Raw genomic sequence first — 267,402 nt, forward strand, 5'->3', positions numbered from 1 at the left:
TTAAATCAAACATTAAACACTGTAGGTGTTTGCTCAAAGGTTTGCTCATCTTGGACACTTCATACGAGGCAGTGGAAAAAGCCATTTGCCTACATACCTTCACGCACCTGTTAACACCCTGAGGCTGAAGCACCTGTTTAATATCTGTACCTAACACCCCCCTCTCACTCACTCACACACACACACACACACACACACACACACACACACAGTCTGAGCTGTAATCAGTGTCTCTGTGATAATTATGTACGGCCACCAACACCACTTCTCATTCCAACTAGTTGTAAAGTGCATTAAGCTGGAACAGGCGCAGCAGGCGAGAGACACTTTGTAGTTTGGAAGGGGAAGTTTTATTGTACGCTGCTAAAGAGCCGAACCGGCCCTTACAATACATTTAAATCTTATTGATCTGTGTATGGCATATTATAAATGCAAAGTGTAACTGCAATGCATTTGAATAACATGCACAAGTGAGTCCTGGCTTGGCTTAAGATACAAGATTGTGAAACTGACTACACTAAACTATAAATGGTCTTAAAGAAGAAGAATGCATCAATTTACGATGAAAAAGGATTTATATGTATTTTAGATTTTATCTAAAAGTGCAATTTGACCATCTATCAGTTCATGGCTCTAAATATAAACTGTAAATAAAGATGGATGACATGACGGCTCCCCAAAAGTGAAGCCAAATCATTTCGAGCTCCCCCCCAGTGGCTGGCTGCAGTATAGGTCATAAATCCTGCCTCCTCCATGTTAGTTGATGGGATATGGGCCGAACTAAAAAGTCAAAGTGCACGTTAATTTATGTTTTCTGCAATTTTGGGCAATTCTGGCTTCGAAATGTGCAAGATGGCAAAGTTCGTATCCGGGATATTTTTGCTTCATTTCCGTACAGCGGGAGGAAGTGCAGATGCGTCGTCCATCTTTATTTACAGTCCATGGCTCTGAGCAAATAACTGACAAAGACAAACTCTTGCAACACGACAGACAAAGAGGAAACATATTTGATTTCTTGTATTGCTGTCAGGCCTTCAGGTAATTATAGAGTCAGATTGAAACTGAAAGGAATTAAAGTTAAATGCTAATCAAAAGTTTTTTTACCCCCTTTGATTTGAGCAGAATGATTATTCTCGAGTGGTGTTTCACTCCCTCTGTTGGTCGGCTAATGAAATTTGAAGAGTCTGTGTAATTTCAGAGTAAGTGAACAATTCTTTTTCCTGATATCAACCTGAGTGTGTCCTAAATAACATGTTTTTTCAAACTTTATTTAAATCTTGAAAAAAACACTTGTCAGGCTTGTTAAACCATTTCAATAGTATTATCACTGCTAATACACTTATTCATATATTTCCAAGCAGGTGCAGTGACTCATCAGTTGCTCTCGTGATCTCTACCTGTTTCAGAGACTTGGAAAGAAAACCTCTGTTGTCTTTTAGAACACTGGCTCACACCCTTGACCCACCTTTGTAATTTCCACAGCTGCAGTTATAGAAACAGTGTTGCTGACGTACCGCACCGTGTCCCTCCTCTTAGTGACAAAAAGAGAAGAAAGGTGAAGTGCCTGATGCAATGGCGACACTGTGATCACACACGATCACGCTTTTCTCAGGTGGAGGAGGGGTTGCCAATGTCCCTTTTAGATTGGCTGGTGTGTCACATACTTCATGGAAATGTAGTCGTGGTTGTAATGGATATGAAACAGATGGATAAAATATCATTAGGCTTGGATTTGAGTCTGGCTAATGACACCAGGGCAGAGCTCCAAATCAGATCAGGGGATTTACTGCCATTTGAGGACCAGTTAAGCTGATCAATATCTTCCTCAGCTGCAAGTTCTAGCGGATAAATGGCAGCTCAATGGCGCAGCCTGGTGTCCTCAAGTGTTACTGCAACCTACAGTCAAGTCTGTGCTGCATTTATGTGTTAAGAGTGTTTAAATAACACTCTGACAACAAAGAATCAATAATTCAAAACAGATGCAGGATAATCATACAAATCTTTGTATCGTCTATATGGTGTCAGGTGCTTGTGGAAAAAAAATTGTTCAACTAAAGTCTAAACTTGGACAAGTTCGTATTAGAAGCAGCTATTTTAGAGCTTACTGCACTATTATGGTAATTGGTTTCTAGGTAATGACGTCAGCAAAATCTTTTTTGAATTAAACTGTATTAAAAACAATCCAAACATTGGTCATCATATGCTCATGTAGATTTGTAACATTGATTATTTTTTCTTTGTGTTTGCCTTTAAATTTGTTTTGTTTGGTCGATGAATTAAATAAACGTATAAATAAAATAAAAATTCCAAGCCATGTGACCTAATCGTACCGTGCGTGTGACGTCAGCGCGCAGCCCACAACAAGAGAATTCAATGCGGAAGTGAGAGTGAGTCTCGACCATGGAGCAGGGGCTGGTGTGTTTCTCAGCGTAGAGACAGAAATACACGATTATATTAGAGACAAAGACACAATGTCCCATCGACAATATGCCTGAATGTGTGACCATTAAATATAAATGAGAAACTGCCTCTGAACGGGATGGATATCTTCATAAACGAGGGAGGCTCCTACACGGTGAGACAATTCACACAAAGTACTTTTTACACGTCTGTCAGTACTTTGCTTTCACCTGTTCTGTTTTAATACGAGGTTTTAAATGTGTTTTCACGTCTTAAAGTTCAGAGTTTACTTCAACTTTTGAAGCTTGGTCTCTGAGTACAGCAGGAGCCGGTTACTGTGACTGTAAACTACAAATACCAACACATTGAATTTAACCTGATTGATTTAGAAAGACTGTTTTTCTTTTTCAGGATAATCTCATCGGGACCTTACTCGCTATTTTTGGAAACGTGCTCGTCAGCATCTCCTTAAGTATTCAGGTACAGAGACCCTTTCATTTATATACATATAAAAAACTCCCCTGTATTAGTTTATACTATGATGAAATTATCTCTTACACGCTCATTATTCTCAGCTTATTTTATACTGTTGTGGATTTATACCTGTTTATTTATGCAGAATACGTACATGTCTATACAGTTATACAAAACCTACTTGCATTTATATGTATAAATATGTCAATATTTCCTTAAAAGTAATTCACAAATACAGTATATATCCTCAAGCAATCATCCTGTTTCTCTACCCATAATATTCTGTCTCTAGGTGTATCAATAATACATACTCAATAATAGCTATATTATGATTTTATTAAATCTTTTATTTTTGGTTTTATTTCCTGTTTTATTATATTTTCTAATTTCATGTGATTTCTTGTCTACCTACTTCTGATCATCTGCAACTAGCATGGAATCAATAAAGCTTATCTATCTGATCTGACCTGATCCTACCTTATCTTAAATATACTTATTTTATTGCCTGCTGTGCCAAACATCCAAATAATGTATATGATATTATTTCTCACATGTGGAGTAGATATTAAGCTGTTCTTTCTGTGTGTCATGTACCTCTATGTAAACAGCTGGAGGCTCATCTTGGGAGATTAACCATTTTGGGCTCTGCTGTCACTACAGTATCGTTTTCAGCCTTTAGGTGAAACCTTTATGGATAAAATACAATCGTCACGAGTCATCACTGTCATTTTTTTATGACTGCTGCCCATCCCTTCTGTGCTTCTAATGTACACTAACTGTACAATGTCTGCAATAGCTCCACTGTTAAACCAGCCTACTATAGATGTTTGCTTTGTTTAATCCATGTGTAACACAGTCTGTTTACATTCTGCCAGTCACCGCTGTGTTTAACCTGAATACTTGCAGAAATACAGCCATGTGACATTAGCTGGGACGAAGGACCCGCGGACCTTCTACCGCACTAAGACCTGGTGGTGTGGGTTTGTGCTGACATGTCTCGGGGAGGGAGCAAACTTTGTCTCTTACGCCTTTGCCCCCCTGGCTCTCATCGCACCTCTTAACGCTGTGTCAGTTCTGAGTGAGTATGATTAAAATTACAATACCACTGTAATGTGTTGGTGCTGAAGTTTGGAGATAAAGTATCACTATAATCCCAAAGCCGCTGCTCACTGAAATTCCCTCATTTCACTGTTCACTTTAAATACATGTTGAATGGAAAATGTATAAAATCTTGCTTTGTGCTTTTCTTTTTCAGCCAGCTCCATTTTGGGGCTTATTTTTCTGCGAGAGAAATCGAAGCCAAGCGACATTGCAAGTAAGTTCAGCCTGTGTGTGAGGGACTGAAGATCACTCCAGCACTCGCATGCAAATATCATGGAAGTTGTGACATTGTATGTAAATGATTACTTAGCCTCATGGCACACTGCACACTACGTTCTGTCCTCAGCTGGTATTATAACTGAGATTACAAAGTACTCTCTATATCTATACTCTATATGTTTGTCTATGTACAGGACATATTTTAAATGGGATTCTGTAAGATTTTATAGAAAAGAAAACCACGCTGTATCTTAAGTTTGACTATTATATCTGAAATTCACTCTACTTTGTCTTATATCCTAAAATATTTTCCGTCTCTCTCTCGACACTGAAAACTGTCAAGTAGCTAAAGTGAATTGTGTCTTGTTTCAGAGCGTTATGCGCTGTCCTTCCTGGGCTGCATCCTAACCATAGGAGGAACATACCTCTTTGTGGCATTTGGACCAAACTCTCATGAAAAACTCAACGCAGAGAACATCGTGAGGCACCTTGTAGGGTGGCCCGTTCTCTTGTATCTGGTAAGATGTTTTCATTCACTGAAGAAGCACGAGCCTCTATAAACATTTGTTTTCCATCTATTACTCCACTGTGCTTCAGTTCCAACCCACACTCGGTAAACAAACGTCAATGTATGTCATCGCTAAATTGCATTTTAAATATTTGACTTCTCATAATTGGCTAAACACAAATGAAAACCGCAGAATCCTTAGACAGTTATAGTATTGTTAGAGATATTGTTCCTGTACACCTCCCACGCCCATTGCACCCATCATTTATGTTCCACCGACATACGTCCATTATATAGGAAGCAATACAGGAAGCCTGCAGTTCAGGATTGGTGACTCTCCTGTTTTCTTTTCTTTCTTTTTTTGATGATATGGTTGTAACCATAGCCTGTAAATAAAGATGGATAGAACACAACCACTGACTCTAATAATTGTATAAGAATTAGGCTAAAATATCACGGATACAGGTGCCACCATCTTGTGCTTTTGACTGAGTGCGAGTCAGAGTCTGCGTCGGAGTGATCATGGTGCGGAGCTGCGTTTCTCAGCTGTCATTCACGGTGTTTAACCCTGTTTTTATAGCATCAAACTAAACTGGGTTAAAACAACTCATTTGACAGAATCAACCAAAAGCTAAATTGGGTTATACCGATACCACAAAGCTGCTATGTCGTGTTTCTGTCTTAGAATCATTTGGTCTTTCCCCTTTTGGGCCCAAATCATGTTCCACATTGAGCAGCGACTTTTCCAGTCATCTTGACACATGTTATTATTCAGCATAAACTTTTATCTCTTGACTGATAGATGTGAACTTTCCTGCACTTCCTGTTGTGTTCATTTGAAAGTAGTTTTGTGTTTACTGTTGCTGTTTTCCTCACTGACAGCTCCTGGAGATTATCACGTTCTGCCTGCTCCTTTACTTCTACAAGCAGCGCAGCGCTAACTATGCCGTTGTTATTCTGCTGCTGGTCGCCCTACTGGGTGAGTCTGCGGCATTAAAGCAATAATATCAATCAATATCAAGCCATTACCATATTTTACTGGAATACACTTGAGAATTTCAAGAAGGCACCTGAGGTGTGGTGAAACAAGTTTGAGTTGTTCGATCTCTATTTTTACACAGGCTCCGTCACGGTCATAACGGTGAAGGCGGTGTCGGGCATGTTGGTGCTCACGGCCGAGGGCACCATGCAGCTTGACAACCCGATCTTCAGTGTCATGTTTGTGTGCATGGTGGCGTCAGTGGTCTTCCAGGCCAGGTGAGAAACGAATTAAGAGGCGGGAGAGGGGTTAGAATGAATGTGTGGTGGCTGTAGTGTTGTCGTGTTCATAAAGAGTAAAGATAAATTCATTGGCTTGATATTCAAGTTGTTTATTTTTTTTCTTGCATCAAGGTTTTTCAGTAAGCTTTCTGTTGTTATCGTTGTCTTAGATTTCTCTCCCAGGCTTGTAGGCTGCACGACTCTTCTCTGATTGCCAGTGTCAACTACATCCTCTCAACCTCCTTGGCTATTGTAGCAGGTGAGTTATGCTGTTCTTTGTCTGGGTTTGTGTTTGCCCACATTTCTGATTATGTTGACAGTTTTCCATTGTAGCCAGAATGGGACTCAGGTGAGTTCATACAAGGCTGAGCAATCCATGTGATTGTCAAGAAAGTGCCTGTTAATCTGCATCCAAATACCCTTTCACTACTTATTGTGGCTCAGGAGGTTATGAGTAGTAAAAGTAGTAATATAATAAAACTATGAGGGCTCCCTGGAGAGTCACAACATGGAAGTCACGAGTTGTTTTCCTCTCTCCTGCTTTTAGGTGCCGTGTTCTACTTTGAATTTAAGAACGAAGACGTCCTGCACATCTGCATGTTTCTGTTGGGGTGAGTTGTTCACAGAAGATATTTTGACACGTCACAGTTGAATTCTGTTTGACTGCCTCTGTTTCAGGCTCCTGCTGTTACACATGCTGACTCAATGTCACGCTGTCATTGCTTTTTATAGGATGCACACATACCTTGAAATGTTATCTTAAACTAGGCATGATGTCACTTTCTGACTTCTTCATGACTAATCATATGATATAATGGGGAATAATGGTCTGACCAAAATTAGCTTCAGATTGACTCTAACCTGATTATTTGTGGAGATATCTTTTTTTAAATCTTGTTGACCTTCAAGAGTTAATCATGTGGAGATAACCTCTACACAGTAATCTTACCTCAGACAGGGGTGAAAACAATACCTTGCTTGAATAGCTATACTGCCGCACAGGGTGATTAACATAGAAAATGGACATTTGCTGAGAATATGTAATTACATATTCTGACTTATTGAAAATTGTTGAACTTTGTTGTCTTCTTTTGCTTAAAAGCTGTAACTGATCATTTTGTTCTTTGTACAGATCAGTGTTTTGTTTCCTGGGGGTCTTCCTCATCACCAAAAACAGGAAAAAGACCAAAACCTTTGAGCCGTACGTCACTATGGACATGACCAATGGTTTGTATTAACTTCTTATATACTAACTGTTGTACAGGGATCTGTTTACATTTAAAGCTACTCAGCGAGGAGAAGCACCTTTGTCCTATTAATCCACATCACAAATTGGCTACAAGACAACAATATTATTATTTATATTTATATATATATATATATTTATATTTATATACATATGACTGAAAGCTAAAACAGGAAGCGGTTTTAATGACGTCTCAAACATTTGAATTGGTTTCCTGTTACTAAACCTACCTAATTGTACTTCCAACACAAAGTACAGCAACTGTGACAGATATGGATGCCTGTACCGTGCCAATTTTGACATGTTGACATCAAACCCTAACGACTAAGAAATGTAATTCAGACTTGATAGTTAAATGTTAAAATGCACATCTTTTCTACAATGCTTATTCTATAAAATAAAGTTTAATTATACGATCAGCGCATATTGGGAAACATAAAAGCGGCTATTTCTGTGAAAGGCTTATATTGTCCGATATCATCAGCCAAGCTATATATTAGTCGGGCTCTATGTTTTCCAGAAGATTTTAATTGTGCAGTCGCTGAGAACCTTACTTTTCCATCTTCAGGTGTCCCGACTATTCATGACAAAGGCCTGAGTAGTCAGCCAGAGTTCACTGGTTCTTTCACCTACGGGGCTCTGGTCAACAACGATGGAGTGCCTCCTGCGACTCTGCCGGTCGCCAACCTGGAGCAGCCGCCAGTCGGCTTTGGACCCGCCAATGCATCGCTTTATCCTGAACTGAAGAAAGAATAGGACCAAAGTTTTCTTCTTTCCCTTTACTCCAAAACACCTTCAGGGACTTTGAAGACCACGTGGGTTACAGTCGGCTCTTTCCCCAAAAATCACGAGCCCAGGAAGTGTCCACTGGGTGTTTTTAACGTTCCCTCATCACTGGGCACTCCTCTCCCCGATCTTTCCATTTTTAAATCTCTAAACCAAAACGTGACCTTAAGAAGCTTTTCTTTTTTTTCCCCAAGAAGAAGACGACTGTATTAATTACAAAAATTAAGAGAAGAAACTCGAAGCTCCTGGATGTTTTAGAAACATGACGGCAGAGAGAGAGTTTCACCTTGAAGTTTACTACCTTTTATCGTGCATTACCATTGATATTTACTCAAAAGACTCACTTCCACAACTGTTTTGTTGCAGTTTTGTTCTCATGTACTTGTTAATGAGGACATACTGGGGACCATGCAGTAATCTGTTCTTCCATTGAGGACTGAGGTTCCTCCCTGATTTCCAGGTTCCTAGAACCTTGTAATGTAGCTGCAGACTTTCAGAATATTTGCCAATGAACATTTTGACTTTTAATGTCTGCCTCTGTCTGTCTGTCTGTCTGTCTGTCTTATTTGAGCGGTTTTCTCTCCTCACTTTTTTCTCGTTCGAGGGATTTTAATTGTTCTACTTTTCCTAATGTTACCAAACAACGGGTGCAATTCTTTTAACTTATTGTATTTATTATTTTTTCTTTTAATGTGCCTTGAAAAGTAGCTTTACACTGGACATTACTGTAAGGTGGTATTCAACATAAACCATGTAGGTGGGTGATTCTTCACTGTGGCTGATCAGTTATTCTAAAGCAACTATAACATGTCGGTGTCTGTCAGAATAAAAATAAACATCTGAAACCTTTTGAAAAGAAAAGTGATGATGCTTTTGAGACCTGAAAAAGAAGAGAAGTGCAATAATATGAATAATGAAAATACTGATAGTGTACAAACAGTTAAAAATGTTAGTATAATAAAGTAGTCTATTGACAATGATACATTTTAAGTTCTGTTTCTGGAAGTTAAATATTCCTGATGACAAATTTAGAAATAATAATCAAAGTAAGTTGCTAATGTTGCTCAGTTAATGTTTCTACCTGGTTTGCATTGGAAATGTAGTTCGTTCATTTCAGTGTAAGACAAAATAATACAAAGTATTAGTGTAATACGAAAACAACACCAAAAAATATGCTTATGCACTTTTACACATTCCATGAATGAAAAAGGACCACGAAGAAGAAAGGTTGTTTATAAACTGCCTGTTTAATATGAATAACAAAACATAAATGCAGATGGCCGCCCCCCTTTTTTTAAAATTTCCTTTAACAAATTAATTATACATTAACCAGAAGCCAACATAACATAAATATTACTCATTTGGTTAATACTGTTTCATAACATTTTCCTAAATTGAATAATATTTGAGCAACATTTGAAATCATCTTGAGAAATCCACAGTTTCACTCCATAAACAGAAACACATCTGTTTCAATGTACTGTGTGCTTATGGACTTTTGAACTTGTACTTCCTTCTATGATCCTCGTCATTTGATATTAATGTAAACAGCTTTTGTTGGTTTTCACGTAGGAGCCCATTTCTGGCTTTATACGTAAGACCAATAATATTTTTAAATCTTAAACTGACTTGATAAATAGTCTTTCTGTTATGTTTAAAACTGGGGAACTAAACTTCAACTTTAAACCATTGTACAAACCTGAATAAGCGTGTGTGCGTGTGTGTGTGTGTGTGTGTGTGTGTGTGGGTGTGTGTGTGTGTCGCACGCGCGCGCGCAACAGGTGGATGCAGTGAACCACGCCAGCGTGCAAACCTAGAAACATGACATGTCTCCACCCGGTTGGGATGAGTCAGCTGATTGATCCTCACACTAGCTGATCAAACGTCCACCATCACATTGTGTCAAACTCTGCTGCTGCTCCATCGCCACCGAGCTTGGAGCAGCAGCAGCATCCTCCCTCCTGTTGCAGCCTGATTGGTCGGTGACGTTCTCCGGCGACTTGTCATTGGTCGCACCTGCTGGAGTAGGCTGCACCATCATCATCATCATCATCAGGACAACAGACACACAAGACGCATCCCAGCGGCTCCATCACAACTCTTCCAACAACAAGTCCCCTGCAGGACATCCTGATTCCCATCCACGTGCAATGGGCTGCTCGTGCTGCGTTCACTGACACAAGTGAGGTGAGTGTTTTTACATATTTTCAATCTGAGGTGGCAGCAACTTCATCACGAGCCGCGACTCTGTGGTAACTTCAACCCCCCCTCCGTGAAAACATCTGGCGTCACGAACATCTGCTTTTAACATCAACGATCGGTTGTTGTTGTTGTTGTTGCGGTGAAACGCTCGTGCAGCTTTTGTTTTCTTTTGCACGAGCCTCTAACGTCACATCGCGTGTTTTCCTCGGTTGCACATTTTGATGTCACGATCATCACCGGCCATTTATGTTGTAAACATGTGGAGTGATGCTGTCGTTTCCCTCCACAACCTCTGTCTGCTCGTCTCTTTCAAAGATCCTATACCAACATTTGATGTGTTTTTATCTATATTTAAAATCCACTGTGTATTTCTTCTCAATATTTGAGATCCAGCTTATTTTTATTGGATGTTAGTGTTATTTAAATATTGAGGACGTGTCATTCGACCCTGTCTACCTCTAGATGGCGCTCTATCACCAGTACATGTTTCCCATATTAGGGTCAGACTTTGCTTCACTTGTCAATATTTTTTTATATCATATGATTTTATATGATCTATGTTTTCATGTGTTTTTAAGCTCATAAAATTATTAGATTTTAAAATATTTATTTGGTTAATTAAAGTCTATCGGTAGAAAATGAATCAGTAACTATTTTAACAGTTGATTTTCACTTTCTTTCAGTCTTTAATTAAGGCAGAATGTATTATTATTTACAGCCTGAAAGTTTGTATTTTATGCAGTGAGTGTTGAGCGTATGCACACTGTACTTTGAGGCAGTATATATACAGAGAGGCACCTGTGAAAGCTGGCTGACTAAAGATATAATGGAATCATAAAAAAAAAGTCTAAGAGAGTTTATTTAGTAGTATTTTTATTTATTTTTTGCCTCATTTTGCTCCTGTTCATCATTCTCTTGTTTTGTGATCTTTAAAGTCGGAATCTCCATCCTTCCCTCATCTTCGTGTACCAGTGTTTCACCTCCTCCTCACTTGGCATCAAACATCCAGCCGTTATATTCACTTCATCTCCAACCTTCTAAACTGTCAACCTCACCTCTTCCAGTTCCCGTCTCTGTGATCCCTGCCTCCCCGTCAGCAGTCTATTCAAAAGGCTTCAACATGCTGCGAGAGAGCTCCAAGGCATGGAGCAACGGCTCCGAGGCCTACAGCAGCGATCCCGAGGAAGATGAGGAGGAGGAGGAGGAGGAAGACATGGTGTTCGGGGAGAATGATCAGGATGGCGTGGCGGACGAGCTGATGGATCTGAGTGACCTGCCCACGTCGCTCTTTGCATGCAATGTCCATGAGAGCGTATTCGAAGAGGACGTGCACAGGGTGAGATGGAGCAAACTCACTTTCTGGGTCATAGCCTAGCTGTGTGTGTGTGTGTGTGTCTGTGTGTATTTGCAATGTGTTTTTATGTTTGACTCATCCAGCTGAATCTGTCAACGCATCAAAGATTCAAAGCCCAGCAGCACGTGCATGATGTCAACCGCTGCTTTTGCTCCAGTCCAGTCATGGTCTCAAGCTGCGTTACTCCAGATCAACACACACACACACACACACACACACACACACACACACACACACACACACACACACACACACGCACCTGATGCTGTAATTTATTTTCCAGGGAGCGTGGATGCAGGGCAGTGGATTAAAATATAACAGAATCATGAGTCATACTCTGCCTTCATCCATGTGCCCATGCATATCATTTGATCACCACCGTACTCAGTGTGTTATTGTGCCCCAATGTAAAACAGAAGCACACACAGACACACACACATGTTAGTCATATGTCTGTGTAGAGAGTCTCTCTGTTACAGTTGTTTCAATTTGTTTTCAGACATGAAATCCCAGAAAATGTCGGCAAAATTAGGAGCAGACATTTTCCAGAGTTTGCCTCTTAAATATGCGTAACGCAGCAGGAGATTTCCAGGTCAAATGGGTTCACAACAACAGGAATATTTCCAGAACATTCAGGCGAGAGGTGGCGTCTGGCGAGATCAGGCAGGAGGCAGGACATGATGTATATATTCTGCTGTGGAAATCACATGTTTTTATCACCAAAAGCTCTTGAATCCCGTTCTCTTCCCAAGATGACGTCCGCATCTTCTACGTGTGTTGGCATCCTGAGATGTTTGTGTTCAATTTTGCATCCATCACGTGTTAGAAACCTCAACAATGTGCTCATATAATCGCTGTGAATTCATCAGACTTGTTCCTGCTGTTTTCTCACATGGGCTCTTTTTCCAGATTTCCAAATTTTCCCCAAAATGTCAAGAGCAACTTAGGAAAATGTGCAGACTTCAGTGCATGTCTGAAAGCAGCTTCAGACTCATTATAAGGCAGGGATACTCCGATCACAGCTCCAGTTTGCTGGAGGAGGATACAAAGAGAATGCTTTCCTCCATCCTTCCAGCTGGCATGCTCCACACCTCTCTCTCGCTCTCTTAGTCTTTCATTCTCCATCAAACCTATCCATCCAGTTCTCTCTACTGTACGTTTCTAAAATCTACCCTCCTCATCCTCTGCATTTAGTTTCCTCCCCTCTCTCTGATGAGTTTTAATATTCCCCTCCTGTCTCTCCCTCTCTCTCTGAAGCGTTCTTTATTTATCCTCTCCGTGTATGTAAATGCAAAGCGGTGAGGCTAAATCTGGCGCATGCACAAAATCCCTTTAAATGAATCACTCCTGCTTTGTGAGTTAGCTGTTTGTAAACCCATCGCTCCGAGTGGTGGAGTCCGCCCCCCTCCTCCCTTTCTTTTTTCTTTTTTTTTACCTCCTCGCTTCATTATGATTCACATTCTGGCTTTTAAGTGGAAATGCCACCCACACACCCTTCAGTCACAGCGTGTCAATAGATTGTTCTCCATACGGCTCAATTAAATGAGCACGGCTAAAAATACATATTTTTTTGTCTTTTATTTAAACTTTGAAAACGAGGACAGGAAGGGATGAGGTATGAAATAAGAATAACAAGTTGTGATATTTTCAAAGCTTGAACAAGGACTTGATGAGGTTGTGTTTGGCTTGTAGCAGTGCCAGTCTTCAAAGCTGTCGTGAGGGTACACACACACACACACACAGTTGTGTCTCCATGACTTCAGAGTACATCAGTCCGACCTTAACTAGAGTTATTACTAGCCTAACTCTTACCCTAACTTTAGCCTAAACTAAACTGAACTTAACTTAATCTTGTCCTGAATTTAACTTTATCTTATCTTATCTTAACTGAGCTTAACTTAACTTAACTTAACTTAGCCTAACCTATCCTATAACCTATGATATCCTAAACTTAACCTAACCTATGACCTATCATATCTTAAACCTAACCTAACCTGGCCTAACCTAACTGTAGCCTACCCTAACGTAACCTAACATAACCTAATGTTCACCTTGGCTAAATCCTAACCCAACCTAAGCCTAACCTAAACTTAACCTGATCTTAAAACATGTCTTAACCCTAAAATGTAAAGATTATGTTATGGGGACTTGATTTTTGTTCCTGTAAGGAAAACAAGTTCCCATAATGTGACTTATTTAGGTCCCCACTACATGAGTATTACCTGGACACACACACACACACACACACACACACACACACACACACACACACACACACACACACACACACACACACACACACACACACACACACGCTCATGCAGTGTGTAACTCGATTCTGAATTTGTAGAATTTTGGTTTTCCGCTGACGGCTATAAACCTGACTTCTCCAAACTCAGTGTCTTCATTCTGGGTGAAGTACAGGGACATGGCAACCTACATTCTGTGTCTTTGGGCTCTTGGCTCCCTTCCAGCACCGACATTACCTTCTGTTTCTGCTCTCAAAGGCCTGCATGCAGGAGGGCTGTTTAGAGGATGGGCTGTTCATGTAATCACACTGCGAGAGGGAGGGATAGAGGGAGACGTGTGCCCCCATATTTTTAACAAGCTCTTACCGGGCTATGAAAGCCTTTTCCTTTCTTCTACATTAGTCAAAAGAGCATAAAAAAAAAAAAAACTGGTAGCACACTTTTTTCTCTTTTCTCTGCAGTATTTTGTTTCCCTGGACAGCTTTTAGATTAATATGGAGAGACGCAGTAAAAAGTGCTCACTGTTCCCTCACAAAGTTCAGCTGAGGTCTGTTCAGATCAACGCCTCTTTGTCCTGAAGTGATTGGATTTATGGTTCATTCAGTAATAATATGATTAAAAGGACTGCAGCACAACACGTGACGATTTGAGTCAGTGATCTGAAATCATCAATAATCTTAACTTTAATGATCATTTATCTCCGTTTATCATTCAGCATCATTATAACAGAGAAATGCAGCATGTACAGGTTAGAGTAGCGACACTTTACCAAACCTCAATTGTTTGTGGCTTCTAAAAAGAAAAGCATTTTATTTTCATGAACATGTTTTTCCATTCGCAATTAATGAAAATCAGAACCTGCTTTAGAGGCGGCTTTTGAGTTGGGAGGGTCGCCCTCTGTTTGTGTGAAAGTGCTGCGTCTACAAATGTTGTAGATGGATGAATATGACCTGCACTAGAAAAGTGGAAAATACAGTAAAGACGCATCATTGCATGAGAAATGTCTTTAAAATGGAAAAGAAAAGCTTTACACTGGATAGACCTACATCTTTATATTTTACTAGTGCAATTGCTGTTCTAAACCTGCCTGTTTGGCCTCTGGAAATGCTGGTTGCAGTTTTCTTTCTGAAATAGTGAAAGTGACCTGCAGTAATTGAGTCGTGGTGCATGAGTATCGACCGACAGCAGAACTCTGCAGAACCCTGAAGCTGCGTCCCCGCTGCTGCACAAAGAGCTGTTCACCTGTTTATTGAAAGTTCAGTGAAGCTCCACTCAGTACTCTGTTACTCTGAGCTGGAGAATCACTTGTCGTCGTTGTGATTGACGAGGTCACTTATGTCGATGAGTCCCAGATCAGAGTTTATTGACATTGAACGTATCCTGGGTCCAAATCGTTGCACACTGCACCTCAGGATCTTAACAATACACATGCCAAGTGTGAAGCCCATAAAATGATGGTTCTTGAATGATTAGATGTGTAGAAATGGTCCACTTTTCTAATTGTCATGTTTCTGGGCCCTGAACTCTGTGAACTATTGAAAAACTGACTTTTAATTTGTATGGCCTTTTTAGTTTATTGACATTTTCCTTGTGTTTGGATTTGTGTTCTGTTTGGTTGTTGAGAACTGAGTTCTCCATTTCAGGTAATATTTTGAAATGTTACTCCTTATGTGCCTCTGGCTTTATTTCCTGCCTTTGTCTGCACATGTTCTTAATGTGTTTCACCTGTGTTCAGTCACATGCCTCCTTGTGTATAAAAACTTGTCTCGTTTCATTTCTCGAATGTTCATTTTTGTCTTTTTTCTTAAACTATCTTTCACCTACCAGCCTACCAAGCTGAAGTGCCTGCATTTGTGTCCTCTGTTGAAACCTGTGACAGAAATAAGTCTAGGAATTGATTCTTCTATCATTGCTGAAGTGGGATGTATTTTATGTACGGGTTTAAAATGTAAATAATCTAATCAAAAAAACAATCACCCTCCAGCTTGAGTTGCGGCCATCAACGAATGATCCACGTCAGGACGAACAGTGTGGCCTCTGTATGATGTATTAGCTCCCTTAGAAATCACTCAGTACAAGGAGTGAAGGAGTTAGAGACAGAGGTTAAGAGGTGTGTGTGTGTGTGTGTGTGTGTGTGTGTGTGTGTGTGTGTGTGTGTGTGTGTGTGTGTGTGTGTGTGTGTGCGTGTGCGCGCGCGTGTGCATTTGTGTGTGTGAGCAGTCCAAGTAACGAGCAAGGTGGTTTCTGAGCTTGTCAAGGGAAAGGTCAGAGAAGCCATTATAAACGGCCCCTCATAGTGGTGAGTGTATATCAGGTCTAATCAGCACAGAGCAAAGCTTTTATTGCTGCTGCTGCTGTCGGACTGAGAACATGAACCAAACATGCACCAGCTACGGGCTTAGTACTACACCATGTCCAATGTTTGTATTGTTACAGGATTATACTAAATGACTTATGTCAGCCTAAAGTTAAAATAATATTTATATTAAAAGTAGGTCAAATTATATGAAATAATTGTCAAATGTTAGTGGTTTGCCCACAGCGATGAATCTGCAGGGAGTTATGAGATGATTCTGCAGCTCCGCTCAGCTTTAGTCTTTCAGTTTATTGTTTATTGTTTCACAACTTTGCTGTTTTACTATATTTGTGGGGACCAAACTGTTGGACCCACAAGTTTGAGGATCAAGATCAGGTTGCTAACGCTTGAGCCCTCCTGCTAGCGAGCGAAGGTTCAGTTCTGACCCAGCCTTTTGTCCCCCCCGTTCTCCCTTCCCCCTTATCGCTTGGATTCTGTCAGAAAAGACCATAATGCCCCAATATATTGGAAAATAAGTTAGGATAAGGGGCAAGGCAATGCTCTGTCAATAGCATGTGTGTACCACATGCGCTCCCTTGAAACCTTCCTCCCTTCAACCAAGACAATTGGGCCTCATGCAAGAACTGTTTGTACGAACAGATTTATCTCTTAATTTTTTGCATACAAGTGATTCAGGAAAACTCGCCGCCTTCACCAATTGTCTTGTATTTTAATTTTTCGTACAGAATTTACATGTGTTCTTGACTCGTCAGCAAAGTCACGGGTAATTTATTCACAAAATTGCACCTTGTAATCGTGTTGACATCATTTTGTTACGTTTATTTGCCATCCTTGTGCTTCCTCTAATACACCCAGGCGACATTCATCATTTTCTGAAGAGAGAACGTTTGCTGAATCTGACGTGTCATGTTCATGCATGAGGCCCATTAAGTCTAAAGTTAAAAGGTGTCAGTTTTATGTACTTTTGCTAATATGATGTGAATATGACGATGTCAGCAGATCCTTTCCATGTCTATTTTTGGTGGGAACTGCACGTGTCACATGTGAAACAAAAGTCCAGATGCTGAAACCTGTTAATATAACCATAATGAAACCAAGACGTTCAGTACATGCCACACAATGTAGGCAGTGTGTCAGGCCTCGGTCCTGCTCCACTGTTTCTCTCTTCCTCTCACACACTCCCTCAGAGGTGTCAGCAAGCATCCCCCTCTCCTCTGCTGTGCAGTAAATGAGCAGTCTGCTGTTGTTGGCGGGCTACTATAACCAACCCTCTCGTTATTGACCCGCTCGCATGTGTCAGACTACAGACTATTTTTGGGTGCGTGTCTCGGGGGGGTTGAACGTGAGGGAGCGGGTGCTTAGCGGGCTGAAGGTCAGACACGATGCAGTGCAGCCTGAGCGAAGCGCCGCCGGTCGGCCTCCTGCTCCTGCTGCGGCCGTGATATTATTGTGCCACGCTGGCCGGGGTCGACTCACCGACCCGGTGTGTTTGTTTTGCCTTCATTTACCAAGCAGAAGAAAGCAGGAAGCAAGTTAAGAAAAGGAGACGGCAGCGGAAAAACACAGTTTGGCTAAATCGAGCTGTTATGGCTCTCAGGGCGTCAGAGTATTTTGCGCGTTTGACAAGATGGCATGATTATTTTCTTCTGTGATGACAGTTTTCCACTTTTTCTCTTGACAGACTTTTCTCGATTGACACATTTGACAATCTTCTGTTATTATTATTATAAAATGTTGTTACTTTTGCATATTGATTTATTTGTATTGCAATATCAGCACTGACCAGCACAGAGACTTTTAAATAACCGTGTCAAATGAGTAAAATCTTATTTCACAGTAGAGCTGTGCACAACAAATTGAAATGCTCATCCCTTTCTTGCCTCTCTCTCTCTCTCTCTCTCTCTCTCTCTCTCTCTCTCTCTCTCTCTCTCTCTCTCTCTCTCTCCTTCACTCTCTCTCTCTCCATCACTTTCTCTCTCTCTCACTCAAACACACACACATGGTGGCTATAAACCAGAATGCATTTGGTCTTTAACAACAACATCTAAGTACACATTTATATTTTCTAGGAACTATTCATTAATTTCACTACATTTTGCAGTAGGAGTTTTCATGCAGGACTTTCACTTTGCAGCTTTTGCAGCACCATCTAACATTGGCTTTATAGAAAAATTATTGCTACATTTTCATATTAACATCAGACAACATTTTTAATTCCTCCTTATCAGAATCATTGCCAAATGTAACAACAACAACAAAAAATGGCCGACATATCGATATCAGAAATGTTTCACTCTTTTGTTAATTTTGAAAACTCACACATCAAATCAACAAATCAAATCAAACCCAGTTACAAAAGTCAGTGATGTCATCCTGTATTTCTTCACCTACTCTAAAGTCAAACATCTTCTTGTTTTATTTCAGTCACTTGTACCAAAGCTTCAGGGAAATAGATGTTTGTTCTCTGATCGGTGATGCTGATTGGTTCTGAGCACGGCTGCTTTGATTTGAATAAAACGACGGCTCCTCTTCTGCAGCCCCTCCCTCGCCCACCACTCAGGCCGATTATGAAACGACAAGAATTCAAACGTTGTGTAAGCTGGTGTGTTATTTGTTCTCGGTCTTGCTCCTGTTTCTATTTAAATCAAGATTATTTTCTGGTTAGGTCTAAAAAAAGAAGCTCTCTGTGGGCGTGCTTAAGAATAGCGGTTTACAAAACGACAACATATGAGTATGATGTGTCATTTAACCGATGCCAAGTCTAAACGGACTCCTTGAATCGATGCGTAGCTGCAATCACAAATTCCGTGAAATAGATAATGTTCTGCAGATGATCGCTTTCAGGCTTTGATGTGTGAAATTAAGGAGCTGAAATGAGTCCACAGGCGACAGAAAGTTAAGCTGATTGCAGGAAATAAATGAAACGGAGTCTATATTTATCTCTATTCTATTTAGACTTTTTTATTGAAAAAATGAAAAGCTTGCACTCTTGCACTCTTGGACTTTGCTTCTTGTTTATCCCTGTTTCTCTCAGGAGTTCTTTTCTTCGTCGTCTTTCTGTCTGCATCTCCCTTTCTCTTCATCATGGAGATCACTTGCGGTTTAAAGTTAATGAGACCTGCGGGTCTGTCTGTGTCTGTGTCTTGTACAGTTTGATCACCTGCTGCTCTGGGGGCTAATTCTAAAGTGGAATCAATAGAATAACCCTTTCTATGCCCCGCACCAGCGACAACCACTGGCCTTGTGTTTTTGGGTTGTCCCTCTGTCTTGTGAACACAATATCTCAAGTGTGCCTTGAGGGAATTCACTCAAATTTGGTACAAACGTTCAGTTGGAATCGAAGATGAGCTGATTCATATTTGGTAATCAAAGGTCAAGTCACTGTAATCAAATAGTCTTGTGAACATGGTATGTCAGGAACACCGGTAAAGAATTTGATAACATCTGGCAAATATACTAACTTGGGCTTAAGAACTCTATTTCAATTCAGGGGCTGCATCCTTCAGAGGCTGCATTTGAAGACTGACTGCACAAATAGGCAGTCTCATTTCGAAGGCTCCTTCAAATGTGGCCGACAAATGCGTCCTTTCATCCCCTAGAAACAAAGGCTCCAACGGGTGGATCCCTCCCGGCCCCACGTACCCCAGGCTTCAGTGTTAACCTTACACACGTTAAAAAAGCCAAGAAGAATCAAAACTTCCTGTCGTTTCCAACTTCAGTCCTGTTGACAAGTTGGTGAAGCCGATCGTGGAAATCCTCTGTAGAGCAGACTTGTTTTGGTTTGGCCTTTGTGGTCCACAGCTAATAATTACCTTTTAGATTTTAGAGGTCGAACGTCAAGGTCACAAAACCCTTTATAGCCTTGTTAATACATTAACTTAAGAATGCCTTTAGAGAGCACTCTTAGCACAAATGTTCACTTAGACTCAAAGATTAACTAATTAGATTTTAGAGGTGAAAGGTCAAAGTTCACCGAGATCTGATAAATATATATATATACTGAAACTGCATTGGTTTTGCTTTTCATGTAATTTGCTGATGGGTCGGCCTCAAAGTTTTCTGTCTCAGCACCAGTTCACCGGCTGTGCTCATCAGTTGCTACAAGGATCCCATGTCTTTAGCTCAGACCTGATTAAAGTGAAACAATAGAAAGTTCTTCCTGTCCTCTGTCTTTGTTTACCTGCAGAAAGTGGCCCCCACTTCTCAGATCACTGTTTTGTCTCCGCAGCTCTGAGAACACCGTCGGTCTTCACCTCCCTTTTTTAATTCCTTATTTGTTGTGTCTGGTTTTCTCGCCGCAGGGCTGAATGCGGGTCAGAGAGTCCACCTAACCCAACCAAAGATTTGACCTGATTTCAAAGCAAAGCAATCAGTGGAACCATCAGCACATGTCGCTCTCTGTGCTTCCTCCTCCTCCTCCTCACCCTCTGCCTCTGTCTCTGCTCACACACAGATATATGGCAGCTCAGCCTAAGCTGCTGCTGGACTGGGTTAAAATGCTGAACAGCTGCTGGTGGCCCACCAGATGTGGCCTGTGATCCAAAAACATACTATTGCTGCTGTTTGGACAGTTTTGACTGTTTGTAAAAGCTGTGCTCTGAACCGAGAGCAGCTTTTCTAATTTTATTTATTTAAGCATTTGTACATTCATATGATTAAAATGTTTTCTGAAAGCAGATTTTATATCCTTTAAAAAAGCATATATTTCCCACAATACCTTACAAAAAGGTAAGTTTCTGAAAGATCTCTGCACTATTTCTGGAGAAATTCAGAAAAATGTCATAAAAGTCCTCCCAACAAAAAAAGCGAAACAAATTCCTGGATCTGCCTCCTTTATCAAAATCCACTTTGAAAGTTACCCCACCCTTCCACCGAGTTTCAAGACTATCAGTTCAGTAGTTCTTGTGTAATCCTGCTGACAGACAGAAAAGCAGGAATGAAAACAATCCTCCTAACTCTAAAAAATTTGAATTTCTATCAATTTCTTTTTACCATTGTGTATTATTCACCATCCATTTTGGACAGCACGATGAAGCAGCACTTGCTCTTCACAGCAAGATATTTCTATTGGCTCAAATCCCGATTCAGCCAAGGTCTTTCTGTGTGGAATTTGCATTTTCTGCCCGTGTCTACATGTTTTTTTTCCGGGTTCTTCCAACTGTCCAAAGACTTGGGGTTTGGAGACCCTTCACTTGTGTGAAGCTAGAGATCTGAGAAATGATGAGTTCATAATTTTTAATTCACATGGCACCTTTAAAGGTAATTTCCAAAATCAGCAGAATTTTCTTATGTTAAGTATCAGACTAATTTTAGCTGGTCAGGAGAAAAAGAGTTTCAGTCAGAGATGTCTTCTGGGAGTCGTGGATCACTATTAATTAAAACTCCATTGCTAAAAGTCATGTAAAACTCTATCAGCCTGTTTCACATCCAACAAGTAAAAAACTGCCGCAGCCACTTTCCCTCCCTCACACTTCCTCCTGTTTATCTTGTCCACAGAACTCAAACCCCCGCGTGAAACATGTTTCAGCTTCGATGTTGAGTGTTGATGGAGGTTCGTTGTGTTTGTCGTCACAGCAGATGGTGTCCGCTCATGCTCAGGTATCCATGCCGTTCTCTGCCCCTGACGTGACCTCTCACTCTCTCTCTGTCACGTTCTATTTTTAATCACTCGCTCGCTGCTTTTATTCCGTCGTCCGTGTGTGTCTCTCTCCTCCTCTCCCGCTCTCTCTCTCTCACCTACACTCTGTGGATCTGTCTCTCTGCCCTCTAGACACTCTTTCATCCTCCCATCTCTCTGTCTCCCCCTGGCTCCCTGCGCCTGTACTTGGCTGCTTGCTTTATAAATAGCTTGGCCTAGATTACAGCAGCTGCATTGGCTCTGGCACCACGGCTTGGTTTGGCTGCATGGGCCAAGTGAGGTAGCCTCGGTGTATCGAGAGGCTGGCATGGAAGTGATGGTGTGTGTGTGTGTGTGTGTGTGTGTGTGTGTGTGTGTGTGTGTGTGTGTGTGTGTGTGTGTGTGTGTGTGTGTGTGTGTGTGTGTGTGTGCGTGCGTGCGTGCGTGCGTGTGTAAAAAACTGACCACAGTACATCCACATTGGTGCCTCTTACACAAAAACACTGAATCTGTGGCACGAAAAACGGATCAATATCAGAATGTGCAGAGAAGAAAATGTGTTTTCTCTTTAACCTGTGGGGTGCAGACAGACACACGGTACCTTTCTCACCTATAATCTACTGTTCCGAGGATTAACAGTTCACCTGTCACCTTCAAGCGATATATCTCTCTCACAAGTATATAGTCACATTAGATTCAATGACCTGGTGGAGCTGAAAGGCCTCATCAGGAGAATATGGTTTTGATCTGCTTCTGCCCTCATGGATGCAGTGTGAGGTCCTGCTGAGGTTCAATAGGTTGTTGGAGACTAAGAATGAGAGAACACCAGAGAGTAACTGTGGCTGGAATGAAGGGTAAAGGTTTGAGCATCACTAAGTCACCGCTCAGACCAGGTATCAACATCCATCCTGAGTGATCCAATCACAAGTGGTCGATGCTACGATACAGATCTGAATGCGCCTGAATGCATCCTGAGATCCCGTCACTCAAACCACATTTGGAGGTGATCTGGGATGCATGTGACCCAGTCTACCTCCTGAACCACAACTGCACACAAAATGTGTCAATACGTTTCCGCATGTAATTCGGCATTAGCTACTGCTACTAGAACGCTATGGATAATTAATAACAAGTGGTATTGACCATGTTGTCTTGGCCAACAGCTCAACGATGCAACTTCTTACATGCATAGGAGATGAGTCATTATTCGAGCAATCTGTGACAATTCTGCCACCAACAACCAAAGGTTTCTGTTTACACCTGCATGTGTAGTGTACATGAGCGGTCATGTGATATGCGTTTTCAGGAGTGTTAGTATAGAGCATGTTGGCTCTGTATCAGTTTTAATCCTGGTCCATAATGACGCTCACTCAGGCCAGAATTCTTAGTTGATTTCGTGAAATGATGGTCGTCTGAGGCACTGAACTGAAATACAATCGATACATTTTATTTACAAACTGTAACAGAGAAAAAATGTATTAAACTGAAACAATTTTTTTTAAATGTATCAACAGTATTAAAAATCATCAATCATCAATCAAGTATTAAAATGTAGTCAAATGTAGTTAAAAAATATTACATAATAAAAAAAAATATTAAAATGTAGGAATAAAGTATCAATAATGTTAAACCGTATGTCAAAATATAAAAACACCAATAAATAAATAATGATTCAGTCCTCCACATTTGGGCGGAAGCAGCTTGAGATGCTTGAGAAGAATCTTCTAATTCGCCTCAGCAGTTTTCTCCTGCCGCCTGTGGCTGCAGCGGTGACGTATACCACGTCATCTGAACCCCAGGGGACTGCGTCACAGATGTTATTGAATCCAAAGGAGCAGGTGGTAGGTATGGAGTTGAGAGCCACATCTGAAAGCAAGCAGACATCGTCCATGGAGCCAGAGGGTTCTGAGCCAGTGTATCCACTATCTGGGGCTGCAAAGTGGACCCTGTCCTCAGTTGGACAGACCCTCATTGCTGTTTTGGAGGTGGTCAGGCTGGATGAGATAAGACAATCAATTACTGTAGTAAATCGGTCAATGTCAATTAATTAAAGCCATCAGTCCATGCAACCTAATGTGTTTTTTAGTTCCAGTGTGAAACGACACGTGGTCACTTACTAGTCTCGGCTGTCGACGTCCTCTCTCAGGTGGCTCATGGAAATGAAGGGCTGCTGCAGAGCTTCAACAGGAGAGATCCTCTCATCCCCGTCAAGATGCAGCAACCCTTCTAACAGAGACACAAATGCCACGCGGTCTTCCATCTCAATGGCCTCCAATTCTGGATAGATCTAGATTTGAAGACAGGTTTCAGGTCAGATGATCCAGCTCCCAATTGACAGATAAATAACTGGTACAGATCCAGTCTTTACTGTACAACACGTCAGAGAGTACTCACATGAATCAGGCCGCTCAGAGAGTCCGGAAGCTTGAGAAAGCTGTCACGTTTCTTTTGTCTCATGTTGTTAGCGACAGTAAATTCTTCTGCCGTCTGAAGGAACCAAAGGAAAAAAAAGATGAGAACAGGGCAGTATGGTTTCAAAATGCTCCAGTAAAATTCTCAGACAAAGAAGAACATGGCTACTCTACCATCAGTCTCCATGATGAACCATCTTCGGCCTCCTCTTCAATGAAGAACAGATGGCTGTACATGCCAGCACAGAGCAGGGGGTCCCCCGGCTGGCCCAGCACGTCAACCAAGGTCTTCATCTGCAGACAGAATGCACGTTATGAGAATCACATCCACTTACATTGTCTATGAATATGAAAAACAAATCAAAATATATATGGTTAGATGATACATACCATTTGATATTGGCAGTGTACGTGCAACAGGTTTTCAGCCAGGTACAGGAACGCCAGTATGCACCCGACCCCCCACACATCGATGGCCTCGGTGAATGGGAGGCCAAGGCAAATTTCTGGAGCCCTGAGAAGGAAAGACAAGAGCCAAAGATGAAAAATCCGTTGGAACGTTTTCAGAGCAGAGAAAATGTGGCTAAACAGATACTGTGCAGGATGAACTCACCTATACCCACATGGCTGGATCTCCATCCCCAGCTCGGCTTGGGACGCCGTCATAGCGCAGCCGAAGTCAATCAACTTCACCCTGAGCGGCTGGTCCTGCATGTTAACAAGCATGACATTGTCCGGTTTGATGTCCGTGTGCAGTATGCCAAGACCTTTCAGGGCATCCAAGGCAACCAAGAGCTGCAGGGACAAAAAGAAGAAAAACATTTTGAATTTTTTCCCCGTGTGCTGTGGTTGGGTGTCAGGTTTTAGGGCTCCCTTAAAAAAAAAGAGTATTGGTTTCATATTGCATTGATCGCGGCTACATACCTGCTTGGCAATTGGACGGATCTCATGTAGAGGAAGGGGCTCCCACTCTCGCTGCTCTAGCAGGTCGTAGAGACTCCTGTCCAGCATCTCAAACACCAAGCAGGTCTGTTCCATGTGTTGGAATTGTTCAAAGAACTTGACCATGTTGGTGCAATCTGAATTCAGCCGATTGATGACTTTCAAAATGGCAACCTGGAGAGAAAAGAGGAGGCATGATAAGACAAGACTATAAACATTTTGTGATCAGTTACATTTTCTGCTGGAGCAGGCAAAACCTGAGCACAGGAACATAATCAAAAACTTCAGTCATCTACCTCATGCTCAGTGTTCTGGGCGAAGCCTGTGTCCTTCTTCAGGATTTTCACAGCCACCTTCTGTTTGGTCCTGAGGTTTAAGGACTTCGCGATTTTGCCATAGTGGCCCTCCCCTATAAAATACAGCACTGAATATGAGGAAGAGCTGCTGTTTAGCGTCTCTCCGGCCTGAACTTCAGGGGCTGTCAGTTCAACTGTGGAGAGAGATGGTGGAAACAAAATATGTGACGTGGGTGTATTCAGTGTGAGAGATTCATTCAGTCAACGCAATATGAACAAACGCACAACTGAACCAGGAGTCACGTCTCTGCATTTCTGCGGCTGTCATTCTAAGACCAAGTGAAGACTAAAAATATTACCAATATTGGGTGGATTTCTTTTGTGTTTAAATTATTTATGTTTTCATTAAACAGATCAGACAAGATCATGTTGATGGTGTGTTGAACAGCTAGTAAACACATCATTGGCCTCAAGTTACAGATGCTGGTATTGTATAGCATACAATGAGTTATCCTTTCTTGGAAATAAAGCCAGTGCAGAAGGCGACACACAGCAGCTCTGTTGTGTGTTACTGTGCATTTAAAGGGATAGTTCACCCAAAAATGCAAAATTCAATCATTATCTACTTATCACTACGCCGATGGAGGGGGTGGGTGGGTGTTTGAGTCCACAAAAAACTCATGGAGTTTCAGGGGTAAACAGCGCTGCAGCCAAATCGAATACAATTGAAGTAACTGGTGACTCCTTCTTCAGACGTAATAAAACAAAGGAAAACATATATAAATGCCTCCATACTGCTTGTGTGTTGTCACATTCAAATTTGACACCAAACAGTGTCATTTACACCATGTTTTTGCCTAAATATCCTGTGATATCCTCCTTGGAGCCGCATTCACGTTGGTATGTACACACCAGAAACATGCACACACTACACACAAGCGCTCGCTCAAGGCCACACGCAGGGGACCACATTAGCATAGCTACATCCGATAGCATTGCTACATCAGCTAGATTGCTATATCTGCTAGCATCGCTACATCAGCTAGCAATGTCATATAAGCTAGCTTCGCTACATCAGCTACTTCCGATAGTGGACTCTTTGGCTTCAAACACGGTGTAAATGACGCTGTTTTGAGTCGATTATGAATGTCGGGGCTTCTGGACACTTGGATGGCACCACAGGAGCAGTATGGAGGCATGTTAGGTTTTTTTCTGTTGTTTTATTACGTCTGAGGAAGGAGACTCTTAAGTGTTTTGTGGACTCAAAAACTTCACCCACCCCTCCATCAGCATAGTAGTGAGTAGATAATAATTGAATTTTAATTTAGGTGGGGTCCACACTGTGTTTTCACAGCAGATACGTTCAGCTTCATCTTGGCTTTCTCTGTGTTTGGTCTGAGTTTCACCTGAGGCAGCAGAGGAATCTCCTGAATTATCCCACGATGGCATTATTTAAGGTCAACTATTTGCAGTTCAATAAAATGTGGCTGAGAAGGCTGAGAATCGATCTCCGGACTTTGTGCGTCACCCTCCAACTGCAAATGGTGGAATAAACAGTGTCCATCAAAGCTCTGCCTTTATACCCTGACAACATGGTCATCTCTTTTTTGTCTTTGAAGTCTTTGAAGTCTTCCATCTTAGAACATCAATTAAAAACATAAAAGAGCAACATTTTTTAAATATATAGAATCAAATATTTCTCTCTCTCTCTCTCTCTCTCTCTCTCTCTCTCTCTCTCTCTCTCTCTCTCTCTCTAAGAACATACTTTCACATATTTCTACTTGGGGTTTTTTTTTTGCTATTTCCCTTATGTTTAACTTCAAAGCTGAAATATATTCTTAATACAGTTGTATTTTTGTCATGTGCTGTACGGTTGTGTGTGGTACCGTTGTGCATTAACATTCAAGTGTGTATGGTGAGCGTGTGTGTGTCAGCCCACCGTGATGATCCACTGCCCTGATTCCCTCCCTCTTGCTCCTCTGCAGAGCTCTTCTTCAGAATACAAATTCAGCTCGTCAGTGAGTCTGAGACACGCCGTCTCAACCTTTTGAGCATCTCTGCTGCCGCTCGGCCTCCTCCCCTCCTCATCTCTTATAGAGTACATCGTGCACCTGAGAGACCCTGTGATAACTGTATTTCCATTATTCCATTAACCGTGTGCCTTTTCTGTCAATGCATATGCAGTATAACTTTTTCTTCTTGCAGGCACATCAAGAGGTAGCTTAAAAAAAGATCAGACGAAAGATTTACATTTCTTAAATTTTAGGATTTAACCAAATCTGATTTGCATGTAATGATGCATTTACAGGTTTGACTGTAAAATCCCAAGGTGTTCTCAGACCCTTGGAACCCACAGTATTTAATTTACATAACTAATTTATACAACATACTGCATTACATGTTGTAAGTGTATAAGTTTATTCTGGAAATTAGATGTCCACCATTCGAATAAGAAATGGCATTATTATTATGGATGGATGTTGTTATTATCTCTTCCATAGCATCATTTGAAAACTCATAATCATCTAGCTTTAGTTCGAAATGATCAGCCTCTCCTAGTCTCATTTCAAATGTATAAAAAAATGTGTTTGAGCTTCATATTTTCCTGCGAGGAGTTTGGTTCAAGGCGTGCCAACTGAGATCTGAGAGAAGGAATTGTGAATGAGGAGAAGAGAATTCAGAATGAGGAGGAGGAGGAGGAGCAGAGCTGCAGAATCAGGCCAGAGAGGAAGAAAAGTGCTTCATCATCCTCAGCCTTCCATCGTACTTATCAGCAGTGACAAAATGGATCAGAGGAGTGCATCAGCACTGTTCCTTGAAATCCAAAAACACTTAAGCATACATTCAGACGGTAAAATTGCCCACATGTAGGTCGTTTTGGTCAAGTTTACATTGTACTACGATGGATTTATGCATTGATTTTAGCTATTTCAACCATGTATCCATTATTTTTGCTCTATCAGTTTTTTATTCACATGAGAATACCATCAGTTTGTGTAACAAGCACTTAGTTTATATGTGTGCACCCACCTATGTAGGGACCATAGAATAAAAAGTGAATACTGCACCACTGGCATCAAACCAGATTTTTGTTGGTCAAAAGCACAACGACTTTCTGCTGCCTCAGGTTAACAATGCACCTGACCACACATCATATTAAGACCAACAAACTCATGGACGCTCAGCTGGTAGCAAGCGCTTTTGCTGTTGGTTGATGGGGACGCTTGACAGGGAAATGACAACTGTGTCAGTCTAAAACTAGCAAAGACACTTTTTGTGCCAGGTGCAGCATAGGGCCAGTGACTGTATATAAAGATGGACAAAGTGTCTGGAGGCTGAAGGTTTGACCAATCGCGAGTCAGTCTCAGCTGTTAATCATGATATGTCAGTCTATTGATCGGGCCTCAAAAGTGTGGTTGAATACAAATAGTGTGGCTTTAAGAACCCTGGTCCAAATCTCTGTATGCCAGTGAAGCATCTGCTCAGCTAGAGCAAGACAGTGAATCCCTGCACATCTTCTGTTGATACAAGGCTTTGTAAATAGGGGCAAGTGGAAAGAGACAAGGCATAAATAAAAGATCACAACCTTTGGCAAGCTGAGACTACATTAGAGCTCAGAAAACAGAGCAGATTCAAAGAAAAAGTCAACCCAGGCGCTCAGCTTCATCACTCCGCAGCTTGTGATTAATGAGCAGCGGGGCTGATTTTGAAAATATATCAAAACCTGTCTAGTAACATCTTCTGCTCCTACTACTGTGACTCGAACGAATAAAGCGGATTCACTCCCGGCTGACGAGGCTGTTCAGGCTCAGACCAACATGTGACAGTGTCTGATTTGTGGCGTTTTTGGCATTTCGAGACAAATTGTTCCAGACTGGATGACTGACTGGGTACCGTCTGCTGGAAGAATGTCACAGTCATCCTCACACGTCTTTCTCATGTTCTCCGTCTGCACCTCGTGGACAATGCTCTACAAGCGGACATAAATAGCCCTCACTGCCTAGAGCCTAAATATTAATGGCTTATAGGGGACTTAGCTGTCTCGGCCGGCATGGCAATTATTATTATGAAACAGAGGGTGGAAGAGAAAGAGGGGGATGATCTCAGTGATGGAAAGAAGACTCTGTTTGTTAGGATATTATGCAACAGTTGATGTTTGTGGAAATTTAATTAAATGACTGAAGTACTTTGATAGTGTACGAGAAAAGGAGCAGTGGCAGCAGCAGTATGGGTACTGGGTTAATCTCAAATCGAGTCGCCACAAAAGTTCTTTTCAAGTTTCGATATCCGACTCTTGCCGGGATCAACAAGGCATCGGCCCCGAAGACTCTAATGTCCAAATGATAGTGTCTATTAATTCTCTGCATCTGTTAACAGCAAGCAGGGAGTTGACGCATCAGTGTGAGCGGCCGCCACATAACCATGTTGTTTGTCATACTCCTAAGCCCACGACGCCACAGACCATCTCAAGCAAAGGCAGCGTTAACTCCAGAGCTTTCAGCTGACAAACTCTGTTATGCAATTATGACATGACAGGGGAAAAAGTGTTGGAGTTGCTTTCAGTGAGCAGCGTGGCTTTGACGCACAGTGCTGTCATTTGAGTTCAAGTTCAGCACAAAGCAGTATTCGATGGTATTTGGTCACAGCTCAGACATTTCGTAGCTCCTGTGATTTTATATCATTAGTAAACTGAAGCTCTTAATCTTACAGGCTGCTTGTGTTTTTCTTCAAATTTGGACTCAAAGATGAACTCATTACATTTGGTAGTAAAAGGTCAAGGTCCCCGTAACCTTGCAAAACCCTTTTTTGTCTTGTGAACACATTATTTTAAGAAAACCCAGAGAGAACCCTTTCAGATTTGGCACAAATGTTCCCTTAGACTCACAGATGAACTGATTAGATTTGGGTGGTAAAAGGTCAAAGGTCAGGGTGGATATTTTGACCAGTGGTCACTTGAACTGATTAGATTTCAGTCATCAAAGGTATCATTGCTCTCACATGAGAAAAAGGATATATGAAGACTGAAACTACGTTGGCGGAGTCATACCAACGCAGGGAGGCAGTTCTATAATACTGTAACAAATGTTTATCAGGGTGTTTAAGGTTCATTGTAATGTTTCACACTTCATACTATGAACATTAAAATTGTCTCTGCATCTCTGAAATCCAGCGCCCATATTAAGAAACACTATAAGCACATTTATTATAGAGCTTTTACATAATATTTTAATTAAGCCCATATTATGTTAACAAAAACACTTGTTACGATGTCCAACCCCTGTTGTTGTGTCCAGTGTATAAACACATCATCCGGCTGTCTGTTGGCATACAGGGGTTTCAGTCGTGGTGACACTGAGGCAGATCTTACCTAGTGAACCGTGTTCATTTACGTCATTTTTCAAATTGCTTGTGCCACATCTTTAATTCCTGCCGCAGCAGCAGCAGCAGCAGCTCTGTGGAAAATAAAACATCACTACAATACAAGAGAAAGCGGAATAAACCGGACCCGTGAATTCTGCAGTGCCCCCTCTGCATGGTTCGTCAACCGCTGTAGTGGCGTAAAACACCGACGAACGTGAGGATGGTGATGACGTCAATGTGGAGCCGGTGGAGGGAGAGGGAGGGAGGGAGAGGGAGGATGGGTGAGGGAGAGAGAGAGAGAGAGTGAGTTGGTGCTGCAGCATCACTGTGAGCAGCGCGTCAGTGCAGAGACGAGTCCAGCAGCGAACTCTCACCGCGGAGTTTAACAACCACAGCTCAGCTCCGGACTTTACCTCCAGTTCCTTCAGCAAGAACAGAGACGCTCTCTCTCTCTTTCTTTCTTTCCGAGGAAGAGAAAGACTTTTTACTCGTTTTCTTCTCCTCCTTCAACCACGAAAGGGAATGCCATCGATAAATATGAAACTGGAGATGGTGACCATCATCGCCTGCGAGGTGGACATCGAGGTGTTTACATCGGACAAAATGCAGGTACGGTTTTACGCACGTGGATTGTGCGCGCCCGTTGTGCAGCGGTTTTGCGCTCAGGACTCTCTGCATGCTGCCCTGTACATGTGCATATGTCCTGGTGACGTTTAATGCAGCTCTCTCTCTCTCTCTCTCTCTCTCTCTCTCTCTCTCTCTCTCTCTCTCTCTCTCTGTGGAGAGGATTTTTATCAATGGGAGCCGCGGATTGCACGCGCACTGACAATGATTGACGTTGGATGAATTTTAGAAATGACTACACAATGCAAGAAAGGGGCACACACACACAAACACACACACATTCATATATACCCACGTGGAATGCGCTTAATGCACCAATTGTTGTATCATTATGTAAGTTGTTCTTTATATCGCGAGGTCTTGGAGATGACGCGCAGGTTGGATGCGATGAGGGTGTGATGGAGTGAATTGTCCATTCAAGGCACATGCAGGGGAAAAGAGAAGTGAGGCAGTGTTTAGACGCAGTGTTGGTCAGAGCCTCCTCTCCTCCCTCTGCTCTCACCTCATCCCGTCCAAACTGCAGGAACATTGGATCAGATGGGAAGAAGAGACAGGGGGAGAAAAAGTACCCAATCATCTAATTCATGCTCAGAAACGAAATAGGGCTCTGGGGGTTTGTTATGAAGCAGTGAGAGTAACTATTGTGATTTTTAAAGGCTGCCATTACGCACAAAAACACACATCCACACCCACTAGAGGGCAGAGCAGAGTCAAAAGCTTCCGACAATAATAAACATGGCGACGGTGGACGAGAGAAGAAAGAGACGCCAGAGTCTAACCCTAACCCACTGGCTTGAACTATATTGGCTACACTGCCCCTCCAAGATTTCCGGTGGTACTGCTCGGTTTTGTCTGTTAAGTTCGTATCCGTAAGATTTCAAAAGACGTGCACAAGTACAGACAAAGTTCTGTCCTTTTTTCCGTATCTAATGTCTTTACCCTCTTTAATATTGACTTTCGGTACGTTTAGGTCATTACAAACTCAGCCTAAACTCTCCCTACAGTGATATTTTATTGATTTGTCCTGAAGGCAGGTACGGGCATTTGATGTGCTGCCTATCAGTCACGGTGCAGGGAAGCAGTTGCACTTTGTATCCATTCAAAGTGAGCCGCGGGATCCCACCTTTGGCACCGAAACGTGCCAGTTTTGGGGCTTAAAAGGCCACACAGATGGTCTGCCAACGCTCCGCTCACCCTCTAAACCCTTTGGAAATTCCATGTCAGAATACATTCCCTCACCTGCTGGCTGCTCGTCTGATTTGACTCATCACCAGAGAGACACAGGAGCTGCACTAAACTGGGCGAGAGTGCAGCTCAGGAGGCCGGAACAGTTTGTGCAGTTGTATAAACGCACATCAGGTGCAGTCAGTGTACAGATGGCCGTACTCTTCTTCATCTGTGACACTTGCTCTTCGGTGTGGACGTACTCAGGTGGAATCAAAGCCAATGTCCACATTCTGCATTTCGAGGCCTGAAGCCTTCTGGTTTCCTCTTCCAGTTTGACCAATCACATTGGAGCAGGCTTTGGTGGGCCGCAGGTAAACACGCCACGTGGACAGCAAGTGAGGCGGAACACATCGACCGAAATGCATATCTACTTTTTTATTCATCTGCATTCATATGCTGATTGCTGTTAATAGAGATTAGCCAAAATATCATCTGGATCTAAAACGCCTACACAAAGCATCACTCCACTTCTTGTGTCTCACGTTGCTAGTGGGGCTGTACTAAGTGTGCGGGGAATGGAGGACGGAATCTTGGCCCAGTTATCCGCTGTTTGGACCAGAAGTAGCAAAATATTGGCTGTTGCCCCCAGAGGCTTTGAGTTTGGACAAAGGCTGAATTCTGCTTTCTCCTGCCAGCAAAAGAAGCAGTTGCAGGTTTTTGCCACCCAACCGTGTCACCCTCGTCCCCACGGCAACTTGGTCAGCCTTACGTGATCACTTTTTTTTTGCAACTCCATGTTTGCACAAACCTTACTCAAGCTGCCCAGGGGAATATGTGTGTGTGTGTATCTATCTTTTGTCTTGGATGGTGGGATTTTTGCACTTTAAGAACTGCATGTTACTGAAAAATATCGTCCACATGCGAACACACAATCAGTGTACTTCAGCCTCTGATCCACCCTGGGATGTGCGTACCTCCAGTGAGCCAGGCAGCTGCACCTCTCATTACAGTTTCCGTCCATTGCAGATCAGCCAAGGTGAAAAACGCTAATGTGTCACCCTGCAGTTGTCCTGTAATTATAGAATGACGGTTTCCTAATGAGTTGAGAGACACGTTGATCGTGCTGGGTTTCTGCTGAATAATTGTTCTGATTTTGACATATTGTGACCGTCTTTTCATTTACCACCCGGGACATGTGCTAGTGCTTGCATGTTGCGTTAGATGTCATTAATTTCAAAGTGAAAAACTTTTGTTAATGGAACCTGGCTCACGCTGTTGGATTAGCCGCCCTCTCCAGACAGACTTGACAAAGCCACGGGCAGGACAGCCTGATCAGTCTTCACCTGAGCCTCCTGTCGATCAGCTCTTATCTGTCCCCGGCTCCTACACTCTCCCAAACAAAAGGGGGTGTCTGTGCAAAATTAAAAGAGGCGACGGGGAAGGTGACTTTTGAATAGCACAAAAGAACACCAGTAATCCTGGTTTGTGTTTTCCTGAAAGCGACGGAGAGCACTGGGGGAGAAGAAGAAGAGGGGCAGATAAAAGCAAGGCATTGTGGGGGAGCAGCCTCTGGATTGAGCTCACCTCCCCGTCCACCTGGTTTTTTATTATCATTCAACAAGATCTGAGCTCGTCTGAGTCTCCTGTTTTTATTAATATCTCCAGATCTGAAGACGAGGAACAATAATCCGACTCCTGTTTTGCTGCAAAGCACTGAACTAATATGTGGATTGCTGCTATTAATAGAAATTTCACAGAGACATTGGGCTGTGGCAGTGGTGTTCGAATGGGCGGCATGAAGAAAATAAGCAAAATTGTGAGTTTCTTTTATTTAGAGGAGAGGCTTTGTGAAGTTTTGGAGGCACTGTTTTGACACGGTTGAGATGGCTGGCCCACGTCTTGGCTCAATCCCCGCTGGTTACATCATTAATGAGCCAAACACAGAGGCTGTTGTCGTAATAATGGGACAGTAGACTCTTTTTATTCCAAAGTGATCCAAAAACAAGAGGTACTATTGTGGTCGTGAGGTTTGGCGAAGCCGTAGATGTCGGTTGACGCTGTAGTACGTGCATGTTCATCACAACACTGCCACTACCTGGAAAAATCTACCGGCATCAGCAGATTATATCACAGGACACACGGTGAAGGTCACAGCACATTGGCAGGTGAACGTATTACCGAGCAGCGTTTGAGGCAAAGCATCACCGTTAACCTCACAGGCTGGAGGCAACGCTGGCATTTACATCTAATTTATATGTTCATTTGCATTATTTGCACCTTTAAATAGAGTAATGTATGAATAATTAATCATCCTGTCAACCTGCTCTTTCTCTTGATAAGTGCCCCTCTGGCTTCAGTCTGTCATTTTAATTACAGATGTTAGAATACCATTTTTCTCTTCCCACATATTTTAACAGCTGTATGCTACTAACCCTGTATGGAGGTGATGATTGGTGTCATTGTTGTCTGGCCTTGCTGAGACCGAATGTCATAAATCTTCTTTTATTATCTAGTTTGACAGTCATGACATAAAAGACATTTCAAATCAATAAATGTAGGAATACACAACAGAGATACTTTTGCTGAATCTCTCCCAGTAAAGCGGCTTCACAGGGCAACCAACCAACCCAGGGACAAGAAATGGTACTGAAGACCTCTCCCATGATCCTAAAACTGCTGTTTTGGAGCGACGAAGGAGGGATTTCCGTGAAAAGAAAAGGTTCAGCTTTTACCTGGGTGAAACTACTATACTTAAAGACGTTGTATCGTATCGGCACAAAGATTTGTATCCTCTCTGCCCGACCTGACATTTACGTCAAGTATATGAGGCATTTCCGATGCTGGTCTCAGAATAAATAGGATTTTACAAAGCATCTTATTTGTGAAGATTTGGCGTGAAAACTTTGACATTAAAATAAAGTCATTAGGACTTTTTACCACTTTCAATTTGTGAAACCTGTTACACAATCACAACAGAGGCAGCATTACAAGCCACGAAGGACAGACGACAATCAACTCAATCCTGCCCTCCCACACAAGGACGAGCATAGTAACACACAGTCACACACACACACACACACACACACAGTCACACACACAACAGTCACACACTCCAACCCCAACAGTGAGTCAGCGGACTCACAGACCCGTGAACACCTCTGTCAGCAAACACACACACACCGCTCCTCACCGAGGACGCCTGCAGAAGTTTCCATCCACCTGGGGTCTGTCCTCCTCTCTGCCTGTTTATCTCCCGCTTGTATCATATGTCTGTTCTCAGGCTTTATCATAACAGAAAGTACACATGTTTTGAGGAAGCAGGAGATATTTGATGAGTTATCTGCTATTTGTGGAGCTAATCTGGGCTGATTTGCTGACGTCGATGATGCTTTCATTCTTTCCCACAGTATTTCTTTTTGATATACAACCTTACATAACAAGTTGTCATTCCCTTTGTTTTGTGATTGGTTATTTTGAGCATCTAATCTGCAAAGTGAGGTTTCTAAACAACTGTTTGTTGCTTTATTATTTGGAGGAAGGACACGGCTTCATGCTCATCAAAAACAAATTAGATCTTAACATTAATGTGAACCCAGACTCGCATTTTTAAAAACGCTCCTGCGATGCACTCCGATCAGTTGTTGGGGTGAAGGCGAGAGGCAGAGGAGCAGAGGCAGGACAGACAGGATGGATGTCGACAGTGACTGTATCATGTTCTGTGCCGGTTGGAAACCAGATCTGCACCTTGGCAAGGTTGAGCGCTCCTGGGCCAGAGCAGTGGGCTCAGGTGTGCCTGCTCCCCCAGCCTGGGCACTATAGGCAGGTGGAGATGGGCAGCTCACTTTGGCCTGAAACCCTAGAGGAGAGCCGCGGCTCTGGTGTCAGCTAAAGGTTAGCGCTGTGTCCGTTAGGGTGACGTAGAACAAAAGGACCGTCTCCTGGGCGCGGTATCCGGTTACCATGTGGTGAACATGCCAAAAGTATGAAGCGATAAGATTAGAAGCAAAGAAAAAGGCCTCGGAGTGGAATGTACGGGCCCACAATGAAAAAGACTGAGAAACTGTGTCACACAATGATTGACCTTTGTGGCTGTAACATTATTTTGCGGTCAGAATTTCCAATGGGATTTCCAGCCCAACACAAACGACTCTGGAAAGACAAGGTGGTCCTTAAAATAGCAACGTCTAACCTATTACCTAAAGATAGACAGTGTGTCTGCCGCCTCCTGCAAGCTAAAGGTGAACTTTATTAATGTTTCGTAACAAAGCCTTTTCTAAGACCTACTATAGTGCTGAGACATTTATATGTACTGTTTATATATTATCTATGTAGGTCACATTTATATATTAATATTTCTCTATATACAGAAAATAATTGACGATTTGATCATTGATTAATCCATTTATGTTTGTCACTGGTTTCAACTTCTTAAAAAATTGATTTTCAGCTTTTACACATTTGTAAATCTCATGTGTCACAGTTAGTAAAATTACTCTGTCCCACTTCAGAATCAAATTATATTATTGTACAATTATTTTTGCATTTATGCAGTAATTTGAGTATCCTCATCAATATGTATCCTGAGTAAAGGTTGTGGTTTTAAACTCTTCTTTATGGGCAGAGTATGACATTATATCCATTTATATTGAACCTTTGTTACATTGCTATTGAGACAATCTATATTACCATTATTATTGATATTGTTATATTACCCAATCCTACTTTATATAGTGCATGGTACTTTGATATACAGTGTAATTATTTATCATAATCTGTTTGTTAAATATATTTAGTTTAATCTGAATATTAACTCTGAATATGCAAGGTAATGAAAGGTTTGAAATATGTGTGTTGTAGTAAAAAACATGCTAGAATGTTTCTTTCCAAAATGTAGGAGATAAGAAGTGCATAGTAATAGAAATACTCAAATAAAATACCTCAGAACCCGGTTACTTTCTAACACAACCATCCATGTTTCAATACTGAAGGACGACATGCGTCACATTTGCAAAGCTGTGCAGCCGTACTTCAGTTTCATAATACCTGAGCTTTTTGCTGCATCATTATCAAGGTGAAGCAGCGAAGGAGGAGGCAGGATGATGGAGCGTAAAGAAAAAGAGTTCATCTGTCCATATGCTGCAGTGGCATGAAGTAAGAGCTGTTTGTGTAGCATCTCTTAGCTGCCTTATGTAATGTGGACCTCTATGGATTAGCAGCCTGTGTGGACATACTTGCATGTTAGTGTGTGTGTGTGTGTGTGTGTGTGTGTGTGTGTGTGTGTGTGTGTGTGTGTGTGTGTGTGTGTGTGTGTGTGTGTGTGTGTGTGTGTGTGTGTGTGTGTGTGTGTGTGTGAGTTTGAACCGGCCTAAGTGCTGCTGACGAGGAAAAGCTTCTGCCTCAATAAAAAGCGTAATGACCACATTGGTGGTAATGAGATTAATGTGTCCTCACATACTGTAAACTGATTTCAGTCCCTGCCGTGGACTCGCTGTCCCAGAGGCAGCGCTGCAGCGCAGCAGCCGGCCCCCGTCAATACCGCTCCCCGCTCCAGGTATCGATCCCACTGTAATAACACTCGCCCCGTTCACGTCCGTCCCCCACCGGTGCCCATGCAGCCCGCACAGTGCAAACACAGCTATTTAATCATGAGTTGTTTTTGTTGTTTTGTAACAAGGAGGATTTGCTGCTATGCTGATGGTAACTGCTGCTTCGACAGAGGCTGTGATTACGTATGTGTCAGTGTTGGGTCACCACACACACACACACACACACACACACACACACACACACACACACACACACACACACACACACACACACACACACACACACACACACACACACACACACACACAGGCATACACACAACCTCAGAGTTTATCCAATGATATCGAGTCTCTGTTTTTCTTGTGGCCACACATCACCTCATCCAAGTGAGCAAGTTAACTGCAGGTTGGAGTCTTTCCTGCTGCTGAACTTGCAGCCTTAGTGTCAGGCCTGTGTGAGGATACCTGTCAAAATGATTGATATATTAACTCATTGCCGATTAAGATAAATATTAATACCAACTTGTGGCAACTTAAAACCTTAAGTGGTTCGTTTGTTCTGAAATTCAAGATGGGAGACAGTTGTTGGGAACTTGTCACTAGTTGATGAGTATAATATGTTTATCTAATGTATAAAACATTCCTGCTTCCTCAATACCTCTGCTAAGGAGGTTATGTTTTCGTCTCTGTTTGTTTGTTTGTTTGTTTTAAGCAGGATTACGCCAAAACTACTCAACCAATGAGTTTTTGCGAAGGGGAGGGCCCTGACCCGAGGAAGAACTCGTTCAATTCTGGCACGAGTTTTTGATTCCCTTTCTTTAACTTTGAGAAATAGGGCGTTATTCAACATTTTTGTCGATTTCTCCAATTATTTTATTGACATAGATGAAAAACATATGGGGGAATGGATTTAAATATATCTAAAATCGGGATCTAGTGAATTTAAATGTGGTTTCATAAGGGGGCTGTTTGTCTGGTAGGACTGAGGTAACAATGAAGGTCAATACAAAAAACACAATTCATATCATTACTTAGTTTTATTTGCTGGACCCTGTAAATTGGGGCCTTGTCTTAGCAGCAGCTGCTATTTCCTTCCATCTTTGTAATTCTTTACCATATGGTGCACCGGGGGCTAACGCTTCTTGCACGTTTTGAGTCTGGGGCTTGTTTTGAGCACTCAACTGTTCTCTGGTGGCTCTCGTCCTTTGACTCTCTCCATACTAATTGACATGTTTCTTGCATCGGTGGCAAAAGAGGTCAGTGGGGTTCGAGTGTGTTGTGGTGACCGATCTGCAGCATGTAATACTAAAGACAGTTTTCAGGTCCACGTCAGAATATTCACACCCAACCATCAAGGTGCGAGCTCTTTGTGTAGTTTCTTCTTGGCTGGTCGGAGTCCTTCTTCTGTTCGGAATGACCTCGTCCCACGTAACATTTCACTGTCCTCCGTAATTGTTTGTGTTGGCTTCAATGTTAATTTCCTGCCTGCATCCATCACATGGCGAAGAATGCAAAGTCCTGTCCAAAAGCAGTGCTGTAAATAGTGGGAGGTATGGCACAACAAAATAAGGGCATGGTATGAAATGATACACGTTTTTCTTTTGGCCACATGATATGTTTATATGCTCATATTGCACAGCCCTAGTACCCGTCTAGGTCCAGTACAGCTCTGACTGAAACCTGAATATAACAATCTCAGTTAAAGTGCTACAAAGCTGCAGCAGCAGAGGCTATAACCACCGTGAAACATGTGGATCGTGATGTGTGTTTGTGTAAAACAAGGCTGAAAACCTGAATGAGGTAATGGAAACATCTTCATATTTGGAGTATTTTCTTTACTTCAGACATTGTTCTTAGTAACGTTTAGCAGCTAAAAAAAGGTCTGCCGTGTTTTAAACACAATACGTTTTTCATGTCACTAGTAATCTCCGTAACTGCAGTGGAAAGTTGGCTCTGGTTTATGGAGCAGTAATGGAAACAATATGGAATGTGATAAGCAAAAATGTGCTGGAACAGACAGTGCATGCAGGTATTTTTCACCCGGTTCTCATCTGTTATCGCCACAATCTGCACGACGCGTTTGACCTCATTACACCGCTTCCAGTTTGACCCTTTAGGGAGGAACAGTAATTAAACACGATGGTCCACACAATAAAAGAAATGAATTTTCTTAATTATTCCAACAATGGTCTATTTTTAGTGTAATACTGTCCCTGACTCACCCAGAGGCTCCGTGGCCCAGATTGTTGGTTTTCACCCAAATCCCATTCAAGCACGAGGGTTTGGATTAGACTGTGCTAAAGCCAAGCACGTGTCAAACAGAAAGATGAGTGATTCAGCAGAGGAAAAAAAACAACAACAAAAAAACACTGAATAACCCGTTTTTACATCACAATTAGGTTCGGTTAATCTTTTCATTTTGTTCCCGAATACCAAATAGTGTCGTTTAACTTAGAACTGAACTAGATTGTGGATTACCGGCGTGGATTTTGGTGTCTGAAATAAACACGGTACAGGCTTGAATCAGAAACCAGATCAAAATAGAGAATTGTGGTTCTGTCAGTGAATTGAAATGTTTCAGATGCAGAACTTTACACAGACGAACCATGTTTGTAGATAATGCATCAGGACTGAGGCCAGTGGTGATTCTCATTAATCTGCTGGTCATTTTCTGGGTTAATCACTTAATCTTTCTTTACTTCACCAACAGATTTTCTGCTGAAGTTTTTAAAATGCGTGGTTTGCACAAACAATGGTCCATAAACCCAAAGATATTCAGTTTCCTCTAATAAAAGATCAAGATATTTACATACATGCCAAAACCTGTGAAATTCTGCAATTTTTTCCCTTGAAATGATAAAAAAATCTATAATTAATTTGTTTATGAATTGACCAACTCCTTGTTCCATCTCTATATCGAAAGTTTTTTTTTTAATCTCTATGTGCTGTTTCTCTCCACATTTGGCAAATGCCTGTTATTCTTGAATTCAAATTGGGACGATTTGTTCTTCTTGGTTTGAGTTTGCATTTTCCAGTCATGTGGACGATCAGAAGGAGGGAACATGTCAGCGAGTTTCACCAGTGACAGGGAACAAACAGCTGAATATGTCCCGTGTGAGGCTGTGAGCCTAATTTAACTCCTCAAACTGCCCAACGAGCCGACAAAGACCACGATGAGAGTCGACAGCATGTAGGAGCTTATCTGGAACATCGCAGTTCGGACACGAGTTGCCGAGGATTTATTCAGAATCTGGTCCTCAAGGGAAATCTTTAGCGCCCCTGAAGCTCGAGTCATGTTTATAAAGCTGCTCTCAGACATTCACTGAAGTTCGGACATTCAGGTTGGAAATTATCATGTTTTGGGGAATTTATCATACAGGAGTCATATCTAAAAAACAATGAAAATCTATAAACAACATATTGGCACATTGGTGTGGGATGTACGAGACACAGAGCTCCACCTCTCAATCGCTGCCTGCATCAGTGCACCAATTCTGACGTATATCATCACAACAAGCATGTGTATACACCAATGATACAACCTCTAATACACTAAGACACTGAACGATGAAGATAAACCACATAATGGGAATTTTTGCATCATTTATTGTACATTGTACAGAGGGGGAAATTATTGTTCCTTTTGGCAACACTAGGCCTTGTGATCTCGTCTGAACCGGACAATCTTCTGCTGCGTTCCTCATATGTGAAAGGCATGGTGTCTGTAATATAGGATGGTGTGTACCGTCAGTTGTCAGCAATGATCCCTGCCAGCTGAAGAAACACAACCCAGCCTTTACATAAGGAAAACACTTGAGTCACAGGCGTGTGTCACGCGGTTACACCTAATTCCGCCACTTAACTGATTCATTACCTGGAAGAGGTGTGAAGTAGACGCACTGCATTTCCTCCCTCCTGTCCTGTGCCTCTGCAGCGCTCTGTCACTCACACGCTGTTTATTTTTCTGCCCCCTGACTTTGCTCCAGATGAAATCATGTCGACATCACCCGCCAAAGCCCCCGCGCCTTCTCCCTAAGCCCGCTGATCTTTGTTCGGACGGTCGTGTTGTCAGGACCGCTCGCCGGCTCCGTGCGTGCCGCCTCTCCGGGTCGCTCGATTGTGTCGTGCCCGCAGTCATGTCCTGCTGTCTCTGTGATGACAGTCTTTCCATTACCGTCAGGAACATAACTGCCTCATTACCCAAGAGGCAATCTGCTAAAGGATAGCCCTGCAGCCACACCAGTGGAGTGGCTGCAGTTCACTGTCGAGCTTCACATTTCTACACATGGGAGTTTTATTGTGTTTACTTTGTCTCTTGGTTTATTTCCACATGATCAGCATAGTTGTGTACATAGTATAATAAAGAGCATAGGTCGATTACTTTGATAATAAAAATACTATTTGCAGTTCAACCACTGTAGTGTTTTCATGTACTGACTCATTAGCAGCTGCTCATTATCAGGAAGCAGGTCACCGTGCCATCAGCGGCGAATGCAAAACATCTCTAACACTTATAATTAATAGCTCCACCTCATCTTTGGAAATGAATCCGTCATTTTAATTTTCACCACTGTTGTTTCTCGTTCATAGCATTTGCTGTAAGTATGTAACCAACTGACAGATAGACAAGCTGCTTCCTGTTTACATCATCATGCACATGAACCTAAATGGTCAAGCGATATATATTTTCAGGTGTGTTACATGGATGAGGATTATTACTGATGCGGAGCTAAAAGGATCGCGTGGAGAGACATTGTTTTAGTTTTAAAATGGCATTTTGTTTTACTGCGGTTGTAGCCACTGTTACCACAGGTATGTTCTGAGCTACTGAAAGGACTTTGTGTACTGTAAAGTGTGGTGGCTGCAGGAAACAGTAAAAAGCAGGAGACAGAAAAAATCAAGGTGAAATTGCTCCATTTAAAACTTGGAATTTTTTTGGTGCAAAGCTGTGGAAACTGAAAACACAGTCGAAAAGATGCAACAAAAAAAAATATCTTGAGTATTTTCTTATTTCAGATAAATTAGCCAGCTGGCACAAGTATTACAATTATTTGAACCATGTTGCAAATTTGGGGAAACAGGCCCTCGGCGATCCGAGTTGTGCAACATCCGGACAGAGTAAAGCAACAGTCTGGGACAGCAGAGGAAGGGAATTCATCCTGTTGAGGTGCACCCTGGATGTTACGTAAAGGTGACACGGAGAAACATGCAGTCAGCAATAATGACCGCACTCGCCGTTTCAATCAAGTCGAGTTGTCGGCCATTTGAGAGCTGTGACTTAACACCTCCTCCTGTTCCCGGCCTCCGCCCCGAACACATCAGATTTCTGTTGTTGAGAAAACAAAACCTGTGAGTAAACTTTGACATGCCGCGGGAACATGAGGGTGAATTTAGAGCTGTGAATTATGTTTTTTTGTTACCTAGCTACTGCGTTGGAAACGAATCATATTTTCGTCCCGCTTCTACAATAGATGTTGTCTGCCTTGTTGAGATTGAAAAACAAGAACATGCTGTTCCCTTCTCCTCTCTCACCTGTTGTCCTACAGCCTCACTCACTCACTGCAAAGGCAGGAGAAGCAGGTGCTGGATCAAGCTGTGTGTGTGTGTGTGTGTGTGTGTGTGTGTGTGTGTGTGTGTGTGTGTGTGTGTGTGTGTGTGTGTGTGTGTGTGTGTGTGTGTGTGTGTGTGTGTGTGTGTGTGTGTGTGTGTGTGTGTGTGTGTGTGTGTGTGTGTGTGTGTGTGTGTGTGTGTGTGTGTGTGTGTGTTCCCAATAAACCCGTCTATATCTGCTGACAGTCAAACGGTCGTCCTTCAGCTGTGCTTGGATACTAATGGTGCTACCTGCCACATTATTTGACCATGCACACACGCCCTCTGTGCTTGTGTGTGTGTGTGAGAATGTGTGTGTGTGGGGAGGGGGTAAAATTGTGAACATGTCGTCCACATTGCACACATGCTCACTCACAAGTTTCACACACACACAAACAGAACAAAGGGAGTGGGTCACAGCAGGGAACGTTGCGATAGCAGATGAGCAGGCCGCTTTTCAGCCGTGTGTAATTCAACACCCCTCTCCTCTTCCTCGTCTCCCCCTTCCTCTTCGTCCTCTTGTTCGTTCAGGATGTCCGCTCATAAAGACCACATCAATAAGTGATCAGCACGCTCACTTGTTACTCGCCGATCAGCTGCGGGTGTATCAGCGTCAGTGTGTGCGGGGGTTAAAACAAACAGTACATGCTATTATGGAAAGTGATCCTGGAGCTTCCCACACTTCTCTGCTCATGCTGAAACATCAATATAGGAGTGTGTGTGTGTGTGTGTGTGTGTGTGTGTGTGTGTGTGTGTGTGTGTGTGTGTGTGTGTGTGTGTGTGTGTGTGTGTGTGTGTGAGTGTGAGTGAAAGATTACCGAAACAGTTATCACACATGGAGTTTGATGACACATGAGTCATGGTACCTGACTCATGGAAAATTCTCGGATTGAGTGGGCTCTGCAGAAAGGCCAAACAAGTGCTTTGTTGTCGTACTCAAGCTAATTGCAATTATAGGGCGGATAAGAATTATCTTGTCAAAGATGCTGATTTGTCCGTTCTGTGTGTGTCCCTACACACCCCCTGGCTCAGTTAAAGGGAAAGTAACAAAGTAACGCATTATTCCATTATTATATCAGCATTATTATTATGCCATTATTGTAATCAGCAACAGGGGGCGATGTTTCCCGCAGAATTCACTTCAGTTTCTGGGGGCATTTGTCCTGTGAACATGGACGCTGTACATCATCATGTACACCCAATGCACAGCGACAATGCCCGGCTCCTGAGGGCTGTTTGCTTGTTGCTTGTTGCGGCAACATAAGCTGCTTTCAGGCATATCTGAACTCTGCAGTCTCTGTGGACTTTGTCATGCCTGGCCTCTTTGTGTGGAGTCCATAGAAATCCAGTAGAAGACGATGTGAGAACACAGCAGGGGATCCTCTGCTGGATTCACCGCGGGCGATTGGGGGGGTTGATGACACTTCTACTAGCAACAGACGTAAAAAGAAAACAAAAACAAAAAAGAAAACAAATATCTCCCAGTGAAAAAGCGCAGACACACACGTAGAAGACACCGACGAAGATGTCTAGAGAGTTTGTGGTGATAGAAGCTGACAATGGTGTCTGTGTGTTAAGATAATCCCGTGATCTACGCAGAGGAGTTAATACGTCACTTCCTGTCTATGTCGGAATAATGCGGAGGATTCGTTGATGATTCGTTGCTGATGTGAAAGTGTCTTTGGCAGAGTACCTGCTCTGTAGACACAGGGAAAGTGGTATCTACCGATGTTGTGCTGACACCAAGCCGCTGACACTGTGAGAGAGAGAGAGAGAGAGAGAGAGAGAGAGAGAGAGAGAGAGCGGCATTGGGCAAAAAATGCAGCACACAGCTAAACTGACATCTTTAATGGTGTTATGAGAGGATATTTTGGATCATTATAAAATGGTGGCGGAACCATAGTCTGTACGTGAAGATGGACGACATGACTGCTCCCCAAAAGTGACGCCAAAGTATCTCACCGCCTGGTGGCTGGCTGAAGTACAGGTCGTAACTCCGCCTCCTCCATGTTAGTGGATGGGACATGGGCAAAATTATAAAGTCAAAAAGTGGGAGACAGTGGGAGACAATGGGGGGTGTATGTGCTTGTGCACGGGACAAGCGAAAAGAGAAAAGAAGACAGAGGGAAAGGGGGCAGTGAGAGTGAAAGATGGTAAATCGGGCACATGCTAATGAGCTAAAAGATTACCAGGAGAAGGAGGAGGCTAAAACAGAACAAAACAGAGATTGAATATTGGCGTTAACATTATAACAGGCGTCCAGGAACACAACTTCAAATGAAACGTAGTGTTGCTCCGTGTCCAGGTCTTATCAGGTCACTGAAACATGTTGTCGTGCTCACCTGAAAGCCTCTTATGAACAGTTTTGACACAGGCTGTGTCCTGGTTTCTCTGGCTTTGACAGGGGCTCAAAATATCGAGACAAAAAAAGGATTAAAACACGGAACAGGGTCGCAGAGGGCGACTCTTTCACCTCCTGAATAAAATATTTGACATATTGTTCTTTCTGCTGTTTATACCCAATTACAGGGAGGATTATATTTGGATAACTGCTGTTTTGCAGTCGGCTGTGTTGTCTGTGGGAATGACAGAATTAATTTTAAATGAGCACACTTAACACTTGGCTGTCCCTGTATTGTTGTGACATTCCCTCTCCCCTGGTTTTGTGGAGGATTTTGTATTCTAATTGTTAAACCAGTCTTCTCCTGTGAATGCATAAAAGGAGACATTTACACATTCCTGCCTTGACCTCTTTCCCAAGCTTCTGCTGTAGAATGCACCTTGTATGGTGAACTACAAACCGGACTAAAAATGGTATCATCGAGCCCGAAGGTGAAGTCAGCTCTGAATTGTAGCCAGCTACCCCGAGGCTTTTGGCGATGAAAGGCCAGATGTATTTCCAATGCGGAGAAAAACTGGAAATAAAGCATGGAGGGAACGAGATAGTGACATGAGTAAAGGTGTTTATCTGCAAATTCTTACATTGCAATATTTTTCCACAGTTTACAGCACAGGGCATCTGACCTGTGGTTCACAGCTTGCTGAATCAGTAAGAACTCTGCATGTGTCAGACAGGGGGATGATGTCCATCCTCTGTTTTAGAGCATGAACATTGTCTCATACTGACGATCGCCACAAATACTCAACTGTAGAGAAAAACACCTATTACCTCGGCCAAGGAGGTTCTGTTTTGGTTTTTGCTTTGTTACAGATTACATTACATCACATAAAAATGACTTGACAGAATAGAACGAAACTTGGTGGAACGATGTAGTGTGGGTGCATAAAGAACCCACTTCATACAAGATCCAAATCAGGGGGCAGATTCAGGATATTTGTTAACATTGGGAGATAAAGTGTTTTTTTACATTTTGACGGATTTTCTCAGAGAATAATTCTTGGATCTTGATTTAAAAGAAATGCATATTTAGGGAACAGATATCATTTTGTGCAGTTTGATTGAATTGAAGGAGACTGCATACCTTAGTGGAAGTATGAGTGCCATTCTAATTTATTACAGTTATTATCAATGATTGTAAATGTAGTGTATAGCATTCATTTACAAATTATTTTACAAATAATGCTCAAGGCTTTTAAAAGATATTTCATCATCTGTTTGGATTTGATTTCCTCAACAGTAGAAAATTTGATTTGTTTAAATAAAAGTGATTTAGATCATTAAACAGCTGTATTCTTATACTAGATCTTATTTTGAAGGACATTTAGTGTTTACTGTCCAGTCCTGACGTAAAATATAGCAGTGCAGAGTTTAAAGTTTGTGATGTATATAGAGTCGAGAGTAAAGCGTGTTTTTGACTACGATATGACTTTCACTCTTTCTAGAGGCATTGTTATGTCTGTGAAATTCCAACATCTTACATGTGCAATCCTCTTCACGCTGTATATAATATGTGTGTGTGTGTGTGTGTGTGTGTGTGTGTGTGTGTGTGTGTGTGTGTGTGTGTGTGTGTGTGTGTATAATATAATCTGTTTACACTGTGTATAGTATTGCAATGTTTACAATAGTTTACTTATTTATTGTTTAATTTGTATCCCCTTTGCTTCCTTAACACGGCACATTTCCCTGTAGTTTAACGTATCTTATGAGCACATCCAAATCATTTCCATAAAGTACAACACAAACCAAGTGTTGAAGTTAACAACTCTAAAAAGAGTTCTTGAATAACACAAATGTAGTGTTGAGACCCGATGTATACATGAGAGAGTATTTTAAGGATTCATCAGAAGGACACAGGACTGACAGGACACTCACTGCAATGTGCTGAGTTTACAGTTCACCGGGTTTCTTCCATCACTTTGCTGTCACTAGTCTCACATCCGACGTGCTGCCTGTACCTTCAGGTATCAGGCACCCTTCCTCTCCCGGTGAGAGGTGCTGTGTCAGCTGAACAAGGGATGTGTTGTGGGAGGATTTCACTTTTCGGTCTCCCGCTGCCTGCTCGAGAAATGAAAGTATATTCAGATATAGAAGGTGTCAGGCAGAAGTACAATGTGGGACTGATTTAACATTGATGACACTGACAGCATAAACTTCTCTCAGGATATATGAATAACATAAACATATATATCATGATTATGGATAAAATAAAAAGAATGAAATGAAGATAATAGGATAAGGGATACTGTGAAAGTGTGATCATGCTATAGTCGCAGGATGTAAACATGCATGGATCAAAAACCGAATCGATTATTTGACTGTACCCTTGGAAAGAACCTTTGAAACTTGCAGCAGTCAAATCAGGTCACGTCTTCCCTCTCTCCTGCCACTTCCAGCCAATCATCCATCATGATTCTTGAAAAGCAGCTTCATAGTCATGTTCCTGGCCGCGCTGGGAGATGGTCGGCAAGGAGACGAAGAATATAGCGCACCTGATTATTAAGAAAACATCTCTCCCGGCGGCCTGTTTCATTTTTCCTTCCACCCTCCTACTGAGCCGCTTGATTGAGTTCACAGCTGAGGAGGCCAATTTGTTGCCCACAGAGAGGGCCGACTGAAACACGTAGGAAATGTGGGAATATATCACATGGGTGCAGTTAAAAACAAAGTCTGATGCGTGCGGAGTAGAGAGGGCAGTGATCAGACACAGGGGAGAATTAGGTGAGGATTAAAAAAGAAGGAGGAGTGAGACGGACAGCATGAGAGGAGATTGCAAGGAAATGAGAGGACGCTGAAAATCTAATTTCCCCTCAATAACTCTATTGCAAATGAATTGGTTGTTGAGCAGTTCGAGTCAAGTCTGCTGCACAGACTGAGGGGTCAGGGAATTTTAACTTAACCTAAAGTTTGTGTTCAATCAATCAATCAAATTTGATTTGTATAGCCCATATTCACAAATCACAATTTGTCTCATAAGGCTTAACAAGTTGTTGGATATTTACAGAAAATTAACTTATTGACAATTTAGAAAATTGCATTTGAATGCAATATTTATACACAGTACCAAATCATTTAATAGAAGATTATTAACTAAGCTGCTCCAGTGGACATTTTACCAGAAGGCAGCTACTTTTCCGTGGAGCTACTGTTTAAACAATTAGTTGATTAGAAGATTAGAAGATTAATGTGAAGTAAATCAATTAAGATTAATCATCTTAAGTATCTATTAAGCAAAACTGCTATTGGCTTTTACTATTTTCTCACTGTATATTGAGCATGTTTGTGTTTTGAAAAGTTAGTCGGAGGTTGATTGGACACTCTTAGTAGGTGTGAATGTGAGTTGTGAATGGTTGTCTCTATACACTGGCACAATGTCACCTGGGATTGGCTCTAGCTCCCCTCCGAGACCCTCAAAGTATAGATAGTGAATAGTTAAGTGATGGATGCATAGATATAAATCAAAAATGACATGTGTACATTTGTATGTCTTTGTCTTCTGCAGGAGAGATTCGAGGCGTTGTTTAGGATCTATGACGAACAGACGTCATTCCAGATGTTCAAAAGCTTCCGGAGAGTCCGGATCAACTTCGGCACCCCAGAGGTTGCTGCCCGCGCTCGCATTGAGCTACACGAGACAGAATTCAACGGCCAGAAGCTGAAACTCTACTTTGCCCAAGTGAGTGTGAGCTAAGAGGTCTGGGAAAGGGCAGCCAGGGGGCCTGAGACACGGACCATAAGAGCACTGCTTATTTACATAGACAGTTAACGCCCTATGCATCATTCTGTCCAACGTGCACACACAGAACTAGGACAAAAACAGTTTTTGGGATCCTGTCTTCTCTGAGCCACATCTGACGGCTTCCTTAATTCTCCTGTTACAAGCCATCACTCATAACTGATCACATGAATTCTTCATGTAAGGATGTTTCTATATACATTTCACAAACACCTACAAAAAGCTCCTTAATAGATGAGGCCTGGATTTTTCTAATCTGTAGGTGAAAAGAGTCGTTTTGGTTAAAATGCAAATATAATCTGGTTCCATATAGCCAGTGATTCAACAGCATTTAAATGGCTGCAGTTTAATGTCTAAAGAAAAAACACGTTGACATAGTGTGACTGAAAATCACTTAAAAAAAGCTAATAACCAGGATGTGTTCTCACCCAATTGAACCTGGTTTTTGCCCAGACGGTAAATGTCAAATTGCCACGAGTCATCTAATAATTGATTCCACCTCTGTACTTTTTTCATATAAGAGGATTAAAGATTTTACAGCTCAGGCAGATAATTATGGCAATTGGCAGCTATCAAAAGCCCAAATCTCCTCAGAGGAAGGAGCGTACGATTGGAGACTAAAAGACAGAATCCATGACTACAAACCTAATGTGCTTTTCTGGCTCTAAAGTATCAGGATTACATTTATAAAAAGATCCTCATCCAATCAGAGTCAATTTGCAAAGGTCTGCACTAGTGTTTTAAAAGGTAAGAACTGTTATCTTCTCATACAGAGATCCAGGATATTGTCACTTTGCACAGGCATAATATCCATTATATTGAATGAGTGAAACTGATGTTCAGAGGAAAGTTCAAATACAAGCAATATTCTTCCAGATGAATTTATGGCTACATTCACCCGATCACCAATTTGCAGCACTCATCAACTGTGGACTTCTCTCCAATAGGTCCAGAATGGCGATGATAACATTGACAAGTCGTACCTGGCCCCTCCCCAGCCCGTCAAACAGTTTCTGATCTCCCCGCCTGCCTCGCCACCCGTGGGCTGGAGCCAGAGCGAGGACGCGACACCCGTCATCAACTACGACCTGCTGTGTGCAGTAGCCAAGCTAGGACCTGGTCAGTGCTCGCTAATTTCAGCTCAATAAGCTCGTGCAGCGTGTTCACACATTTAATACGCAGCCGTGTGCACCAGCAGGTACAACGCTGAGGTAATTTGAGTGATTCATCTCAGGGCAGCAACCCAGATACAAACAGGAAATCATTTCTCGCTCCTCAGCAGGGTGTTATAGAGAGACGATGTTTCTAGGAAGCAATTAGGACAAAGGAATTGGCGAGCACCTTGTCCAATTGTCCCCGATTCATTCTTGACTTTTTTCAGCTTGTGAGTCAGCCTTGCATCTAATGTACCTTTTTCTGCTATCACATGCCTTTATCATTTAATTATGGGGAATTTTGAAATCAATGTCTCTAAATGAAATGGGCTTTGATCATAGAATTTCCTTCTGCAGTGTTACTGTGCATGAGATCCTGGTCAGACAAAAAGCAGCTTGAAGCCCATAAATCATCTCCACTGTGCTGGCCACCATACGTCAGTGTCCAGGGTGCTTAACCTAGACTTGCTGCAGTCTGACATCTGAAAGGAAATACGCATCAAAGCCACTTAGTGTGTCTGTGCAGGGGTCTGCAAAATATAATTCACCATTCTTTGAATCCCTCTGTTAAACAGCGGTTGATTAATCATCAGCACAATAGGTCAACGTTTTCTCAACATGTGAAAAATGGCTTTTATGTTTAGAAGCTTTTTTTATCCTTATTCCAAAACCACATGAGCCAAAATCTAAGGAATTGGTTGAACTGTGTTTTTTTGTTTTCTCCAACTTAAGATGCAATCATTAGCATGCCAGCTAACTAGCTATTACCAGTGTTAACCAATGCGTTACTCATATGGCCAAAGAACACACACCTCTAACAGTCTAGATAATCCTAGTTTCAGAGTTCATAGGCTAACTTTAACGGCATCGTCCTCGTCTTTCTTCATTTTGAGATGGTTTACACTCAGATAACATTGTTTATTTAAAATCAAAACCAAAAATAACAGTTAAATCTTGTTTTTTATTATACTTAAATATATAGATTTAGGACTGCGTTGCTACCCTGCAATACAAAAAAGTAGTAGTTTCTTTTTTGTCACCTGCATGGATTTCTTTGGAACTGTTAGCATTAGCCTGATGTTTAGTATAATGTTATGTACAGCATAAAGCAACCATATGTATATCTAAGACCTTTTGTTATATAAGATTATATTCTTAAAATGCATTAGTCAGCTACAGACAGCTAGAATTTTAGCTACAACTTATTAACTCTTCAAGCAACAGATGTTTTGTTTGCCGGAAAAAAATTGGATCCAGGCAAGAAATTAAAAGTTAGTTTTTTTTGTTCACCCCTGTATAAAATCAAGGACATATTGCTGTTTGTGAGATTACTGCGATGTTCACTGTTTAAATGTACTAATATTATTGTAAACAGTGTACGAGGGGACTGCCATCTCTATGAAGAAACACAAGCCCACAAATAGATATAACGGTTGCAGATCAGTTTCTCTGCACCACAGATGGATCATTTAGCAGTTCATGCCCCATTACAATTTTAGCGAGTGTGTTAAATGTGTAGGCAGCTCAGCCCAACGCTGTTAGATTTGGAAAATTTCAACATCTTCCCCTTCTGCCTCGTTCTCCGGCAGCTTTTCCGCTCAGTAATGGCGCCTCTGTCTGCCTTTGTCCACAAGATTTTAGATTGCAGCAACCTTTATGAAATGTCACCCAGCCACACATAGAACGGTGTGTCCACAATGTCTTTCCATGTCTGTGTATGTGGGCACACTCATACTGATGAAATGGAAAACAGAACTGTTAAGTCTGTATTCACTTGAACACTATTATCTTTTCTTTCTTATCATCAAAAACACGATTTAACTTCCTGCATACACACACGCAACACACACACACACACACACACACAGTCTGGACCACGCTCATCAGGTTCTGTTGTCACCATAGCAACACAAGGCATCAGGAAATGGCTTTGTTGCTGGGCTCAAATCCTGGCATCTGAAATCAGATCGGCTCTGGGCTGCAGCACAGTGCGCTGACTCCCTCTATCAACTCCCTGCGGTAACAGCAGGACCCTATTCACCGTCCGTCTCTGTGTTTGGCAGCGCTGTGAAAAAGCCACTCGACCAATTTCCTGCTGTCTGCCAGCTGTCTGATCTCATCTCCATGGCAACTGAGATACAATCTCTCAAGTGTATGTCTTCGGTCCAAGTCCGCTGAGTTTGGCATCTGGACAAATGGCGGCACTTTGCTGAGGAAGAGCCTTTTTTTGTTTTCTCTTGAATCCATGTCTTTCCACCCGAGTGTTGAAGAATTACCGAGGCAGAAAAAATACAGCAGATTAATTTGACCTGTAAAAATTCTCTGAATGAAATTCTCAGTAGTAAACACTAAATTGCATATTCATATTATTTCAAATACAGCAGCTGCAGCATGTTTTTTTAATACAATAACATTTTTTTTTTTACCTCAGCCAAGTAGGTCATGTTTTCGTCTGTTTGTTTGTTTGTTAGTCGGTCTCTCTGTTAGTTAGTAAGATTACTGGAACACCACTGGAGGGATTACCACCAAACTTGGTGAGAGGATGCTGTATGGGTCAGGAAAAAAAACATTAACATTACATTTTGGTGCAGATCCGAATCAAGAATTTCTCTTTTACTGTAACATTGTGAGATTGGCCATTTTTCCACAATTTTGTTCATTTCTTAATATTTCATGGATCTCAATGGAAGTGTTTAGGGGACTGATATTTATGAAATAAAATAAAATATCGGATCAGTGAATTTAAATGTGGTGTCATAAGGGGACTTTTGGTCTTTGGGAAAGGTTACATAAACAAATATTTCCTTGGTAACACTCGCTCTTCCTTTCACTCTTTCCATCCCTTACCCCCCCTCCCACAGGTGAGAAGTATGAGCTCCACGCGGGGACAGAGTCCACCCCCAGCGTGGTTGTCCACGTGTGCGAGAGCGAGACAGAGGAGGACGAGGCGGCGCGGCCAAAGCAGCAGATCGTCCAGACCAGACGTCCTGACGGGCCGCCCAAAGTCTTCAACTAGAGAGGCCTCCCCCCATGACACCGGCGCGGCCCCCTGACCGCACCCTTGAATTCCGCAACACACCTGCCCTCTCTCTCTTGTCTCTGCACTCACAGAGAGCGTCGATGCCCCTCATTTCAGTTCAACTACAAGCAAAAACAAAACCAACAAACATTGCTCAACAACGGTGTTTGTGGGGAGCGTGGCGATGGAATGAGGCGGCCTGAAGGGGATGGATGAGAACCACACACACACTCATCACATTCTGCGGACAGCGTGGGGAGTGGCGGGCACGCTTGCCTCCACCCCACCAACCCTCCTCGTTTTCAGCATGAGGGGTCGAAATACCTGTCCCACTGTAGGCACCTGTCACTTATCACACACACTCAGCTCTCATTGCTAGTCCTGCTCAGTAGCTTGCTGGTTAGTTAGCTGGCAAGCCGTACCTCTCCCTTAGCTTCACGGCCATTTTTTTTTCGCTAACAAAGATATTTTTCTTTTTTTTTTCTCCTTTTGTTTAAAAAAAATGTATTGTGTCTTATATATATATATATATGTGTTCAATATATATATAAAATGCATATATGTGTGTCTGTTATTTTTCTTTTTCATCCATTTTCATATCTGGTTTGTCTCTTCAGCTTACATCAAGATTGAGTGTGTGATGTTCCCACTCGTCTGCATGTATATACTATATTAGAAAAAAATACGTACAGAAACACAAGTACTACAAGATATATCGAGAAAAAGGAACCTATTTAACATCACACAGCACGAAGCGCCATATGTGACTAACAACGTTGTGGTGGTTGTTTTTTTCTTTTGTCGCTCGTTTTTTCGCTTTTTGTCTTTTTTATTTTATTTGGAGAGGTGTTGTTTTTTGCTAAACTACTAGATGTGTATTCTTACTATGTATTTTATACCCCAACACTTTTTGCATGCTTACTTATTTCCGTAGATGAGGAGCTGAGGTGTTTTTTTAATTTTTATTGTCGTTTGTGATGACAGGGAAATAAATGGTGTGACGCTTCTGACGCAAGTGCATATCCCCACGCAGAGTTTAAAAGTGACGTCTTTGGGGGGAAAAAGCTTAATGGGTTTTTTGTATGATTGACGGTTCAGTCTTTGGCATGGAGGCAAATTTGCATTTGTCGCTTTTTGGGGGATTTGATGGATCAGAGACAGTTAATCCCCCCCCTCATTTCCTTCAAGGGTTTTAGAGAGGTTGTTTGTTTGTTTTTCTCTCTGATTCCGTTTGTTGAATTTCATATCTTTAATGTTTTGGTTATGTCGTTTGATCAAACCCACTTTCTATGTGTCAGGTTTTTTCTTCTGAAACCTACTGCTTTTTTTGCACTGAGTATCTCTCGATATCTCCAAGCAATTGCGGGGCTCTCAAGCGTCTACTGCTGCGCGCCTGATTACTACTGCGCTGCTTTTCTCTGTAAATAGCTGAGCGTGGTGTCGATTTGTGGAAATAGTCCTTATAGATTTTGTAGTTTACCTGGAAGCATTTTGCTGAGAAAAGGGAATATTAGGGTAGCCTCATGAGATATCAACCAAAGCATTCACTCATACAATGATTTTTTTTCTTAAAGACACTAATGTATATTTGTTAATCTGAGAGAAATCACATTTTCCCAACACATCTGCAATTACTTTATTGCATTTTTATTTTATATCGAAAAAACTCCTTTTCCACTTTTTATGTTTTTTTTGGCACAAACTCAAACTAATTCCCCTAAAAAAAAATCATAACTTTCTTACTTCCTTTTCTTCTTTTATTGTGCAATTCTCCCTTCAGTCCTTTATCAGCTTAATGTGCTTCAACTACTCTTTTGATGAAATCATTCTGTGCTTTAGAAGCAACAGGAACAAATGTTTCTAACAGGGATTTGTGGGTGTCAGCAGTGAGTCTAAACCTTGTTTGTCATTAGGCAGCATGAAATCGAACTTTTTTGCTGTTTTATTTTGCAAAAGTCCATCTGCATGTGAGCACTTTATCGTCAGTGTTTCGTTTCCTTGACATGAATTGTCTTTCTTGAGACAAAGTAGGAAGCACATTGAATTTCTTGTTTCTTTCGTGTTTTTTCTTTTTATCTCAAGCTGAACACCTGGTTAGCCTTTTCACCAGCATATTGCAGTGAGTGATACACTCCACTTCCTTTTTGCTAGCGTGAACCTTGGAGAATTTCAGGCCTTTTTGGATATATATATGAAAGTGTGCTACTGGAAAACGTGCAGAGACGCAGCACAGTAGGAGGCTGAAAACGAGGCAGGATGACACTGCAGAACAAAATCAATGTCTTTGTTTTTGTGTTTGTCCACAAGAAAAAACATAATCTTATCTTCTGAGAGAGTTAAACAGTTCTTTGAGATTCATCCTGTTGGCAGAGTGCAGTTTTATTGGCACTACAGTAAAGCTGTCGTGGTTATTGATGCAGACGGCAGATTGGTGGAGCTGCTGAGGTGGATTATGAGAAAGAGGAAGCAGTGGGACACTTGTGGAGGTTTTTTTACTCTGGTCGTGGTGTTTCAAACTGGGTGCATTTTGGTCACAGAGGAAATGAAAATGTATATTTATGTACATATGCCAAGTTTTTTTGTTGCTGAGGCCAGTCCCAGTGTGCGGTTTGTTACAGCTTCTCTTTGCAATGTTGTAATGGGAAAAAATATGACGTAAAAAAGTGTAACAATAAGTCCTGCTCGATCAAAACCAACTGTCATTGTGTTGTGTTCAACAGTTCGACATGGACTCTGTTTGAAGGTTTCTTTTACTTTCGGGGAACGTCTACTAAAAAGGTCAATACTACACTTTGTCACTGTTGTACTGTTTCTGTTGAAATATGAATATTGTATCTTGTATTGTAGAATTCCAGAAAACAAAGTAGCAAAACAAGCAATAATTTACAGTTCTATAATACCGGTATCTGTATTTTCATGGTCTGTATTTACTTCTCAGAGATGGTCTCTGTCTCTTACAGTATCTGCTTCTATTTGTGTAGTATAATAGTCCTTTGTTTCACATACAATATACATAAAGACTTATTCTTAAAAGCCATGTTTCGTGTGGTTTATTTTAGGGCTTTCGAGAAGAAAAAAGTGGAAACAAAATCTCGATCAACAATGTCCACATTGGCTTTAAATGTAGATTTATTTGCCTACAATTAATGTTCTGAGTGCATAAAAAAATATTTGCTAAGAAATGGATCTTTTTTTTCTATCAGAAGTTCTTTAAAACACTTGAAGCTGAATCCTTTGGCCATCTGAAGTTAAACAATTATAGACTTGTTGCTATAGGCTTTACCATCAGGTTGTATCTAAATCTGTTATGTATGTACGTTATTTTCCAGTATTTAATATTTTCATACGACATAAAACCTTTTATACTTTGTATGTTGTATTATGAAAGCAGAGATAATACTTCCAGCTGCCATCTTTGTTTGAGCTAGCAAATGAAAGTCTCTTGGAAAAATAGGGCAAGAAAAGGCTCCTCATGTTAGGGTTAAAGTTTTGTCCGGTCTTGTTTCAATGTTAAAGACAATAACAGCAAGGTTCAGTTAATAGCCTCTATTAACCAGAGACGCTGCCATTGTTACCAATTTCTGACTCGTTGAGTGAGCCACACATGACATCTATAACATAAAGATGAGGTGCCTGTGAGGCAACGCGACGCTGACCTGCTTTTCAGCCGCCTTTTGAATTTCACGGCTGCAGTTTCCTCGTGTCAGTCATACAGAACCGACGACTGCTCGTGAATCCTGTAACAATAGATCTCTCTCATCCATTTCCCCCTGACAAGCTGCGTTTCATTATTGCGTGAGGAGAGAAAAAACAAAGGCAAAACAGTAGCACACTCTCGGCTCAGATTGCACAAAAAGATGTTTTGCAAGCGCAGGTTCGCCCGCAATGGAAAAAGTATCTGTCTACGTGCTGAAAGATACATATAACCTTGGTTTCAACTTTAAGCTTAGAATTTTTGCAAGTCATGCTTAATGATTTTGTCTGTGTGTCCAACATGATCCATGATCATAAATGTTACCTGTGTCCCTGTTAAATGATCTACACAGGTCAAAACCATGGAGCACTGTCAGAGTATTTCAGGTACAGAGGACTGATTAACGGCTGTGAGATGAGGCCTGCTCTGTATCACCCTGTGCCTTCTTCTCCATGACACAAAAAGCCCACTCTTCCTGGAGAGCAGATGGGGGAATTCCTCCTCACAATGCCCCTCACTGTTGAACGTGACGACACGTCTGCACCTCAGCAGATCAGGTTATCGTGGTCCTCCAGGGTGTTAATGGGGCCAGTGCCTCCAGATTCCTTTTAGAACGGTGCTCACCAGGATCACACAGCACCAACGTCTCTCTTGCAGGAATTTAAAGTGATGCATTAGTCTTGAGCTAACAATACAGTCAGGTCCTTAGTAAAGTGGATCCTTAAAAGCAGACACATATAGTTGAATCAACATGTGCTGTACTTAGATACAGCTTCACACAGCTAATCGCAGAATCATTTAACCAGACAGGTAAAGAATATAAGTTGTACATATAAATTGATTTGTGTAGACTCAAACTTTACACCTCATTGATTCAAAATACTAGAATATATGATTATTTTTAGACTATTGTACTGTTACTTTCACAATAAAACTTGACATGATTGTGAAACTGTTGGTAAAACGTACGAAATGCTGATACTTTTCCATCCTTTCTAAGGGAAACCTTTCACCCTTCACTGTGCAAGCCAGACTTAACTTACCAAGCTTGCCAAAGAAAATTAATCTAGAAAATGACAATTAACTAATCTAAAAGCCAGATAGGATGAACAAAACCAAAGACTACTAGTAATAATAATAATGATAATAATTTGGCTCTGCTACAGCCCCCATGACCCTCAAAGGTTAAGCGGTATAGATAATGGATGGATGGATGGATGGATGGATGGATTTTGGTCATGTAGTGCGTTTAACAAATGCTCAAAGACATTTAATATAAGTTAAAAACAATAAAAACACATGGAAAAAATACTTCCTTAACCTCACATACCAAGAAAAGCCAATAAAAGTAAATAACTAGAAATATACAGCACAAATCATTAATCACACATTAAAAGCAGTTCTGAACATGTGTTATGAGTAATGTTTTGAAGGTAACACTCACTGATTAATACAAAATGGCGTTTTCAGGGATAAATCAAGCTGATTTATTACCTCATATAAACTAGAAGGGCACTCAGAGTGTATAGCTCCGCCAAGGACCAACAAATCCCTCATAAAACCACATGGGTTCTTATTTGGATATGAACCAACAAACATAAAAGAAATATCATAAATATCTCGTGTGACTATCTTGCAAAGTTAGAGAAATTGTAAACAAAATTTGAGTGGGTTCTTCCCCCAACCCAAAAAGTTCTTGGGTGAACCACCTGTTGTTTAACCCTACCTGGATATTTTAGCACACGGTTGTTTACTGTACCACATTCATACTGGACTGAAGCCAACACAATGCCAGGAAGCCATTGTGAAAGATGTATTCTTCTTTATGAAACCTGACCCTCAGCATTCAGACTTAAGCAATGGTCTTCCACCACAAGGAACCACAGGGGACACCTGTTCCTGTGCAAGTGCGAAGCCTGTAAACAGCCCTTTCAGCCCATTGGGCCCAGCTGAGCACTGTGCGTCTCTAAACACATGAAGTCTGGTTACACTTTCTCACAAAGCCACAACACTGACTTGCTTTGTAGTCGTGGGCACCACCCAGCCCCGGGAGGTAACATGAGGCCCGATCCTGACGACTTGTTCACACTGTGTGGGGAAAGACTACCGGGGCAAGTGTGTCACAGGAGCCTGGGTGCTACAGACGAAGAATGGCACAGATACTAGGACAGTTGGAAAGATGAGCAAAATATTACCAGTGAGAACAGTTGTGTTTGTTCAGGAGAAAAACTTTCACACAAACTGTATCTTTTTTACACACCCAGTGCCCTTTGAACGAGTGCACTGTAATTCACAGTTAATCATCAACCACACGGATAAAACGCAGTTTTAAATACCTTAAGGGATTTGTGATAACATTGAAACCACATGCTTTGTCCACAGAATAACACAAAACATGCACACACATTATTCATCTCCATCAATAGGAGGTAATGATTGGATTGTTTTTCATTTTAGTGACACACACGCACACACAAACCCAGAAGTGTAGCATATCCACTGGATTAAATTATTTTTTGGAGTTAGTTGAGTCTTTTTTTGACTGAACGCACAGTGACACATCCTGGGAGCTCCAGGCGAGACATCCTATCAGATGCAGACGAACGGATTTTGAGAGGCAGTAGTCATGGTGAGGGGCCGAGCGGCGCAGGCAGCCCTTTGATCGGCGGCGGTGTGCATGGCACGCCTAAGGGCCTGGCGGAAGGACCTGAAAAACCAGCTGCCTGAGATTATTACTCTGAGCGAGGAGCAGCGAGTGTACGAGCGTGGAGCCTCCTCCTTTTCCTCCTCAACCTCCTCCTCCTCCTCCTCCTCTTCACATAAACACTCTGATTCCCACAGACACCACACACACATACACAGGTACAGAGGAATCCCTGCTTGTTTTTTGAACCCTTCTGTTTTTTACCTGTGGGACTTCAGCAGCACCTGGGACTTTACATTCCTCCCCCGGAGCAGCTCACACACTCCTCTCCTCCCTCCCCAGACCTGCTCTGACTGTCGGCCCTCCACCAGTGGACTATGCCCCCTTCAGTCAGCTGAGGGAGGGGGGGGGGGCGCCACGCTGCTCAGGGTCCCGTCTGAAGAAGGCTTGGGCTGAAATCAAAGAGGAGACGGTTAGGTAAGTCACAAGGTTAATGCCTGCCTATGTGAGTTTCCCTCTACACTTGAGTCACTTTTCAGAGGTGCCTATGAATGTGTGTCACTGCAATGTGGTTGTGTCAGGGTGTGTGTGTGTGTGTGTGTGTGTGTGTGTGTGTGTGAGAACGTATGCTCCTCTAGACAACATGGCAGGTGAGTCGCAAGTGAAAGGGAATAGCTCACATTCCAAAGAGCCCGCGGATTAATAAACCTCTTCTTACTGTGTGAACCATGTGGACCGACCCAGATTTAAGTCAATTCCAGATCCCGACAGTATCCGTGTGTGTGTGTATCTCTTAATGATAACAGACTGTCTGATGGCGCGGTTGCTCTAATCACCCCTGTCATCAGTAGCCTTGACGTAATAGGAAAATATGACTGCTGTTTGTACAGTGTCATTACTGTAATTCAAAGCTAAACAGTTTATGTTTGCATGTTACGTAGACAGAAGGATGGTTGTTTTAGGCTCTTAGCTCTGTTAAAGCTGATAACTGACAATTGGCAGATTTCTCTCTGTAAAAATAGAAAAATGATTTGTTCTTCTATGTGTTTTACTCATTAAATTAGGCTACAGGGACTCACTGAGCTGCACAAATGCTCAAACATTTGGCTAAAAATACAGTTTGGATCACTGTAAAATGTGTCAGTTTGAGATAGATAAAGTAATAAGTTGTTATTTAAATGCCTCCTTCACTTTAGGCTTTCTGTCTTTCCCAATATTGTGAAAATGACGTCTCAGGGACACTTTGAATGAACTTCTTGAAATTTGGCACAAGCAAACAATTTTTAATTGTATATCGCCAAATCATATCATACATTACCTCAAGGCACTTTGAGGTCGGGACTTGAAAAATTATAGAGAAACCCTAAAGTTTCCAGGATGCACTGTCGTTAAAGAGTCACTGTGCCCTCACTAAATCCCCTATTTGGCCATAACTACGCAGGTTTAATGATATGATAAGATCTCATTTTAATGAAAAAAGGATTCCTTTAAAGGTTTTGTAAGCCACCAGATACAGGGTTCATCACAGCCCAACCCTGTCTGAGACGTCTGAATGGACTGCCCACTTTCCCATGAAAAAGAAAATAATCTCCCTCAGTCGTTGGTAAACATGCAGCTTCTTATGTTATCGTTTTAACGCTGATAAGCATTGTTTGAAAATATGAAAGCCTTACAAAGCACATTGCACCATACATACCAGCACACCAACTTTGTTTCTTCTTTTGTATCGCAACAGACGCTTGTCACTCTGTTTTACACCCAACATGTTGCTGACATGAAGAATGGCACATTTGTCCGTTCTCACCACAGCACTTTTATTTTGTTGCCTTTTCTATAAATATCCATATGTCATCCCTAACCACAGGAGGAACACATTCTAACCTAAGCTGCTGTGCAAACACACTGTCTCGAACCTTTAATGACAAAGTGGATTTCGTTTTCATTTTAAAAATTCATTCTTTTAACTCCACCAGGGAGTTTTATATCCAGGGGCAAATCCAGGGGTGGGACCAGGGGACACTAGCTCCAGCTGAAATCTGATTGGCTGCTGAAGTACACCTGTCCCATCACTTTTGTCTCCAAATAAAAATCTAGTGAATTCAAATGTGGATTCTTAAGGGTACTGTGAGGCCTTGGTTCAAGGTATGTGCCATTTTAGTTGGAATTGAGTTTAGGTGTTTGATTATTGATAATAGTTGTGCATTGAAATAATCATCAGGATATTTGTAAATCTGTCAGGGGCAATGCAGGATTTACTTTAACCCGACATTAGTCCAGGAATCAACACAACTTCTTCCAAAAGTCACTTTCACACAAGTTGAGACTCAGTTGGGATGTATCACAGTTTTACAACACACGCTTTATTAGTTAATCTCTAATGTCACTCCATCAACAGGCCGATGCATATGGTGCCAAGCACTGTGAGTGCTGCTGCAAATCCCTCAGTGATTGACTGAGGTTGATAAAAGACGTACTTAAATGTCTCTTTAATGTGACATCTGGAAAACAAGTATTAGCGTATGGGATGCAAATACGCAGATATGTGATACAGACTACCTCTCTGCATGCGTGCCTATTCTCCCAGGCAGGGCTGAAGTAATTGTCCCCTCTGTGTCTTATTAACCTGTTTCAAATTGACTGCTCAAATATTGACTCCAAACGTCATTCGGCGAAGGTCCGGCTTTGAACGTGTTTACGAACAGGAGACCATGTTTTCTGATGTGTGGAGAGAAAAAACGTGCGGAGGGGGGAAATAGTTGAGCCACTAAACAGCTTTGTCTGGTGTTTCCTCATATAGAGAGAGAAAAAAAAGAGGAAACTAAATTGTTTCTGCTCTCTCGACTCTCTGAACAAACCAATAAATGATTTGTTTACTGAGGGTGGAAGAGAGGATATTGAATCCGCAGTGCAGGTGAAGAGCTGTGTCTCCTAGAACAACAAACCGACGTTATTACAGTGAAGAAGATACAGACATCAGAGAAAAGTAATGAGACTACTTTGAGCTACAAATCCCTTTCCCTCCAAAAAGTAAAGCTAAATTAGAAAATAATAATTTATTCAAATTATAACTTAACCAGAAGATCCAATAGAATATGTATAAATATGTATATTTATGTATAAATGTCAATATGTATATAATCTAAATAAACATACATGTAAACAAATGAATGATTTAAGAATAAAGTCACATTCACCACATTCATTCTACTCTGCTAATTGATAGAAACATAGCAACTACACATATATCAAATTTACAATATTCTACGTCTGTACAATACTGCTAATTAATAATCAATATGTCTGACTTCTTGGTCAGTGCTGTTACATTACAATATCAATATCCTGCGTTTAAATCTGCATTTCCCATATCGATGTTGGTACCAGTTCTTTCTCACCTTTAGAAGTTACTGCCTGCCATTATCAACGAAGCCATCAGGCTTTACTGTCATATTTCAATTTCCCTGGTACTTCTTCCTTCCCTCATTGTGAAAGTAAAGAACGTGACTCCACCGCTTCCTGTATCTAAGTCAGTAACTAAAGGTTAATGATGCTACTTTGTTTGGTTAATATGCAAATTAGCTATTGAGTCTGGCGCTACATTTTTAACAAACCACAGAGCGTGTTGTTCTTTTTAAAGCAATTTGTGGAGTGAAATTAAATAAGATGAGACATTGATACACCGCCAGTCCCTCCCTGGTGTGTTTTCTCAGAGGTTAGAGCTTCCATAGAGTAGAGTGGTTCTTTCTTTTGGCTGGTTTAGACGTCAGACTCCATCTTCAACAGTCGTCTTTTGCGTGCTGAACCAGCTCTTTGTGTAGATTTGTGCAAGAAAGTATCGATGCCCACCTTTGCTCACCAGCAGAAATATTTTGTACGTAATAATGTAGTTTGCCAGCAAGGTGAGAAGATTCTCTATATTTTAATCTGTGGCATTACAAAATACAAGGTGTGTTAACTGTACTGGGGGTGGGGTAAGGTAAGGGTAACCCGATCCTTAATTGACGTGTACCACACCAAAGCTACGCCTAAAAATATGAGCTAGAGTCAACTGGATGAATTACCCACTTCTGTCAGAACACGCTGTTCCGTGAGAGTCGACACACCCACCTATCCCTAATATGACGTCTGCCTTTGCCGGGGCTACAGCTACTTACATCTCAAGCATCTCTACAATTTTCTAACCAGAGCATTTATCTATTAAATATTTAATCGGACATTTTACCGCATTGCTCCTGCAGCAATTTGTTTTGTTTGAACGTGGTAAGGCTTTGAAAACAAATCTCACTCCGATCATACGCTCACCTGGCTGGCACACACACATAATCCTTGTCAGAATCCTGTTGTGCTGGACAGGACAGTTTTTGTTTGGAGATGAAAGTGATTCAGAGGCATCAGTGCTGCATTGTTGTCATAGCACAATCTCAGGTTGTTGAATTGATACAGTTTCTCCTGTTAAACCTCTACATCTTCATATTAACTGACTGTACATTTGGTACATTTAAGCTGATAACTGTACAGTAAATGAATACACATCACTTCCCACCATATTGTCCGTATTGTGCAGAGCCCTTTAAGCATGGCATTGCCCCAGCACGCAGTAACCAAAGCAAGGGTGTTATCAACCTCATACAGATCAGTTGGCCACTTATCAGGAGCTGTCACCTTTGCAAACAGCAAACCTGATATATGTCGGTGCTAATCTCTGTGCTTAATAGTGTGTCAACACAGGGAGAGTTGGTTCTGTAATATTTGCTGTAGAGAAGGAAGCCGGATAAGATGTGCATTACGCATGACGGGCGAGTACTGGCTTTGATTGTCCAGTCAAAATCCATGGATGAGGTTGTAAAAAGGTCCCTTCACAACGAGTCTATAGGTGAAATGTACACCTTTACGCTCCATTAATGGCTGAGTCAATTACATGTTAAACACAATATCGTGATTATCATTGAAAGAGGAGTCTGAAAAAGAAATTTAATCTCATATTATTCTAGTAGAGAGGATATTTAAAAGCATTTAACACAAAGGGAAGCATGATTTTAGAAGAATTATTCAACATTCAAGCAGGTTAGCTAAGCTTAGCATAAATACTTGAAAAAAGGGGGAAACCGCTCTGTTGGAATGAAGCAAAGTCCACTTACTAGCAACAATTAACAGCAATAAGATGGCCGACATGTCTCCTCTTCCTCCCGCTGTGCATAAATGAAGCCAAAATATCGCAAATATGGGGACCGCTATCTTGCGCAGTTTACGTTGTTTGGAGCCAGAGTCAGTATCAGTGTATTATCGAAAAAATAGCACTTGAAAATACATCAAAACTATTTGAAGTGTAGCCATCCGCTAACATGGAGTTCGGGATTGGTGACATGTACTGAAACCAGCCACCAGGGGAGCAATTTAGATGTTCACTTTTGGGGAGGATGGATTCGTCAATGTTGGCCAACTGTCATGTCATACATCTTAAAACTGAACGGATTACCATGAACCTTAGTGGAAGGATGCCTTATGGGTCAGGGAAGAGGACATTCCATTTTGGCATTGCGAGATCAGGTGTTTTTCAACATTTTCACCGTTTTCCCTAAACCATGCAGCTTGATTCATTTTAAGGGGAGCGTTGGGCCTCGGCGGAGGAATATTCTAGTTGTAATTTGTTTTAATGCCTAATAACCAAATCAGGCGTCCACCATAAATGCAAAGCCTTTCATTTCTCTGACAGCACCAAGTCTACACCCTGCATGATTCCAGGGTTAGTCACTGAAGCTTTTAAATGAGTAACGAACACATAGAAGCAAAAAAAGATTATTTCAGTGGTAAATTGTGATTCTAAGTTGAGCAATCAGGTCGTATAATTAAATATAATTATGTGCTTCTGCAATTTATTTAACGTCACGCCACGTGAAAAAGAGGATGAGGAACTCCCATAACTACGCTTGTACAGTTCTGGCACATGAGAAATGGCCGGTGACCTTTCTAGACTCAGTGGAAATCAAAATATAAACACATGTAGACATTGAACACGAAGTGACCGCCTGTATATTCATTTTATGGGAAGTTTGCATGACTTCCCGTCTATTTGCATGCAAGAAGTATCAGTTACAGGGACAGCCCTGACCTACAGCTCTGTACAGGTCGTTTCCTGTTGAATATCAGGGATCCTCCATAACGTGAGAGGAGACCCGCATGACTCATAACGATTGCAACACAGCAGATTAGCTGTAGATCCAGATTACAACATCAGAGAACACGCGCTGCATTGTTCAAGATGGATAATTTCATGAGTCATCCATTAAACATGTTATCAGGCCTTTGACCTGCCTGAACCTGACCGGCTTACCCAGGCCTGGGGAGCGGGAATCCTTCTCCAGGCTCACTCTGTCATGTTGAATACAGCAGCCCACTTCTTCAACCGGCTGTTAGAAAGGGCCAACTTCCCCTTGTGTTACCACCATGTTCTCATAGACTCTGAAATCTTGAAATTTTCACCTGATCTACAACTACTACAAAAGCCACTAACTTCAAACTTTCTGCATAATCACCAGAGTTGAACTTCATGTACAAGTAACACCAGCTGCATAATTCATCTCCTTCTACCTTAGGCCACAAACCTATTAAAAACCCTACCTAGTGTGCAGTATAAACTGTAACGCCAGCTGTAATTGGTCCTGCACATCCACTCTATGGTGGTGATGTCAGTAATGATTATTGTTTCATACATGATCTTCTGGTGAGGCTCCTCATTCATGTGGTTTCTATAGGACCTTAATTATCGGTGCCTCTCCCTCTGCTACGTGTCAGAGTGGTGTCGCACAGCTATGTTTGTCTTCAAATCAATCATTCTCGTTTCCTCATTACCTCATTACCTCCACCAAGGAGGTTACGTTTTTGTCTGTGTTTGACTGATAATTGGCGGGATTACGCAAATACTACTCTACAGACTACCATGAAACTTGATGGAAACATGCGGAATGGGTCAGGGAAGAACCCATCAAATCTTGGTGCGGATCTGTATCATATTTTTTGTTTCTTCTTTCTTTTTTTGTTATTAAGAGATAGGACGAAGAAAATCTGATTGTTTAATCTGTAATATGATTGCTTGCTCTTGCCTTCGCCAAGGAGGTTATGTTTTCATTACTGTTTGTCTGTCTGTTAGCAGGATTATGAAAAAACTACTCAACCAAAACATTAAAAACATGGTGGAAGGGTGGGGTTAACCTTTGGAGAAGATTTGATCTAGGGGGTGGACCCAGGATTTTTTTTTTCACCTTCTTTAAGATTTCATTTTCATTTTGTACATTTTTGTGAATTTCTCATGAAATGATACTGAAACCTCTATGGAAAAAAACACAATATTTATGGGACTGAGTATTTGCATTTTGATACAAGTTGATTGAATCAAAGGGGACCGTTGGGCACTATTCTAGTCCTTGATCCTCGTGTTTAACTTGAGTATTTATTTGACTAAAGTGGCTTCTTTCTTTTTTGTCTTTGTAGGTTATTGCTGAAGATGCAAGCCTCAACTGTCTCACCTGTGACCAACACTACTCCACTTTCAAACACCACCGTCACAAAGTCCAAAGAACAAATCCTCATCCAGAGTAAGGATACCCCACATTGCGTTCGTGTTTGTGTTTTGTCTTCTTCAGTTGCATATTAATAAGACATCCATATGAGGTGTTTGTAATGTCCACCATCAGAGCCGAATCCTCTCCAGGAACTTTAGTTAAAAAAACATTATATGACAAGCCAAGCCTCTTAAATAACAACCTATTGCATCATGCAGCCTTGCATGGGAGCGGCACTCGTGCATTTAATAAAACATGAAACATAATTTAATGTCCCCCTTGCCTGTGAGTAATCTCGTTGCTAAGCATCGCTCACTTCTTCGGGAGTGTACACAAAATAAGCTGCATCACGTGGAGCCTGAGTGCAAATGCAAATTTTAGAAGGGACGAATAAACTAAGCTTCAACTCTTAAATGACTCATTCCTCCTCTTTCTGTGTCTGTCAGGTTCTGGGGCTATGATAGCTATCATCGTCATAGGTATCATCATCATTCTCGCCATTCTACTGATCATCCTGAAGACGTACAACAGGTAAAGCCACATTCCTGTTTGACACCACAATTCCTGCCCTCTGAATGTCACGAGCAGTACAATACCAACCATGCTATTTTTATCGGAGGAACAATCGACAGCTTTTTTGTTATGATCTTTTCATTAGGCTCCATCCGTGAGACCAAACAAAATTAAATAAACATCACCCATTTTGTTAAATCGGTAATCACATCATTATATTGATTTATATATGTTTTGATATGTAACCTTTTAAAGGTAAACAGTCCTCTTCACACCACTCACATGAAAACAGTACCACCAAAGAGGGCTGTTCCACTTTTAGACTGTTTAGTCTGAAAGTTCAGAGAAAAGTCGTAGGCACATGTGGCTGTTTTTGTTTTGTTGTGTTTTTTAAATCATCCTCCAACCCCTCGGATTTATCTCATGACACCTTGGGTTGTATTGACCAGCAAGTTGGACACTTTGGACTCTACTGATCCATGATGTTTCATCCCTCATGTCTCTAAATCTAAAGAAGGCCAAATAAAGTCTAGGAGAAGAACATATGGCAGAAAAAGTTTGAAAGCAGTAACAATCAATATAAAAACATTTCCTGAGCAGATATGAGGGAATTGATTCTTAATTAAAATTAAAGTCCAATACTATACACAAAATTTACCAAAACTATCAAGTCAAGAGTAGAATAAACCTTGTCAGTTCATTTATGTGATGAATTTTACTTTGAATTCTAAATTATTATTATTATTATTATTATGAAGCATCTTATTGTGTACTTCTCACAGTTTCAGCTGGTTATATCTACTTTCTATTATGTTTGTATGTGTAAGTCATAACAATTCCTCATATACGACAAGATGACAAGTGTGTTGTGTGTAAAGTTTCAAAGTGAAAAGTCACTAGTAACTACAGCTGTCAATCATTATGTTTCGTAAAATGGAAAAATGCTCGTAAAAAGGTACCTCCTGTCTCTTATTACCGTAGGTGTGACAAATGCAAGTAAATGCGCTCTGTAATGTTTTGCCACTGTAAAGCTGGGGGTCGGGACCCACCATGGGGTTGTGTCATTAATTTAAGGGGTCACAAAATGATGAATAAGAATAGAGCACAGTAACACGTGTAAATTAAGATTCATATTAGGGCAACACATGCCAAAAGTATTTTAATATATATGGATTATTTTATTCAGTTTTGTTTTACTGTTGTTTTCTTTCCTATTTCATTTTCTTTTCCTTCTTCTAATTTTTCGATGACAGATGTGTTTGGTATCTTTTGTAATTTTTCCACTGAAGTAAAAGGCCTACGAGCAAAATCAGACTAGAAGGCTTTCAAATATTTAAAAACAATGTCCTGCTAGATATGAGCGATGTGAGATCTATTCTAACATGGTCTCATTGTGTCCAGGTGGACCCATGCATCCAGGGTCCTGGGGGGGAGCACCAAACCTCGTCCGAAGATGTCACAGTCCACAGTTCATAGCAGCGTGCCGCTAAGCACCCTGGGAGTCAGCTCCGTGTCGAGCAGCATCCCCAATTCCAACCCGGCCTCAGAGAACAGCTTCCATCTGCCCAGAGCGGAGCTGACCAGCGTGGAGGAGAACCACTTAGAGCAGTTCAGCACCACCAGCGGCTCCACCGTGGTCACCATACACGAAACTCCGTCGTTAGGGAACACATAGCACCATGACTGCACTCTAGTCTCACAACAGGCATTGACTGCTGCGCCGTCCACGTCCGTGACCACACACGGTGCGTGTTGACTGAATCCTGTGGAAACCCAACCCGTGACGTCAGGGTTATCACTGTCAATCTTCACCAACTGAGCCACTGCTGGTCACTACATGGATGTACGTCATGTTGGTGTACAAAAGCACACGCCATGAACAAAATGGTACCAGACACAGACGCAATGGATCATATGAAGGATGTTGCATGAAGAAAGCGTGTTTAGAGTATAGACACCATCAAGTTTCTTACTGTTTGTACTGTTTGTTGATGTTCTAAAACCATGAAGAAAATGTATAGTAAAGGCTGTAATGGCTCGACGATGCTGGTCATAAGTGTGTACATTTCTGCATCAAGGAGAAATCTATATGTTCATGAGTAAATGTAGAATTGGTATAACAGAAAATAAAGACAGTGTGCTGGATGATAATAGTTACCAGCCCTTTTCAGGTCATATCTTGATAGAGCAGATTTATATCTATAAACAATATTCCTTGATGAAACTGGTTCACCTGGCATCACACTGTCTTTGTCTTCTGCCCCACAGATTCTCACAGATTAGTTTTACTTTAATGAATCTCTCAAATGTCAATGAAATTTTTGTTTTACTATGTAGAATGAAGAGACCACAGAGAAACAGCTGAACACCCTAATGTGAGTTCTCTGTTTTTCAAAGTTGGCACCAAAGGACTTTGCACTTTATTTTCATTGTTCTCTGTGTTTGTATTGTTTGTGGCTCTTTATTGAAAGAAAAGAGATGAAATAAAAAATGTCCTGTTTCTAAATGTGGCTGCTTGTAATTTGTGCGGAAGAAAGTGTGACGTAAAGCTGTTGGTGAAGATTAAAAGGACGTAAGTAAGAACAGCAGAGGAAAGAAAAGAAAAAAGAGAGGAAAATAAAAGAAAATGTGTATTTGAATAAGTTATTATAGTAATAGTTATTAGTATTGTTGTTATTGTTGTTTAAATTCATATTTATTTTTCCTGGTACCTTTTCGTCCTCGTACTTTGAAAAGTTGCGAGGCTGCATTCAAGACAACTAGACGTGTTGTAAAATGTTACATTTCTAAACGAACTCTTCAGTAAAAGAAGTTATTTAACTTCATTCAATTGAATTTATTATTGGTATAACATCAGATATAATATTACATATATATTATATCATATGGATATAATTAAGGGCATTCATTTTTTTTACGAACATTGATGTTTAATCACAAACACGGAGCGCTCTTGAACGCGACTCCACAGCGGCTGTTTACATCAAGATGGTGACTGTGGGTGAGTGAAGCTAACAAGCTAATTCATCCTCATATTCACTGTTCTCTTTAAACCACGTGTGTGTTCTGATTTAGACCAGTTTCCTCTTCATTACCAGGCTTAGTAACGCAAAACAAACCCAACAGTGGCTGACACTATGCTAAGGAACAAAAATAATTCATGCTAAGGAAGTTAGCTTACTCTGGCGAACGTCTGTAGCCCAGATGCTAACCGCAATGTGTTTTACCATAGACTGTATTTACTATTAGCCCCCACGGCTAAGCTAATGTTAAACAGGTATTACAGACATACAGACAGACTACTAGCAGACATCACTAGCAGGTGATATTAGTGGTGACTGGGGTGTGTTCCCTTGCAGTGGAGCTGCTCAGTCTCCTGTTGGTGTCGGTGCTGTGGGGCTGCACCAACCCCTTCCTGAAGAGAGGCTCCGCGGGGATAGAGGATGTGAGCGGCTCCAGCAGAACGAGTCAGCTGCTGGCTGAGGTCAAGTTTCTGTTCCTCAACACAAAGGTAAAAGCTGACAGCAGTTCACATTTCAATCAGATAGATAGATACTTAATGGGTCCAGAATCAACAGGTGCTTTACAATTATGACAAAGGAACACGAGCATGGAGAAAATATAAGATGTACATTGCTAGAAATAACTAATCTAAAAAGAGGCAGATACAGCAAAAGGCAGAAATGTTAAATGGTCTGTATTAATACAGACTGATGACCAGTTAAAGCTCTGTACAGAACAGTTTTACAGTCACCTATTTACACACACATTCATACAGTGCATCTATGTGCAGCAATTTGGGGCTCAGTATCTTGCCCAAGGACACTTCAGCACGTTGAAGACTGGGATCATGGTGCTGACCTTCTGGTTAGAGGATGACCGCTCTAACCTCCGAGCCACATCATGTTAAGAATGACCACAATCATGAGACAGACTCAAACTGGATTAAATGCAAGATTGAAAAGGTTGGAGTTGCTGTGAGGATGACCTCAGTGAGCTGGGGGCAGAATGTGGAAATATTAAATTTATCCATGTCTATGTGTAGTCAACAACTGACTGTCAAATCAAATAAAGTTATTACAATAACAGAAAGCCTTTTATTATAAAAAAAAAAAGTAAGTAGTTTAAGAAATAGTGTAAATTAAGTTGCCTTTTTTTGTTAGCTAATTTTTAAAGTAACAGTCTCAATTAGCTTTTTAATAATTTCAACACATCTGAACAGCTTTAATGCCTGCATGCAGTTGGTCTTTGAGTTTATACTATCTACAGTATATTTAACTGAGTAGGTCTGTGATGTGTAGCTTTTTATTAATACCTAAAAAGTCTAGCAGCTGCGTTTGGAGTGTGGAGTCAGGAAGTAGAGCTGATAAAAGCATGGACAAATGTTTCTAGATCTTTTTGTGGATAAACAAGACTTTAATTTAGCTGTGGTTCTCAGCTGGTAAAATCTACCTGTCACATGTGTGATATCATTGCTTTTCCTTATATTTGGATTAATTTCACTCTCTCTGCCTTCTCCATCAGTACCTGGTCCCTTTCCTCCTGAACCAGTGTGGCTCTTTGGTCTACTACTATACACTCTCCACCGCAGGTGAGCCAGACACTCGAGGTTTCACTTCTTCACAGTCTGATGGTCTCCTCTGTCACAGGCCCTTCTTTCTAACTGTAGACATTTTGACATGTCACAGTAGGAGAAAAACATTTGTAAATGATGACATTAATTATAGGGACAGAGATATTGTTAATGTTATCATGAACACCTGTCAAAATGTCTAATGTGAAAAAGAGACCTGCACTGAAAACTGTAGGGTTCACTCAGCAGATATTTAAACATGTCCTGGCCTGAGAAACATGGGTCTAGAGAATATCATCAATGATAGCACAATTTCATTAAATTGTATTTACAATAAATCTTTCCCAATGAAAGAATGCACGTAAATGTAGAGCCATTGATTAATGTTATTAACAACATCTGCACTTTTCCAGCCATGACACATAAATTAGTACGTTTACATGGACAGTGTCATAATGTCATACTGGAGTTTTCACAGTATTTTGCGAAAACATCGACATACAAAAGTTACCAACTGCTTGATGACACATGCATGAGTTGTAGCTTTTCAAAATTATGAACAGAATATTCTTTTAGCAATTAATCTAAACACCATAATCTGAGTATTGTCTTATTCAGAATAAGGCCAATAGGTGGAATATTAGTGTACATGTAAATTCCTTCACTGTCACAAGGAATCGCTACATTCAAGTTGTATGATACGTGGATAGTAGAGACGGAAAAGATTCTCATGCTGATTGTGTCAGGATTTAATTACTGTGCATTAACAGTATAACAGCATATCCTTTAAATTACGGTTTAATTACATTGAACTATAGTTGTTTCTGTGCATATATATATATTTTTTTTTTTCATGCAGTTCCTTATTACTAAGTTAGATATATTGAGAAAAAAATTTGTTTAACAGCAATATTGATCACTTTGAGTTGAAATACTTTTGTTAGCAAAATGTTGTATCTAATATTCTCCCACTCTTTATCCAGAGTTATCTTTCGTTGTCCCTGTGGCCAACTCTCTCACATTCCTTTGCACTCTGCTCACCGGCAAGTTACTGGGTGAAGAGTTTGGAGGCAAACGTAAGTCTGAAATGTCGCTGATACTCATACACAAGCTTGTTTTCCTGTATCGGGCCAGTCACACACGGCCAGTGATGTTGATTCCTATGAAGGTCAGATCTAGGAATTAAGACGCTCCAAGACACAAACTCTGGAAAATGTCTGGAGCAATCAACTCAAACATTTGCATACAGCCCATTTGGAAAATATCAGGCACATGTTCGTAGTTCAGAGCATGTGTGAAAGCAGCTTTACTGCCCTGGTTTTGTTATAACTTCTCTTTTTTAACTTTTATGTTCTGTCTATCCTCCCCCTCCCCTCGCTCTGCAGAGGCTGTTGCCGGGATGTTTCTCACCATGGCTGGAATCACTCTGTGTGTGATAAGTTCCATCGAGGACAAAGACACAGGGCAGCAGAATATAACCCAGTCTGTGCACTGACGGAGATCGGAATTGGAGCAAATTCTTGCGTAACTTCAAATGTTTCCTCGGCAGGAAGTAAAGAAGGTGTTAGACGCTAGAGCAGGACTGAAGGGGCCAATTTAGATTCAGAAAACGTCTCCTCGGAGCAACAGTTGTGCTGAATTGTGCCTAAATGAACTCAGCGTGAGCTTCAGGAGACCTGGTCAGAGCCTCTCACGGAGTTGGAAGGGGAAGTGAGTTCATGTGGAGTTCACCCCGGAGCTAGGTTAGATTTATGGTGCTCACATAGAGATCGGTGGTTGGTGGTTGTTAACTTTTACTCGTAGGCACCCTGCTGCCCCGCCATGGGACTGGCATCTGCATAAAAATAGAGAACAAATTCAAATAAAGCTGGTGTTTAAAATGGACCAAAGAGATGTCACCTCCTGGTCTAACTGGGACATTAACTGCTTAGCAGGAGGATAATGCAGTTTTGTACTGTGTATATATGATTTAATACTGAGGTAGAGGTACCACTGTTACTGTCTCAAGTCCTTTGTGAAGCAGTAATAAAGCACAACTAAGTACTGTGAGTGTGAGTGACCATGTTTTCTCTTTCAACAGTATTCAGAAAGAATTCACATGTATCTTAATGTTTTTATTTTCACAGTATTTTTAAATTGACACAGCACTGTACAGATGACTTTATTGCATCTATTCAGCTTGTCATGTAGTTGAAATTATAAAAACAAATGTTAGCAAAACATAATTTGTCATGTTTATTCTTCACATATCAGACACAGTTAAGACTTCAAACGTCACAAATATTGTCTCTTATGTACACATTGTAAATTAATGCCATCTACTCACATCTACGTCAGAATTGTCCCTGTAAAACAGTGTGGTCACAATATCACTTACACTTTACAATGTAATGCAATCAAATGCAAATCCCTGTAACAAATACAACCCACGTGAAGCTTATGGTGTTAAGTTTTTTATTAGCCATGCTAGTAGTGTGGCTCTGGGGATGACAGTTTAATTTGCATTGAAATGTCTCAACAAGTGTTGGATGAATTGCTTTGTCAACTTTTATCCAAAACCATCACAAGGTCAAAATTTCAGTTTCAACACTTTGGTTTATGTTACATCTTTCTCAGCTGTTTACTGCCAGTCAGGAAGTGTTAGCATGCTAACACACTAAACTAGGCCAGTGAAAGCACTGTCACAAGGAGCATGCTAACATGGTGATGTTAGCATTTAACACCACTGTGCCTGGGTACAGCTTGAAAGAGGTGCTAGCATGGCTGTAGTTCTAAAACAAAAATCTAAATACTCTTTTTCTCAAAGATGGTTTCTATCATTATAGGTTTGTTCGAGTGCTCGTTGTTTTTTGGTAAGTTTGGTTTTAAATAGTTATTTGATGATTTCAAAACAACGTGACTGACAGCTGGTTGAGTTGGACCTTTGCCATCTCTATCCTCCAATCACAACTGCACACACTCTGGCTTCGAATGCACAAGATGGCAGCGTTCATATCCGGGATATTTTGGCTTCATTTGTGGATAGTGGGAGGAAATGGAAATGTGATATCCATCGTTAAATATAGTCTTATGATTTCACTCTTTGATCATTAGTCTTTGCAAATGTATCATACAACATGATATTGTCTCCACTTCCTGTTGTGTTTGTTCTAATTACGTCTGAGCAAAGTCACATTCTTGTCTCTTTAAGTTTTCTGAAACAAAACAACATAAATTGATGTTACTTGGCTCATCACCACAGTTTAAGTACTACTAACTATAACATTCATTCAGCTGCATAGGTTCTGTTGAAGCAGTAACTTCCTGGTTATCTGCTGTGGTTCAGGGCTCGTTATGCTGACGCGACCTTGAATCCTCCGTGCTCCTCATTCACTAGTTGTCCTCCTGGAGGTTCTGTTCTGCTGTGTTTGATGGGACATCCTGTGGGTCAACCTGTTAGAACAATTCATTAAAACAGTGAAACCATCTTCACTGGGCCTGGTCATGGTGATGATGATGATAATGTCATGTGATTACATTGTGAGGTGGGTACACTTGCCTTTTCCTCCCTGTTCTTTCCCTGAGAATCCTGAGAAGTGGATGATGAAGGTCTTGGAGGTGTGTGCTCCAGCTCAGGTTCCTTTAGAAACGAGATACAAAGTGACTGCTGCGTTCTTGTGTCCATGTACAAATAAATGTAAGAAGTTACTTGTACAAAAGTTATATTTAGCCCCTGTCCCTTTGTTAGTTAGTTAGCTGGAAGGATGGAACATGTGCCAAGAAGGAATCCATTCAAATTTGGGTCGGATCTGGACAAAGGGGCAGATCCAAGGATTTTTCTCTCTTTCTTTAACATTGTGAGATTTTTAAAATAATTTTAAAGATTTCCTAGGGAATAATTCAAGGATCCCGATGAACAAAACCAGGCATATTTAGGGGACTTACATCTATAAGTGTGCAATTTGGTGCAATTGATTTCAAGGGGACTCTTCCCTCCACTGAGCGGCATGATTGTTGCTTCAAGTGTGTGTTGCTCTGTGTACCTGTATTTCAGCAGACTTCTCCATCCAGTTTTCTGTCGCTTCTACGCCATTTTGTTGAGATGACTCTGGCTTCTTGAGAAAAAGAAAATGTCATACGAACCCATTTACCCAGAATAAATTAACTGAACCAGTTCATTAAGACAAGCGTGTCCTGCAAACGTAACCACCCATTCACACATATTGCACTTGTTTTTCATTCTATTTGTGTGGTTTGAGGTTTTTTGCTTTTTCCATTTTCAGATTATCTGTTAAATATTGTTATTATCAAATATAATACTTTTTAAACTCTCCTCTGTGCAAACTATACTCCAGCAATAGCACCATTGCACAAATTCTCATCCAGACCATCATCATTTTATAATATCTAACATTATAACCTCAATGTCCGGCCACTGTGTCAAAAAAATGCCCCACACTGTAATTGAGTGAATGAATGTAAAAGACAAGTATTTGGAGCAAAATGAAAATTTATACTTGATGCTTACCTCCTGTGTGCTGTGCAGAGGATCGTCTGTGTGGTTCCCTTCTTCATCCTCCACTATTTCTGCCACTCTCTTTGAAAGGAAACGAGGGACAGATGTTTGTTTACGTCTTTCAGTGTTACATTTTTTCCCTTGTGCAATATTTTCTATCTTTTAACTGCAGCATTGTACAAAACACAGAGATGAACGTTAACCTGGTCAACAGGAATCTCTGTAGCTGTATTCTCATCCTCCTGCACCTCCTCAGCTCCTCGCACCTCCTCTCTCCTCTTCCGTGCCGCTCTTTTAAAGATGCTGGGCTGGACTGTGATAAACAGACATCAGTATGACTCATTTATTTTACTTATTTTGAATATGAAAACATCAGACTATATATTAAGTTAAGATTTGATACAGCTCCTGGCCAGATCTATTACTGGGCGGCAGTCTTGTCTGACCTCTGTTCTTACGGATCTTCACCGGCCTGGCAAAGAATGCAGACATCTCATCTGCTCCCTGTCTCCTGCTCCTCTGCTGTGAGGCTTGTGGAGGCCCAGCTTCGTCTCCTGTTGACTTCACCCTCCGACCATCTGACTGAGTATTACACATAGAGGGAAAAAAAGCCTGATCACTTGTGTATTCATAGACACCAAACCAATTAACAGTCCCAATATAGATCCTCTAGTGTCAATAAAATACAGAGGAGGATTGAATTGTTTTTACTTCTGGGGAGTCGAGGAGAGCAGAGTCGCTGTACTGGTCTGCTGGACCACTTCCTGTTTTCCTGTTCTGAGAGAAAAATATAATATACATACATATAAATATAAAAGACATGACAGATTGGTTTTTCAGTTAGTTTTTCGAATGCTGTAAGTCAGGCCTGGAATGTTGCTGCATTAAAACAATCTAAAGACTGTATTTTAAGAAATAATAATAATCTTTACTCATAGGTCACTTTTCAAAATCCAGATAACAATGTGCTTCACAGTGCACAATTGAAAACAAATGAAATTATAAAAGTGAAATGACAATTGTTATAAAATTTAAACAGAATTACAATAAAAATAATAAATAAGGGAATGCTTTACAGTTTTAATTGACTGTACCTCAGCTCTTCTCATCAGTCTTCTCTTTCCTGGGTAATATCTACACAATAAAGTGTGAAAAAAGTAAGAGATAAGAGTACATATTATCTTTTTGTTCATATTCGTTTGCAAAGAAGCCCATAAACATACATGCGTACAAGGACTCGTATAGAGGACCCTGCATAACAATACCTGTCTGCAGCGTTTGAAACCAGCAGCTCCACATATGGAAGTTTCTTAAACCTCTCGGTTCCCACGGCAACGTAGCAGTGGCCGGTCTCCAGCTCCCCAGCTGAGGTCACAGTCACTCCCTCCAAAGAACACAACCTGATCAAGTAGAGCTTTGATTTAGTGCATTTCTACAGACGTATATTTATATATCTGTCAGTGTCACAGACCTGCGCACGGCTCCTGTTCGCAGACAGACCTTCTCTGTGACCAGACTCAGGACCTGCTCCAGATCCTGCTGCATGCTCCGAGGAATGATGAACCGAAATGGCGGACATAGGATATCGCCATTACGGAAAACACTGAACACAAGCATCAAAGCACAAGTTTGCGTTTTGTCTTTGAAAACAGGACACAGGAAGAGTTTTTGGTCACTGTAATTCTTCATGTCTGTATTGGCCACGATGGGATGTCTTGTGAAGTCCAGCAAAACGTGGCCTGATGATGGCGCTAGAGGAAAGGTCTGATGGTCACCAATGTTATACCAATGGGCCCCTACAGGCTCAGGTTGGGTATCCACACTGACTTTTATCCCCTGACTTGTCGATCACTGGGTCAAAGTTATGTGAAATATCTAAAGAGCTACTTCACCAACACAAAATGGACACATTCATGGTCCTCAGAGGATGGCAGCTAATGACTTTGTCGGTCCATCCTCTGATTTTACTCTAGTTCCACCATGGTGATGACATTTGTGGTTTTGAGAGAAATATCTAGACAACTATTGTATGGATTGCCATTTAATCTAGTACCTAGTATCTAGTTCCCTTAAGGATGATCTGTATAAACAATGGTGACCCTCAGACCTTTCCTCTGAATTATATGATGCATTTTTCCACTAAACTACAAAATACATATGTACATGGAAATCCTATTTTAAGTCCCTCTGAGATACAGTCTTCATGTGCTAATGATCATTATATGTGTGTTTGTCCAACTCACTGTATAATGCAGGGCACAGGTATAAACTTCCTCCATTTAGCTGAAACATTTGGCCTCTGTGCTGCTTTAGCCTGGAGGAGACATTCAGAAAATCAGATGCGTGGTACAGCTCAACATCATAATGTCATCATTTCCTCAGCAATATTGAACGTTCCCTCATTAGATTTACATCATCCATGTCCTGCACCTCAATTATACCGAACGTCCATCACTGCAAAATCACGTAACCCAAATGTGTAATGACTGACTAACTATTCTGCTCATGTCAGCACGAACGCTGCAGCCATGGAAACTGACGTCACGCTGCCACTTCTGCAATGACACTTTAACGAAGCGTATCTGATCCTCTCGGGCTCCGCCGTTCCGTTGTCTCATATCAATGAAATCTGCTGCCAATATCCGTGTCTGCTTAGCCAGAATAGCTGGAACAAATCAACTCAGAGCAAAGCTCGTCATTGATAATCTTCCCTTATTGTTTTTGCTTTGAAGGGGCAGCGATTTAATGCATTTACAGAGAGGCCTGCCCAGACATGCACGCGGCCTGATAACATTGTCCGGAAGCATTAACTCTTTGTTTCGCCGGCAGGATCAGATGCTCACTTATACGGACACACTTCCTGCATTGCTACACAGCAACCGCAACGCAGGCATGTGAGACTTTAAAACCCCCGGACTCCAGATAAAACAAATCTGCTTTCCACATGGCAGACACCCAAGGCACACACAATTACTCTGTACTCTTTTATGTTCTGCAGAAAAGTAACACTGACGGTTTAAGACTGAGAACACAATCTGCGTCTGAAGAACCAGGCGGGCGTTGCTGCCAGCTGGTGAGAATACAAAGCGAGCACTTGTGGGCTTGAGTGGCTCTGAGTGTGTTCTTGTGTGTGTTGCTTTGAAAGCAATTTGAATTTTAAGAGAGCTTATGCCTACAGTAATGCTACATCTTCATCATTTCTTCTGGCAGGGAGGTTATGCTTTTGCCTTTGTCCAAGTGATTGTTGGTTGATTGGTTTGTTTGATTGTTAGGAGGACAACTCAAAAACTACTCAACCAATTTCCATGAAATGTTGTGGAGGCGTGGGGCATGACCAAAGGATCCGGATCCAGTGCAAGAGACTCCCAGAGACTAATTTAAGGATCTTGATGATGCAGATCCGAATAGAAATCTGGATTTAGGGAATTTTATAGTGTTTCATAAGGTGGATGTATGCGCCATTTTAGTTTATTGGTTGGTTTGTGTGTTTAACAGCAGGATTATGCAAAAACTCCAAAATGGATTTCAATGAAACTTAGTGGAAGGATAGGACGAGGTCCAAGAAAGAACCCATTAAATTTCGGCGTGATTCCGGATTTATTCAGGAATTCGTTTTTCACTGTCTTTAACAGGATTATTGGGCACGCCCAACTGGGAGGAAACCCTGGGGCTGACCCAGAACTTGCTAGAGGGACTTCATATCCCATCTGTCCTAGGAACGCCACGGGATCCCCCAGGAGGAGCTAGAAATTGCGGCTAGTTAGAGGGATGTCTGGGGTACTCTTCCTGTTCAGCTACCTCCACAACCTGAGCCCGGATAAGGGGAAGACAATGGATGGATGGACTTTCTTTAACATTGTGAGATGTCAATGCGAAAAGTCATTTTCACCAGTTTCCCAGCGAATAATTCATGGATCTTGAAGTCAGGCACATTTAGTGATCTGATCTATAAGTGTGTGCACTTTGTTGCGGCTACATTGAATTTAAGGGGACTGTTATGCGGAGGTATGCACTCTGCTGAGTGCCATGAGTTGAGTTCAAATTCATTCAGTGAATTAAACATCTGATAATCTCTCGGATTTTCTGATCTCTGACAATATCCAACAGAAAAACTACTGAACGGATTTCCACTAAACTTGGTTTGCAGGCCAAGAAAGAATACATTATATTTTGGGGCGGATCCAAAATTCATCACTTTCTGTTACAGTATGAGATTTTTTGACATTCTCACCATTGACTCAGGGAATAATTCATGTATATTAATGAAAGAAATCAGGCACATTTGTGGGACTGATATCTTTGAGTGTGTGTCGGTGGATATAATTAATCTCTGATAATCTCTGGGATCTCTGACGATATCCGACTGTAATTACTGCGTCTAATGTCACATGAGAGGCTTGAAAGGCCACCATGGACAGAACAGTCTTTAGCCTATTATTAACGCTAATTTACATGACAGCCCCTGACACCAGGAGGAAGTTACGAGCAAAGAGTGACCTATGAACATGCACAAAGAACGTAACAAAGAAATGTAACACGTGTCGTCTCGTTTACAGGCAATTGGGAACTTTTATCCGTAATGGAAAATCCTGCAGTCGATTGTATATTTGACTTGGCAGGTGTTCAAATGAATCGACTGGTGGTGCATTCCTCCTGGTTAGACTGGGATTAATGAATGATGGACTGTACTATTAAAAGGAAGTGGCCCATATGAGAAAATAAACCTACCTGGGGTTCTTCACGGGTGGCAGGCTGCTTTTTTGCTCCTACGCTCAGGTAGCTGTTCACGAAGACAACAGATATGATAAAGAAATGAACACAACAATACTTTTTTACAAACAACAAAACATCTGGTTTAAAGACTGTAAGCCTTCTATTAGAGAAATGTCTTCAGTACTCACTCCAGTTTCTTGAACCTCTCAAAGCCAGCAGCGACGTACTGGGCTCCCGTCCGAAGGTCCTGGAGGTCTGCGACCCTGTGGCCCTGCCTCGGGGTGTACAGGGTCCTGATGGCGAGCTGGGCACCGATGTTCTGGGTCACCTCGTTCAGAAAAGCCTCCATGGTGCCCACTTGTCGCTGGTTGACCACGAACCTCCGTCCACTGTAGAAGGGGTCACCATTCCTGTACACCACCACGTTCTTCACCGGAGGCAGGAGGGCGGTGGTGGCTGCAGTGCTACCAGCCATCTTTGAGCCAGCTGTGACACACACACACACAAACACATTTCAAAAAGGCTTTTTAGCATTTTTGAGTCCACGCACACAATTGTTAAGTCATTTCCAAAGTGGCATTCACTGACCATTTCCACACAACAGATACACTCACACTCTCAGTTTTTGGGTCAAACTTGTGCAACAACAACACATCAATACAAACACATGATCTCTGATCCGTACAGACGCAGCTCAGTCAGTGACAAGCCGGTGAAGGTGAAGGTGGAAGAAGAAGCAGGGAGATCGCAGGATAGAAGGCAAAGGTGAAAATCTGTCCCCTCCTGTTGTTGTGGTGTGTCTGGACTCCCACTCACCACGTTCTGCTCGTCGCTGTTCCCTCTAACACACTCTCACTCACTACTCCACTGATGGCGGTGAGTATTTCCTGGTTGCTATGGCAGCGTGGCCAGCAATGACTGGCTTTGCGGGTCAAACCATCGGCAGCAACCACAACAAAAGACACAGATAGAGGAGGGGAGAATGGGTGGGTGGCTGCGTTGTTAGCTCACTTCAATAGGAATATATCATGGACACAGGCAAGAGCAAGAACCAGAAGGTGACAGAGTCATTACTTTTATTTTAAAATATCCTCACAAGTCTTTTTAACTATAACAATCAAAATTAGGCTTTTTTTGTAGGAAAGGGCATCTTGGGATATATATTTTAACCTTTAGTGACACTTATAGCATATGACAACAGCAGTTTAATAGGAGCCTCTGGTGTGAATGAGCGCCCTGTGATGAGTGAGGCGCTCATTCATTGGAGTCCATCGTCTACATGGGAAATTTGAGCTTCTGTGAGACTAAACACAAACTTGTTTAGAGCCACGGATCCTCCCATGAGCTCATTTCAATAGAGTTTCTTCCTACACAATAGTTAACTACCTCGGCCTCTTGCAACTCATGCTACGAGGACAATATAAGTTAAACTAGTGCACTGACAACAAACAAAAAAAACACCAAAGAGAAACCGTTTTAGAAAAATAACATTTATTTATTTATTTTTTACATTAACAACAAACACATGTTTAATCAAACACACGAGAAACGTTTTTTATAGATAATTTCTTTAAATTATTGTAAAAACTGTTTAAACTGTTGATGTCAGAGTGACTTCTGGTGATGGACAGATGTCAGGCCTATAGTCCCATATTATTAACTTCATACAGATGACTTGTGCTGTCAGGATATGGTCAGTCTGTCCTTCAGTGATAAGTACTGGAGGGGAAGAAGAAAAAGGGAAAATGATCATTAAACGGTAAAGTCCCCACCTTTCGTGCTGTGCTGAGGACTTTTACGTATAAATTTACGTTTCAATTAACTGACTCAAACTGACACTAACTACGACTAAACTCATCTTGCTCTCGGAAACAAATATTTGTAAGTGTCATTATTTGTATTTCTATATTTCTTTTGTAATTTGTTATTTATGAATCTTATATTTGCACTGATAAGTCTCAAATAAAGCTAAACAAACAAAAAAACTAAAATTTGTGTTCTGTTAAGTTATGGATGAGTGAGCAAGACACTCCAAATACATGACCACAAATCTATATAGGGTTTGGGGGTTACAGTTCGAATAATTACATACATAGACAAACATGACAAACACGAAAAACACAGAATTCTGAGTCCAAATCTAGATTACAGTAAATGTTGTCTTTGTGTTTAAATAAACTCTAGAGCAAATCAAACAAACACAAAGTAAACTTCAAGTCCTGTGCGGGTCCTAATAACTTGTGATTTTTGATGGTGTTTATTGTTAAAGTGTAAAGTTAGGGCAGGTCAGTGGGGGAGTGAGGAGAGAGGGCATGCGGCCATCCGACAGTTCTTGAACGCACGCACTGGGGAAAGTATTCACCAAATTAATGCTACTTCTTTGACCTTTTGTACTGACTTATCTTCTGGGGCCACTGAATAAATTCTGCCTTGCACAGTCGAGGCAATTTTCTTTCAGCAGGAGACTGCCACTGCTGAATGACCGTAAGGAAACACTACATCTCTCCCTTTCTCCGTCTCACCTTTTTCCTGCTTTCAATGGCCTGTTGAAGCCAGACCAGCTCCATGGTCAGCGTGTTTCTATGGAGACGCAGGGCCTCCGGTGTGCGTGGCACCTCCTGAGCCAAGCAATACTGCTGGGGATCTGAACAGGAGATGAGAAAATTCTAAATGACTGGTAAGGTCTCCTCGCTACACCAGATGTGAAACAAAATGTGAAACAACACACCATACAATTATTATGGTTAAAATCTTTTTACTTCTCCTCCTGTTTTTTTCGCTCCACTACACGAGTGAAAAAAACATCACACTATGCTGAGACATCCTAACTTGTTGACAGTACTTTTTTGCGTGTTTGGTCAATTTTCTTGAGGCCATTTAAAAATGTAGACAGAGGTCACTGACTCATCTATTGCATAGTAAACAACATCTGTTTTTCCAGTGCTTACACAAGATTTGTGTTGAAACTTTATCAATTTATTAGTCGATAGACTTTATTTAAAATTTTTCTAGCTTCTAAAAAACTAAAAGTTTTATGCTTTGTACATTGCATATCATTGGTTTATGTTCTTTTGGCAATATCAAACAATATGTAGACATCTCCTTGAGTTCTTGAAAACTGTGATGTGCTTTTTCCTCACACATTTTAATATGTTATAAGATTATGAAAATAACGAGGCCAACTCTCACCCTGGTGACAGTTACTGTGGTTCACATCCAGCTCCAAACTGCTCCAGAGGGTGGTGGAGTCTCCTATGCTCTCCCCTGCCTCTTCATGTTTATCTCCCTCCTGCTCCCTCTGTCCAGGGCCCTCCACGTCTCCGTCACAGTCACTGGAAAGATGGGCTTGGCCTTTGGACCCTGACCCATCTCTCTCAGCCTCTATCTTCTGCAAAAGGAGAGTCTGAGCTTCCTCTCTGTCCCGCGATGGCGCTGCTCTAGATCTCCGAGGACAGGTGCTGACATCTAGTCCTGGATCTGAAGCCTCGCTGGCATCGCTGCTAGGTCGTAGAAACGGGTCGTCCTGATGAAACGTGGACATTGAAAGTATGAGAAACTCATCAAAAAGCTGATGAATGCCCTTCTCATCATAACATGTTACTTACAGTGTCTGTGAAGTGAGGGATGGGGATAACCCTGCTCCTCCACTGCAGGTGCTTCAGACCTCCATCAATCTCGTTCACTATGTCCTCAAAGTCTTCACGTGCACGACCTACTTCCCGTCTCACCAGGTATCCACGTGCACGCGCCTAATGAGAAGAGGAGGGGAGAGCACAACTTCAACTTAAAATTCAATTCAAGTAACTTTATTTAAGCGTTTGCAACTTGCGTATCATAAACTATATACAACATACAGGAATCAAATACAACACAACATATGTACATACATATCTACATATGTGGATCGTGTTGGTGATTGTTACTCTCTCTGAGGTTTCTACGTTTTCCCTTTCCCTTAATAGTGTTTGTTTTGGTAGTTTTTCCTTGTTGAGGGTTAAGAACAGAGGATGTCGCACCTCGTTAAGCCCCATGAGACAAAGTGTGATTTGTGAATATGCGTTATACAAACAGAAAGTGATTGATGGACGAGTGATAACTACAGAAACTTGATGCTAAAACAATAGCTAACACCAGCAGCTGCTTTCAACGGTTAGCTTAAGTAGCTAAGTACAGCAAGATGTCTGTAGGTTTAAAGACGAAACTCGACTTTAAAGCAGGTGAGTTATTTTACGTAGTTGACGTTATTACCTGAAAGTGTGTGAGTGTCTTCTCCCACTTCCTCCTCTCCATTGCTATGGTAACGTGAAGGAGCGTGCTACGGAAAGCGGGAGAAGAAGTCAAACCTTTGATTTGGTTCCGGTGTCAAACTTAAAAAATAAAAGCACCCCGGTGCGGAATTTAACCGTGTGCGTAAACCGGTTGAATATTTAGCTAATTTTATCACCGTAAACACAGTGCAATTACAGATTTATGATAAAATCCGTATTCAATTGACCGAAATGACTCCAGAATAGGACCGTCGTCATGTACGTGGTGCTTTATCTTGGAAAACTGTTAGCGGAAGTGACCCCGCGTCTGTTGCATATTCGGTTTGTGATGTTGCTGCTCGTCACGTGTCGCTTTAAGTTTAAGTTTTTCGCCTCAAGTTAACAAACATGAGCGCCGGTTCCAACCAGAGGACTTTGTTCCAGACGTGGGGCTCCGCCGCGCCCCAAAACAAATCCGCTCAACCGAGGAAAGATGGCGTGAAAGCCGCTGGACGGCGCAGGACAACCCCGAGCAACTCATCTCAGGTCCCCGCAACACTTCCTCCTCCTAACCCCCTGTGGACTGAGATCGGTCAGGGGTCCTCACACCCGGCGCAGACCCCAGTGAGGACAGGGGAGCCCTGTGCAGATGAAGATGACGACGATGATCTCATGGTGGTTGCTGTCTACGAGGCTGAAAAGAGCCTGAGACTTGACAATGCGAACTTTCCCCAAGATGACAACCCTGCAGGAGCAGAGGCCAGTGCCGGGTCTCCAGCCCCATCAGCTGGGCAGACATACCCAGAGCTCCCCGGCTTTGACAGCTCCTCAGCTAAAGTGTGGATCTACCCCACCAACTACCCCCTCAGGGAGTACCAGCTGAAGATCTCAGAGGCGGCTCTGTTCCACAACACGCTGGTGTGTCTGCCCACTGGTCTGGGGAAAACCTTCATCGCCTCTGTGGTCATGTACAACTTCTACCGCTGGTATCCATCGGGGAAGATCGTGTTCATGGCCCCCACCAAACCCCTGGTGGCACAGCAGATCGAAGCCTGCTATAAAGTGATGGGGACCCCACAGGCCCACATGGCTGAGCTGACAGGTATAATATGTATAAATGTATAAAATGCAAAAATCTATATTATCTTTAAAGGGATACTTCACCCAAAAATGAAATTCACTCATCATCTACTAATCACTATTCCGATGGAGGTGGTGGGTGAAGTGTTTGAGTCCATGAGACACTTTAGGAGTTTCAGGGGGTAATCCAATTCAATTGAAGTAAATGGTGACCACTTCTTCAAACATGCCTCCATACTGCTCCTGTGGTGTCATCCACAAATTGAATTGGATTTGGCTGCAACGTTGTTTACCCCTGAAACTCCGAAAGTGTTTTGTGGACTCAAACACTTCACCCACCACCTCCATCGGCGTAGTGATGAGTAGATAATGAGTGAATTTTCATTTTTTGGGTGAACCATCCCTTTAAGGTATAACTAACAGGACAGGCTCTACCTACCCACAGGCAGCACAGCAGCAAAGCAGAGACAGGCGATATGGAGGTCCAAGCGCCTCTTCTTCCTCACCCCTCAGGTGATGGTGAACGATTTGTCCAGAGGCACCTGCCCAGCGCAGCAGGTGAAGTGTGTGGTGATCGATGAGGCCCACAAGGCGCTGGGCAACCACGCTTACTGTCAGGTACGCACGCTTCCCACGGATGAGCACAGCTTTCATTTCTGTTCACTTTCATGTCAGGGCTGACTATATTATTGTTGTATTTTGCTCTCAAAGGCCAATTCTCATAGTGAACCTTCAATAAACTCATTTTAAAGTGACAGTTCTTCATCAAGTAAACCTCACTCTCGAACTTTAAAGGTTGTCAAACATCTGTGGAGGCTGAAGTCAGACTTATGGAGCAGTTTTTAACAATCCCATATCTATACTTCTTAATATCCAGATTTTAACAGTGGGGAAGCTGCAGCCAATCCCAGCTGACAAGCAAACATTCACACTCAGGTTTACACTTACGGACAATTTAGAGACTCCAATAAACCTCAATGTCTTTGGACTGTGAAAGCTGAAGATGCAGGGAAAGCACAGGAAGTTCACTCCACCGTTGGAGGTGCTCTAGTTATAGCTGTAGCTACCTAGCTACCTGTAATTTTTTAAAAGGCAAAGCATCTTGAACTCAATGTGAAACTTTTATTAATATATACTAGGATTGGGTGATGTTTGCCAAGGAAGCTTTCCCTGTATCCCTCTAGCATCTCTTGTTGTGCTACAAGACCATGGTGGAAAAATGTAAATCAATGAGCTGGGATACCTACTGGCAATAATACTGTATAATGTTTTTCATCAATGTAATTACGTACCTTGATTCGTCAGATTTCTCTTTCATTTCGTATCAATTCCACCAGCTCATGTTAACATTCCCACCTGGTTACTTTATCCATGAACAGATTCTTAATTGGTTTTCGAGAAAATGCACTGCACTATGATTTATTGTTGTATTGGGAAATAAAATGACACATACCATATTAGAGGACTTTAGCTACTTGCCAACTTGTGTTTTTCTTGTAGCGATGCCTCCTCAGGTTTGCGTTGGAACACTTAGTTTATTAAATCTTCTGTCCATTTATAAATGATGCCGGTAATGTCCTCTACTTACTCTTCTCTCTGACACTCAGGTGATCAGACAGCTCGGGAGCCAAACTCTGCAATTCCGCATCCTGGCCCTGAGCGCAACCCCAGGGGGGGATACAAAGGTAAAAAGAATCTACAGTTATTTTATTGTTTTTTGGTCTAATGGGCTGTAAACAATAATTAGCAAGTCTTGACTCCACCATTCCTCTTTTCTTCCATCCCTGCAGTCGGTGCAGTCGGTGATCTCTAATTTGCTCATCTCCCACATCGAGCTGCGTTCAGAGGAAAGCCCTGACATCAGGGCCCACTCCCACCAGCGCAGCGTAGATAAAGTGGTGGTTCCTCTGGGAGAGGCCCTCTCTGCTCACCAGGCGCGCTACCTGCAGGTAGGCCCACACCATGAAGCTTCATATTAAGCAAAAGAAAAAATAAAACATCTGACGTATCAGTCTGAGTTTAGAGAAAATAAATGCCAAGAATCAGCAAGAATTCAAAGTTGAGCCTTGAGTATAGTCCATGGGTTCCCCTGTTGGATTTACCATTGTGACTTTTGTTTTTTGGTGCTTTGCTGCCACCTTGTGGTTAGTGTTTGCTGGCTTCTGCCCTGAAAAATATTTTTTTCTGTTTTACACGTCTTTCCTCTCACTTATTTGTTCATATACTGTGAACTGGGTCAGTTAATGCCAGATTAATTGATTTGTCTCGAAACCGACGTCCTGTTACACTTGTTGTTGTGGCTCTCTGTGTTATTAGACTTTCTGGATTATTAATGCACCCTGCATTCTCTCTCTCTCTCTCTCTCTCTCTCTCTCTCTCCTCCATGGGTCGGTTCACCGCCTGATGTAGACTGTAAACGTGCAGCTACACTTTTAATCTGTCTCAGATGGTTGGGCAGCTGGAATGTGACGCCTGCATTTGGGAGTTTAGACCTGCTTTACATTCTTCCCTCCTGTCTGATTCCTCTCGGATCATTTTGTAATAATAGTGGGAGCTCGTCCTTTTCACTCCGCGGTCGCTCTGTCTTTTCATTTTTTTTCACCTTCTCTTCATGTTACCTCCAGACTGGAAGGTGTCTGCGCCCTGCTCGTTAACCTTCATGTCTCTCTGCCCTCCCGTGATTCGACCGGACAGCTCACAACACAGATATAACGTGTGCTCAGGTGTAAAATGAGCATTACTGTCGTTATTCAGGTGGAAATTAATGATTGTTGAGAAAATTGGAAGAATGAGCCATTCATGCAGAGAGGTTACTTGGGATTAGATGTGTGTTTTTCCTCCAGTTTGTGGCCTATTTTATCACAGCCATTATAGAGGAACCAGTAAGTGTGCATACAACCACTAAAGTAGCCTCAGCATTGTGGTTTTGATTGAGCGTCGATTGAGATTTGATAGAAAATGCTTCTAATGTAAGTCAGCAACTAGACTATTACTGATACCAACATTTGAAATGCTTCCGATACTGCCGATAAATGCTGGGTCAACAACGGCAAGTACGCAAATCTATGTACCGATCAGTTACCATGAATTTAAAGTATATTCCTTTCACCCAGATTGCGCTGCACTGCAACTTGCTTTTACTGTTTTCAGATTGGCAAAGAAGTAATTTCCCGTCATGTAGCTTAAAGGTTCAGTGTGTAAGGTTTAGGTGAAAGGGATCTATTGGCAGAAATTCAATATAAAATAATCCTACTCATGTGTGTTTCATTTAAATTGTACAAATTGTTGTTTTCTTTACGTCCTTTTTGTAGTTTTGACCGTCACACTAGATTATAAGAGAAGTTCGGTTTGTTTCCAAAGGGTTGAATCTGAGCTAGGCCATACAACAATGGTAGCAATCATCATTTCCATACAGCATACCGCTGTTAAAATATACATTTTATAAGTTCTCTTCATGAATGCACTGGTATCAGCCGAAGTCCAGATATCGGAGCCGGTATCAGGAAGGAGAAAATGGATTCTACCTGCAACTAGGTCAAATGTTTCCAACCATGTACTGAGGTATGGTTAATTTTACACCCTGTGTTGTGTTGTAATGGAAACAGATGTTGTAACTTAGAACTTAAGTTGCAGCTGTGAGAGGTCATCATGTTACTGTGCTCCGGTAACTGAGCACTGGCTCTTCTTGTGACATGGGTAACACAACATGTCTCCGAACAAAGGAGGGTGTGGCCCCTTAGGGTTTGACACATTTGATCCCGTCCCTACACACGGATCGGACTAAACTACGCTCGTCTCCGCTCTGACAATGTATTTCAGTCGCTCTAATGTTTGGCGACTGTTATTTGTGACCGTTATTTCATATTCATGTACTATTTTATACATGACCTGTACATGTGGGGGCCGTAATGTAAAGATCGAAATATTTATAGAACAAGCTATTGTACATGATTACAACCTTAAAAAAATATATATAAATTGTATATACAGTATATAGTATATTGTGTTGCTTGAGGTTCCTTTTTTTGTTTATTTTTACAGGTTTGTTCTTTATTTTCACAGTCAAACTCGCAGGCTGCTTTATGTACGTACTTCATTGTTGCTCGTTTTGGATCAAACAAACTTTAATTCACACTTATCGTGCAATCATCCAAGATTGTCAGTAGCCCCCAGGGGGCCCATCAGTTGGCTCACTGGGAGGGCCGGCTCTGTTTTCATTCATATTTTCCGCCAGTTTCGTGAAGCTTTGACTTTCGTAAACCAATTTCCGATTGAGTAATGTGTATTTTCACAAGAGATATAATGAATTTCTAAAAACCCATTTCAGCTTTAGGGCAAATTTTTCTCTTCAACCTAACGCTCAAAGTCAAATTATTATGATTATATCATGTTATAAGCAAGTGCCTGTTAAAGACAAATTTAGGAAGACATATTTAATAAATGCTCTTCGACCCCAGAAGGTTAATAAAGAGTTTGAAGCTGAAACCCCTTTTTTTTAGGAGCAATACCCCCAGCATCATTTAGAACATGTCTTGTGTGAAAAAGTCCAATAAAATCACAGTAGATTTTTCAAAAGACAGGAGACAAGCACATTTTTATTTAACAAAGAAAACCACAGTAGCTCTTGTTGATGCACTTGAACGTTCACAGTACTGCACACGTTTGCAAAACACTAACAAAATTAAGCAAAAAAAAGGGAAAACAAATTAGATCCTCACACTTGATGTTCCCATATAACCAGGCTCTTAAAAGGGAAACGAAACCTACATGTATCATGGCTTTGTAAGTGTTTGCACACTACGGTTGTCACAGAGCATCATATCGACGCTTTAATCATTACATCAAAAATAAATTCTGGTTTGGACTTTAAAAGGCTGAGAAACTTTCCCAACTCCAATATAAACTTTCTTCTGTCAATTTACACTTTTGTTGTTTAAATTAGATAAAACAAGATTTCTCTCAATTTGAGCAGACGCATTTAATAATATTTTATGTCGCGTTCGTTTTCTTTCTTAAAATGCTCACACGTTTATGATTTGGTTATCGTTGACTTCCAGTTTAATTTCATTGACACCCAAGCAGTACCTGAATTTCCAAAGCAGGAACATTCCTGTATTACTGTGAGCTCTAGAAGTAGCTGGTTTGATGCTTTGCTTTCCTGATTTTTTTTTTTTTTTCCTTTCTTTCTTTTTGCATGTTACTGGTACGTTTTATTTCAAAATATAGCAAAGATAAACATACATCTTTCACTTTGTCTTCTTATATTGGTGATAGAACATTAAATACAGCTTGAACTAAAAACAGAATTCAATCGCGGTCTATTTAGTAAGAGTATAATCACAGTAGAGGTATTCTTTGTGCTCTAATTTTCTTGGTAACACTGTTCCTACTCAGAAGCAGTGGCATTTGCGATACAGTACTGAATGCATACTCACTAACATTGACACAGAGTAGCAATAGAAAGAACATGATAAAGAGGTACATACTTATTATTCCTGTGTGTGAATGTGCCTTGAAGCATGAGGAATGCATTGGTTTTGTTACATCGTTTTCTCTGAAGAAAATAATGTACATATAATAAGTACTTTATGATTGTCATTCAGCAGTAGGATCAGTGAGTTTTTCAGCATTTGGTTTCTAGTAGTGTGGCTAGAAGTGTTGCGTTTGTCCTCGCCCTCTCTCCCTGTAGCTATACATTCATGCACAAACACACATGACCACGTTACATTCATGTGTGTTTGTCGCCTACATTGTTGTCAACGTATTGTGTGCGAGTGTATTTCTGGTTTAAGTGACCGGTTCTGGACCGGATGTTGTGTTGCGCTACTGTTCCCAACCCACAATACCTGCAACTGAACGCACCCTTAAAATGGGCTATGTCAGAGTCCCAGGAACTGTTGTGACTGGCTTGTTGTTGCTGGTCTTGTAAGTATTGCACTTATTGTTAAAGCAATAGTGTAGTGAGCTTATATCTGTAGTGGATCAATAGTGTCGGAGTTGAAATCAATTCAGAAAGCTTGAGAACGACAGAGAAACATAAATTTTTTTTTGAATTGAATTTCACCCCACATGACAAGACATTGTAGCTTTGCAACAAACGGAAAAGGGGGTAATAATAAGGCTGCATATCCACTGGGAGCCTGTTTCCGCAGTGGGAGGAAAAAAAAGACATGCTGCTGTTACATCTTTCTCTCGATGGTTACTATGTTCAATGAGTGCGAGGAGTTAAAACTGTGAGAGCGACTTTAACGAGAGAGCACTGTGCTTAGGAAAGGTTCTAGTCATCTCTGTGAGAGCAGGAGATGAATGCTACACTGCAGTTGAGTTATGTCCACGAGCGAATGGCAGTAGTTTAGTTCAGCTGTTAGAGGTGAGATGAGGACATGACTAAATGAACGTGACTGAAAATTCCCTGGGGTTTGAGTAGGTTTGAGTTTTTCTTTTTTTCTTTTAAATCAAGACTGAACTGCTGTGGAGTGGGATGGGCTGGTGGTGGTTTCACGTAGCGGTGGTGACTGACTACAGAGGGGGTTTTTGCACCTGAGGCTGTAGCTGGGTTGGGGCAGTGTTAAGGGAGTCTTTATTAGGCTCAAGGTCACAGATACAAGGATGCTGCTACGTCCTCCCGTCCCTCAGTGTCGCTCCAGGAACCAGATCTCGTTGTGACGGTTGCTGTGGGCAGGGTTGGTGTAGCCGGCCACAATGAATGAGTCGTTGACACACAAGCTGGGAGAGTCTAGCACCTCTGCCATGCCGTTGATCTGGTCAATGATGGTCACTTCATTGGTGGGACCGGTGAAGGGCCTGGAAGCAGAGAACACAAGCTAACCGTTAATTCTCATTGCTGATTATTAACGTGAGGAGGGACTGAAAATAGTGGAACTGGTCATTTTTATTTCACTCTTTACCGACCTCGTATACACCACAGTGATGGGCCAGCTTTCTATGCGGATCTCGCTGTCACCAGGTTGTGGGGGCTGGGCCTGATGCTCAATAGGAAGGTAGTACGCCACGGTGACATCATGGGAGATCTGAGAGTGGTTCTCATCTGTGCGTACTATCGTCACGATGGGGAGCGTCATGCCCAGGTAGATGCCTGCACGGAGAAAATAGGAGCTGTCATTAATAATTGTTGGGGATGGCTTGAAAAAGTGTTGGTTTTGTAATGTTGTCCATAAATGAAAACACAGGAAATCCGGGATTCAAAAGGCCGGGGCTGATTGCACGAGCATAACGTGGACTTACCTACAGAATTCTGCTTGCAGATGTATCTCATTATCTTCATAAAACCATAACAGATGCTCTGTTCATAAGTGTCCTCACGCATTGTTATACAAGCCCAGTGACCCTTTTCATAGTGGCGTTTCTCGTAGAGCAGTTTTCCGCACTGAAAAGGTACAGATGAGAGACAGAACGTAAACACTTGATGAAAACTGGGTTGAATTGAATTAAGTATCTTTATGAAACAGGTTTTACTGTAACATTCTGCAAATTGTTCTGTTCTAAGAGGAGAGTGTGTTTTTTTTTAAAGGTCAAAGCAAATGTTCTGTCTAATGGGAAAATAATTAGTCTATTAAACGTAAGAACACTTGCTGTGTCTCAAATCGGGTACTTCAGGGAGTAGTACACTCACATGTAGTAAACTGTGTCCACAGCATATTCAAAAGGCGTAACGACAGTCTTAACTTGGCGTCTCAAAAATAAACATGACTGTGGCGCACTCACTGGAAATTACTAATGCAACAGGTAACTTGGATTGTTGCTGCGAAAAAAGCTTTTCGCACCGAAGTTACTTTTTTTTTTTCTTTTTTGCACATGCTCCTTTTCACACCAATGTGCCAATTATGCCGGCATGTCCCAATTACATATCCTCCCTCCTCTACTGCCATTTGCACCAAATTGAAAATATGATGGTCGTCTCCCTCCTTCAACTAAATAGCCAAGATTGTGGCTGTTGAGTGTGAGAATTGTCCATCGTTTCACACATGTGTTTATGTCATCCAAATAGCAAGTGTGAGTATGGAAGTTGGTAAATTGTGACTTTTGACCAAACTCTATTTGGACAAACTAAATTTCATAAGTGGTGTAACATAATTGGTAACTGGTGTAATTCTGTAAAATTTATCCCGTTCAAAATCAACAAAACCAGCAAGTTTTACGTACTGACAATATTCTATATTTTGCTATACGGTTTTATTCGGTTATTTTCCCCCTACATTGTGACGATTGCAGCTCAGGTGTATGACCCACTGATTCTGTACCGTTTGCCAACCACGTGCTTTTCCTTTTACCAAGCACAGACCTGCTCCAAGAATAGAGTGCCATGATTGTCCTTTGTTTCACCGGGGTGTCCAGCCAACTTTTAATGAACTAATTAACTCAGGTTAAACCAATTAGCCCTCTTTATTTATACAGTCCCCTAAGGAGGTTAAAAGGCTTTGTGTTGAGTCACATGATCATCTTGTCGAAAATAAATAGCTGCGCCATACGCATGCAGAAGACCTTTGTGTTGATCATAGACTGACAGAGATGCTGGTCGTATCCTCGCTCTAATGTTTATCAAGAGGCCTGATCTATTTGATGTATGTGTGTGTGTATTAGAGGGTGTTACCATTCATGGAGATGCTGTTAAGTGCGTCACTGTTTTTATAATCCACTTGTTGGGTTAGACTATTGTAATATACTATGTTCATGTACAGGTCATGTATGACGTCAAACAAGTTCAATCAAATTTAACTGGAATGGCAGAAAAAAGAGTGAAAATATTGAATCTCATCATAAGGTTATTTCTGTGACTTATGTAGCTCAAAGTTGATTTTATGGGCTACTGCGTTTTGGATATTATGCATTGCTGAGACATCCAGCAGTTGATTGTTCTAGTATTCCAGTCAGGTAGATGAAGGTTTTCAACTCTTACTCTTCAAAGATTGGCTTTTTATGCAAGGTCTTAATTTGCAGATCTAGCCCCAAGTGCAAGTATAGTTGTATAGTTGTCTGATCTTTTTCCTTTCCATATAAATGAAAATATGTGAACAGTGCAGGGTAGACAATGAATTTGTCATGGGCGAAGCGGTAAAAGTCAGATACCTTTTCTCTCTGTGCAAGCAGAGTGAATGGGATGGTTTCTCTGGTGCTGCGTCCTTCATTGTTGCTGGTCAGCTGCTGAATGGGTTCTGCCATATCTGTCAACAGAGAGACAAACAGTACGTGGTCAGTTTAAACTGTGGGCCAAAAATAATGGATTGCTGACTTGAGTAAAAAAACATTTTTATTGTCTTGATGCGAAAAAATACTTTGTTTTGCGTCTTTGTTTGTTTACTGACATCCTGGTGTGTTTGTGTTTGACAAAGGCAGCCAAACCCCTTTGTTAGGAATGAGATGCCAACTTCGGCTGCTTGAGAGTGAACGCAGATGTTTTCAGACATTAAGAAAATGCAATTATGATTATTTTATTTTAATTATTTTTATCGCCTTTGATGGATAGGGCAGAGTAAGCTTGTGAAAGGGGGATAGAGAAAGAGAGAGAGAGGGGGAGGACGTGCATCACCTGTTTCCCAAATAATTATTCAAGAATCTAGTTGATACTGTGTTTGTAAGACATCCTAATGTATTAAAGCAAAAGCTATGCTCCACCTCTCAGACAGTTTTCACATGTTTTCAGAACATTACACTTACTCCCATGCAACTCAGTTCCACTCACATGATATGTACAGTACACTTGGATTTCCACGTCTCTAGTCTGTATAAACCACCTTCACTTCCAGTAATCTGCTGGCAGGTGAGGTCTGTAGTTTGAGTGAGAAAAGGCTGCCAGATGGGTACGCAGAGCGCTGTTCCAGGTTGTCGCAGAGAGTAATGTTTATTAAAGCTGATGGAGTGGACACTGACAAAAGCTGCCCAAGGCCAGATATAGACATTGGCATTAACAGAGCGGTACCACAGCAGCAGCCAGTCATAGCTGTGCTGTATTTTATATTCCTGCTATGTAGCTTCTCCCTCATTCTCCAACCAGAAGGCATTCAAAGGTGTTTCAGATTAAATAACAGAAAAAACACCAGCATTTTGTTCTGTTGTTGAACTGACAAACACAGGGCACTCAAGGTAAACCCAATTCAATCACATTGTGTAACTCAATATCATGGAGGACAACTGGCTCAGAGGAATATGTGGTGTGTGGGTTATCAATATTTTGATCACGAACAAAGCTGAGAGTTGTGGCGCGACAGTGTTTGTCTGAATTTGCTTAGCAGCATCTCATTAAATCAAGGTTGCAATGCAAACTATTGATTGAGGAAGTTGCTCGGGTGGTTAATAAGCTTGTACATTTGTCAGTCAAACATTAGGTTCCTGTTAGCGTGCAATTAGCTTCACTGAGAGTGACAAAGTTGTTAGCACACGCAGGCACGTACTGCACGCACATGAGCAAGCAGCAGCTTAGTGCTGACTCAGAGCGGTCAACAAGCCCAAGTTGACACATGCACCTGTTTTTGTGTGTTGTTTTGGCCTGAAGCAGCGTACCCTTACAGTTTAGATCCTGTTCCACTAACCTGTTATTTTTTTAATTATAAGCAGCTTTCAACAACTAAAGCATCCAGGGAGGTTTTCACTTTTCCCTGAGGACCATTATTACCTCCGCTAGCACCGCTGTCGAAGAAGATTGTTTAATGTACACACGTCATTTATCGCAAAAAAGTGTTGATAAACAAGGTTTTGAATTCAGTGGAAATTTGGAGAGAATCCTTAAATTTTGAAATTCCATCTAAATAGGAAGATGCCTTTCCTTTAGAGAGATTTTGTGCAGAATATGAAAACACCCCATTGAAAATAATGATGCTAAAATACATGCTAGAGCTGAAGTTTAGTCAAACAGCAGTAACCCTAGACGCAGAGTTCAACTCTCCACAATAAGTGATGTGTGTATTCAATTTGTGCTTTTTTTTATGTGTAACATTGTGTCTTTTCTTGCAGTGTTATGCACAGTTAACAGTTAAATACGTGTGTGGAAGTAGGAAATTATGTAAGAGCTACTGCACTGCTGTCAATAAACACATCCACTCACACGTACCAACTTTAAATACATTGCTGCGTAGACGAGCTTCATGCAGGGACTTGTTTTGAATCAATCTGTCTCACAAAGTGCAATGGAAAATTGTCAGAAGGGTCAGCATGCAGCTGACCTGCGTTTGTCATTTGGCATGAGGATATTGCTCTATAATTTGTCTGTAGGTTATATGGTGTACTGAGGCACTTGTAAGCTATTCAAGGTCAGTTTGGTGCATCAAGTGTTCATTTGGTGTTCGCTGATGCAAAATTCAAATAAAACATTTGCGAGCAACCTTTGCCAGAATTTTTGGAGCGATGAATTCCATCTTGTTTTCAAGCTACGAGGGCTTTATGCACCCAGTTGATATCTGCTCCCTTGACCTCCTTTTGCTTTACAAAGAGCCATTGTGGATATCCCTAGCAAATAATATCATCTTTGTTTCCACTGAACAGCTTTACTGAGAGGGTATGGAAATTGTAATCTGCTAAGGACATTTCATACAGTATCAATAGATTGCACCTCAAGAATCAAATACAGTCGAGATGACTTTTAAGTGCCCTAGATTTGCCGTCAAGACAATACATGTTGCCATGGATACAGAGTGACTAAAGTTGGTGGTATATAGTATTTTTCTGTAAAAATTTTAGTTAATGCAGCTCATACAGCACCATGCACTCGGCAGCTTGCAGTATTTGTGTATGACGGGCTGAACACGAACCCCGACCCCCCGCTCCACCTGACTCCATTCCAATTAGGGAGTTTACTGTAGCCAAGACCCGCGTTCGGAGTTACAGTATTGTGGCACAGGACTTAGGAGCAGCAACCTCAGTGCTAGTGCAGGCGAGGTAGCTAATCCCCCCCACTGAGTGACAAAGCCCCAGCGAGTGATTTCATACTAAGTCATCAATTAGTGCTGTGGTCTGAGGATGGGGGGGGGGGTGTCAGTGTGTGTTAGTGAGATCTCATTGGGCAGGGCTGGACTTCAGATAGCAGATGGATTACCCCGCCTAAAATGGATAGGGGAGAATAGAAAACAGATGTCTTCTTCACATTTTTATTTTATTTTATTTCCAGCATCTAAAAAGTATTAAAACCAAACAATTTCAGGAATTACTGAAGCAATAGTTTATGTTTGTATAGTCAATGACAGAGGTTACATGTAGATAGTGCTTCATGTTGAGGTGAGCCGAAAAGGTTGGAGAACCATGGCTATTACAATTTAACATTTACAGTTCAACATGTCGAACTAATAAATAAGGCTTTGATATTTATTTGTCTTTGTAATATTTCCTTCAATGCAAAGTTAGATATCTGCATGTGACTAATCTAATATCTACATGTGTTTTGAAAACTGTATTTTATTGCTGTGAATTTGAAATTAAAATGTGGATGCTTGGCTTATCACAACGGGTCCATTGTCCAGGTCTGTGTGCCTGAGATCTGTGATAAGCAGTAATTAATTTGATAAGGAAGGTTCCAGAGTCAAAACAACTGCTGATGCAGACTCCAGCTGTACACAACCACTGGACTAGTGTGTAAAAAGTCATACTCCTGAAGTTATGTCAACAAAATCGATCTTTGAGTGAAGGCACAGAAAACGTATATGTACAGTACACTTGGAGTTCCACGTCTCTTGATTTCAGATACTTTGGAAGTATTTTTGTCAAAAGGTTTGCAGAGAAAGTGTTGGAATTGTTAGACTTTGGAGTCGACACCTGGAAATATCAGTGAGTTGTTTTTGTGGTTTCAGGATAAACATTTACTGTTTATTACACTGCAAATGAAACTGTTGTCTGAAGTGGAAATAGAAAGAACAGACCACATAGACATATTTTTCATGCTCCGACAGTGATGCCTGGGGCTCAACTGCATGCTGAAGTCAGACTCGGATGCTGCACCGGACCAGTGGCCATCTTTTCTTTTCCGTTCAGTTTCCAAAGCAGTTCAATGTTGTGCAACCCGGACCACATTCCACTCAGCTTGCAATTAATAGAACACACATGCACCCTGACACACACACCACCATCTTCCCAGTGATAAGGGTGTGTATGGAGCATACATCAGGCAAAATATCGTTGCATTCCTTAGTGATCCCTGTGTCATCCACATGAATGAGTAGATCAAGCAAAGACTGACCTTCCTAGTTTTTATTTTTATTTTACATAATGTAGTAATCAGATCTGGGATTCTCTCTGATGCTCCCAGGGCAATAATTTGACCTTTTTAAAGTTACAAATCCAGTCAATTAAAAAATAACAAAAACCTCATGCAAAGCTGCCCCTGAAGCTGCAGTCCTAGACTGAAATAAACAAACCAGCATGAGCCCAAAAGGAGTCAAACAGAGCCCGCCATCATGGGAGGGTGAGTTTCAATCTTTCAGTCAATGTGACTTTACAAATTGTAGATTTGTGGTAACACCAGTGACGGTGTTATTGTACCGTATTAGGCTAATATGTTTCTGTGTATGTTTAGTTTTTTTAGTCGTTTTTCTGTGTTTTAGTATGTTTTGTGTGTAATTAGCCCCTGCATGTATTTATATTTGAAACCCTTTTTTTTTTTATTTCAATGCTGCCTATCTTGACCAGGACTCCCTGGCAGGAGAGATATTGTATCTCAATATGAGCGTTCTGGTAAAATAAAGGATGATAAAAACATGTGCTGGTGAAGGGCAGTTATGGCTCTTTACACATTCATTTCGATATGAGCCGGATCTTGTTATGTGGAATTAACTGCATGGGGGGGGGGGGTATTGTCTATACTCTGGAGGAGTATTGCAATTTACGAGGTAAAATAAACAAATGCTTCAAGATTGGATCTGTGTGAAAGCTGCTCCTTAAAACCCTCAAATTCGAGCTTACGTGCAAACTCAACGCTTATTCCACAATGCACTTGTGATCTCATGCTTTCTGTGCAACAGTGTTTTCCACTTTTGCAGACTCATTGCATTGATAATTATAGGAGGTATTTAACCTTTACTCGTCTTTATGGAACCAACCAGAAAATCCCTCAGATCTCTTAAGGGCCACAACAGCTTGTGTACCTCGTTGTTATTGTCTGACCCTTTTTAAATCAAAGCCTTTCAAGATGCTTCAGTTCATTTTCCCACTCTTTGCTACAAAGTTTTCGCCTCGTGTTCAATGCATGAAAGACTCCCTGGATGTGTTGACCTGACTGGAGCCCGTCTCGCCGTGTGCCTCCCTCCACTAGGTCAGTGTGTACGGTGGTGTGCCTTGAGGAAGTTGCGCTACAGTAGCTGTGTACCCAGCCAGAAGCTCGTTGTTTGCCTGTTATACTCAGTTTATTGGTGCGATATTAAGTCAAAGAAGAAAGCTGGGACTTTCATGTGACTCTTCTTTGTTAGCTAACTTAGCAGGCTAACTACTTGGTCCGTGTTTAGCTTGTTGTTTTGTTTTGTTTTTGTTTCTTTACCTTGAGAAACATCCACCTGGTGTCCCCTGGCTATGTCCTGCCAGTAATGCAGCAGCTGGTCCGAATCCTCGTCCTCCTCCATGACCTCCGCTTCCTCCTCCAGGCTGCGCGACTCTGACAGCTGGTCCTCGGAGAAGGACTCCAGGTCCTCCAGCGAGATCATGCCGCCTCGGTCGGGCCCGTCGCCGCCGCCGCCGCCGCCTCCACCGCCGCCACCGCTCATCTGGCAGCCACCTCGGTCCATTTTCACTCGTGCGCCGAACACGACTTGAGGCTTCAACTTCGAAACACTTGGCTAAAAACAAAACCGCGCACGACCACGCATGAATTGGAGCTGGGTTCGCGCTCCGGTTTTTGCGGACGTCGGTCGCGCCACCGTTACTTTCTGGTCAAGCAAGCGGGCTGTGCGACGCTGTCCCCGACGTTCCAGCCATGTTCACCGTCGCCGTGTTGTGTTGAGCCATGCTGCTGCTGCTTTGCTCCGTGGACTTTGTAGTCTTTTGGAAACAAACCGAAAGACAAGAAGGCGACTCCCCTCGCCTGCGCGGGGCAGCTCGTCGCTCGGGCGGCTGTAGCTGGAGGTGCCTGCGGTGTTTATAGGAGAGGAGGGCGGAGCACGTGACGCTGCGGCCTCCCTCCCTCCTCCCCTGCTCCTCCAGACGATAAATAGAGACCTGAGACCCCCCACCTCCACCAAACCCTCCATCACTATCACCTCCACCCTCATTAATACCTCCCACCACCTCCATCGATACCCTCACCTCCACCTCCACCAATCCCTCCACCATCACCACCACCTCCATCACTATCACCTCCACCCTCATTAATACCTCCCACCACCTCCATCAATACCCTCCACCTCCACCATCACCTCCACCTCCACCATCACCTCCACCTCCATTAATACCTCCCACCACCTCATCACTATCACCTCCACCTTCATTAATACCTCCCACCACCTCAATCGATACCCCCACCACCTCCACCAACCCCCCACCACCTTCATTAATACCCCCACCACCTCCACCACTATCACCTCCACCAACCCTCCACCATCACCTCCACCTCCATTAATACCTCCCACCACCTCCATCACTATCACCTCCACCTCCATTAATACCTCCACCACACCTCCACCTCCATTAATACCTCCACCCCCATCACTATCCCCACCATCACCTCCACCTCCATTAATACCTCCCACCACCTCCATCACTATCACCTCCACCTCCATTAATACCTCCCACCACCTCCATCACTATCACCTCCACCTTCATTAATACCTCCCACCACCTCCATCACTATCACCTCCACCTTCATTAATACCTCCCACCACCTCCATTAATACCCCCCACCATCACCTCCACCTCCACCAACCCCTCCACTATCAACACCCCTCCATGCTGAGCCCAGATGGCAGCAATAACAACACTAGTAATGAGCAACATATGTTTTTTGTAAAACACCCTTTGTGTGTGAGCGCCGACGCCTGTAGTTGTTGTGACGCTGCAGCTATAATTATATTTTCATGATCCTTTTTTTATCCTTTCTTTAATTCATAAATCGTTTTGGGAACAATCTCCCCGAGGAGGTCCTTGTGGTAAACGCCTTATCCTCTTTCAAATCTCTCTCGTCAACAGCAGTTCTTACCTAATAATTTAATGATTTCGTAACGTTTTATTTCCTTTTCCCACCATTACCACTAGTGAGTTTAGTACACTCGCAGTGTTGTAATTTTATTCCTTTCCACAGTTGCGTTTAAAGCTGATATCAACCAATATTGGGCTATTACACCACACCACTAGTTGGCCCAGGAGTGTGTGTTAATCATAATTTGATAAATAAACTAACCTTCTATGTAAAGTGCCTTGAGCGAATGTATATTATGATTTGGCGCTATACAAATACAAATTAACATTTTATATTCTGTTTCTGGGCTCTATTGCTGTGTGATATTCAAATATATATTTTTTAACTGTTTAATATTGTTTGTCTTCAATTTAAATTTGTAACCCCTAAAGCACCTTGTAACTGTTTTGAAAGGTGCTATTTGTTTATTATTGTTATTATTATTTTTTTATTATATACGCTCCAAGGTGATCCTGGTGCTAGGGCTGGCTCAGAGTTGCTTCAACTTGTGAATCTGTTAAGAACCAGTTAACTCTTCCATTAGTTGGAGCCGTCATAGAGACACTTCATTGCGTCACTGTACACATCACAGAATCAGAATCAAGGTTTATTGCCAAGTAGATTTTCACATACAAGGAATTAGCGACGCTGTGTTTGTATTAACATAAATATCAAAATAGGAAACAGCATAAAAATGTTATAAACAGGAGAAAAATATTGTGCAATATGAACAATAGATATTTAACATAGACATTAATGCAGTCCAGTGATGGGGGTTTGGGGCCCTGTTGATGAGACCAGCAGCAGTTTGGGAAATAAATGTTTTTGTGGCAAGGGAAGTGCCTCAGAGTCCTGGAGGCTCTGTTTGCGTGGTCACAATGTTTTGGTTGGTGTTAATGGCTACAATAGTCCTTGCCCCAACCCCCTTACCTACAGGCAGTTCTTTGTCTGTAGAAACACAAAGAACTGATTTCGAGATTTGGCACTGGCTCCGACCCCGCCCTTGAACCGTCTCCGTGGAAGAGGGGTAGACTTTGATTTAGACGGCTTGATTGTCTTTGTCCACACAATTATTAATACCAGTTAACTGCCTGTCACTGTCAAATTAGAGATTAATAAAATACTTTTTTTTGTTTACTTGTCTGCAACACTTTGTTGCATGGAACCATTTTCCTTGACGACAGGACACCAAGTGGTAGAGGGTGGTGAGGAATGAGTCGGGGGTGTATGTGCATGTACAATAGACTGTACGCATGGACACAGGTCTGCCTCTGTATGTACATCATGAGACAATAGACCAACAGAAAAATACTGTAAAATACAAAATTTCTTTCTTTTAAAAACATTTCTTGTTTTCTTTGCTTTGGAACAGCTATTTATTTTTATTTTTACTATCTTTCATAAATAGTATCCTAATATGAATGAAGATAAATAAATATTTTCCAGAAAGACAATAATAAAACAAATCTGAACTTGTCCTCTAGGGGACAGACTGATCGGATCTGGGTCACTGCAACAGCCAACCACCATGTTGCACCCTTCAACATGCACGTAGAGGGAGGCTGTTATATAATACTGTGTGTGTGTGTGTGTGTTTGTGTTTATGTTTGTGTGGGTGTATGTATGTATGTGTATGTATGTTTGTGAGTGTGTGTGTGTGTGGGAGTCTCCCATGTATGCACACATTGTATGCATAAAAACACATACTCGGCAATACTCTCCAGGGAGGTGGACCTAATGGCCCCCTGCATGGATGTATCTATCCACCTACATCACCCGGGGGTCGTCTTTGTCTTCATGTCTATTCCCTGTAAATCCACACAGACAGACAGGGATTCCATTTTCATTCACTGCAGCATCCTTGCAGCTGCAATAGTTTTATCACATGATTTAACGTGATAAGATTTGAGATTCGAAATGAGACCCTTCATTTGAGCAAAGCAACCTGCTTTTCTGCCCTTACATGTATCCTCAAGTGCCACTGATGGCTAGGCAAGCTTGACCCCCCCACCACAGACACATGTGCATGTGCACAAATGCACCATTAAGTCCTCTGTATTGTTGACATACAGGCGGGAGAGTTCAGCTTAGTGTACTTTCAGTTATTAATAGCTGCCTACAAGCTTTTTCACTGATTCACCATGTCACTTGGGTCCATGCCCCTCAACCAATCAGCTGCTGGCCCCTGCTGAGCATGCTCAAGTCGACGATGTTGCCATCTCTCCTCTCCTCTCCTCTCCTCTCCTCTCCTCTCCTCTCCTCTCCTTTATTCCCAACCCACATCATACCTCACCTTATTCGTGGGAACAGTCTATTATCATAATTTTTACATTACCATCATTAGTGTTGACAAATAAAAAATGATAGCCTCTATCCCTGTAGTATTTGAAAGTGTTTTTTTCTCCCCACATAAGAAAACCAGGTTAGCTGTACCACTCAGACACAGGCTTCTGTAATTCTTAACTGTGAAGGAGACGCCATCAGTCCCTCTGTGCAGCACTAGGGCGTTCTTTACAGGGGGGATGTTTTTTTGGAATCCCCCTCAAGAATAACTTGGTATTATCTTAAATTATGAAGTATAAATAGTGATTATTACTAAGGTTTATAAAGAGATTTTTCACTGGTAAGAAATACTCATTTAGAAAGTACTGGTAGATGAAAAAGCCAATGATTCACAAGCAAGAGGAAGTACAAAAGCTCCCCTGGACGTGATCAATGTATTCGACAGGTGTCAATCAAAGTGTCAGAAACAAGTTAATACAAGTACAGAAGGAAATTGTAGTTGTAGCAGTGCACAGTTTTGGGTCTGCACATTTTGTCATTTCATTCCAATTAGGCAAAAACCGCGACCCTACTAATCTGGTTGTGTATAATCTTATAATCTGGCCCTGAGCGGAGTGCTGTACACACGTTCCCGCATTGTGCACCACCTGTCAATTAACTAGCGAGAGAGGGATGAGGGTTACTTGGTTTTTGTTGAATTGTAATGTTTAGTTTTTTTCTTCTCTCACTACGGAAATGTTAACCACAACCACGAAATTCATGTTGGCTACGATCGGCAGACCCAAGAAGATGTGTGCTGGAAGTCGTTAGAAAAGGATCTGTCACAATAATTTATTGGATCTGATACATTTGCCCTTTTTTCGCTTTCTAATATTTTGCCTCAAATCAAATGTTTTATGGTCACAATTCATCTCGTGGCTGGTCGGTCTGGTTCCAGGCTTTAAACACTTATTTTTTTGTTTTTCTGAAATGTCAAAGGAAAATATAAATGGGAAATATAAAGAGGCTGGTCGCTGTTCCGCTCTATTTCGTCTCCAGATTTCATTGCAATTCATCAAGTAGTTCAGTCTGAACCAAAGTGTTGGACGAAGGATAAATTACCCACATTACATTGGTGTCTCTAGTACCAGGCTGCCAGTGAGGAAGTATTTAAGAGAAATAGGATGAGCACATAGTTTAAGACATTAAACCTGCCGTGTTCATGTGTGAAATCATCATTGTTTCAGTCCATGCTTATTTAGATTCAGGTCATCATTTTGCAGAGGAGGTAATTTATCACATTGATTCTGTGATGAAGAGGCTGTGAGATAAATGTTTCCTTTCAGCAGCAGGGAATGTGGAACAGGTTTGAGGTGCATGTGCTTGTTGCATCACAGGTTTTAATTTACACCTCAAGCTTCGTTTTTCCATCTCAGCCATCCCACTCACACGTAACCACTATCAAACGTAACAGAACATAAACAGCTATTTCAATATATAGTTTGGTTTAATTTTTAGTCATCCTCCTTTTTCTGATAGTTGTCTGTGGCCATTTTTTACAGAAGCCTTCAATATTTCCCGGCCCATCTGCTCGGAGCTACACAAAACCTGCACTTTGCCTGTCACAACCGTATTTGCTTTCAGACGCTGAAGTCCGGACATTTTACCATGATTTTCCCAAACGGGCTGTTTGTGAGAATTCAAATTCAGAAAGTCAGTCAGAACTTTTCCTACCAGCCCTGTAGTAAAATGTCCGAGTGAGCGAGTTGAAGACGTTTTTTAACACACAACGGATGCAAAACGGAAAAGAACTTGGAAACACAAGGAATCTTTGGTGATAAGGAACGACGGCAGTGTTTGTGGAAACAAAAACAACAGGGGAATTTATACATCGTGTTCTGCCTCCTGCGTGCCCAACCCAGACGCCACTGCGTGCCCAACCCAGACACCACTCCTTCCTGTGGTTGTGAACACGTCTCATGCTGCATTCTGTATATGTGCAAGGCAAACTCCAGAAAATGTCCGGCCTTTTTGTAGAGTTCATGTCTGAAAACAGCTTATGACTGATACGTATCACGTAACTGAGGTGTTTTAATTGGCCCACAAAGAGATGGAATAATAAGAATAGAAAAATATTATTTAACTACAAGATAAAATGAAAACGTGGATTGAGAGAAAACAAAAATAGAGGTCACATACGCAGCTCAGCTTACTTGCCTATTGAAAGTATTACTCGTTATAGCTCTTGGTTTTCCAATATCCATTTTGTCAAATTATCTATTGCAGGTTCTTTACAAGGTCACAATTTCTCTGTCAGTAACATATTGATTCATATTAGATATTTAATTTAAAAAACTCCCCATTTAGTCAAAGAATCCTCTTTTTCTGTTCATATTCTAAAAGCTTTGCTGTGCTATTTAAGTTAGTGAAGGTACTCCATTGAAAAAAGTTTGAATGAAAAAAACCTTGAAATATTTTGAATAATAACATTATTCTTGTAGACTTTATAACCTTTAGTCAGTTCCTCACTTATTCAATATATCTCCTCTGGCAATCGCCTCAAGTGATCTGTCTTCAGGCTTAAACCATATCATGTGTAATGAAGGGCTGAGCTAGGCAGAACATTTAGGGCTAGGTGATATAGCTGTTGATGTTTTCTGAAAGGTCAGTGGAATTAAACATTGTTATATAACTCCTGGCTCTTGTCTTCATAAGCTCTGTGAGGCAAACTCCCATTTCACCTTGGAGAAACACACTCCGCACAATATATTTTTTAATCAGATTCTACAATTGATTATTGTCATTTGCTGTTCCACTGGTGATTGTGAAGGTGTTTAACTGTAAGAAATGTGTCGTGACAAACAGGATAACAACAGCGCCTTTTATCATTACTGATAAAAATATCAACAACTTTTCACACAAATTACTCATTTCTATTTACAATGGTTATATGGACAATTTCTAACTTGTATGAGATCTTTGACTTGTTCCTCTTCTCCCCTTTCTTCTCTTTCTTCTCATTCTTCTCTCATTTCTTCTTCTTCTCTGTCTTCTTCTTCGTTCTTCTTATTCCTCTTCTCCCTATCTCCCTCCTTCTTCTTCTCCTTTCCTTCTTCTTCTTCCTCTTCTTCTTTTTCCATCTCCGCCTCATTTTCTCCTTCTTTCTTTTCTTCTTCATCTTCTCCCTGTCCTTCTCTGTCTTTGTCTTCTTCTTCTTTCTTCTTATTCCTCTTCTCCTCATCCCCCTCCTTTTTCTTCTCCTCCTCATTCTTCCTCTCCTTCTTCTTTTTCCTCTTCTTCTCGTCCACCTCATCGTTCGTCTCCTTCTTCTTCAACTCTGTCTTTGTCCTGTTACTCGTTCAGTTTTGTCTGAATCGCAGCTAACATCCTTTAGCCTACTTTGCAGATCATACCATAATTAAGTTTTGAGTCCATTTCATAACACGATCACCATTTACAAATCAAAACAACCAAATAGCCTGTCAGCTTCCTTCTTTTTTCAGAGCAGCCTTTTATTCTCTCTACTTATAGAGCAGCACTTCCACACGGCCCCAAATTGAAATTGTAATGACCCGTCCTCCCATTATCTGTGGTGCTGAGGATGAATAGATATTGCCAAAGTTTGATAAACTGCTTCCATCTCTGCTGCAATTATTAGGAAACAAGGACAGGGAAAGGAAAATAGACAGAATCCAACACATAATAGCGTTATTCTGTGTCTCTGGCTGAAGTAAGGGGTGTGTGCGTGTGTGCGTGTGTGCGTGTGTGTGCGTTGCGCGCACTGTTTCAGTCTTATGTAGTAAGGTGCTAGCTGCTCCGTCTGATGCATTACGCCTTAAGTAATTGTCCACAGGAAATGGCCAATTACTTACCTGTGTTTGTGTGTGTGTCTCTGTGTGTGTTTGTGTGTGTATGTGTGTTGCTCTTCCTGACAGGTGCTGGAGAAATTCATGTCTCGTCTGGTGCAGAACCGGGTGATGGCTCATAAGGACCTGAGGACTCTCAGCAAATACCAGCTCATCCTCGCCAGAGACCAGTTCCGCAAAAACCCACCCCCGCAACTCAAGGCACGGACCTGTGGCTGCTTTATGATTGGCCAGTGTTAATGTGACAAACTGTGTATTAAGTAGCACTGGTAGGCTGTTTTAAATATGAATGACAGATTTTATTTAACTTACATTAGATGATACCATCATTTAAATATTATATATCATCTCAATTGCAAATGGAAATTTGTTCGGCACATTTTTAACCTCAGCCTCACAGCGGTGACATGGACTCCCCTGACCTCTTACTCTCCACAGGGTCCACAGCAGGGGATGCTGGAGGGCGACTTTGCCCTCTGCATCAGCTTGTACCACGGATACGAGCTGCTGATGCAGATGGGCCTGCGATCGCTCTTCTTTTACATCCAGGGAATCATAGACGGATCCAGAGGTTGGTGAATTAACCTCTGGGGTCATATCTTGCTCTTTTTAAGGAGAACATGTTACTTACGCTGTAACAGATTTCCACCAAAGTTTTTCAAAACCCTAACTTTTTTATCCTTGCCACCAGAAGCATTCGTACACGATAATATACAGTGTATGATTTGTAACACATGTTTGCGATGCTTGTTTCAGAGATGTCCAGGGCGAGGAATGAGCTGCAGAGGACCCCCACCTTCATGGACCTCTACCATGAGATGAAAGATATGTTTGTGAAGCCGTCTGCTGGTACCTGAGCACTTATTCATATCCTATCTCTCATATTTTTGAACTTTCCTTAATGGATGAGCCTGTGTTGTTGTTGCTTTAATCATAATGCCACGTTTCTCCCAATCAGAAAGCAAAATGATTCAATTTACAAGTTGCTCTAAAGTTTATCTATGAAGACACTTCCTCTTTATGAATAACATCCTCTATGATTAATATTTCTAGGTCCAGATGAGCCGTTCATTTATAGTCACCCCAAACTGGAGAAACTGGAAGGGGTGGTGCTGCAGCATTTCCGACAGTGGGCTGAGAGCTCGGCACACAATGATGGTAATTTACTTGTTATAGCAGTCGTATGCTGTGACGGAACGATTGTTCTGAGTGAAGTCTAAATTTGTAATTCTATTCATCCCCTGAATACAGCAAAGAAAAAGCATCTAGCGTTGGACTGAAGTATTTTAATCCTATTCTTATGAATTATAGATGCAAAGTTGGGGTTTTATGTTTTTGTTCCTGGTAAATATACAGCACTGTGTTGTCCAAACAATTCTTCAAATCCTCAGATATGTGCAAACCCCTTGTCCAGAGTCCTTCTAAATAAGCACAAGCAGTGAAAATATCCACAATAGAGTAATTTTTGTGGAGAAATTCAACCTCATTTGTATCCTAAGCAAAAACCAAAACAAATTTTAATAAAAGTGTGTTCACTTAGAGTTTTATAAAACTGTAGAGGTTCACAAACCAATAATTCCAGCATCTGAATCAAACTGGCATATTATGAGTTCAAGCACCGTAACAAATCAGCCGTTTCTGTTTCTGTGTCATTATTGTCCCGGTTCAGCTCTTGGGGCGGAGAGCACGCGGGTGATGATCTTCTCATCTTTCCGGGAAAGCGTGCAGGAGATCGCCGACATGTTGAACCGCCAGGCTCCGATGATCAGGGTCATGACCTTTATGGGCCAGGCGTCTGCTGGGAAGGGGGTCAAAGGCTTCACCCAGAAGGAGCAGCTGGAGGTACGGCATACTGTGGTCCCAAAACGGCAAAAGTGATGTGTCAGCGTTTTGGAATTGGTTTTAACTGTAGCAGCTATTCCATAACCTTTCCAGCACTGAGGCTACATCCATACTACTACATTTACTCCATATCAGTTTTAATCCCCGTCCATAGTAGCACACCTGAAAACGTTCTGTCAGAAGGGGGTCATGTGTTGGGAGCCTGACAAACCAGCGAAGTCTACGTCGTGACAAAAAGACCCAATCAGCAAGTGGTTGTGAGCATCTACGTCATCGTTTCCATACATCTCCGTTTCTGCCTGTCCGGACTAAAATGCAGCCTCGTAGTTTTCAAACTAAAAGGAGCCAGCAGCGTTTCCAAACTTCTCCGTCTCATCGGTTCTTAAACTCCGGAGTAGTGTGGACCTCAGGCGTATCTGTAGCTGAGTTGATGCTTTTTCAAATGAAAGGTAGTAATGTGGATGTAGCTTTAGAGTTTCTTAACCTAAATTCTTTAATGAAACACATGAATGACCTAAATAAACTTAATATGAAGTATAAAGTGTCAAAAACCCATAAAAGGGAATAAAGAATTGAAATACTTGAGGCTTCTTCTAGTTTAAATTATATATATAATTTGTGGGCAGTAGAAATTAATAATCGTGATTTGTAATTTTAGCCAGCTCAGTTGGTTATGAAACTTAAAAAAAAAAAAATATATATATAGATTCTCCATACAGACAGTATGTACAACCTCCTCTGACTAAATAATGCAGGAATGGTGCTCAAAATGTAAATGTACATAGTGTCCTGCTGACTGCTGCACACACTTCATATATTTAAAATAGACCAGACACGTAATGCGTTATTAAAAGGGCCTCTGTATTTATATCTTTGTATATATTGTCACGTGTTTTAGGTGGTGCACAGGTTCCGTCAGGGAGGCTTCAACACGCTGGTGTCGACCTGCGTGGGGGAAGAGGGGCTGGACATCGGAGAGGTGGACCTCATCGTTTGCTTCGATGCGCAGAAGAGTCCCATTCGCCTTGTGCAGCGAATGGGACGTACTGGCCGTAAGCGGCAGGGACGCATCGTTGTCATCGTGGCTGAAGGACGCGAGGAGAGAGTGAGTGTTTTAACAAAACAAAAAAACATGTGATCCTTGAATTCAATTTGAATGGAATTTTCCCGTCTCAACAATTCCACAAAACGACCTAAATTTGAACTTTTCTTTCCCTCAGACATACAACCAGAGCCAGAGCAACAAGCGCAGTGTGCACAAGTCCATCACTGGCAACCACAGTGGGTTTCACATGTATCCCAACAGTCCCCGCATGCTGCCAGACGGAGTGCACCCCACCCTGCACAAGATGCACATTACCTGTGGCCAGTTTGACCACAAGGAGAGCAGCAGGGCGTCTGTCGGGGGTCGACGGTCCCACTGTGACAGCCGGACCTCCCTCATCCACCCTCGGAACTTATGTAAGCAGCAAGGCAGGAGTGCACAGTATTTTGATTATTCAGAATGGGGATCGAGAAAAACTGGTGTCTGAGTTTGTGTGTGTCCAATATTCTAGTTCAACAGAGCAGGGCAACATCTGACGGGTTTCTGAGCAGTGCAGAATATTCCCTGTGGGCGTCCACCATGAGGCTGCAGGATGGTGAAGCTCATCCAACCCTGAAGCAGTCACACTTTGTGTCCATACCCAGTGATCTACCTCCTCAGGTTGTCTTTCTCTTTGAATTTCTGTTTGTTTCTTTCTGTCTTTTAGGTAGGGAGGACAATGTAGATGAAAATAAAGCAGACGAATTATGTTTTTGTACAAGAACGTTTAAAAATTAAACAGTGAAATTAACTTTTTTCTTAGTATACAAACACTAACTAATATTTGAGGTTATCACTTGTTGCCATTTTGACAATTCTAACAATTGGCCAATAGTCAAAATTACAAACGGACACTGAAAAATAGTAACTATTTTGAACAGGTTACCGGAGTTAGCCAAGAGGCGAATTGTCATCTGTGGTTCCATGTTTAAAACAGTTGATGATATGAATTAAGCAAAAACAAAACAAGGAAATATATCAGCAGAAGACAAACCTGGGCAGCAATAGAAGCAAAGCAAAAAATACACTGGCAAGGAAGAACAAGGTCAAATACAAACCAGCTTTGCAAAACAAACATGAGTAAGAGCGGTTAACTTTAGATAAGATCAGAATGACTTTTTACTAAAACAGTGCCTGTTCTAAACCTGCCTGTCTGGAATCGGCTGTTTGCCTGGCCTGTGGTGAAGGAGTCTGCACCACAACGTCTCCACAATGAAGCTGTTGATTCAAAATTCGGTGAAGCTCGACTCCGTTCGCAGAACGCTGAGCTGGACAAAGATTTGTCGCCGTGAAAACACGGTTGTCTTAATCGACAATGTCACTTACGTTGAGGCCTAACCGTCACTTCTACAGAGCGCTGGTTGCTTCAAATATATTGAACATATCGATTGTCCAAATCTCAACAAATTCAACACTGCACTTCCTTGGGCCCTAAACAATACAGATGCCAAGTGTGAAGCCGATAAGATGAATGGTTCTTGATATATGTGAGCCAGAGACAGAGATTTCTGGAAAATGGATAGGCGTTTGCACCCTTCGTATGAAGCATCCCTAAATCAATCATACTGTGGTTCCAGTTTTCAGCAGTGTGTGAATTTGCCATTACATCAGTGAGAAAAATCTTCAGCCCGAAGTTGGAAAATTACATATGGAAATGTCAGGAGTTTAAAAATAGAATATGTACAGGAACCCTGCCATCATCCCGTCTGTGTGTCATCCATTAGTAGCTTGAGAATAACACTGCTATTTCTCTAACACCTTCTATTTGTATGTGATTTTATGTCCCGAAGGAGGAACATGGCAAAAGTGGCGCCCCGTCCAGAGAGCTGTGTTTGTGGGAATGGAGACACTGGCAGCACAAAGAGTTGCCCACCCACGTGGTCGATCACTCCCTCCGCTGCCGCCACTTCATCCAGGTGATGGAGCTCGTAGACGGCATGAAAGAGGAGAACGAGGTGAGCAGTGGAGCCGCTAGTTAATGTGTGATCCCACTGTTTTGTGTTACTAAGCATCGAGGCAGGAGTGACTGGACTGTGTGACATGAAGGAAGAAATATCAGAAGTTAAGCCCGGAGTGCGTCATCAGGTTAATAAGTTAACCAGATGACAGTGTAACCACTTCTTAAGGGTGTAGATCAGTTCACCAAAGTTCTTTGGTGTTTGCCAAATGGTTTGATAAAGAAAAGGCTTCAAACATCTTCCAAAATCTCTCACTTGGTTTTGCAAAAGAAAGAGAGTACTTATGTTTATGCAAGGGAGAACCAAACCTAATAAAGTCACTCAGCTAAAAGGAGTCAGCTGAGGTGCATGTGAAAATATGATTGTGGTTTGTGTTTAGTTATTACATTCATCATTTTGACCTGGAAGGCAAATTCCTTGCATGAAAAACAGGCTCTATGGCGGAATTGTGGTTTTGGTAAAATTCAGTAGTGTGCTTCCAAGCGGATCCTCCTCTAGTTTCTTCCTAAACTCGGTTTAACAAATAACTCTTTATCTTTTTGCATCGTATTAATGATCATTTTCGATGCAAACTTTACTTTTATAGAGACGTTAACTAGTTTTTCTTCTTCTTCTTTCGTCTCTTTTTCATCTTGTTTCCATCAGTTTTTTTTCTGTCGGCTTACCTAATAGCAGCCCGGTTCATGGTCTTAGCCATCTTGTTTTTTGTGGTTGTTTGTGTGGAGTTGTTATATTAGCAAGGTTATCAGATCTATGGAAGTCACAGCAGTGCAACAACGCTGTTGCTATGGTGCGGTTTAATAATATCTGACCACAAGGCCCCCTTGTCTCACCATCTGCTCCTTCACGAGATTGTCATCAGTAAGACCCTTGAATTCGTCTAAATCCTCGAAATTGGGTCTGAGATTATGGTAAAACTGACGATTGGCTGAACTTTCAAGTGAGTTCTTATTACAATTTTTTTTCCACTGTGGGTCCGACCATACAAGGGAAAGAAGAGAATTAGCCCACCTTCAAAAACAAAACAGGATTAGAGGGCGAGATGACAGCCAACGTCTCACATGCCTCTGTGGATTAATTCAGGTCATGAATATACCAGTGAACCAAACCGTGCAAAATTTCAAAAATCGAATTGTACATGGAAAAAACAACATTACTCAGTGTCCAAAAGTAAAAAAAACAATTTGCTGTAGAACACACACGTACATAAACCTGAGGCGTTAGGCAGCCGCGCTGCAGGGGCCCGGCTTGTTTTATGGCAGCGGGATGATGAGAATAATATTTTCAATCTGCAGTTGTTCAGGTGCAGTTTTTCTATTCAAGTTTTGCACTCTAGCTTTATTTGACATATACAATAAATTATCCTTGTACCTCCACCTCTATGCTTCTAAATATATATTAATAATATTTCATATATAAAGTGTTTATAAAGTGTTTAAATATATAAATAATTTAATTAGTTTAAATATATAAATTACTAAATGTTTTTTAAATATTCTGTTCTTTCAAGATTTTTCTAATTAAAGTGAGCTGTAGTTTGAGCAAAATTTCTAAAGTTATATTTAAAAGATAATCTTGGTTTTAATTTATTTTACATGCCAATTATTTCCTAAATATTTCTTGTAAGTTTCATGAAAATAACAACGAAGTAGTTTTGGCTAAATTATTGAAAAAATTATTCTGACCGTTTTTATACTTTATTTTAATTTTAATACAGTTAGTCCTGTTCACTATTTAAGACTTGTAGTTAGATTTCAAGGAAAGAAACTCATTTATGGAAAATGTATTCCTCATTAATGCTGAATGTGTTTGTTGACATATGTCACATTTACCATGTTCAGCTGACCCCTTTTCCTGTAAAAAAAAGAAAAGAAAAATCATCTCAACGTTATATGGTTCCTCCCATGAAATATCTTATTTTTGTTGGAATTTATTATTTGGAAATAAATTTACAGCTTAACTGAAGCATATCTGAAATACATGGATCCGGATCTGCAATAGAAACTTTATTATTTACTTATTTCCTCACATGGCATTATTCACTTACATGTGCGCAGAAATTACATTTCATTTAGCAGAAGCTTTTATCCAAAGCGACTTACAATAAGTGGATTCAACCATGAGGGTACAAACCCAGAAGTACAATTTGATTCAAGAAAGCCAAACTACAAAGTGCTATAAGTGCCATATACTGCTGTCCTGACGTCAATCGGGGGCTACCATGGAGTTTTCAATGGTGATAGTCAGATCATGGGTGGGAGTGCCTTTCCCTGGAAGGAAAAGTAGTTCGGTCTTGTCAAGGTTGATTTTCAGGTGGTGTGTAGACATCCACTGAGAGATGTCCTTCTGACAGGCTGAGATTTGTGCGGCTACCTGTGTTTCAGATTGGGGAAAAGAGAGGATTAGTTGGGTGTCATCAGCATAGCTGTGGTAGGAAAAGTCATGTGAGTGAATGACAGAGCCGAAAGAGTTGGTGTACAGAGAGAAGAGGAGGGGACCCAGGACGGAACCTTGAGGGACCCCAGTAGTGAGAGGACAAGGTTCGGACACAGATCCTCTCCAAGTTACCCAGTAAGTGCGGCCATTGAGGTAGGATGAGAGCAGGAAGAGAGCAGAGTCTGAGACACCCAGATCCTGAAGGGAGGAAATAAGGATCTGGTGGCTCACTGTGTCAAATGCAGCAGAAAGGTCTAGAAGGATGAGGACAGAGGAGAGAGAGGCTGCTCTAGCAGTGTGGAGTTTCTCAGAGAGAGCAAGGAGGGCAGTCTTAGTTGAGAAATGTTCTTACATCGGCATAAAATAAGTGCGTGTGCAAAATTACCACCGGTTTCATGATACGTGCGCACCAGCTGGTTTTGTAGTCACCACCCTGCGTATGTTTGCGAATCAGAATCATTCTCAATCGATAGGCGCGTGTCCACTCTCTGCAATTAGCATACTGTCACGCCTCTATTTCTCCGTATAAGGACATCCGTTTGCCATGAAGGGAGCAGTGTGCTGAACAGAGAAGTTGAAGTTATGAGAGAGAAAAAGTAAAAAACAGTAGAATTCCACAGCGGAAATTGAAGTAATTGTGTCGGCGCCACAAAAGACACATTTTTCTGTAGCGTGTCCTCCAGTGTGACAGTGTTTTAAAAAATAAACCTGGGTTGCAATAACTGAGGGGGGGAATTCTGTGTCCTGCACAGCGCTTATCACTAGAGCTGTGGACATGTCTCCATTCTTAGATGCATCGCCACGTTGACGTGGACTCCGCCGAATAATCGTGTAACACCACTGCTCCAGGATCAGACAGACACGCATTAAAGGACCGGTCTGTGTCAGAGTCTCTGTCAGAGTCTGTTTCCTCCTCACTCCTCCTCTGACATGCGCTCACTTTACACTTTAACAATAAACACTGATCACAAGTTATTAGGACACGTACAGGACTGACGGTTACTTTGTGTTTGTTTGATTCGCTCCCGAGTTTATGAGACACATGTTTAAACCTGCTACACAACACGAGACGTGACGCGCACAGTCAGGAAATCAGGGTTAAAGTGATCATTGATGAATAACTAAATACATGTGATTATCAGTTTGTGTGTGAAGAGGGACGGAGACGAACACACGCACACGTACACGCACACACAATATCAACATTCTCATATACTCTATTGTAAACTAAGTACACTATCTCAACTGGTATAGTTAGTTAGATAGCATTAGTAAACAAAATTGTTTATCAAATATTTTAGTAGAGTTTTAATATATTATTCATCTAGTTAAAAGGGTTAAAAGGTGTGTTTACATTTTCCAGGACAGCCAGTCCTTCATCATTTGTTCATATGCATGGTCTGAGAAGGATCTAAATTTGTTCATACTCTGCTAACAAATTTAGGTAAGAACATATTAATGAATCCCAGATTTGTGCGTCAAACCTTCGTACGCACAGTTTAAGCTTAGTACAGAACAGTACTTTCCATACAAACAATGTAACACAAAGCACTTTCCAGAATAAAAGCAATATCAACAATATATCTCTTGTCCGCACCCCTCCACCCACCCTCATGGCAGCACGGAGCAAATCAATAACAGGAACTGAGGAAATGCTATTGTAAGTCTCATAAAATTGCAAATAGGAAATACCGAAGGCAGGTAAACAAAGAGACCCGAAGGAATGAAGATGAAATACTAAAAGAGAAGAGAAAAATATAAAGATGAAATAATACACATCACCAAAACAGACTTTTGTATACAAGGTAAATGGTTTAAAATTATCATTATCATTCAACATTTCCAGGCAAAAGCCCTTGTTATTTTTTAATAGATAAGCAAGTCTGCTTTGGTCTTTTTCTTTTCTTTATTTCAGTATTTTTTAAAGCCTGTTGATTTTCATCTGAAAAGAGAAGTACACTAAACAAATTTGTCTTCTCCTTCATTGTCTTTTTCCTGAATTTGACAAATCCACAATCCTGCTAAAAAACTGAAACTTATTTTAAGTCATGGTTTGATGAACATTAATTCTCCATCCAGTGCCGATTTAGAGCCGTTTATGCCCCTATGTCCCATATTCATCTGCGCCATATCAAGCACAGCTTATACTTGCTCGACCTGTATTTGCCGAGAGACGCTCTGACCTTTTCCTCCAAAAACCTCAGAGGGAATAAAAGAAAAAAAAAAAAATCAAGTTGCTAAATTAAAGCCCAAATTTAATTTTTTTAATCTTACACAAACACACGTGTCCTCATTTTAGGGTCATTTTGTGTGTGGAGGAGAGTTCAAAACCGTGCCGTGTTCTTCATTGTGCCGCCGCTCGGCCTTGAGGAGAGACATGGCAGGCACTCCTCCTCCTGCGATTATGTAAACGCTTCTCTGAACTGTTACATAATTCCAGGAAGCTGGAAGTAGGTCAGGCTGTAATGACCTAGATGTAAAGTGTGCGAGGCTGACGAGTGGTGAGCCGCAGATCAGGAACTGATGTCAAACAAATAGTAGTGGAAGACAAATACAAAGTAGTTTGATAAGAATGAAAGGAGGACAGTTGTAGGGTTTGCATTTTCAAATGGATTGTTCACATATTTTCATGTTAGAAAAGGAATTAGATTGTGCTCGAGTTGTTTAAAGTGCAAAGCAAAGAAAGCACTTTACTGCTTATAGTTGACATTAGATTCACTGTTTATACATCAACCTTATCAAAAAAAAGAAACTTCCGCTGAGTTATGATTCATTTATTTTACACATTTTATAAAGTTGCGTCATTGTCTGCTTGTGGATTCTCCTTTCCTCCTACATTTGTTTAGTTATACTCAGATTCCAGGGTTTCTTCTCATTGAAAAAGCTGAAATTCATATGTGATTTCACACTGTTTGCAGACAGTAAATGTAGCTGATTCTGCCGCGTAGCGTCTTCATAGCAACTGTTATCAAAATGCCTCAGTGTCTGCAGGAGAGCATCGTTAGAAAATTTGTGCGGCTGTCGCTGCCGGTCGATCTGTCAACCGATCCGAGCACAAAAAAAACGCCGCTAATTGTCGACCTGTGCCGGAGCATGTTTTGAAACAAACTCAAGCAGACTGATTAATAAGGATGAGGTCTTCTTTGTATGTGTGCATGAGCATCAAATCTGTGTAATTGTTTCACTGCAATGAGATAATCAGCGAAGAGAAGTGTTCACTTTGCTGCCTCCTTCTCATGCAGACCGAGCAACATGAAATCACTTGTCTCTCCCTCCGGCCTACCCCCGTCATTGAGTTTATTTCGGTCTGCCCCATCTCTAGATCTACAGACTTAATCTGATCATTAATGAATTGTGTGTGGTTAAGATTAGAGTGAATTGAGTTTATTTTTTCAGCAAGAAAAAATAAATAAATAAAAAATGTCTTCGAGAAAAGGACGATGCTGATGGATTCCCTCAAAAGCTCAGTGTCTCTGAATCCGTATATTCCTAAAAGCCTGTGTTCCATTTTTCATTGGGATTTTGACATTTAAAGTACGTGCAGTGCAACTTGGTCTTTGTGCAGAGTGGACGGCCATGAGCAAAGCTGTGTCTGAGGGTCACAGGAGTTTTAAGGATTGGTTTTAAGATGGATTACCCTAAAAAAAAAAAAAAGAGTGATTTATTTCTCAGCTGTAGGGTAAACACAATATTTTACAAGTGCAGTCCAGATGCGCCAGAGAGAGCATGAGACAGTTTGTGAGAGTTTGTGAATGAAGTACCCGACTTGTCAATTTAACACCTACATACTCCTTTGACTTTAAACCATCAGAAACACCCAGTTATGATGGCAACGCTGCGACACAAACTTTTTACGTGCACTCACATTTTTTTGCCCCATCATTCAAACCTCGCCTCTCCTCAGTCAAGTCTGTGTTCCGCTGCCTGTATTGACTGACTGCAGCGAGTCGCAGCCCAGTAATTATCCAATAATTTCCTAGTAATTAAGGTCAATTTTCTTGATTGACAGTTGGACTTGTCATGCAGGTATAACAGCAAACATGTTCCTGGAAACATTGTGAGGGCTCTGTATAATTTAAGTGACCCAGAAAGCCAACGTACAGTGAGTGATGTAAACAGAAGGAAGCGTCAGTGTCAAATTCAGAAGCTCTGACCAGAAAATAGATGTTGAAATACATAAATTAATAAAGGTATTAATAATTATTAGTATATGTACTTCTTTTGATCAAAATAGTAATTATAGACACACTCGTGTAAAAAAAAGTTTGGGACTTGATTCATAAATGATTGAATCTTTAAATGTATTAGGAAAATGTAAACACTCATGTACACAGATCTATATCTTTCACAATGATCAGCTAAGAAAAATACAAAATCCAAATATCAATTTTGTATGTGAGTATATAAGTAATTTGCAGTCAAAACTAAAAACAAAAACTAGACTTAGATGTGAGTAATTCATATGGTAACTTTCAATTAATATTTTTCCTCAGAAATTGATAAAATAGAAATTCTTATTGTAAACTATTCTAAATTATTTTTTATCCTGCTTAATAATTAACAGATTATGTTTCATACACACACATTTGGAAACAAGAAGAGCATCCTCTCCTTTAATCTCCCTGTACTTATTAGCTGTAATATGAGAATTGTTGAATTGATACGATGTCTGAAGATGACTGCAGGTGTGTTTGCTTTTCTTATGTTTTCTATCATATTTTGCTGTAATATGAACTAAAGCCACAGACCAATTAAAACCCCCTGCTGATTATTTTCAAAGAGGAACCCAGAATTTAGAAATGTTAACAGATGCCATATTTCAGAGGAAAGTATCCAGCCCTCTGCTGGAGCTGCTGAGTGTCTACAGCTCTCATGCTTTGGCTGCAGCTGTGACGTCTTCAGGGTTTTAATGTTCTCCTGCAGGCGTGTTTGTCTCAAGACAAATAATTCAATTAAAGGATTAAAGGAAGTCGCCCTGCAGACAAATATAATTGTGGGTGTTGTTCTTTATTCTCTTATTCATTTCATGGCCATCATGGTTATAAAGATGGCAAACGTGTCAAAAACTAACAGTAATGTAAGTTGTATTTTAAAGTGAAGTGGTCGCATAGTTACCTCTGCCAAGGATGCTTTCACTTCTGTCTGTTGATTTGTGTGTTTGTAACCTTGATTACACAAAAGCTACCAAACTGATTACCAAGAAACTTGGTGGAGGGATGGAGCCTCAGTTTGAGAAGAACACACTTTATCTGCATCCACGTGCGGATGCAGTTAAAGGGGCAGATCCAGGAATATTGCACAGGTCTTTTTATTTACTTTTTTATTTTTTTAGGACTATGTTTTATGACAAATAAATTATTTATGTTATGAGAACACTTTCTTTTATATTTCTTCTACATACTGGGGGAATTGTTTGTCCTTGGCGGACGTACTCGTCTATCCATCTTGTACATGGTGAACAATTCAAAAGCAGTTTTTAGGTATTTTGGCAAATGCTACCTGGATCACAACAGAGTGCTAATTATACAAATTAGGTTTGTAATTTAAGAAAAAATTCCTTGATCTGCCCATTTATCTGGATCTACTCCAAAAGTTACCTCTCCAGAAAATGTAATGGAAATTGGTGGAGTAGTTTTTGAGTAATCCTGCTAACCATCAATCAAACACAGACAAAAGTAGATGAAGAGGTAAATATAACTCAGCAATCATTACACACTACATGAATAAATGCAACACACTGCACTCTGGGCATAGCTGGAAAAAAAATCTTTACTGAAAAATGACTAAAATCTATTTATTGTTGGATATCGGAACATTCCTGCACCTAGGAAAACGTATGTGTAAACAAGAAAACCGACAGTAAAAAAAACTGCACTGTATGATTTGACAGTATCATGTGTCTGGGCGGGGTCAGATCACAGGACTTCATCTACATCACAGGCAATTCTCTCCCTTACTGAACAACAGGCGAATCCTTTTTCGTGCTGAATCCAGCCTTGAATAAATCCAGTTAGAACAGATCCAATAGATTCTATATCATCACCTGCGGCAGCCTTTGACTGGAGGAGATTTTCTTCGGCATCTGGGTTTTGGTCGTACATTTTCTATCACCAGGAGGGCAAACATTGAGAAAACGCAGGTTATAGATAAAGCATTCACGTATTCTTTGACCACAGTAAAAGCTCACGCTGTCCCAAATGACAACATAAACACGATGTCTTAGCAAATCAGAAATATCGCTGACCTTTGGTGTTGTATGGACCTAAAGTAAAAAGTTGTAGGGGTTGTGTTAGCGATGACAACAGGTTGTTAGTTGTGTTTAACCTTTGGTGCCCCTGTGTTTTCATTCTAGGTCAAAGTGTACCACACTGCTCAGTGTGTTTAGTGGATGAGAATGTGTTTAGAGTTTTGCCAACTGTGTGATTGATTCGATGAAGTCGTTTTGCCAGTTGACAGTTTTGCTCAGAGAATGGGGTGTAGTGTTTTGGCGATTTAGAAAAACTGAAACACAGATCAATGAATCTGTTGTGTAAAAGACCCAGCGAGGGCCTTACCAGCTCCATCTGGATCAAATGGCACGGATGGCCTGTCGTCAGTTTTATAACAGTGTTATAATGAAAAGGGGAAACCTTTAACTCTCTTGTGTGACCTGGGACAAATTTCCTCACAGCAAGAAGGCCTTTTACGCACAGTTTCTCATTTTTAGCAACTCCAGGGGCCATTTGTTCACATTTAAACCATGCCCACTCAAGTATGAAGCTTTATGTAATACCATAATCCTGTTTATCACCCTCTTCTGAGGCAAAACCAGTATTTTGCTCTCCATGCACACTCTAATTCTACATAAGGTCTTTTATTTGCTCATGGAGCGTCTTCGTCCTGCTGCTCACAGGTTCGAGGACACCCTGCTGGCCCAAGAAGGATACCACTCTCAATTAATCATTTCCAGGTCAAATGTTCTGTTGGATGGTTCTGATGTGTATCCGCTTGAGACAAAGTTAGAGGGATTACATGATTTTTTTTTCTAGGTTTTATTCGTAGTTTTAATGTCTAATAAAACTGTTTTCCTGGGGAACTTTGATCTAATTGTAACAAGACAAAGTCTGTTTTCTTCCATGCTTTACCAAAACTAATTCGGGCAATCAGACTCGTACAGTGCCCCATGTGTGGCTGCCATGTGACGTCTCTTCATTGGACACTTCTGATTATATTACAGTTTGATTGGCGAATTGGCCGGACTGATCATCACAGCTGACGTAAAACAGGCTGGCATGGATGATTGCAGCACCTCGACCTTGGTTCTCCTGCTGTTAGATCTTTTCTTATATAACTCCCTGTGTGTGTGTGTGTGTGTGTGTGTGTGTGTGTGTGTGTGTGTGTGTGTGTGTGTGTGTGTGTGTGTGTGTGTGTGTGTGTGTGTGTGTGTGTGTGTGTGTGTGTGTGTTCAGGGGGAGTGCCATTACGAACAGGAGCTTCTTCCTTACCTCCACAATGCCAACACAGGTGGCGACATGAGAAAAGGACAGAAGAAGCAGAAGAGTGTAAAGACCAGCGCTCAAAAACCCAAACCGTCTCATTCGACATCTGATCTGGAATGTATGGAGGAAGTCGAGAGCGACTTCACAGATCACCCAGCGCCTGACGCTATTTGTCCTCTCCCTTCGAAAAATGACTGTCCAGAAGCTGACCTGGATGATGACTGTGTCATCATTAAAGAAAGTGTCATAAATTCAGACATTATTTCCCAGCTGAGTACAAACATTGATGAGGAAGATGTTGAGCTTGAGGCCATGTTCTACCTTCCGAAGTGGGATTCAGCTCCTCCTCCCTCCTCGGCTGAGCTCCTGCCAGGTACATGTGAGCGTCTGAAGGTCATTCTGGCCAACGTAGCCGAGCTCCTCTCTCGACCTCCTTTATTGCCGCCTGCGGAGTTAGAGGCCGATATGGCAGCTCCGTCACTTCCTCCCCCTCATCAGCAGCTTCTTCAGCCATTTCACGTCAGCTTTACCCTGGATATAGACGACGACGACGATGATGATGAAATGCTGATGAGCGAAGCCGACAATGCCTCTCCGAGGACGGTCTCATACCAGCATCCAGCAGGTGAGGAGGACAGTAAAAACTGCATTGATCCGCCTCATCAGGGGCAAACGCCTGTTCGTGTAGCAGCCATCAGTCCCACCTGGGATGAGGTGTTTGGGGAGGAAGAAGCCAACATGGAGGCAGACGATGAAATGAACAATAACTTCAAGAAGCAACAGATTGGCGAGGAAGCTGAGAAGAGCAAGGAAATAAAGAATAACTCCGACAACACGAGCGAGGAAAAGGTCCTCTGGGATAATGTGAGGACTGAGGAAACGCCACACTCGACGGTTGGAGGTGTGAGCGTCAACAGGGCCTCTCGGTGCAGCCCTCACATGGACGACAGCATGGATCTGTTTGGGGACGACGAAGCCTTCCTTCAAATGACCATCCCAGACATCCCCACTCCTGGCGTCACACCCGGGAGGTCCACTTGTGCCGCAGACGTTTCCGACAACATAAAAAGGAAGTCTGACCCGTCACAAATGCAGAACACAACAGACCTGTTTAGCACTGTGCCCACAGCAGACAGCAGACAAATATTACACACAATGCAAACGGATGGTTTAGAATGCACGAAGCACGTTACGCATACTCCGCATGCCAAGCTAAAAACTCATGATGCGGCCGCTTGTAACAATAGAGATAAGTTAATTTCAGCTCACTGCAAATCTCCCACAGTGCAGCAAAACGCTGAGTCATGTGATAGGTCCCATGACTACTTCTCTGTCAACTTTGACCTTGGTTATTCCCTGGAGGACTCAGAAGACGAAGCAGACGTAGAGGCCGTCCCTGCCTTGTGTACGTTGTCCTCTCCAGAGCCTAAAAAGCAGGCAGCTGACTCCCCAGCTTCGTTGTCGACCGTTTCTAACTCCTCCACTCCCTATAACAGGTTCAGTGCACAGAGAATCCCCGCACAGTGCCATGAATCTAAACTGTCCACACCCCGAAAGTTTTCAGTGCAGAGGAACAGGGAAATGTCGCCTCTTCTGACGTTTAAGAGTGGCGCTCTCCCCTCTCCCATCACATCAGTGGGAGCGAGGAGGACGCTCGTGCCCGGTCCATTCAGGCCTCACGCGCCCTCTTTGCTCTCCAGCTCGAAACATAGACGACCGGCGGGTTGCGCCGCTGAGGTCAAAGGAGGGTCAGGTGCGGAGAACGAGTCACTTCAGGAATCGGTTTGGGTGTCTGACTCACCCCCTCATCCAGGTTTGTTTATCCTCAAAAAATATGATTCATGAACGTCGATTTCTTTGTATTTAATCTTTTAGTTTTGTAAACCTGGTGTCAATGTCCCTGCATTTCTCGGTGTCTCACTTTTCTTAGAGGGATCCAACAATGACAGTGAAGAGGAAGTTGTGGTTCTTAAAAGAAGACATCAGAATGTATTCAACAACTTGTCGTCCCCAGAAGTGGTTAGCAAGGCCTCATAATTTGTATTTTATTTGATCTTATTTTATTAATCTGCTACCTGAATAATGTAGGTAGGTCAGGTCATTTGTTTTCTCAGTTAATTGATTTATTATTCAGTCTATACAATTTTTTAAATTGTAAAAGAAATGTCCATCAGTTTCTTGTATCCTGCAATGTGTGACCTTTTTCTAAATCCCTGTCTGACCGACCTGGTCTGAAACCCAAAGATAGTCCATTTTCTACTAAACTAAAAAGATCAGACTAAGACATTTAATTTGCTAAAATAATTATATTTTGTATCAGTTTAGATTAAACTGTGGCTCTTTTTGATTTTTGCTCGGCCTTTCATGTCATCAAAACACGCTCACACATTGATAATCATTAGCTCACCTCATCTGTGTGATGCCACAAAAAACAGCAACCTAGACAGGAGATATCTGATTCAGACGACACCGGTTGCCTCTGTCCATCATTTTCAAAGGTACATGCAGTTGTCATGACAACCAGTCTGCAAGAAGTAATGTGACTGAAATGTCACAGCAAAAAATATCCTCGAAAGAGAAGAAAGAGAAGCATTCATAAACAGTGATAAACTTGCATTGTTGAGGAGTAAGAAAATGTATGTATGTATGTATTTGATAATGTTTTTTCTCTGTTAGTCCAAGATCAGTGACGTGGACTCTCCAGTGGTTGTGAACAGGAAACGTGCAGCTCCTCTTAACACTGTGAGAGTTTCTTGATTAGTACGAAAGTATTCTACACTGTTCCACCTATTCGACACAGCGGATTTCGATTTACATGATTTCAATCCACGTATTACCTCCTCAATATTTTCTGCACGTCCTCGTATGCAGCGTCACAAAGCATTCACGGTGCACAGTATTGGACTAATTGGCTCTTCTCCTTGTCCTCCAGTCTGATGAAACAGAGGGCGAAGCTGTTTCTGATGATGATTTCCAGAACGAGAGCGTGTTTGCACGGCGAACCCCAGCGCAGGGAGGCGAGAGGAAACGAGTCAGACGGGCTGAAGCCAAGGTCTGTGCAGCCACAGGTGGCTCAGTGTGAAGCTGTGATCAGAATCTGAAGCTCGTCATTTCCTCGCAGCTTCATGGAGGGAATGACACGTTTTCTGGCTCAATTATTAAGCCCAGACCTCTTTCAGCAGCTTTTTTCAAAATACAGTCATATCAAAGTTTCTGACGATATTTTTATATCTGTTGACACCTTCAGCATTGACATTTTCCATTGTTTCTTTTATCAGCACGCCGCGTGTCGCAAAGGGCGTCAGTTCCTGCAGGAAGAAGCGGAGCTGTCGGGGGATGAAGAGGGGGCAGACGTGTCGTCTGATGAAGAGGATGGAGATGATCAGAACCAGTCTCTTGATGGATTTGTGGTCAACAACACACACTTCTCCCAGGGACTGAATGGTACAGCACCAATGAATGTGCCTATGCTATAACTGTAGTGGATTATTCAAATCAGATTCCCTGAGCTGTGTCTGAGCGCTTAAGGAAGCTGTAGGAGTCCTGCTGTGACATTTTACACTTGTGCTTCCTGTCTGTCCTCCTTTATATCAGACTCAGAGATGCATGGGGTTTACCTGAAGTCAGTGAGAAGCCCTGCAGTCCACGGCAAGTTCAAAATGTCTTACAGAACCCATCGCACTGACATCTTCTCCCAGGTATACTTCATATTTTATACCCAGCTTTTCTATACTCAATGCAGTTAAAAATCTCCAAACAAGCAATCTACGCCCCTGACCTCTTATGCCCAGGTGCCTGAGTTGGATGAAACGTATGCCGAGGACAGCTTTGTGGTCGGCAGTGAGGTGGAGGAGGTGGAGAGCAGCGAGGAAGAGGCTGAGGACGTCCAGCTCATGCCTGACGACTCGTACGTGGACGGTAAAAGGCAGTATGCCACCAGGCGGCGTGTTTTACTGCACAACGTCAGAGCGAGAGCCAGACCCGGAGGTAAGATTGCGGCCGAAGCTTCTTCAGAGCAGAGAGCTGAGGAGAAAACCAAGCGTACCCGGATCATACGCGTGAATGATTCCAGTGATGAGGAGACGGGTGAAGTTAGCGAAGAGAGTCTTACAGCAGGGGGCAGTGTTGCTGTCACCTCGCGGCAAAAGGCAGCACAGCCGGAGCCCAGCAGGCATCAGCAGCAGAAAGCCCCCTCCTCCTCGTCGTCAACCATAGCATCTAAGGTCTCACTGTTGAGTAAAGGACGAAGGAGCTCCGAGAGTGAAGAACAGCTAAATGAGAGGTATGGAAACCGTTTAAAAGCTGCAAAGATCTTCAAACAGTTAGCAGTGATTAGAGAATTGTTTGTGCTTTCCTGCAGGTGTTGCCAGAGGTTAGAAAACCAGCATCTCCTCTCTGATGAGCTCGACTTTGAGAAGTCAGTGTCGCCGTTAACCTCCAAGAATCCACCCAAGGTAAAAGCAAACAAAATGAAACGTATACACCACAGATTGTAAATAAAGATGGACAACGCGTTTCCATTTCCTCCCAATATCCAGAAATTAAGCCAAAATATCCTGAATGAGACCGCTGCCATCTTGCGCATTTGGAGCCAGAGAAGGCGGAGTAGCCGCGGTAGTGAGCTCCTGTCGCAGACACGCTCAATAAATCACGAGACTGTCTCAGTTGTCAATCATGAAGTTTCATCCCGATTTTATAGCATCAAATAAATAATTCAAACCAAACTTACTGGAGAAATGAATACTTGAAGATCAGTGTGATATGAACTACTTGCATTGAAAGAACCAATCTTTGAGAATAATTGATTTGACTTTCGACCGCCTTTGGCTTCGCTTTAGGGCAGCTGTCATGTCGTCAATCTCTATATGCAGTCTATGGTAAACACACTTGTCCATAGAGTCATACATGTGGGAGAGAAGTAAATATCTACATTTCCTTTGTCCAGGCCCCACCCACCACCTCCTCAGCGCCTCAGCCCCGGGGGTCCGTCTGTCAGGGTGCGTCAGTCAGCGAGGCCCCTGCTCCTCCCGGGTCTGTTTGCATTCTGGTGGACAGTCGCTGCATCAGTACCGGAGTGGAGCTGATGACCAGCCTGCGTCAGCGGCACGCAGCCACCGTCCACGTCTGCTCCCTGGACGGCAGCTACTTCATCGTCAGCAACCGCATGGCGGTGGAGAAGCACAGCCAGTTGGATCTGGCAGCAATGCAGAACCGGAAGCGATTGGTCGAAAGAGTGAACAGCTTACAGGGATTGTTTGAGCGCGTTTGTCTGATTGTGGAGAAGGACCGAAGTAAGCCAGGTCAGTTTGTGTTTTAATACTATATAATATAATATATTCCTTTTTAAAAATCTGCCTTGTACTTTGTATTTTAAGGCTTTTATTCATGGTTTTTCAGAAAGTATACGAAAGCATGTACATCCACACTTTATTCCATCCACTCCAGAAGACAAGGAATGTCAGCTGAGGCTCCCACAAACTTTTTACTCACCTCCCTTCTTAAGGAAGGAAGGGCCTGAGTCCAAAACGTTTCCTGGGAAGAGAAAAAGATTTCTGAGCGTCTCAACTGCTGCGTGGACATTTCTTGTCTTCTTTTATTTGTGGTTTATAATGGACAACTAAATGTTTAAAGCACAAGTTTATACGCTTTTCTACCAAGAGGTAGTTGAAAAGATTGATACAACTCTCATTTAGTTTTACCAAATATGAAACTCACAACAATCAGACGGAGCCAGACTAGCTGTTATCCCCCGTTTCCAGGCTTGATGCTATGCTAAGCTAACTAGCATCGGGCTCAAGCTTCGTATCAAACACACATGAGTGAGGTATCAATCTTCTCATCTAAATGTCAACAAGACAGAAAACTATTCAAGCTATTAAATAAAGTAGCTTATTCCACAAATTTACACAAACGCAGTACTGAGAAAGTATATGTTTAATACCCATGGGTGAATAGATTAATAAATGAATAAGATGATTTCATTAACTGTGTGGGATAATGATTGTTTTTCATCTGTATGATGAACCGTCACTGTTTCAGGTGAAGCGTCACGTCCGTTTCAGCGCACACGATTCTATGACGGCACGTTAGCGGGGCTGGTGCGCACCGGGGTTCGCCTGCTGTGGAGCGACGGCGCCGAGGAGAGCGCCAGCTTGCTGGCGGACCTGGCTCGGCTGGAGCAGCGTAAAGGTCAGGGCATCAGTGCACCGCTGGAGGTCAGAGGGCAGCACAAGCAGCAAGCCCTGCAGCTGTACCTGAGCCTGCCTTCAGTCAGCTTCGTCCACGCTCTGAACATGAGCCACAACTTCAAGTCCGTCGCACAACTGATGAACAGGTAAAAGAAGAGCGTGTTTATCAATCATGATGCCGTCTTGTCCTTCTGGTTTACTCATCATAACATCTCCTCTTATTGCAGCTCCATTGAAGCCATACAGAAAGGAGGCTGTATGAGCACGTCCAGAGCTGAGGAGATCTACCGCTTCCTGCGCTACCCTTGTGACACTTTCCTCATGAACACATCAAAAGCAGGAAAAAACAGTTAGCAGCCTGGGGGGAGGCAGACTGTGCGAAATCCTTGACTGAAAACCATCTCCATCATTAATCACCATCAAGCTCCTTTTCTTTCTTCCCGCTTCTCCACTTCGTACATCATCTATCCTTTCTATCTCAGTACTCACCAGGGACCGGAGGACAACAGTAACTCGGCTGCGTACAGTAGCCGCTTTATCTGGCGCTGGGTCTGAGTGAGAGAAGAGCCTCAGGATACTGACTCAGCATTTTTGCACAAGAAATTGAAGGGGAACCCCGCTCAACTTTATATATAGAACTTTATATAACACAATGGGACATACATAAAGCACACTGTCCATTTTATGTTGTCGTACTGGCAGTAATCCTGTCAGACTGTGTGAGGAACCACTGTGATCATAGGAAAAAAAATCTGCATCTGACACTTGAATAACTTATTGTTTTTGTCAAAATAATGGACACGTACAGATATTGTGTTGAATTTGTTAAATAAACAGTGATATTTGTGTATGTGATTGTGTTTTTATGCTTGAAATATGAATGAAAGAACAAAACCTGTGATATTACCACCACTACAGTCCAGCCCTTTGTTACCTCATTCAAGAACGTTGTGTTTTAAGTGGTGTTTGTTACATTTCTTTGCAGGATTACGCACAAACCACTGAACTGATTTCCATGGAATTTTGTAGAGGGGTTGGGCAAGACCAAAAGAAAAACCCATCAACTTTTGGAGGGAATCCGCATCAGAGGGGAAATCCAGGAATCTTTTTTCCGCTTTCTTTTCCATGTGGAAAGAGGATGTTTGTCTTGTCGTATTCACTCTCTGAATACCCTTCTAGTTTGTTTGTCTGTTAGTTAGCTGGATTACGTAAAAACTATTGGATGGATTTCCACGAAACTTGGTGGAAGGATATGGTAAGAACCCAATATATTTTGATGGGGATTCGATTCAGGGGGCAAATCCATTTCTTTTTTCCACTTTCTTGAACATTGCAATGTTTTCGTCGATCTGAGAAAAATGGATTTTGCATTTGGTGCAGATCCAAATAAAAATCTGGATCTAGTGAATTCAAATGTTGGGACTGGGTGGAAGTATACGCTTTGAGTGCCCTTCGCTTATTTAATGGAACATGTGGATCAGAGCATGTTGCAAACATCCATTAATTCTCTATTCCCTTAGATCTAAAAACTTCCAAGGGTTAACATTGAATTGTATAGCTGCACTAAGAACTGTGTGTTTCAGAATGTGAGGAGGATAGTGGCTTTTATTTCAACATTCAACAGAACATGCTGCTTTGGTACAAGACAAGCACAATTAAAGCAGCCATTTCAGCAATCATATCATCCACCAGTAAAGTCAGACAAACCCAGAATATATACACATTAAAAGTCTTAAAACAGAAATACAGAATAGTAAATAAAATCAAACCTAAAGTTGAACACAAAGAAAAAATGGTAACAGAAAAAAGCCAAATTCACAGTATGTACATTATTTGAACAACTCCAGAGCAGTTTGACCCCACAGGACCAGTGAACACATGAAGATGTGCAGGAAGAGTAAGAGCTTCGACAGTTCTAACGTCTGTGTGGCGCCACCTGCAGGCAGATTGATGTTCGCTTGTCTTTTACTTGTGTCTCAGTTGACATTTTAAACCTGCAATGAAGTTTTCAGTATTGCAACTGTTAACCGAGTAGTTCACAGAGTTCACACTGCACCGAGAGACACTGTGTGTGCCCTTTGTCCTGTAGGTTAACATGGAGAGGAGAGCAGAGGGGTCTCAGACAGATTTTGGTTGAAGAAGCCAACAGAGAACAGAGCCATTAGAAGAGTTTGGTTCCGTCTTTGGTGCTGAAGCTTTGGACTTTAGTTTTAGGTTTTGTGGCAGATGATAAAAAGTTAGTGACAAGTGACCGAGTCTCTGAGGGTGAAATGTTATAATAATGTTACAGGTTCATCAATTTACAGACAGAAGTAAATGATTAAAATCAAGTTCACGAGATGAATTGTATTTATACTTGACTATTTCATATCCTCTGGAGGTGTTTGATCAGTATAATTTAGCTGACAGGTGGTAAAACTGTACTTTCATACACAAAGATAAAATAGGCAAAACATCTGCAGCTCAGTCTTACAGGGGCCATTTCTCTGCCTCTGGTTAGTGTGTAGACACCACCCCCTTGTGGACAACATGGCGCTTGATAAACAACAAAACCTCCAATCACAGGGAACTTAAAAAATTAAAAAGATTGTACTTTAAAACCCCCCTTTTGCTCAACACAGATTCTTGCAAATGTGACAAATGTGACTGGCAAAAATGTAACCGTATAACCGTATCATACCATAAGGTGCTTTCTTTGGACTCAACTCGGTTTGTGTCATACTGCAGTGAGTCATTGTCAGACCCTTTAATATTTTCTCTATAAAATGTCAGAATCTAAAGGTAGATTATTACCGTAGACAAAGAACCGAAGTAAAAAGATGGCTGCTGATTTCATAGCAAAGTTTAACTAAATACGCAGTTGTAACTTCAGAAAATGAATATCTACATAAATGTACATGTATAAGCTCTATGTACTTGTAACCACTACAAAACAATGTAAAAATGCTGTGTTTATATGAGGATAAAGAGTAAAGGGGACTAATTGACCTGGACGAAATAGATGAGGAATATTAGACCAGTTGTTGAATTAAGTTCCAGGTATAAGTCGTTTTGACCTGAACACAGCATCAATGACAAAGTGTTTGCTTGACTCAAAATATTTGGGACATCTGTAAGCGTGACTCTGTAACTGTCGAGTTTCCTGACTCTTAAGACTCAACAAAAACCAAGGATGTTTTAAAAAGAGGCCATATTTACAAGTGCCGATTTTATCTTAAAATACACTATATATTATTAAATACTACGTGGACACTTTGCAGGAGCTCAGTGCACAGATGTGTACTTAGGACCAGTTCATGTTTGTTACTATGGAAACCAGCTGAGGGATCAGACCTGCGAGGAGCTGACAGTTCCATCTATATTTGACAGATGAAACGTGGCTCACATGCTGGTCGGCTGTGTCTGTGGCTGCAGAGGCTGCAGCTGGACGGACGGTGGCTCAGGGTCCTGAATACGACACTCTTCTCCCTCGCGCATGTATATTAAAAATAGAGTCACGGTGGCAAACGTGGTGGCATTCACCGGAAACGCGCGGAGCAAAGTGGACGTGAGCCCACGTGTGAACACCCTCCACCCCTCCTTCTTCAAGCTCTGTCTCACACAGTCCATGATGCCGCTGTACTGGTTGACTCCGCCGACCCCGTCCGCCTGGAGGCGTGACTTAATCACGTCCACGGGATAGGTGGAGAGCCAGGAAGCGATGCCCGACATTCCTCCAGCGAACAGCAGCTTGGGGATCATGTACGGTTGTTCTGGCTCGCAGTCCAGGGCACGTGTCAACACGTCGTATGTGAGAAAATACACGCCGAAACCAGGTGTCTCGCGCAGCAGGGTGGTCACCATGCCGCGGTTGATACCTCGGATTCCCTCCCTCCTGTAGATTCTCACCAGACAGTCCAGGGAGTTCTTGTAGAGCTTCGTCTTAGACTTCTTCTCTCCAGTCCCCTGTAGTTGCATGCGTGTCTTGGCCAGCTCCATCGGGCAGCAGATGACACACTGGATGGTTCCTGCTGAGGCTCCTGCCAGGAACTGGTTGAGGGGTGTGTCACGGCCGAGCTTGCGCATGGCGTTGCCCTGGACACCAAAGACTATGGCGTTGATGAAGGCCAAACCCATCATTGGTGAGCCGATGCCTTTGTACAGGCCGAGCGTCTACAGACACAAAGACACGTTACTGGGACCACCAACATTATAGAGACACCTCTGCAGAACCACGCAAGTAAATCAAAAGTTCTGTTTGTGATCATTTAAGTACACAAACTTAGGATTAAGATATACAGTTAATTGAATTTCTGGTGGAAAGAGTAGGCAAAGCCCCTTTTCCACTTGTCAAAAAACCCACTACCAACTAACATCTGGCTTTTGTCAGAAATGGGAATGGAAACAATCGGAATCAACTCCCGGCTCAAACGACTCTGCAGAAGACGCAGGTTTTAAAATCGACTCCAGGTCTGATCAGCAATGATGGAAACATGACATCAGAGTTAAGGCAGCAAGGTGAGAGAGCTCCTCAGTTTTCAGTGCATTTGTGATGTTGAACTAAGCTGAATGTGTTGGTGTCTGATACATGTATTCACAGCTAAGGCTTTTGTTGCAGTCACAGGAACAGATGCTAGAAATTATGATTAAATCAGTTTTCAAAGCCCTGATCCCTCTATCGTCAAACTTTCAAGTTCACCGAATAAACCTTTTAAGAATTAAAAAATGTTTATATTGTCTTGGTGGAGGAAGACAACCTGACACCTTCATGACAAATCCACCAAGACCAAGCGTACACCACTAAGCTCAAATGGCAGGAAGTCCAAATCTTAATTTAGCCCACGCAGGAATATGGTTATTGCTGACCCTGGCTAACAGATGCACCGCCTCCTCCTGTCACCCCTAACATCCCATGTTAGGAACGCTGGCTGGCGCCGGGCTGATGGGACAGTAACTGGACACTTATGTCAGTTACTGTCCAGCCACCCCGTTGGCATAGTACAGTGCCCGGTGGAAACTGCACACAGGTCGAAACGCAATCCAGGAATCATGTACGAGAGCACCAGAGCTTACCGACTCCTGGCGTATGATGGACTGGAAGCAGTGAATTGTTCCACGGTACAGAGGTTTGTCCACATTTTGAACTTGAAGCCGCACCTGTGGATGACAGCGCTTGAATTAGATTCGTGCAATGGAGTAAAGAAGCCTAAGAGAATGACAACAAACCACATACTGTCATATACGTTACTAACAAAAGGAAACAAACGGGCAACAGTGTTTTGAAAAGGTTTCAGTTCAGGGTTAAAGAAATAGGATGCTGAAGGGGGGTTTGGGGGTGCAACATGAAGAAGAATAAATGAAGCTTTTAAAAACATTGATTTTCTGTTCTTTACATTTCTATAGCTCAAGACAGGACATAGGGTGAGAAGAAGAAAGACCTGGACCATACTTACTAGGTCACATTTCCGTGGAGAGGTTGTTTATTTCTCTCTCTCATCTACAACACAGTGACACTGTTGCTGTTAAAGACAGCCGCCCCCGGCCCCCACACACACACCAGCTCAGGCAGAAATGACATTTAAAGCAAGGCATAAAAGAGCTACGACCATTCACCGTCTTTGTGCATCTAGAAAGTGAAAGCTGCAGATTGGCACAATCCTATGCTGTATTTAAAACAGTTAAAAACATCCCGGCCTTTTTAAAACTAATCAAGTGGGTGAAAATATAAAAGAAAATCTTTCTGTAATGTTTATTTTTGACTTAAACAAAAGGATTTAATGCCTATGACACTTTCTTTGAGCTGCAGTTAGTTAGGCACTAACATCTATAAGGATGTCAGGTGCATGTTTAATAATAAATAACAGCTAAGTAGCAAGTATCTATTAGGCGGTTTTACTTTCTCTCTAAGCGATATAAATAGAAGATTTGATCTGTTTAATCATAAAGAAACTGAAAATATAAACACAACTTAAAACACACATGTACAGTATTTAACAGTTCTACACATTTGTCCTGATGTTGCTATGGTGATCAGACGGCTAATTCCTCTTGCTCAACTATGCCGCTGCTGTTGACTGTGTAACTTTAGGTGTAGCTTTAGGTGCTAACCCATGCTGCCGACAGAGTGGGCTGACTTACAACATCTTAACAGCACGGCACCGGATCATGTCGTTGCCTAACAGAAGTAAATATTTGGTACCCACCTTCACAGTGTCAAATGGATGCCCGACCAAAACACCAGCAGCACCTGAAGAACAGGAGACTCGATTTAAAAACATATTCAGACTGGAATGGCCCTCAGTAGAGCCCGTTCCTCCGCCGAGGCCCAACAGTCCCATTCAATTCAATCAAGCTGCACTAAATACACTCATAGATATTGGATCCCTATTGATTATTCGCTGGGAAAATGTTGAAAAAATGCCAAATTGTTGAGAAACACCTGAATCTGGTAAAGTTAAAGGATCTGACCCTATCTTCTTGACCTGATAAAAGCACTACTACAATACCGTGCATACCTAAAGCCACATAGTGTGAATGCAATGTAGCCCGATTAGCAAGCCATCACAACGACACATTGCAGAACACAGTGTGGTTTGGTTTGAGGGAAGGAACACATCTTATGATCAAGTGACGTAAATCATCTCGCAACGGCCGACAGCCCGCCCATCATGAGACTAATCAGCTGGTGACTGTACGCGGTGATGAAAGCTCAACGGTGGACCGTCCTTGACTTTTTTCCAGGGAGCCAAAACTCCACTACACGGCAGCACAGTGTCCTGATAAATCCTAGAAAGACAGTGTGTTATTAGGTCACATCAGCCCAGAATCGTCAGAGGGCATCTCTCCACATGTAAAGCTCGTATTCTTCACTGTTTAATGACATGTATGTTAGTATCATTAGGGCAGATTTCAGCCTTGTAATCCATCTCACCCACACGTTTACTATCTCGTCCATGACCTGACATCTTGAGCACACATACCTCTGCAGGCCTCTGTGGTTAATCATACTGAATACACTAACCAGTGTACCTGCAGGCTTGGAATGGCATATTTTAGTTTTAGTTTGTGGCAGTGTTTTAGTGAATCCAGAGAACTTGTAGGTTAAATATATTAGTGACGATGATGAGCACACATCAGGCCGTGCTGCACATTTAAGAGCCTGATATTTAGTTATAAGCACCATCGAGCTCCAGAACTGAGATCTGGAGGGTCTTCACCCTGTTGAATGAGACCGTGCAAACTTGAAAAAAAATGAAGATACAATGACTCTTCTCTCTGGACTTTAAATCACACACCAGGAGTAAGTGGCTCTTATCTGTGGCTCCATGGCGTGTTCGGGTTTGGGAAGATGTGGCCTTGAGCAAAGACAAAACAGGTGACAAGTTTCCCAAAGGGTCTGTGATTAGGTTTTTACTGGTAACCACTGTGGGTTCCGTTCAAACAGGAAGACGTGAAGTAATCCTACTTTAAGTCCTTTCCTGAGTTATTTAGCAAAACAGGTAATAACTATGAGAGAAGATGATGCAATAGTCTGCTCTAGTTTTAAGTTTTAACACCAAAACATAACTTTTTTCCCCTCCTTTTTCTTCTAGAAGTGAACCTGGCTAACACACATGGTCCTGCAGGTTTCATTCATGCAGATCAAACCACTCCCTGTGTGTGAGGTGAGGAATGTAACTCCACTAACTCCACCTTACATCCGGGATTCTACACATTAATAGCTGCTGCTGAATCTCAAGAGTTTCACTTTCTGACCTGACACGTTTCATTTGCTTCTGATGCTTCAACAAGAGGCGATCGATCCCTTTAAAAAGTCACAGCTCGTGGACTTGGGTGGAAAAATACAGGAGGCAGCTAATGCTAATGCTCCCCCCCCCCAACTTGTTAACCCGTGGGCTGCTGCTAACGTGGCTAACGACTTACCTCCCACGCAGCCCGCGGCGAAGTCCAATGCCATTCCCCCCCTAGAGACACCCTCACGGCCGGTACGGGTCGAGCTCACTCGGCGGTGGACAACCTGTGGCTCGGTTCACCCGCAGAGGGAAGTTAGGATTTCAGACTAGTGGTTTTTTTTTTTTTGACAGACAGAGCCGCGGCTTGGTGCTTGAGCCGAGCTGGTACCCTCCCTCTCTTTTTCTCTGTGGGCTACGGACGGTGCTGGTGCTGGTGCCGGGCAGGCGGAAGAAGATAGAGGGTCACCGGGGCTCGGAGCTCGGGAGCAGGCTGACAGGTTTATAACTCTCCGCTGGTGTGTCGCGCTCTTTCTCCCGCAGTCGGACCTCTTTTCTATTTCTGTACCCGCGGCGGTGGAGGCGGGGGCTCCGGTGAAAAAGAAGGAGCGTGCTCGGCCTTTTTAAAGAAGCCCAATCGGGACACTCGGTGGAAGACAACTCCCAGCGGCGGCTGTCCGCCCCCCGCGCCCATTGGCTGCCGCCGCCGGGCCGGGCCGCGCAGGACGAGGCAGCGGCCGATCGTCAAAATCAACAGTGTTATCACGATGGTCGTCATCGGCATGTGTCACTGTCTCACTGTCCAACTGGGAGACTGGCTTCGCTTTCCATGGCCCAGTGCGGGGCCAAGTTCAGGACACAACACCAGGGCCCCCTGTGCAGAGTGGGGCAACTCACTGAAGACCTTTTATTATCAAGTTGGAAGAGAGATGATTTATTGAAGTGAACTAAAAAGACTCAAAACAGATGATACGCATCTTAAAATAGTCGCAGTCTAAATAAATAGGTTCATATAAAGTAAATAAGTGTGGAAATGGTGCATTCATCAAAGCTGGATCTCCACCTGAGTGAAGGGAGAGACCAGCCAGGGGCCCCTGAAGCTTCAGATTTACTCCACATCAGTTAGGTCAATGTGGTTTATTTATTTATTTCATTTCTTCATTTCACACAACTTAAATGTAAAATGCACAAATGAAATGTAAAGGTATCTGTGGTCAAACAGTAACAACTGCACCAATAGGTGATAAAGAAGCAGGGAAGGAGGAGGTACTCCAACATTTTGTATCACATTCACTTTTCTACTTGAGTAAAAGTAACTACTTGCTTTTGAAATGTGCTTTAAGTATTAAAAGTAGAAGTACTTGCAGATCGTAGCCTTTCTCCTAACCCATAAGATTACTACTTCCTTAACTGTGACTATAGTCTGTTTAATGCATGCATAATACAGACTCATATTAATAAAGAATGCTGTAGATGGTGCTACCGGTTACCTGCCCGCTCTGATTGGATCATTGGGCCAATTCCCCTCTTGTTATTGATTATGTGTATGTAACACATTGGACATTAACATTGGAGTAGAAAGTACAGATATTTGCTGGTAAAATAGTGGAGTAAAAAGTACCTGAAAATAAATCTACTCAAGTAAAGCACTACCACAGATCCCTCCTCCTCCACAATGAGTCCTAATTTAGAAAGCCTATGTTAAAATATAGTTAAAAAACATAATTGTTTTAGTTGACACTCAGTTGTTATGTTATTTGGGTTCACACAAAAACTCAGTCTAACGCATTAATTTAGAACTTAGACATTAACTCCAACCTTCATGAACCGGTTTAGAGTGAATCAGTGGCAGTTAAAAGAAAACAGTTTTTTATAAGCACTTCCACAGATGATATTTGCTCATGTTATTGCACATTAGATTACAGCTCGTGTCTTATTCAAGCAAACACATTAGATTAGGAAGAGGCTTTAATATGTGTCGGCTTTAAACGCCTGGAGGATCATTTCCAACAATCGAGTGCCCACTAAAAACCTGTTCAGTGTCATTTGTGGTATTCTTGTTTTTTTTAATCATAGAAAAAAAATTAGATTGCATATTTATCCTGACTTGTCTTGTAATCTAATCTAATAAAATCTTTTCCTGTTTTATATGAAAAAGAGACCAATAGTGCAGTTATTGTATCACTAGATGCTTGTTTAATAAATTTGATGTTTGGGATAATGTGGGGAAAATTGGTATTTTTGATGTTTGACCATAGAAATATAAAGAAAACTAGAATCACCACCTTGTGTTCGTCCACCTCACAATATCCCCCTCTGCTCCTGAGTTATGTTGTTAAACATTGGCCATGAAAAGTGATTTTGTAGAACATTGATGATGTCCTTCTGGACCTTTGAACACCAAAATCTCATCAGGTCTTCCTTCAGTCCAAGTGGACATTGGTGCCAGATGTAATGAAATTCGTTCTTGGCATTACTGAAACATTCCACTCATCTGATGGTTAAGGCGAAAACCTAAATATCAACTAGCTTTCAAAAGAGAGAGGAGTTTTGGGTGTTGAAGTAAAGTTTAATGTTTAGCCTTAGACAAAGTTTAATGAAAAGGTTTGACTGAAGCAACTTTTGCTTCAGTTCTCTCTGTGAGGAGAGATGAAGACTTAATGGTATGTGCTCAGACTCTTAAGTGATGAACTCATGTTTCATAATCATTGAATCATCAAGTGAAATAAGACTTGCCATTATGAAAAGTGGGTGTGTAGCTGTGTTATTGTTGATCACAATGCAGATTTTGCAACAATGAACATTTGTAATCCACTTTAATCGTCTTCCATTCCTGAACCGGTTTCAAGGCGAGGAGCAGGACTCGCGTGATGTTACAGCAGCGCCGGAAATACAAACACTTCATGAACGTGTACATTTAACAGGTGGCATGATGATTAGCATGAAGCTGCGGACAACGCCATGCTTAGTTTTAACACAGAGGAGCACATCATCTCCAGTAATTTACATTTACACTTCTCTCCAGTTCTGATGCAAACTATGAGCAAATGTCCACCATCCATTTCGAAATGATGTGGATTTTAAATGGGAAACAGATGGATGCATTATTTGTTCTTGTCTTGAGATTCACAAGATGAAGACCCCCGACATTTCGGAAGCTTAAACAGGCTACAACTTAAAATTTAAAGGTCTCGGAGTCATGAACTGCTTGACTGTCTCGTCTGTGACTTGTTTGCGTCTCTCTTGGTGCTGGGTGATCATGGGCTGTAGGGTCTCAATCAAAAGCTTCTTCAGTTCTCCTGTGAGAAGATTTCCACTTGTGTAGTCCTGCAGCGAGAGGGGAGTGGGTGAGTGTCGGAAAAGAAGTAGAAGAGGGGGATGGGTGAGCAGAGGGTAATGATTAACAAGACAAAGAGGTAAATGAGAGACACAGAGAGCTTGTTGTACAAACAAACAAAACACAGAAAAGAGTGTGATAAGCAAAGGAAGCGAAGCCCTCACCTGTCTGATCTTCTCCAGTTGCTCATCATCCTCCAGGAAGAAGGTCAAGTACATGAAGGAGACGTCTACATCTGCGTTTCCACCGTACTTCCTGTGTTCTTCCACTGTGTCTTTACCTCCCGAAAATGCATGTTTGTTGATCTGTGAGTAAAACGTACACAGGTCAGATCAGCCATTCATCAACTATTGGCCATAATCACCTGTCTGGTAACTATTGACTTGTAATAACTACTAAAAGCAGCACCTTGTTTTTGATCTGCTTGGGTGTGTCCGTGAGGAAGATGGAGGAGTTGGCATCACTGGCGCTCATCTTGGTCTGCGCCCCCTGCAGGGCGGGGAAGAAGGTGGAGTGCAGCAGAGCGGGTTTGGGATAGCCGATCCTTGGCGCTACGTCACGGGTCATCCTGAAGTAAGGGTCCTGCGTGAGAGGGAGGATGGGTCCAAACACATCATGTCATTGTAAACCATGAAAGCTGCTTTCAGACATGCCCTTAACTCTGGATAATCTCCAGACATTCTCCGGAGGGGCTGTATGTAGAAACACTAGTGTCCATGTGAGATGCTCTGGACTTTCTCCGGCCTGCTCCCTCGTAAAAACTCTGGATAATGTCAGAATGAGTTTTGAGAGAATGAGAATTGTTGCAAACACATCTGGGCACAGAATCTCTTACTGTGTCCTTCATGTGGAAAAGGCAAACTCCAGAAAATACACAGATTCAATTGTGCGTACATTCTCCATAGTTCATGTCTGAAAATGGCTTAAGTAGTACTTTCATGTATTAGTGCAACGCTGTTCTGACCTGGTCGATGGCACAAGGGATGAGGCACTGAACGTCCTTTCTGCCTCCAAAGATCTGTGGGAAGGAGTTACTGAACGACGGGGCTGCCTGGATGGCCGGGAAGCTGATCTTTCCTGGATGGATACAAAATAATTAAACATCATTAAAAATGTAAAAATTATTCATACAATCACACTTCAGAATCAGGACATAATGAAGTAAAAACCTCAAATACAACATTATACTTAAACATTGTAGCCAAGTATAGGTACTAAACATTCACTGGTCCTTTGTTACATATATGCTGAGATTCCTTTATTTTTCTTGCTCATATAAAAACAATAGCACTTTGTAATTTGTCCGACACTAACCTGCCAAAGAGCATAATCTGAAAACACCTCTATAACCACTGGCAACTAGTTGTGTTTAAATCATTAATTAAAATATAATTAATCCATCTGTAACAGACAAAATTTTCATTTGCACTACATTTTACTTTAATATGGGAACATGATGCTAAAAGACAGAATGGAAACTGTTATCCCTGCATTAAACTGTTTATTACTTGTTACTTCCTCTTTCCAAAGTGATGAATATTTGAATGACTGTTCAAAGTCATATGGTTTGTTTATTTTAAGTCACTTTTTAGTTGTCTTACCGATGCAGTCACTGTCTGTAAAGCCAAAGATGCCTTTGACCTGGTTAAATGTAACGTGCTTCTGGATCTTAACCACGTTCCTGTAGAAATCGGGCGAGGCACTGTGGATAATAAATTGAAATTAACAGATTAAAAAACAAAAAACACTCCAATAAGATATTGTATGCTCACTCAGGTTACATGAACAAATATGGGGGATCTTTCATGGCTAAACGTTCATCCTAAGAAGCCTCAGCAGCAAAGTTGGTCCGACAGGAATGTGAGATGGTATTCTGTCACATTTTACCCCATGTATTCGAGGTCAGAGAAGATGAATGTCTTGTTCACATCAAAGCCACAGGCGATTATGTCCTTAGCGTTCTCCACAGCGAAGCGGTGGCAGTCCTCCAGTGATAGATCCTTCCACAGATACTTTTCATCATCAGTCAGCTGGATCACCAGCGGGATGTCAAATACATCCTGAAGCCACCTGGAACAAGGAAGAAAGAATCAGTAAAAAACCTACAAGTAATATCAGGTTCAAAATAGTGAAGGACTAAAATGAGGATTTGGGAGAACTCACTTGGTGAAGATGAAGGGGATTAGATGACCAACGTGCATGGCTTCAGAGGACGGACCTCTGCCCGTGTAAAGGTAGAAGGACTTTTGTTTCTCATAAGCATCCAGCACCTGATTCATGTCTCTGCCAAAAAACAGCAACAAGAGGAAAGGGATTTATTAATGAGTCATTCTCCCACAAACTCTCTCCTTTCTGACACTGGAAGGTAACGATGATGAAATATTTCCATTTCCTAAAATACTGACCTGTGTGAGAAGAATTTTCCTCTTCTTAGAAAGCGGTGAGGTTTCTGTCCAGAGACTTTTTCTACTCTGTCCACCAGCTCCTTTTCAATTTTACTGCTGCCAAACCTCACTGAAGAAAGACATGGGACAGATAATGAGTCAGAATTATTCATATCAACTTCAGCTCTTTAAGTGAGAGCCACACTTTGTTTTTTTAAATCTCACCTATGAGTTTGTCGTAGTCTACCCCCTTGGCGTTGGTGGTGGAGACATTCCACGGGTCAACTGTGTCGTCGCCGCCATCCCCATCTGCTGCTGGCCCATTGTCAGTGACGGCAGCGTTTTCTGAGGGCGGACATCCTGCTTTGTAATCCTGACCCGTCGTCTGTTTGTAGTCCACTTTCAACTTTAGCAGCATCTGGACAGCAGCATCGACTTCAGCCTGGGGAACACAAACACGCTGCAGTCAGAAGAACCCAAAGAATTTAAAGCAGCAAAGCCCCACCAGAATCAAATATCACTTAAAAAGGATCAGTTCACCCGCCTCTACTTCCAACCCTATTGCAGTGGATATTCACTGAACTATAGTGGAGAAGTGGAAGAAAATCCCAACAGATGTTTATCTCAAAACCCAATCTGGTTAATTACGACAATAGCAAGTAGTAGATGTGTTTTTCTACTTTGTTTTCATTTCATGTCAAATCCTCACAGATCTTCATAAAATGTAGCATGCTGATTTTGGTTATTTGAGAAACCTATGGAACCTATGGACTGGTCATATCTGCCTTAATACACGTCAGAGAGAAATGGTTTTGATATCATTTAAAGTTCTTTTCAAGCTCCATATTTATAAACTAAAGTAAAAAAAAATAATATCATCATGACTGATTAATAACAGTTGCCCAAAAGCTTATATTTTAAAATATGTTTTGAGTTGTTGCTGAGATACCAAGACTTGAAGAGGCATCATCATTAACTCCTTAAAATATTGTTGAACAGCAGTCAGTGATCAGTACATGTTCAGACACATGCAAAACACCATCACACTAGAAATACAACATGTGTGGAATCATCATTTATTTAAGCCTAATGTTAAATCAGTTTATTTCACTTACTTTCTCAGCTTTGGCTGTTTTCAAGGTTCTGACTTCTTCTCCCTGAGCTGTCAGTTTCTCGTACAGCTCCATTGGACTGGTTGCTCCTTCTGCCTGACTGTCTGTCATCTTCTTCACACTGTGCGAGGAGATGACATAAAAATGATTAGCAAAGTAAAAAAGGACAGTTGAAATAGCAAACAGATCCAGGTGTAACGTTATCAGTGGCACTGGGCTGTGACTCCTTCCCTCTGCAGTGTGAGAAGACTCACACATGTGAACACACAGCTGCTAACTTTAGCTACTGAGCAGCTAAGCGCCGGATATCTACATTTATCTTTATCTCGATAGTTACCAGACATGACACGGATAGAGAAACTATTACAACTTATTGAGCGGCTGCCGTAACAGGAAATAAAATACCGTAAAATCCTCTCCACAAAGACAGACTGACAGCTTGCATCAGCCTGAATGAGGTAGTGCTCGGATCAAATTCTTCCCGAGAAACCCGGCTCCCTCAATAGTTCCGCTATGGATTTGATGTGCATAACAAACCAAAACACCACTTTAAAAGCTTCGTTAATTATAACACAGACTTCTTGTATTTTATGATATTCACTTCAAATGAAACTAAACAGTAGAATCTCACGTAAATAAAGCTAACGCCGCATGTCGGAAGTGAGGGACAGCTATTGGGTTCCTACCGGCTGCTTTCAAAATAAAGGTATTTACGCGTCAAATGACCCAGGCACGATTGGACAAAACGGAAACATTGCTTTATTTTGAAACGTTGAATGTACTCAGGTGGTTCTGCGGGATGTTGTTAGCAGCGTGTTACTGATGGACTCAGAAGTTGGATAAATGATCGGTGTTATTCTGGACTTCAGGTGTAACAGGTACAAACACACTCACCGGGTTACTGTACTCTGCTTTTAGCATTAAATAAACTTGAAGTCAGAGAAGCTAAAGACCAGCGTTAGCTTAATTTGCTACACTGGTAGCACTTGCAACACTAATGTAGACGTATAGTTAAAGTTAAAGTTAAGGTTTGAAGTGACAGTGTCCAGTCTTTACGTTTAAATGTGAAGTAACTTAAAAAACTAACTGTATTAAACAAAACAACGATAGCTGCAGCTGTTTGTTTGGTTTGTATGAAGCTATTAAATTGACCTAGCTGGCTTATCTGCTCTCTTTCCGCTGTTGGCAGGACAACTACGCATGTAGCGTTTTAGCGTTTATTACGTAAGTCTAAATTCTGCTCTCTCACAACAATGTTCTTGTCCTTATTGTTATTATTTGGATCACAATCAGCACATAGAGGATTTTCCTTCCTATATTTCTATCACTTGAAGTTTTACACTTCCCCTCAAAAGTGACAATAAATCCCCAAAGAAAACATTCACACATTTGTGGTTAAACCTCCAGATCAGATCATGTGTATGTCAACAAATCTACTCTAAAGTTACTAGTGTGTTCTGCTGCTTGTAGGTGCATGAATCCAAGCCACCACTAGATGTCACCTTCGGGTATCTAATGGAATACGTGCCTCTCACCTGTTGTCTCTGTGTGTTTGACAGACTCATGAGAAGATGTCTTCATTAGTGGCCTACGAGGACTCAGGGTCGGAGGATGAATCCTCAGCTTCTGTTCAAACTGGATCCTGTGACCCAAGCCAGGACGTTGTGTTGTATAGTAACTCAAAGGTGACACCCAGCGCTCAGGGTTTATACCCAGACCCCGACTGGACATTGTTGGAACATCATGGAAATATCTCAGAAAGAAGCAGCTCCTCATTACACCTTCACCCACACCCCCATTTTGATCAGAGGATGACATATTGCAGCAGCAGGGCAGCACAATATAAGCATTTTGGAGATACTGCAGCTCCTCTGAGTTTACCTGCAACTCAGGAGAAGATGGCTCCTCTCCATTCTCTTCCTCACATGCCACAAAGCTTTGGTGATGGTTTGAACCAGGCAAAAAGACACCACAGTGTCCCGTCTGGTATCAGACCGTACGTCCCCAAGAGACAGAGACTCGCCACTTCAGTAGAGACTTGTGACCCAAAGCTATCGGCAGAGCAAGTCCCAGGGAATCGGGCCGGGGAAAGCCAAGTTCTCTTAGATGTGTCGGCAAGAGTGAAGCCGTATCTCACTCAGAAGCCTGACGCGGCGGGGATCCCGAGGAGGCTTCTGATGAGACTGGGAGGCCACCAGGGCCCAGTCAACACTGTGCAGTGGTGTCCTGTGCCTCATCTCAGTCATCTGCTGCTCTCTGCCTCCATGGACAGGACTTTCAAGGTAATGACAGCTCCAACAAGGGTATCACTGTCTTCACAAATGTTGTGCATTGATACTTAAGATTGCTTAGACTGATGCAAGCCCAGAAAGAGTGTTTTCTGTAGTGCTGTGATGTCTGCACACTCAATTCTAATTTCATTCAAACTGGCTTATCCAATTCAAGTTTAAGTTATCCCTCTGATGTCTTTTTTCTTTGTGCTAAAATCCTTGCTCATGCTGCCTGCTGCATAATACGTGTGCGTGGTGGTCTGGAACACGAAAATCCATCTATCAGCACAGTTCCAGGCAGGTGCCAAGTGCATCGGGGAGGTCTAAGGGGATAATCACTTTACCTGACATTCATTGTAATTGGCATGCTGTTACAAGCAGGAGGATAATATCTGCCCGGCTGCCTCCATTTATAAGTGCACCATAAACCACTTTTTTAAAGAATCATATCTGTCACTGTCAGTCGAATGTATGTCAAGACCCGTGGGACTTCCTGTTTCCCTCACTCTCATTAATTCTGATTCCCTCTCCCCCACTTCTTCTTCCTCGTCTTTTTTTGTATTTCGCACCAGGAAACAATCCCTCATTTCCCTACTGTAAAGGTCAAGCAGTGCAGGTGTCTGCCTGTGACTAGATTTTTCTACCCCAGTATGAAATCTCCCAACCCTCCCATATCCTGAAAGGAATCTGAATAATTAAACATTTAAATATTCACCAGACCATTTGCATAATCATACAAGTGCAGCAGCAGCATGGCAGCCACCTCTTCCCCACCTGGAAAGGGCTGTTTGGAGCAGATGGTGGAGACTCACAGAGAGGGGAGGGAGAGAAAAGACTTGGTTGTTTGTATGCAGGGATTTGTCTTCTTCTCTGTCTCAAGCTGCGGAACCGGTGCTCTGTGAAACCAGGGGATAGAGGTGCATGCGATATGCTCTTACTTATCTGTGCACATGTCTCATGAGCTGTTTGCTTATTTTAAGTAATGGGGTTTTCAACAGGTAATTTTATTTCTCCTCTAAAAGTTCAGATTGAACTCAGACTTTGAAGTTTCAGTTGTGAAAGCACCTTCAAAACACACATTTAGCACAGAAAATACAGTACAAGAAAGTGCAGGTTACCATAGCAACAATGTTGTAGCTTCTCACTGTGTTAACCATAGACTGTATATAAAGATGGACAACACGTCTCCACTTCTTCATCTATCCAGAAAAAAAGCCAAAATATCCTGGATACGAACCCTGAAATTTTGGATGGAGCCGCGGTAGCGAGGTCCTGCCGATACATGCGCTCGACCAATCATGATGTTTCACCTAGTTTTAATAACTAATTAAAGCCAAATTTACCAGAAAATGAACACTTACATACATTAGTGTGATAAGAACTTCCTAAAATGACAGAAACAATCTTTGAGAAAATTCAATTTCTCATGCATTTTTACTTTTTGGTTTGGTCAATGTCCCATCCACTAACATGGGTGAGGCAGGACTTATGACCTATACTGCAGTCAGCCACCTGGGGGCAATTGAGATGATGGTTTCACTTTGTTGGAGCAGTCGTGTCATCCATCTTTATATACAGTCTATGGTTGAAACCAGTAAACTATTAATCTAACCATTGACTATACTATAATACTATACTAAACTTTGAAAAAATGGAGAGCTGCAACTAACAATTATCAGTATTATTGATCATTAGAATATTAATTCATTATCTGATTGGTCTATTAGAAGGCAGTGAATAATTACCATAACATTTTCTCACTATCAAAAGTTTCTCAGCTAATGATTATTTACATGAATTGATTATTCTGATAATCTACACATTATATTCTTAATCACATCGCATGTTCAAACAACTTGTTTGTCCTGATGGGCCACATTTCAAAGATATAATGTTCTAAAAACACTATGGAAGAGTGGGGATTAGTGACTGTCTTTCATTTTGGCTTGAACAATGACATAAATGATTCATTGAGTATGGTGTATTGATGCTTTTGCTATCTATCACTGAGTTGTTTCAGTTCTAGTCGTATTGCTTCTATTGTACAACCTATTGTCCACAAGTTCAATATATTGAGTTCACAAATCCTCACAAATGAAAAGGTGGAATGAAGGAAACATTTTTGTATTTTACCTGAATAAGTTGGACAGTTAATAGATATTTAAAATGGTTACAGATGAGCTAACTGTCTTAGATGGAAAATAAATCCATATGTACATTTAAACATAATTCAAAAACAATTTAATGTGTTAGTTTTGGAAGCAGCCCTAGTATGAGTCCATTAATGCACTACTGTGTCCTGGTACAGGAAAATTCTGGTCACTTCTGCAAATGTCACGTTGTTTTCTTGCATCACGACAGCTTGTCATACATTTTTCTTTTACTATCACTTCATAGTGATATTAATTATGTCTTTCAGCTCTCTGACACGAGCATTTCTGTTTCTTCTGTTGTGCTCGGCTGCAGACGGAAGAAGAGCGGGGGGGCGGGGGCACACACACAATGAAATCTTACGCACTCGCCCATGTGCTTCTTCACAGACATCCTTCAGGCTTCAGAGTCCTCTTCTTCCATCCTGTCAGTCAGTCCCTCAGAGGCAGAGGCACACTATTATTATTCCAGCCTGTTTGCAGCCTCATGTCGCCATGGCTACGGCAGGTGTAAGGCAGCGGGTTTAGGTTGATAACACGAATACCAATTTAGTTTTAATTACCGACAGTCATTTAGGAAAGAGATTACCCCAATGAGTCATCGTCGAGGATCCGCTCTGCGTGTCTGTTAAGTGGCCGGTGAAATGAAGGGGGATGCAAATAAACAAGCGCTCGTTCACACCCATACACAGGTCTCACATTGTACGGAATTATTGCGATTGTGTTTGCATTGAATGGTGTTGTTCATGGTGTGTATCGTTTATGTCGTCATTCCCAGCTGCCTGGAGACTGTGCAGGCAAAACAACAAAGTCTGTGTGAAGTTTAATGTTTTTTTCTTTTTTGTGACCATAGATCTGAGCATCAGTTGCTGTTGAACAGATATTTACGTTACCTTGAGGTGGCAGCGTTTCCCCAAGATTATACAATGGAGAGTCCAATTTTGTTCCAGGATGAATGGAAATAGTTTTAATAGATGAATCTCCCTGATATTTATCTTTTTAGAAATCAGAAGTTTTTACTCTCGGTCTCTGTTACTTCTCTTTTTCACCCCCGGAGGCATCTCTTAGCATTCTGTTTGTTAAACCGCTGCCTGCTGGATTGATATGTCACTGTCCCCTCCGTCTATCTCTCTTCCCTGTCAGTCTCCAGTGGGAGCCTCAGCACTTCTCTGTGTATTTCATATGCTGTATGGAGGAGTCTTTAATAATGAAACACAGAAAAAGGCAGAGAGGGATCTGCGGCAAAAATCTTCAAAGTTCCTCTGTGGCTGTGGAAGCAAAAAAAAAAAAACACGTCTTCATTAGTGTAATATCTCACATCTCACCACAGTGGGTACCGGACCAGACCACCCACTGGATTTCAGGGAGAATCCTTTGTGTTTTAACATGTCTTGACAGAAAATCCTTTATCCATATCAGAACAAAGTCAAACGAAAACAAGTCACAATATTGACCAGCTTGTTTGCCAAATGATTGTTTGTTTAAACATTGTGGGGGAAAAAAACCTGCCACTACAATGATTAAAATCAAAATCAAGCAGAATGACCCTCAGTGGAGCACATATCTCTGCCAAGGCCCAATAAATGGGCTTTGGAGCAAATTGCACGCATCAGTTACCTACGTTTGCCTGATTTGTTTTCCTCCAGATCGAAGAATGAATCCCATCTCATTATTGAAAACATTTCTTGAATCTTCCCCCTGATCTAGATCTGCACTAAAAATACAATGGAGTCTTCCTTGGGTAATGCCCCACACCTCCACAAAATGTCATGGAAATCAGTCCAGCAGATTTTCTTAAATAATATGGTTCTAACTATAGAACAATGTGGCTGATTAACACTTAATTCATAAATCACTGTCTGTTTTTTTTCTTATTGCACTTTATTCGCACCATGATATCACATTTTCAACCAGCATGACGGTGCAGTTATGGATGTCACAACGACAGAAGGCAGCTGGCTGCTTTTCTCCTCTGCTCTTTATGTAAAACCGTTAAAGCCACAACACTCCACACGAAGTGGATTTAAAGTGACATTCAAATGAAATTAGTTAAATACTTAATTACAAGCGTTTCTTTTGCTTTCAAATCCTTTTAAATATGTCTGATTTGTATAATAACATAACATTTTATTAGATACCTTACAATACATCGTATAGGATAATCCAGAGGCTTCAGAATCTACATTAAAAAACCTTGGATAATGCTAAGAGTCTGAAAAAATATGCCTGTGAGGCACAAGTTCCCAATTTCTGTCAGCAACAGCTATATTTTTTCAGAGGAAGAGAGTCAGTCAAAAGCAATGCCCATGAACCAGAAAACCTCGGTAATCGCAGTTATCAATTATTTCGTTTTATCCAGCAGCACTTTTGCTCAGTATTTTCCTTCATTACAGTAGACTTCAGGAGAGGAATGCTTATATTGAAACTTCCTCAGCTTTCAAAACCAGACGACCTCTATTCACTAGTTCTTGTTCTCACAGGAACGATTTTTTTCAGAGCTGGAGGACACCTTGTCTGCATCATTTGTGATGGCTCGGTAGAAAGTTTTTATTTATTTATTCATTTTGTCTCTGTTCCGAGCGGAGAGCAGTGGCCGCCAAGTCTGACCTCCGCGTGTAAACTGCCTTGTCACCTCATCCAGAGCACAACAGTCCTTTCCTCTTGTTTATGAAAAGAAAAGTGCAGCATGTCAGTGACTTTTATGTCAGACTGTACGTTGTTACATCAGGTGTCAGGTTGTCATCGTGGTTTCAGAAATCTTAAAGCACATCTCCTCTCACATGAGCTTTGAAAAAGTATCTTACAAAGGCTAAGAACAAATTACTTTAATAATCCTTTGAATTATCTGATTGCTGATTTAGCAGCGCCAGTTCCTTTCAGTGGAAGCACACGCTGTGACTCCCTGCAGTGGAAGCAGAACCACAAAATCTTTCTTCCAGAACTACTCCAGCTTGTGCACCGTCAGTAACATTGCCGCTGTCGATGTTTGTTTGTGACTCTGGCTCGATGCGATGTGTCTGTGCCTTGCAGGTGTGGGATGGAGCAGAGAGCGGACGGTGCCTCAGGGTTTACACCTGCCATTCGGGAGCCGTGCGCGACGCCTGCTGGACCCCCTGCGGGCGACACCTCCTCACTGGGTCATTTGACAACACGACTGTGATCACAGACGTGGAGACGGGTGAGCGGCATCACTCTTCCTTCTGCAGGTCTCGAGAACACAACGTAGCGAAGCACTAGATTTCCGTTTTGAAGTGTGTCACTGTGACTTTGTCCTTAACTGAACTTGACACCGGACACAACAATGCATGTGTCCACAGTCCACTGCTTCTCACCTGTGCGTATAGGTACAGGAAACCAGAACAGCTGTGATGTGCCTTTATTCTTCAAGTAATGAAAGTTTGAGTTTTACATATATTTAATTTAAACTCAGCTTGAACAAACATTCTCCGAGCAGATTGAAAGCAGAGCAACTTTACTTCCTGCACATTTTAAGTTAGTTTAGTAATTTATGTGTGGAGTGTCTTTAAATTGCCTTGGGTCACAAAACCTGTTTAAACCTATTGTGTAAATTGCAAAGCTCTCTCTCTCTCTGTAGCCATGACCCATTTCAGGCACCACCACTTTCTAAATCCACATTTCTTAAGTGAATACATCACAAAGACTCAAATGCTTTTCTCTAAATTCAAATGAAACAACATTTCTGAGATTGCAGCTATAGTAATGTCTGCCGTTACTTTATCATAATGCATGTTAACGGTTTAAGCGTATACATGAAGCCGTTAATGTAATTTTATTTTCAAATACATATGTAATATTGGCATTTAGAATTGTTATTTGCTCCATTTTAGATAAGATGAGCTCTATTGATCCCACGATGGGGATATTCATTTGACAAGAGAACACGTGCAAGTACAAAATGGAAATGAAATAAAATATAAAAAATAAAGAAATATGTAGATAATGAACTTTTAGTACAGACAGAATATTATGGGAAGATAAATTACAAGAACAAAGTATTAGCTGCATATTAAATATACAGACTGACATATAAAAAGGTATTTACACCATGCAATTGTATTTTAATTTCTTCATTTCATTGTGTGCTGGAACGACCTGAAAAAAATCCAGTGACACTGTAGGGAATTGTCTGTCTCATGTAGGGAGGAGCCTCTAAATTAGGTTGGATGGAAGCAACATGTCTGCCTCAGTGGAGATGGACCCTAAATGGGCCACATCTCTCTCTTTCTCTGTCTTCTTCGGTCTCCCACACTTTACTTTCTGAAAACATTTATTTCGTGACATTTTTGTCCACACAAATTCCCCTCGGAGTTAAATCCACAGGCTCATTATGTTTGCTCGTGCTTCTGTGTGATCATAACAAGCTTTTTCAAGGTGACATATAGAAGAGATCAATACTTTGTTTTGTTTTTTTCTGTGGTAAAGCATACAATATTCAAGGATGGGAGCATTTCATACGGACAATCAACAATTTAATTTCTAGACACCTGAAATTCAAAATGTTTGTAAGAATTAATTGCAAAATTGATCAGATTGAAGATTCACCGAGAATAATTTACAGCCTCGCACTTGTGCAGCATGTAACGGTGACAGTGGATTCACACACATAGAAAAACCACCACAGAGAAGCTCGACAAAATGAGCCCGACAGCACAGAACAGACCTTGTTTTGAAGCCCTGTGGCATCTACATCTCCAGGGTCAACACGATGCTGTGATGACTTGCTGCCGTTTGCACTTCCCCTCTCAGCACGTTTGTCAATACTGCCAATAAAGCCTACGGATAATAGCTTGGCCAGCCCATTAAACACACAGGCAGCTCCAGGAAGGAGATCAATAATGGATACATCACCACGGGAGCAGCCACTATGACCTTATACCGCAACGTCACCTACTACAACCATAAACAAACAAAGTGTTTATTTTGGGCTTACACTTTGGTAGCCGCCAGTGCTTTGCTCAGCACAGCAGGACGTCCAACTGGGTTCAGATGTACAGCTTTGAAGTAAAGTCTAGAAAGCCCTCACAAGTAAAACAGTCCTTTTATTATAATAACATTTTATTATTCATACTCATATTCCCTCACTCTGCCAAGGAGGTAATGTTTAACACACTTTAAAACCCAATCATACTCGATGAGTTAAAAGAACCCAGAGGCCAGGCTAGATGCATAATTAGTCCCATCATAATTTGAATACAGACTGTGATCCTCATCACAGCATGGTAAAGCTAAGAATCCCTTCTTTCTAGAGGTCTTACATTCATTACCAAAACGACCAGGCTACTCTAAGGTGTTGGCGTAATCATGGATATTTGAACATTTAATGAAGCGCGCGACATTAATGCAGCACATGTGTTGTCACTCTCTACCAAGCTTGATGGGACACTGAGCGGGCTGAGTGTTTGCCATGTCGGAGTGTAATCAGAGTTAATGGGATCTTTACACTCTTCGCAGTAATGTAGAGTCTCTCAGGTCTAACAAGGAACACAGCTTGGCTCCTGTTCTGTTCACGAGAGGCAACAGGCCCTTTAATGATCAGCAGGAGTCTGAGTAGGACACCTGACGCCTTATTTCACCACAGAATACCCAACTAAATGCTGCATCACTCAGTGTGTTCAGACATAATTGGAATTATTTGAGACCTAATGCCTTCAGAATAGTGTGTGCATCTCTGCAGTTGTCCCCGTGTCCACTTTAGTTTGTAGAGTCTTATTTCCACTGCTCGCGGGCCACAGGTAAACTGTCAAAGCTGAATAGCAATTGTCGAGGGAGAGGACGATATAGAGAGGGAGTGCAGGTTAAAAGGAATAATGCAGAGAGAGAGAGAGAGAGAGAAAGGAAGGGGAGAGCAAGAATGCAGGAGGAAGAAATCAAAAGAGGCAGAATAAATCCAGAGAACGGGAGACGCGGAGAGTAGGAGGTGGGGAGTGGAATAAATGAATTTCATCTGTAAGGCATTAGTGTGAAGTGGCAGCTGTTGTCCAATGCTTTCCCTGCTGTCCTTGGAAAAGCTGATTGGTGGAGGTTGGCGTCGGAAAATATGCCCATATACCCCCACGGGCTCCCGCAGTTTGGCGTGTGAGATCATGCATGTGTATGCAGGACTCGAGTCATTTGTCCAGATCCCTCCAGGCACTGGCAGAAAGAAAACTGTCCTTGCTCTTCCAAAAAAAAACCAAACAAACAATAATACACAAAGATGGTGGCAGTGCTGGAGTGTGCATTAGCCTTCCACCTCACTCTGCCCCTGCTGAATCATATTTGATGAATGTTGCAAAAGGCTTTGATAATAGTTTGGTTTTAAGATAGAGCTTGCAATGCATTACTTTGAAAGATGAGCCACGAGCTGCACATGGCAGCTGTACAAGGGCAAAACAACAAATCACAGTGTGGTGTGAGTCTGGGGTCATTTCACAGAAAAAGGTTTGTTTAAAACATATGTCGGAGCCGGCTGAGCAATGCATGAGTTGCTCCTTGCTTTTCACAATAAAACTCCTATTAAGTTAGAGTTTGCACTGTATTTTTATTATGGACACCTCCGGCCTCTCGTTCAATAACTGGGTCAGGGTTTTGCTGCACTTACATCAGATGCAACACTATAAAAAAGTATTTGATACGTCATAGTTTTTTATGTTTTTTTTATAGTAACTACTGCCGTGCCTGTTCTAAACCTGTCTGTTTGGAATGGACTGTTTGCTTTGCCTGTGCTAATTCCTCAGGTCCTCAACAATACACATTCCAGGTGTGGCGTCGATACGATGAACAGTTCTCAAGATATGTGTTCCACATATGGACAGACAGCGATTAGATTGATAGATTGCTCAAATATAGTCATTTTAACTTGCACAAACTAAACTAAGATATTAGTGTGATATAATTATCTTAAGAGGGACATAAGTTGAGTCATATACTTTGTAATATTTTATCAGGTTAACAGGAAAACGTCAATCTTGGGATTTAGTTGTCTCCCAAACTTGCCACCTTTATTTATAAGAATGATTCAATGGTTAAAGTTTTTTCATCCACTTTTTTCCACATCCAATAAAGTTTAAACAATACTTTTCATAAACACTGCAACAATACAGTCTGCACAATGAATGCATTTTCAATCCCATTTTTCATTTTGCCTTATCCCCACCTTCTGGCTGTATAAACACAGGAGAATTAAGCATAGCTCACCAGGAGACGATGCAGCAGCAGCTCACACACAGAAGCTTTTACTCCAAATGCCACCGGCAAAGCAGATCTGCATTGTGACCTAGTTCGAAGGCTTCATTTTGCACTGGTTACCTGCTCGGTTGAAACAGCTCTTACCCTGTTATGTGACAGAAAATAGAAGCAGACCCTTGTTTCAAAATTATGATAGGTTCATTTATAACTTACATAAGTGCCAATCATCGACAACAGGGAAAACATGTGATCTAAGAAGCAGCCAACATGATATAGAAGAGGTTCTCAGAGGTTTATGTATGCAGTGTTTTTTAGCTTTATACAGTTTTTTTTTAATGTAATTTTTACCTTTCAACTGTCCTGTCTCCCCACTGCCTCCAGGAGTTTTCATATATTCAGCACAGAAGTCTGTGAGTAGTCACGTCTGTCACCCACAACTCTGGGAAAAAGAGTGACAATTTGACTGAATTTGTTTACACTTTTAGACTTGGTTTGTTTGTTTTAAAATTGGAGGACACAAATTTAGCTCATGATAGTTGAAAACTATTCAAGCTCAAATAATCAAGGAAAAGATGCATCCATCTTTTGGGGTGATTGAGATGCTTTGGCCTGACTTTTGGTGAGCAACCACGTCGTCCATCTTTACATCCAGTCTATGGTCGTGATCATTAGCCATAAAAAGACTCACTGTTGCTACGAGTCGTGAAGTTTCCTTGGTTTATAAAACCTTCTGTAACATTCTCTAACACAAACGCATAATTCATAATATTTCGTACCCTCTCGTTTACCAGGCACATACTTATTGTGGAAAAACTTTAAAAATACAAATTAGTTACAAACATGCCTTATTAACCCAATTTCCAAAAATGTTTGGATGTGGCTTTTCAAACAAATACCAAGTTTTACGCTCCTAACCTTTCCTCTTGTACTGTGACAGCACAGTGCTTTGGTGGATCTGGTAATGAGGCCGAATATCATTTCATCTGCTTCCCTCTGCTCTGAGACGCTCATCCCTGCTGTCCCAATCACCCTTAATGTCCTCGTCTCTGTCCTCCTCCGCTGCGTGTCAGCGCTGCAGTGTGATCACAGCTCTTTCACCACTACAAAGTCAACTACAGCGAGGGAGGGACAGATCACTGCAGTCTTCCCTTATCACCCCTCTCAAGCAAACCAATTAATCTTGCTTAATTAAAACATGACAAGGCCCCAGTTATTATGGGGGGACTGTTGGCTTCTCGTCATCTTGCCAAACATGAGTTTAAAAACTTGGTGACAGATCTTCTACCCACCATCGCTAGGGGTAAGCCAATTAAGCAGGAGCCTGATGAAATTACACATTATAACTTTGGATCGATGCAGTTGAATCTGGGAGCGAGCTGCTCCGCCATTAAGCAAAAGAATGTCCATTTCTGCCGTATCTTATCAACAGTGATTCGTTTTGTCCTTTTAACCAGACTTCGATGGTAAATCCTGGAACAAGTGTGTAATAAAGTGCATTTTAGTCGCGGCCTCAGACTGTTTTGGAGGTTGTTTCGTCGAAGAATTAATGAGGAGTCGTTGAGCCCTGAGGGTTGCTGCTTTGCATAGCCTTCGACAGAGCTGCCGGCTCGTCGTCTGGTTCCTCGTGTAGCCGTCTTTGTGGCTTCCCACAAAACTAATTTTTTGGTCGCACCCTGTCAGGCCTAATTATATTTAATCCCCTTACTGTTTTTGTTTTGTTTTTAAGTGTGGCATCCTTTAATTGATTTAGATAAAGCCGCCTGTAGCCAAAACAGTGGTTTCCTCTTTTCGACGTCACTGTGTCAGTTTACATTATCGTTTTGTACCTGAGTGGAGTTTAAGTCAAGTTGTTTTTCAGACGCTGATATCCATGACGTGCTGCTGTCACCCACAACTCCTCAAAGAGTGAGGATTCTTTTCGCCTACACTTTTCGGTTTTAATAATAATCAACCACATGATAGTTCAAAACTATTCAAGCTCAGATAATCAAGAAAAAGATGGATAAATGTAGGTTGATTTGACTTTGTTTAAGTGTGTGTGTGCAAACCACAGACTGTATATAAAGGTGCAAACATTACATCCCAACCGACTTGAATTTATTGGGGCAGATACATATACTGAAAAAAGACATTTTCAAATACTTATGACAGAGAAATGTAATTGAGGCTTGATATTTGAGTGTTTTTGTTATGAAGTGTAGCATCCTTCGATTGATTTAAATAAAGCAGCCTGTAGCCAAAACAGTGGTTTCTCTCATTGACGTCACCGCGTCAGTTTAGATTATCTTTTTGTCCTGAGTGGTGTTAAAGTCAAGTAGCTTTTCCGACACTGATGTCTATGAAGTGCTGCTGTCTGGAAAACACAGACGGGCTCTGGCACATATCATGCAACCTGCACACTAAGTACCAACAGCCATGCAGTCCTCTTGGTCAGTCCTATTACCTCCCATCATTACAGAGCGTTAGACTCACAGTTCAGCTGCTGAACTGACCTCGGACATGGAATGATAAAGACTAAAAGCTGTGTTTTATTACAAGAAACTCTCCACGGGCTTGTGTGAAATTTTCTGAAGTTTCTTCTTGTGACGGGAACACGTTTGATCAGAAACTGAAGCCTTTAAACGAGCCGATCCTTCCTCTGACCTGACATGATCACAGAAAGCTTCTCCTCTTTCATTTCCACGTCATACATTCATGAATTTCATGCTTCGCTCTGAGTTGAGAACACTATCTTCAGCAGCAGATTTTCTGTATCTTTTTTTTATTGGTTTGTTTTTGAATCGCTCTCTTTATCAGCAAAGGCAGCGGCACAATTTAATTACACACACTGTTTACTGCTCAGGAATGTAATGGGTGCGCTCACAAGCAGGAGTGTATCCTCACACCGAGCTCAATTAACTAAACAAAGAGAAGATTCAGAAGAATCTGTGTCACAGAGGGAATGTAGTTGAAACATATTTTGTGTAGAGTTCAGTCTGGAGACCTGAGAAACACATTAAATCAAACCTTTCATGATGCAAACTGTTATAGTTTTTCCTAATTTGTTAATTTAAGACATTTTTATTCTTTGTTGAGTTTACAGATGATGATGATGATGAAAGAAGTCTAACTTCATGTGGAGTGTATTGGTTTGTTCAGACAGATGTGTAAACCAGCAGCAGTTAGGGGATTGCTTGGCGTCTCAGTCAATAATATTTTCACCTTGACATCATGGGTTATTTAGAGTTGATGGAAAAAGACAGTTTTATCCATTTTTTTAATTAAATCACACCAAAATGTGGAAAATTTTAAGGATCTGACTATTTTCTGAATCCTCTGTATTGTTTATGAGGGTTGAATGTAGTGAGTGCAGTATGGTGTAAACTACTCTTATCCTAAGAATGTTCGCTGTTATCACAAGATATGAGATATATATATATATATCTTCTTCCAACCATACTTCAGTTCGTAGTACATCATCCAAAAGTCCAGTGCCGATGAAAGATTTATTGTTTCAAAAGGAGCATCGATCTTATTCTCCTGTCTTGTTTCTTCATGTGTGCAGGGCAGCAGAAAGTGAAATTTGACAACCAGTTCAAGGTGATGTGTGCGGTCCTGCATCCCAGCAGCCCAGACGTGTTCCTGTGCGGCGGTCACAGTTCAGTGGTCAAGGCCTGGGACTCTCGCAGCAGCAAGGTCAAACTTATTAAACCTGCTCTCAGTTTATCATTTTTATTGACTCTGGTTTGACCTTTTATAAATCTGAGCTGTATATTCAACACAAGCTCCTGGTTCACGACTCCCTCCTGCACACACTCCCAGTTACACACCGGTACGAACAAGGTGGTCCACATGCAATGACCTGTGCTATATTTCACTTTGTGGATCAAACTGCCGCATACAGAGGAGGAACACTGCAGGTTATCGCACTAATTATTGAAAGCAAATTTCTAATTTCCGTCTGGACTTAAATTGTTCCTATAAAGCTGCAACGTAATATTTCTATTAAGTCTAATGGACTGTTTCATATGGTAATCCTATTCACTTCCTCAGAATCTGAACACTTGCATGTAATTTTTACTCTCTGGCAAACTGTACCGTCTCCCAGCAGGGTTTTAGATTTAATACAGCAGGGAATGCCTCTGCCTGTGTGTGTCAGTGTGAATTGCAGAGTGTGCACAGACCAGTGCTCAGCAAATAGGTTGTTAATGTTGGAGCGTCTGGGCAACCTGTCAGTCTTAGCTCTGGCGTGCGTGCGTGCGTGCGTGCGTGCGTGCGTGCGTGCGTGCGTGCGTGCGTGCGTGTGTGTGTGGACAAGGATGAAATTACCCCCACTAAATAAACTAGAATGGTGCTCAGTAAAGCACATATCTCCTCCAAAGGCCTTAAATTCAATCAAGCAGCACCAAATACACACTTTTTTGTTTCTCCATCAAGTTTCATGATTTATTCCACGGGGTCTTAAAAAGTTTAAATCCAATCATCTGAATTTTAGGCATTAAATCTTATATATTTTTTATATATATGTACTAGTAGGTCTTAATTATGTTCATTCATTTAACACTACCTCCGTTGTGCTATAAAAATATTTTTTTCTGTTCAAGATACAACGTTAAACAGTCTGTCTAGAAAGACAGGGTACAACTGGAGGCATGATATTACTCTTCCATGTTAATGTTGAAAGTCTTTGTAAAGAGCAAAGATTTAGAAGTTCAGGTTACACAGCAGAACAAGAGCCGCTGCAGACAGTTTGGGCTGAAGAGTCACACGGTCTAATCTACCATGCAGCTTCTTGTTGCTCGCTCTGTAGCTCTGAAACGAGACCTAATCCGATCAAACACCCTGAGTTAATCTGATCTGATAAGACGGGGCGAGCAATGACGGCTGTAAATAAACCATTCTCTACATCACCACTGACTCCCACTCGACGTCCTCTCTCATTTACTACGGTTGAACACAACAGGTTTTAAGATTCGAGTCGTTTGGTGAAGTCCATGTAGGTCAACACTACATTGTTTTTTCCTGCTGCTATTTTGGTTTTAAAGTCTTTTAAAGCTTTTGTTGTTCATTTGAAACATTTTTATCTGTAATCAGCAAAAGGCTTTAATGATATTTGTAACTTACTACCTGTACAGTAGCAACTCACCTCATCTAGTTAACCATTAGTTCTAGCTGTATATCAGACACTTTTTGACGCACTGTGATTAACTGTACTGCTGACTGATATTTTTAAAGTAACATCAGGTCAAGTGATTGTGAGTCTTTAAAAGCAAGAAGTACCAATAGTTGGTTCTAGTTTGGTCCAAATGTTTCTCTTCTTTCTGTTAACTGCTTTTCTGAGCTGATACTCATGAACATTGTGCATTAAAACAAAGAAAATCCTGTGTTATAAAAACATCATGGATGACATCAGCGCATATTCTGATTAAATTGGACTGAGAGTGGTACAGTAGGTTTTTAACACTTCCTCCTGCAGAGAATGCGAATTTCTCGTGTGTGCGCGTGTGTCTCCAGATGGTTAAAACGTACAAAGCAGGGATCCAGCAGACATTGGACATCCTGTTTCTCAGAGGCGGTTTGGACTTCATAACAACGTCTGACTGTGTGAGCAGAGACTCTGCGGACCGAACCCTCATCGCCTGGGACTACCAGACAGCCGCCAAGCTCTCCAATCAGATCTACCATGTAAGAAAATGAGAAAATAAAACATTCAGTGCTGATTGGCACAATATGTTAAAATGATCTGCTTAAAGACTTAAGAAGCTGTTTGAATTTTAACAAGCGAATCACATTGTCCTTCTAAGGTAGATACCTGAAAATGTGTGAACCAAGTTGGTAATGAGGCGTGAGGAGCTGGCAGACTTTGACAGTTACAGCAGTGTTGAAGGACGTGACTGCCTCCTGTTTTAAATATATGTTTTTAATAACCTCCCTTGCTTTTTTTGTATTGAATAATTTCTCATTTCTAAATCAGTGTTACTGCAGCTGAACTAAGATTTTATTGAAGTCTGAGTAGACCTGCAAATTCTTCAAACTAGTCTGGATCATAGACTCTACTTCCTCCTGTTGTACAACAATTATTAATATTTGTGCTGCTGCCATCTTGTTTATATAGTAACAACAATGACAAGAACAACAACAATGATAATAACATTAATGATAATGATTCTACATTTTATGTGTATAGCACTTTTTCCTCGGAAGGCACTTAGCATAGGTTAAAAAACAGAGAAAGCACAGAAAAGCAAATTAGCAGAAACATAACATATAAATCCTGAATCACACATTAAAAGCTGTTTTCTGAAGAGGTGGATTTTAAGTTATGTTGCACTTTCGATGTTATTTGGAGCCAGAGTCTGCGCAGTAGCGAGGTCCCACCAATCAAGATGTCTCTCCCTGGTTTCATAGCATCAAATTAAAAACAAACTTATCAGAAAAATTTATTCTCATCAGTGTGATATCAACTACATAAACTGACTTAACCTTCTTCCTTACGTGGGGGATGTGGTGTATATGACCAGCCACCAGGGGGCAAACAAGATGCTTTGGCTTCACTTTTGAGGAGCTTTGATGTCGTCCATTTATTTTCAGAAGTAACAGAAACTTAATGCAACACAATATAATACAATCGGATACAACAGTCTCCTCACTGAATTACATGATAGTGTTTCTTCCACTGCTCCTCAAAACCTAAGGCTTCCGCAGATAAATAGGCTAGTTAGCATGTGACTGACTCGATGGTTAGTATTAGCGAGAAAAGGTCAAACAATGAATAAAATCACCCATTGGATTTTTCCCTTCCTCTCATTTGGCCACCAGGAGCGGTACACGTGCCCCAGCCTGGCTCTCCATCCGCTGGAGGACTCCTTTGTGGCCCAGACCAATGGGAACTACATGGCGGCGTTCTCCTCCCAGCAGCCGTACAGAATGAACAAGAGGCGACGATACGAAGGACACAAGGTCAGTAACGACTGTTGCCTCTGGGATGAGGATTCACGCAGGGGCCCGATCAATAAAACACCATCGGATGTAAACACACAACTTGGGCACAAAACTGTAGAGGCAGAACAAATAGAATCACTCATAATAATCTGAACAGCTCATGTAGATCCACAGTCTGCAGTGTTTCCTCTTTAGTCCCCCCCACCCCAATAGAAACACAATAATTACATTGAAGGGCAAACAGAGAATTTATCTGTAGATTATAAACATCACTGAAAATATGTGGAGTCTGGATTGATGATCATGGATAATTTCCAGAAATGAAAAGGAAACAAAAAATAATATCTTTCACCCTTATTTTTCTATTATTTGTGATTCTAGCTACAAAAAAAACAGAAAACATGAAAAGTTTTATTTTATGAACCACTTTCATGTTTTTAGTTTAGTTCAGTTTAGTTTACACAACATAAATACAAAAAAACATAAAGTAAATGTTAAAATACTTGTGTGGGGTTTGGTAAAAAACAGTAATAGCTTCTATGAAACCACACGCAATTATAACAAGTATATAGAAAATGTACAAAATCTTCAATACATATATTAAAGATACTTGTGCATATATACTACATGGAATCAAATACCTCTAGCAGTATACATGTGTTTGTATCACAGAGTGTATATAAAGACGGACGACACGTCTCCATTTCCTCCCACTATCCACAAATGAAGCCAAAGTATCCCGGATGCGAAGCGGCCATCTTGTGCTGATTCCTATCTTTTCATGGAGACAAATATTTTAAGTTTAAGGAATATTCAGATTTTTTCCTTTCTCTTTCATGTGATCAAAGGATCATGAAAGAGTCTTTGTTCCATGTAACAACTTCTCTCCTCCACACTGCAGAGATCGTTTCTTTCTGTAAATACAGTGGAACAGATGAAGAACGATATCTCCAGCCTCAGCTGTTTGAGTTCAACAAATAAAGTTGATATCTTCAAAAAATTAGTCGTCTCATGATCAGATTTCCTCTTCAGCCTGTTTTTACTTCGCTGCTGCTTCACTGAAGAGGAAACGACACCATCCAGCTCCTCAGCTCCATTAAGCTGCTGCGTAGATCCACTTTGGATTCACTCACTAAGCACATGTGCTTTTTGCCAGGAACACCGTGCTCCCGGTACATTCACACCTAGAATCTGAACTGCACAGTCCTGACACAACCCACTGAATTAGGGGTTTAAGAACCTTGCTCAAGGGCACGCCAGAGGTGATAATTAGGGATGTGGAAGTGAATCTCTTTTTATTCTCGAGTTTCAAGCATTGAACTGACAATCATCTGCTCACATTTGAGCCGTAATCCACTGGATCAAGATTCACCTCATTTACTGCGATTTTATTTCACTGCTGAAGGTTGATAAATTATAACTAATATTAAATAGTGTATATTTTTGTTTCCCAGGTGGAGGGGTATGCGGTGCAGTGTGGGTTTTCTCAGGATGGAACTATCCTCGCCTCGGGGAGCGCCACCGGCTGCGCTCACTTCTACGACTACCACAACGCTCGGGCGCTGCACACCCTGCGCGCCCACAGCCAGCCCTGTCTGTGCGTGTCGCAGCATCCCGTCCTGCCAGCGACTGCCGCCACCTGCGACTGGGCCGGGGAGATCAAGGTCTGGCACTGACGACGGCGAACGAACACGAGAATATGAAGCGCGGGAAAAAAAATTTAAGACGGAGCAGGTTTGCCAAGATGAAGATTGTATTAAACTCATGTGCACATCCATCCCTGAGACTTGATCCCCCTTAATCCCCTGGTATAAGATGATAAGAACTTTATCCACTGCCTTTGGAAAACTGTTTTTTAACACTGTGTATTTTTAAAACCTCCCACACTCTCATTCCCATTGATATGAACTGATCCTATTGTGTTTACATGTTTTTTTTTATATTTGGTCCAACTTGTATTGTTTTAAAATCAGGAAGAGTCGCACTGGGAGAGATCAAATGAAGTTTCTTTACAGTTCAAAGAGTGAAGTACTGCTTTGAGTTTTATCTAAAGTGGTGGGCGGTGGAAAAGCGGTCTCGCCACACACACACACACACACACACACACACACAAACCCAAACCCAAACCCAAACCCAGTGCTTTTATTCTCAGCTTTCCACTCCAAACACAGCCAGGGGGCATCATCATCGTTGTTATGTTATTCTAGTTTTTGTCAAAACAGAAAGAAAAACATGTCTTTGGGCATTTGTGTTTGGGCAAAAGTGTTTTTCATTGTGCATTCTGCGTACAAATCCCTTTTCCTCTGTTTGTTCTCCCCAGCTCTGGTAAAAAAATTTCCTGTCGCTCTGACAGCTCAGAGAATCACTGAGAACGACCACAGATCTTCAAACTTTACTAATAAAAATAAGCTGATGTCTGTCAAAGCTCCGCCAGGTGCTTCCACAATCCTGCCAGTGGACAACAGAGCGGTGCTGTGCAGACAGAAGCTCATGATCTTTATTCACTATCAAGTGGAACAGGCCTTAAAACGCACACAGCTGTTTAGCGGAAGGCAACTTCTAATGGCTCGATACTTTTTTCCCCTTCCCAGCCCCTGCAGTTTTAAATAGTCAATAAGAGTTAAATTAACACTGTAAAGGACGACTTGGCAAATTTCACATCAGTGAAAACAGCTGCTTTTATGTAGATTTATTTGGTTTGCAAATGTAGAAGAAGATCCTTGTTAAATGTTTTCATCAGACATATCAGGAGAGAATTAAGAAAAGGCCTTGGAACCTCCGCCAAGGCCGAATAGTTCCTTGTAAAATCTTGTAATGTTAAAGGAAGCAAATGAATCTGCCACTGTGTCCGGATTCACACCAAAATTGTATGGATTCTGTGTCTCGGCCCGTTTCTCGTTCTACCACCAGATTCGTGGAAATCTGTTCAGTTGTGTTTTTGTTACCATGCTGACAAACAAACAAACAAACAAACGGACAGGGGTGAAAACATAACCTTTTGAAGTGGAGATAATAAACTTAAACGCCATCAGCAGCAGAAAGAGAGGAACTTTGGAGAACCTCTTCAGGTAAGAAATGGAGGATGGACTTTTTCGGCAGTGAGTATCCAGATATTACATTTTTGGGATTAACCATGGGTCATTCCATTAATTGATAAGAGGATAAGTGGCAGTTAAAGACAAAAACACTTATGTTTAAGAGAGTGAGGAAGAAGTTTTAGGGAAAATCACTTGAGTCGACTGATGCCTTTGGCAGTTTAGGAAAAATCTTCTCTGTCACTGTGTTAAATATTAGTATCTCTATATTGTCCCTTTAAACTCAGAAGAACTAAGTTCTAAAAGGAACAGACTGAGTTCCTTTGGAAAAAGAGAAAAACAAACAACACAAGAAACAAACAGACGGAGCATCAGCTTCAAATCGTCATCACGGCTCAGTGGGGAAGGCCAGGAGGAGAAAATCGAAATGTTGTACTGAGATAAGACAATAAAAAACTTTCAAGAATAATAAGAAGGGTTCGATTATGTCTTAAATATATTTGCCATATTCTGAAAGTAAAAAAATTATTTTAAAGGTTGAAATCAATTTTGTTTAATGTTTTGAATGATGGAAAAATTGACATCCTTTGATTGGACGGTGCTACAACAGAGAGCAGACAATAGGTTAGGAGCAAATCAGTCCGCCTCCAGGAGTCCTACATTTTTCAGACCATCAGTGTCGGAGTTTCAGATCAGATAGATGTGGGACAACAAATCACGTGATTCACAAGCTCGTAAATGTGTCGGACAATCTCTGAAAACTCAAGGTCCGAAATAACAGACTGCAATAGGAGAGCAGTTGAACGTCCACACAAATTCAAAATAAAGATTCGCCCTTTCAAAACTCCCTAATGTACGTGGACCAGTTTTCTGATCAAGAGTTTACAAGGTTTCAAACCTGGAAAACAAACGGATGCACTGGGAGAACAGTGACAAATGTGAATCTCTGAAAATGTGTAAAAAGAAGAAAACTCAATCAAGAGTTTAGATTATTTTTCAGCCTATTAAACATCATGCACAGCTTCAAAACTTAGTTTCAATCATGCAAAACCCTTTTTATTCGATCTCAAACTTTCAAAGCTTTTTCTTTGTTACTTTAGGAATATAATAAATAAATGAATAAAACCAAAGTGACATCAGTCCATATGTATATATTTTGCAAACATTTTGTAACAATTGGAATTTCAAGAGTTGATGTGGGCGGAACTTTCAATAAATAGAATTTATTTTAAAAGTCTTGGATCATTTAGGTTTAAGGTCCTAAAGATAAGTCGGTAAAATACACAAGTAAAATAATATCTGGAGGTGTGCACTGTATTTCCCAACACCCGTCTTTATTAAGTAAATAAACATACAGCAAAAATATATAACCATGCATCAGACAGACACATGTTGACATTTGGACAGCTGGCCTGTTGTCATGGAACAGTGCTGGAGGTAGGACGGGACAGAAAAACACTTCAGCCTCTTCATTCAGGGTCAAAACATTCGATAAATAGAACATCAACTGAAAACTGCATAAAAAATAGTCATAGTGTAATAACTGTATGCAGAATCTACATCTCTTTTTATACATTATGTCCACGACAAAAATACCATATATCCTCTCACCTCACCCCCCCTTTGCTGTACAGTGGTTCAATTCAACTTCAAAACCTTTACAGCAAACCAAGTATTATCTGAGACTGTTAGTGGCCTGTGTGGTGCGGTTTCACCTTCATATACGTCACAAGGTCAATGAGAAGAGTTGCAGTATTGAAATCTGAATAAACGACCTCGAGCCAGTTTCCAGATCTGCAGGAACGGGAGAGGAAGGAGCGCGGCGGCGGCGTTCAGAGAGAAAACACTCGAGGGCAAAGCCGAGTTCCTTCCTGTCACCGTTCCTCTCAGATCTGTAGAGCTGCACATCCGTCACAATGAAAGAGGCAGCACAGACGTAATGTATTTAATATTGTACTTTTGTCTCCATCTGTACTAGTGACGTTAGGTAGTGGGGTTGCAGGGCAACCTGTCTTTACATTAAGTTCAGGCGACAAAGACAAGTAAGTCTTTGCCACTTTCCATGTAGATATACACACGCTTTGTCTATTGTCACAGTGTTTTCTCTAAAGTAGCCTAACTGAGCATGCTGGTGTAACAACAACACACTGACTGTACATTTTTGTCTTAAATAATATTTGTTTCGGTTTTTTTTAACTACCTGTTCAGTTTCCTCTGCTCCTTTTGTGAGTCTGCAGAAATTCAGCCAAATGATTTGTATACAAGAATTTATCCTCGTCATTTTCAAACCAAAACAGATTCCAGTGGAGATCTCTCTGCTGACAAATACCCTCAGTCTACGAACAAGACTTAATCCTCCTCTGACAAACTGGACGTGTGTGTGTGTGTGACAGGAAGAACGTACGCTGTATGTAGTAACAGTAGTAACAGTAGCAGTAATTGTACACGTACATTAACAGAACAGCAGATATAGACCATATGTGCACAGTTGTTAGATGCTGTAAAGGAGACCAGTCAGTCCACTGAACAGGATTAAGGCAATTTCACAAGTGTCCTGGTTGTATGTTAGTAACTACTGTGCAATTTCAGTATCACATTTCATCTTGCTCTGATATAAAAATAAGAAAAAAAATTACAGCTGAGTTATGATTCAAAACGTGGCAGCTCATATCTGGATCTATTACTCTTTAATTTATGTGTAATCATTTCTACTGAATGTACATTGTTTTGTTTGTGCAATTCTGGCAACACTATAATTAACATATACTTTTAAAAATACATATTCAGAACTTTTAACCTGTGAAATCTAACACTAGTATAACTTGTGTCTTATTATGTGTCATCTTCTGTCATTAGTGATATCTTTTAAGCAGCCAATTTAAAAAATATTCATAAAACATACCCTTCGTTTATAGATAATGTCCCTAAGAGAAACTATTCAGCTTCAAAATGTATTTTTTCATCTCACTTATGTGCATTGTTCAGCATCTTTAAGAGAAATTAGGATAAAACTCTTTAACGGCTTATTTGCGGGGTACATTTGGATAAACTCTCCCAAACATGAGTCATTTAAGTTCGCCCATTACACGCACTTTAGTCTATTCTCTGTTCTGTGTATATTAGAGCAAGACTTAATGGTCTTTTGCTGATTTTACTAACAGTACTTAACACCAAAATAAGAGTAAATTGTCGACGGACCTGTGTTGAATGTGTCAGTGAACTTTATCCGAGTGGCTCTAATCATCGTCCTCAGATAAAAACATAGTGAATAGCTGGTCTCAGGTAGCAACACTGTGTGACACACAATAGAAAAATTGTTGCAGGCTGTATGAAACGTGCCTTGGCTAAGAGATACATAAAACAGCAACATCTCAATATCCCGTCACATCAAGTATGTTTGCTGCAGGGAGACGTACAGTACAGTACAGTAAGTTATGAATCATCGTCATGCATAAAATGGAAAGCTCTCTCCCTGGGTTCAGTTCAGCAGTGTACCGTACAGCTGGGCCTTGGTCAAACTGTCCTTCCTCGTCAGTCCCGTGCTGCCAAATTTTTGGTATCTGAGAGAGGTCTTCTTTGGGAGCGCGGGGCCGACGCTGAGGGCGGAGCTGGAGCTCGGGCGGGGCCGGACGCTGGGTCGGGGGCTCGGGTAGTGTTGAAGACTCGAGGCCTCGAGGGAGCTGTGATGTAAGGACTCGGCTGAGTCCGCGCTCAGATTCACGTAGTCCTTCTTGGCGCTGCTGGCCCCCATGCTGCTCTCCTTGTCTTTCGAGCTCCCTGAGAGGAACAGGCTGCACTCTGAGTCCTGACTGTCGTCCTTGGCTCTGTACAGCATAGACGTTTTCTCCGGCTTATGGTGCTCCATCGGTTTGGGACTGCGGCTGGGCGAAGGGGGGCCCACAGCAAAACACTGGTCCAGCATGCGGCTATGGAAGACGTCATCTCCATCTTGGAAGCTGCTGTAGAGAGATCCCTTGACCTTACTGGAGGGGCCCATGGCAAAGTGGCGTTCAGAGAAGCTGTACGGAGAGACCCGCCCCGTGAGGTTACGATAGGAAGATGAGAAGCTGTTGATGTCTTCCACACTGAGCTGTCTCCAACGGCTGCTCAGGTCGTCCTCCGGGACTTGGATGTCACCCCGACTGTCCATAGCTCGGTCACGAACTGGGCCCAGTCCGGCTGTAGAGCCCATACTCTGGGAAGAGGCCAGTCGAAGGGAGCTGGACTGGTATGGTTCACTGAAGCAAGAAGCCGTCCTTGTGTACCCTGGTGACGTGCCCTTTGGTGGGCTCCTGGGGGCCGCCATGTGCTGGATGCTGTGGGACTTTGGGAAACTTGAGCTGTCTTTATCATAGGAAGACATGCTTTTGCGCTCATAGTCGCCACTGCCACCATCTCGCCAGTCCATGTAGAGCCCCTGGTGAGAGGAGGATAAAGTGCTGCTGGCAGTGCGCCCGCACCCAACGCTAACTCCACCCTTCTCGTCCGATGCCAGGCTGAAGCTGGAGTAAGAACTGGAAGCAGGGAGGCTACCAGTCCCAAACTCGTTCTGGTGGTGGAAGGTGGCTGGAGGTTCATGGTGGGAGAAACCTTCAGAGTTGTACGCCTCTTCCTCCGGGTTGCTGTCAGTGGAGTTCTGGGCGTGGAGTTGAAGCAGCGCGGTGCCATGTAGGTCGACGCTCTGCCTGCGCTCCGTCTCCTGCCATCGTTCAGGGCAGTAGAGGGCCGTGTCGCTGCAGTACAAGTCCGAGGATTTATAGGAAATGCGACGGTTCAGGTGGTCAGTGCTTCCCGATCCCGTAAGAAAGACTCCATCGGGCGGCAGCGGACTTGGCGAGCGCGTCACAGGGCAACTGCTTCCTGGCTCTGGCTTCTCCAGGACCTTGGCAATTACAGCCGTGGGCACGGCGTCGTTGTAATTGGAGTGGCACATTGCCATGGTGGCGCCGCTGCCCCGATTATGTTTCTCCATGTGGGAACTGATGCGTTCCTGAAAATCAACTGGCAGCTGGAAGACAGAAGACAGAAGGAGCTTGATGAAGAAGGGAAATTAAAGAATGTCTACACAGATTTAGACAATTTTGTTGTGGATCTGGATTAGGGAGGGATCCAGGATTTTTTACTTTCTTTAACATTGCGAGATTCGACATTTTCATTATATTCATGTATCTTGATGAAAGAAATCAGGCATGTTTAGGCGACTTATATTAATGAGTGTGTGCAATAAAAATGTTAATGTGGTTTCATGAGGTGAATGTTGGGTCTTGGTCGAGGTTTATGCTCAGAGCCCCATTCTAGTTATTTATACAATCATCTCTTACTCAAACTTATTCCATGACCTGTTCCTCAAGGATTTCAATCTATAGTCCTGGTTTAGAAAATAATTACATTTTTTCCTTCGCCCACAGAGTCCAGACAGGTCATGTATCTCAAGGGAAATGCACAACTCAGCCCCTGTAACAAACTTTTCCGCAAATTGCCCGTTCATTTATTTATTTGCTTTATTCCTATTAACAGTTTTTTTCCATTGTTTACTTCACTGAGATTTGTCATTCCATAAAACAGAACAAAAGGAGGTTGATTAATAATACAATAAAATGCTCACATCTCTACTTGACTTAAACATTTCATCTTTTCAAATGTTCCCTGTCTTGTTTCTCTTTCATGGTCTCTCTCTCTCTCTCTTTCTCACACATAATCTGGTTTGATTGGCTCATGTTTGAGAAAACTGTTCCCGTCAATTACAGACCGCTTCTTTTCTGCCTATTAAAGCTGGTCGGGGTCAGTAGGAGCTTTTCTCTCCTCCCCTTCTTTATCTTTCATCTCTCTCTTCTTGCCTTCTCAACCAAAGAGCCCTCATTTCCTCTCTCTTCCTGTCTTTTTCCCAGCGCCTCCGTCTTCTTTTACCATCAAACACGTATCAGTTCCACAGGGAACGGCTTAGATTTAAATTAAACCAGTGCTCTGGGTCTCCAGCTGGGAATAGGAAAAAAAATACATAAAATACTGACTTGGCTTTGTTAAGAAATAGAAGCTCCCTTCAACATAAAATAACCTGTATCTTTTAAGTCCGGGCTATTTTTAGCAGCCGCTGCCTCCTCCAGGGAATAGAGATGGAAAGTAGGTGAGGCTGTGGGGGGAGACAAGTCAAGTCAGCTAGCTCAGCATTAGCAGCTATATGAGGCAAATCTTAATTAACAGTCACATAGTTCTGCAGTGTTAATCCATGTGTCCACAGGTCTTATTGAAGGAAGTGGGTTAATGGTGTCTAATGGAACTGGCGTTTGCTATTTTAGGCGTTCCAGCAGTTCAATGTAAAAGGTTTAAAAATACTCCACATTAGAAGCAATTTTATCTTCATTTTAAACACAGTGAAACTATGTAACTTCAGAAAAACAGGGATCCTCTTACAAAGGAGTTCATTTCACACTCTCATTTCTAAGCTTATCTCCATTATAGCTGTGTTCATGTCCAGAAAACTGCGTGTCGGGACATTTTCCAGAGATTGTCTGAGTCGGACACGTTCACAACAGGAAAATCTGGAAACATTCAGGGGAGGGGCGGGGCCTGGGCAGAGCAGCAGGAGGCAAGACATGACGTGTACATTCTGCTACGGAAACCTCGTCGACATCCCACTTCTACGAGTATGGTTCCTCTTTTTCACTCTAAAGTGATGGAACTTTTTCTCGTCCGTCGTGTGTCAGAAGCGTCAAAAACACAGACCCTCACTCACTGGGAATTTTCTGGAAAATTTCCTGCTGTTTTCTCACATGGTCTCACTTGGACTCAGACATTTTGTGGACATTTTACTTGGGGGCTGTCAGGAAAGGCTACAGAGAATATCCACATTCTCACATACAGCCCCTCCACAAATCTTCAGGAACATATCCAAACTTCAGTAATATGTATTTCATGATGACATGGTAGATTTAGCACAGTGGCAGTTATCATTCCACAACATGCATAAACAAACGACATAATATAATTTCTTCAGAATGGTTTCATCAGTTGAAAGACCATTGTTGCTTCTAGTTTCTGTATGAGGCCAAGCTGTAAGTGCAAGATAAATCTAAAGCTAAAATTCCACGAGTTGATAGAAACTCTATCTGGTGTGTTGAACTAGTTAGCTCTAGTTCAGTTTACTTCAGTTTCTTGCCTCATGTTCATCATCGTGTTTGTTTCAATAGAATCTGAATTATTAGAAAAGCATAAAACATGATGTCTTCATACGTCCAACGAGTTGAGCTGATTCATCTCATCCCTGTTGATAACTACTGGATATTTAACGATGCAGATTGATAAATGTGTCTGTATTCAATACTTCAATTATCAGCCCTGTTTCATAACATAACTTTTCTTCTTTTGTGCATCAGGTGTCACTTCAGTTCAGCCTCCATTCATCCTCTCTCATTATATGCGCAGCCAGGATGCAGACAGATGGCACTTCAGACAGCAGACCTTCATCAGTCTGACTGAGGAGGCATGAGCACTGTGTCTTATTGTGAAAACCACTCGGCCAGGCTTTAAATGGTACAGCGACACGACGCAGGGAACATCTCTCCATTACAGGGATAATACATTATTATAAGCAGCATAAGGTCGGTGATGGATGATGTGGTTTTATCGATTCTGGTCTTCAGCCAGGGTTTTAGAAATAATAAGGTCTTGAGTACAACTTCCGCAGGGAACCCCCCCACCCTATTAAACTTTATACTATTTGGATAGGTTTCATAAAACAGGGATTTTGAATTATATTTCCAAACGTAACAATTTTAAAAGCCAAACAGTCAGAAATAAAATTCTCTAGAGATGCGGAACCTTGGATATTGAAACCTGGTCATTGAATCTATTGTATCAATAGATTTTTTAATCTGTTTAAAATCAGACAAATGTTCTGTTATACACTATATCCCATTTATTTATTATTTAACACTGATGCATTGAGGAGTTTGATATATTTTCCTAAATTAAAAAATTGTCAAAAACATGTTTGTATTCCCCAAGGAAAGGTTTCTTATATACACCAATTTGATATGCGAGTAGATTGAGTCTAATCATACTGGAATGAGTCCGTTTAACATGAAAAAAAAACGTTTTAATGGAGAATTTTGGTTTTAAATCCCAATTCAAGGTGTTTTTGCTGCAGCACAGATCTGAGCTGACACATTAATGCAGCAGCAGTGCAGGGGAGCTCACCTCAGACATCTTGTGTGCTCTGTAGTGAGACTTGGAGCACTGCAGCAGCTGGGCGGCCAGGTTGCAGTCTTTCCTGTACAGGTCCTGCAAAAAAAAGATAAATCACTCAAATCGCGCTTTGCAAACTTGTTTACTTTGGCAGCCTGATTGTCGAAGTAAGCTTTTGACCGAGGGGATTATGTCGGAGCAGCCCCTGGGGAAAATCTGTAACACTTTATAGCACAGCCCTTCTAATTGTGGTTTAATTATAGCGTAATAATCCGGGACTTGTGGGGGAAACTATTTCGGGGCCGAGCACTGTAATGCTACAACTGAGCAGTAGCAACAATAGGTCTAAAAATAAATCACCTCAATTTACTATTTATGAGGTTCTTATAAATGAATTATGGGTCATGGAGAGACAAAAAAGGAACCTGGCATGACTGGGGTAACAATTATTTGAGATTTATAAATGTATGAGGAGTTGAAAACATTGTTAACCAACCAGAGAATGAAAATCATTGATTTAGTGGCCCGTCAAATCGACGGAACACATTCATCCATTGAAGCAGGTCGAGAGTAATTAGTCAACGTGTATTTTTCACTTGACATCAAGCGTTTGCATCTTAATAACCAAACTTTCTCATTCGTAATATATCTTCTGTCTACACAGTCTGTGCTAATTTTAACAGAGTCGTCTGAAACAGTGCGCTCACTTATCTCCACCCTCCAGTCCACGAAGCTGCTGCAGCGTCATTTATCTCTTTCTCTCCGAGCACGTTCCCATAACGGGTGATTTTTAGATCTTTAGTTAAATTTCTTCCGGCCGAACAGATACTTGGTTTAGTAGTTTTCCGTGGTCCTGTGCATGCACGTGTTTGTGTGGGTGGTTAGTCGGTTTAGCTGGTTTCTTTTCCTTCCTCTCCCCCTTGTTCAATCCGTGCACATATAAAGGTCAGTGCGAGCCACCTCCCGACAATACCTCCGATCACATCAAAGCCTTCTCTTTGACAGTTTCAACTCCCCCACCAGTGCTTTTTGAATCACTTTATTTCTTTTCGGTCTGTAGCCAGGGGACATTCGTGCTCCCTGTAGTTTCTGTGGATGGTTCAAAAAGACTTGTGAGACCTCAGCGATGTCTGAGTTAACGTCAGCTGCGTTGGTGCGTTTCTCCACGGAGACACATCAGCTTTGATGCGAGCTGGTTATTTTGACGTCTGTATGTAACTATATGTAGTTTTCTGTTATGCAGTCTATTAGGTAGTAATAAGCATGGATGGATATCGAGACAATGGGCACCTGAGCACACACGTCAAGGCCCCCACACTCCTCCTCCTCCTCATCATCACCCTGACTGAAGCCATTTTCAGACATGAGCTCCACAGATTGTCTTTCACATATGAAGAACGCAGCAGGGGATTTTACGGGTCAGATGCTTTCACAACAACAGGAACACAACGTTCAAGTGAGGGATGGTGTCTCTTGGTAGACTGAGCAGGAGGCAAGACACAACGTGATCACATGGTTTTGTTAATAGCACATGGACACCATCATTAGCCCCTTATCACCAAAAGCTCTCGAATCTTGTGGTGTTTTCAAGTTGACATATTCTTCTATGTATGTGGCATATTCTTCTTGTTTTTCCAGTTTGTTTTGGGCTCAGTTGGACATTTTGCTGGGGGGCTGGCAGGAAATGTTTTCGGAAAATATCTGCAGCAACAGACTCGGATGGTTGTGTTCTTACGTACAACCCCTCCGGTAAATTTCAGGAAGATGTTTGCATGTCTGCACTCAGCTTAGAAGAGACATAAAATGATTTCCTGTAAATAAAATCTTTTTCCTTTATGTCATTTTGCATTTTTTGTCATTTTGTGTCTCCTTTTGGTCATTTTGAATGTCTTTGATGTATTTGATTGACTTTCGTAACACAAATGCCCTACATTAAATGTGATATGATGTATTGACTTCTCATGGATCTCAGGCATGACACATGGGAAAGGTTACTGGATTTCTTCATGTTATAAGCTTGCTTGTCAAAGCTTGCTCTCTGGAGAACGCGCCTGTTTCGCTGCTGCTCGCTCTGATGGGACAAATTCTCCACCCACTCAGAATGAACCTTGACTCCAATCAGCCTGGACGGATCTGGAGGGATTGTCAAAATACTCAATAGCTCAGATGGGCTAAAAACCACCGTAGCCTTAGAGACAAGAATCTAACCTAACCCGGAGCCCTCAGTAGAAATATCAGTAAAATCACTCTAAAGAAATTGAGGCAGCAGATTGCCACATGGCCCCTGAGCTGAGATCCACACGGCCCCGGCTCGAAATTGTGGCAGCCCTGAGGATGCCCATTGATTTCAGGATAATCACGATAAAACACCCAGTGGCTTAGAGCTAATTCCTCTATCTGCTGTGGCTCCGTGATGCACAAATATCCAGGATGTTGCAGAAACACGGTCGATATGAGACTTTTGGCAAGATTTGGTTCACACAGGCTGCTGCCAATGTGGCAGGAGAACGTGTTTCTATCAGGACAAACAGCTTTTTGAAGAGCTGTCACTTCAGACTTGCGAGCCAAGTGTTTGTTTGTGCTGATGGAGCCGGGTTACTGACCAAGCAAGGAAAGCAACTTCCCACGGCCCCAGATTTCTGTGGCTCTTAAAGGTAGGTTTGGTTGTTTCTTATTTCCTGCAATAAACTCAGCCTCTAGCAGTTGCCAGTCAGTGCACGTTCATGTGTTTTTGGGGGTGTAGCTTTGAAGAAACGGCCGATGGGAGGAGATGGGATGTATCGGTTGCACATTTTCAAAGTGTGGGCAGCTCTTGCTACCTTTTCTAGGATTAACAATCCCAGCTCTAATGCCCCAGGCTGCTGCTTAAACCTACAATATGTAACTTCGGCCGCTAGAGGTCTCTATCAAAAGACCTTGTTCGATGATGGCGTGACGCAGCGTGGCATCATGGGAGTTGTTGTCTTCATGACCTTTACCGCTTGTGCTTTACTGGGAGAGCTTCAGCCACGCGCAGAAAATGGCAATGAATAATCATGATCCATTACCACTGACCAATACAAACGGGAAGGGAAACACAAGCTAACTGGTAAAAGGCGATAAATATGACACATCCTGTTCCCTTGAATAAAATTGATTTCTCTGAGTTTGAATATTATTAGAAAAAGTTTGGATAATGCAAATACTCGAGTCAAAAAGATTTATAACATAGGTATAGTTGTTTTTAGACACTTAAATGATGAATTGTATCATATAATATCTGTTGGCAGTATGAGTAATGCTTCACGTAAAACTGAGTTACTACAAACTTATTGCACACTTGTCAGTGGGGGCAATTATTACACGACGCAGCGCTGAGAACTCACATTGTCCTCTCTGAGTTTATTAATGGTGATCTTCGCCTCCATGAGGTGGTTGTTGAGGACGATGATCTCCCGGCTGAGGGCTCTCTTCTCCTCCTCGTGGTGCTGGGTCTGCAGCGAAAAGAAAAAGAAAGGTAGAATCAGCAAGGGAGAGGAGACATCAGAGAAATAAAAACAAAGGATGACAGCGGTAGACAGAATAGGCGATAAGAAGAGGGGAACGGTGTTAGAGGAAAGAGTTGAGTGTTGAGATAACAAGCGAAGGAAGAGGGAGTCAGAGTTGGAGGAGCAACAGAGGAAAAATAAGATGATATAGAGGGGGAAGAAAAATGAGAGGAAGAGAGCTGTAAGTTACTATCAGGCTGAAGCCAGTGCCAGCAGCAGGTCTTAATTAAAAGAAGATTACACTTGCCAGAGTTCATATCATATCAATTACTCTGGGAGTAGGAGGAAGAAAAGTGGAGGGGGAGAGAGGAAAGAGGGAGAAAAATGAGGAGGAGAGAAAAGACAAATGAAGAAGAACTCGTTCCATTTTCAGTGATTACTGTCAAAGGAATGTAAAATGACTGTGCTGCAGTGACATTTCAGATCCGCGCCTGGTGATGTTGACGTCTGGCCGTCGGTCTTTCTGTGTGTCCACATTTATCTCATTTATCTCAGCAGCTTCTGCTCAGACGTTCCTGTAATGATTTGGATGGCCCTGACCTTTCATCCACGACAATCAGCCCAAATGTGGAGGAGAAACTACACCATCAATTACACATGAACACGGACGACAAGACAGTTCCTCAAAAGTGAGGCCAAAGCATCTCCATTGCCTCCTGCTGGCTGGCTGCAGTGTAAAGCATAAATCCCGCCTCCTCCATGTTAGTGAATTGGACATGGACCAAACATAAAAGTCAAAGTATACGGCAAATAAAATGTTCTTAAATCCGGTTACTGTAATATATTGAAGCTTTAAAGCTGCGATAGATTTTCTTGAGACGTCATTATTTTGTTTATTTTGTTTCCCATCACTTTCATATTGCACTCTGCAGTTAACATTGCAGCCTCTAGGGGCCAGTAATGGGTTCTGTTGGCTAAGAGATTATTAGGGCCCGAGCACCGAATGGTGGGAGGCCCTATTGAAATTGTAAGGATTATTATTATTATTATTATGACCAAAATGAATTGGCTTTTTGAGGGCTTTAACATGCTCAAATTCTTACCAAACTTTGCAGAAAATTAGAAAGTGGTGACAGACCAAGTGGTGACAGATTTTCGTCCGTCTGTCTGTCCGTATTAAAAATTTTTTTTTGGGACGGACAGACGGACGGATTTAATTTTTTTAATTTTTTTAATTTTTTTTCGTCCGTCTGTCTGTCCGTATTTTGTTTTATTGAGGGACGGACAGACAGACGGAATTTTCTCGCGTCTGTCTGTCTGTATTTTTTGAGGCGGACAGACGGACGGATTTTATTTTAAGTCTGTCTGTCCGTATTTTTTGGGAGGCGGACAGACGGACGGATTTTCGTCCGCCTTCTATATTTTTTTTTTTAGGGACGGACAGACGGACGGTATTTTTTTAATTTTTGTTTTTCCGTCGTCTGTCTGTCCGTATTTATTTTTATTTTTGGGGACGGACAGACGGACGTGATTTTGTCCGTCTGTCTGTCCATATAAAAATTTTGACACAGACGAACAGACGGATTGATTATTTTTTTATTTTTTATTTTTTCATCCGTCTGTCTGTCCGTATTTTTTTTTTTTTGAGGACGGACAGACGGACCATTTTCGTCCGTCTGTCTGTCCGTATTTTTTTAATTTTTGGGGACGGACAGACGGACAGATTTTCGTCCGTCTGTCTGTCCGTATTTTTTGACGGACGGACGGAATGGATTTTCGTCCGTCTGTCTGTCCTATTTTTTATTTTTTGGGACGGACAGACGGACGGATTATCCGTCTGTCTGTCCGTATTTTTTTTTTTTGGGACGGACAGACGGACGAATTATTTTTAATTTTTTTATTTTTTCGGCCCGTCTGTCTGTCCGTATTTATTTTATTTTTGGGGACGGACAGACGGATAATTGTCCGTCTGTCTGTCGTAATAAAAATTTTTTTTTGGGACGGGGACAGACGGACGGATTTAATTTTTTTTTTTTATTTTTCCGTCTGTCTGTCCGTATTTTTTTTTTTTTTTGGGACGGACAGACGGACGGATTTTCGTCCGTCTGTCTGTCCGTATTTTTTTATTTTTTGGGGCGGACAGACGGACAGGCTAATTCCGTCTGTCTGTCCGTATTTTTTTTTTTGGGACGGACAGACGGACTAATTTTTTCCATCCGTCTGTCTGTCCGTATTTTTTTATTTTTGGGGGACAGACTGGATTTTCGTCCATCTGTCTGTCCGTATTATTTTTTTTTGGGACGGACGGACGGACGGAATTTTGAATTTTTGAATTTTTTTCCGTCTGTCTGTCCGTATTTTTTTTATTTTTTGGGGACGGACAGAGGGAGATTTTAATCCGTCTGTCTGTCCGTATTTTTTTTTTGGGACGGACAGACGGACAGATTATTCACCGTCCGTCTGTCTGTCCGTATTTTTTTATTTTTTGGGGACGGACAGACGGACGAATTTTCGTCCGTCTGTCTGTCCGTATTTTTTGTATTGTGGACGGACAGACGGACAGATTAGAATTTTTGAATTTTTCGTCCGTCTGTCTGTCCATTTTTTTTATTTTTGGGGACGGACAGACGGATGGACCTATCGTCTGTCTGTCCGTAATTTTTTTTTGGGACGGACAGACGGATGGACTATTTTTTATCCGTCTGTCTGTCCGTATTTTTTTTTGTGAGGACGGACAGACGGATAAATTCATCCGTCTGTCTGTCCGTATTTTTTTTTGGGGACGGACAGACGGATGAATTTAATTTTTGAATTTTTTTACGTCCGTCTGTCTGTCCATTATTTTTTATTTTTGGGGACGGACAGACGGATGGTTAATTTTTAATTTTTTAATTTTTTTCGTCCGTCTGTCTGTCCGTATTTTTTTATTTTGGGGACGGACAGACGGATGTATTCGTCCGTCTGTCCGTATCTTTTTTTTTGGGACGGACAGACGGACGGATTTTATTTTCATCATCCGTCTGTCTGTCCGTATTTTTTTATTTTTGGGGACGGACAGACGGACTTTTAATCGTCCGTCTGTCTTTTTTTATGGGGACGGACAGACGGACGGTTTATTTTGTAAATTTTTTTAATTTTTTTCGTCCGTCTGTCTGTCCGTATTTTTTTATTTTTGGGGACGGACAGACGGACAGATTTCGTCCGTCTGTCTGTCCATATTTTTAATTTTTGTTGGGACGGACAGACGGACGGATTTTATTTTTTTTCGGCCGTCTGTCTGTCCGTATTTTTTTTTTTTTGGGACGGACAGACGGACGGATTTTCGTATATTCATATATTAATATTAGTGCAGGGTCATACTGATCAGTGTGAATATTCAGTTGTGCTAACATTGTCCAATTGAAACAAAATTGCTCACGCTACAGCAGAGCCCCTACTTCAACAGATCTATATGTCTGTATGTAATAATAGTGATGGAGCCACCTACTGGCAACAGGAAGTAAGCTTTGTTTTACAACTATCATTCGATTTACATGTAATTCTCACCGTGTGATCTGCAATTGATTGCGTGGACCGTAATGCGCAATTAGTAGACAAGGATCGACGTCGCGTGACAGACGCAGGAAGTGAAGCGTTTATCCTTCCCGCAGTGTGCAAAACACATGCAACGCGGAGCCATGTGCCCGGTCACGGATCGCTCTCTCCACCAACAGGTCCCGAGTTGCGTGTGCTCGGGCCCGTTCAGTGCTACAACGTAGCCCTAGTTATTTTTGAGTTTCTCAATCTCTCTCTCTCTCTCTCTCTCTCTCTCTCCCACACACACACACACGCACGGCAGTAATTGTGAAACCTGCCACACAGCAGCAGCTGACAAATGATACAGCTCTGAGCGCACGGCTTGGCCTCCCACTCCTCTCTCTTCTCAATGGCGGTGATTGTTTTGAAATACAGGGGCGCATAGCCAATATGAAAGGTGGCAATTAATGTCACTTTAAGCAATAGGCCAGCTTTGATATTCAAATCTAATTCTGTTATAGTCTCATTAATCAGCCGTCGAGACACGCGGCTCTGTGGCGCTCTTTCTCCACTCATTACACCGGATTTCTATTTGTACTTTTGTGATGCTGACTGTGCAGACGTCCACATCAGGATGTTGTAATTTTAAATATGTAATTGCTCCCTGATCCGTCTTTCGAGTCAATTTTGCTATTTTAGGTGTTTTAACATCCACCCATTATCTATTACGCTTATCCTTTGAGGGTCACTGGGGGAGGTGGAGCCAATCCGACCTGACATTGGGCAGGAGGCGAGTACATCCTGAACTGGTCACCAGATTATCACACAACCGACACACACAAGACAAACAACCATCACCAGTCACACTCACACCTGCTGGCAAAGCTGCTAACCACAACGCCACCACTTTACTGGTTCTTATTTTACCCTATTAGTAGATTCACGAAATGGGGGAGGAGGGATGCAGCTCCTTTACTGGAGTAAATATAGCAACACCACTATGTTTAAATACTCAAATACAAGACAAATTTGGAATTTTACATAAACCTGCGTCAAAGTCATTTTTTTGGACACTTGGGGGCAGTGTAACAAACTTTAAATACATCATTGGCAGATTATCACTGTAGAGAAATTGAGATTAGCTAACGTGTTGCTATTACGATCTCAAGCAGACATGTGGAAAGTGTGGAGTTGTGATTGTGACAATAAACCAAATATTCACTTTTCTTTTTAGCTCTGCTTTTAGTTTTTTATCACCTCCTGAGAGGAAATATCTGGCTCTTTAACACTTAATGCTGTTCACCAGCAGCTCAGTGCAGGGCAGCAGCCAACTGTGAGTAAGACAAACAGTTTGCTGCATTTGAAAAAGTGACAGTGATGAGAGTGCAGGCTATAAAATCTAAACAATGAACTAAAACGTGATAATAAAAAAACGCAGATCTGGAGAACTGAGGGGTGTAAGTCTTGGGTTTGTCAACATGAACGACCTCTTTCATATCACACATCGTCATTGAATAAGCATTAATAAAAAATATTGATAAGTGCAGCTTTAAAATCTCTTTTAATGTTTCTTTGAATATATGTTTGAGTTCTTTGGCCACTTTTTTGTGATTAACAACAGAAATTAACTTATTAATATTATTAATGAGGCGAAGGAATTTGTACAAGTTGTAATAGGAGTATATATTGTATTGATTTAACTAGAGTAGCTTTAATATGAGAAACAAGCACGACAGTGTCTGTTTCCTTCTTTATCTCAGACCCAAAATATCTGATTAATCTATCATCTAACATGTCTCTTGTGATAAAAGTCTTTCAAATTTGAAGTGATTTACACATGTAAAAACGTGAAACCAGTATTGTACATCTTTTACATGAATCTACCACTTTGAAGTCAAGTGTAAAAATCTTTTTTTCTTCTTTCCACCCTCTGACTCTGATAACTTTCAAATATCAAGTAATTGCTCGGATTCTCTAACGCGCTGATTCTCCTTTTGCACATGATTAGAGGCAAAACTGTCGACCTATTGATTTAAAATGAACAGAGGGAAATTTAAATGGGCTTGATGAGATGAACACGATCGTGTGCTGGATGGTGGAGCGAGGGAGGAAGTGTAATTTTAATTACAGCGTTATATGGACAGCGGAGGAATCACAATGCACACAGTTTTTTTTCTCCTTCAGTCACATTGTGTCGGATACACAGGCTGTCACCAAGACGTTCTTATCAGTTGGTGAACAGAACAGCATCAAGTAAAATTAATATGCAAATTACAACTATCATATCTTAAGGAGATCGACCCTGGGGAGGAGGATATTGTTCATCAGAGACTCACTGCTGCCTCTGTGACCGTCTTCATGTCCACGTGTCTTAGTGAAGGTAAACCTGAAGAGTGAACACACCTTTGAATCGGACTCAGAGAACAAAGTTTACTTCTCTGTAACGCAAATATGTGATGGACTAAAACACTAACAACAAAACACAAAACCCGAAGAGCTTGTTTCAATTACATATTTGTATAATTGAAAACTGAAAAATGTGTTGGTTTCTCCGAGACGCCCTGGTTTTCATTTAGGTATATTCTGCAGGAGATTCTGCCTCCTCACTGGACAAATGAAGCCTGAATCCCATGAGATGCAATTACTGCAAACGTGGGTTTAGAGCAGAGAGCAGAAACGCTTCACTCCAGCTAAATACTGTCTTATTTTTGGGGGCAAGAAAAAACAAGAAAAATAACAAATCAGATTTTCTCAACCCCCGAACAAAGCAGATTCTGAGTCCAGTGAACAGCAGTTTTCAGTTGATCAGCAGACACAGTATTGTATTGTTTTATCCACATATAACTTCCCATGTGATGCTAACAATGTCAGTTTGTAATTAAATGTCTCTCAGCCAGGACTATTCTGATGGTTTATAAATCACATGCACTGTGTCTCATAAAAAGTGGTGATCATTTTCCAAACAGAGTAAGTTGATTTTTACCTTTCAGAGCCAATAGGATCAGTGTGATTATCAACTGGACAAACATACTGTAAACCTCGCTGCACAATATGTAATCGATCATGATCAATATGTGCTCCACCTAATGAGGCTTTTTCTTGAGGTCAGTGATTTTTGTTGGAAATAACACAGACAATAGTAATTGTATATTCTTTTTTTAAATGATGATCTATTTCCAAAAAGCTTTGGAAGCAAACATGGCCATCGACTGGCTGTGTCCAGAATCCACTGACCCCAACTTCACTACATAGGGACTTGAATGTAGAATGTAGAAGAGGACTATATAGTGGGATCATCGGCAAAAAATAAAAAAAAGCTTAGAGACAATACTCGGTGCATTTTCTCTGCGTCAGTAATTAGGTCGCTGTTGCAGGATTGTGACGTACAACAACAACAGCATCGGCCCAGTAGAAAATCTCACAGTAATTTTAGTTTTTTTTACACTTGAGTATTAATACTTTTAGGTGAAAAACATGTTGATTGACCATCTTTAAATGTAGAAATAAACTTGTTGCTTCTCTGCTCTGCTCTTATTACATATTTTAACACAACCACTCTGGTTTGTCCTGTGCTGCTCATAAAAGAACTTACTACCCCATAGGAAATATTAAATGTGATTAAAATCGGTCTTCATGATAATTCAGATACATTTGATGAGCATAAGGAGGAGTAGAATCGCCAGAGAGAGAAGGCTGAGACGTGCTGAGACGTGCTGAGACGTGCTGAGACGTGCTGCCCTCTCTCCTTCCGTCTCTGCCATCTTTCCTCCTTTTATTATGCCATGAGAACAATGCACGATGGTATGTATTGCTTGGTTATTGACAATTGGTTGAACGCTACTTTTACGATGCATTGTGGGAAACAATGAGCGCATTACATAGGGTATACGAAATTCGGACAGCGCTGCAAAACGTTATAGTGAATTGAAGAGTGATTAGTGAGGGATTTCAGAAACAGCCTATGTTTCTTTATTTTACCTCATTGTCAAAAATATTATAGAAATACCCAAAACAGAAGTGTGTTATCTTTATTAGTTAAACTACTTTGTAAACATTTTCTGAATTATCTACTCTGCTTGTAACACTTTGCCCATTGGGTCAAGTAAAAAAATAGGCTTGATAGTTATTGAAAACATCGGGGCATTGCTAACGTTACTCAAACTTTTGTTGGGGACTATTTATTGCTGTTGATTAACACATATGTGTCGCTCTGTTGAGTAGGATCATGAAGGAACCTTGTACAACAGTGTGGATCATTAATGTGTTTATAATAGTTTTTTTGTATATGCAGTATATGACACAGAGCAGTAAACTATATTAGGATATGGTCACAATGACAATAAGTGTTAGTAGGTTAGGTTTTTAATCTGTGTTTGTCTGTAAATTAGCAGGATTCCACAAAAACTACTGGAAAAGTATCAATAAACTTGCAGGAATGATGTGGTATGAGACATTTTGTTGCAGATCCAGATCAGGGAGGTATGCGCTCTACTGACTGCCACACCAGCTATAGCATGTACTAAAATGAAAGGATAAATGTCTGGTAAGATATGGAATTTGTGAGTAAAATACTATATTATACAACATTAACACGGGGAGTTAATAATTAGGGGTATTTACATCTGCCTGCTTTCACTTTGCTGCTTCTGTCCTGTGTGTAGTTTTCACACACGGTTATGATTTACGACTGTAGCGTGAATGGAAGTAATTAGTGCGCTGCGGGCCGGCCTCGCTGCTGCTCACTGAAGAGCAGTGAACCACACGTACAGGTACAATCACAGAGCGACACATTAACACGGACACACAGACGGCCCTCTGACACGTTTCTCATTCCCCACCAAGGTTGTTCTTCCCCTCACACATCTCACACTGGTAAACAAAGATGAGCATAGACGGAGAAGAGATCATTTGCTATTTGGTCTGTCCTTCTTTGGGGAATCTGTGACTTCAAAACAACAACAAATGCCTCCCTACCTCAGGTTTCCATGACTACTCTGTTCCCCGACCACATATTTCTAACAGAACGACACATACAGTATTTATGAGCGTAAACCTCCATATTCTGTTTATTTCTCCTCTGTTTTTCTCACCAGCGTATTCACGTCTCCGTGTTTCAGACTAAGATGTCAGCCTTACAAACACTTACTGGACTGATATTATCATCCATGAAACTGAGCAGCTCAAAGGCATTGATCCTGGATCGAACAATATTGATCATTTAATGCTTTTCTTTATAAAAAGAACAGATCAGAGACTGAGCCACTGTGCTTTATAAATAAACATCAATAGTTCAGTATTGGTTATGACAGGCAATAGATTCATATAACAGGATCATATAATGCACTCCAGGATGCTTAGAGGAGGGCTGCCACTAGCAGTCATATTTCATTATTGATTAGCCAATTGATCAGTCTTTCAAAGGAGAAATGATTTAGTCTGTACAATATAGAAAAATAATGCCCAATGACAGATGCCCATTATCACAAGTTAGAATCGAGAGTGGCGTCTTAAAATAGCTTCTTTATTCAGACTAATAGTCAGTTCTGTAACAGTTTCCACTTTCTAGCCCCCGAGGAACAGGAACAAGTCATAAATCTCAATGTTTGAAAATAGGCTGGTTTACCAGACTGATGACTACTTTGTTATTTATACTGATCATCGTGTTGTTTTTGCATATCTTTCCTTCTATTATGTCTTAGTGAATCCTTTTGTTATAATTATGAAATGATGTAGTTATATCAATCTGAATGGGATTCACCAGATAAAAAAAAAACAAGTTAAAAATTCAACAAAAGTGGTGAAAAAAAATAGTATGAAACTGAAATCAATTAATCAACGTCTTCAAGAAACACAACCAAGTCCAGTTGCCTAGGTTCATGAGAACAACTCCTGAATATGAACAGGTCTGTGGTTAGTGGTGGACGGCTGCTGGTGAATGGGACCTTATCCCTGTTAAGAGGGCAGTCACTGGGCAAGACTTTGATTTCCTGCCTGTTCCGGGGCGGCTGTTAGTTCACTGACCCTGCACAAGACAGATTGTAACGAGGCTTCAGAAAAACAAAGGCTTTCAGCACCACGGACAGCTCCTCCACCGCTGAAGAACCACAGTGTGACATCTTGTTAAAAAACAGATAAAGATCATATCAAACATAAATGAGTCATTGAATAAATACAATCAAATTTGTAGTTGACATTTTTAGTAGTTAATTAAGCTTTCTTGCAGTCAGTGCTCGGTATGAATCCTTGATGTTTCCTCTATTCTGATTCCGTCTGTTTGGAACAAAAAAGCTACAAGCTACAAGTCAGATAACGTTTTATTCTGTCTGTGCCGACTGCTTCATCTGCTGCACAGTTTATCTGCAGATCAGATCCATGCTGACTGCGAGTACTTCAATGTCATCACAACACGCATCTTGTCAGCTCTTCCCGTTGTTAATCTCTGGCTCTGCTCTTTATGAAACAGGTTTATTCTTCCCTGTTTTCCCGTTGACCTTGACGGTCCAGGCCCCTCAGAACCTTTAATTACGCGTCAGACTTGATTGAAGCTGCCTTTGTCACTGCCTGACTGCCTGTACTGTCTTCTACAAAGGAACATACCCCCCCACACCCCCACCCTCCACTTGAAATGCCATTGCATGACATGACATCAAAAGAAATGGCAATCCCAATGAGGCCTGCCTCCAAAAAGTAAAAAAAAGCATACTTTCTGAAGCCATGAAGACCGATTTGCTTCACAGAGACTCTGCTAGACAGACAATCCCTTTTGAAAAGCTACCAGTTTTCACATTGATGTATGCGTGTAGCATATAAGAGGAATGAGCCGTGGGGGGAGATATTCCAGGCTCTCTGTCTGCTCAGGATATGACAAAGCAAGAAGGATTACATTGGAACATCACAAATAATAGGCGGCAAATACCGTAAGACAGATGGTGTTGTGAATGGCTGTCGTCTGGATGTACAATATAATACTGTATTCCATGTCCGGGTTGATTTATTACAATTTTCACACCTCACTGGTTCACTTGCATGCACGAGTTCACTCCCTGGGCATTCGCAGCAGCGTCTGCCTACAAACTACTCATAGTGATGTCTTAGGGATCACTTTTGGAATTCTAAAAATATCTGGATTTCTAAAAATAACGTCCTGACCTGAAAATAAGAGTTTTTCTGTAAAAAGAGCCAAACACCAGCACAAGCACACAATGTTGGGTTATAGATTTTTTTTTACAGTCATTGTAGACTGTAGACTTGTAACTTAGTTTATATCACTGTTAACAGCACTAAGAGTATTTAGGAAACCCAGTTTAACCTACAGATGTTTCCTTTGATGTGTATTGCTGCCATGAAGGGAATAAACTCTTGATGAGTGACAATGAGTTCAAAAAGTCGGAAAAATGCTTTAAAAAACAACAACTCTCTTTGGTTTGGCAAATACGTTGCTGGTCTTTGAGAAGCTGCCCGTCCATCACCCTTCCTTCCACATTTTTTCCACCTCGCTAAATAAAGAGCACACTATTTCCAGATTTGTGAAATTATATTATATAGACAAATATAGGAGTAAAAACAATTGAGGTTTCATGTGGCGTAAGTTGTTGTATTTCTTGGTGAGGAATCTGGTGATGATTCCTTAGACATGTGATCTATTCTGTGTTAATAAACCTGGAATAAACAGGCGACCGGTGTTCTGTAGCAATGGCAGCATAAGTGACGTCATTGTTCACAACAACGGCAACAACAACTAATTCTCCGCTCAGGGTTCCGTGTACTGAGTCAAGCTTCACAGCACTTTGAATAAACAGGTGAGCAGCTCTTTGTGCAGCAGCAGTGGTGCAGCTTCATGGTTCAGTGGACTGAGTCCTGAAGTCGGCCTTTACTTGCTGTGACTCAATTACTGCAGGTTACTTAGACAGTTTCAGAGAGAGAGCAGCAACCAGCATCACCACAGCCAAGCAAACAGCCCATTCCAGACAGACTAGTCACTGTAATGTCACAATGCAACCAGCAGGACAAACTGTTGTTCGTCAAAAAGTAGTGCCACATCCATACTTAACATATAAATATGCAAGTATCCTAAAATGTAAAATGACTCCTGCCGCTTTAAATAGAAACAGACAAGAAAGTAATAAGCACCATGAAAATCTGCTGAATACAGGAATGCATTCATCGCACAATGAGTCAATACTCGAGCAACTGACAGCTTGCTCTCTATTATCTTTACACTCTTCTTCCATCAGTGTGTGTGCTGAGACGACAAGCTCCGTGGATCAAACTTCTGATGAGATTAAGATCCACTTTAATCAAGATAGTGTAAGTCAGAAGGTTGGCCGTCGCTGCACAGCCGGCACATCTTCACAGATTCTGGCTGATGAGTCCTTAACCTGAGGCTGTGAGGGGGGGGGTAACTCTCAGGGAACCTCTCAACCTGATGTGATTGGACAGCCGCTGCTGAGGTGATCAGAACAGCAGTTAGTTGTAATAGTTTTCTAACAGGGCTGCGTGGCAGAAAAGACCAATTACTTTGGACATTGATTGTGCTCCCTGCCTGTGATCATGTAATTGCTCTGAGAGAGATGAGAGTGGTTCTGCTGCTAAACAGGTGTGTTCAGATCGATCATAGTGCGTTTCTCATCTCTCAGACAAGAGATGGAGAGAGAGTGAGAGAGTGAGAGAGTGAGAGAGAGAGAGAGAGAGAGAGAGAGAGAGAGAGAGAGAGAGCAGGGAGAGTAAACGTCCTGGTATGTGTGAGACCATAGCTCATCCTCATATTGTTCATTATGATCACTGTATTTGAAAAAAAATAAAAATAAACTTGACAAATTGACAAAGTTGTTTTAAGGGTTTCCCTTCACCATCACTTTACAAATCAAGACATATGTTTGTTTGAGTTTGTGACAGGCAACATGTTGACACTGATTTGTAATGATATGTATTTAAAACACTTCAGCGAGACTCTCTTACCGTCCTGTGCATCTTGTCCTCCAAATCCTGATTGATCCTCTGCAGAGCTGCATAACTACTCTGGATCCTAGAAGAACAGAAAAAAGAAAGAAAGTGTTAAAAATGCAAATGACAACATATGTTTCAGTTAATCAGCACTTCAGTCGAACAACAATCATCATTCAGAGGGTTAAAATTAGGCAGAGAGCAGGGGTTGGGCTCTGCCAATCAAAACAAAGAGAGGGACGGGATTTGAGAACAGCTTGAGGATCAATCTCAGGGTGAGAAAGTCTCCTGGGCACATCTAAAAATGCTCCAAACTTCTGCTCTCTAAGTTTCAAAGTTTTTGTCCAAAGATTCAAAGAAGAGTTTCAAGTTTATTTAACCATTAGAATTATCACGTTTATTTATAACATGACCAGGGAGAGAACACGGGTCTGTCGGTTTGAAGCATTTGCTGTAAGTTTATCATCACACTAAATTAAAACTGGTATCTGGAGGCCACTCAACTATCTATTACTATAATAAATTAAGAATAATTTCAAAGTTATGAAAGATGATAAAATGCTAAAATGAGTTTTTCTTAAAAACATATTGTCCTTAAGTATCATTGGCAAGAGGCCACATTTCACTCATTGCCATACAGTGTAGTGAAGTCCTTAGATGACTACAATTAAAATGATGCATTCTTTTTTCAATAACAACATGGCTCATCGTGATGATAGATGGAAAAGTAAAAGGTCAACATGGTCAAGATGGTAAATTATGGTACGGTGTGGTCAAGGTGTGATAACACATGGTTATGGTCAGAGATGGTAGTTAGGGTTGATTAAAAAGGCTTTGAATCATAATTCCTTGAAAACACATAAGCTGCAAACTATAACTTAATACAAACTAATGATTCTCCTAATAAAACTATTTCTCCTCCTTATCATGAATCCAAACAAGTACAGAACCTTGAATGCCACTGTGGAGGTTGTCTGCACCATCATCCCTGTTTTAACAATTACTCAGATGGCATATTGTCTCGAATAAACACTTTAGCTTTAAAATGTGGTTGAAAAACAAACCTTCAAGTAAACAAAAGCATTAATGTTGCCGTTGAGCTGTCGCAGCTTTTAAATGTCAAAGCATTTGAAACCACTATTTATCTTTCACCTAATCTAAACTTCCTCAACATCGCAGCACAACTTTGTTGGGGTCCCTGTTATTAATGGGGAAGATTTACAGATCTGATGATCTTCACAGCACATGCAAACAAAACCAGCCCACTGAGTCATGTGCAAACACACGCACACACACACACACACACCTGCGTAATTTCTCTGTGAACTTCTCCAGCTCCTCCTGGGCCCGGCGCAGCTCCGTCTCCAGGTACTGCCGAGTTGAGTCAAACTCCGATTCCACCATTTCTAGTTTGTGGGTTGTGTACGACAGGCGTTTACGGAGGTCGTCCTTGTGGTCGTGTAATGAGCTGAACAGAGAGTAGAGACGGAGTTTAGAACACAGGATTGGATACGAAACAAGCACACGGATGATGTTACCAAAGTTTGTCAGACTTATAGAGCCGAGCAGAGAGAGGGAGGGAGAAAACAAATAGGCAATAGAGTGAAAAATGAAGTGTGCATGTGTTTGAGAGGGAGGGAGGGAAAGGGATGAAGTAGCTGGAGTGTAATTCAGTTTGGAGCGAGGGAGGTCCCAGGCAGGGGGAAGGCTGTGGGGCCGATGGGGAGGAGGAGATGGATGGAGGAGGAATACAAATCATGTCCCATTCACAGGGAGGGAGCAGAGCTGGGAGAGAAGCTCCCATCGGTGTAATGGTGAATTGGTTTATACAGCCCACCCCATCAAAACCTCTGAAAGAAAAGGAAAGGGTTCTTTTGCCCCCAGATGCAGACCGTGGGTTATTCATTGAAGTAGAGGTGGAAATAGGAGAATGAGAGAACGACAATGGACCACATCTTTGTGTATGAGCGAGCTTTAGAAGAGGGAGAAGCAGAAAGAGGATGAAAGGTTGAGAGGCCAGAGTAGCACAGTTTCAACACCACCACCATCACCAATAACAAATTACCACACAGCAATATTTTGGTTGTGCGGTTGAAGCATGTTTGAGCGTGGGGGATGAACACACACTGACAGGCTTCACTGAAGGAATGGATGAGGTAATGAAAGGTGAGAGACGGCGAGCAGGGGCATTGTGTGCTCTGGTATATTTAGCATTTTGCCAGACTGATGGATGCGTGGATGGCTCAGTGCTGCTGTCTAGCAGGCACAGCGAGAGCACCTCCATGTTCACCTCAGCCCAGAGCCTCAATTAGGAAGCTGGCACCAAAGAAGGAGGATATGTTTTCCACAGTCATAGTCAATACATGGGAGGGGGGCGGGGGGTAATGGACCAATGTTCTGACACTCAGTTTGATATCTCCACATCAAGCAGATTAAGCACAGTAAGCTTTACAGGTGTTGGTAGGCAGAGTTTAGCCGTTGTGTTGAGAGTACTGGGAGCTCAGTGATACTGCACGCCCACCTACACCTGCAACCTTCAGCCATTGGACTGCACTAGCTGTCAATCACATGGTATCCATGTCCCAATGTAAATCGTCTATTAGTCTATTAAACATAATTATCATTATCAAATGAGAAGTAGGAACACACTCAAAGACTTCTGTAGAAACTGACTTCTTTTTGCAACCAGTGGAGTCGCCCTCTGTCACTCGAGAGAGTTTTCACACTCTCCCGCATTGGCTTCACTTTTCAGACCAGGAGTCTACGATCAGTAGCCGTTATGCTAAGCTAAACTAATAGCTTCCAGAATCAAGAAATCAATCATCTAACTGTCAGCAAGAAACTGAATATGTGTATTTTCTAAATAATCAATTATTCCTCTGAGTGAGGAGTCGGAGTTAAGATACATGAGCAATTATGTGTGTTGCTTGTTCAGACAGGACATCAAATTCTCTTACTTGTGGCTTGTGCAACACTCTAGTACTCATAGCCTACAACTGCCAATTTATTCCATAGTCTGCTATTCCTGCCCAGTCATACAAGAATCTGGTAAATTTCTCGATTTCTTGATAGGCTTCTCAATTTCCAGACAGATTTCCAGATAGATAAGCTTTAGCACACTCCACTCGCCTGGCGTTACAACTCAACAAAATCTTTACAACCTCTCTGTTGTCTAACAGCCGCAAATGATGTTGTAAAGTCACATGGCAGAGGTCCAGAGAGCTGTTGGAGCTATTGTACGTGCATGTGAAAATTGCTCTGGGCTCTTATCGCTAAGTAAAGCCAGTTTAATTAGGTCTGAGAACACAGCGATTGATTTTTTTTTTTAGGGTATCAAAATTCAGTGCGGAGTTAACTTTGATGTAGATGTCAGCTGATACATGACGAGAGAGATACGAAGATGAATGATGGTAATGAATGCATGCCACATTATGTTTTAAATAGCTTTTTAATGGCCATGATCTCCCGATGAGAATCCATTTTCATTAGTCAAACTGAATGTGATGAATTCCCCAATAATGAGGCTGATGTTTGAAATAAAATCCCCAGTTTGACTCACCTTCTTTTCTGATGTTTGCAACCATTTCTCTGGGTTTTAAGGGCAGTTTTGCCAATATATATCTTTTTCATATTTTTCTCTCTGCTCCAGCTCTCATGTGTGTATCGTTGTTGCCTCTGATGCTGATGCTGATGCTGCTGCTGACGCTGACGCTGGCCGGCTGAATGTTGCAGCCAAGTTTGAACACTAACCACAAACCAACAGTCAAAGCTCTAAGTCTTGCCTGGGGAGGCAGATAGGAGTTGGCTATCTGTGTTGACCCTGGCAAGAGAGCAGAGAAAAACAGCTTTGAAGTCCCACAGATTTAGCAGCACATTTAGTTCTGTTGACTCCCAGAAAAAAGGAAAAGGAAAAAAACCACAGCGATTACGTATGCATTCAGAAAATAAGCCAGTTTGGAGCAGAGCTGGGGGATCAATTAGATAAGTTCGGTAAACAAACTTTAACGGTAGTTTGAATTATTGAATCTCCAGTTGAACTTTGCCCTTCCCATTAAGGGATACTTTCCCCTTCAATCAATCATCCCAAAATAGAAGCTTGTGACTTCTAAAAAACGTAACCGCGTTAAGAAACGCGGACTGTAAAGAAAAACATCAATCTTCCTATCACTCTTTTTTCGTTGGGAACAATTAAATGTGGTCACCACAAACTGCAGCACCTAATGGAATAGTGAGTTATTTACCAGCTGACCACAGAGGTTACTGCTCAATAAATCAGTCTTATGATGAATAGGTGTGCGTTTCCATTTTCAATCCTTCATCATTGCTTGGTGGAGCTGTGGCTTGAACTCGGGTCTTGCCTGCATCGTAACAACTTAATAACCTGCCACAGGCAATCATAAAATGCCAAAATAAAACCCGCCTAGGTGCATGTCTCTTTTTACGCGCCTGCATTTGACGAGCCTTGTTGATATAATTGCGACACATATTCTCTAAGCCCCTCCTCAAGCAATGATTGTGCAATACAGGCGCCATTAAAAGAAGCCCTGTGGTATCTAACGATGCTATCAGAGTTTCGGGCTTGTGTCTCTGTCCTGCGCTTTATTGGATTTGGGGAAGTTTTCACTCCTGTAACAGCAGCGTATCTCTTCATTCAGACCTCACCCTGAACACATTTTCTCTGCGTTTAAAACACGAATAATCTGCTAATCTCTGCCTTTCTAGTAAAATCAAATACCAATCTGATTTTAAATCTTTCCCTTTTTCCATGTCTGCTATTTGAGCCATCAACTTTTACAATTGCTACCTGTTTAACTGGGATGTGTATGTTGACTTTGTGAAACACTCACAGTGGACAGTCTTCAGCTAACTCTCACTAATCTGGCTGTATAAAGATGGACGACGCATCTCCACTTCCTCTCGTTGTACAAAAATTACACTTAAATATCTTGGACTCTGGTGCTGCCATCTTGTGCCGTCTGCACAGTAGAGATCGTGGTGTGGAGTCACTGTATCAAGGTCCCACAGTCATGTGTGCTCAACCAATGGTGATCCAGTCTCAGCTGTCAATCATTTCTTCCTGTTTCTACTTCCTCCTGCAATCCTCCTGTGCCACTGCACTTTACTTTACATCATTTCTATACAAACCACAGTGAAAGGTGTATATAATGTACATACTCTTTTTTTCTTATTTACTCATTTGCCTTTTTCAAAATATGTTGTATTCTCTTGTCTGCTGCTGTAACAACTGAATTTCCCCGGGGTGTGGATCAATAAAGTTTTATTTTATTTTAAATAACTAATTAAAACCAAACAAACACACTTCATGTTGATCAACCATCAGTGTGATTAACAACCTACCAACTGATGTTTACTGGGACTTTTTAATTTGGTCCATGCCCCATCTCCTGACACGTAGGAGGCGGGGTTTATGATCTATACTGCAGCTTCCCACAAGGAGGCGATCAACATGATTTGGCTTCACTTTTGGGAGCTAGCATATCGTCCATCGTTATCTACAGTCTATGGTTCGGGCATTAGCTTATGTTAGCTAGCGACAGCTGATAAAATCGAGTACTAGCAGATGTGTTGTCAACAAAATCGATGGGGGTCAGTGTTAGATGTTTAAGCTGCTTTTTTAAAAATACAGAGTGAAGTCAAAGACCCATAATGTCTCTACATCATGTGTTGTTAGATACGTGGTGTGTATCTAAGTTGGTACACAGAATATTATCATTGAGTAAGATTCGCACCATGTATCTTCCCCAAATATCACCAACTATAACTGGCCTATAAACATTTGAGTAAGTCGAAATGTTTGACTTAACAAACCCACCATATCCTGTGCTTAAGAGCTAAGTAAGCACAAATGCATGAGTACAGACGGGTTGCCTGCGGCGTAACTTTTATCAGTCCCTGCAGAGTGGCAGGGTAGCAGTTCAACAACAAACTGGAATGAATGTTTTGTCGCCTGCTGCAATTTCTAATGGCACCGGTGCTTATTATTTTTAATCTCCCTTCAACACTAGCTCAGGAAACAATGGTGGTTTCTGAAAACACAGTTACGGTTGCTACAGCCATTTTCTTATCTGCAAGTCACAGAGAGAGAGAGGGCGAAAGCGAGGACAGAAATAGTTGTTGAATTGGTGAGGAAGTGCAGCTGTATTGAATCCATCCCCACATGCACACACGCACAAACACACACCCTGCGGTGGATATGAAGTACTGTACCCTCACTGTATCACAACACCTTTCCAGGGGGATAAACAGCAGATCTCAGTGCCTCTGGTGTTGTTGGGCAAGGCAAACACAATCCACATGAAGGAAAAAAATCGGATATCCTCAGAGAACCCCATGATACGCTTTAGCTGCAGTTTCTCCATCGCACAGAGAAACTCAAAACAGTAAAAGATATGTAAATCAAACACACGTTCCTCTCTTCAGAGTTCCCTCATAAGAATTAAGAGGAGTCTCAAGATGAAAACACATAAACCCTCTTTACCTGAAACACTTTCCCCAAGAGTTACAACCTGTCATAATAACAGACAATGCTCACTACAGGGAGTACAACAAACAGACTACATACTTCAGGCAAAGCTTCACCATACTTTTTCTCTTTTCATGAGACTGGCAAGTGATTCAGATTTAATAAAGAAAATGACATAAATGTAAAACCTACTAAAGGTCAGCATCGATCTTGGATCCACAACAAGGAGCCTGTGTGGTGGTTGCAGGTTGATTTACAAGTAATGAGCCATGGGAGGTGAGCAGGGAAGAGCTACAGCCTGCCACATATACTATTCACAGGAAAGTATAGCGTGCCAAATTTACTATTCACAGAAAAGTATAGTGTGCCAAATATACTATTCACAGTGATCAAACAAGGGCATTATACTTTAACGGCCACGGTGCCATCCCTCGCAAAGTCTTCTACTAAGTGAATGGCACACAGAGACCCAGGCAACCTATCTACTGTAAACAACAAGCACTTAATGTTACAGTTTGGAAGGTAACTCCATATACAGTTATTATTATTAAGCTTTAGGTCCTAATCTCTATGGATCACGATGACACTGTATTAACCAAAGTATTGCTGAGCTCAAGGAAAATGGTGACATTGCTGCAGAGAAAAGTGCTGGGGAAAAAGACCAGAGACAAGACAACAGTCTCGCCAGATTGTAATCAAGTCCTCCAAGTCGCTTCTACACTTCGTCTCTTTCCTGTTCAGGACGAAAAGGTTTATTCTCATGTCTACTGTAAACTAACTGTAAGGCTACACCCAACAGCCAAGTAGCATAACTTAGCACAGAGCCTGGAAACAAAATCTGCCTTTGTATACGTTTAAAGATCCATGATTAACATGCTATAAGTCATTTTCTCATTAATGCCGAAAAACGTGTAACAATGGAAAGTATCAACGCATTCAGCAAATCATGGGGACTATTGCGTGATTACACAGGAAACCCCAAGTTGAACCAGGATGTCATAAACTGTGACAGCTTTGGTTAGATTTTAACAATTTTATATTTATTTTTTCTTTTAAATAACTGACTCACCATGTTTCTTGCCCTGCTTCACTTATTTTTAGCAATGTGCATTCGCAGATCCTGGCAATTAACACGCTGAATACAATGTGAGTATTACCGGTGGCCAAGACTACAAAATTAAGATCCGAGTTTTAATGAAGCAGAATTGACCCTCAGCTGCACCTGGACTGTTGCATGACTCAGAATGAAGGAACACAAGCCAAAAGTGACCAAACATAAGCAAAGATAATTGGTAACATTATTTTTAAGTTTTCAATGTTTTCCCTTTAGGCCGTAACACAGTGGATGAAGCTCTGCTTAGGAGCCATGTGTACGAGTGTCTCCTCTGATGCAACACTCCAGAAATACAACGGTCTCTTGAGCATGCTTCGCTACCAGCGGCCAGAAGCACAGCTCTGTGGATTAAGTCACCAGAGCAATGATGATGACTCGTCAACACATTTTACTGCCTGAAGACAAGAACGTCGACTGAGGCGTGATCGCAGCACTGTTTAGCCCTCCTTTAATTTCTATCTGCATATCAAAAGAGACTCCAACTTAAGTGGTTAAGAGGAAGTACTCATTGGCCTTGAAACTAATAAAACGTATACAGTTCTTCAACTTCTTTAACATAAAAGAAGAAATCTCTGTCCCTCTAAATTTAAATTTTTTAGTGAACGATTCATCCGATTCACTTCGAACTTGTGTTGCTGAGGACCTGCGGAAGAACTGTGTCGACTGTGAAATCTTTCGCCGCAGTAGCTGGGAGTCAGAAGTTAGCAGTACAGCTAAGAGAGCTGATGCTGTAATGCTCCTTTAGACTATTGGTCAGTAAATCAATGCTCAAGACCCAATGTTACGATTCCCTCACTGCTGTCATATGCCATGGATCATCAGCAGCTACTGTCAAATGTAGCTATGACAACTGTTTAATTCACTCACTATTGCTGCCACTGACCCACATGATGCAGTCTTCATCTCTGTGAGATACCCCTGTCTGTGACGCTGCTCTCAGATGCTCTTTTCTGTTCACGGCCCTGCTCTGCAGCTCTGGTTTTCCTTTGTGAAACACTCATGCACATGCCAGGGTTTTGAGAAACGCAGTACTCAACTGTGGGCTGTATTGTGTTGTGCACTAGACGTCTCACCTCTTTCACTGTGTTACGTTGTATTCTCGCGTGCTTTTGAAATGCAAACTAAGTCATTTGGAGCAGATGGATTTGCAGGCAGCGATCACAAAGCTGAGGGCATGGACTGTGAATCCAAGAGCCCGGCTTTCAAACACACAGATTTCTGCTTAGGCTCAATGCCAGGAGTTAGAGAGAGTCGTGCATTAACCAGAAGGTCTGTGGTTCGATCCCTGGCACCTGCAGTTTGCAATCCTAAAGTGTCCTTGGGAAAGAAACCGAAGCCCAAATTGCCCCTGACGGCTCTGCCAACAGTTTGTGAATGAGGCGTGATAGAAAAAACGATCTGAAAACGCTGTATGAATGTGTGGGTGAATGTGACTTGTATTGTAAAGTGCTCCGAGTGGTTGATGAGAATGGAACAGCACTATATAGATATGTCATTCCATTTACCATTTACATCTTTTGTTCCCTCACCAGCCCCAGGGGGTTCTCCATACCACCATACATTCTGTTATGGGAAATATTCCATACCAACACTCCTGAGAGGCACATTGTGAGTGGGCACTGCACTCGTATAATAAACACAAGAAGTGTCAGTTTTACAACTAAAGCCCAAGAGGTTGAATTGAAATACTTTAACTAACACAGGTTTCATTTGCATTGATTGACAGTCTGTGCTCGGGAACTCGATGTACAGTATTAGACAGAGGTATCAAACCTGACCATGTTGTTGTACGTCATGTCACGGCCACTGTCAGGCTTTTGAACCATGATGCCATGTTCCAGCACAAAAAGCTCATGGGGATAAATTAACTGATAATGAATAGTTTCCCCTGCTGCACTATGACTCATCAAACTCCCTCCTGCTCCTCGATGTATCCTTGGCCCTTTAAAGGCTACGTCAGTCAAAGCCAGGAAGTTTAATCTGTGCGAGTGGAAGCTTGTGTGTGTGACAACCTTCAGAGGAAACAGAGTTTGTCAATCAATTATGACAGTTTGTAGGCAGCTTTCACACTCTTCCTGATCAGATCAGATGACAGCAGGGGGCCACAGCAGGAGTCACTACAGGGGATCTCTCTCACATCACGCTGTGGTGAGTGTGCACAGTGAATTGAATCGAATGGATCCCCATCTGTCACAGAACAAATTTCTGATCAACAATTGGGATTTTCTAGACACACTGCACATTTTTTAAGGAGTAAAAATCAAGGGCAGAATGTTTGGGAGACATGGCTGTTTAGCATGGACAGTCTTACGACATTAGGTGCATTGTGGGTACTCTTTTGTTTGTTTAGAGCTCGACCAATACCAGGAATGAGTTTTCTCATTCTGTCTCTTGCAAGTCACCCAACATTTCAGCCATGAAATACTAAATTGTTGGAGACAACCTTCTTCTGTAAACTTGTTTTCCAAACCTGAGTTTCTTCTTCTAAAGGGAAAGGGATTTTAAAAAACTGGTTTACTCAAAAGTTGACTGTTCGCCAATGACCTCAAGTGGAAGTTTGTGGAGAGTTGATTTTCACATTGATCAGATCTTGTTTGTAACCTCAGGGTTTGGGTTTGACTATTTTCATTTATTTAAAAAAATGTCTCTTTGTCTTTTTGAGTCTGCCAATATCAAAAGGAAATGCATGTGTGGGAAGATAAAAAGAGACACTGCAATGGATGAAAAAAAAAAGAGAATATCTTGGGATTGCAGGGTCTCGACTTTGGCAGTACCAGTTTGGTGTAGTCAGGTTTTGGCCAGGTTCTCGACGCCTCATTTTTAAGTTCTGTTGAGTCTATTCAAAGTCAGTAGGAAATTGGCCTTTGACGAAAACACCAACTTTTTTGGGGAGACTGTATGCCCTATTTAAAAAATAACTTCCTCTTCGATTCAGTGTACTTTTAATAACTCCTCTGAGTTTTATATATTTCTCGATTTATTCTGAAGAATACATAAAAGACTGTGAAAAAGAGTGAATGCACAACAAACAACTAGGGGGATTGGAAAGCTGGACAATGTCGGTACAGCTGAACCACTTGCTTGTCCTGATTTTACCTTTTGTCAGTAACATTGTGTTGTGAAAAGAATTCCTTTGGCATTGAGTTCATTTCTTTAAGGATGAAAAGCTTTTCAGAGCATGCTGAGGATGACAAAACAAAACAAAGCAAATAAATGCATATTTCCAGGAATACCTTCTGTGCAGTAACTTGGCCAAGTAGCCTTCAGATTTATCAGCTCAAATTAAGTTAAAGTTAGCTGAGATGTTTACTTTTTCATCAAGGAGTTCAGCCTTCCTTAATTCAATTAGTTTTTAAAGCCAAGGACACGATTGTGAGATCTCTTTCAATTATGACCCTGATTTTTACTAAATCTTCCCGGAAGTAAAAACAAAGGATTAATCTGAAAAGCAGATAGAGTTTGTGTTTTATATTGCTGCATGTATATTTATCTGTGTATATCTATATTCTCTGTCTGTATTTCTAACTGATTCCGGAACATGAATCAAGATTATTATGTCTTCATATCCACACAGTGGCACAGTTCATCGTGCCCTTCACCCCTTCATGACCTGTCTAACAAGTGACAATAATCAGACCTAGAGAGAAAGACAGAGAGAGGCAGTGCACTCAGAGCATGATTCACACAATTTATACGTTTGTCTGTCAAGAGCACTGCCTGAGTTAAGATTTCTCAATTTCTCCATTGTTGAAATTCTGTGAAAGAGAATGGGTTCAGTCCTCTGTGAGGTTGCCACGACAACACAGTCGTGACATACCTGTGTACCCAGCCTGGCAGAGGAACAGAGGTGCTCGCCTCGCAGACTGTTAAAATACAACACTGCAGAGAGAGAGAAGAAGGGAGTTGTAAAGAAATTGCTCTTTCTGACAGAGTGGTAACTATTATTCAGTAAAATTAATTAGATTCAGAATGTGGTTAATGGAATAGTAAATATTTAACACAGTGATATGGTGCAGTTTAAAGTAAAGGGTTAATACTTGGTCTTTGTCTTGCTAACACATGGCTAACTCTAAGGATGGCCAACCCAGCGTTCCCACAGAATTCATTCAATCTATGGGGTTGCACAAGCACGAATGTCGCTCTGAAAAGAAACAGATTCCAAGTGACAGGTGCACACTTGAGGGAACGGGTATGTGCACAACTGCAGGTCTGACTGTCTGTGTGGACAGTAACAACTTTATGGACGTACACCAGTAGCCTGTGTACACATTCAGCCGATACAGAACAACTTTAGCCTTCATTTGGAGTTGCCGCTGTTTCTGGTGGCATAATGAATGTTAGGCTCAATATTCTCCTCCTCTAACCCTCTCCATTTAGCTGGGCACAACCGCCTGAGGAAAATATCTGGCTATTTAACAGCCACATGCTTCACTATGTTCACCAGCTAGATACTAACTGAGTCATTTGGTGCCAAACAGGTAGTGAACAGCTGATTTTTACAGCCGTTTGGCTGCAAACAGCTGCAGGCAAATATGAGGCTCAACCAAAAAAAACAGTGAAGTTCCAGACTGCTGTTCCAGGAGGATTCAGTCTGTGATTGTTTTCAGACACACAGCAGTCTTTGCTGACATTGCTAATGTCCACAAAAATGCTATAAAATTACTTTACATTGTTAGTGACTGGGTTAAATGCGAAATTCCCAAACAGCAACTCAACCTCCATCTTCATCTGCAAATGAAACCTATAAGAAAATAATCTATCTATATATCTATGCATAACATTATATATATATATATAAAGAAATCACTGATTGCTTTTTTGTATAGATCAAAATTAATCAACCCCTGAATCTGAAATTACAGTTTATATGATACCTTCCCTCCTGTAGAGCACAGTACATGTTGGACAGCAGTGCCGAGCAAAAGAGGTACAAAAGGACATGAAGACCAAATTCAGAATAAAGAATCCTCTACTTTTTTCTCTTTATCATCACGGCCCAGATTGGACAACCGGAAATCCACCATGCATTGCTCTGCGGTAGGGGACCAGGGGTTAGTGAGACTGTGCATGTAGGCTGAACATACGGCGGCATGCACGGCCCTCCGGGGTGCAATAAAGTATTTATTGAGGTGTAATGGGTGCAATAGCTGAACAGTTTGTACAACATGTAGCTCGTAACAGCGCTGTTTGCTTGTTTGTATGTGTTTCACGAAAAGGCTGTTGTCTGTTGAAACAGCATGTTTTCTTCTGCCCAACACAACGGAGGCTGTATCAACAAATTATTTTCGCTATAATAGGAACAGTCTCTGAACCATGACACTGAACAACAGAGATCAGGACTGAAGCTAATGAGCTGCATTAACAAAACAAAAAAAAACAATTCAGAGCTAAAATGCTCTTCGTGGATACAACGAGATCATGTTAAAGCTCTTATTTTGAATACCTTTACTTTCTCTATTTTATATGTGACATTAGAATGCCACACACATTCATCTCTTCTGACATACAGCACATGGACTTTGTGTTTCTATGACTCTTGAGGTCTACAGTATGTGGGCTCCAGGGGCTTAAGCTGCTCAGCTGACCCTGTCCTGTTGGCTTTGACAGAGCCGTAGAAATGCTCTGTGGCAGTGTGGTGTATCTCCAACGGTCCGGGAAGCCGTGAGGGTGGTGAGGTGGGAAGTCAAGGAGACACAGAGTCTTAGGACTTAGACACGTGAATCACAGGGGTCTAAATTAGAGCGTAAAGACACATGTACACACTCAAAGACAAAGCCAACCCCTTGAGTAAGCTCCGAGGCAGATCCCTCAACAGCAACATCCAGATGCTACAGTAGTCCACCCTCACAAATGGCTCCTGCATAAATCTCTGATTTCACTGTCTTAGAAATAATTAGACGAGCGGGGAGGTGGTAAAGTGCTCCGGGCTAACCTGAAGGGAGCCTTCGTATAGCATCTGCTTTTGTATGCTACATGCCTAGCTTAGGGAAAGACGAGAGATGAACAAACAAAGCCTCTTTAGGCACATTCCTCAAAGTCTGATTGAAGCAGAGTGGGCTACTGATGTCTCCCAGCGGCTGGTGCCTGAGGCAAAGGGGATCATTGGAAGATGCAGCTGATGAAGGTGGGATGAAACGTTTGTAGAGACCTAATTAAAAGTCACAGGAAGTCAAGTAAAGCCTGAGCAACTTTCTTTTTCCATGTTTAAAAAAAAAATATTCACTGTTTGTACTGTTTTAATCATTTTCCTGTCCTTGGTTTTTCCACAACTCATCTCAGCAGCTACGACTGTACCTTTGTTCGCTCAGATGTACCCACACACACGTTCACTAGACTTGGACCATATGACTGTATATGGATGGACTACTTGTCTCCACTTCCTCCGTTTATCCAGAAATGAAACCAAAACATTGTGGATAAGAATCCTGGAATCTTGCACATAGGAAGCCAGAGTCTGTGCAGTAGCAATCAGGGGATGAAGCCACAGTAGCATGGGCTCAACCAATCTCGAGTCAGTCTCAGACTTTTCACCAAATTTTTTAACCAATAAATTACTAATTAAACTCAAACTTAACAGAAAAATTGCACTTGAACACACATCAGTGTGATAAGAACTACCTAAAATGACAGGAATCATCTTTGAGAAAAATTTAATTATCTTCTCCTTTAATTTTTTTTGAATTTGTTTGTTTTGGTCCATGTCCCATCTGCTAACATGGACAAGGCATGTTTTATGGCCTATACTGCAGCCAGGGGTAAGTAATGAGCGGTAAAGTTGTCCGTCTTTAATATCTGTCAATGACAGACCCACAAAAAAGTCCAGATTTCTTTTTAAGACAGGGTTCGTGTGTACAGAAACTGTTGAAATTTTAGAGATGTAACTTCTTCATCTGTCAGTACAGAGTTGTTATTGCTATTATTTGCTTAGTTTTTTCCTTGGAGGGCACAATGTCCCTGTACATAATGTGCTTCACTGGGTGTGTCACTGATTTAAATATTAGTTTGACAGTGATGGTTGCATTGCAGTCTTTGGAAAGTTTATCATTTCTTTTGTCTGACTGGCATCGGTGAACACTCCCAGCAAATCACCTAATAATGAGGATATTAATCATTAAGAAATAAATGAAGAATAGCAATTACAGAAATCTGCCGTACATGGAACCTTGGAGCAGAAAATTAGCACGAGGTAGAAAATATGAGACTTAGTATGAAGTTTCAATTATCTACCTTTCTCAAAAACTCATAAATCTGACTTTTATTTGGCCGATATTACCTAACTCACTCACGTATGGTACTGCATGTGAAGACAGTGCATGTGAAATGTTTTGTCAGCATGCGATAATTTCAATTTGGTTGCATCGATCAACTACACAGCCGTCAGTGATGAGCTCTGGCTTATTGTTTATGACAAGAAGCATTTCAGAGAAGTGAGGCGGAGCAGTGCTGTGCTGCTGGGGGTTGATGGAGCTAATGATTTGTTTGGACAGCCTTCAGCACTTATTATATCACATCTTTGGATCCATTTTAAGTATTTAGCCATTGAAGTCGTCACATATGTCTGTGGAGCATTCGCTTGAATCACTTAAATAAACCCCATAATGAATTATTCATATAACTACTTTTATGGTGGGTTTGATTGACACCTGATATTTAAAAAACAGTAAATTATCATAGCTTGTTATTTGAAGCACAGCATAACACAATGGAGATGTTTGTGCCATTTTCAACTCAAAATACCTGAAGTCATCTTTACGTCAAATACTTAGATCTGAATAGGAGATCATCTTACATTTATTAGTTCATCTTCCGAAGATTAACACTCAACACTTCTCTTAAATCATAAGGAAACGGCGTAGGTGGAAGCCAAAGCTTAAAATACCAAACCCTCTACATTCACCATGACAGGATATAAAATTACAAGCCAACATAACTCAAAGTGCTGAAAGGGTTAGCAGCCATTGTTCACTTTTCTTTTGTTTTTATCCAACCATATTACCCAAAGCTCTTTCAGCCCTGCAGTAAGTTTGAAACTCAAAGTTTCCCTCTGGACAGCACCTTATCCCAAGTGCTGCTTGCTTTAATTATGTAACAAGATGCTGGGATCATCTCCAAAAATCAATGTTTCCTCACTTGCTGGGGGTTAAGACCGGAGGTGACAGCAATTAACTTCAGATGTTCTGATCATGTTAAGCTGACGTGCAGATTAAAAAGCCACCTAAAGGCATCACATGCAAGAATACTTCATGATTTACCCGCTGAATTATTAAGCAATCACTTTTCTCAACTCATCAAGTAATAGACAACACATTGAACATTTGGTTACCCATTATTCCTACGCCACGAACATCCAAACGACAGTTGGATCAACTGAGTAAAAAGAAAACCACAGATTTACTTAAACTCAATCCGATAGTCCTGAGCACATCCTTGCTGCAGAGATAACACTGACAAAAAGCTTCAGTTTACTCGCGCACGCAGCACAACATGCATTCATCTTTTCTTGACATACTGTACTGTTGAATGCACAACTGTCTGCCCACCCCTTTGTGTCAAGCCTCTCAGACTACGCAACATATGGACACAACGGCACAACAGCCACAAAAGAGAGAACTCACAACAGTCATTATTGTCACAAGTGCGGCAAAGCCACTACACACACTTATCACAGAGCCGCTAATAGCACCAGGCATGCACTTCTCCTCTCTCTCGCCTTACCGTTTATATGCTTTTCGCCTCATTTTCAGCAGATAAGATCACAATATTCATGTGCCTGTGCATCCCCTCAGAGTGGCATGCCTTTGGAAAAAGCCTCCTCTAATTCTGACTGGAGACAAGCTGGTAGGCAGAGAGAGAGAGAGAGAAAGAGCGAAGGGGAGAGAGAGAGTGAGAGAGAGAGAGAGAGAGAGAGAGCAAGTGAGAGAGCGAGCTGAGGACTGAATGAAGCAGGAGGAGGTGTATGGGAAGAGGAGGGGTTATGGGAGTGATGGAGTGAAGAAGAGGAAGAAGATGAGGTAAAAGTGAAAGTGGCAAACCTTGTGTCATGCTGCATCTCTCCATCAGAGTCCTGGTGGGAAGAGAAGAAGGAGAAGAAGAGAGGGCGAAATGATTAGATTTATTCATCAAGCAGATTTATCTGGCGCCGCCGCTGCCACTGCACGCTGCGGAGTGCCTCTTATCTGGTGTTTAACGAGCTCTCAGAGCGACTATGTCTCGGCAAACAAATATATCCATTATTTCTCACTCTCGGCACACATACTATATCAGTATTGAGAGCATTAAGGGAAAGAGGGAGGAGGGAGACAGAGGAAGAAATGACAGATTAGCGGCGGTAAAGAAAAATGCTGCGTACTGCAGAAATGGAGAGAAACTGCCCGAGGGCGATAGAGGCACACTCGCATAGCGTCGTTGTTCAAATGTTTGGGAGAGAAACAGAAAAAGTTAAATGATAGAACTTGAACAATGTAAGAAAGTACACAAAGTCAAATGTGGGACAGTCAATTTGAAAGAATTGTTTCACTTAATGGTAAATATGAAGCTAGCAAAGGGGGATAGGGACTACGTTTTTGTTTGAAAACGCATCAACCCTTCGATGGATACGCCTGGCGTCCACATTACTGCAGAATTTAGAGCCGCTGAAAAGGAGAAGTTTGGAAACGCTGCTGGCTCTGTTTTAGTTTGAAAACTCTGGGGCAGCGTTTTAGTCTGGACGAGCAGAAACTGAGATGTTTGGAAACAATTACGTACACACTCACAGCTGCTTGCTGATTGGGTGTTTTTGGTCACATGAGGCATTTTGTCAAACAAAAACGTAGCAGATGTAGTCTAGGTGTAGCATGAAGAGTGGAAACAAGGGAAAACAGCTAGCTCGGCCCTGTCCTAAGATAACGTACATCTGCCTAGCAGCGTCCGCAAGAGCTCACAAATGATCATGTTTCATCTCCTCCATTTAATCCTTGCAAAGATTGAAGTGTGAAAATTACAAGCTGAGTGTTACAGGGGGTTCCTGTGTCGCAGCTAATCGTATCCCCATGTTTCCCACTCTTTATGCTAATCTAAGCTATGTAGCTTCAGGTGTTAGATTCATATTTATCGTACGGACACCAGAGCGGTGTCAAACCTCTCTTCTAAGTTGTGCCAGAAACATGTTTCCCACAATGTCGACATACAACATGATTTAAAAAACATCAGGTAAACGGAGGCGACCTCCCACTTCATCATGTCTTCATCGCATCTTCCCTTTAATCCTCGCAAAGAGTGAAGTGTAAAAATTACAATCCGAGTTGAACGGGGAATCTGAGTAGCAGCTATCTGTGTCCAGTCTTTAAACTAAACTAATTAAAATGGAGGTGGCCCACACACACACATCACATCTTTCTCATGTGCAAACTCAAACAAAGATGAATGCGAGAACGGGTCCCTGTTGCATTTGTTGGCTACATATGCATTATGCATGACTCCGATTTCTCAGGAGAGTTTACCATTTACATTTACATTTTCACTTAAGCTTAATTCTTTGGTGCAGAACCAATCGCTCAGTGCAGTCTCTGGAGTTTAGACTACGTGGAAGAGCGAGCGAATATGTGCGGTCAAAGTCCGCCACACAAACTAACAAACAAAAAATGTAAATAAGTTTGAGATCACTGACACTGCAGTGGTCAAATCTGAACATGAACTACAGAGATGTCAGACGGTCAGATGTTGTTTCGGTGTCTAGTTTCTATCTAGCCTCAGGATTTATAGTTGGGGGTTCGATTTCAACATGCTGTTTGTGAGAGAGCATTTTGTGTTTGTTGTGGGCACGTGTGTGCTGCGCTTTGTGCTGTTGTGTTGATGTGTGGGTGTTACAAACAGTGCAAGTGATACAGCAGGATGACTCATACAGCTACTGAATGAGACAACGCTCAGTAATCCCCTCTGTCCATCCCTCCATCCCAGCATCCCTCTGTGTGTGGAGGGCAAGCCTAGAGAGAGGGAGGAGGCGAATTGGCATTCCTGGAAGGCATCACTGAATGACAATCTGCAGCCGCAGCTACTACACATGTACATTCATTCACTGAGAGGTGTTGGCCTTTATATTGCTGAATTAAACAGAAAGGTAACACACCACCATCAAACAACTGCCGGTCCCTGATGGTTTATCTCAGTACAATAAAACATGTTCAAGATGAGCTGAGAAACGTGAAAAAAAGGTGATGTTTAATGATTGACTAGGAAACTCAGCAGCAGCTAAAAGTCTTGTTTTTGCTGACCTCCAGTGTTTGAACTGCTCATCTCACCACACCCATCAGTGACGTTGGACATGTTCCGAGCTGCAAGGTTGTGAAACCTTGACAGTGGTTCTCAACCTGGGGGGCAGGTTAGGATTAGACACAGAACTCTCCCCTCTCCCCTCCTCCCCCCTAACTCTGTCTCTTCTCCATCCACCTCTCCTCTCGTCCCAATTTTCCTCCGCTCACCCCAACCGGTCGAGGCAGATGGCCGCCAACACTGAGTCTGGATCTGCTGGAGGTTTCTTCCAGTTAATGAGGGAGTTTTTTCTCTCCACAGTCGCCAAAGTGCTGCTCATTGTGGGAACTGTTGGGTTTCTCTATAACTTTTAAGTTCTTGACCTTCTATGTAAAGTGCCTTTAGATAATGTATATATATATAATATATATATTATTGGCGCTATACAAGTAAAATTGAAGTGAAAATTTAGATGCTGCAGGGGCATGGATACATGGTGAAAAATGTTGAATGAAATTGAATGAATATGATTTATGGACAGAGAATAAACACGTGTTTCATTCTTGTCTTCTACTTTGCCTGCACACACCCTTACTACACAGGACCATGTGCTTTCTTTCCCTCCTTCCTTCCCTGAAAGAATCACACTCCTTGTCTTTTGAATGACCCGCTCTCAAGGTACTAAATGTGTGAATAGCTGCCATATGCAATTTTCTCTCTCGATATCAAATATATTCCTCTCACTGCACACACTCAGCTGAACAGTTGCTAGGGAGCTGACAGCTGGGGAATATATTCTGATCAGGAAGCTTCCTCCCAAACACCTCTCTGTTTCCTTACTCTTGGACACTGGTCAAGGTCCCTCCATTTATCACAGCATTAGTAAAACAGTGCAGCATGGTGTGAGAGGGTAGATTACGATGGAGCCTGGAGCTCTTAAATACAGTAGAAATATAAAAAAAGGTGGAGAACAGTGTTTAAATTATTAATATATTAGCCACCTTTACACAGGCAGCCAAGCAGCATATGAGATTTGTTTGAAACCCAAGCCATCTTCTGCTTTTCCTCTCAGCTCTGAGTAAATTAAAAGTAAATAAGGGCTGATGTTTTCTAAATATATCACATGCCAAAGGGATCAATACTTTCTCTTTGGTATCTCGATCTAGGCTGGCTGGAGGGCAGAAAGATGCTAATGCATTTAAATGAGAGGTAAATAGACCTTAACAGGGGCACATCAGGTTAGAGTGAGGATATGTTCTGCCCTGAAACTCCACAATCAACTGTTAATTTAGATGTTTGTGTCACTGCTCATTTCAAACAGAGAGAACGTGGATCCATCTTTACCCTCAAAATTACAGCCTCACCTCCAAACTACACTTTGTCCCCAAAATTGTGGAAAAGGTGCAGCGCAGAGCTGCTATAAATGTTTTTATGAATCGTTGCTGACAAGTTTCACCCTCGCTCTTGCAGTTTGCACTCATCAGAAACAGCAGTTCTCGAATGATATTTTTATGCTAGTGACGCAGGAGGAATATTGTTTTCGGTGCTGTTGTTGATTCTGTGGAGCATCAGGGTTGATAGGCCTCAGTATTGTGTGGGTATCACCTCCGTCCTCTCTGATAGATGTTTTTGCAGTTTCGCGACCTCATCTGAAACTCGGTATTGTAGTATCCTTGGTCCTATTCTGTTTGGTTTGTATGTGCTTCCCCTTGAACAGTTAATAGGACAATTATCTATTTTCACTGTTACATAGATGATATCCAATTATATATCTCAGTCAGACATGTTTCAAATTACTGCCTAAAACCTTTAAGGCTGGATGGCCACTTACAGCACAGCTAAATGCTTTAAATACAGAAAGCTTAACTTCTGCACCTCTTAGTGATGAATAGTCTTTTTTCTCTCAGCTTGATGGGTAAATCATCCATAAGAAATCTGGTCTGTTTCTATGAACCAGGCTTTGAATCTGCACTTTCATCTCAAGTGATTTATTTGCTCTTTTCCCAGCTGAGCATGGGGGGGGGGGGGCTCAGGTCCATTGTGTCTCCAGCAGAGATGGACATGTGAATCCATGCTTTTATATCATCCAGTCTTGAGTAGCAGCTCCCTGTTATCCACCTGGGCAACACAAGTTGTCCAAAATGCTACTGATAGAATCTAGACCAGGTTCTATAGGTTCTGTGACCCTGATTCTATCTGCCATCTTGCTTTTCACTGGCTCCAAATAAAATTCTGAATTAAATGTAAAGTCCTTGTGGTCACCTTTAGATCTCTATACGGTGAAGGTCCTGCCAAACTTGCGCACAAACTTTGGGACTCTGTTTTAATGCAATTGGCTGTAAATGCTGCAGTAGACACAGAGGACACCCTCATAAACAGAGCTACACGTTGAGGCTTTCATTTGCATTTTTATTAAAAATTTCTTTTGTGATTACGCTCTATATCTGTATGTATTTATTTTCTCCTTTATCTCTTTTGTTACATCTCTGCTTCAGAAAGGTGCTATGTAAATAAAGTACTTTTCCTTCCATTTCTGTGCATGTAAAGCACACAATAAACGATCATTCTCCATTCACAGCACGTTAATGAATAATCATGTTGGCAGATTTGATTTTGTATGGCAAGTGGGTGATGTGACAGATGCAATTAAGCAAAACACCAAACATAAATGATTCACGTCTAATAAATCTGAGAAGAGCAATATTCAGCTAACAAGGAGAAATGTGTGGCAATAGACGATCTCAAAGCCTTGAATAAAGATTGAGTGAAATCATCAGAGGCTTGTGTAATCTTATTCATTTAGATCCTAATTTCCAGCAATTTACATCAGCACTTCCTGAATTAGCAGGAAACATGACAAACAGCTGCACAGTGTATGTTTCTCGCGGAAATCATTTCTTAGAATTACACTCGCAATCAGACATAATGAGGCAACCGTGCATGATGTAATAACTGCATATGATCTAGTAAAATCTCAGCTACGTGTCGTGCATACGTGCTGTCGTAAGCTTGAATATGGATGGGCAAGATTTAAAGTCAAACTGCAGTTTCAGCCTGCAGCTTTTTAAAATGTGGTTAAAAATGCAAATGTAGATTTTTTTGAACAACTTGTACCCTTGATCAAGAAACTAAACTAAGTCTGTAAATATCACAGTATCTGGCTTCGAGAAAAGAGTTTACACTTTTGTGTGCATGCATCCCATTTTACAGCACAGCAATTTAACTGTAGCATACATCCCACACAGATACACGTCTGGAAATGAAATGTGTCTTTGAGAACGTTAATAAAGGCAACATGAGAGGAGTGCTGATCATGTCATTGCAATAAGAATGTAATTAGGTCTCAAATATGTCTCTCCTCTTTTTTGTTGACCTGCATAGTTACTGGTGTTATTTGCCCTCAATATTTCCACTATGTTAATTAAATACGTAATCAAACTGTGCAACGTTGTGCGTAACTGGTGAAGCTCTCTTCTGGAGACAAGCCATATAAATAAATGAGGGACAATAATGAGTTATTGAAATAACATTTTAAATCCCTTAAAAAGCAGCTTTCCTTGAATGAACTATTAACAGCAAAGTGCACTCTGAAAGGGTTTTTAATATTTATGTGACAAATTCCCATTTTAACAAACTATCTTTTTGTTTTGTGTCATTTATGAATTTGTGTAAGAGATTCCACCTATGTGATATTGCAGGTTTGGATTTTTGCTACCACTAAAAAAATCTGACCAATTGTTCACAGTCTATCAATGGGAAAAGAAATGTTGCTGTTAAACTTTTACATTAACTTTTCTATTGCTCTGAGAAAATTAAATTAAATTAAAATTGTACTGGGGAGTCACCAAAATACAACCACTCACCACTCTAAGTTATGGAGAAAATATGAATTTTATACATTTAGGTTAACCAGCACTTCAGGGTACTCACAGGGATATTGACGGGCCTGGGCAGTGAGGTAGACCTGTACGACATTCTGGGAAATCCTTCTGGCCAGCTGAAGACAGGGCAGGGGTCACTCCATCGACTGGAAGGTGATTGAGGAACAGTCTGGTCATAACTCGTAGGTACCGCTTTCTTCTCCTTCTCCCTCTCCCTCCCTCTTTCAGCTCTTCTGTTATCCTCCCACCAAGGCTTTTCTCTCACTTTATCCTTTTCTTTTGGTTTCTCACCTCCTCTGTCTCTCTCCCAGTGGCTCTCTTTTCTCTTCTCCCTCTCCTTCCCTATCTCCATACCCAAGCCTCCATTTCTCTCCCATGCATTCCTGTTTTCCCTCTCCATACCCTTCTCTAGTCCTTTCTCATTCCTTTCTTTCCCCAGAGTGCCATTAGCAACCATTTCATCAAGCTGCCTCACTCTGTCAATGTCTGTCTCTAAATAAAGTCTCCCAGTGGAGGGCTGTGCCTGGACCTTTGTACATAGCTCCAGGTCGTGCTCTTGGTATGAGTGACTGTCCCCTTTCCCTTTCCTCAATGTATCCCCAGGTTCCAAGATTTTACAGCTCGGTAATGTCTTGCTCCACTGGTGGATGGAAGTTGTAACGTCCTTTGAATCATACTCCTTGATGGTGTGGAGGTTTGAGCTTGTCGGGCTGTACCACAGGTTTGTTAGTGATGCAGATGGTGGTAGTTGTGGGTTTATTGGGGTTGATGGTGGTGGTGGTGGTGGAGGAGATGGGTAGCGATGCCGGAGGGTAGATTTCTGTTGCTGCGGACCACCGTTAGATTTTAGCACCCTGTAGGTAACCTCATTCAGAAACTGTGAGAACTTGCGTTTGTCGTCAGTCTTCTCTTCTCGCTGATGAACTGTGGCAATATTCTTACTCAGGCAAGATGAGGAAGGACTCTGAGTTCCCGCGTCTTTCCATTGTACCGTGGTAGCCCTCTCTGGAGCAGCTTCTTCTTTGCTTTTAGCTTTAGGAACCGGACGTGAGAAGATAAGATTTTGGTAAATTATTTCAGGCTCAGTAATCACAGTATCGGACTCCTGGTTAGTGGTGCAAGACTTTACATCAAATTCCCCTGATGACTCAGTGCTGTCTTGCTTAGCAGGAGTCCTTAGCAGGCAGGTAGCTCCTGAGCTCCAGCTGTTTGTGTCCCAACTTCCATCATCATCACTGGAGCTGCCATTGCCGCTCTGTAGGCTCGGGCTGGGACCCCACTCAGTGGGGCTGGGGGTTGAGTTGTCAAGGCTGCCAAGAGATCGCCTCTTCATTCGAGACAATGATCCCGTCAGGTTGGGTGTGCCCTGGAAACTGGGCAGAGATCCTTGGAGACTTGATAATGATCCTTGGAGGTGATCCTGTAAGTTTGATAGGGACCCTATGGAGCTTGGACTGGCAGACTTGTGGAGACCGGAAAAAGAACCCTTAATTAGAGGAGAGGATTGGCGACGCAGTGGTGGCTCTTCTTCATGGTCACTGTATGGTCCAGAGAAAACAGGGCACGACGCAGTGGAAGAACAGGAGCCACGATCCTGCCGAGTTGAGGACGCTCTAGATCTCGGTTGGCGCCGCAGAGTTGCCATGTCAATTGCCTTCTTTCCCCTACTTCGCTCTGTCTTCGGTGATCCTCTCTGTACAGACTCGAGCCTAAGACCATTGTTTGAAATGGACACACACAAGTGGACCATGTCAGGCTCAGGAAAACAGATTTTTTTTTGTCCTCTGGCTTTGCCCAATTTCAATTGTCTGCCCTAGTTGACCGGGGCCACTGACAGTGCACCCTAGCTGTCGGAGTGTGACATACTTTCACTGTGCCGGCAAAGCACACAATGCGATCCTAAAGGGTTTAGGGTCTGATAGTCATTTGGATGTCAACTAACCTACATTCATTACCATTCATATGCTGACACTGTCAATTCTATTTTTTTTTCCTTTTTTTTAAGATAGCATTATAGATCAACAGCTGCATCACCAGTGCTTTGTCTGTGCGCATCATCTGTAATGAATTAGTGTATTGACACGAATAGTGTTGGAAAGCAGCTGCATCCAGGTCAGAGATATTGACCACAGCTACCACGTGAAATCTGCTTTGTTGGTAGCAGGCAAGCAAAGTGGTTACATATCGATCGGTCACACATGGTACTCGCGGTAGTTAGCTTGTATTTGTAATGCTGGGGTGCATAGATGAGCATACTAAATACCATGATCATTAACTTTATTTTTTAACTTCTCCCCGAAAGGCGTTCTATTAATTTGCCACTTCAATGTTTGCTTTCATCTTAAGATATAACATCTCTATGTTGGTGGTGCAGGAGCGGCATCTGTTGCCTCTTAGTTGGATGAAAAGGAGCCGCCCAGGCAGATGTTTCCTCGTCCGGACACCTGGCCTGTAAAGATACAGCTCTTATCAAAGGTGTCAGCTCTCCAGCTGAAAGGGTCACACAGGTTGGTTGTACTTTGAAGTATGAACACATCATGCCCTGAAGTCTCGTTCAACAATACTCAAGTCTCTTATGATGAATTATTCCTAAACAAATATTATCAAAAATCTTATTTAATTTTGCACAAATAGCATAAATAAATAAATTGACATAGAAGAATACAAAAAAAAAGGATAGGACAAAGGACTCCGCTGTACGTCTAGTTTTGAAACATCAGTAAGAACATAACGTCTTTGTCCCGATTTCCATGTGATTGTTTTAAGTGTATGATTTCTCACAAACTGTGTGGGACTGATTACACTACAAGAGGAGGGTACTCAACCAAAGCAGGGAGAGCACTGGCTCGCTGTGAGTGAACAGTGTGAAGCTACTCAACATGGCAGAGGGAGGAACCATTAAAGAAAACACCACTCTCAACAGCTGTATACCCTATTTAATAAAATGTACAAAAAAAGTGAAAGAGGAGACATGCTGAGTGATGATGCAGAGACAGAGCCTGGGGTGGATCTAATTAAACCTCGGTGTGTGTTAACATGTAGGAATAACGTGTTCTCTATTTCCCCTGGACAAATTAATTATATAAAGTGAAGCTTCTGTAGGGTTCTACTTATCTTTAAGTAATCAAATGTAAAATCCCTCTGGTTTGACGTTTGATCGCAATTTGCTAATAAACCAAGAGGTGATCACTTATCCAATACATGTTCCTAAGAGGATAAATCAAACTTAATTTGCTTTGGCCAATGCTTTTAGTTTTATGGATATTTGATCATTAACCAAATGCAGCCTCACATTCTCACCTGTAGGCTACTACTGTATCAAGTTATTAAAGGTTAGCATGCTAAGATTGTAAAAATGGCAAAACGTCCGCTTGTTATCTTTGTCACTCATGAGCATTTAAGCTATTAGCCTTTAGCTTAACAGAATAACTCCTAACAGATCTGCTAACATGGCTATGAATTAGTTTATTTTTAGTGCATCCCACAATTGGTGGATTTAAGAATATAGTGTTTGTTATGATGATAATTAGAAATGCAATATTCCTTTTCCTCAAGAATAATAAGTGGATAGAATTGAAAAATTAGAAATCAATTCTTATAAGTTTTTGATTGTGTCCGAAGTTTAAAATCAGTGTTGTTTCTCCAGGTGTTTTTCCCATTGTGAAACTACAAAGGAGCATTACTTTGCTTTTGCTGGCACAAGGAATTGTGAGACAGCTTTTCCTTCCATGAACGATGGTTCTGTGGGTGAAAATAAAGCAGGTAAGAAAGGAACAATTGGAACAATTAGCATGTAGAGAAATCAACCAGCTCTTATCATGGCTGACACTTGAATACTACTGGGTCATTTTACCCAGTCAAAAACCTTCCCAATAATAAAAAGACCACAGCGTGTCTTTTTTTTTCTACATTTTTTCTTCCACCATTGTTAAAAAGAAGCAATTACTTTCAACCATTTGGAATCTTATGACCAAATGAAACACCTCCATCACTTTTGAGCGCAGGTGAAGTATTTCTGTTCCTCCGCTGCGTCTTGACATTTAACACCTGCCATATGCTGTCCAAACTAAAATTAAGTTCACCAGGATGATAATACTTAAATCAGATGCAGCAACGCAAGCATCCCCCAGCTCTTTGAATAATAGACACTGGTTGCTAATAAGATCTCTGCCGACTTCCCATATCCTCTGAGTACGCTCTGATTCCCCAAAGCCTTTAATACTGAAACAAAAAGATAAGATTCTTCATTTCAGCCCTTCAAGCGGCTGCCTGATATGCTTCTCCATCTTACTCACTCTTTAGATTCCCTCTTCACTGGGAATACGTATTTGGTGTTTCCTGTGAAATTTGTTTATTACAATAAGTCAAACCTGCCTTTAGGGTGATTAATAGTTAATTCTGTTGCTGAGCATGAAAACGGTTTTGTGTTATCTCCCTGTATTTTGTGTCAGGGAGTATTTAATCCTCTGGAACTGTTGGCTGTTATAGCTCAAACAAGGCAGTTTGATTTTCAGCTAAAATCAAGAGGTGGCTATTTGCTTTGGGTTTATGACGTCTTTACAGAGGCCTGCAGGAATCTGCATTAGGACCCACTGCGATTCCACTCCTGGCAAACCCACTCAGGCCTGTGTGCATTTATACTTTCAAGACCGTCTGCTCAACTCAGCAGGAGACGATTCTCCCCAAAACGCTCGCCGAGGAAAAAACAGCAGATTGTGAGCGGGGCGACAATCACTCGTTCAAATGTAACGTCATTTGAGCCACTTTCAGTCGGTGCCCACATGTTGTTTTGTTCTCCTCTTATTAATGAGCACTCAGATGAATGGCAGACCCCCTCGTTTCCCTCTGGTGTCAACATTGATGTTGTCATGGAAACAGTGATTGTGATCCAGATGCATCTTTCCCATGTCTCGCTATGAGCCGGAGAGGTCTGTACAGCTTTCCCTCTTAAATGCCAAGGCAATAAAACAGACACCTATAGGAAATGTCAGCAGGGCTGTCTGACGGAGGATATGGAGCCTGACAGCCCTGCCGAGCTGTATTTTTCATTTCCATGTCAAGGCGAAACCCTGCGGTGATGCATCTTTTCCATTTAAGAGAGACACGACAATTGAAATGAATGACACTGCGCTGAAAGCATTGGATATGAGATTAATTTAAATAACTATGCCACATATTTGTGTATGCACATGCTCACTCAACACACTTATTCTCTGTGTGCATTTGCAGAGCGCCTCCTTTATCTATTAGAGATGGACATTGTTTATGTATGCAACAGCGCTCTCTAGTGACCAGAGAGGGTAAAGCAGAATCATTTTTGTTTAGCTTCTGTACATCGGCTTCTCTGCCCATTCACCTACTACTACTACTACTACTACTACTACTACTACTACTACTACTACAGCACTACTGCTCATTGACAGAGACACAGTCAGACGGCGGCAAAACTGCTGCATGATAACTTATGCCACAACTTGAAAGTCAGTCATAGTGAAATAAATTTGAAATGGTCAGAAAATGTTTTTAAATGATTCAAATATTTAATCATGGTTTGTTTGTTTGTTTAAATATTTTCTATTAGGGTTTTGTGGCCAGTGCCCTATTCCATGCTGTCAAATTGAACATATATTTAAAAGGTCTATGAATAGTATATTGCCACAAGACTTGTGCTTACATTATAGGCTGACTTTTAATTCGTTTGGCATCTGAGGTTTTGTTCGAATGAAATAGGAAGTTCAAGAAGTACTTAAGTCTGAGGGGAACCAACCTTTTGATGGATAGCAGAATAAAAAGTGTGCCAGTGAAAGTTATGGATTCCCAGATGCTCTACGGAACAATTTACATTTTAAATTTGCCAAACTTTTGAAACGCATAAATTATATTATGTTAGCTTGTTTTCCTGAAATGACAGTTGTATATTAATCTTATTTAATTGTTCTGTTTACTCATTTTACACCTCTGATTCATGTAAGTATCCCTCCTTATAGAATTTGCCACTGATTTCTAATAATAATAGATAAATACAATAAAATAGTCTTAAAATGTGTTTGTTTGCATATTTCTGTTACTACCATTGTCTTTCATGTGTTGTCGAATGTAACAACAAATGGGGAATAGCCATTTAACTGCAGGTATGTGCATACAAGTATGATTTATCTCTGCTGTTATATAGTAAAAGGATGACAATATTCAACACATATTCTTATATAGTGACAATGTATAAGTGCATGTTTAAACAGTTTAAATTACTGTAGGAGGATAAATGGGCGACACAACAGCATGGGGAACTCTAACCCATTGCATTCTCACTTGTCATGTGCCATTTCTTACTCCTCCTTCTCCATCATGTTGCTTTAATTAGTAGTTTGCAGGATGCATATTAGAAAACACAATATGTTTTAGCTTAAATCTACAAGATCTGTTGTTATTTTATGTGAACATGCATATTTGTCTGTTCAGAAATTTAAAAAATACCTTTCTGATAATTATCAACGGAAAATAGAAAGCTTCCAAACCTGCAGAAGATGGAATCACATATGCTGAAAAGTAATAGTGTTCAGTTCAGTCTTGCACAGGTGTTAATGGTCAATTTATATGTCTGAGCAGGTTTCATGAATATCAACAAGGGACCCACACGCGGCACATCCAAAGCACACAGGAGAAATCAGAGCTGCAGAGATGGAAATGGATAATGCTGGGATGACAATCTGAAGAGGACAGATTGTTTCTTTATGCACGGAAACAGCGTTAAGCCTGAATACTCGTGGGGGCGCCGAGATTAAGGATGATTTCATTAGTCTGTCAGGTGCAACGGGGCCTCATTTATAAAAGAATCAGGTTCACTGTTTAATTCTGTGCATAAAGAAAGAATTCAAGTTTTGATTTGTGAAAATATATATATGTGATATAGAACCACCACCACAACAACGAGCTGGAAACGAAAGGAGGTATTGCTACCTCTCTGTTACCTACTTTATGCTGTGTTTCATGCTTTCTCCAGGGACTCAGACAATCAGACAATACTAATTAGAAAATTAATTTGGAGAGAGTGACGCTGAGCAATTTGAATATAAAGATATTTCAGTGTTAAGATTCCAAGATGTTTAAAGGCCACAAGGTCACCTCACTTATTATAAACTCCATGATTAGATTCGAGACATTTTATCCTCTAATTTCACGGTTTGATATGATAGATCATTGGATTCGAACGTTACGGCAAATTCTATTTTGTAAACGAGTCCCGGGGGCATCTGGAATCATCTGGCACAACTACAAAGAGGGAATCACACACTGGGGGCAGGAGATGCGAGAGTGTGTTTATCCCTAATTAACTAATAACCTCCTCTGAGGGGCTCAGCTTCATAATCATTATCTGCATTAAAGAGACAAAACGACTGAATGAAATTAAAGCAGCTGCTGATGTGAAACTGCACGACGACTCTCCACGTGTGTGGTTGTCATGGAATTCCACCATAAATGAGGAAAAGCTCACACAACACATTCAGTTTGTTACAGGTTGTTATTGATCAGATTTGTATTGATCTCAAGTCATTAACTATTCATTGGTTTTATAAAAGCTGCAGGAACGTCCGCTTAATAATAATGATAATAAAAATAATATTGTCCCCTTTAAATTATTATAGAGTATAAGTTATTTAGATATTGCTGTTTTTTCATAAGAGGTATTTAGAAGTTTACAGTTTAATTGAAGAACTTTTACTTCTACATTCTAATAAACATTTTGACCGTGACTGACTTTTACAGAATATTTAAGCATTTTTTTTGTTTAATTAAAGATATTCTGACAGCAACAGTCCATCCATCCGTTCTATATCTACACAGTTTTGTCCTTTACACGCAGGGGAGACTGGAACCAATCCCAGCCTACTTCAAGGTCGCCAGCTGACATGTAAAGACAAACTGTGATTCACTTTAAACTACGGTCAATATCCATCCATTCACCCATCCATCATCTATACCGTTTATCCTTTCGCGGTTTGGTTTTGAGGGAACCAATCCCAGCTGACATTGGGTGAGAGGCGGAGTTCACCCTATAGACAAATGGCCTGTCCATCACAGGCCTGACAAACAGAGACAAACAACCATTAATGCTCACATTAAAACCTACAGTCAATTTAGAGGCTCCAATCAACCTGTTGAGATTTACATGTTCAGTGGGGGGGGCAATGACCTTGGGTATGACAAAGGTAGATTGACACCTGTTGAAATATTGAGCCTGCACATGTTTGGGACATCAATTCCTTCACTTGCTGTTTTAGAATGATATGCAGTATATTCCACAAGCAGTCAGTAATTTATTCTGGACGTGTTCCACATTAAACCCGATGATGGTTTGAAGATATAAAACACCTGAGCTGAGAAGACATCCTCGTGTGTCTGGTCAGGTTTTCACTGATATTCCTCGTAACTGGATTTTTTATTGTATTGTCATTACTCAGAGCGCCCACAAATTAATACACAGACGAGCTGACAGTGTTTTGTTGTACAGGGATGTTATAAATACTGGTTGTGTATGATAATGTCGAAGGATCTGACTGAAACATGAATCAAAATGTTCCCTAACTTCTAGATTTCTAGAGTGAAAAGTATACACGATGTTTTTATTGCCACAACAAAGCACATTGATATTCTTACTTACATTTTTTTTTTTGTAAAAGAAAATAAGTGTGGTCAATTTAATGACCTGGTTCAGCTGGAGTGAACAAGGCTGTAACTGAGCTCGCTCTCTGGCTCTCTGGCTCTCGCTCTCTCTCTCGCTCTCTCTGCTCATCTCACTAGGGCTTAAGAGATTTTTCTCAGTAGTGACCTTTAACTCCACAGTTGGTGCAACCTGCATCATCAAGTCATTAATATCCAGATTTAACCTCAAATCTCCATAGTGTGTGTGTTGTTGTTTTTTTGTTGGACAAACATTTTATAAGCAGGAGTCTCTACAAGAGACGAAAATCAGAAGGACGGACACAGGGAGTGGGCGAGCTGTGAGGAACGATACGCAGACATACACAGATGGATCCAGCAGCTTCATGATCTTATTGATGTATGTTTGCTCAAATAAAATTGGAGCATCAATGCATCTCCCGGTTGCCATGGCTACAGCCGATCCTCTCTGTGCAAATGTAGTGTGACGACTGGTGTGCGGCCACACAGGGACCAATTAGCTCTTTCTGAAGAAAGTTGGTATATGCCGTATTCCTCGGCACGCACACAGATACATGTAAAGTGAAGGTCATAAGTAGTAATTGTGCAGATTATAAGGACGTTGGTGGAATGAGAATGATGCAGAGAACACATGGAGGATGGTAGTTTAGAACCAAAGGTTTCAGGACTGAATGAACAGAGTTTCAAACGTGATGTTGTAAAATCGGTTCAGTTCTTTAAATAAAATCTGTGCTATTACTGGAGCTAGTGCTACAGACAATGAAGTACGCATTTATCTTCCATGTGTTTTGCATTATTATTCTCAACCTGTTCAACCACAAGTGTGAGATGTAGCAGGTGTGTAATTTTTAGATAATCATTCCTCATTCTTTCCTTCATTTCCTCTACCAGACTCATGATCATTACCACGAAGGGAGCAATGGTGCGATTGAATCACTGCCTTTGTCACCGAGACAATTGAAGTGGGTTGTGCTTGAGAGAAGTGGTTCATTATGTTTCTGTATATGACCTGGTTCAAATAAACGTTATTCAAAATGTTCTCTGTTCTTAAACAGGATTTATTCTTTGTTTCTTTAGCATGTGCTAATAACTGCTCGAATAAAGTAAAATAAATTAGTAAGATGAAGTTTTTCCTTCACATCACTACCCTCCACAAAAGAGAACATTACATGAGGCAAACAGACACTTATCAACCCTCATTGAACACTGGGCGGTGCAACATGATCTAATGGAAACACTCAGGATGAGGCGTCTGTGTAATTATCTCGATGGGCATTTTGAGGAGAATAACTTGTCAAATTTTGACAGCCGCTCAATAAAAACCTGCCTGAGACATGAGACTAATTTAAATAAGAAATACATTTTGTCCTGGCAGGTCCTTGTCCAGACAAAGTGAATAGGCAACCACTTAAAGTTACCAACGCACTGCTCCAATATCTGCTGGACTGCAAATGCATCAAATACAGCTCAGGGTTCTGCCGAGTCAGTCCTTTTAAACCGGGGAGTCTCTTTCCCCACAGACTGTGCGGTGAATAGAAATATGTGGAATAACCCAAACTTACACTTTCACTGGTATTTTCATGTAATTGTGATCACACGGTATAACATATACTGAATTGATCAATTAGGGCATTTTACCGTCAGCCAACCTCACTGTCCATCCTGTACATAGGGCCCCTGATAATTTGCATGTGATGTCCTCAGCAAATCAGCATGAACCCATTTAATCAGAGATGTTGTGATACTGATAATGGTTTATGAGATCACTTGTGTAATTGGCAACACTGGTCCATGCCTTGTAATTGAAGTTTTGCCTACGGTACACGTCACATGAGACTTTCTAGCATTAAATATTGCCAAATTGCTGACATTTTAGCATCTCTAGCTAATGCTACGCTACCAGAAAACCCATCCTTTTCTGCCCTGCCAGTGGCAGAACAGCCCAACTGCAGCAAAGAAGAAGTGGTTTCCGGGATTTCTGAGTCAAACTAACATACTTTAAAGGCGAGGTATCGGATGGGCAGTTTCGCATACTCGCTGATGCTGGACTCACATTATAATGGACAAATTGAAATGTGAAGTCATGGGGACTCAGTTAATGTAATTCATACAAAGAGGGCAATTCCAAGGCAACTCATCCAATCGTTGGATGGATTGATTGATCGATTGCCTCAAAAGCCATTGGCTGACCGGGCTGCAGCTGAGATCTGGAGGAAATTAGAGGAAGGGGCTGCCATCCTTCCATTCGGTATCCACTTCCCTGCATTTATTACCAAAGCAAGGCCCCAGTATGAGAAATAAAGGACAGCTTCTTTCTCAGTTCTGAATAAGCTGGAGATTAACACACACTCTCACCAGAGTTAATGGAACACCTAGAGACAACCTCCTAGCTGTTATCCTAGAGGGCATCTGGAGAGCTCATTGCGGCACACAAAAGATTGGGGCCAGAGTGATGACACAGCTGAACGCAGTGGTGAAAATCCTCTGCTGCTGCTGAGAGGAGGCTTTTTGCTCAGAGTCAACAGGGACCTACCGACACTGTGTGTTGTGAGTTGTTGACAGCTGTCACTGATGGGCCTGCAGCGAGAAATAATCTGATCTAGATATTCAAGTTTCCTCTTCAGCTGCTTTCGGACACGCACTGAACTATAGTGATTTTCCTGAAATTTTACTTAGTGGCAAATGTAAGTCAGGTGCTCCAGACATTTTCTGGAACTTTTCCTGCCATTACACCAAGTAAAACTTTACAAAAGGTCAGAGTGAGGCCACAAAAAAACAGCAATTTCCTGCTGCGTTCTTCATTTGTGAAAGAAGTTCAAAAATGTCCAGACCCAATTTTCTGGTGTTCATGTCTCAAAGCGGCTTTCCACTCGACCTGCAGGGTGTCTCCGACTTCCTGACTATTTTGTAGATGCCGGAATGAACTGCATGAGAATCGTGTTTACTGCTCCTCGGATGAAATCAAAGCCGCCACAAAGAACTCTCTTTCCATGAGAGGCCTTTGGACACACCACCACTGCACACACATCGTGACTTTGATGGATCAGAGAATGAACAACTTTGACTCCTGTGGGCTATAAGGTCCTTTGTAGAGGCAGCTGACCCGGCACACAGCGCCAGGAGGAGGCAGGAGTCTTGGAAGCCGACTTTATTGCTGTTGGTTAGTCGTGGCTGTCTGACTGATAGGGAGGCACATGCTGCCCTGGTGTAGAAATCTCTGAAAGGGCGAGCAGGGGCGTTCGGTCTATTAGAGGGACAGACAGGCAGGACTCAGGAGAGCTGCCCCCAAACTGGACCTCATTTCTCTGGAGAACCACAGAGGAAAATCACTGGACGCTGTCCCACTATTGTTGGTATTACACTCCACCCACTGAATGTCAACTGCAACGACCGAGACGTGACAATCTTCTGAAATCGTCATCCATCCGTGTCCTCTGCTGGTACCGATGAAACTAGAAAAGCAAAGATCAATTTATGTTATTTATGAGGAGTGATGTGGCCTTTTTAAACAGGCAACCCTCCCCTCATGGGACTGAATACCCTGATTCTGTGTGCATGCAAATTCAGATACAAGTGGATAACCCTGCTCCTCTCTACTGGAGGCGGAAGCCAGAGTGATATAGCTTTCAAAATAGCTATAATGTGCCATACAGTCCCTCAGCACGGAAACAGGAGGAACTTTCATGAAGAACGGAGATATTTATTCCACATCACTCCCCTTGGATTACAATTCTCAAGAGGTTCAGAGCAACAGCTGCAAAGCAGTGATGCTGTGACACTCAATCGCACAAATACAACAGCAGCAGTGAAGCCGAGAGCCGGCGAGGAGCTGCATTAAGGTACAATCTGATACACGTGTTTCTAAGCAACCTTTTCTTCGCATCACTTACTTTAACGTCGTGACAGTGGAATCTATTTGCAATGTGTTGTCTCAGCAGCGAGAGTAAACCTGCTTTGAATCTTTGAAGCTTTCACAGGCTTCGCACACATTTATCCTTGTGGAAAATTGACAACTTTTAAAAAGGCCATAACTTCCTGTGACAATCTTCCGACTAATTTCAAATGAGTTCTCACCTTTTCTTGTGAAATGAAACGCTCCGAGGAAAATCACCAGGGAGCGCTCATATGAATAACAACAGATTCATTTTGTGCTCCATGACTGAGGAGACGGCAAGGGGCACACTAATCAGATGCATGAACACATCAGTGTGTACAGGGCGAGTAAAAACACACAAACAATACATATGCTAAAATATTCTCTCGTTGAGTTGATGGCTGAATCTATTTGTATTATATCAGCATACTTCATGCCCAGTTCAAAGTAAGATGAAAGTGGGAGAGGATGACAAGAAAAGGGCTACATAACATGGCTCAGAAGGAATAGAATAATAATAATAATAATAATAATAATACATTTTATTTATAGGCGCCTTTCACAGCATTCAAGGTTACCTTACAAGTTAGAGATAAAAACAGAACAAAGTACAATATATCAAAAAGATCAATAACATGAACAGAGAATAAAACCTGTAGGTTGGCCAAATGGGAAAACAATCAAACCGAGTATGCCAGTTTTCAAAAGATGGGTTTTAACACAGGATTTGAAAATGGAGAGAGAGTCAATGTTACGGGTGTGATGGGGGAGGGAGTGCCAGAGGCGGGGAGCAGAGCGGCTGAAGGCTCTAGATCCCAGGGTTGTCAAGCAGGCAGGTGGTACAGTGAGGTGGAGAAGAAGAAGAAGAAGACCTGAGGGAGCGGGAGGGTGTGTCGATGTGCAGGAGTTCGGAAAGGTATAGAGGAGCGAAATTATGGATGGCCTGAAAGGTGAGGAGCAGAATCTTAAAAACCATGCGGTATTTGACCGGGAGCCAATGAAGCTTCTGAAGGACAGGAGAGATGTGATTAATGGGGGGGGGGGTCTGGAAATGATGCGATCGGCAGAGTTCTTGACTAGAAGAAGTGTAGTGTGAGGTAACGTGAAGGTATTGCAAGGTAATGTAAAAGTATTGCGAGGTGACGTTAAAGTCTTGTAAAGTAACATAATATGTATTGTGAAATAGGCTAATTCAAAGGTATCGTGGGGTAACGCAGGAGTCTTGCAAGGTAACATAAAACTATTGCGAGGTGACACAAAAGTATTGCGAGACAATGCAACAGTAATCCTCAAAAAAGTTCTCGCAGTGACCATTCGGGGGCTCCGTACTTCATGGCCTAATTTGGACGTCAAATTTTTGGGCATTTTGTTTGTGGGGATCGGGCGACATTGAGAAATAAAGAGCAAATCCTCTTACCCACAGGGAAATACAGGTCATCATGCACAAAGGTCAGATTGTACTTCATAAGCATTTTATCGGCTTATTCAAAAAAAGTATTCCCCATTTTATTGAGCGGGTTTTAGACATCTCTTTTCTTTTTTTTTTATGCAGAGTGGAACTCCCACCTTCACAGTATATTTATGAGATGCAGTGCAGCTGCCAATATGACACCTTCTATTTTCACACAGGTGTAATTTAAAGCCTTCACTATTATCTCTGCCACTGTTCACAGTTTTTAGAGCTGTGAAGGAATTCTTGGCTTCCAGAGCTGTTTCCAAGCGACAAAGTGAAACGGCTTCAACTTTACAGGAATTATAATTAGGTTATATGTCAATCAAAACAGTCTTTATATTCCGGTCGCGGCACATGGACTTGACCAAGGAAACGACACGCTGACTCAAGCTCCGCTATCATTTCTTACTTTGGCCTCAAGCTCTATGTTTCATCTTCAATTGTGATTAATGGAAAGACAATCATCACATTAAGCCAATGTCGTGTCGTGTATGATTATAAGCTGAGCGCAGAATTTCCAATGAAGGAAGCATGGTGGGTACAGTGGTTAACGAGAAGGATCCTGACTGAGTTACTGCTGCAATGGACTTTGTTTTCCTACTTTCATGCTGAGACGAAAAAAGCAGCTTTCATCCAGAAAAGGGTTCACAAATAGTTTAATATCGACAGCAACTACTGCTGCAAAGAAGGTGTTTTCTCTGCTGATTATCAATTAAATCTACAGGCAAGATATAAACAATGCAACGTGTTTTCCACGCATTGAACGGTGACACAAATTCATTAAAAAATACAGCAGTGTCTGTGATTCTTCAGCATTTCTGTGCCGGCACTGAGGAAACACTCAAAGGTCACCCAGCGGGGCGCACTGCCAAAGCTTTGAGCCGCTCGCTGTGAGGAAAACATGACCGCAGAGACAGAAACCCAAACCAACAAGCTCAGCGAGCACCTGATGGATGTGTGTGTGATATGCGTTCCTTCATTACCAATGAGGCATCGCTGGAGTTTCTGGGATAATGAGGGAGACATGAGCTGAAAATTAGGCAGTTTTGCAAAACTCCAAATGCCATTTGGAAAAGATTCTTCTCCACTGGAAAGGACGACTGCTGGCATGAACATAAAACCCAGCGTGAGTCATCTGTGAGTAGATTTTTCTCTCCCCTGTAGATTCAAGTGACAAAAACAGAAAATACGATTTTTCCAAACTCTAAAAGCCCAGAAGACTGTGAGTTATTATTAGTATTAAGAGCAGAATAAAATAAAGATGCCATCAAAAATTTTATTCATGTTTTATTCTGCAGAGGTAGACATATTTTTTTTTTTACATTTCCCAAGGTTTCATGGTGGGTTTTTTTATTGTGCGTCCATAAATTCATCCGATTCATCAACATTTGGCAGTTATTATGGTTATGAGCAGAGACACTGATCATTTGACTTGTGATTTAGTAAAAGTATAGAAATCAGTACACAGCAGGTCAGCTAGAGAAATGTTAAATAGTCTACATGCAACTGGTAAAATGGTAAATAGACTGTGTTTATTTAGAGCTTTTCTAGTCTTATCTAACACTCAGAGTGCTGTACACTACACACATACAGCATTATTATAGGCTGCACTTATTCTATTACACATCCACTCCAGCACAGGGAATTCAGTGTCTTTCACAAGGTCAATACATATAATGGAGGAGTCACAGATTGAGCCAACGGCCTTCTGGTTGGTGGATGCTCTACATCTTGGGATAGATGCCAAACTAAAAAGTACACATTAAATACATTTTTGTCAAAGATGGTTTCAAAGTGCCCGAAGTGCTTATTTTTACAGTAAAGTTTGTTGTAAATCTAACATATACAGGTTTTGAACTGTTACTTGCACAAAACTATGTGTTTTTTCGGTTCTGCAGAATTTCAAATTTAAACTTTCCTGGTCACATTTTTGTGGCTTCATATCTTTCAAAAAAAGGAATTATGGGCGGCTGTGATTGAGGGTAGAAGAGCCAAAGGCTTGTTTTTTCTATTAGTTTCACTTAATCTAACGTCAACTAAAGCTGCACAGTATTATTATTCTGCAAGAATAAAGCTTTTGTTGAAGGTGATACTGTTACATGAGGCTCAGCTTTGTATTGCAGCTCTCTCAGAGGTTTCAATGCAAAGTCTTTATCCCGGAACGAACAGAATCAGCTTAAAAACAGTCACGAGATGGGAGAGTTAAGAGGTGTGTTTGTTTATTCTGTTCACATCTTGTTTACCTCTCTCACAGTATGGCCATACTGGAAGTGAACCCCCTCCCCCTCTGTGTTGTTGCTCCTGATAGTCTAGTGATAGTGAATTTTCTCACACCAGGGGATTTGTGACTGTACCTTGTTATCTCTCATCGCTCTCCTCTAAACAAGCTTTATAGTAACGGAAGCCTCTAGCCATGTTCCCTCGCTCCCATTCATCTTCTTCTTTTCATTGTCTTCATTTCCTCATTAACATCCCTCCCCTCCATTGGTAGAGAACAACCAATTCCTCCTGTACCTTTTCATCGAATTTTTCCAGGTTCAATCCATTCACCGGAGTCCATTTTCAGTCTTCCTTCGCTTCCTCTGTTTTCAGCAGAGGTGAAAGAAATTGTTAGTGAAAAGAAAAACGCGAGAGAGTAAGAGAGAGAGACGTCAAGTGAGAAAATCTGAATAAATAGAGCAAGGTCAAACTGTGCCTTCGCTATCATGCACATCTGTCAGCCTCTCTTTGAGTGTTCCTGTCAATTAAGTGCAGTTTTCTCCTTGGATTTGCAATTTATATTTAAGGTCTTGTTTCACTTCGAATCACTGAGACACTGAATAAACCTGATCCAGTGTGTGGATGCTTATTCTCCTCAAATACGATGTTAGATCCACTGTAATCTTTATATTCACTGTAAAGATCTTCTCATTTGTTTACGGCGAGTGTCCTCCATGCAGGGGTGATGTTGTAAAAAAGGAATTCAGGGGTTTGTATCATTTTCGCTGAAATGATAACCCTCGCTGAGCACCTGACAGCACGGCTGCCCTGCTGCAACATGGGAGATGGGAAATGACAGAGGAAATTGGGTCCATCACGTCGGTCATAGTTGGAGGAGCGCGGACACTTTCATTATCCAGATCCGCTCTCTGTGAGGCAGAAAGTGATGGAAAGTTTCAGGAAGGTCATGACTATGATCTCTAAATGTCAGTGAACCGGAGCGGATCACGTGTAAAACTGTCGTCTCATTCATAAGTACAGTATGTCGCGGAGCTGGCGGAGAAGCCTCATAAAGCACAGGACGCACGCCGAGCGCTACAGGCGAATGTGTTCTTCTCAGAAATGTTTTAGATATAGTGGCTTCATCTAAGAGGCTGAGTTTATCTTGCCTGGCGTTGGCCTCTTTTCAGCTGTGACTGCGCGTGTGAATAATTCATAGCTGGGTTAGTGAGTGAGAGCGAGCAGAGAAGAGGCAATATCAACACTGTCTTAACCTTGGGGCCGGCAGCCACAGGTTTCCGTTGAAAGATGAAATTCAATTAGAAAAAGGAGAAGAATATCTTGTCCTCCGCATGATTCCTCCTCCGCCGCGGCTCAGCGGAGCACAGGAGGCCATCGTGAGGGGTTTACAATGGCAGCAGATAATCGATGATAAATAATGAGCATGTTCTGAAGTGCATCACAACGAGAAGCGCACCAGCAACATGGGAATGTGGAGTCTGGTCGATATCTTACGGTGTTATTGATTAAACAGCAGAGATGCTTAAATACATTTTTAAAAAACAATGTGATTTTCGTCTGAAAATAACATGAGAACGGTGCCGACAATTAAAAAGCAAAGATTTGTGTGCTCCCATTAAATATTTAACCTGCTACTTTAAAATATGTTGGGATTTGCAGCTTAATGACAAAATATGTTCCATTTTGTCAATGACGTTTCTTATACGCAAAACTGGAAGAACACAAATATTTCAGGATGAAAAAGAGGCGTCCTACACGTAGAAGAGGCAGAGGAAGACGTCACCTCAGAAGAAGGACGAGATTGTCTTTTGGTGATAAGGGCCGATGCAGGTGTCGATGTGCAGAAACAGAAACATCTGAGGTCTGCAGCAGAATTGATTCGTCATCCTGCCTCCTGCTCTAATCAGGCACCCCCGCTTGTCTGAAAGCACATTTTCCTGTTTTTGTGAATAGGTCTGTGAAAGGCAAGCTCACTTTTCATGTCTGGAAATGTCTTAAGTAAATCTGTTCATCAGGGCTTTTAGCATTATTTTCTGTTTTCTGATATTCAGTGTAGGATTTACTTTGGCTTACTTAGGCTTTGTTATCCCCAGCTGACTGGTTAGTGAAGAAAGCCAATGTAATGCATTAGTGATCACTGATTACAATGAAATGGCCTAAAGGGCTTGTTGAAGAGACATCACAGACTGGCTGTGGAGGAGAAGGCAGTTTTCAGAGATTTCTATGGTCATTTTGATAACAGCTCAACTACTCATATCTATATTACCTCGCTAAGGAGGTTGTGTTTTTGCCACCCTCTGTTTCTTGGTTGGTTTGTTTTCTCATCAGGATTGAGGAAAAACATCTGAACGGATTTAACGAAACTTGATGGGAGGATGCAACATGGAACAGGAAAGGACCAATTTTGGCGCAGATCCGGACAAAGGGCAGATCCGGGACTTTATTGATCACGTTTTTTGAAATTTACATTTTAACCAGGGAATAATTCATGGATCGTGATGAAAAAAATATTTAGGGGACCACTATCTCTAATTGTATGTAATTTGGTGAGGCTTGATGAAGGGGACCACCTTGGCGGAGGTATGTGCTATACCCATGTACTTGTTATTTCATCGGAGTTCCTCTCAGGTTATTAAAGACTACAATATTTTTCTGTGAGGAATATTTCAGATTGACACTTTAAGCTGTTGCTGATCAGCTTCACAGGCCGAACAACTGCTGCTCTTGAAGTCGTCACTAACCCAGATTGCACAGTTTATTCCTGATTGCGCACATTTACTGCCTTCTTCAACACTTGCAGGTGGCCGTAGGAGCGCTGTCAAGCACCCGCAAAGAGGACGCTCATTATGATGAGTGACAGCTGCTGGTCCCCCACAATCGGGTGCAGAGAGGAGGGAAGGACGCACATGACATGTTGTTTTTCTGAAGATGAACAGACTTGAATCTGGCTTCTAATGCCCGAGGATGTGTGAATAATGGATTTTGCCAGGATGAACAATAACTACATTGAATAGTGTGTGAGAAATGATGTCGGATTATTTGAGATGAGTCATGAAGTAAACAGGTGAAAAGGTTGGATAAATGCAGGATAAATGCAGGCTCCCTGCTGTCTTGTGCCCCCCTCCCCCACAGTCTGGCTGCTTTCCTCCCACTCTGCTGGGTCTTTTAATACTCGGTGTGCGTGTGGCACAGTAGGATGCAGGTTTGTAATGAAGTTGATGACAAAGAGTGGGGGGGAAACAAAGAGGAGACTACAACAACACCATTAATCTCGATTATATTCAGAGGCAAACATATAGACACAGCAGCGGCAGCAGAGCAGCTCAGAGGCACATAAACCGGATTCCCTTTAATAAAATAAAAATAGGGGTGCCAGCTTTATAGACAGAGCAAGAGTTATGTTATTGCACTAAGAGTCATAAAAAGTTTTAATGCATTCACCAACAAATTAACTGACCTCAACAAATCAACTACATAAATCACAGAGTGTACCGCCGGTGGTTGTGTTTAAGGGCTGCGTCTAATCTGTGTGTGGGGAAAACCAGTTTCCAGCGGACGCACTCCGTCAGCAAGTGCTGTGAACTACTTACCTATTCTATCTGTCAGTCCTGGTATTTGTTTACTTCAGGGCCCGGCTATCAGCTCTCTACAGCACCTGGGCAATTTTCGCTGTCGGCTTTGGGTTTTTAGATAGGTCGGCAAGAAAGGGCTTCAGGGACCAGTTGAAGAGGTACACGCTTTTAACGTACATGCACCTCTGCAAGGACGCTCACATGTGGACTGCTCACAGAAATGCAGGCATACAGAGATATACACGAACACAATCAATAAACCTGTCTGAAAATGATGCTTTCAAGAGAGAGCTCAAAGCATTTGAGAAAACGTAACTATAGTCAGGTTTTGACTATCGTTTGAAACTTTGAATGAACAGACGACCAGCGTTCTGTAGCAGTGGGGGCGGGGCAGTGAGCCTTCAGGCTGTGGACGGGGTTGAGCATGTCTTCTTCAAAGTCCTCTGATAAACTACAGCAGTGCTCGGCAATGACGTCAAACCACGGGTCACAATCGCCGCCACGTCATTTTGAAAGTTTGATTATTTTCATTTCACCATATCTCAATCATTCCATGATCGCTGTCATGGCAACAACACTCATAGAATCATTTCAACATTTAGCAAATTGTCTTCAAAGTAAAAGCACAACTTTTGATTTGTCGCTGCAATGCTTTATATCGAGCTGAATTAAAGAGCTTTTATTTAAAAAAATTGTGAACTTGGGTCTGAAGCTTGTGTCAAATGCTTAACAGATTTCTGAAATAGCCGACATGCAATATAGGAAAAAATAACAGCAGTTAAGTAAAGAACTCAATAGTAATACAACTTATTCATTATCATTTTCTATAAAACATTGACTAAAAAATCTCTATTGCAAATAAACCAGGTAGGATGAACGCAAACTTTTCTAACTTCACTCTGCACCACAGTCTGTTTATTAAAAGCTCTGCACACAACTTCCACAACACAAACAATGTAAAGTAAAAGTATAATGTGGAACTGTTGGAGGAGGACTCACTAATGATAAGCAATAATTCTGAAGTAGAATACGGAGCATTGACACAGGCCAAGAAAACAGCCCATTCCAAACATGCAGGTTTAGAACAGCACTAGTGTGATGAAATACATACTTTCCTAAGTCAGTGAGGGTTAAAAGCAGATGGAGCCGTTAAGTGAGATAGAGAAGGTGAAACCAACTCTCTGTGCTCCAGCTGGCCCAGGGAATCAGTTTCTTAACTTGGAGCCGGTGAAGCATTAAATCACTGCTAACAGGCCATCAATTTGCACCGTGACTAAAACCCACACGGAGCAGCTCAGCGGCAGCGGCAGCGGCGATGTCTGTGTTATTTGATTCAGTATTAATTCACTCATCGATAGCCTTCTGTGTCTGGATCACTTTTTGATATCACACTTTCAGGGTGAAAAGGTGATCTTCTTGTTATATCGTGATGATGCAAGCCCAGAGCAAGGTGCAACATACACGCACAAAGACAGCGTCATCCTCCCGTTTCCCATGGTAACAGGACAGGAATAACTGTCATCAGGTGAAGTCATTCCTGTACACTTGCCATTTCCCTCCTCCTCCTCCTTCTACCTCTCCCTCCCGCCTCAATCTCTCCCTTCATCCGCTGCCACGCTTTTGTAAACTATCAGTCTCGTCCATCTGCTTCCTCCTCGACCTTAGAGCTCTCCTGACAACGAGAGGTTACAGTTGCCATGGAGATAAGAAGCACACTAGCTCCATTAATGAAATTAAGTCAACATCTCTATACGCTGGCTCACAAAATGAGCAGATGGCAAATTCCACAAATATGATTCAGGTTTCTGCCTCCGCACGTCTACAGTGTTTGTGCTCAGCAGCTACATAACTTATGAAGAGGCCGGGCATTGAAAAGCTCCAGGTATCAATACTACATGTGATTGGATGACTGAAACATCGGTCATGTTGTATGTTTACATAGCTGTTTTTATGAAATCAATAAATTGGGCCGTGCAAAGTCAAAACTCCTCCCGAATATAATACTAATATACTAATATTAAAGATCAGCATTCTGACTGAGGTTAAATAGCCTTTTCCAAATACAGCAGTGTTGTCTGCTACATCATGTTGATGTGTTCACCGTCAACAGAATAGATTAAGGGACTCACCACGAATCAATGGAACACTCCTATTTACTTCCTTAACATTTTGAAAGGGTGTTTTAAAGCCAGAAGATCGTCCGCTTTCTGCGTTTTAAATGGCTGCAGATTAATGGGAGGATTATAGGAAAAAATCGAAGACATTTTATTTTCCAGAGTTTCCTGAGTTTGGAGCTGTGTGAACAGTTTGTTCCGAGGGAGGCTGAAAAAAGAACATAGGGGGAAAAAAAACTTGCATTTATAAAAGAACTAATCACACTCCTCTGCGCAGAGTTGATGTAACACCAGTGTAAAACAGCAGCATGGGCCAATGCGCAATATGCCCTGCAGGAATAGGAAAGAGAGGAAGTATAAGCTGAAGTCAGGTACAAAGAGGTGACTCTAACCATTAACAAGACAGTAGGTCTGACCTGCAAGTCACGAGGCAAAGGACGTGACGGCTGATATGAATCATCCTGTATGTAACAATTAAACGGCTCATTGGCTGCTGATGAGACGCCAATACCATCAACTGCACCAGTTGTCATTCAGGAGCTAATGTGTTTCCCTCCTCGCGTGTCTCTGTTCTCATTTGAGGATTTTTGGGAGCAGATATTGCACGATGTCCTGCAGCTGAAGGTACTTGAAGTTCTGCCAACACGTAGGTCGAGGCAGAGCTGTTCTCCCTTAGCATAGTGCCAGGAAAAGGCACGGTGTGCCGCCATACAGATCGTCTTCACTCTACCTTTAATTGATTGGTACACAAGAGAAATGTGCTCTAAGTTTCCAGCCGCCATCCCAGATTCATGCAGGAGTGCTCGGCAGCATGCTTGAGAATGAAGAGACTAATGTCTTGTCCGGATGCTCCTGGACTGCAGCGGGATTTGGTGCTGGAAGCATCTTTCATGCAGAGCTGAGTGCGTTTTGTGCTCGTGAGAACTGTTTCTCACGAGCTTCCTGAGCGCCTCATTGACGGACACTCCTGCGTCCTCTCTGCTAACCACAGGTATCCCAGCTGTTGAAATCAATGTAATAAGAGACAGAGAGTGGAGAGAAAAGAGGTGAGGAGCCAAATCACTGAGGAAATGACAACGCCATTTTATCTTTCACCTTTCACCAATTAAATAAGCCACTCATGCCCGAGTCAGACGCCGGTTTCTCCTTTGTGACTAATTACGGCTTGCGTTTGGAAGTTGAAAAGCCAGAAAATAGAATTAGCCCCAGATTTGACATATAGCAGTCAGCTCTCCACCTCTTCCTGTCACCCACAGAGGCAGAATGAGTGAAGCTAATGACACTATGCCACAGACAGGGTTTTTTTATGAGATCCTCATGACAACGACAATGTCTGTCAAGAGACTAAACTGACAGCAAAAATTGCCTTTATGGAAGATGAATGATTCAGTTTTTTTTAAGTGATGAGGTGTCACATCAGTGTTAATTACCAGTAGAGCTGCGACCAACATTTATTCATTATTATTCATCGTACAATCATTTCTTGACTAATCTCTTCATCTACAGATTGTCATGAAATGTCCCAGTTTCTCAGACTTGATGACGTTTTCCATTGTAGTGTTTTTTCAAACAGTTCAATATTCAGTTTAATTTCATATAAAATAGACATAAGAAGGACATTTTCATATTTGAAAGACTTAAAACTGTAATTTTGTCATTTTTGCTTTGACTTAAAAAATCAATTGATCATCAGAACAGCTGTCGATCGACTCATCGGCTGATTGTTAAAGATGTACAGTGTACAGTTACATCATTGTTAAGAACTGGAAAAAACAGTCCTAGAACTGCAATGAAATTATACTGTATATGGTATGATTTAAACAGAAAATATAAATACTTCAAAGATAATTATTAACATGGAATACACTATTGTAATGGAAAAAAAGACGTACCACTATAGCAAATGTAATAAATGGGTTGGATGAATGATTCAAAATGATAAAATACTGCAGTGATATAGTTTTTAGGTATCTCATAGTAAAAACTGATAGCAATGAAGACAGTCTTTACGTCCTGTCACACCATCAGCTCATAAACAAGATGTACTGCATTCAGTTAAAAGTAGTGAGGCTTTCAGGGACAGAGTGACACTCATTACATGATACTCGTATTCATTTTCAATTATAATTTTCTTGACTGAGAAAAAGATTTGATTACTTTTTATGACCCAACTTTTGCAAGAAGACACACTGATGTATAACGGTATTAATCATGAAGTCTTAATATGCATCGGATATTTAAAACTGTTAAAGTCAGACCTAAAAGTAAATGTGATTACAAACTTCTTCCATTTACACATGTAGGTGCCCTGTGAATATTCCATTGGTACGCGCTGTTATCCGAAGTATAACCACATATTGTGACCATAGACTGTATATAAGATTGTGACCAGTGTTGAGATAAAGCCATTAAACCATTTGTATGCACGTGTGTGTCTGTATTTGTTGTGTAATGGCAGATGTACTGTTGTGTACCATGTCAGTAAGTGAACCACATTACGCTCCACCTGGCATGATCCCCTGTCTAATGATCCACCATAGAGCCGCCCGGGCAGCCGCACCACGTGTTATTATCCACCTAATTGTGTTTAGAATTCAATACTCGAGATTCATTTCCTGCGAGCCACAGTTCGCCAGCTGAGAGTTGAAATGAAATGATCTGTATCAAAACCCTCAGCATGGCGGCTGCATATCGACAGAATGGGGGATTTCTTTAATCAGATTCCAGAGTGCGCTGATAGACTTCGCTGAGGATTCAGATGAAATTATTTCAAAGCTCTAGTGGACGTGAAATGAAATAATCGGCGGCGGTAATGTGCAGATCTAACGCTCTGCAACACGTGACGTCTCCTCACCTGTGTGTCTCCTTGGCTCAGCGTGGGACGAACCTTCAGGAAGATTAGAGGTAAGACTTGTGGGTTATTGAGATCAATCCCTGCAGATGTATAATTACTGGAAATGAGGTCTGACTGCACTGTACACACATGTACACACACACACAATCACATGCACACAGACTGGAGCTAAAACTTGTGATTCATTACCGACTTAAGGGAGTAATACCTTTCTGATTCTGATACATCGGCTGATATGTAGTTTAAAACAAATTGGCAGTGATTCCTAAACTGTCGTACACAGATTTTTAAGACACAGTGGCTTAAAGGCTTGATATTTTACAGCTTAACTATAAACTGTATTATGAATGAATATAAATAATATATTGAAATAGAATCAAGATTTTTTTCAACCTGTTTTAACGTAAAATGTAAATATGAAAGCTCACATTTTCTGCATTGTTTATTCTGTAAAATTAAAGTTTTCATATTGCCAAACATGAACGCAGATACTGATTTGTCTGTGAAAGGCTCATATCGGCCAATTGTAAAAGTAAAAACTTCAAACATTGAGAGTGGTTTCTTTGACTGACCAATCGTTTTGATACTGAGTTTATGATGACATTTGTGATTGTTCAGTGAAACATCACGACAACAGAAATTCATTATTTTAAACTCTCAGTCATCCCATTAACATTTTACTGGCTTCATTATCAGGTCAAAGTTTGTCCAGTACACAAAATGAGCTGAAAACCCATCTATTCATAATGGTCTTTCTCTCATCTTGTGTATTGTGATGTTTGAAACTTAAATTGTCTTTTATTGCTTATATTACTTTTTTATTGTGTTATTTGATTCATTCGAAGCCCTTTGTGATTTTGCTCTGGGAAAGGTGCTATACATAAACTGAAGTATTACTTTACTACTTTAGTTTATCACTGAATCCGTTCAAAACCAAGGACGTTCATGACCATCAGCTTCAGCGAGCTATACTCTCCATTCATCTCTTCAGCTCCAACAGCTCAAAGCAAAACACAGAGTCCGTACGAAATACGATTTAAACAGGAAGCAACCTGGACCAGAACAGGTAAAAGAAAATCCAATCCGATCAAAGACCAGATGAGATCAATGTGGCGGGAAGAAAAATAAATGAAATCGATGAATGACTTCTTGACTTTAATCCTTATGCTCATACAAACCTGAGACACTTCATTAAAGAGGACTGAGTGATGTGGATCTTTCGGCGAGAGAATCACATCACTGCTGCAACGTGACGCTCGGACTCCGAGCTCGGTCTCTGGAGGCTCCAAAACAAACACGCGAGGAAAAGCCGAGCCAGGGGATATGAGACTGGAGGCCTCTCAAAAGATTATATCACATCAGAGGAGGCAGCTCTAGTCTGCGCCCATCTGCTCGGCCCTGTCTGTTTATAGTGCGTGTGTCCTTGTTCCCGAACGACGGTGTGAGAACAAAAGGGAGCTTCTTTGGCCTCGTTCGACTGGGACAAGAGAAAAATAGAATTGCGGCTCATTTGCATATGTATCCCTTGTGCTCCTGCTCTCCTGACTGCAAACCCGCACACCTCTTTTATCCAGAAACATCTCCCCCAGACAATATGACCGTGTTTATCCGTGTTCGTCTGTCGTTTATCATTGAGCCAACATATTCACCCCGTTTTTCTTTCTGGATAAGACACAGGCTGCATCTTTCAAATACGCACGAGAAGAGATAAACAATGAAGGAGATAAATAGGAAAGAGGAGTACCTTTCCCCCGATGGCTGCTTCGCCACCATTTAAAAAATCTTTATTTCTGATCTAATGTTGTCTGAGAGGAGTGCAACTCGTAATGAGGCGATTAGACAAGGTTGTATAGTTAGTTGAAAGAAAAATACCATTGGCTGCACTTAGAGGGGGATAAGAGGAGATTGGAGATGGCAATAAGTGCACTAATAATAGAGAAGGGCATTATGATGGATGACATGTGGACAGTGTGTGTGTACGGGGAAATCACTCACTTTAAAGATGAAGGGGACAGAGTTACTTAGTTAGATCTGGTTTAAGTTCGGATTCAGGATTACACAAAATCTTCTGAACCGATTTTCTTCAAACTTGGTGGAAGGGTGCAATATGGACCAAGGAAGCAGATTGGATGAAGGGGGCGGATCTAGGAAGAGTTTTTCACTTTCTGTAACATTGTGATATACAATGTTTTTAAAAATGGATGGTGAATAATGCAGAGGAACAGGGGGAATTTGGTGCAGATCCAGATAATGGTCCAGATGTATTGTAATATCAATTTCAGCAGGTTATATGCAGTATTGAAGTAGGGTGCACTTATAATTTGAGTACTTGTGCTTTTCAGCTACTTTATATTTCTGCTTCATGAAATTTCTACGGTAAATACTCTTTTTACTCCAATACATTAACCTGAAAACAACAGTTACTAGTTACTTATACCTACAAACACATGATCTCACTGGATGAGAGGAATGTGCAATCAAAATACCCCACAGTATATAAAGTAATTACCTCTGCTCGAAACAGTGACTGCTTATGACTCATTATACCATAATGATGTAATGGTGAACAGGACAATTCGGATGAATTATAAATACTTAATACTTTAAGTACCTTAAGATGATTTAGTCTTTACTTAATTAGATTTGGAATGCAGGACTTTTACTTGTATTGGAGTCTCTTCCCATTCCTGTGTTGCTACATTTACTCATGCACAGGATACTTATTCCACTATGTGGCAGAGACTCAGACAAGAGCAAGTTAATTGGATTATGCATGAATACAGAATTAAAAGCAAAAGAAAGAGAGGAGGAGACGCAGACAGAGGAAGAGGGAGAATAGGCAGAAACAAGCTGTTTGGGGCGGTGGGGGGTGGGGGGAGTATTAGCAATCTGCTGGGATCTGCTGTAGCTTGTTAATGTACAGTACCACTCCACCCCCCACCCCCCTCTCCCCCCTCTCTCCCTCTCTCCCTCTCCCTCCCGGGGGGTCATTCAGTTTGGTGCTCACTCTCTCCCTCTGCCTCTCAGGTGGGAGGAGCGTGTTGCACTGGGACGATGCACGGTGCTGCAGTCCCGTCCAAACCTCCAGGTCCACCTGCAGCAGCAGCAGCAGCAGCAGCAGCAGCAGCCGGACCGCGGGTGCACCTGGAAGAGTCACTTTCCAATGGCACGTCGCTCGGATTAAACACAACAATCCAAATGCATCTAGTATGAGCGCAGAGGCTCGGACACACAGCACCGGTGCCACATAAGGTAATGTCTGTGTGTGGGTTTTTTTTTCAGAAGAAGCCTCGAGATCATTTAAGTTAATGATGTCTCTGATAAGGAATTCTGTTTATTTTGAGAATAAGGATTTTGTCTTTTACTCTATGTCCGTGCGTAATGGGTATGTTGGGAGCAGACGCATGTGGCTCAGGCGCGCCAATTCTATTCCAATAGACAATAATATTACAGTGTGATTTTATCTTGCAGAGTGATTTTCAATCTGATAACGTTATCGTGTCACAGCTAGGTTTCATCTCCTAGTGTTTGTCTTCGTCCCCACGCGCCTTAGAGAATGTGCCATATCTGTGAAGCGCCTTTCTCGATTCTCATTTTAACGCTGTTTTCGTCAAATTAACTTTAGAGTTTCTGTGACAGCTTTTAAGATGCTCGCGGCCACTGAGCGCACCTTTTGACGACTTTACTCGCTTTGTGTTGTGCAGGATAAAAAAAAGGTCTTTGCTGGGAATTACGATGCATCTCACAGCGGTGGTCTTAATTCTGGTCGTGGCAGGCATCGCCAAAGGTAATCAGAGATTTTTTTTTTTGATCAATGTACGGACGAAAAGATCTGAAAAACAAACTCTCCCTTTGAAGCGATGTACTCTCTGCCTGGAAAGAAAGTATAACACATGAATATTTCATGGCTCTGAGTGTTTGGTGTTGATTTTTGATTCTGATGTCTCCCCGTCTCTCTCATAGGTTGGGATTGCAGAGGGTGCAACACAGAAAATGGGTTTTGTGAGAAGCCAGGGAAGTGCAGGTAACCTCCTCCTCAGATTCCTGTGTGGATGATGGGTCTCATCATGTGGGCTTTTTGCAGCCTCATTTCCATACATTGCTGGAGCTGTGAATGTCCCTCTCTGAGAAATGCAGTGGCAATCCAGCCAGCTGGATCCCCCCTGCTTGTTCTAGATCTGTTTGGCTCGTGTATTGTGCAAAGTGCCAACTCAGACATTTATTTGAACAGTAAAAAGCATTGTTTTCCTAACAGACAGCTCAACTGCTTCTGGTTACACATCCTGCCCAGTTTTAAGTGTTTTTCTGGCAGTGACTCCTGCTATGCACTCCTGAGCCAAAATGATTGGAAAAGAATTCAACCAATTACTGTTTAAATGAGAGATAATTTTCAATTTCACCCTTACTTTAAGGATGCAGCCACAGCAAGGGACAGTCACATGCCCGAGAGGAGCTGGGCGTGGTGTATTAATAGGTTGGGATTGTTCCCTTTTCCTCTCCTTCAGGTGCAAACCGGGCTGGCAAGGAGACAACTGTGACCGGTGCTTGCTGTTCCCCGGCTGTCTGCACGGCACATGCGAGAGGGCATGGCAGTGCGTGTGCGAGGAGGGCTGGGTGGGCAGCCTGTGTGACCAAGGTGAGTGTCATTAAGCTCCCGAGACGCACTCCTATCTGTGACCGCCTCTAAACGCTCGCTGACAAAACCGGTGGCGAGGTTGAGTCACAGAGAAACACACACACAACGCAACCAAATTAAGTCTGGGTAATACTGTTTAATTCTATTTTTAGATGGAGAAAGTTAGAGTGGAGGGGGGAAAAGAAAGGATGGAGGAATCTGGGACAATGAAAGCTGCAGCCACAAAATAATCCTCATTATAAAATGCCATCCCCTGCTTTCCAATTAGGGAAAGCTCATTTAATAAAGTTCACAAGACCTCTAAAGCTTTGTGTTGCGGCAGCGAGAATGTAAATGTTAAAGCCTTCCAAAAGTCACGTTTCCATTTCTGTAGATGCATCTATGTAAATTTAGCACTTGAGTAATAAGTCCTTTAATATTATTGCATGGAAATAATTTGCTGCTTCTCAATCTAAGGAGGAAAGAGGAAACTTTTTGGGCATCTGGCTCCGATTCACCTACTTATCTTCTCTCTCGGTGCATCTCTTATTCTGTTGGAGCATGTGAGCTGCTCACGATGTGTAAACGTTGGATGGTTATGTTCTCGCTTTTGCTCCTGGTGACAAGATGCTGTGGTGGGTGGGGGGGCGCGAGTGAGAAAGTGCAAACAAAGGAGGGGGAGGAAAAAACAGGCAGAGAGACACAGAAGCACACAACACGAGAGAGACAAGAAAGATCTAAAAACAGCATGCTTCTTTTTTTTTTTTTCTTCAACAACAGATACCCGCCTGTGCTCATCCAGGCCGTGTGTCGCTAACGCCACCTGCATAGAGACGGGAGAGGGGGGATACCTGTGCATCTGTCCCCACGGCTACGCTGGAGAAAGCTGCCACCTGAAGAGAGGAGCGTGCCTCACAAACGGGTACCAGCCTCTTTAATCTGCATTTTTATTGAAAGTTAAGAAAAATAAATCAATGGCTTTACGGCCTTAATTCCTTTGGTTCATCATTAGGAGAAATAATCAATACATGGTAGGATTTATGTCACCTCTCGCTGTATCATCGGGGCAGCCAATTGAAACCGCCCATGTGTGCTGGTTAGGGTCGGCCGTTAGAGGGGAAAATAATGGTTGTTCTTTTTCATTTCTGCACAAATGAGTACGTCGGGCTGTTGTGACTTGTTATAGGCAGTGTTGTGTTTGTGTATTTGTTAGTCAAAGATCAACACTGGCATTGATACAGCTCCCCAACAAACACTTGCATGCTAAAAAATGAAGAACTGGCAAGTTTCCAGGTCTGTGAACGAAAGCTTGAATGGAGCTCCGGCTCATTAATCCTGGTCAGAAAGTCCACTTTCATTTTACGACTGACGTCTCTATGAAATCCAATAAGGCAAAGAAGAACATGGTGTATGCAGTGAAGAACAGCAATAAAATCTTCAACTTGGAATTAGCGCTGCACAAACTTTAAGATATAGAATGCAACAATTCTTATTCAAAAATGACTGGAGCTAAGTTAAATATTTTGTTGACTTGTGTACGTACATCATCTGAAATGTTTCCAACAACGTTCAAACCCAGAAAAATCCTAAATTTTATTCGAGGCAACGGGACGTTTCATTTTGGTTTATAACTTCCGGGCTAAAGGTTGATTAATGAAAGAAAAACACACTTCTAACCATTTAGCCAGGTGGCTGCTTATCTCTTCCACCTATTGGCCGCTTTAATTCACTATCTCATTCATGAACATGATTTGTATCTGAGTCACGTCAGGTAGATCGTCATCAGCAATGGTGGTGAAGACAACAACTCCCATGATCCCTGTTGTTTCAAGACGTCATCAAACTAGGTCTTTTGTTACTGCTTCGATTGAGAGATCGAAGCAGAGACAAATTGTGAGCAAATCACTGACACATAATATTATCATCATTTAAGTTAATATGGCAAACAGTTGCATATTAATCTTATTCTGCACAATCTGTAGGTGAGAGACTTTGGGGGCCAGAACATTTTGCTTTCTGTTTCTAGTTTGACCAATCACATTTGAGCAGGCTTTGCTTGGTAAACTGTCCATGTGGAGAGAAAAAGAGGCAGAACACATTAAATGAAATGCATCAGCTATCTTTTAACCAAATTATCTGCATTCATGTGCAGATAGCTATTAATAGAGATTAGCCAAAATGTCGTTTGGACCTCAAACACCTTCAAAATGTGTTGCTGTTTGTGTTTCATGCGGAGAAACATTCCACTCGTTTGACTGTAGACAGTGTATGGTGAACAAAGACCTTTGACTTTTTGGCCCAGATATCCACTGTCTACACTGGAAGCACTTAAATATTTGCCGATACCCATCATCATCTGATGATAATAAATGGACTCTGATAGTGATTGCATATTAAAACAGCAGTTAAGAAAACAACATTAGCACTTATTAGGAGTCGTGATTTTGTCCACCTGGAAAATGAAAATCTAATATTCACTCTCCTACGAACTCCAGAGGGAAATATCTTCCTCTTCAGCTGCTCAATGCTCCAGTAACGCTCACCAGTGAGTTATTAACCGTGTGTCCGCTGAGCTGATAGTGTGCACTGAGCTTTAGCGATTTTTGTGCTGACAAAAGAGCATTTAGAGGGAATCCCAGCAGTAGAGTTATAGTTATAAGTGATAGTGAACTGCATGTTGGTGCCTCCATTTAAAGTGGTTAGAATAGATATTTTTAATGTGGGAACGTACAATAAAATGTAGAATACCTTCCTACATGTTTAGGCCGATCATTTCTTTATAGCAGTACACCATATATACCGTAGCAAACTATGCTATAGCAGAGTGGGACATAACCGTGCTCATATCCCCAAAACAAACACAAGCTTACATTTTTTTTTGCTCTCACGCCAAGCACATGAATCCTCTGATGTGGAAAGAATGAATTTCAGATAATTCATTCCCCAGCTTCCTCTTGTCACAAATACAGCAGGAGCCGTGTTGCTTGTGCTCCTCGTTGTTGACAAGCAGACACCTTCACACGGCAGCCGGCGCCGTGTACCTGGGCAGCACTGTAAGCTGCGAGTCGGTTCAGAGGCTGCATCCTCTGAACGTCAACATTTCAAAACCTCAATACCTCAGAGTCACTCAACAAGGCTGACACATTTCTATACTCTATAAAGTATATGACAAGAAAATCAAACGTCCTTTGCCGGAATTTGTAGGACACGTCTGATGTGTGCTTCACATATCCCACAATCCACTTCTCCCAAGGCAGTAGTTTAATCATACATCCAGATAGTCCTTGTGAATTTGCCTCCAGGCGCTCATCACTCACTGACAAATATATCACATGAACAGAACCAATTATTGCAAAATGTCAGAGGAGGATGGAAACGATTGCAGGTATAAATAACACTGTTGATGTGTGTTAAGAGCCTGGATCTGTTACCAGCATCAGAGCTAAACAGAAGTCACCACTAACTGGTAATCATCGTGCACCGTTTCTCCACTGTGGGGTTGTATTGAAGGGGTTGAAGCACATAATGTAAAACCTGTGATCAGGAGATGGCAATTTTATTCTTCCCAGGGGAACCACGTTTGTCTGTTGGCCTTTACCGCCCTGTTTGACTTCATGAGATGATGACGGAAACCTGAACACACCAGTTGCTCTGTCCTCATTTGGAGGGAGGAGGCGCAGGCTCAGTGAGGAATTCAGGTCGTCTGAAAGGACACACCTTCACGGGCCGCCTCCTTCAAAGTGTCTCGCTAGAATTGGCACACAGCTCAAGCGTTAAAATACAGTCCAAAAAGTGTACGATGAAAAGGGATGTTATCCGATGGCAACAGAGCATTTTAAATAATAACTTCTAACCCTGTATTGAAGTGATGATTGACATTATTGTTGTATAACCTATTGCTAGTGTTGTAACTGGAAACACTAGCGACACCCCTTGAAACTGAAGTCTTGCATACGGCACACTTTGCTATTTTACTTGTTGGACTCTCCGGCAGGAAATATTGCAGAATCGCAGACATTTTAACGAGCTCTGGCAAACGCTACACTACTGGAAATCACTTCTTGTTTGCCACTCTAAAAACAGCACTCGACAGTGGCTGCTGCTGCTTTGGAGCGGCGAAGAACAAGTGATTTCCGGGAAAAGAAAATTGTAGTTTCATCTAGATGAAACTAATATACTTTAAAGTCATGGAATCGGATTGGTAAATTGACCCCGGCATGTCCAATGCTGGTGTCGGCATTGGGACCTCTCTAAAGCTGACATTTAAAAAGGAACAATGAATCATCTGGATTTTATTTTTTTTGCTTTCAGATAAGTTTCACTATTGACTTAATGTCCACAACAAATCCAGAGGCTCATTCCAGTAGGCTCCCCTCATGTTTCCCTTCCCACCACTGGGTTACAGACAGGGCTGATCCATGAAGCCGTCCTCCTTCCGCCCATCAGTTGAATATGAAAGACTCTCTGGAGACGCAGCGAGCTGACACAGCCCCTCCAGACGCTGCACCCCCACCATGTTCCTTCTGTCAGACAGCCTTGTTATTGACTTGAACGACACACCTAAAATTCAATAGCCTTCAGCTCAGTGTCAGTGAACTGACAGATCTCCTCTCGAACAGAAAAAAAACCATCATCTTTTGAGTCTTATTATTTTAACAACGAGACGACTGGAGCTTCACTCGTACGCCAGCGGAATTCATCTCCATTTAAAAAAATAAAAGGGCCTGCTCGAGATTTCATTATTCAGCTCCTCAATCAGCCAACAGAGACGTCTACAAAACATACCAGAGCGATAATTCTTGAGACTGCTGCTCAGACATGGGAAGTTACGAAGTTGAATAATTACATCAGCTACTATTAGAGATATGGATTGTTTTTTAACAGTGCACTCACTCTGTGTAGCTTTACCTCGTCGATCACCAGCTGCACATGCAGGTGCAGGAGGATTATAACAAAGGCAAAGCTCAGAATAATTTACCTCTTATTACTGGGAGAGTTTTTTATTATGCAGAAAATGAGCGGTAGGGATTTTTTTTATTAGATCTGGGTGATGTGAAAATAATCAATAGCAGAATAAGGAATTTTTCTAAAATGCAAACAGTGGGTTCAATGATTGTTTGTAAGTATTTTGATAATCAATTAAATAAGTAATTTGTCAGGCATTACCATGAACACTTTTCAAGTTTGAAACAGGCATTCGTCACTATACCTTTTATTAATGAACTTCTGAAATTATTATGCATGTCTTCATGGTTTCCTACTGTACTGAAGCGTTAGTTAGTTTGAAATCCATTTGGATAAAAGCATCTGCCAAATGGAGAAATGTAAAATAATTAAGAATATAATCACCAGATTAATAGATAATTAAATTAAATATTAGATGCAATCTTATTAATGTTAAATTAAATTACTGTGACCTACTGTTATGTATTATAATATATGTATTAGCAATCAAATATGTGAGATATAAGACTGCAGACCATAGTATATAATGATGGATGGTGCTCTTCAGCTTACATCAGTGTGATAAGAACTATTGTAAATTACCATCTTTGACAAACATTTATTTAAAGGGGACATAGCATGCCCATTTTACCACAAGTTGATATGGTTCCTTGGGGTCTTAATGAAATGTCTGTAACATACTTTGGTCAAATACCACAAGGATCATTTAAAACAGCACCCTTTTACCCTGTATAAACAGCCTCCACAGAGCGACCTGTTTTGACTGCCTGTTCCTTTAAATGCTAATGAGCCAGCTCCCTCCCCTCTCCCCATGATTTTAAACGATATAAATTACAATTTTATATGATATAAATTATCAAATATGCATCCCATACTTGTATTCCCTTGTTGTCCTGGGTTTAATTTTCCCAATCACATAATTAAATGTCCCTCTGCCCATCCACTACAAGCACACAAGCAGACAGACAGAGAGAAGAGAGGTGTTGAAGACCATCATTTACCCCGAACCCGACATTCAACGCAACAACAAGCGGAGAAAGCAGAATCGGGCTGACCTTATATGTACAGTCTATGGGGCTGACCACGAGAAATGGTCCGTGTGAACAGCCAGCGGCTGCGTGCTGAGAACGGCGCTGCGCTGCCTCGCAGCGGCACTTCGCGTCGGTGTACCCGGCGTAACTACTGTAACCGGCGAACTACTGTAACCGCGAACTACTGTAACCCGGCATCAGTAGAGCTGAACACTGCGGAAGTCTTCCACACAGCTGGCAGTGTGGAAGACCGCTGCGGCAGCGCAGCGTTCGCCCAGCGCCTGGCTGTTCACAGGGGAGCATTTCTCGCCAAGACCATGTAGGAGACTTCCAGTGTATTGTTACGACACAATACCCAGGAAGCAATCGAGTCGCTCAAGCTGACGTTTCTGACTTAGAGGAACTATAACAAACGCGAAGTGTTTTCCCCAGAGTTTTGGGTTGGTAGACACAGATACCCACATTAACCTGTAGAAGCACTAACAAAGTGGAATTTGATCTATGTCCCCTTTAACGTGTTTTTTGGCTTTGTAATTTGGCCCATGTCCCATCCACTAACATGGAGAAGACACAATCTATGACCTATACTGCAGCCAGCCACCAGGTGGTGATCAAGATGCTTTGGCTTCACTTTTGGGGAGCAGTCCTCGTCCATCTTTATATATCATCTATGCTGCAAACATGACGTATAACAGTCACATGTAAAAACACATGAAAGCTGTCCGATTATTTCGATCATTGTCTTTATTAGAGAAATAATAAACAACATTTTTTAGAATATGTTATTGGCACCTACTTCTTTACCATAATATTAAACCTGTCTCAGTCTAATGTTGCTGTAATGATCCTGTTTCCTCAAACAGCAGTATACCGGCCTGAGTGTGAACCTTTACCCATGGTGCTCAGCAAACTACACTAAAAAGTACCCAGGACCTGCAATATTTACAGAGCAGATGTATTTTAGGAGGTCATTCGAGTGCAAGAATAATAAACTCATTTTAAATATACTGACTTCTGATGATGATAAGTTTTGGACTGTGTAAGCAGATTGTGGCACCGCAGTCAGGCTGATTGAACTTGGTCCCCGACAAAAATTAATGTTGCACTATCTACAGTAGCAGGGCTGCCTTCCTGAGCATGAATCTAGTCCTGACAAATTAACTGCTGTGTGTGCCATGGCCACCAGTGACCGCTGAGATCTTAAATTTAATCTGAATAATTAACAGGAGGTTTTTGTGCAATAACAGCCTGACCGGCCATATTAAAAAACTAAATATTTTCTGAGCTTGATAAGTAATCCATACACTTTGGCCTCAGTTTTTCCGAAATGAGGGAAAAGTTTATTATCAGAGTCATGTTGAAATATTTTTGCAGCTCAGTCCTTTAGTCTGTCCTTTGAAAAACAATCCAATGGATTCTTAACTGTTTTCTAAAGTTATTAATGAGCACATCACCCCTAAAAATCCAAACCACCATAGTTAGAGATTCATGATTCTCACTGGAGGGCGACTCTATTGATTGTCATTATCGATTGGGCACATTAAAAAAAGATCACTTTAAATAATAATGGCCCCAGGAAACTCCCCTGGGGGACCCCACAAATCACAAATTAAGGACTTCCATCCCTAACATCTGCTTTTTAAAATTCTCAGTGTTAAAGCTGTATTTAAAACTGCTAAAACTCTATTTTCCCTGTTGAATATTCATATTGTGCTGCTCTGTCCTTCAGCTCTCCTTGTCAGAACGGAGGCACATGTACAGACGCCAGTGGTTCAGCAGCCTCCTCTTCCTGCTTATGTCCCCCTGGATTTTCCGGAGACTTCTGCGAGATCAGCGTTGACAGCTGCCAGCCTAACCCCTGCGTCAATGGTGGCAACTGTACAAATCACGGCCTGGCCTTCACCTGTCTCTGTCCGCACGGCTTCACCGGTTTTACTTGTAACGACACCAGCAGCCTGTCGCCCTGCGCCGGCCGGCCCTGTGCCAACGGCAGCACATGTGTTGGTCAGCCTGATGGAACCTTCAGGTGTGTTTGCCAGAAATGGTTTACAGGTCCCACATGTTCCCTGCAGCACAGACCGAAGGCCAAGCCTAAACCTGCCAGTTCCAGGCCTGCGGAACACAAGGTGTTTGCACTGACCCCGCAACATTACTCCCTTCCTGCTCACGCCTTCCACAGGCTCCTCAGACCGCCTGAGAGAGACCTGCTGAAGATCACCCTGAAGGAGACCGTCCACTCCCCCGGTGTCCTCGTCACCCAGGGTCAGCTCATCTGCTTTGGCATACTGGCCCTGCTCACATGCCTGGTCATCCTGGGCACCACAGGCATCGTGTTTTTTGGCCGCTGCGAGACGTGGATGGCTAACGCCAAGTACAACCAGCTTGTTCGGCAGCAAAGGGAACACCTGCTGAGGGAAAACGGCTGTAACCAGGAAGAGCCGGAGCACTCAGTGAACATCATCCTGCCGGAGAAGATTAGACTCACCAGCTTTGGGAGACACTACACATCCATTTGATTAGATCGTCTCCTCCTCTTCCCGACTTCCTGACTACTGCCCTGTCTTGTTTGTAAAGTTAGAGATTCTGGACGAGGTTGGAATATAACTGAATGTACAGTCGACCTGACTGAAGTGGACAAACATAACACTGGATTGTAAATGTGCTTTTAATCTAAAAAAATACACATTTTACACAGGTATAAAATTATAAATCATGTCCTAACAAATATCACCTTGATGGTTGGTTTAAACAAAAAACGTCAGTGTTGTATTTCTTAGAAAACAAAAAATCGAACAAATAAATGATGGTTTTACTGCTCTTTTACAGGTAGATCTGGAAAAAATTATGGTATTGAAAGAATAATAGTGAGTATTCAAACAGGATTTAAACTGGATTGACACGTCTTTCAGTATTTGTCATTAAACTAAGTAATGATACCACTGATTTTTCATTTGTTACCAAATGAAATGTCAGATTTGATTACCATTACTGGAGCTGCAATGATTAATCAGAGTCGACCTCCAGAAAATTAACTGGCAACTATTTTGATTATCTATTAATGATCTTTTTTTTTCGTGTAAAAATGTCAAACATTTGCTGCTATGATGATAAACTGAATGTCTTTTGGTTTTGGACTGGAAAATACACCACGATGGGCTGTAGGATATTGAACTGAACTTATTATGTTGATATTTTCTGTTGTTTTTGAGGTAAAATCACAAATCAAGAAAACCATAATTAATTTAAATAATAGGTTCCTGCAGCCCAAACAAATCTCCATACCACATACTGTGAATTTTTCATTTCATTAATACACATTGTAAGTTTGTACGTATGTGTAGTAAAAACGTGTATTGCTACATTCCACCAAAAACAACTGGACTTTCAAATGCTGCAAGTAATAACTCTACAGAATGTGACAGTTTAACTGTATTTATGTAGCTGGAAAAATGACATTCCACATATACCATTGAATTTGCTTTGTAGATGTAGGACTGAGCAATATGGCCAAAAATGATATAAAGATAGAAATTTTATATCAATAATTTTCACGATATATTTGTTTTAAGTTTAAAGACAGATTTTTGCCCCTGATGAAAGGTTTTGGCTTTAAACTCTTCTTTAAGAGCAGAGAACGACAAACACTATAAAACATGTTACAAATCTGAGGTAAATCAATTATGTGTTAAACCTCCTCATTGTGCTGACGCAAAGCAATATATCCATGAATATATTGACCTTTTGTTATATTGCTACTGATGAAAATGATATTGCAAGAATTGTTGATAATGTTCTATTAGTTATTTCACAGCTCCTGGAGAAATGCCACTTCCTGTCTTTATTTGAATCTGTTAATCTTCACACCTTCATCTCTTCATCAGCTCTAGTTTCACAGACAACCCACCATGCATCTGTGAAGAGAAACACGTCTGTTACCCACTATATAAATAGTTAAACAAGTGCCACACGTTTCAAAATGTAAAATATTCAGAACTCTGATATGAGGATTTGTGATGCATACGTTCAGCCTGGAAGCAGATGCTGTTAACAATGTGGTGAGCTTTGTTTATCTTGTGCTGTTGACATCAGAGTTACATTCCAGGTTGTTTTTTTATTGTGCCCAACAACCCATAGACTGTATATAAAAACACTCAAGTCAAAAACTAATGATTACATGTACAGGTGGCATTTCTACAGAGGGCGGAGACTGGGCAGAACTTTTCAGTATTTTTTCTCAGTCTACGATTCTTGTTGTGCCAGATAATGTTTAGTTGTTTATTCTACGTTTTTAATAAATAAATATATATATATATATATATATATATATAACAAAACTGTCCACCTGACAAAAATGCTTTTTGCGAAAAGTAACTCTGTCTTCACACAAAAGTCAAGATCAGGTACTTGGCACTGCTAACACACCTGAGGTTTTCACAGTGGGACATTCACCCGCTGCACATGCTCTACACGCCGCCACCGACCTGCTCTGGAATCTGTGGAACATCTGCTCATGTCATGCTTCAGACAAATTCTTCCCAGAGCCAGCTCACTGATTATGACCTGAATGAAATCATTTCACATCCACTGCCCCCAAGCGTAAGATACAGATTCAGACAACAGTCTCTGTCTCCACCTTGTGGTGCGAGTTATCAACTGCAGCACTCAAACGTCTGTATGGAAAAGACAGCTGATATTTATAGTGTTGTCAGGTCAGGTGGTTTGAAGTTTCCCTTTCTGAGACAATAAAATTGGGAGGAATATAATAGAGCCCGACCGATATGGATTTTTCGGGATGATACTGATGTTAGGGAGTAAAAGGTTCTGATACGGATATCCTTAAAAAGAAAATGGCAAAAATTCCTAGAATGTCCTTGAACCCTTCCGACAAAGAACTGTAATTAAGGCTTGATATTTTACAGTTTAACCTTTAACTTTACTGAAATAACTATTAATTAAAAGGAAAACCAATACAGAAAAATATTTAGAGCTTGATTTAATGAAATAAGCATTTTTTTGGCATAAATGCAAATCTTTTCTGCATTGTTTATTCTGTGGAATAAAGGTTTTAAAAATATCAGCCAAAATAAACTCAGATACCGATATTTCCGTGAAAGGCTCATATTGGCCGATTTTATCAGCCAACCGATAAATCAGTCAGGCTCCAGAATATAAAAAGATAACCTAACAGCCCAAGAGAAAATATATCTACAGAAAACTAGATGTACAAGCATTAGATTTTAATCTTCTGGACAAATTATCTTCACTATCTGAACACATACATCATCCCAGGTTGAAAAACACAAGCATGTACTGAGTGGAATATGATAAAGGTGGAATATAAACAAGTACTGAAGCTCAACCTGGTTTATACTGTGTTTTCTGACACTTGTAATATGTAAACATTTCTCTTCCCATTCAACAGGGGGAGACATATTTCCTTCAGGCCACAGATTCAAATGTCCTATTATATTTTAACAGAGACCAAAGAGTGGGAGTGGGACTGAGCTCTCACTCAGGGAACACGTTTAGTACATTATCACACACCTAGACAGAAAACTCATATATGCTCTTTACAGTTTGAGTTCACTCTTATCCATCTACTGTATGTTTTTAACATGCATCATATAAACCTGATATTAGGCACCTTCAACTTAACTCGTCCTGACAAGTGCAACAAACCCAAGAGAATGCTGAGGAGGATGTCAATCAAGTTTGGTTTGTACGCACCCACACTGTCCTGAGAAGAAGCTCCATGAGGCAACTTCAGTGAGAGCATCTGTGTGGGTGGATAACGGGAACACACAGGCTTTAAAACATGGATATTTGTCTCCTCTAGCTGCTGTTGTAAGATATACGTACCACACTAAAGCACTGATGTGCAAATAACCTTTTGAACTGATTAAAATGTAGTTCTGTTGATCAAGCATATATTGAAATAACTAGTTTTTGATGTGTGTGTGTGTGTGTGTGTGTGTGTGTGTGTGTGTGTGTGTGTGTGTGTGTGTGTGTGTGTGTGTGTGTGTGTGTGTTTGCTTTAACTGCTTCGGTAGAGATATTAAACTGGATTTAATCTGAAACCATTTAAAACACAGTTTACCATTAACTGCATTTCCCCAATTTATTCAAAGAGGAAGCGAGTGAGTCAGCTGTTCTGCTTTCATGTCACTCTCCAAATGGGCCAATAGAGAGCAGTGCTGCAGTTCGTTGAATTACGCTGTAATTCAGACTCAATTTAAAAAGTGTCTAGAAAATGCATGTAGTCGCTTACTGTGACCACACGGTGTCATCCATCTAAAAGAGGACGGAGGAAATGCTGTGGTGTGATTATGTCACTGCTGTGGAAACACTGGATTTTGGGGTTAATTGTGACTAATTTACTGTTTTCACACACAGTTGGAGCAAAGCTGTGGTTTCTAGATTCTCGATTCAAAATTCCAATTTATTATTTTCTACCAATATCATCTGTTGAAAAACTACATTATAACGTATGAGAGTAACAGTTGAATTGAATTGATGTGATAACAATTTCCCCATTTTCAAGTTTGCAGCTTTTCTTCCGTCCAATGATAAAACTGTTACATCCCACTTTACATCTCCCATTTAGTTGCTGGGCTATTTCAGTTCAGCGATCGAGTGACATTTTAGTGTTTGTTTGTCTGTTTTCTGCCACACTACATAAAACCGTTTCTCACTCCAGACTGAACATTATTGGAAAACGTCTCCGGGAGTCCTGCTGAGTTACTGCAAGTTACTGACCTTCAAAAGCAGCCTTAAAAGTCTCTGACGGTAGAGGAGCTGTGCACGACAGGGTTCAGTTACCTTGGTAAAAGGAGTTAAAATGTTAAGACTGCGTATTAGTTATTCAATCAGCATGGGTTGTGCATGTATCAGTCTTTTCTAGATGCTGTAACTGGGCATTAAAAGCTTCCGACCAGGGTGAAATCAGTATTTCAAATAAAGGGTTTTATGTCAGATAAACACCTATACAGTTGTCTCTATTCCAGGACAAAATGTCCATGGTTTTAAAAATGTCACTCTATGTCTGTTTACACCAGTAAAAGATGATTGTTTGCATAGTTTTTAAAAGTTAACATGCAAAACTCAATTAGGTTTCACTAAAAACCTGTTTTTGTGTGCTGAGGCCCCCGGGTTCCCACCACGGGTTAGATGTTCATTCGTGGAGTTATGGGCCTGAGGAGGGAAGGGGCCCTCATAAGCTGACTAGAGAAGCTACAAATAAAAACACCTCAGCAGACCCATTGAGCTTCCTTCGAGTCATAAAACAAAGTCAGAACAAGTTAAATCTCCCCAGCCTGAGACCCTTTAACCCTTAGTTCCTGTGTGCCTCGCACTGACAGATGAGACCTTATATCCATGGAAAATCACACATGGAAAGAATCCAGATCCAAACGGTTCCAGTAGGGGTTTGTTTTCACGGGTGCACACTGGACAAACTGGACGTTACACAACATTTCACTGAGGCAGGTACCACTCTGTCAATCTGTCAGCAAACACTCAATGTGTTCCAGATGAGCTGTAAAGTAAAGTCACTGGAAAACCCACGCAGCTCTGATGACAATGGACTTCAACACTCTTCTACTGGTTCCCCCGTCTGTTTGGCTTGTGACCAATTGCATTCTGCAGATCTGTTGTTTATGATCAGGTCAATCGAAGTGAATCTTTTTCCTTTTTCCTGTTTATATGAATAAAGTTAGAACCTGGTCTGAGTTTTACAGAGATAAAATTAACTATTTATTTATTTGGAAGAAAATATCTCAAAATTGACATAAATTTGTGTAGCATCATTACTTTCTGCTTTCATATCTTAAATTGACTCACTTGGGGCTGCAACTAACTATCAAATGATGATAATGAAAATAGTGAGAAACAAGGTGAGGTGGTCTTACCTGAGCAACAGTGAAATATCAAAATACAGTATATCAAATGTACAACAAAGAGAATAATCACATTTGAGAAGATAAATCAGATGTTTGGTGTTTTGGCTTGATAATTGACGACTGAATGGTTAATTGATATTTAAAATACTTTTTATAGACTGACTTAGTGATGAATGACTATTCAACAACATTATACAGTTTCCTCAATGAGCACCAATGTTGAGTGTGAACCTGCAGCAGAAGATGACATTTCCTGACAATCAGGGACTGGAAGGATGTGAACCCCCCCCCCAACATGAGAAGCTTTTCCATTCGAACATTACAATCATCACGTGACGTCCAGTTTGCTGCAGACGAAGCTGTGATTCATACCCAGCGTTTTCCTGGTAAAAAAAATAAAACTTTACCGACAGCGAGCATCCTTTGAGAGTCTTAAAACCCTCTGGTGTTTTGTCTACACTGATTTATGCCCCATTTGTGAATGTGCCTCCTTGCTGGGGTAAACTGCTCCAGTCTCGACCATGAATAATGTCACATGTGGAGGCAGTGGGGGGGGCACGGGGAACCAAAACATCTGACGAGATGTCGGTCCACACACAGGTTGTGTCAGTGTTTGTGTCAGATATCTGGTTTCTGTTGGGTCTTCACTGTGTCATGACTCCTATATCCACATTGTGACTCATAGTATCGATTGTATGATTTTCAGATATAATGAAGCCTCATGGGACCGATCAGTCAGCGTTAAATCACTGCTGAGAGTTGAGTGTTATTTCAGTATGTGCATTAGTTTCCAAGGGAATTCTGAACAAAGTTAAATGCCTCCACTCGTAACACTTGGAGAGCTAAGCCGTGAAAACATTTGTGTGTTTAGACCCTTATAGGTGGATATATCACTCAGCATAATAGGATCAAGTGTGATTATCCTCGCTTAATTGTAGGAGGTCAAAGGCTTAGGAAGGGGCTGTGGAGAACAAAGCGAGGCTTCTTCGCTGCAGCATTAACCGAAGACCTATAATCACCATCTATACAGTTTAAAAAGAGGCTGACCACTAATTAGATACGACACACTTCACCCTGATTGCAGAGACCGGGCCGGATTTTTGCTTTCAGAAAAACCTGAGTGAATGAAAAAGACTCCAAAAGAAATTGAGTAGAATAAAGAGTGTCAGAGGAAAAGAAAATACTGATGAAAAAAAGATTTCTGTTGCACTTCACTTTGAAAAAATATCTTCATTTAGCCACAAATCAGCATTAGAATATTGCTATAATTGCAGTTTTTCCCCCAATACTTTTGATATGTTTTAAGGTTCAGTGAGGATTTCTCATTTTAAAGTTATTTCATATTTTCTGCTTCATGCACAAATTTCAGAGGCTGCATCTGAAAAGGGGATTTTTCTGGAGGAATCCAGGGGAGGTCGGTTGTCCTTTACTGGTCAGGAAATTACACATTCATCCTGTTTGTCTGCTTCATGTATGAGACTGTGAAATCTATACACTGCATTGCTGTTATTACAACAAGAAAAAGAACACAACAGCTCCCTTGCACGCAAACAATACAAAAAAAAAATGCAACTTGCACAGTGGGAATATTTTATATAAAATAAAAAAAAGCTGGAGTAGATCAAAACATTTTATTGTATGAAAAATATATCCATAAAACGTAACAATATTTACAAAACAGTTGAGAGCAGCAGCCTCACTGTGATCTGCAGTATGAAAAACATCAGTATCGGTTCTCTGGACTCAGCCCGTTTAAAAACCGAACTTCACAACAGTACTGAGGAGCACAGTGATGCGCAAAACTCACCATCCTCCTGACGGATTCAATGAAGGCGCATTTACACACGGAGAAGAAATAAAAACAGAACTTTTGACACACAAATACTTTTGTTCGTAGACAAGCAATTTGCCTAAACAAACCTTTTTTTCCTGAATGGATCCTAACAGGATGCATATGTCCAATAGGAAATGAAGGAGCCTACCTTAGCACATCCGACAATGTTGAACAAATTACTTTGATCCAATCATATAAAAAATAAATACACGTAATAAACCATTAATGAGGGACACAATCTATCTATCTGGAGTTATAATACTGAAAAATCTGCAGCATTGTTTCTTGCTGTTTTCGCCACAGCATCTGTGGAAAGATGGAGATGAATCTACACATGGATAACTAGATTACTGGATTTCTCCAGCCTCCCTCTGTATTGATCCAGCCAGTCTCTGAGCTCTGAGATCCGGTAGCCCTCGGGTCCTCTGCCGCCCTGGTAAACTATCTTTCCCTCCTGTAGAATATAAAGTCTGTCGAAATAAGCTCCGTACGCGGCGTTGGAAGAGTTCTCCATGCTGTCGACGACCAGCAGACAGCCGGGCACCTCCAGGCGCATCAGCTGCGCCGCGTTCAGCCGGTCCTCCAGACACCGGTGCTTGGGGATCTGATAGGGCGCGTCTGTGCTCATCCAGCCGTCGGAGGGGTGCGCTTCCTCAATGTACACAACTACAGAGTCTGCGATGTCTGCGTTCTGCTGCACAACTCCCTGGAAAGCCTTGAGACGCGCCATGAACGGTGGTCAGGTGCAGCTGCCAAAGTTGAGGATGAGCGGTCTCTTGTCCTTCACGTAATCGAGGATCCGGCTGCGCCGCTGATCCTGCAGCTGAACTACTTCGGTGTTGGGCGCTCCGTGTCCGAGGTGCGCCGCCTTCAGAAAGTCCAGCTTGTGGCCGTGCCACACAGCTTTGAGGGACTCCAGGCTGAACAGGCGATTGGAGTCGGATATGCAGACAGGAGGATCAATGGCATCGCCCTCCTGCTCCTTCATCCTGAAGAAGACCCTTTTCCTAATGCAGATAAAGTCAAGCAGCCAGAACATGACCGCTGCCACCAGGAACCGGGGCAGCAGCACCAGGCAGACTATGGCATTTTTAATAGCTTTGATAGTATTCATTATCAGCACAGTGACAACCCGAGTGGTCTTGCGCTGCGCACGATCTTGTGGGTTTAAGTTGGGTTACTTGCAACTTCCCTTCTTTTTATAGCACCGGCAGATTTGAATGAATCACACCCCGCCTCCAAACTGGGGCCGAGGCCTCACATGGTGGGGATTACCTTCTGTCAACTCCACAGCTTTGAGTCACAGCCAAAAGCCCAGGGTGCGCCACAGCAGTGCGTCGTTTGGACAGCGACGGGTAGGAGTTTTTTTCAAACAAGCACCCTGTTAAATTTTGTACTTTTAAAACAATCTTCTCGTGATGGAGGTGTGATCAGGGGGGGGGAAAGTTGTCTACCATTGTGCTTCATGTGTGTGAGAGGACTCTAAAGTTGGTGCTGGTGCAACAACAATGATCACAGCGCATCTGAGCAGATGCTGCCAGGCTACACTTGTAATCTACTCCAATTAAAGAACTGGCCTGTGTCATTGTCCTCAACTCATCCAGTCACCAACACACGTGGACTGTTTGTCCTGATGCCACTTCACATTAGTCAATACCAATGTGCGAGATAAAACACACATTTTATTACATCTACATGAGCCCAAACTCATGTTTAAATTCCTCTGATGATTTACATTTACACATTTAACGCATTTATAATTAATACTACACCACAGTGTGGTCTGTTCAGGAACGCCACATTTAATTAAACCTCGAGAGAAATTAAGAAGGAATTATTTCTGGTTTTCTAGGAGGGAATCTGTGGATAAATTCTGATGACGTCAGAAATTTTCTTTCTTAGAATCGGGAGTTCTCAGATTACAAATTAATCTCAGCCTTTAAACTATTTATTTTTTCTCTCCATGTGACCGTAATCCTCTTCCTCAGGTGCTCTGATGTAAGTAACCTTGTAAAAAATCCCCCAAAACACGCACACAGACACACTAAGCTTCCTGTTGGGGTAAGGGAATACCAGTCCTCTGCAGCGGCTCATGTAGCACTCAAGGACCTCAGGATATGAATCTGTACGAAAAACTTTTTGGGCAAAAAAGAAATAGAAATCTCCCAGGTTTCGCCGTATTATCTATCAAACTGTGTGTTGATGTGGCATTTGCTACAGCTCAACATAGTACATGTACACGTGTACTTCAGCAGTACAGTAGGTACGCAGGGAAGGTATAGTGTGCGCTGGCTGAATCGTTAGACACCTCATAAAATCTGGTGACACCTCATACATTCAATGCTAACTCCCGGTTCAGCTGACTCAAACTGTAAGGCGAAGTATGTTGATGTGGTACATGTGTGTGGATTACATGTACATGTGTGCGTTTGTTCCATTAAAATCATGTGTAGCATACTTTACAACACCCTGGCATATCATGTGAACGCCACATGTGTGAGAAACAAACTGCGGCCAGCGTGACATGTACGTCATGTGTGCAACACCTGTGTCTCCATTGTGAGTCTATGCTGTTAGCATGTGTCAGAGGTTGAGTCAGATCTTAGGTCAGATCTTGGACAACCTACATAGTTGCTAAACGTTACTTGGCTGAAACGTCTGACACGTCGTACTTCACCCAAACAGCAATTATTTAAAATCAATTCAGTGATGTTATTGTTGCGTAGTATTGTGATGGGAGGCGACTTTAAAATTCATATATTGACAATGTTTCTTATACATTTATTCTGCTTTTATTGAAAGTGAATCCGGCACTAAACACATTACTGGGCGATGTTTTTAGTCTTGGTATAAATATTGAGTCTGTTTGTCTGAGGGTCTTTTTTTATACTGTATCTGATCCTAATTTTCTATTTGACTTCTATCCTAAACCATCTCTCCTCAGCTAAACCTTCTGACAAAACAGAGATCTTGATTCTGAAGTACAATCTTTTAATGGGCGCTGCCTTTCAGTCCTGCATAAAGTGGCTCCTTCAAAGACAAGATTGGCCTCCGATAAATTTCTCTCCTTGGATGAAAGATGGCATTTGTTCTCTTGAATGAATCCTCCATAAAATGTAGCCTTTGAGGAAATCTACCCATCTACAAGTTCATTATCAGTATTTAAAATGAGAGCTACATATTTCTCTAATCTTCGAATTATCCCAAAATCCAGTGGGATACCATCAGCAACATCATCTATTCAGCTTTTTCAAGTCATGATAACAACATTCTCTTATTCATTGGTGAGATAAATTACATACAGGCAAACATCATTTTTCACCAGACTGGTTAAATCCTCTTCTTGTTTCTTTGACATGTTTAAAAATGTTATTGATTCAGTTGGCCCCTGTGCTCTATAATCAATGGCTCGTTGACATCTGATCATGTACCATCATAATAAAAAAAAAAGCCAGTTTCAAACTCTAATAAAAACAATGCCGACCACATCAGTAACTCATCCATATGGATCACGTCCACAACTCTAACACCATGTCAATCTACTGATATCTGTGAAGCTGCTTTCAGACATGCAATGAACTCAGGAGACCCTGTGCAGTTTCTCCGGAGGAGGTGTATGTGTGAACCCAAATGACTGAGCGAGAGCCTCTGTGTTTGTGCAGACTTTCTCCGCCTGGCCCCCTAGGATGAAGTCTGCAGATTCCGATGTGAGCACACAGCGGGGGGTTCCCTGCAGAATTCACCTTGAGCGAGGGGGCGGTTGATGACTTTACTAAAACGCATCGGGATGGAAAAGTGGAGCCATACATGTAGAAGACACCGACAAAGATGTCAAGAGAGTTTGTGGTGATGAGAGCTGACGCCGATGTGGTGTAAAAAAATAAAAAGATCACATGATCTCCACAGTGGAATTGATATGTTACATCCTGCCTCTGCCTGCTGAACCAACCCATCACCTGAATCCTCTGGAGGATTGGTTGCTGTTGTGAACGCTTCTGAGCAGAGAATCTCCCGTCGTGTGGGCATGTGTGAAAAACTGCAGAGTGAGTCCAGACGCAAATCTCTGGAGATCCTCCGCAGGACATGTCTGGAAACGGCTATTCAGTCAGTAAGGCCAGCAACATCCAATATCACTGCCCAAATATATGACATATTAGAAACAATTGTAAGAATAACACTGACAACGTGGTCTCAGGTAAAGATAATAACATACCACCTTTTTTTAAGTGTGATGTTAAACTGCCTTGTTGTAGCATAACTCTTTTATCAAGAACTCACTGTTGTGTTTAGACATATTTAGTCAGAGCTCGTTGCTGCTGAATGAAGCCAAGCGGAACTGCAGTCAGGAAGACATTCTTCTCCTCCCATGTTTTTAACAATCTCTCTCTTCTGAGCAGTCAGAGTTTAAAAAGTTCTCTCCCCTGACTCTCAGCTGTTAGTTCAGTGCTGCGATCAATGAGTGACCCACCTCCTCCCTTGCACCACCTCAACTCTGGATACCGGGTCATCTCTCTACAAACGGTCCAATCAGAAGCTCTTCATGGGACACCCCAACTTCGTGCTCCATTCCTCATCACCAGCGTCTTTGCCCATCGGGGAAGTCTCCATCATATCTGAGGCACTTAGTTCATAGGACTGCTTCTATGGTGTTCTACTTCCTGCTGGGGTCCAAGCATCAAACTCTATTAGTCTCAATACATTTTTAGTCTGAGCGTTCTAAACAATTCTGCGGCGAGATCAGACATGTTTTGGGTTAAAAGGAGTTTTGGGGATCTTCATTGTCACGGTTGCGATAATAGTAAACATTTGTAATCGTGGTTAACAGAAACAGATGTTTATGTTTGTCAGAAGCGAGAAACAAATGCTCTCTGATTGTTGAAGCCAAAAGTCTTTCTATCATAACAACACTTCCGTCATTTGTTGCTGGGGGGCGAGTCATGATTACTACAGGGCTGATGGAAGTGACTAACGCTCTTGTTTGTCTGGGGAGGAAAACCTCAATTCATCAGCTCTGTTGAATTTACTGTATAAACTAACTTTATAGATATATATCTGTATCTATAAAGATATATTAAAAATAACTCACTGAGCTGTTGGCCTTCTGAGACCGGAGATCAAATCAGTTTTTTTATTGTTGTGTGAGCTGTCTGAAAAGACAGAGACTATAGTACCTAAATTACGGATTACTGTCATAATCATTTTGTTTCGCCCAAGGACTTAAAAGTCAAATAATTAAGTCTTGCCACACCTCTCTCGAAGTAAACTCATATTTCTTGCATCACCACAGTCATTAAATCTCGACTTTTGTCAGATCCGTCACGCACTATGTATTAATTGTATTTATCATGGCTCTGTTCCATGTTAAATTCTTCTAATCTCCAACTGATTCCAACTTTATGGTTTCCTGAGGCCGGTTGTGTGGACGTGCAACAGCACAGGCAGCGGCTAGCGTATTGTTAACTGTATTGCATATTTTCACGCATCTCTGATTATAATTACAAAGTCGACACTTTTGACTGTGTCATTCTTCAGATTGAGTGTGAAGGTTCATAGTCTCAAGATAATTGGGAAAACAAAACATATTTAAGCTTTTTCAAGGGTAATTTAAAAACGTCTAAGCTCAGTTTGATTTATACAGCTCAATATCACAAACTTGCTTCGGGGGGATTTAGGATCTGAATTGGATACAGCATTGAATCAAATTGGAGCAGAGCAGGAAAAAAAACTTTTAAAAAGGGGGAAAAAATGATCATGTCTGCAAATTGAAATGATAATAATCAAATAACAGTACAACTCCAAAGCCCAGAATTATAGTAATTACTTCAATTACTGCTGAAGAGGGCTAAGCTACACATTAGATAATGATGTTGCTGCATGTAGCGCACACACAGTATATCGTCATCACACACATGTGCACACACAGACTGAGGTTAATAAATCCATGGTGGTGGTCTTGTGTATTGCACAGTGTTCTGTTCAGCGTCTGTGTCTGTGCTCCGCGGGGATACTACATCTGGCCACACATTACTGGCTAAATGCCATTCACTGGTCTGCCGAGCTTATTCAACAAAAGCATTCCAGGTTTAGTGTGCATACACTGTAGTTTATTGGTTAAGCCCTAATCTCCTGTTACAGTAAATCCTTGTCATGTTTGACTGCAGGGTGGCCGCAAGACATGTAGGGGAGATGTCACTCGTCTGCAGCCCACAATGCCATGAGTCAGAGAGCAGACGACGAGGGGGTCGCACAGTAAATTGATATCTCAGTCAAAGGTTTGTCTCGGTTGTCTTCGGCCTGCAGATGAAGCTCCGAATAGATTACCCATAGTGCCACAGTAATACAATACTCTAAAACAAGCATGTATGTTTTAGTCAACATTGGTCAAACTATTTTTACGAAGATTGTAGTTGTACTTTTAGGCTCTATTTTAAGATTAATATTTTTTTAAATCGTTGACATTATTTTATAGTTCTTATAATGCTCTTTGTTTTTTGATTTCCTTTTGGATAAAAAAAATTACATTAATTATAAGGAAGTGCATTTGTATTCACTGGTTATTAAACACAAACATTTAAAAAGAAACCTAAAATTAGGCAAAAAAAGTCTTCATTCTTGGCTGAGGTAGAAAAGTATTTACGTCCACTGAAGCTATCAGCAAAAATTATGATAAATAAAAACTAATCACTTCTTTCAGCGTTTTTCCTGGTGCTCTTTTAATGAAGTACTTTTCTTCGGTCCTCCTCTTCCTCAGTGGTCTGATTTTACGCTGCTAGATAATTAACGTCAGTAGATGATTATCTTGATTAACTGACTCCTAATTTTCTCATAAACGTACCAGATACATTTGCATTTTCTTTTACCAATTTCTCTGAAAAAAATCAGATTAAAATTTGAACTACTATCACTAAATTGATTAAATTTAGACTTGTCAGGATTCCTTTTTGTACCATTAGTCTCATTAGTAATTATTACTGAAACTATTAGTCAGTTAATCAACTAGTCAATGGAGAGACAGAAACTCTGGAAACAGCAAATTGGCAAATCTATTAAGTCATTCATCAAACCAAAATGTCAAACCTTCCCTTGATTTAGCGTCTAATCTAATCATCTAATTAAGCATCAAACGTGAGAAATTGCACACAACTGTTATTACTCATAGCAATTTCCAGATGTCAGCTCAGGCGAAAACAAAGGCATAAGTTATGGGAATTTTTCCTTATCTGCTTATGTTTATTAAACCATTTCTGTAATGTTAATATTATGTTTACCTAACAACCAAATACGGTTCCACATTGGCTTTACACAACATTAAATGAGGCTTCTTGGTAATAGTGAGTGTGCTTCATTATCACCATTAGTGCATGTGATGACAGACTGTTTCTTTATGGAGGGCAGCTCATTCAGATTGGGAGGCAGAGAGATGAACGTTGTGGCTGTAATGAGTTCAACAGCTGACTCATCATTCCTTGTTCTGCCATTTTCTTTTTTCGGGAGACATTTTAACATGTGCGTTATCTTTTTTTTTATGTGTGTGTGTGTGTCCTGCAGTTCTTTCACTTTGAGGCAGTTTCTCCCTCCTCCAATCCGTACCCCCCCGTTTTCCTTTTTTTTTTCTTTCTCCGCCGCACAGAAACAGTATTAACACTCTATTATCTAAACCCTCTTTACTTTCTCACAGCAAGAAAACAGAAGTGCTTTGATGGAAAAAAGGCTCACCTGCTGTGCCTAAATTTGCTTTGAGGAATTACTCTTTTGTTGTTGGGGCTGAAAAACCAGAGTTGCATTCTAACCTGCTTACTTTTTACCTCCTATAAACGTTGCTGGATTCTTGGCAGCAGCGCCGGGTTCATCTGAGGACAATGCAGAACTGGGAAAACAGCCCTTTTTCTGCTGCTTACTTATTGAGATGGCAGGGTTCCAGAGACCACAACTGATGGAATATCATAAACACTAACCCAGAAAACAGATTTATGATAAGTTTCAATGCTGGCTCCTTCTCTTTCAAGTCACTGATATCTCACTCCTTGCCGCTGAATAGAATAGAGGATAAAAATCTACCTCTTCCCCATCCTCCGCTTCACCTTCCACGACCCCATCTAAATCAAAGAGCACTAGTGTTCATGCTCAACTTGAATGAACTGCTGTTGCCTGCCCTGTGGGCTGTTTGTATCTCAGCAACTGGCGGGCCAATAAGGGGTGGACTAACATGTTATAACAATCTGTTTCATCTTGCCAGTCACATCACTCAAGGAGCTATTCCAAGTTACGACTTTTCCTTTCCCCGACAGACCAGCAAGAACGGCCGCTAACCGTTACGACAAGCTGAACCAAACTAACTAGCTGTTAAACTGAACAAATCACAATTACTACACAATTGACCTGGTGAGGTATTTGCTTAAAGTTAAATTGAGAAAAGGATTTAGGAAACTGTAAACGTTGCCAAATATCTGTCTATCCTGAGAGAACTACAAGGTGTAACTGATACTGACACACTATACCTTCAGTCACTGTGTTGGCATTGCGATGTCTGTACTGTAGCTGTAGGGTTCATGACAGGGTTACAAAAATAAACATTGGAGGAGTTAAGATCTGTCCGTCAGCAAAATAACACCAGTCTGAGCCAAATCTCAGAAAACACCGACACCTGATCCGTTGTAGGTAA

At 41.5% G+C, this 267,402-nt stretch overlaps 15 protein-coding genes and 1 long non-coding RNA gene across 19 annotated transcripts; 7 read left to right on the top strand and 9 right to left on the bottom strand.

Annotated features, from left to right (window-relative positions):
* The first annotated feature begins 2,353 nt into the window (after positions 1-2,353).
* nipal3 (NIPA like domain containing 3) lies at positions 2,354-8,843 on the top strand. Its single transcript, XM_035169072.2, has 11 exons — positions 2,354-2,575; positions 2,812-2,880; positions 3,781-3,952; positions 4,130-4,189; positions 4,567-4,712; positions 5,585-5,681; positions 5,824-5,959; positions 6,133-6,221; positions 6,510-6,573; positions 7,095-7,189; positions 7,777-8,843. The coding sequence occupies exons 1-11, from the start codon at positions 2,540-2,542 to the stop codon at positions 7,962-7,964; spliced, it is 1,152 nt and encodes a 383-aa protein (XP_035024963.1). The 5' UTR covers positions 2,354-2,539; the 3' UTR covers positions 7,965-8,843.
* Positions 8,844-10,047: 1,204 nt separating this feature from the next.
* rcan3 (regulator of calcineurin 3) lies at positions 10,048-57,009 on the top strand. 2 transcript variants are annotated; one of them, XM_035168949.2, is made up of 5 exons: positions 10,048-10,181; positions 11,261-11,532; positions 49,570-49,743; positions 50,751-50,922; positions 53,819-57,009. In XM_035168949.2, the coding sequence occupies exons 2-5, from the start codon at positions 11,317-11,319 to the stop codon at positions 53,971-53,973; spliced, it is 717 nt and encodes a 238-aa protein (XP_035024840.1). In that variant the 5' UTR covers positions 10,048-10,181; positions 11,261-11,316; the 3' UTR covers positions 53,974-57,009. The 2 variants fall into 2 exon arrangements, with proteins under 2 accessions (XP_035024840.1, XP_035024841.1); XM_035168950.2 differs by lacking the exons at positions 10,048-10,181; positions 11,261-11,532 and adding an exon at positions 31,044-31,352.
* On the bottom strand, positions 23,371-25,254 carry LOC118116954 (homeodomain-interacting protein kinase 3). The gene is made up of 7 exons (XM_035168948.2): positions 25,069-25,254; positions 24,758-24,939; positions 24,535-24,658; positions 24,319-24,438; positions 24,128-24,220; positions 23,851-24,020; positions 23,371-23,727 (listed from the first exon to the last, which is right to left on the bottom strand). The coding sequence occupies exons 1-7, from the start codon at positions 25,210-25,212 to the stop codon at positions 23,406-23,408; spliced, it is 1,155 nt and encodes a 384-aa protein (XP_035024839.2). The 5' UTR covers positions 25,213-25,254; the 3' UTR covers positions 23,371-23,405.
* On the bottom strand, positions 41,671-42,319 carry LOC118116956. The gene is made up of 2 exons (XR_004697714.2): positions 41,955-42,319; positions 41,671-41,854 (listed from the first exon to the last, which is right to left on the bottom strand). It is a non-coding gene; the product is annotated as an uncharacterized LOC118116956 (long non-coding RNA).
* Positions 57,010-60,356: 3,347 nt separating the features above from the next.
* Positions 60,357-70,892, top strand: LOC118115989 (non-compact myelin associated protein). Its single transcript, XM_035167263.2, has 4 exons — positions 60,357-60,791; positions 67,803-67,906; positions 68,320-68,404; positions 69,788-70,892. Exons 2-4 carry the CDS (start codon positions 67,816-67,818, stop codon positions 70,059-70,061), a joined length of 450 nt encoding a protein of 149 aa, XP_035023154.1. The 5' UTR covers positions 60,357-60,791; positions 67,803-67,815; the 3' UTR covers positions 70,062-70,892.
* A 359-nt stretch (positions 70,893-71,251) lies between these two features.
* On the top strand, positions 71,252-75,008 carry tmem234 (transmembrane protein 234). The gene is made up of 5 exons (XM_035168963.1): positions 71,252-71,387; positions 71,746-71,897; positions 72,911-72,977; positions 73,943-74,035; positions 74,345-75,008. The coding sequence occupies exons 1-5, from the start codon at positions 71,375-71,377 to the stop codon at positions 74,452-74,454; spliced, it is 435 nt and encodes a 144-aa protein (XP_035024854.1). The 5' UTR covers positions 71,252-71,374; the 3' UTR covers positions 74,455-75,008.
* A 52-nt stretch (positions 75,009-75,060) lies between these two features.
* dcdc2b (doublecortin domain containing 2B) lies at positions 75,061-83,111 on the bottom strand. Of its 3 annotated transcripts, none has more exons than XM_035168961.2 (14): positions 82,984-83,111; positions 82,356-82,653; positions 82,183-82,234; positions 79,698-79,768; positions 78,926-79,057; positions 78,720-78,854; positions 78,549-78,588; positions 78,166-78,231; positions 77,901-78,036; positions 77,658-77,767; positions 77,467-77,535; positions 76,982-77,053; positions 76,498-76,578; positions 75,061-76,391 (listed from the first exon to the last, which is right to left on the bottom strand). In XM_035168961.2, exons 2-14 carry the CDS (start codon positions 82,640-82,642, stop codon positions 76,332-76,334), a joined length of 1,311 nt encoding a protein of 436 aa, XP_035024852.1. In that variant the 5' UTR covers positions 82,643-82,653; positions 82,984-83,111; the 3' UTR covers positions 75,061-76,331. The 3 variants fall into 3 exon arrangements, with proteins under 3 accessions (XP_035024852.1, XP_035024853.1, XP_035024851.1); XM_035168962.2 differs by having other exon boundaries at positions 76,982-77,050; positions 82,853-83,029; XM_035168960.2 differs by having other exon boundaries at positions 82,853-83,029.
* A 626-nt stretch (positions 83,112-83,737) lies between these two features.
* Positions 83,738-86,621, bottom strand: iqcc (IQ motif containing C). Its single transcript, XM_035168790.1, has 5 exons — positions 86,416-86,621; positions 85,773-85,916; positions 85,357-85,690; positions 84,690-84,811; positions 83,738-83,886 (listed from the first exon to the last, which is right to left on the bottom strand). The coding sequence occupies exons 1-5, from the start codon at positions 86,455-86,457 to the stop codon at positions 83,851-83,853; spliced, it is 678 nt and encodes a 225-aa protein (XP_035024681.1). The 5' UTR covers positions 86,458-86,621; the 3' UTR covers positions 83,738-83,850.
* Positions 86,622-86,723: 102 nt separating this feature from the next.
* fancm (FA complementation group M) lies at positions 86,724-131,560 on the top strand. The gene is made up of 24 exons (XM_047341740.1): positions 86,724-87,516; positions 87,940-88,112; positions 89,102-89,179; positions 89,285-89,443; positions 109,794-109,925; positions 110,163-110,295; positions 110,481-110,573; positions 110,778-110,882; positions 111,394-111,566; positions 112,465-112,671; positions 112,787-113,027; positions 113,123-113,271; positions 114,441-114,605; positions 124,493-126,335; positions 126,453-126,541; positions 127,199-127,264; positions 127,455-127,574; positions 127,801-127,966; positions 128,117-128,220; positions 128,314-128,804; positions 128,883-128,976; positions 129,468-129,822; positions 130,562-130,856; positions 130,938-131,560. The coding sequence occupies exons 1-24, from the start codon at positions 86,823-86,825 to the stop codon at positions 131,062-131,064; spliced, it is 6,252 nt and encodes a 2,083-aa protein (XP_047197696.1). The 5' UTR covers positions 86,724-86,822; the 3' UTR covers positions 131,065-131,560.
* Positions 92,060-102,557, bottom strand: soul3 (heme-binding protein soul3). The gene is made up of 5 exons (XM_035168789.2): positions 101,968-102,557; positions 96,582-96,676; positions 94,740-94,881; positions 94,407-94,590; positions 92,060-94,298 (listed from the first exon to the last, which is right to left on the bottom strand). Exons 1-5 carry the CDS (start codon positions 102,209-102,211, stop codon positions 94,127-94,129), a joined length of 837 nt encoding a protein of 278 aa, XP_035024680.1. The 5' UTR covers positions 102,212-102,557; the 3' UTR covers positions 92,060-94,126.
* Positions 131,561-132,297: 737 nt separating the features above from the next.
* On the bottom strand, positions 132,298-139,176 carry LOC118116853 (mitochondrial basic amino acids transporter). The gene is made up of 4 exons (XM_035168788.2): positions 138,613-139,176; positions 136,893-136,936; positions 135,763-135,846; positions 132,298-134,862 (listed from the first exon to the last, which is right to left on the bottom strand). Exons 1-4 carry the CDS (start codon positions 138,644-138,646, stop codon positions 134,092-134,094), a joined length of 933 nt encoding a protein of 310 aa, XP_035024679.1. The 5' UTR covers positions 138,647-139,176; the 3' UTR covers positions 132,298-134,091.
* A 2,042-nt stretch (positions 139,177-141,218) lies between these two features.
* Positions 141,219-145,782, bottom strand: LOC118116852 (tryptophan--tRNA ligase, cytoplasmic). The gene is made up of 11 exons (XM_035168786.2): positions 145,658-145,782; positions 145,256-145,373; positions 144,366-144,582; positions 144,162-144,270; positions 143,920-144,039; positions 143,644-143,826; positions 143,358-143,458; positions 142,721-142,833; positions 142,165-142,338; positions 141,921-142,061; positions 141,219-141,746 (listed from the first exon to the last, which is right to left on the bottom strand). Exons 2-11 carry the CDS (start codon positions 145,361-145,363, stop codon positions 141,588-141,590), a joined length of 1,425 nt encoding a protein of 474 aa, XP_035024677.1. The 5' UTR covers positions 145,364-145,373; positions 145,658-145,782; the 3' UTR covers positions 141,219-141,587.
* A 228-nt stretch (positions 145,783-146,010) lies between these two features.
* Positions 146,011-169,484, top strand: wdr25 (WD repeat domain 25). The gene is made up of 7 exons (XM_035168354.2): positions 146,011-146,130; positions 146,812-147,534; positions 152,703-152,850; positions 160,405-160,535; positions 162,354-162,524; positions 163,659-163,799; positions 165,236-169,484. The coding sequence occupies exons 2-7, from the start codon at positions 146,824-146,826 to the stop codon at positions 165,455-165,457; spliced, it is 1,524 nt and encodes a 507-aa protein (XP_035024245.2). The 5' UTR covers positions 146,011-146,130; positions 146,812-146,823; the 3' UTR covers positions 165,458-169,484.
* LOC118116575 lies at positions 168,134-215,333 on the bottom strand. Its single transcript, XM_035168350.2, has 7 exons — positions 213,681-215,333; positions 207,557-207,588; positions 192,233-192,394; positions 190,942-191,008; positions 178,366-178,473; positions 175,013-175,096; positions 168,134-171,824 (listed from the first exon to the last, which is right to left on the bottom strand). The coding sequence occupies exons 1-7, from the start codon at positions 215,274-215,276 to the stop codon at positions 170,295-170,297; spliced, it is 3,579 nt and encodes a 1,192-aa protein (XP_035024241.2). The 5' UTR covers positions 215,277-215,333; the 3' UTR covers positions 168,134-170,294.
* Positions 215,334-241,553: 26,220 nt separating this feature from the next.
* On the top strand, positions 241,554-253,347 carry LOC118116578 (protein delta homolog 1). Its single transcript, XM_035168356.2, has 6 exons — positions 241,554-241,649; positions 242,102-242,184; positions 242,361-242,421; positions 242,903-243,033; positions 243,793-243,934; positions 250,738-253,347. The coding sequence occupies exons 2-6, from the start codon at positions 242,133-242,135 to the stop codon at positions 251,522-251,524; spliced, it is 1,173 nt and encodes a 390-aa protein (XP_035024247.1). The 5' UTR covers positions 241,554-241,649; positions 242,102-242,132; the 3' UTR covers positions 251,525-253,347.
* Positions 253,348-258,523: 5,176 nt separating this feature from the next.
* dio3a (iodothyronine deiodinase 3a) lies at positions 258,524-259,925 on the bottom strand. Its single transcript, XM_035168357.2, has one exon. The coding sequence runs from the start codon at positions 259,852-259,854 to the stop codon at positions 259,069-259,071; it is 786 nt and encodes a 261-aa protein (XP_035024248.1). The 5' UTR covers positions 259,855-259,925; the 3' UTR covers positions 258,524-259,068.
* Between the last annotated feature and the right edge of the window lie 7,477 nt (positions 259,926-267,402).

Source organism: Hippoglossus stenolepis, chromosome 10 (genome assembly GCF_022539355.2).
Source record: "Hippoglossus stenolepis isolate QCI-W04-F060 chromosome 10, HSTE1.2, whole genome shotgun sequence".
NCBI lineage: Eukaryota > Metazoa > Chordata > Actinopteri > Pleuronectiformes > Pleuronectidae > Hippoglossus > Hippoglossus stenolepis.

Coding starts and splice junctions, on each gene's coding strand:
- nipal3 (XM_035169072.2), top strand. CDS start 2,540: ATGGATATCTTCATAAACGAGGGAGGCTCCTACACG. Junction 3,953..4,129: donor TAACGCTGTGTCAGTTCTGA/GTGAGTATGATT, acceptor TTTCTTTTTCAG/CCAGCTCCATTTTGGGGCTT. Junction 5,682..5,823: donor GCTGCTGGTCGCCCTACTGG/GTGAGTCTGCGG, acceptor ATTTTTACACAG/GCTCCGTCACGGTCATAACG.
- rcan3 (XM_035168949.2), top strand. CDS start 11,317: ATGCTGCGAGAGAGCTCCAAGGCATGGAGCAACGGCTCCGAGGCCTAC. Junction 11,533..49,569: donor TCGAAGAGGACGTGCACAGG/GTGAGATGGAGC, acceptor TGTCTTCTGCAG/GAGAGATTCGAGGCGTTGTT. Junction 49,744..50,750: donor TGAAACTCTACTTTGCCCAA/GTGAGTGTGAGC, acceptor TCTCTCCAATAG/GTCCAGAATGGCGATGATAA.
- LOC118116954 (XM_035168948.2), bottom strand. CDS start 25,212: ATGGTCAAGTTCTTTGAACAATTCCAACACATGGAACAGACCTGCTTG. Junction 24,940..25,068: donor TCCGTCCAATTGCCAAGCAG/GTATGTAGCCGC, acceptor TTGTCCCTGCAG/CTCTTGGTTGCCTTGGATGC. Junction 24,221..24,318: donor GTTCATCATGGAGACTGATG/GTAGAGTAGCCA, acceptor TGGTTCCTTCAG/ACGGCAGAAGAATTTACTGT.
- LOC118115989 (XM_035167263.2), top strand. CDS start 67,816: ATGCAAGCCTCAACTGTCTCACCTGTGACCAACACTACTCCACTTTCA. Junction 67,907..68,319: donor AGAACAAATCCTCATCCAGA/GTAAGGATACCC, acceptor TGTGTCTGTCAG/GTTCTGGGGCTATGATAGCT. Junction 68,405..69,787: donor ATCCTGAAGACGTACAACAG/GTAAAGCCACAT, acceptor CATTGTGTCCAG/GTGGACCCATGCATCCAGGG.
- tmem234 (XM_035168963.1), top strand. Junction 71,898..72,910: donor TTCTGTTCCTCAACACAAAG/GTAAAAGCTGAC, acceptor CTTCTCCATCAG/TACCTGGTCCCTTTCCTCCT. Junction 72,978..73,942: donor CTATACACTCTCCACCGCAG/GTGAGCCAGACA, acceptor CTCTTTATCCAG/AGTTATCTTTCGTTGTCCCT.
- dcdc2b (XM_035168961.2), bottom strand. CDS start 82,642: ATGGCTGGTAGCACTGCAGCCACCACCGCCCTCCTGCCTCCGGTGAAG. Junction 79,058..79,697: donor CCTGTGCCCTGCATTATACA/GTGAGTTGGACA, acceptor GCTTGTGTTCAG/TGTTTTCCGTAATGGCGATA. Junction 76,579..76,981: donor AGAAGTCTGCTGAAATACAG/GTACACAGAGCA, acceptor TCGTTTCTAAAG/GAACCTGAGCTGGAGCACAC.
- iqcc (XM_035168790.1), bottom strand. CDS start 86,457: ATGGAGAGGAGGAAGTGGGAGAAGACACTCACACACTTTCAG. Junction 84,812..85,356: donor CCACAGTAACTGTCACCAGG/GTGAGAGTTGGC, acceptor TCTCCTGTTCAG/ATCCCCAGCAGTATTGCTTG. Junction 83,887..84,689: donor CCATTGAAAGCAGGAAAAAG/GTGAGACGGAGA, acceptor CTTCCCCTCCAG/TACTTATCACTGAAGGACAG.
- fancm (XM_047341740.1), top strand. CDS start 86,823: ATGAGCGCCGGTTCCAACCAGAGGACTTTGTTCCAGACGTGGGGCTCC. Junction 114,606..124,492: donor GCATGAAAGAGGAGAACGAG/GTGAGCAGTGGA, acceptor GTGTGTGTTCAG/GGGGAGTGCCATTACGAACA. Junction 126,542..127,198: donor ACTTGTCGTCCCCAGAAGTG/GTTAGCAAGGCC, acceptor TTTCTCTGTTAG/TCCAAGATCAGTGACGTGGA.
- soul3 (XM_035168789.2), bottom strand. CDS start 102,211: ATGGACCGAGGTGGCTGCCAGATGAGCGGTGGCGGCGGTGGAGGCGGC. Junction 96,677..101,967: donor CCAGGTGGATGTTTCTCAAG/GTAAAGAAACAA, acceptor CTCTGTTGACAG/ATATGGCAGAACCCATTCAG. Junction 94,591..94,739: donor CTGCAAGCAGAATTCTGTAG/GTAAGTCCACGT, acceptor TTCTCCGTGCAG/GCATCTACCTGGGCATGACG.
- LOC118116853 (XM_035168788.2), bottom strand. CDS start 138,646: ATGGCATTGGACTTCGCCGCGGGCTGCGTGGGAG. Junction 136,937..138,612: donor CGCCGCGGGCTGCGTGGGAG/GTAAGTCGTTAG, acceptor CCTGTTCTTCAG/GTGCTGCTGGTGTTTTGGTC. Junction 134,863..135,762: donor CCATCATACGCCAGGAGTCG/GTAAGCTCTGGT, acceptor TTGTGTCTGTAG/ACGCTCGGCCTGTACAAAGG.
- LOC118116852 (XM_035168786.2), bottom strand. CDS start 145,363: ATGACAGACAGTCAGGCAGAAGGAGCAACCAGTCCAATGGAGCTGTAC. Junction 142,339..142,720: donor TCCCTTGTGCCATCGACCAG/GTCAGAACAGCG, acceptor CCTCTCACGCAG/GACCCTTACTTCAGGATGAC. Junction 142,062..142,164: donor CCAAGCAGATCAAAAACAAG/GTGCTGCTTTTA, acceptor TTTTACTCACAG/ATCAACAAACATGCATTTTC.
- wdr25 (XM_035168354.2), top strand. CDS start 146,824: ATGTCTTCATTAGTGGCCTACGAGGACTCAGGGTCGGAGGATGAATCC. Junction 152,851..160,404: donor GATCACAGACGTGGAGACGG/GTGAGCGGCATC, acceptor TCATGTGTGCAG/GGCAGCAGAAAGTGAAATTT. Junction 162,525..163,658: donor TCTCCAATCAGATCTACCAT/GTAAGAAAATGA, acceptor TTTGGCCACCAG/GAGCGGTACACGTGCCCCAG.
- LOC118116575 (XM_035168350.2), bottom strand. CDS start 215,276: ATGGCAACTCTGCGGCGCCAACCGAGATCTAGAGCGTCCTCAACTCGG. Junction 192,395..207,556: donor GAGATGCAGCATGACACAAG/GTTTGCCACTTT, acceptor CTCTCTGTTCAG/CTCATTACACGACCACAAGG. Junction 191,009..192,232: donor TTCACAGAGAAATTACGCAG/GTGTGTGTGTGT, acceptor CTGTTCTTCTAG/GATCCAGAGTAGTTATGCAG.
- LOC118116578 (XM_035168356.2), top strand. CDS start 242,133: ATGCATCTCACAGCGGTGGTCTTAATTCTGGTCGTGGCAGGCATCGCC. Junction 242,185..242,360: donor CGTGGCAGGCATCGCCAAAG/GTAATCAGAGAT, acceptor TCTCTCTCATAG/GTTGGGATTGCAGAGGGTGC. Junction 243,935..250,737: donor GGAGCGTGCCTCACAAACGG/GTACCAGCCTCT, acceptor TCTGTCCTTCAG/CTCTCCTTGTCAGAACGGAG.